General features: G+C 39.9%; 4 protein-coding genes and 3 long non-coding RNA genes across 11 annotated transcripts; 3 read left to right on the top strand and 4 right to left on the bottom strand.

Moving 5' to 3' along the window:
* Nucleotides 1-3,991: 3,991 nt before the first annotated feature.
* LOC146445585 (uncharacterized) lies at nucleotides 3,992-12,096 on the bottom strand. The gene is made up of 2 exons (XR_014855478.1): nucleotides 9,920-12,096; nucleotides 3,992-8,524 (listed from the first exon to the last, which is right to left on the bottom strand). It is a non-coding gene; the product is annotated as an uncharacterized LOC146445585 (long non-coding RNA).
* Nucleotides 12,097-12,113: 17 nt separating this feature from the next.
* Nucleotides 12,114-25,189, bottom strand: NSUN3 (NOP2/Sun RNA methyltransferase 3). The gene is made up of 6 exons (XM_085076988.1): nucleotides 25,034-25,189; nucleotides 24,199-24,308; nucleotides 23,007-23,350; nucleotides 21,591-21,745; nucleotides 20,946-21,067; nucleotides 12,114-12,411 (listed from the first exon to the last, which is right to left on the bottom strand). Exons 1-6 carry the CDS (start codon nucleotides 25,103-25,105, stop codon nucleotides 12,141-12,143), a joined length of 1,074 nt encoding a protein of 357 aa, XP_084933114.1. The 5' UTR covers nucleotides 25,106-25,189; the 3' UTR covers nucleotides 12,114-12,140.
* Nucleotides 25,190-26,927: 1,738 nt separating this feature from the next.
* Nucleotides 26,928-60,184, bottom strand: ARL13B (ARF like GTPase 13B). 5 transcript variants are annotated; one of them, XM_085077035.1, is made up of 12 exons: nucleotides 59,978-60,184; nucleotides 57,369-57,543; nucleotides 55,928-55,998; nucleotides 53,773-54,022; nucleotides 37,337-37,442; nucleotides 35,438-35,640; nucleotides 34,313-34,406; nucleotides 33,014-33,230; nucleotides 32,557-32,673; nucleotides 32,043-32,111; nucleotides 31,266-31,311; nucleotides 26,928-29,057 (listed from the first exon to the last, which is right to left on the bottom strand). In XM_085077035.1, the coding sequence occupies exons 2-11, from the start codon at nucleotides 57,425-57,427 to the stop codon at nucleotides 31,304-31,306; spliced, it is 1,194 nt and encodes a 397-aa protein (XP_084933161.1). In that variant the 5' UTR covers nucleotides 57,428-57,543; nucleotides 59,978-60,184; the 3' UTR covers nucleotides 26,928-29,057; nucleotides 31,266-31,303. The 5 variants fall into 5 exon arrangements, with proteins under 5 accessions (XP_084933161.1, XP_084933150.1, XP_084933140.1 ...); XM_085077024.1 differs by lacking the exon at nucleotides 31,266-31,311 and having other exon boundaries at nucleotides 57,369-57,540; XM_085077014.1 differs by lacking the exon at nucleotides 31,266-31,311.
* On the top strand, nucleotides 40,065-49,848 carry STX19 (syntaxin 19). Its single transcript, XM_085077065.1, has 2 exons — nucleotides 40,065-40,330; nucleotides 48,506-49,848. Exon 2 carries the CDS (start codon nucleotides 48,614-48,616, stop codon nucleotides 49,490-49,492), a length of 879 nt encoding a protein of 292 aa, XP_084933191.1. The 5' UTR covers nucleotides 40,065-40,330; nucleotides 48,506-48,613; the 3' UTR covers nucleotides 49,493-49,848.
* Nucleotides 60,185-60,737: 553 nt separating the features above from the next.
* On the top strand, nucleotides 60,738-82,796 carry PROS1 (protein S). The gene is made up of 15 exons (XM_085077001.1): nucleotides 60,738-60,896; nucleotides 64,456-64,613; nucleotides 65,025-65,049; nucleotides 65,375-65,461; nucleotides 66,754-66,876; nucleotides 66,993-67,115; nucleotides 68,906-69,031; nucleotides 71,060-71,181; nucleotides 72,971-73,089; nucleotides 74,572-74,761; nucleotides 75,403-75,570; nucleotides 76,604-76,772; nucleotides 77,224-77,372; nucleotides 78,045-78,258; nucleotides 80,425-82,796. Exons 1-15 carry the CDS (start codon nucleotides 60,836-60,838, stop codon nucleotides 80,568-80,570), a joined length of 1,980 nt encoding a protein of 659 aa, XP_084933127.1. The 5' UTR covers nucleotides 60,738-60,835; the 3' UTR covers nucleotides 80,571-82,796.
* On the bottom strand, nucleotides 61,501-165,366 carry LOC146445590 (uncharacterized). Its single transcript, XR_014855489.1, has 9 exons — nucleotides 165,229-165,366; nucleotides 157,269-157,566; nucleotides 148,880-149,154; nucleotides 87,787-87,966; nucleotides 85,522-85,695; nucleotides 84,738-84,967; nucleotides 84,373-84,423; nucleotides 63,889-63,964; nucleotides 61,501-63,799 (listed from the first exon to the last, which is right to left on the bottom strand). It is a non-coding gene; the product is annotated as an uncharacterized LOC146445590 (long non-coding RNA).
* Nucleotides 113,405-115,139, top strand: LOC146445591 (uncharacterized). The gene is made up of 3 exons (XR_014852662.1): nucleotides 113,405-113,605; nucleotides 114,164-114,284; nucleotides 114,894-115,139. It is a non-coding gene; the product is annotated as an uncharacterized LOC146445591 (long non-coding RNA).
* Nucleotides 165,367-244,199: the final 78,833 nt, after the last annotated feature.

Below are 244,199 nucleotides of genomic sequence, written 5' to 3' on the forward strand. Positions count from 1 at the left end.
CCCTTCTACCTTTGAAAATAGCACAGAGAGCTCCTGTCAGCGCTGGGGTGACATTGTCCTGTGGGCCTGAGACAGGCAGCTTTCCTGCAGTTGCTGCTTTAAGCAGCACCGTGCAGGTTGCAAGGAAAAGTGAGGGAGAATGGAAAACCTGTGGATGTCAGTGGGGAGAAAGAGTTAAAAGTGGTAGGGAACATGGGGTTTAGTAAAGGGACAGTGAGTAATTTGGGAGAGAGCATCCGGAGTGTGGGTGAGGGATGTAACCACAGGAGCTCAGAGAAGTTTTCCCCAGGTGAGGTCACAGGAAAGCAGGATACAAGAGAAGGAAGGGCACTGGGAAGACTCCCAGGCTGTGTGGGGCTAAAAGCCCATGGAAATTGCTCTATTTTGACTCCTGCCCTCGGCATCTCTTTCAGAGGAGAGCTGTGGCAAGCAAGGGAAGAGAGAAGGGCATCGTGTTGCTCCCTTCTCTCAGGCTCTGTGAGGCAATTACACGTACTTGGAATTCCAATTGGTATTAAAGTGAACCCAGCTCAGTGCAAGTGAGCCTACCCTCTCCCAGTCCGGATTTGGTCCAGATGGTTTTTAGCTTAATCCTCTGACAAAAGCAGAACCTGTAACAATGACGCTGTGTAGAGCCCTGTAAGACATTTGTTTGTAAGCACTTTCCTAAATAGCACTGTTTACTATTGGAAGAAAACAGTATTTGTGAACTGCTCTCACCCTTCAAAGACAGGCCACTTCTGCAGTCAGGATTCTTCTTGTTGTTTCATTATTTCTGCAGAGGACAGAACATTGCATTGTAAACGATGAAGCATCCTAAATAAAGATGAGCTAACACTGACAAAAAAGAGCAAGAGAATACATTTACTGAAGCAGCAGCCATGCATCCTTGCTAGTGCACAAAGTTCATTAAAGTACAAGTTTTTTCATTCACCACTGCAAATTAGAAAAGATTTCTCATTCTGATGAAGGGAAAGAAAGTCATAGAGTACCAAAAGAGAGACGAAAAGCTTTTCTTTACAAAAGGGCCAAACTCACAATTTACACATCAAAGTTGATGCCATAATCAGTGTAGTTGTTCCCTTGATTCAGCCAGCTCTGGATCACACATAATGTGTTTGATTTGCTGAAAGGCAAAGCACATATGTTTAATCATAGATGTATATAAAGAATATACATATGTGTATTAAAAAAAGTGAAGAGCTCCAGCTCAGATGGAAATCACACCTCAGGTTGTGATCTGTTTATCTGATTCTACACATTCAAAATACAATTAGTTATACAGAATAAATAGGTATAAAGATTTGTGAAGTCATCTTCCTTAATTTGTAGTGCAAATTCCTTTATATAGGGTGATTCCTTCAGGGAGGGACTTTGGTTCCATTTAGAAAGTTTCCCTCACATGTTTATGCTCCTGAGTTTTAAAAGCAGGACATGCACACTTATCTTTTATTAGACATACATGACTGCTTTCATTGTCTTTTGACTTCTTGGCTTCAATTTACAAATTTTCTGACAAGATGTTTTAGTAATAAAATCTCATTCCAGTTTAGCAAATGAATGACCCATTATCACACTTGAGTAGAGCAGACTGAGATGAAAAACACCTAAAAGCCTGTAAGCAACTACACCTCAAAGCAGTTTATCCTCTTTGCTTATTTGATTTTTCATGGTTAGTTCTGAATCCAGAAGAGAATTAATGAAAACAGATCCTGATGTGGGGAATAGCTGTGCATGTCCATGTTCTCATAAAAAAAAATCCAACCAACCAAAAAAAGCCCCAAAACAAACCCAAAAAATCAACATTTGAATGAGTAAAACAGCCTCTCAGGCTCCGTGTTTGTGTCAATGCCCAAACAGGTCACCTGCCCTTTATTGATAACCTGCCCAAGCACTGGTTTTCAAGAGCATGTGAAATAAACTGCAAAACTAAAGTGTATTTGTCACACTGCTGTTAATCTTTAATTTGTTACCTATGTGAAATCAATTGTTCAAATCTTTACGAGGCGTGTGGAGGGGGAAAAAAAGGTTAATTCTTTCTATGCCCTTACTTAAAAGGCTTCTCTATGCTTAGAGAAGAACCATTTAGCTAATTCCTTTCATCATCACAAGCCTGAAGGATCAGAGACCCACAGAAAATACTGGGGGAGAAGCAAACTCAGTGACAACGTGTCAAACATTGTACAACAGGTCTGGATCGTGGCTAACAGCTGGAAAAGGACAAGGGTGTTTCAGGTTTCTCTAATTAGTGCCATTTTGAACCAATCAATACTATCAGAAAGCAGATCTACTGTAATTACAGTATAAAAGTAATACACCGCAATTAATACATCACTGAATATCCACATGTGAGTGTAAACACCACATCAATCATTGCTTATTTGACATTGGCCTTGTCATTTCTGGAGGAATCTAGTAAAAGCCCCCTCCCTGTCACCAAGATTTGGTTTGTCCATGTGAATCAGGATCATGTAAAATTTCACCTGTTAGGAATTAAAAAAATCACCAACAAATAATGAAAATAAATGGACCTAGTAAACAAACCATAACCAGCAGAAGAGATTAATATGCACAAATGATCTTTTCAAGTAATCAGCAATGCTTTATAAACACAGCCCCATCCTTGTCAAAAGAATATTTCTTCTGCATTTTATACCATGGGTCTTTCTGGCATTTCAGCAAACCACAAGGAGATACCCTACTTCTTTATGGAAGGTTTTGTGCAACCTAAAAAAAGGGTAGTTGGGACAATAAAATGCCATAGAAGTGCCATGGATTTATACTGACGTTATTGTGAAAATCTGTGGAATTTATTAGATAAAATCTTGTCTTAAAATAGATTCAATTTAATCTATTAAATTTAGATTAATTTAAAGTTAGAGTATCCTACAGGATACTTTAACTTTTAAAGATAAAGTTTAAAAGTAAACTTTAAAAGTAAAGTATCCTACAGGAATTAATATAACAGATAATATTTCTATTAAACACTACTGCATGGTCCAGTTGAAGAGCTTTTCCATTAATAAGAATCCTCCAGAAGCCTGATCTCAGTTTCCCTAGACCCTGTGCATACCATATGCAATACTTTATGTTTTTAACTTCTATATTTCACCTATATAATACATATTATAATGTTATTTATTTATTTCTGTACTAAAACATCTCTATACTTCTATCCCATATTTTGGGCTGTTTTACATCACTGTGTCCAACAGCAACTACCAGTATGCAAACAGTTTTACATCAGAAGATAAGAGGGAGTCAAAACTATTACCTACAGTAGCTGAAACTGCATTAACAATCATAAATTTTGGGTGATTCAAAGCATGCTTAAAAGGAAAAAAAAAAAACCAACCCATAAAAAAGAGGTCATATGAGCATCACCGTCAATGGCAGACAACAAATAGCAGTAGTAAAGCACTCAATTCTTTCTGAAGCAATGAATCAAAACCTTCTAAATAGTAATGAAAAATAATACAAACCAAAAAAACAACCAGAAATACAATACCAGAATTTAAACAAAGTAATTTATAAGAGAATGTCTGTAGCATATTTCCAGCCCACTGCAGTAGCAAAATCCATGAATAACATTAGGAGCATTTATGCGATCCACTTTCCTCCTGTACACTGTTTGTCCAACGTAATGAGATCTGGATTGGCTGAATTTAATACAAATTTGAGCACGTTATACTTGAAACTGATCATGCATATTAGGAGGGGGAAAAAAAGGCAAATGGAGTATTTTTAATGCATATAATCTCATGTGTTAATATTGACACTCAGCTCCACTAACACAGGTTATTGCTACTGAATTACCAATGCTCACAAATTAACAGCCAGCGAAATCCCATGGATTACACTTGCATCTTCTATATAAATATTTTTTTAATACTTGTTTCCATTCAGGTCAAGGCCATGACATTCTAATTTCATTGGAAAAATCCAAACCCCATTCTCTGAGGCAGGCAATGCAGGAGAACTATGACCGACAGAAGATGGATTTGCTTTATTCTCTGAAATTGAAGTGAAAATTACATTTTTGTGTCATTACATTTTAATACTGTCTTCCATGAATATACATACCAATATACATCTCTCTCTCTCTCTCTCTATATATATATATATATATATTCAATTTATTACAATTCTAGACACTGAAAGTTGAGGTTTACACCTGCAGGAACTCATACAGGATTAGACAGAAAAATTTTACTTGTTTGCAAGCCCTGCAAGAACTTTTTACAGCAGTTTTCAACACGCAGAGAGCATATAAGTCTCTTCCACTCTAAGAAGAAAGCCAGAAAATATTAGGTAGGATAGGATGTGAAGGTAGGACTGCAAAATTTCACCCCCATCCATGCCTGATTCTGCTTTATTCATTATATGGATAATCTATTAAATAGTTTAGCTGCAGATATACCAACAAAATTTTACCTTTGCTTTTCCCACAGAAGTTTTGATTAAAATCCCCCTGTGGCAGATCAGACTCCCTAGCATAGGTTTGGGGTTTTTTTCCTTTCCAAAAGTTCTGCTTATTCAAAGTACATGAAAAAAAAATCAATAATCAAAAAGGTTCAACAAAACAAAGAAAACAAAACATACCCAATTTTTACTGATAAAGAACGTGCTGTTTGCATGCTATTAGAAGCTCCACAGCTACAAATGTATGCAAATCAGACCATTGAAAGGGGACAAACACAGAATTTCAGAGTTCTGTTGGGTTTCCAATATTCCTAAGACTCTTTTCAAAAAGTTTTCTGCCACTTGAAAACACCTGGAAATAACTGACAAATTGGTGTTCCAGCCATTACTATAATTATCTTAATTTTCTTTTCCCTAGATTTTTTAGATAGCTGTTGCACTCGACAGTATTATGTTTCCAGCATGGGAAATCTGGGGCTTAAAATCCATCTTATGTGTAGCTTTCTATTTCATGGGTCAAACACCAATAATTTAAAAAGCAGCCTATATCTTAGACTAAAGCAAAGCTAGTTTCAGAAGAATTTTGTATTCTGAAAAAAAAAAAACAAAACAAAACAAAAAGGGAAGTGGGCTCTTGTGAGAAGGCCAGGCATCTACAATTTGGGATTGGGGGATTTTTTTTTGTTTGTTTGTGTTGGAAATTTTTTTTATCTAAGAAAGAATATTTTATACCACTTTTGTTTAACAACTTCCACATATTCTAATCTTTGGCATCTCTGGAGTTCACAGTTTATTGCCAACTGCCACTGTGACATCTGCTAGGGAGGGCAGAAATAATTTGCAGGCTACTGACAGCTGCTCTGGGTTGCCAGACTGTCATTTGATAGAGTATATTGGAAAAAAAAAAGTGGTAAAAAGCTTTCTTCATCTCCACCCTCTGCTATTAAAGTATTGCACATTCTCAGCAAAACCAGTGAATCCTCCTAGCACAAAATAGCCTCATAGCTTAGAAAATAAGTTCCCAGATTTGTTGTCTTCTGAAAACTGGTGGAGTCAAGTCAGACCTTCACAAAAGCCTGGATTGCAGCAGGGGAGGCTCAGGGAGGACATGAGGAAGAACTTCTTCACTCAGAGGGTTGTCCAAGCACTGAAACAAATTGTCCAGGGAAGTGGTGGAGTCACCATCCTGAAGGTGGACAAGAAATGGCTGGATGTGGCACTCAGGGCTGTGATTAATTGACATTCAGTCTGAGGTTGGACTCCATGATCTTGGAGGTCTTTTCCAGCTTCAAGGATTCCGTGATGCTGTGGAAGTTAACCAGTGCTACTGGGCCAATCCCAACCTAACAGCTCAGTTCAATTTTATATCTATACTTAAAAACAAACAAAAAAACAATCCCTCCCAAGCAAAATAAAAACCATAAAAGCAAAATACCTGCTACTGAAAATACGAAGATGGTGAAAACCAGCCCACCAAAAGCAGTTAATTCACATGTCTTAGATCAGTTTTCCAAGAGTGCTATGAGGAACTGGATACAAAAGTGCTGCACATCCCTATGTACATCCAGCTAAGGAAAGAGTTCATCAGTCTTTGCATAATCCAATCCCAGGAGCTGTGACTGCAGCGAGCACTAAGGGGAAGAGGGTGTTGTACAGCAAGGCTCAGTGATCCATCACCTGCATGGCAGACTGCTGAATTATTTACTCTCTACCAGCACATAACTCACAACTGCATCCTAAAAGTTTTAGTTAAACTGCAAACTACTTGTTCGAGTCTTCTCCAAACCCTGCTCCTGCATTAAACTGGGAATGTACTGCTCTCCAGCATACATTATGGTGAGGAAAAGGAGCTTCCTGAGTGAAAACATCAGCCTGGCAGGTAATTCCATTTCCAGTATGCACATGCTGAAAGCTGCTATGAATCCAGATCTTTCAATGCATAACCAACGAGGTTTACAGCCACTAAAATACAGCTCATACATTGTACATTTTCTGTCAAGGGGGTCAAGGACGATGGGTTCTGCAGGAAAACAGGCACCTTACCACTGTTGAAAACATTTCCCAATTAGAACATTAGTTAAAACACCCATCCAATTAATTTTTTTTTGCTTGTTTGCACCTTGCTGATTGAATGAGTTGCTATCCAAACAGCCGCTTTTCAAAAGGGACCTTTCTTAGCCTCCGGCGCTGCAGACTGCTGTGTTATATACTAACCCAGTGATCCATACTGCCTTCAATTTTCTTTGATGCTTTCTATTTTTTAAATGCTGTAGCATAATGTTAACCTTGCAAGTGCAGCATCTAACACAGTTACCTCCTGCAATTTATCTGAGCAAACTCTTCAAAGGCAGTACTCTCCACATGGAGATGTTCCATGTGCAGCCTGTGCCCATAATAAATTAAAAAACAGGTAGATAAATAAATGACAACCTTTGAGTCCCGTTTTGAAGACAGATCACATTATCTCATCAGCTGGAGACTACATCAATGGTTGTGACTTCGCCACTTTATAAAACACTCTCTGAACCTCGGCTGAGGGGCACGTTATACATGGAAAATTGTGTGTGCAGGAAATATCCATTGTATATCTACAAAATGGGCCATATCCCAGTGCCATTAAAATTGATGGGAGTTTTGCCATTCCCTTCAATGGGATCAGCAGCAGTATATAAAGATGGATTGGCTCTGAGCGTGCACACTGGCGCTTTATGGGCGTGACAATATAAAAGCCCTGTGTGAAGTAATGGAATGAATTATAACAGTGCTGGGGATGTCAATTTGCCTTCTTCTACCTTTGCTTGCTGTACAAGGAACATTAAACATTTCCCTGGTTAGTCACAGAATCATAAAAATTACAGATAAAAAAGTACTATTAAGTCTACTTCCTGCCAACACAAAATGATTCCTCTTCGTACCTTTTCTAATCCTCTCTGCAGCCTGGTTTTATACCACTCAAATGTTCTGGCATGTTCTCCTCCCTGTAAAGAATTATTCCATCAGCTACTTAATCACACACTCAGACAAGACAGATTTTTCCTTGAGTAAATCAACAAAGCAAAATACTCTCCTAAAAAAAAAAAGTATTTGAAAATACTTTTTGAGAACTTTATCAGTGACATATTTCCCTACTTTTCATGGCCCACCACATCAAAATGCAGGCAGTAGGAGCTGCTCATTTGTTAGTGGTGGGATGGTTCCCAATAAGTTTTAAATAATTAAAAAATTAAGCTACTGCATTATCACCCTGGGCTTTACCCTCTTCTGAGAGCACCCAGTCTCCTTTATTTTTGAGGGTAGGATATTTCATAAGGACCCAGTACATTAAAAAGGAAAATCAATCTAAAAGATGTGCTACATTTTGAGGCTCCTTCAGATCAAGGGACCACAAGCACATTAAGGTGCTCCAAGAACATCCAATCTGAGACACAAGTTTTGCCAAATGACATCAAAAGGTGGTTTGAAAGCCATTTCCAGATTCTCACTGAAGATATGTAACCCTGGAGATCTCCCCAGCAGCAAAGAGATGGGGGAGAATCAGCAGGCATTGTGTCAGAGCCCATCCCCAGCACAGCTGCTGCTGCTGTACAGGAATTACCCCAGAGCAGCACAGGTGACTGAGAAACAGCAACATCAACCCAAATCCCCTCTGGATGGCTGCAAGACCTCCTCTGACACTGCATGCAAACAGCCTCTTTTCAATTTTGACTGCTTGATTTGATTTGCCTTGTCAGAAGTAAGGTCAGGCCAAATCTTATGGTCATTAAAGATGAAAGCCTTATGGCAGGGAAGCCTCATTTTGGAAAGAAGGTAAGAATATCACTGACCAGCCGAAGTGTTGGCTCCATTCAAATTTGGGTTGCCATGCTGCCTTTTAGTACTTCTGTCTCCTTTAACAAAAGACCTACTCCTGCAGCATTTGCAGCACTTCTTACCACATTATTACCTGTGGTCTCAGGGCAGCAGATCCATTTCTTTTTCCTCGGAGGCCACAAAGGGTCACGTCACCATGACACCATGGTGACCATGGTGCTGCCATGTGCAAAACACCATCACAGAGTGGAACAGCAGAAAAAACTGATGAGAAGAACCACCTTGGACACAGCTGTAGGGAGCAGAGATTCCTCAGTGGAGTACAAAGGCTGATGTGAAACCCAGGTTGATGTTCTACCTCTTCCTCCCAAGAGCAGTTGTGACTTTTTGATGCAGGCATTTTATTTTGGAGCCGTGGAAGCTGTATGATGCTTGCCCCTGCTGAAAACTATGTACAACCACTAAGAGAACAAAAACTTCCAAGGCCATTAGACTTTGACCTCAAGTCATAGGATGCAGGCAGGAAGATCAGACGAGGAAAACATTTTCAGACAAATATTTCATGATTGCTGTGAACTGTCTGACAAAGACCTATTTTTAGCCAGAAATTATGTGGTGGGGCTACATCTAAAAGCTGTGCCCTGTGTGCCCTGATCCAAGTCTGGCAAAGTGAGAACTCCAAGCTTCACTTTTCCCTGGAAGTTAAGAGACTACCAGTACGTGCTGTTCAAATTTCCCCTGATACAAAGACTCTCATTTATAGCCAACATTGCATAAAGTTACATCAAATTGGAAGCAAGCCACATTCTACTACAGCCAGGTCTGATTCTCAAATTTTCCTCCCACCAGATCAATTTTTCTGACAGGAACACCTACCAGTGCAACCATATGTTTTGCAAGAAACAGGTGCACCTCTTTTATTTAAATGCTTATAGCTAACTTGAAGACCCTGCAAATGCAAAGCAATCCCACTGCAGTTTTCATAATTGACGTCCTCAATTCTCTTTCTAAGACAGTCAAATGCAGTAAGGGGATCCTCCCAGCCCAGCACAGGTACCTGTGGCTCTCCTACCACTCTCCCCTCTCCACTCACAGATCTTTTCCTGAACAGTCTGCAGCACTGCTATTGTTCCAAGCTAAAAGCCACAGTCTCTACTTCAGTATTTCACGTTTCTCACCCACTTTTGTGCTCCTGATCTTTTTACTTTATCTTTCTTTCAATGACTTCAACTTCTCTTTGCACATCTTACTAAGAAAGCCAGGAGTTCATTAGTCCTCCAGTCAGCTGCATCAGCCCACAGACATCGTGTAATCTGTTTTTCCACTCTACCCCACAGTGGAGAATGCTTTTGACAAGCCATAATTGAACTGTGTCAGATGCCAGGGAATAAAGGATAAAATTTGGCAAATACTGAAATTACCTTTATATAATGCTTTCATTTCTTATTGTGCCAACCTCCCAAAAACTAAAAGGGAAGTGACTTTTTGTATGTTGGAATGGCAAAAAAGCACAAGAGCATCTGAACTCCAGAGCTCTCTGTTGCCTTCACAGTGCTGGCACTGGTGTGTGCTATCATTACAACTGTGGGCAGTTTCATTAGAGATCATGAAGATTTCTCTGGGACTCCCCAAACCAACAAAATTGGTCATTTTCCTGCCCTCATCTTGTTCACCTCATCTTGCTCACCTGTCTTTTCCCCGGGGCTGCAATTTCCTCTGCAATAGAAAGACTGACTTGTTTTCTACCCCTTTTCCATCGGCATTGCTCAGCAAAGAGGAGGAAGGATGTAGTGAGGAATTCAACTGCAATTCCCTGGCAAAAAAAAAGTGTAGAAAGGAAGAACGCTGCAGCCTTGTAATGAAGGTGAGCAGAAGTATCCAAGAAATATCTGAATAGACATGAAGCCTTTTCAAGAAGTGCCTTCAAGTGAACACTGCTTCCCAACGTGTGCAAATTTTGCTCATTACCTCTGCCTCCCATCTTTCCTCCTTTTCCCTTCTCCCTCCACACATGCTTACCAAATTCCTGTCACCAGCCAGAACTGAACAGAACAGAAGAAAAAAAACAACTCCACAGCACTCTGGAAGTGCATTCATCAAGTACAAAACAAAATAACTATCACTTACTAATTAGCCTTGTTTTTACCTCCCTTTTTGATGCTTTTTTAGACCAGTTGAAAAGGAACTCTAGGAGCTCAGCAAAGGGTTATGCAGAACTCAGTGCAGCTTTTATGCACCCCAGGAGGCCATGCTGTAGGGTTCAGGTTTAAAGCAATTCACAGGGATTTGCCCATCAGCTGAGACTGACAAAGTTCAGCTTTCAAGGGTCCCTTTGTTCTTCCTGTGATTACCTAGTCCATGTCCTCCTCAACCATCCAATTCAACCACATATTTCAGTTCCATCCCTGAGTAAGTTACATTCTTGCCTTTCCATTTCAATCTTCACAGGGCAAATAAAACTGATGGGAAGCATTTTGACAAAGGTATGGTTATTTCATCCAGTAGCCTGATGTGACTCCAAATCTGGATATTACATTTAATGCTCCTGGGACAGATGCTGTTAGGCCTTTTCACAGGAACACAGAACCATCTGCATACTCAAGTTGCATGTACTTTGCAGCCTCTTGAGTTTTCAGAGACATTGCTGATAATTTAATTCTACAGGGGCACCTCAGAGATTTTTCATCTCAAAGCAGGGGAAAGGACAACTGTGAAAGCTCACACAGCAAAAGGGCAGAACCTCTGATGCATTTGTTTGCCTAAACAAAAGGTACAGCAGTGTTCTGAGGGCAAACTGTGTAATACACACATAAAATATAGGAAATGTTTTCAAACTGAAGGAAGGCAGATTTGGATTAGATATTAGGAAGAAATTCTTCACAGTGAGGGTGGTGAGACACTGGAACAGGTTGCCCAGAGAAGGTGTGGATGCCCCAGCCCTGGAAGTGCTTAATTTAAGGTTGGATGAAACTGAGCAACCTGGTCTACAAGGAAGTTGGAACTGCATGATCTTCAAAGTCCCTTCCAACCCAAATCAATCTGTGATTCTGTGAAATTAATAAATGCCCAGTGTCACACACACATTTCCACATGAACAACTCATCCACCTCTGTCCTTTAAAACATTTTGAAAAACAATGATTATGACCTTCCAACCTGGGAAATAACTCTTGGGGATGAAAGGGTTCCACTTAACTTCAAGACAATCATAGGATGGAATAGATACTTCATTACTCTTTCAATTTATATTTTTGCAAGCTCAAAACCAGAAGAATATTAAAAATTAAGAAAAAAGCTGGTGGTGATCTACCTGCTGACCTTTGCATTTGTAAACAACAGACAGCTTTTAACCAGTAAACAACTTAGCAAATGTGAAACCTGTTTTGCCAGTGCTTGGAACAGTCAGCACTTAAGATAACACTGTACATACAAATCAGTCCTTGCAGAAACACAGATTTCTAGAAGTGTTTACAGAGAATGCAGGATTTCCATTACTTCCGACCATTGAAAACCATTTATTTAAAAACATACTGTACTAGAAATAAATTAGTAAATTTTAAAAAAATACCAAAACCAAAAACCAGTACAAAACTCTTCCACATCAGACCTCTATTCTAGAATCCAAATACTTTTAAAAGCACCACCCTGAAAATAATACAAAGCTCCCTTGACTTCATAAGGACTTCTCAGAGGCCCACAGGCCCACATCAGAAGGCACATTCAGTATTTTAAGCTAAAATAAGTTAACTGTCTTGCTTCCTCTTTATCAGGCAGAGACTGATAGGAAACTGCAACGCTAAATTCAGTTGCCTTGGACACGTTCATATACACATCCTGTATTTAAACCAATATTAATTTATCATATATTGCTCATATATTTATCATATATTGGTTCTAAACCAACAGGCATCAGGTGGAGGACATTTTCTTTAGTTTAGCTACATACATCGGACCCCATGCTCTCCCTTTCTCTGGGAGAACCAGCAGTTCGTGCTGTTGTGTTCCACTGAAAAAAGTGAATTCCTGGGAAACACCTCTGGCCATCTCACTTATATCCACAGGCATCACATTCCTGCAGGAGTCCAGGATGAGACTGATCACATCACTGTTTTCTGCCTTGGAGAGAGTGCAAGTGGAATAGACCAAGGATCCACCGGGACGCAGGGCTTTAATAGCAGACCTGCAAAGGACAGCAGAGAGAAAAAAGGGAAAAAAATCAACATCAAAAGTGACATACTGGCAGTGGGAGAACGTGTAGACTTATAAATCCAGAGTAGAAATAAATATGACAAAAATTACATTATGAAAATGCCTTAACAGTACATAACTGAGGGTTCAGGAAACGCCCCACAACACAATTTTGTATTCTCATTTATTACTGTATTCTCAGTTAACTGAAGGTATTTTTTACACCACAATGACAAAGTACAAAGCAGCATCCATTCAGAACATACATCAAGCATTCCTATGCTCAGCACTGCTGTGAAAATGTTCCAACTGTGCATACAGAATGGGTTACCCCACATCAAAAGGGCTGGTCAGACACTTGGCCAGCTGCTTGGGTGAACAAATATCAGAATGGACACTTGCAGTAATAGCCTGAATTAACTACTGGGCTGTAATTTTAGAAACATTTCTGCTAATTGTGCAACTTATTTAGCAGGTAAGAGGTCTTGGGGAATTCATTGAGCCACTGCTTTTCAACCTGATTTCCTAAGGATCATCTATTGTTTGTTTATGTGCCCTTCACTTATTAACCTGCTGACAAATTTTGACTATACAAAGGCAAAATAAGGAGTTAAAGCCTGAAAGCTTCATAACTACTGGTGGATTGAGGGAACAGAGGTTCTTTATCACTTTACCACTGAAACTGAGTTTAAATAAACTGCTTATTTCCCATTACAGCACATCTGCCAAGTCCTTATTCAGACATATGAAATACAACCTAGAAGTGTATAGAAATGAGATATGCAAGCCATATTGACCTACTCCAAATTAAAAGAGTAAAGAGAAAACTCAAAAATCTTGCACCACAGAAGAGCATTCTTCAAGCCTGATACCACCACATTCCTAAGAGAGGAATTTACACTAAAGGTTCATTTGCTATTAAAATACTCTCTTAAGATAAATTCCATTAAATCATACATTTTGGAGCCTTGAAGGACACGTGGCTCAAAGAGTGACTTGTAAGCTGGTATGTAAACAGATACTACATGCAAATATCACATTAAACAGAATTGTTCTTCAAAAATATTTCTTTTGTTTAACAAGAAGAAAATCTGAACAAGTGAATGCTCTAAGCGATACTGAATAATCAAAGATTTGAAGATATTACTGACAACTGTGTGCTCACACACTCCAACACCCCAGGGAAAAAATATCCTGGGAAAAATAAAAAGAAGAAAAGCAAAGAAAAAGAACCAACCATCTCCTCAAACCAGACGAGGTGAGCAGCCCCCAAATGCAGAAAATCTGATTCCAAGTCTAGATAAACAAAGACAATGTCATGGAAATAGCAATTCCTGCAGAGACAAGGACCTCCCAAGAGTGATAGCTGACCAAGAGCAGTTGAGACAGGAAAGAAGAAAATACAAGAGGGAAAAGATAAGCCCTTTTAGCAGAATTGTGACTTTTTGGGAAAAGAATCAATAAAGAAAAGCTTCACCAGAAGCAGGATCAAAGCTGATCACAGATCAAAGCTGCTCTGAAAGTCCTGTCCAAAACAATATAGGAACACCAGGACTAATGACTGCTCCAGACAGTGATAATAACAGGTGAAAACTCCTGTATTATACCAAATCTACTTCTCTTGGGAACATACTCATTACCTTACTCAATTCTTCTATGAGTCTTGGTTATGGTAATCAGCAAGCCAAGTACCTATTTTACTGAAGGCTATGTTTTTACTTAGTGTAAAAGAACAGAGCTCTCTCAAGTGATGGTGCTCCAAGAAAAACATGTGTTTAATGCCTCTGTTGCATCAGTATTCAGGAAAAAGATGGAGAGTGAGTGTATGGCTCACATACAGCCTTAGTAAACTATTCAAAGTTCAGCCTGCTGTAGGGAAAACCAGGCTAAAGTGCACGTAGGTATCCCAAATATTTTCAGTTTAACTAGGCCTAGTGGACTCATTCGAGGATACTCTGAAATTAGTTAAACCTATCACAAAACTACAAGCTTATCTCACACCTCTGAGTAGCTTTTCAAAGCCTGCAAAAATGTTTGAGAATGTTCCTGCCACAGGTAGGTAGAGCACAACATTCACACTGCCACCTTGGACAGTGAAAGAGAGCAGGTGGAACCCTGACATCCCTTCCAGCTCTCATTTTCTAAAATCCTGCATTTACCAGCAAGCATTTCAATTGCCTGGCTCCCAACACACATTTACTCCTCAGAGGGCTCCAAAGGCAGCACTTCTGGACCCAAAAGCTGTCTCAACTTCTCCCCAGCTCCTCTCCTTGTTGGCAGCTGCCCATTTGAAAAGGCAGGCCTCCTGCTGCTGCTCTTTGGCCAGTCTGAGGAACCACAGTGCACCCACATATATGGAATTAACTGCTTAATCAAAGCAAAGCAGGGATGTGCAACCCTCCCTTCTCATGAACAACAAACCAGCAAGGGACCCTGATGCACTGTCTCTTGGTCTCACACCCATTTGCGGACTTTCAAAAGCATTTCTTCCCCCCATGTATTAGCTCCTGCTTTTTATCTTTCACATTAGACCTCAAAGAGAACAGAGCTGAAGTCTAAATGGGCTCTCACAAAGTTGAGCTGATCTTCACATTATTATGAATCCACCTACCTAACTCATTTTTGACAGACTTTCCGCTTCCAGCTACACCTTTTCCACGTATGCAGGAGTGCCAAGCCCTGAGGGCAGCCAGCTAGCTTGGGAATGTTTTAATGTGACAATTGTGATGTACTTTGAGCAGATCTGGTAATTTTACTCCTAGAAGCAGATAATGGCAACCACTTTCCTACCTCTAAGACAGCTTTTAGATGAGAGAAAATTCTTTTACTATGTAAAAGTGGGAAAGGCAGAAGATTAGGCTAGATACCAAAAAGGCAGATGTAGCTATAGTTTACAAAAGCCTGGACAGCTGCTAATTGTTCTTTTCTTCCCATATAGAAAGCAACAGGCCCTCAACACAACATTTTCAAAGGCACCATGCTCCTACAAGTGAATCCATCAGGGGAAAGAGCAGCACAGGCCTCTGAAGGAAAACTTGAAAATCTCACCTCAAAACACCCCTGTGTCTAAGCCTCCTTAGCCTGTGATTCTCCACTGGCCCATGACCCAAAAAAGGTCAGCCTGCTCAGTGCAGTCCTCTATTTTGAACCTACAGCATGAATTAAAATATCTGAGGGAAATTACTTTAGGCAGCAAGGTTAATCAATGTATCTCTCCATCTTGTCAGGTGCAGCAACAGTTGTTGCAGTGCCTGCGCTCAAAGTCAAGCCCGCCAGCCCTGATTAAGCCCTGCTTGGCTTCTGATAAACCTGCAGGGAGCTGCAAAATTCCAAGTGAGGAAGGGCTGGGCTCAAAGTCACACAGGCTGACACTGAGCTGGGCAAAAAGATGAAAAGTTGGGTCCTCTCATCATCAGCATCAGAGAGAATTCATTCAGGAGAGGATGTTTTTCATCGGAGAATTTGCTCATCAGAGAATTGTTCAAATAGATTTAAGAAACTTCCTCTAGAATCACTGGAAGGAAACAAGCTCATCCAAGGGATATTTTGGAGATGAAGCATAACTTAGTTCTACTATAACTCCACCCTCTATGAATGTAAGGTTTCTCTAGCACTGGGAATCTTAATTATTGATGCTTAGCTGAAGGAATTTGGCTGTTGCTTTGTGACCAAAAATGGGCTTCAAATCTAGAATGCTTAGACGAGATGCTAAAATACTTTTTTCACCTTCCTCTTATTCCAATGCCTTGTTTGAAAAAAAAACCAAAAAAAAACCCAAACCAAAAAACCACATTATTTAAGGGTAATTAACCTGCAGTTATTCTTCTCTTGGTGGTACATATGACATTTGTGTTTAATAAAGAACACAAACTTCCAGCTGAAATACAGATCTAGTTATCCTTAATTCCACAATTTTATTTCATATACTTATATATTTTCAGTAATTGATTTTACATATTTACAGGCACTTATACTGCAAGCTTTCAAGTTTCATATGAAGAAACATCAGAAAGCCCAGGAAACTTTTTCTGGAGTCTTTTTCTGTCTATCCCACTCAACAAGTCCTGTAAAACAAATTAGCACCTGCAGATTGCTCCCCTCCTCTTTCTAAATGAGATTTCATAGCACTAACCAAAAAAAAAAAAGAGTAAAAAAAACTTTGTATTTTTGCTAGGTGTGTCTCTGGGTGCAGGTTCAATGTGGAGGTGAGTGGTACAAAAAAAGCATTAATCTATCCTAACTCCCTGTATTATGGAAGTACTGGAAAAGCCTTTTTTAAGAAATATTTTAATTTTTTTTTAAGTTTACCTCATGAGATTTACTAAATAAGGGAACACAGAGCACCATTTAATATCTCAGGAAAAAAAAAAGATCACAGTAGAGCCACATGACAATTCTAAACCCAAAACACCTTTACATGCAACTAAAACACAGTTAGCCAGGACCTAAAAAGGACTTTCCCACTTACAGAAAATGAGACATGATAGGCTGACTTTTTTCTGTCTAAAAGTGTCTCAAACATCCTTTTATAAATGGGCAGACACAAAAACATATGTATTTCATACTATAGGTACAACCTGCAGTCCAGCCTATCCTCCTGTGCTTGGGTTTATGTTGCATGCCATGGGAAGAGGTACTACTCACCATGTTAATCATTCAACTGTTTTCAGTATTAAAGTGAAAAGATGACATTTTTTTAGAGCTTTTAAAAATAACACAACACTTCAACAGTGCCACCTTTTGGCAACTACATTGTATTTCTGCTCAACAAGCAAGATAATATCAGAATAAAACCACTGTGGTCCCTTCCCACCTGCCTCATCCTCTGATTCACTTTTATTCTCAATTCTGTTCTTTTTATTGACTTAAAATAGCCACATTACCTTTCTCCTCATACAAGAGTCCAGATACTTTGTGGTAATATGACCTGCATGGTAAAGGTTTTGCTTTTATTTCTTCAAACCTGGTCAAAATGATAAAGAAATTCTTTTTGTGTCCAAATACCAATTTTTTCTAATACTGTGTGATGGGCAGAGACAGTAGTTCAAGTACTCCCTCTGCTCCTGTGGAGAAACATTACAGCTCAGAATAACAGGAGAATCATGAAAGTGAACTGCCTTTTTTCAGCACTAAATTGAATTATAAATAAAAGAGACACAGGCAACAAAAGCCCCTCAACTAAACACCAAACCCCACAAATAAAAAAAAATCCAAAACCCCTCTGTACTACCCTAGCCAAAATTTGTCCCAAAAATTCTTCTAAGCAACACTTCCATAGCAAAAAAAATCTGACTTATTCTAAAGCAAAGACCAAACATTCACAGCTAGAATTATTTATCTTCCTTCTCTAAAGCATGGTGACTTCTGAAATGCTCATCTTATTAACACAGGGATAGAAGACGACACAGAAGGGAGAATAAAAGACCTTTGAAGCCCACTACAAACCCTGCCACACAACTTTAGGGTTAGTGGTTATCCTTACAACTTATAAAACACACAGAGAAAGGACTAAACAGGGAATTAATACAAAACTTGTGTCTGAATTCAAATATGTGATCCCAAAAAACTGCTGAGTAGCTTATTTGTTTATTCATACAGTTAATTATACTTTCAGTAAGCTTGGCTTTGCAATGTACCCTAAGGGATTTGATCCATAAGTTATTCACAGGGTGCTGCCATACTTAAAATGAAAAATCGTTTATTTTAACATGTCTGACGGAAGACAACACAGAGACACAGCAGTGGCCACAGCACTCACTCTTTGTGAAGGAATTCCAACCAACCATGGAAAACCTCCAACAATGCAAAAAAAGAAAAAGTGTTTTGGGAAATGGCACAGCACAAACATACACAAACCATGCAGCTTTTGTAAGACAGCAAGTGGCTGCAGAATCCTATCATCCACACAACCCACAGAAGGTTTGTCGGTCCAACAGCTGCAATCCTAAAAAATTCCCAGGGGAGCTAACTGATGAGATGGTTCTGGACAATCAGAAGATTAACTGGGCAGCTAGAGAGGAGCAGAGGGAAAAATCCCAGGGAAAGAGCTGAAGAACAGTGTGATGAAGCAATTCCCAGCACAATTTACCCCATGCAGCAGGAACAGTACAGTGGTGCCATATGCTAAATATACGATTTTATACTTATAAGCACAATTTTTGCCTTCACTCTATAACAACAGAAAACACCAACTAAGAGCACACAGTGCCTCTCCTAGTACACACAGAAAACTCTATAATTCACTGAAAATACAGAGCTGTTTAATACTCAGAGACGCTGTGTATAGAAGAGTTCCAGCAGTCTGAATGCCTCTGCTGAGTTTTCTAAATTGTATTCTGCTGGATTTCTTTTCTGCTGAGCCCTAACACAAGTTCCTTTCAGCTGCAGAAACCAGCCTTAGAATAATTACAACATCCGTAACAGTTTAACCACTATGTAATTGGGCATTCGAGCTTAACCTGAAATTTAATTTCTCTCTGAGAACTGATAACATTGGTAAATTTGCTTTTGGGAACCACTGTATTTTGTGTTAGCATTTAGCATCAGGAAATGAATATTCCTTTTTTTACTTTGCAATTTGTTTTTTGCATGAACACTCCAAATAATAACAAGATTTGCAGTGTGTTCTTGGATTAGAGCACTCAGCAGGGATGCTTTGCTTTTGGAACAAGCAATCATTACAATCTCAATTTCCTTCAAATCAGCGGTGCCCTCATTGCTTAGAACATTTGCTGTTCAGCATTTATATCACTTATTTACATTTCAGATTTTATTCAGGCTGCAGTAGGAAGGAAGACTGTTGCATCAGTTTCAATGCTTCCTCCAGACCTTCATTCTCTGAAGCCCCAATGTACTTAACTAATTACATTGTATTGCAAACCCTCCTGAATATTGCTGGAAGTACTAGAAAAGGGATTCAAATGCAATTTTTTATTATTTTATTTATAATTTATTTATAATTATGCACCTTAGCCGTAAAACAGAGGCTTCAACAGGGAAGCATTCCACAATTTTAGTTTTGCCAAACTTCTAACGCACTTATCATAAACCATTTAGCCTTTTCTGATCTTGCTTTATCATTTCCTTTTTACCCTTTCACATGGGATCTGAGATTTCTTTGGAACTGGGAATTCATTCCAAAGGGATCAGGTAAAAAGAACAATAACCAGCCAGTGGACAGCTCCACTTCAAGTATTGTAACCAATAACCCTTATAATCTCTAACTCTTTAAAGCAACCATTTATTTCTCATGCTCCAAAATCTTTTAAAGACAAACAAAAATCCAGTGCACATCACAACAGATTGGTCAATCTACACAAATGCTCAGACCTATGTTGGGCAATGAAACTGAAATTACCATGCTTTTGCTACAATTTATGTATCAAAGGTATTTTGTCTTTACAAATTCTTATTACTGTTGCTAAAGTAAAGAATATTTTCAACAGAAAGTTCTCTCTCTGTTTAGGAACAATTCAATTAAATCTGATTTGGGCTGACAGGAATGTATTTTTTTAAAAAAAACAAGGTTTCTGCTGTCATGAGTTCTCCAAGATTACAATGTGGAATGATTTATGCAAATTCTCAAAATTTCTCTGCATGATGTATGCTTCCTTTTGGTACAGGTTCACAAATTGGATTTTCTATGTCAGATATTGAAAAGGGAAAACTGAAACAGGTCAGTGTTTTAAATGTGATTGATTTCTTCAAAGGAAATGGATGACATGATGCATTACTGCAATAAGATCCTCATATTTCTGTTATAAATCACTGGCTTCTGCCAGGCCTTTTTCAACTGGCAGTCATGCAAAACTATCTGGAGCTGCTGCAATGGGAAACTTTCCTTAAAAACTTTCTTTTTCTTTTCTATAATATGCTATTTTTCCCTCACTTTTCTTTGACAGATGGACTTCAGGCATGACTGTTACTCCACAAATAACATTTGAGTTTAGAAGGTTTTATTGAAAAGTCACTTTTTTTTTCCCCCCAATGAGGAAAACTCTGCAGTTTTAACTGCTTCACAAATGCCAGCCCATGGCTGGTAGCATTAAAATGTGTCATACATGAGAGAATTCATTTGGATGATTGGGGTATGTTCTCAAAAATAAACAATTTTTTTCCCTCTCCTTCCCCCCAAAACCACACATTCTTTTACATTTTTACCCTGCCAGTTAGGACTGGGAGCCTTTCTGTGCTGCAAACAGTTAATATGGAATATATCTAAACCCATTTTAGCTGTGTCCACCTAAAATATTTTGGTTTTATACCAGACTGTTCTGAGTCATCTGAAAATGGACATTTAGGTGAGTTAAAAGGACCAAGGCCTCATTGCTGGTATCACCCACACAGATTTCCACATCCAAATTATCCCAAATCCACTGTTTATCCTAAACAGCATCACAACCACACATTCTTGACATTATTTTCAGAGGGGGGATCCTGGTTTTGTTTATTAAACAGTGACAAACCTTGCCCCCACGTAGTTTTTATTAATTATAAGAAGTTACTTTGAATTTTTGCACTTCTCACCTTAGGAGCTGGAATTGCAGAGAGGACAACTCCTTCCTTTGCACGAGCCTGAGCTCAGCCTGCTGAGGGTCACCAGAGAAGAGCCAGCTTCTGTCATTTGAACAAGGAGCATCAACCAGCACCTAAACAATTAATAAAATCAAATAAAGCAATTCACAACAAAGATAGGCACTTTTTGAACACCATGTACCAAAAATCTGTTCAATTTTCTGTCACAAATATTAAGAAAAACCCTTTTTATCTTCTATTTTTGGGGGGGAAGTGATCCAATTACAATTTTGAGATGTTTTTATGGGGTTAGCTGGTAAGGAGATAAGAAATTAGTGCTCCAAAAATAAGATCTACCTGAGCAGCTCTCTCTTGCTCCCCTCCCCTTCCTAATTAGCCATCATGCAAAGATTACAGCCACGAGGTGTTCAGAATTCCCTCCCAAGGCTGAATGGGTAACATCATCCAACATAGTAATAAATGCATAACAAACGTCAAAAAGTGTTTCCAGAGGCTCTGCAAATCCTGTATATGACTTTGTTCCCCTTTTGTAGGGGCCAGGACAAAAAAAATAAAATTCAAAATAAAAGAGCAGCATAGAAAGAAAAATAATCAGAATGCAGAAATATCATTTTCTAATAACAGTAATAATGTTACCTTGTCATATAATTCAGGCTTAAGATCTCCAATCTGTCTACCATCCAATTTAGATACCATTATCAAGTTGATCAAAGGATTTGGGATGAAGGATTCTATTGTCTGTTCCAACCATCTTGACCTCAAATCATCATATTCATTACAGTGAAAATGACCTTAGAAAATTAAGAGGAGGAAAAAAAAGGTAAACACCCAAAGGTAAGTCTTAATATTTTTTTTTTGTTTTGTTTTTACAAATATGAGGAGTTTGACTAATTTCAGTAGTTCTACTGCATTACCATGACTACCACGGAATTTACAACTTATGTGCTTCTTACACACTTTTTAGAATACTATTGAATTTTTATAACCCTAAATGAATTTCAACATGCTCCTACATGCAAACTCTAAGTATTTCCTTGCAGATACCTCTGTAGCAACAAACTTTCACAGAAAAACAAAATTTAATCATGACCCATATCCCAAGACCAATGCTGTGTGAGTGCCTTTCTGGGATCCTTGAACCACCATCTAAATGAAGAACATCCCCCAAATTATTAAATTGTCTTTTAAACAAATAAAGCATCAGTTGTGAGTATCTTAAGGTACATCTTAGCCTTCACTGAGGTGTATTAAGAATCAAATTCTTCACATCTTACATTGTCAGCAACAGTTTGGTCTCTTCAGAAGCAGCCAGAGGATGAAAGTGTTGTTTTTTTTGGGGTTTTTTTCCCCTAAACCTTCTGAAAGGACAATTCCTATTTAATTTACTTCATTAGAATCACCTCATTCCTTTAGAAGAAGGAAGAAAAGCCAGTTGTAATCAGCTGGTGCAGGTGATTACAGCAATGGTCTCATCAGCAGGAGCATAAGGTGCTGTGAGTAATTTGAAACAATTACTCCCCAAGCCAACAAATAAACTTGGAAACAGCAATCCCAGCTTGCTTTAACGCCTTGGCCCAAGAACAGCTGCTGCTTGTTGCTGTGATTATCTCAGAGTCCTGCTCCAACCAATTTCTTACCATAAACTCTCTCCCTTTGCCCAGATCTTGTACATTTAATTTCTTATCCTCTGTTTTACACCAGCACACTTACACTTAACTGTAATATTTGTACAGAGCTGAAAAAAGAGGCAGCTGAGGAAAAGAAAAAAATAAAGAGAACAAGGATTCTGAGATTGCAGATTACTTACATCCCTGTGCCAACTAATTTACATGACTGTAAGTAACTTCTGGAGAAGTAACAGTGGAGAAAAAACCTCACAGAGCTACTCCACTTTTGTCTGTCACTCTGCAGTAACCTTTACTGATGTAAGTACTGCACTTTTCATCCTCTTTTACGCAAACAGACTTCATAAAATCTTATTAACCAGCATGGAACTACCTGGACTATAAACTGTTCAGTTTTTTTTCCTCCACCAGTACATGTCTCCATTACCTGGACAGGCACACTGCAGGATAGCCACAGATTTGCCCCCTGGTGCAGCACAGAGATCCAGAACATCTTCCCCATCCTTCACCTCCAAGGCCAGCACAGGCAGCAGTGAGGCAGCATTGAGCAGATAATACTCCTTCAGTCTGCCAGGCTGGTGTTTCTGTGCAGGGAATCTGCCAGGAGCTCTCCTGATGAAACACCTGAAGGCTGCTGGAAGGTAGGGCAGAGCTGCTGGAAAGGCAGGATGATATCCCTGCACAGCCAGGCTGCTCTCCAGGCCAGGGCACTGGCTGAACCTGTTCAGCAGCAGGGCGTGCTGCCAGCACCAGGGGGAGGTCAGCACATCTCTGCAAGGAAAAAAGGAAAAGCTGTTCAGTAATTCAACAAATAAAACAGTGTAAGAAGCCCTTATTTCCAATCTCACCGTTGGATGGCTCTGGTGTAACCAGAAATTAAATATTTTGGTTTGATATTATAAAATATCAAAAAAAAAAAAGTATACAGAAAAGTAATTTTAATAGGAAATCAAGCCACTGTTTTTTCTAATCATTGCATTTAAAACACCAATTTCTTCTGAAACAAGACATTCTCCATTTTTCTTATTTTATGTACAAGATACAAATGATAAAGCACAATGTTCTTTCTGACTACAAAGTACTTCCCCAGGGACAAAAACCAACTGCAATATTAGTTGTAAATATCACAACAAAAAGAATCACATCTACATTAGCTTTGCAATGGTCACTCCTGCCAACACTAAAAGGCCATTTCTACCAGTGTTCTTGCTTACATTTTATGTTCTGCAAACATTGGGCCAGTAAAACTTACACCAATAGATATTCCCAGAAGACAGTCAGACAGCACTGTTATGTGACAGAAACATGCTTGTTTGTATTTCAGTTTGCTTTTCCAGACCCTTCTTACACTGATTTCCCTACTTCTCTGAATTCCTCTTAGGAATTTTTCATTTAGTTCCCCCCCAGAAATATTCCTCAGGAGTATTCACTGCCTAAAGCAGAAAAACACATTGATCCAATCTAAGAACTTTTAAGGTGATTTGATTAAACCAATGCTATGCATCTATGCTTTTTTAAAATGTAAATAATGAAGTTCTTTAGCAGCTATGTGATTAAAGCCCAAGTTGGCAGCCTTTGCCATACATGTCATTAATAATTCTGTCCCCAAAGCCACAGACCTGACACTGCTCCATGCATCTCCCAGTTCTGCCGTGTACTGCTTCTCAAAGTGATCCAGAACCACCCGACAAATCTGCTTCTCAGCTTTCCCTTTGGTTTTCTTTTCCAGCTTCAGAGAAAGGAAGGAAAAAGGAAAAGTAAGAAAAGCCAAACAAATTAAACTTGCCGTAGTTCTCAACAGAATTAATAAAAGACATTTTATTAATCACATCAACTTGGTATCAGTGGTATTAGGATGCTCAGATATTCAGACTACATCTTTATGTGATGGAGATGTAATAGACATTTCAGAAAGCAAGCAAGTTAAGCTAGAGCACGCTCTTCTCGGCTCGTTAATAAACACCCCTCACCCTGCACTGTGCTGATAATCCAGCGGTTTCTGGGACTCTGAGGGAGTTTAACCTAAGAAAGGAATGGAAAGAGCTTTTGCCTCCTAAGCAAACCCCCAAGGAACACACAGGATTTCGCTCCCTAAGGACAGCCAGCAGCTCTCCGTCCCACCGCGCTGCTGGCAGAGCCGGTCCGCTCTGCACAGGGACGGAGCTGGGGCACTGCCGCTGTCCGGCACGGCACGGGGAGCACGGTGGGCACGGGGAGCACGGTGGGCACGGGCAGCTTCCCGCAAGAGGTGCGGAACTGCGGGACACACACCATGCTGCTGGGGAGCAGGCACAGGGAAGCGCCTTTCCGCCGCTCCCGGCAGCGCTCGCCCGGCCGGCGCAGGGAGCGACAAGGGCCCTCCCACCGCCCAGCCCCGGCCCTGGCTCACCGGGCCCCAGCCCTAGCCCTAGCCCTGGCTCACTCGTTCCGGCCCCAGCCCGAGCTCCAGCTCACCTGTGCCGGAGCCCAGGCAGGGCCCAGCGCGGCCCCGGCTCGGCGGGCGAGCGGCAGTGCCGAGCCCCGCATGGCCGAGCCGCCCTTAGGCCGGGGAGGCGGCGCCGCGGCCTGGCCCTGCCGGAGCTGGGCCGAGCTGAGCAGGGAGGGGTTTGCACGGAGCCGCGGAACGCGAAGGGCTTGGAACTGACCTTGGAGATGATCTGGTTACCCTCTCGGCCAGGGGCGGCGACACAACCCTAGAGGATGCTCAAGTCCCCATGCAAGCTGGTTTTGAGTACTGCCACGGCTGGAGCGTCCCACACCACTACTGGGCACCCTGTTCCTACGTGTCACCACCCTGCCAGTAAAAACAAACACACAAACAAACAAACAAAAAACCCCAACCCTTCCTACTTTTAAACCGAAGTTGATGCTGGTGGGTTTCTTTTGGTGTTTTGGGGTTTTTTTTACACCTTGGGAGGCTGTACCGGCACCCTGCCCCTGTGCCTCCGCAGCAGACAAACCAGGATTAGGCAGCACCTGGACTCCACTTAATCCATTTACAAACCTGATCCTCATCCCGGCAGCTGCTGGCATCCACACCTCCATCACCACCAGGCTCTGCTTCTGCCTTCTCACCAGACCTTTATTCCTATCTGGCCCAGGCTTTGGAGCTGATCTCTGGTGAACCACACAGATCAGCTTTAGCTTAAACTACTGCTACTGCCCTGGGAAATTGCTGGCGGCTTGGGAATTCCTCACAGAAATTTTTCACACACACTTTTCAGATAACCACTCTCCTGGAACAGGAACCAGGAGCACTGTACCCCTGTCGATTGTCACTGGATTAGCAGCACTAACACCTGAGGCTTCTCTGCTCTGAAGAGAACCAGGGTTTCTGCAAACTGCTCCAACTTCCCCTCCAAGGAAGGGCATCCTGCTCTGCCGGCCATCTCTCGCTGCAATATCTGTATCCTAGCAAAACAAATCCCAACCTACCTTTCTCTCTTGAGCATCAGCATTTCCCAACTCCCTGATCAAGAGCAAGCCCTGTGGAAGCAGCGAGCTTGTTTAAGAGCAGGTTTAATTAAAGCTTCTGCAGGCTGAACCCAGCCTCTGAAATGCAGACTGGAAAGGGTTGCAAAGGTAAAGGCAGGAGTGCTATCGTGTAAATAAATATTTGAGTTTCAGGCACCAGCTAATGAAGACTAAGAGCATTTTTTTCTCACCTCATGCAGATTAGCATCGAGCTTGAAAGCTTATTTAAAATGTTTCAATCAGGAGGGTGACAAAGGGCCTGGAGGCAAAACAGAGACCTCCTATATATCAAATGTAAAAGAAACCTGAAAGGCCTTTTGATAAGTGAGTTTTACCAACAGATACAGAACAAAACTGGTATAAAAAATTGGCTGTGGTTGAGATTCTGCCAAGGCCAGTGCCATATAAGAAAATACATGTAACTTACCTTTAAAATATTTTGTTTGAAATGTTTTTAAAATGTTATACATAGATAATACAAAATGTTCTGCTTCAATAGTGAATTTCTGAATCCTTACCATTACCACTCCTGTATTTAAGTTCATGTACTCTTAGCTGAATGCACTGATACTTTTGAAAGTGATGTTACTGAAGACAAGAATGTAATTTGTGCTCTCAATTTACAGCCGCACAACTATCTCTCAAATGTTAAGTGCACTATCAAAGCACTTTATATGTATATATCTACACCTAACTTACCTATCAATACATTCTCAATTTGATCACATTTCTCCTGCAAAAATATGCAAAGGTTCTTTCTATAAGGTCTCTATTTTGTACATTTTAGCAATGTAAATGAGACTTGCAGCCCTTAAATATTTATGTCTATACTTACTTCCAAAAATTGTAAATTTATGGTAATACAGGAAACATGTTGATGCTTTGCATTAGTTTTATTCTATACATAACTGTAATCTTGAGCAAATAAAAAGTCATGGCAGTATAAATTACTGATAAAAACCCCACCATAGTAAATAATTACAAAGCACATTAATAAAACGAAAACTTAAAAAACATTTTTTGAGTACTTTGGTCACATACTAGTAAAATTTATTTAAAAAGCAAAAATCAAAAATGATACATGTGTCCACACACACAACACACAGTTCATATATAAGCATCAACATTTTCATTTCTCAGATTTTGTTACCACAGCAGTGTTTAGCTTTATTTTTAATAAAGACTTCCATTAATTTATTTTAGGGAAGAGGGAAAATAAAAGGGTAATACATTCCTAAAAGCTGTAAAAAAAAAGTCTGCAGAAGTAGAGTCTTTAAGCCAAAACCTTAAGTGGTAACAGTGCTAGTGTTAGTAAAGTTGAGACTGCACATATAAATTTTTGTGCAACCTCCCCTCCACTCAGAATTGTGTTTGTCTGAAGGGAAAATGACCAAATCCTGAGAACAATTCAACTGAATCATGTTACAGTATTGGAATACAACAAAAGTATTCTCATGCTGGTAGTCCCATAGAAATTGCTTTATCCTTTCTATAAACTAGCAGACTTAGAGGAACAAACCTCTCCAGCGACTCCAACCTTTCCATCTGCCACCCTATTCTTTAAAAATCTTAATAATTCCATTTTAATATGGCAGATGTTTGTACAACTCCTTGCTGTAAGGGGTGTATGGCAAAGATTTCCAATACCAAAGTGCTGAACACATAATACACCACATTGTTTTAACATCTAAACTCATTTGGTAAAACCATGTTATTGAAGACAGACCATAATAAAAAACTCTCAAATACTGCTTGTTAAAAAGCCCTAGGAATGGGGGTTTCATCCTGTCTGTCATTAAATGGCAGAAAAATGAACTTTTACAAATACACTATTTGTTATCTCCAATGTAACAGTAAAACATTTAAATAGGAATATATCAAATTGTAACCCTTGTTGTTTAGGTATCACTTGTATGTGATTTTCAAAATGTAAATAAACACAGTATATGGGAGTATTATATAAATCCTTAAAAACCCAGGGTTTCTTCAGTTTGCAAGATTTTATTTTAGTTACTGAGTTATTTTAGTTATTGAGATTAAAAACTGTTGAAGCTCGTTCTGCATATTGTTTGATTCAGTTTTCCACCAAAACTGATGATTCAATTAGTGCAAAATTCTCACTTTGTGCAATTTTCTCATTTGTTGTAGTAGACAATACAGTATTCAACTCTATTTTTTCCACAGAATTTATTACCAATGCCAAACTCAGTTAACAAAACAAAGAAAACAGATAAGAAAACTTCCAGACAGTTCAAATAGCATTATTTTGTATAAAATTTCTTTTATTTTTTTCCTTCTATCTTACCCCCTGCTTCAGATTGCAAGAAATATGAAATATGTAATGTAATACCTAAGAAAAGGTATTCATACTGTAAGACAAATATAAGAGTCAAACACATTTTATTTTTATGCTCTTGACTATCAGCTTTCTAATGCTTCCTAGGTATCATTTTATTGGTAGTAGGTACACAGCTTCACTCAAACTTTCAACTCATTTTATAAAAAGGTAGAAAAATATACTCAATATTTGTTTAACCTTTCTATATTCACCCTATCATACAGGAATCTTACAAAATGCTTTAGAATCATTTTTTCCCTGAAAAACTACCAACACCTGCAGAGCACCTAGAGAAAGGTCTTGGTGGGAATGTACAATCCAGTAGTATGGGATCTTGAAGGTGTTTTTCTTCAGGCTTACAGCCATGTCTTTTCACAAGTAAACCAAATAAATCCTGAAGAAGAGCTGGTGATGTGAGAAGTAAATTACAAAGTCTGACCACCTAAGTAAAACAGGATGAACTCCATGTTCAGTTGTCACCAAGTTTTGCAACGCACTGATGAAATGTCATTTTAAAAATTTCCCATCAAGGGGAAAAAAAATGATAGGATTTTTAAAGTATGTTTTTTAAATTCTCTTTGTGCTCCAGTTAAGCAATGATATCATGGGTATCACTGTTGGGTCTTTGGCGCAGAGTCAGCGGGGGCAGAGGCTTTCCATAGAAATCTGTGGAAGAAATTCCAGAGTAGATAAACACATCAATCTGTCACCTACCGCCTACCTTCCTCAAAGAATGTTTACTAAATCCTTGCTTCCTGAATGAAACCAGGTATTCCACAAGTTTAGAGCTAATTCCTCCAAGCAACTTTCAAAGCTGGTGCTAATTAATGTCTAGAGATGTACTGGCTAAAAGACCATTTAATTACGTTTTGTTACACATGCGTCAGCATTTGCAAGATCAAGCCCAAAGGTGATCTGTAAACATCCCTAAAAATAGGAAAGGAAAAATCCAAAGTGTACAAATAACAACTGGGAAAATGAAGCACTGAAATTTGTAGGTTGCTGTAGTCAAGGCTGCACTGCAATATACTTTTCAGTAACAGTAAAACTGCAGCATCCAAAATTTTGAGACCATTTTTACATATTTATCGTGCAAGCCATAGCAACTTTCTGAAAGAACTATTTAAGAATTTTTATATAAACCTGCAACATTTCCTTTTGTCAATAAAGGAATTTAAAGTGGTAAAATGGTTCAAGACAAAATTAATAAGTACATCAGAAGAGAATAACAAATGTTCTCAAACATCTGTAATGGATATAAAATAAGAAACCCATGCAGACTGAAACATGCAAAGCACTTCACAAACAAAATAATATGGAAGATGGTAAGAGGAAACAGGTAGAAATCAAGAAAAAAAAAATAAAAGCAGCTTTTTGAAGCATTCAAATCTCAATTTTGTTTATACAGACCGCCTCTTCCCCAAAAAAGCCTTGATGGACTGCCAACACAAAATTCAGCTTTAATAAATCATCATTTCCCAAGAAGAATATATCCCACTTGTTCTACCGATGCAATAACTTCTGTTCAAATTGCATTCCTGAGCTAAAATTAACAAAAGCAAACAAGCTAGATTACACTACCCTGAGAATATGTGGACATGTCTGTAGGATGAAGGTTTTAGTTACCCTTACATTGAATCAGCAAAATTAGAAACACTTTTATATTATTGTTGTCAATGTTTTCATTTCTATAGCACTACAGTTACAGCAGCAAAAAAACTGCAACAAACGATTTTAAGGTCAATGAAGGTCCAATTCTGAGGTCCAATGGATGGTTTAATTCACCAGTTTCTTGAGGTCAGGCAGACCACTTTAGGACTGGCAGAGAATTTGACCTCCTATCATCAAAGAGGTTTGTCATTCTTCTAAACATATCCTCCACTGACAATAAACAGATGCCCATTACCTAGTGTTGTGCCAAAATTATTAGCATGACTGGAAAAACTGCAGTCTTTAGTGAATATAAGTGTATAATTACAGAGTTTGAATGTCTGAAAAAACTTTTAAACCCACCTTTGGATTTTGGGCAAAGCTGGGGGAAGGAAAAAAAATCAACACTGATTTATTTCTCTGCTGAAGGGACAACTAAAAAGAAGCAAATTTTCAGAAAGAGAGAATTCAGGGATTATTGTTTAAAAAAAATAAAAATCAAAGGTAGGTCCCACTGGTCTTAGGGAAACTCAAATGAGTTTCCAGCCAGGAACAGGTTCTCAGTGTGCAAAATATGTAAGAATTCATTGAAAACCACTGTTGTGTGCCAGAAAATGGGCAAGGCGACCTGGGAAGTTCAATCAGTGCAAGATGGACTTGGCAGTGCTGGGTTAACAGTGGAACTCAAGAACCTTAACAGTCCTTTCCCATCTAAATGACTCTACAGATCTCAAATTGACAGAGTTAAAAAAAGAACCACAGCTGCTTTAAGCAAAATAAATAAATGATGCTTCTTATCAGGACCTAACTAAAGGTTTGACAGTGCTGGATTATGCATGTGAAAAGCTTTTTTAATTTATAAATTGTATTTTCCTAATATATGTTTTCTTGCTAGGATTTGCAAGTGTGAATCTTGTGAGTGGTTCAAAACTCCTGCAAAAAAGAACAAATCTCAGCACAGAGTAAGGAATATCTTGAATTCAGCTGCAAAGTTCTGAATACTTAAAGTTTGCTCTCATACCTCTGGTCAAGAGATCATTTCCCTACCAACATATTTGCCATTGTTAGCTTCCAAAATTATTGAATAATTGTATTTATTTTACAAATTAACACCTAGCTTAAGCAGGTTTTTTTCCCTCTTTGTCCCACCCATGCTCTTGCTACAGAACTGAACACCTCCCTTAGGCACAGATAAAATTGAGTTCCTTTTCTTCCCCTCCCTACCTCTTCATCTGGCTTTCCTTTCTTGCCGCCTTCTCTCTCTATTTGCCTTTAAAAAAAGAGCAAGATTGGTTTATGATTAAGATTACAAATCACATTTTAAGCACCATTTTCATTCCTGTGAGAAATAAATATTTTGGGGTTAAGAAATCTTATTTCCCCTTCAGGCATCTTTTGAGCCTTTGGCAGAAAAGCTCCTTGTTCTTGTGTCTCAGATGTCTCCAAATTCACTTGACTTTTCAAAATTTGAAAAGCAAAAATGTAAGAAAAATGAAGAAACTATCATCTCAAACTCAGGGAAAAATGCAGTATCAGCATATGAAAAACAATCTTCCATGATCTTCCAAAACCAGAAAATAGTCATTTGTGAAGCAAGAAATCAACACTCTGCTTATTAAACCTTGATATTTCCAGTTAGAAATTTTCATTTTAAATGCAATATGTATTTGGACTCTTAAAGTAACTGGTCCCACTACTCTTTGTAATGTCATTTTATAATTTTTAGGTGCAAATACCTTCAGATCATTAACAACTTCTGATATCCCATGCCACTTTAAACTTTATAAGGGAACTGGAGAGAACTCATTCTTTTTCCTAATAAAAAAATCAGACTTGAAAAATCAAAAAGATGCTTTCTACTAAGCAAAAGGGAAAGGTTTTGGGTCAATGAAAATTGGAATTTAGAAATGAAAAACAGAGGAAGGATGAAGTGAATGTAGAAGCAAATGGACAATGGAGAATGGTTTCAAAAGGGACAAAACCCAGAATACTTTGAATTACCAGGATGATGAGTTTCACCCAGAGGCTCAAGTTTTCGAAGTCTATTAAGTTTGGGAGTTCCCCATCCAACTGAAGGAAAACAAAGACTGTCAGAGCATTCCATGACTGCACTGGATTATTTTGAACTGTACAGCAGCCAGAACTCCTTGGGAGAAATCAAAGCATTTAGAAATGCCCAAGTATGTACTACATTGAATCCATGGGGAATAATTATGAAATACTTTAAAAATAAACTGATTGACCTTAAAAAATTGATATTTTTAACAATTTCAGGGAGCAGGCAAGTCTCTGACTCTTTTTTTGGGAAAATAAAATTCCCCCATGGAATAGGCCAAATCAATTCTGCTGAAAGTTTGTATCATGAAGTGGGAATCTGCATCAAAGATTTTGTAGAGAGGAAGGTTTAGCAGCTCCCCTCTGCATGAAGGCCAATCCAGTTTTATCATTTACAAGTGAGACTTTTAAAGGATTACCAACCACAAATTGAGACATCAATTACTGTTTTTACACTTACCTGGTGGAAGAGCTGGTGGTGGTGTAGGATTTTTGGGAAGAGAGTCCTCTGAATTAACAGGTTCTACTCTGTGGCCCCTTTTTAATTTGGGTTTTTTACTTTTTTTCTTACCGTTATCTACAGCAAACAGAAATAAAACATTATATATTCTACAGTTATACTCAGGTAATAGCCTAGATAAGATTCTAATACCATTGCTGAGGAGATACATCAGAGTTTTCAGTCCAAACTTAGACACAAAATTATGGGAAATGTAAATCACACTAAATTTTGCTATAGAAAATAAACTGTAGGCATAAAATATATGCAAACTCTATGTTTCCATAAAGAAATTCAACTTACATAAACTACTCTTTTCAATAGATGACACTGATGTGTGGCATCATGAAAAATAATACAGACAGAAGGAAGAAATGTGAAAAATCCCATGGACTGACATTAAAAGCAGCAGTTTTACCTGAGTCAAGGCATTCTGAGGCTTGCTGGTCACTCTCTTCTGCATGCTGCAAAAGCTGGGCAGTTGTAGAGTTGGACCTTTCCAGCCTGCTGTCATTTGTGGTTTGGCTACTGCTACTTGATAAGAGGTCCTGCTCTGCTTGGGATTTCAAGACAATTGTAGCCTTTTCAGTCTCCAACTTTTGCCTCTTCTTTTCCTTTTCCAGCTGTTTTTCATTCTAACAAAAAGTACAAGGTTTTTTAAAATTACTTCTAGGGCTGTAAACTGACTAGTAAGACAGGAAAGTTCATAAAAAACAAAAATATTCCTAAAATATCCTACATATAGGATAGAATTTATTTTCAGATAGATGAAGAGATTAAAGTTCCAATGTCCTGTCCAGAGGAAGTGAGGGGGAATTAATAACAAAAAGACAAAAGGTTAGAAAACTACTTTTTTCCTCCTCAATTACTTTTTTTTTTAGTGTGTTAATTAAAAAAAAATACAGATGCACAGAGCCTAAGTCTCCAGAAAATGCTATCCCAGTGTAGATAAACACCTGTTGTGTCATACAACCTCAGTGACAGGCTGCTTCACAATTCTCCATTACTAAATCCCCATCTTTGCAATATTCACTGCTGCACCTTGATTTTCTTGCTTTGTATTTTACTACTAAATGTATTATTGTGTAGGTAGCTGCCTTGACATGTTCTGTGGATATGGGTGCTTTTGTCTTGGAGAAAAGCAAATGTTTGAATTACTTACTGGAAAAGTTTACGTGTTTCTTTAGATTATGTTATCTCCAGGCAACTGAATAAAAAAAATATGAACTCAGAAACACAGGTTAAGGATACTTTAGTATATGAATGTGATTTTCATCTTTCAAAACTAATGAAAATTCTCAAGAGTCTGTTTTCAACTGAAAAGAGGTTATGCTCAGAAGTCTAAATAGTTGAAGAAGTCAGGGAGATTTGATATGACTCACTACATCACTAGAACACCTCACAATAAACTAACAGACCTTGAATATTTTCCACTTCTGAATCCCCAAGAGTTTAATTAGGAAACATGTTCAGTCATGTGTTTACATTTATTTTACTGTGTCTACAAAACTTTTGTCCCCAAATCAATAATAGAGGTTTTCTTATCAACAAAACATTGATTCAATGCACACAAAACAAGACTGCCAAGATTAAAATAAAAATTTAAAAAGTGCTGTGCAGACATACTTAGGACAACTCTTTTAAATTACCATTTTCTCTCTCAGACATCTGTTAGTGATAGTTCTAAACCTATCCAGACTCCCCCATATTCTCCTACCTCAGAAATTACAGTAGATATAGGCTGGAAGGGGTTTCCACATTTCCCAGGCTCAGGGTCTTCCTCTTCAGGTACATTTCCTTCTTCTTTTTCCCTTTGGCATTGTTTTTACATTGTTTCAGTGGTTTTGTGGGGTGTTTTTTTGGGGCAGGGGAAGGAGAAAGGGGGAGAATGAACAAAGAATTATCAAGAAGCCATAAATTTTATAGAGAACAATGTCAGTCCTCCCCACTACACTCTCACTGTGGCATAAACCCACCACAATCCAACGTGGTCAGGAGGTTTTGTCTGTGTAGGGGCATTAGGCAGACTTGGAACATAGCAATTTTTTGGTAAGTTTATGAATTATATATGAAGACCATGTCAAGTTCCAGCTGTTTAAAATGTACTTTAGTCATTTACTTGCTGAAGTGAACCAAAACAGCTTCACAGCCACTTCTCACAGTAAGTGAGACTCACAATTCTCTGTCCATGTAAGGCAGAGCACAGGACAGGGGTGCTCAGCAAATATTTTAAGAATGCCCCAGTAAAATGATTCACATCAGTCCTTCACAGGAACCACAGCAAGATGCTAAAGACCAGAAAGGGCTCTGAAGGGGAGCAGTAAATCACTTGTCCTGCTGCCCCTCACTGCTTCATCTTTAGTTTCTTCATGCCTCACCTGTTGGATATCCTGAAGTTTATTAAGCATAGTGTTGAATAAATGTTCCTATCTAGCCTCTGATATTGACATATGGGTTACAGAGTCTAACTGAAGTTAATGGTTTATTTTAGAACACACTTGAAGGTAACTTCAGATTAAAATGAATTATTCATTTATTTAATGAATATATTTCAAAATTATTACATGAATTATTTTTAGGTCAGCCTTCTGTGAAGTTACATCAGTAAGGCCAAATTTATCCCACAACTACCTTGCAATTCTCCTTTACAGTACATTTCCAGCATGGAACAAATCAATTAAAGGGGGTGAATAGGCAAAAACTTGTAGGCCTTAAAGAAAAATTCCTGGCTTGTAAGCTTTAAATCCTTGTAACTTGGTTCCCATAAGATCTATGTACAGGAATGAACCAAGTATCTTAGAGCAGGAAGGAAGGGATGGAGTAGGAATTACAGACAAAATACCTCTCTTCCCGTATCCTTCTCACTCGCTCAGCTCGTTCCAGCTTCTTCTGCTCTTCATATGCTTTTTGCTCTGTAGTGTCTCTCTGGATGCGCTCATGTAAGGCATCAAAATCTTTTGCTATGATATGGAGAAGCCAAAATAACCCCTTTTTGATTGATTTATCGATTTTTTTCCCACAGCCCATGATCGCTGAGCAAGGTTCCTGTAAATATATGGAAAAGGAGGGAAAAAAAATTTGCAGTTCAGATGACATTCCTTGAATGAAACCAAGAAATTAGCTGAACAATTACTGTTTACTGTGAAGCTTGCAAAATCATGAGAAGTATGGGTTATAAATAGTCCATGGTGTATTTATCAGTCAAAAGGGAAAAATCTGAGGTGAAAGAGAATCAGCTTTACTTCAGCTCATGAAAAAAAATTCAGTATGTCCATAAGCACTGCAGGGATAAATAATTTCTGTGCATTTGTCAAAAAAGCTGTCAAACCAATTCAATTTTTTACATCAGAACAGGCATTGCACCTCAACTGCAGAAAAACTTGTCATTTTACTCTCAGTAGCAAGTGAGAGAAACATGATCTAGGCAAATCTACTGGAAGTGAAGTGCAAAGCTCATTGAGAAAATAGTTATGAAAACACAATTGGTAAGAAAACATTGAAGGTCCAAGACTGGTTCCTTTGAGGTTAAAACACTTCAAGGAGATAGGATAAAAGCCTTCAAAAACATAAAGTGAAACTGCAAACAGGAAAAGAATAATTTCTTCTTCATTTTGGCTACAGTTTGGCTACAAAATATAAACATTTAGAAATATGGACTATACAGACATATTAAATAAGAAACAAGGAAGGTCATTCTCACTGACACTGTCCAACAGCAAGACAAATTACGCCTTCCATTTGCTTGAATAATTTGTGGGGAAATTTAAAGATGCAGTAGAAAACTAATTAAGGTTTTCTGGTCCTTGCCAAACTTTAAATCTTATTTCACAAGGCCTCTGTATAAACTGACCTCATGAGTCATCCTAGTGAAGGAATTTGGGACCATGTTTATCTTAAAAGAGCCTGGTAAAGAAGGTGCCCATTTGAGCATGAAACATTCCTAAGAGTGTGTGATCTGGTTTCTTTCCCAATTATACACAAGATACAAATAAAGAAAAAGAAGAGCACTTTACTGGCATATGTCAGAAATGAAGCAATTCAGAAGAATTGAAATATACTGGTATTTTTCAGGCCTTTTTTTACTGCTATTTTTCAAGAAAGTATTTTTGTCAAACGAGTTCCTTGGAAAAAACAAGGATAACTTGTAATTTTGATTTTTATGATTGCTGCATGTGCATAGTGCAAAGTGGACTCACTGAAGGAAAGCACTTGAAGAGTCATGACATAATAAACAGAGCTATGCACTGCTCTAACTCAAGTTCCTAGAGAAGATAATAGTAATATCTAGTATTGCAAATCTCCCTAATGAATTAAAATTGTTTTTAAATTTTAAACCCAAATACGAGCTGAAATGGTTTTGTAGAACTGCCTTCTTATTTTGGTTAATAACAGCGTAACTCTCATTATCTTTCAAAATGTTTTCTACTGCCATCAGAAAGACTGTTGAAGTAAAGTCATACCTAAGAAACTGGTAAATTAAACAAAGGCTTAAAGGAAACTTCAGGGACTACTGATTTGGATAAATAATCTGAAATATTGACCAATATTAAGTAGCCTTCATGCAGATTTCTGGGTTTGGCTTCCCCCCCCCGCCAGCCCCGTGATTTCCTGCTTATTTTTTCTTAACAGGACAGTGAATATTACATCGATATTTCAGTTTTATGCTATATAGCACAATTTCCTACCTTAATGGAAGCTTTACACAGATAGGAGAAAACATAGCATCTTAGAATCTACTTACAATTTGACAGAGACACTTGTGTTCATTAACCAGCTTTTCCAGAGACAAGGACTCAATCACATCTGCTTCTGACAGAGCTCCTTCTCTGTCCTGCTTATTTGCCAGCCTGGAGGGAAGATCAAAAACAACACTCAGCATCCTGACACAAGAGAGGCTCTCAGATCTCCAAAAGCTGAGTTTGTGTCAAAAGTAGGAACAAGAAGGGGAAGAGTGAGACAGAAAAGACAGGATGCCTTACTTCAGCTTGAATTAATTACTTTTTCTACTTAATAAACATGTTAGTCTGTGCACCATTTTGATCAGATACTAACATTAATCACTAAGGTGTGTAGTAGTAATTTAATAACTATTTCTAGAGAAAGCAATTGTATTTATAGCTAAGAAGATGGACATAAAAGTGGATACTGTTTTATATCTAAAGCAACACAGTACAATCTGTTGGAGTCTCTGGATGAAAGTTCACAGTTTTGCAACTTCCCAAGCCACGAGCATTTCCCTGTGTAAAAATGCTTCAGGATCATCTCAGCTCTGCTTGCTGCCCAGCATTTCTCTCTGATGCCAAACAATGTTTTGAACTTGCTCTTCCTAAGTAAAACTGAACATGTAGAGGGAGAAACTTGCATGATTTGCTCTAAAAAACTTATTTCATTAAATAGAGGAAAGCAAAAAAAACCCACAAAGCTTGCCAAAGAAGTATTCTGTAAGATGAAGGTCATTGTCTTGTTACTTATATATGGTAGAAAAGAGGACACCAGAAGAAAGACAACCTTTCAGGAGTATAAAAATACAATTCAACCTTATTTTGGACTTTCGATAACAGAAATAATTCAAGTTAAGTGCTGCATAGCATTAGGGAATATGAAATCTGCACTTGCTTCTCTCTAATAAAGGAATTCCACTAAAATACCGTTGCTCTGAACTGTAGCAACATTTCAATGACATCAGAATTCTGATTCAATTTTCTGGATAAGAAGACAAATATTTGGCTTCCATGAGTTCAGTGGCAGGTTTTGGAATCAGATATCATAGCCTTCCTCCTGAAATCTCAAGTCACTATCATTTAACTCAAAGTTTTTAGGGAATGTTAGGCCAAAGCTTGCACACTGAATTTATGTTAACTCCTTGCTGGGAAGGAACAGTGGTAAAAATTCACTCCACAGTTAGCAGAACTTGTGAGCACTTCAGTTTGATCTAAGACTTTATTCTTCCCTCTTCTCCAGAATCCCAGTATGAGAGCTTCAGTTCTTAATTATTTTACTCCCAAGAGAGCTTTTAGCTTCAAAAACATTAGGAAAAAAGTTGTGTTGTATCTACAGCTCCAAACCCCACATTCCTTGTAACCATTACCCTCATGAGCTACGATTCATTATCTGATCTTTCATCTTTCTTTTCACAAAGAATTTGTTTATGAAGGAGACCATAGAAAAGCAGCTTCTCAAATGTCCAGTCTCTCTCGGTCTTCATCATTCTTAACTATTTGTGGTCCAAACCTTTCAAACTATTCACTTATTCATGATCATCCTGAGGATAAAAATCCCTATGTTCTACTGATAATCAAAAATTTGCTGGCTTGGCCTGCAGAGCTAAATAGAGCTAAGGCTCTTCTCCCTGCCCTTCCTTGATAATGAATTCCCATTTCTTAAAGAGAGTGCAGTACTTAGTATGATTTAGTGTAGGGATTCCCAAACTGCTCCTCAGTGCATACACAGAACCTGTGATATTTTCAATATGCTTATGTTACTCTGGCACTGTTTCTTCTTACTAACCAGCTAGAACAAGACTTGTCCCCTCAGTATCGAGCTATGAAACCAAAGCTAAACCAGGGGAAAACTGAGATGAAATTCAAGAAAGCTATGGAAAGTAATTAAAATACTGGAAACAATTTTATCTCCACTTTTTTTTCTCCCCCACAAAACCTATTTTGTTACAGTCTGAAAGTCCTACTGTGCAGCCCCTTAGTCTCAAAAAGCATTCCTCAGCAGTGCTGTCAATTCATCTAGATCTAATTGAAGGAAATATTTCTGAGCAGTGTTTGTTGCCACAGCCTATTCCTTCCTCACCTGAAGATTAAGTAACTGCACTATGTCTGATGTTCTTGCTCTGCACAGCCCACAAAGCACAGCTGAAGCAGAATGAAATGTTGGTAAGCCGCATAGCTCAGTGGCAGTTTCACACTAACATCCCACAGCTTGCAGCAGCTGCTGATTTTTAACCTCTAACACCTTGAAAGGTGTCATATTTGTCTTTCTGGTCAATTAGTTTCCATCTTCTCTGCAGCAATACCGACTGCATTCCAAAAATATGGCTGAGGTGCTGTGTCTGGAAAACCCAGAGAATTTGGAGAATATCCAAATAGCTGTCTCTACCTAAAGTTCCCCAGGAACTGAAGTGGTTTTGCTCAGGTCCATCTACTGCTGGACACGTTGCCCACTTCAGACTTTAGGTTGAGCTTCTAAGTGGAGATCAAATATTTTTAAGACGCTCTAGTAAAAGGCATATTCGGCAGGGACTTTTTTTATTTTCCTGAATAGATCAACTTGCCCTTGATTTCTTTTCCCTCCATGCTTTAGAAGAAAGCAAAGGCTGCACTTACACTTGTGCTTCCAAGGTAGGCACTGCTCCACTTGCAGCTTCTCAAGGGAGCTGCTCCAAGGCACTTCCTGCTGCTGGGCGCTCCAGAGGGATCCGCCTCCCAGCAGGGCTGGCTTGCAAACAGGCAGAACCAGATTCCCCAAGCAGAAAGTAATCAATTTGCCTGTCTCCTGGAGTTGCAAAAGGCAGTTTCACTCTACCACTGCTGAAGATGATCACACTTGGACAGCTATATAAGAATTAAAAGCGGGAGGAATGAAGGAAATACTTCATGGAATGTCACTCGAGACACGTTACTCAGGGAAGTATTCTGGAAAAATGTTTTTGGGATTATACTGAAGCTTAATCTCAGAAGCTCCTCTGTAAAGGGTAAAACAACAGCCACCAGCACAGGATTCAGAGGTAAATACTCTTCTCTTACTGAATGTTTCTAAATTTGCAAATATCAGAAAAAGGCTTTTCTAATGGGGTTTAGGATGGAAATATGCCTAAGTGTCAAGACATAAAAATAATATATGTCTACCTGGCAAAAATTAGGTATTTCTGTGGGTGAATATGAACTCACAGCTCGGCTGCCCATGCACAGGAACACTGGGGCTTGAGGCAAGTTTCATGCCCAAAACTACCTTCTTTAGGGAATACATCAGTTATCTTAAAAGATAGACCTTGATTTTAATTTTCCAAGTCAGTTGAACCTCATATATAGCAATTTTTCATGTTTAAAAACCTGTAGGAGGTATATATCAAAACATACTTGAAAGCACAGGAGAGTGGCTGTTAGTTTATCATATTAAGTTTGCTGAGTAAGAAGCTTTCATCTATAAAATCATGCTTGGCTTACTTCAATTTCACATAAAGTATATTTGAATTGTCTCAGTATAACAAACTTAACTCATGCAAGAAATAAAGAAAAAGTAGGCACCTACTGCTTTCATATCAAGTAGGATTTTTCTAAGCAACTGGAGAGCTTTTGAACTTTAAGAGTCAAGGGAAACAATGTGGAAAGGGAGTGCATGTGTGCATTGGCACAAGTGACATCTACAGCTCAGTGACAATATTTCTCTTAGAAGACACTTCTGCCAGAGAAAAACAAAGTCTGAATGCAAACTATGGAAGTTCCTTGACCTGTCTATAAAATGCCAATTACTGAGCAAAGCGGGGAAAAAAAACAACAAAAAACAAACCTGCATTAGAAGTTTACTTTACAATACAAAAGCTGTAAAAATGTCTTAGATGTGCCACTTTTGGGGTTACATTTAATCAGAATCAGCAATCACAACCCCAAAGTTTTTAGTCAGACCTGTATAGTGCCCATCAAAATTCATGAAGAACAGAGCAACCCTGAGGTCAAAATATTACAGCATCAGAACTATCACCATGATTAAAAGCAAGTGTAGGAAAATGAATCTTTATGAGAATGGTTTACCTAAGAGGAAGAATTAGTCTTTAAGGCTACTTCAAGAAGCCATAGCTTTGAGGGATGGAATTAGCTGGGAAAACAAACACAGAACCTTTGAATTGAACAGCAGTCTAAGCAAAGGAAAGAACAATGCCATATTCTTCAGTCTACAGTGAACCTTCTATTTCAAAATGCTGCTCTAACCTTTTTCCCTTTGGAATTTTTATCTCTCATCTATTAACTTTTTTCTTGGGCAATCCTGGGGAGAGCCATCACAAGGATGTTTTATTCCAGAGAAGTAAGGCCTCAGCAGATCCAGCATGAAAAGCTTTGTTCATCTCTTTATGCTTTGCTTATGTTAACATCCATGAAAGTCAAACTCCTGACCCACAAACAGGCAAAAGTAAATCAGCTGTCAGCTTGTTTTGCTTGTTCCTTCTCCAGTTATTGGCAGCTCACATGCTTTTTGAGGAAGCCATGGAAAACAGAATTCTTTATACTTTTAAGAAACAAACAGGAGAACAGACCAACAGTTTCAAGTGTCCCATGGAAGGCACTCTTCAAGAAGTTCTGAGGCTGCTCTATCAGGTGACATTTTGCAGACTGCCTTCCAAATGGAGGTGCTAACAGACCTTCAAGCACATTCTTCTTTAGCATTTTAAGACCCTGCCCCTTCTGGAGTGCTAACAATAATGACAAACCCATCAGTAACTTTCAGTGGTAGACACACGGCTCTCTCTCAAATAAAGGAGCTTATTTCAATTTATGCCTTCAATTCTTATGCAAAACAATCCTTTGAATATTATGGTAAACTACCATTAAAAAAAGTGAATAAAGTGCTACAAAATTATTGGCCTGCTTTCATGCAACTTCAGGGAGCTATAGGAGACATTCCTCTAATTCAATCCTTTCCCTAGACAGTTCCTCCAGGCCACATTTAAATAAGAGAATAGTGAAAACTAACATTCTAAACTCTTCCTGTTTACAGTATCTCCAGGCAACTTCATTCTCCTATTACCTTTTGAACTGGTCACCAAGAGCGTCAACAATTATAATTTGTTTCATTTTGTTAAGTGGCCTCATTCTCACCACAGGTCTGAATCATATTCCTATTTACTGGAAACGTTTCTTGACACACTCTGCTCTGCTATCAGTTCAATCACACCTCTTGGTCAAACAGGCTGCAGCCAAAATTGTCTGAGCTCACATAAAGCATGTTATGTTCAGCTTCCAGATGTGTAATTCCAAAACAAATGACAATACAAGATATTGCAATATATTTTTGGGCAAGATTTAAAAAAAAAAAAAAAAGTGAATTGCTTGCTTATACTCTATTTCACCTTGATATATGAAACCCTAGTCAAACTAAGTTCAAATTGCCTGTATGTTCTTTAAAAACCTGCCTGGAAAGGCTTACATTTATTACAGGTGAGTTCCAAGGCTGTGATGGGTGGCTCTGTGGTCTGACAGAGGTGAAATAGGAATGTAAAGCAGGTGGGATGTTGCACAGTACAAATTTTGAGTCAGCAGTTCTACTGTCAGAAAGACAAATATCTCAAACCACTTAGAGCAATATAAAGCTGTTAAGTGTGAGTTTAAACTATATATCCTATGAAATGGAAAGACTTCCACCTCTACTCTAAGCTGTTGCAGCCCTTTCTCTGGCTCCTATTTTATTTTCAAATACTGCTTTAAAATATATCAATATTTGGACCTTAATGATGTGATCTTTGGCAGAGGAGATTATGACTTACTTTCTAGATTTCTGTGACCTGGAGGTTTGTGAGGACTTTTACAGAGCACTACTGACAGCAAATCTCTGGTTATATAGGTGAAAAAAATCACCATCAAAACATTATAGTTTTACTTTGAACCAGGGGATACTGCATTCCATTACCAATTAGAGAGAATCAGCTGCAGACTAAGTGACTTGCAGACTGAGATCGTTGTTTTGTCAGCGAGGTGCAGTATCCATCAGCCTCTCTGGGATTTATGGCAGTGCAAAAGCATGAACTCCTCACCTTCCATTACTCAAAGGATCAGAAGGAACATGAGAACTGCTGTCTGCAGACATGGAAACGCTGGTTGATGCTTTTCCTCACTTGGTCCACATCTGCAGCCACACAATCATAACAAAGGTTTCAAAACTCCAAGGAACAAGCTCAGATTTGCAGCTGATTCACTGTGTATCTTTGAACCAAATACTTCATAAAATAGCAAAAAAACAACCCAAGACAGCTACATAGCCTACAACATGACTGTGTTACAAATTTGTGGTCAAAGGCCCAAGAACATCTGAGTTATTTTAAGTCTGTTTTCCCCTTCTCCATGTCTCTTGGTAAACTCACTCCAGAGCAGCATGATTTGGTCACACTTTTCAAGCAACTTTGGCCTAATTCTTCCCCACTTTATTAATTGCTTTTATTACATTTGAATTTCTTGTTTTTACTCAATATCCACATTTCTCCACCTCCCATGATCCATCTCACACTAATTAGAAAATTCCCAAGCTATCTTGCTTCGAATGCAGCATTTCTGTTCTTCAACATACTGGCAATTTTGGTTTCCCTGGGAAGTTTTGTGTCAGGTTTTACACAGGTGGATGATGATAGGGCAAGGGTGAAGTGTTTTAAACTAGAAGAGGAAAGATTTAGATTACATATTAGGAAAAAATTCCTTACTGTGAGGGTGGTGAGGATCAGAAACAGGTTGCCCAGAGAGAAGTTGTGGTCACTCTCTTTGCTGAAAACGTTACTGATTTTGCACTATCATCTCATCTATGGCATATTTTCAGGCAGGGCAAGCTCTCTGCCTTTGGTATTTTCTTGTTGAACCACTCCCACACTTCCCACAATCAGAAACTTGAACCTAGAACTATTTTTAAGTATGTTTTTCCAAGGACTTACGTTATGACAGAGATGCTTAAGAGGATATTTTCATCCAACCACCTTGCATCTCATAATCCTTGGTTTAAGCATGTTTGTTTACAAGGTATCTAAGTCAAAGGAAAATCTTTAAAAAAAGAAATATAACTTATAGCAAGATACACTACTTTAGTTACTTCAGAGACATCTTTGAGTAACAAGGCAAGATTCCAAAACACCATCAAACAAGTTCCTTCTTTTCTTATGAGAACATGAGAGAGCACAACCTTTGGAGCAAACTGAATTTCCTTTCAAGACACCAGCTTTCCCCAAGGACTGCTACAAGTATTTTAAACTGTATGCATTTAAATAGTGTATGTCTCTTATTAATTTTTTGTTACTAACTTAAGACACTTAAGCAGTAATCAAGTTCCAGAGTGTGACTCCAAGATTTACTGACAGCCATTAAGCTCCAAAATACATTAGGTGGGTTTGTTGGCACATAACAGATCTATAACACAATTTCACTGCAGCTTGGAAATTAATTAAAAAAAAAAAAGTTTAGGAATACATGTAACATGAAATTCCTCTGGGACACGTTGCCTGAAAGCATCACCTACCCAGTGCCCTTAGATGACTCACAGCTAAGGGTCAGGAAAACAAACCTACCCTTATATTTGGTACAATCATAAAAAACATCCCAAGCAAAAAAAACTCCCAAAAGCAAAAAGCCACTAACAAACACAAACCAGCTGTTTCAGCAGAGGTAAAGAAGGCAGCATGAGCCAGAACACAGATCAAATACAGATCTCAAAGAGCTCCAAAAGGGAGGATTCTGTTCCTTGATTGCCTGCAAGTCCTCTTCTCTGGAAGAGTATGCAGGATGTTAAAACCAAGGTAAGGAGGATAATTGTATCAAAGATAAGATGCAAACAGAGCCTTTGCTGTCAGGCTCTTCAATCAAAGTGCTGAATAACTAACAAATAGTGAACAAAACTATGGAAATTAAAATAAACAGGAGGCTTTGGAGAGTTGGGGAAGAAATAAAACATTCCAGCAAAGCCAAATAAAAAGCTAATCAACCTAATCACAACCAGAAACAAAAGACTTGCATATGACCAACTTACTTACTTCACATATGCAGTTATGTCTTAAGTTAATGTTGACTATATCTTACTTTTACATGTAGGCTCCATGTTTCCTGGGTCTACTGATAAATTTATCAGACAGGTGGAAGAATATCCTATGCGGTTTCTTTGCAATTAATCAAGTGGCCCTTTCAACTTGACTGTTTTTTTAATGGAGAAGATAATACAAAAAATTCCATTTCCATCAAACTCATTATCTTTGAATTCTGGACATATTTTATCATCGTGACACATTTGATGGTGGTCCAGCTACCAGGATCTATTATTCCCCAGTCAGTGTGCTGAGGTAATTGTCTTTTTATAAAGATTTTCCCAGTCACATTTGGCATCAGTTTGACTGGAGAGATTCATATAACCCTGAGGACCAACACAGCCAGGTTATCAGAAGGCAAAGACTCTTGCAATACCCTTAAAATATATTTGACAAGGATGTGAAAATCACATTTCTGAACATGTCAACTATATATAACTACATATAGCTAGAAAGATGCTTCAAGAATAACAAACATAATCACCAGTGGGTTTGCATGATAATAACACTGCAAGGGGCAGGGAATGTAGAGGCCACACTAAGTCCCTGGAGTGCTTTCAGCCCACATTTTCCATTTACTCAACTCTAAAGAACAGGCATAGGCATGTTCTCCATTTACTGACAAAAACTTCAAGGAAGGTGAAGTGCTTTCATCTCAATCAAAATTAAACAGGATGTACCCCTGTATACAAACATGTAGGACAAAAGCAAGGACTCAGTATATGAACAGAGCTTGTTGTGGAACACTCAAGAACAATTTCCAAGGTTATCTCTGTCATGAAGACATCCTTATTTCTTTGAAACCAGCATGTGCTCCAATGGCCAGTATAATCAACCACAACTATTGGCAAGCCTGTTCAATGGCAGGCTTTGAAGGCAAGCCCAGCAGCAGAGAAGATATGAAACTAAGATTCAATTGCTTACATTCCAATCTTTTGTGAGACTGATCTTTAAAGAAGAAAAAAAAAAATCTCCAGTATTTTCTGGTTATTTCTTTGGCATTTAACAATATTTGCGGATTTGCTTTGTAGTTCTGTTAGGTTCCTCCCTGCAGCCCCAAGGAGCACAGCTATTTCCAAAGCAATGCACTAATTCTCTTCGATACCACAAAGCCTTGTCACCTCATGCCAGAAGCATTAATGGTGCCCTTAGAACTTGCTTTTAATCCCAGGTTTGCCCAGGCCTGCTAAATTCACATGGGTCAGCAGATGGGTGAGGCTGGACTAGAACAGAGAGGCTTGGTTAGCAGCCCTGGTCCTTTCACATGCCCCAGGCTGAACTTTCCCTGTGGCAGACTTGGTGGTGCCAAGCAGTGCTGGAACATTCCTAAAGAATGTGATCTGGGAGAAACTGCCTGACTTGTGCCACAGGGACATCCACAGAAAAGGTCAGCAAGGAAGAGTGCATTAACTGTCGTGAAATAAACACATTTTGCGTTTTCCCCACCCCAGAAAAACATTCTCCAGTAAATAACTCACAAACTTGTCTGATCACAAGTCTCAGCGCATCACTGTAACTTCTAATGATTGCCAGGCTTTTGGGATTTTCTTGATGTGAATCAACAAACACTAAATTCAAATATTAAGGCATTAAGGGAATAAAAAACAGCAGTAAGGAAAATTCACACTGGGGTAGAATACCAACATTCTTTCTTATGACTAACCTCTGAAGCATTTCAAGTTCTGTTTTTCAGCTAATCCTTCTGCAGAAACCCGGATTTAAGACGTGTCCACACCATTCAACTTCATTACTTCTATTATGCAAAAATCTATTTAGAGACTTTAAATATGCATATGGGAGCAGAGATACCAGAGCAGTATCATTTGGAACTGTTCAAATACAAGAAAATCATTTGCATATTGACAAGTTACTGGACTGATCCTTTGCAGCTACTAACATGCATCCTTTTGGATACCATAAATATTACATCTGTTAGCTAAAAAAAAAAAAAATAAAAAAAAACTTATGGAATCAGGACATAATAAGAGCTGCACATATAAAATGCTACTGTTTCAGAGAACTGCCCTAAAAGCTCTGAAAACAGCCAAAAGATAGCATTGTGCTGTTTAACCTTTATGCTTGAAGAGCCCTTTGAAAGACGCACATCTGATTCAACCAGAAGACTCTAAGTAAAAAATCCCATAATCTTCTAGTCCTGAACATTTTACTTCTTACTGAAATTTTCCATTCTTGATCACAGTCCAAGGAAATAAGTCATGTAGAGTTTCAGGAAAAGTACCTTCTTCCCTTGAATTAAAAATAGTTTAACTCAGTTTCCATTGAGCGTGTTTTAGAAAATATCTTTCTCTTAATTATCTCTCTAGTCAAGTTTGCACAACAGCTAGGGAATAAAACAAAACTATCTACTTGCTACTAAATAAGAAACATTACTGAATTGTGTCTCACTGTTGTGCACAATGCACATTTGAATCCATTTTATGAAGAATGTAAACAACAGTGTAAAAATAGGTAACAGCAATTCAAAAAAGGCTTAGAAAATCTTCATGCTGCAACATTAATGATATGGATTCAACTCCACAAAAACTTAAAACATAAAAAAATTAATCTATTTTCATGCTAAATTATTAGAGTTCTTCAATGAAGAAAGTTCTGTTGTTCTATTTTGTTGCAGAGTTAACTGCTTCAGTTACTACCTGTTTACCTCCCCAGGCAAAGGAAGGAAGGAAAATGGAGAAAGGGTTTTGAGTGTGGCTAAATTAATAATCTAAATTCATGCCAGAACTCTGATTTATTAAAAAGTCTGTCTTATAACCTCAAAAACTGAAATATTTCCTACTGAGAATCTAAAAATAGTACAAGCACATTCTATTTCCAAAAAGATTTAAAGGTTGATTAATTTTCATCAAGTAAAGAATAATGATAAAATAATTGGAGTTGCTCCTCTCTTCCTCCCCAAAATAAAAGTCCTCTTTGCACTTCTCTGGTCTAAGTTCTCTACATCACAAATTTACCACAGAAATGGGCTTGGGCTACAAATCACAATTTGTTCAGAAAATCCCCCATTTCCAACTCATGGCTACTTTGGTGCAGAGGGAAGTAGCTCTAATTTCCAAACCTACTTTTCATGTATACATAGAACCACTAACATTGATTGTTGTTCCATTTTTATTACAGTGAAACAAAATAAACTGAACAAAAAAGATATTGGAATTAACTTCCTGTGTTGCAAGAGGGGAAAAAAAAAAAGGAATAAACCAGGAAAGAATCCTGACCACAAAAGCCATGAGAGACCGTCTGCAAGAGCTTAAGCTGAGGGCTAAGGAACTACAGCTAGCTGGGGAGAACAATGGTGCAACTGTACAAGAGGAGGAACAGGAGGAGTTTGAACAGCAGGCCATTATTTATGAGAAAGAGCCCATCACTGAAAGGCACTTGCATGAAATCCAGAAGCTTCAGAACGAGATTAATAATTTGGTGGAAGAAGTTAACAAATTCAGCCAACAACAGAAAAGCCTCGTCTCTTCCATGAGAAGATTCAGCGTTCTCAAAAAGGAATCCAACATAGCGAGAGAAATCAAAACTCAAGCCGAACACATCCGAAAATGTTTGGATGAGCTGGCCAAAGCAGTGAAGAAAGCTGAAAAGGAGCAGGGGCCAGCCCGAGCCACGGTGAGGATCCTGGCTGCCCAGCACGCCTTCCTGTCCCACTGCTACCTCCACGCCATGCTCTCCTACAACGAGGCCATCGCCGCCAAGCAGGACAAGTGCAGGACGTTCATCGTCCGCCAGCTCGAGGTGGCTGGCAAAGAGGTGTCTGAGGAGGAGGTCAATGACATGCTCCAGCAAGGAAAATGGGAGATTTTCAATGAAAATCTCCTCACTGAAGTCAAGATTACTAAAGCTCAGCTGTCGGAGATTGAGCAGAGACACAAAGAGCTGGTCAATCTGGAGAACCAGATCAAAGACGTGAAAGAACTCTTTATCCAGATCTCACTTCTGGTGGAGGAGCAAGGGCAGATGATCAACAACATAGAGATCTGTATGAACAACACTCAAGAATATACTCAAGTATCTAAAGAAAAGTTTGGGCTTGCAGTCAGGTATAAAAAAAGAAACCCTTGCAAAGTAATTTGCTGCTGGTGTTGTCCGTGCTGCAGATGACAGAGAAATGAACTCCTTCAAATACCAGTGGTTCCTATGCAGCAAAAGCACTGTTGGGATCCCTCAATTGCTTCATTTTTATTCCCATTTTCCCTTCAGCAGAGCTTTCAGGAAAATCTGCATCTGTTTTTCCAAACAGAGTAAAGAATTTTATGGTTTTCAGAGAAACACATGAACTACAAGAGGGGATCAAAGGATAAAAGTGACACTTTTGGTTCTTCTGACTTGAAATAAAACAATGTGGCAAGAAACTCCCTGTGCTGTTGGGAAGCATTGAAAATAGTGTTAATCTCAAAGACAGGATTCATAAAAATGGTTTATTTACTTTTCACAAAATAGTAAGTATTTTTAATTGCCTTGTGGTTTTTTAGCACTTCTATTTACTTGGTCAAATTCTAAATTATTTTTTTCCACAGCAATCTGAAATTCTACAGAACAAATCCACACATGAAGCAGACACCATTAGTAACATTCCAGAATGGGATGCCTGAACCAAACAAGAGGTCAGAAAAGTTATCAGGAATGTTTCAATACTACCTCTATAGGAAAAGTGCATAAACTTTTCATAAAATGACACAGAGATATTTATATTATTCAACTCCACAGGCAGAGCCCTACCAGGTAAGGATAAGGGAATATGATCCTTAATTGCACACTCACAAGCCATGCTCTTAATGCTGCCTGTCCAACCTAAATATGCAGTCACATCTGCAGTCTCACTTTTGCTAGCACAAAAATTAAAGAAAAAGTAGAATAAAAACCAGAACTCCATCCTTATACCCACTGCTCTATAATCTACAGATTGGTTTTGGTTGGAAGGAACCTCCTGTAGCCAACTACTTTTGGAACTGAGTGAGAAATAGCTTTCTATGCCATTTAACAGAAAATAACAATATAACTGAGGCAAAAAATTATTTCCAAACAGGAATTAAAAAAAAAAATAAAATCCACGCTAAAATCAAATAGCAGACCAGAAATGTATTCCTGAAGTGCTTTGTGCTGTGCAAAGACACAGTGAACATCACTTTCTCTGGGTACAGTCAGAGAAGGCAGAACAAACTCCACTGCAATTCAGCAAGACACTAAGTGAGCTGGATGTCTTTAGTTGCATGTAGAAGGAAAAAAACAAGTCAATCTGTTATCAGCGGGCACTACTGAATTATTTTCACATTGTGGTATTTAAAAATAGTTGGATTCCTTCCATCCCAGATTAAAACTGCAACTGAAATTAACTGCTATCAAAATACAATCAAAGCGCTCAACCTTAAAGTGAAAAATATTATTTACACAATCGCAGCAAAAAATAAACTTAGATGATGACACCACTGATACTACTTCATTAAATACTCTCACCTTAACTGCACATATGAAAACTACCTTTACATTCCAAGAAAATTGGAACATAAAGGGAGTTTATGTTCCAAGTAATTAGCCAATAAACAAGAGCTGTACTTTCAACTGTGGAATAAAACTCAACTTTCACTAATACTTAAGAAAACAGCTACCTGAATAAGTTAAGATGGATATTTGTTAGAAACAGGCAAACTAAAAACAGATGAAGTACACTGAAGAAGAATTGGGAAGTGAGAAAGACTTGTGGAAACCTTTTCCTTAACAGGGGGTACTATTAACTGAAAATAAATAGTATGAAGTAATAGTATGAACTACAATTTACATTGAAATAATGAGAATTTGATATTGGGCATTGCTGTGATAATAGGTGCAGGTTCCCCACCCATTAAGAAGGAATGGTTGGGGAACCTGCACCTATTACCACCACAGGGCATTCAAAATTATTAGCAGCAGAAATTTTGCAGTAATCACTGAAGTAACTTTCCGGTGTTTTCAGCAGTTACATAAATGTGCAGAAAACCAAATAAATTAAAGCCCAGCTGCAAGTGTTCTATGAAGGAAAGTGAAACATTAATAGCTATAATCCCTTATCACCAAAGTAACAGGTAGAAAGTAGCTTTCTCCTAAAAAAATAGCTGCCCAGAAATCTCCCTGGTATAAAATATCAGTCACAGCACATGGACTTGCATTTCCTCTTGCATGTGCTCCATGTCAACTTAAAAAACCCAAAACCAACCAAAACAAAACCCCAAACAAACACAACTAATCCCAAACAAAACCAGCATTTGCCTGCATAATACGATGTCTGTGTGTCCCTTTCTGATAGAAGGAAGGACAAAAAAAGTTCTAAATGAAGCTAATTTAAAGTTGTATTCCTATGTAACTCTTGAGGATGCTGCCAGAAGAATTTACCCATCAATTAAGGGATAACACTGAACAGACAAAAAAAGCCAAACCACAGTTTAACATCTCTATAATTTACCCAAGAAACAGATTAGACAAGTATCAGACAGCACCCTAAGAACTTTAGGAAAATTATCTTGTACTGTGATACCTCCATGGGCAGCAATAAATAATAGCATGGCAGAGCAGCAATCAAATTTGTGAAAAATACTGCACTGAACATCAGATTTCTCCTATTCCCATATTTCTGTAAGATAGAGTGTCCAGTACCAATTTTATGCCTACTTTGTACAATTCAGCTTGTTCTCCACAGACTAAAATGCATTAAGTAAAAACACAGCAAGGTATTAGGGAACTTATTGCTACATGGATAGCAAGTATGCCATTATTAAAAAAATAAGAAACAAAACCAAGAAAACCACAACCAAAACCTGACCATCCCTATAAGAAGGAAATATTTAAAAAAGCTAAATTTCAGCATAGATTTGGAAATCTGACAACAGGAAAGAATTCTTAACTCAAGAAGTAGGCTCCCACAGGGAACATAAACCAAAGAACTACTGGATTCCCTCCACAGAACTGGGACACTGAAAAAGCAAATTCTGATCAAAGGCTTAAGGCTTCATCTAATAGGAAGTAAAAGGATCAATAAACTTTGTTTAGTCACCATTAGGTCAATTAATAAATACACTCTGCCTTCTGACCAGCTACTGATAGGGATCAAAAAGCAGGATCAAGATCCAGGGAAGTGAGTGGGTTTCTCTGAAGGTCCAGTCAGCCACCCAAATGAACTCCATTACAGCATTAGGGCATAGAGATTAAAAAAAAAAAAACTAAAAAATCAAACACCCCACAAAAAATAACAACAAAAACAAACAAAAAACCCCAACCAAGCAAAAGACCAAACCAAACAAAAACCAAACAAAACCAAAACACAACCCGAAACCCCCATAAAGTTGTATTTAATCAGAAGACACAGCACAGTTTTCAACTGTCACAGCTGCATTCTTAAAACACGTTTGAGTTAAACTAAGTTGGCTTTATTGCCTTCCCTGTGCTACTAACATTCAGAGCAACGAAGGTAAAATCTAATCTATTTTCAAAATATAAACCATTACCTTGCTGAACTACCCTCCAGTTCATCAACACAACTAGCCAGTTTCAGCTTCAAACCAGCAGAGCATCACTATTTCTTAAAAATAAGATGCCTCTCCTCTTAGCTTTACAGATTCTTTATGATAGCACAGAGCTGTTGTGAAATTAATGCATTATGGAGGTTTTATGCTCACCAGACCTAAAGATGTTGTCCTGATAAACCATTTTATACTTTCAGAGTTTATTTTTTAACTTCAAAAGGGTATTTACTATCAGAGACTTTTGGTGTGGTTGAAATAAATAAAATGTTATTTCCAATATTTTACAAACCCTATTAAACAGAGAAAAAGCATGTGCCCAATACAATTAAAGCAAGCCTTCCTTAATGAGATTTTGCTGATCATGTATCAGCAGCACCACCATGTGTTAAGTGAACAAGACATTTATTGCTGAGAGAGCACAACTACTGCTGAATATAATCAACCATTCACCATTTAATTAATTGATGTAGGCCTAAGTAGCAACAGTATTTTTACATCATGTTGCCATGCTAAATTTGTAAAGCCTTTTAACCTAGCATTTCAAGTAATATTAGAATTTTAAGGTGCTAAAAAATCCCACCTTATTATTTTTCCATGGCTAATGAAAGAGGAGAGAAACAAATATCCCGGAGAAGGATTAAATAAGATCTAAAGTCAGATGCAGTGAATGGATTGAGTGTATCACCATGTACTAAGGAGGGAAAGAGAGAGGGAAAGAAAAGGCTTTGCTCACTTGTATGATGTAAGATTAGTATAAATAAATAATTCATAAATGCCTTAAAACTAATTGTAATAACAGAAGTATTAGTTACAACATAAATTGTTCTTTAGAACGTCTAAACTCACCCACTTTCAGATTATTGGGTGAACCTTTATTACATTACTTACACTAACACAGGTTTTCCTGATATCTTAGGGTTGTTTAGAACTTCTGTCATGGCTTGCTTTGTTTCTTCCATTCTTTCAATGTCACTGGAATCCACCACAAATATGACACCGTAGGACTCAGCATAGTAATTCCTCCAGATATTCCGAATTCGCTTTCCACCTCCTAAATCAAAGATGGTGACCTCGAAGCGTCCCTGTTTAAGATCAATTTTGGAAAATCCCACTGTTGGGGCCACATCTTCAGGAGACTCTGTCAGAGTGGAAAGAAGAAAGCCTTTAGTTTAGAGAGGGTTTTACAGTGGGATTTGTGTAGAAAAATTCACATTTTAAAACCATGGAGCAAAACCTCCCTGTTAAATATTGCTGACCACATTTTTGCTTACATGAAGGTTTTCCATCTCCTCAGGGAATTTTAGATTCACTACTCTCAAATAGATATTTTACATTAATTTAGACAGGAGCACTGGGAGAGTGGGAAGGGGGAGAAAAGAAAGAATCCAAAAAGGCAGATTTTAGTATTTCACACCACAGTTCCACTGCAGTGGTGGTCACTGTACTGTGGTTTCACTTCCACTCTCACCACCAGGGCTCCCATTTGATCAGTTATAAAGCATTTCCCAGGGTAGTAATCCAAGTTTGAGAAGGAAAAGCAAAACAGTTAATGCATCATGACCTGGCAACCCTTGAGCTCTGCCAAATTTGGTTTTTATGCTTTGTGATTGCCAAAACAGCTTCACAAGTTCAAACCAAGGGCTGAAATGAAGTGATTGAAACCATCTTCTTCTGAGATGTAAACCATTTGATTCCCTTTATTCAAGACCAAGTTTTAGCCTTTGCTTGCTTATTTTTATTTGCTAGTTTTTCTAATTTGCCATGCAATATGCTAAAAACCTATAGATTTCTACTTAATACTTTTGCTTGCTGTCTCCCTCTCCTGAGGGCAAGGAAAACCTGGACTTGCCTCACAGCACTAAGCTGTGCCTGCAGGGCTGAGATGATTGCATCTCTGTTTTATGTAGCTTGATAGCACCAGGGAAGAGAAACAGATGTAAAATTCAGCTTGTTGAGAGGCAAAAAATAAAGGCCTGGCCAAAATCACTGAGCTCTGAAGAACAGTGCAGAAGCTAAACCCCATCAGCCTTCTGCTTCCACCCTTAACACATCCAGGATGGGCATTCAGAATATTAAGCCCTGGAGAACAGGACTTAATATTCTGAAAATCAGAATATTAATAGTTCTGAAATCAGAACTAACTTTTCCTTGAGTTTCCCTTTAGAAAGACACATCTTTATCTCGTTTTCTTGCCTTGAAAAATAGGACTTTTAGAAATAACTGTTCCATCTAGATGGTAAAGGTGGAAAAGTTGATTTCCAAATATAGTGGAAGGCTGAATAATGAAACAGTCCTGTTTTCAGGGCAAAGATCGACAAATAGCAGAGAATAGTCAGGATTTTATTTGTGCTTTAGCAAGTCTGTGAACTTACATAACACAAGTAAACAAACTCGAGGTGGAGTCTCCAAGTCTGCCAGAACACTACTGAGTAAACTCTTGCTCTTGCACAAGATGAAAGTTATTTAGAAAGGCAATCCCACAAGTGGAGGAAAAGAAAAACAGAGCATTTTTGTTTTCCTAAGCACAAATTTTATCTGAAATTGCTTGTATGTGTCAGGACAAAGCTCCCCTCAAAATTAAGTGGTCTCTTAGTGGCAATTTTATTTATCATCGTTTTCTGATTATAAATAATGATAAAAAAATGTGACTCTAAAACCATCCTTAACATTATTATACACACACAACTTCCTTCTTTTAAACCTTTTCTACTCATATATACTTACTTAGAACTCTGATTTTTATATAAAGTTTACTGATGTATGGAAATTACTGGATGATCACCTGAAAGCAGCTTCAGCACATGCACACAAGGAAAAAAAAAAATAGAAAGATCAAGTTCACTGTTTGTTTTTCCTGTAGTAATGTGTATATCAGGATGTGATGTGATGTGACATTTAGATGGTACAACCACCACCATTTTCTTTCAACAATATGGGTGGGAGGGATAAATTAAGAGATGGAGCAATATTTTCAGATTTAAATGATTGAAAATCAGAAATTATACTCTCAGTGCTCCATTCAGATGATAAATTAATCACTTACCTCCTTGAATTCCTCGGACTGTAGCAGTTTTCCCAGCATTATCAAGACCCACCATTATTAGTGTCACCTTCCTCCATAAGGAAAAAAAAAAAGAGAAATATATTTAATTTCTTTTCCTCTAGCTACACATCACTTATTATATTTCTTAATACATGCACAGCAAATTTACCATCGAATAGTAGAAAGAAGAGGTACCAAAAAACCAAGGTGTTGTTACTATTGTGTGTCTGGTGTTCAATAGGTCCAATCATCTGATTAGACAGAACAGCAGAACAAGGTATGAAATGAAAAGTCTAGTATTATGGTCTGGATTTCACATGAGACAATGATTTTTCTTTCAACCTGCTGCAATTTAATTTCACGGTACTGTAAATTTTATTTGGTGTGGTCATGGTGCCTTTAACAATTTCTGTAATTGCACTTCCATTCCCCTGTATTTTTACTATCTCTCTGCCTCAAAGTTTGCTCTGTATTAGAAATATGTTTCTGTCTAAATTAGTACATCTGAACATCACTATCCAGAGTACAACACTTGTGTAGACACCACCAGATGCTGTAAATATGTGGGACTTAGAATGCCTTTGTTGCAAGCTGGGGCAATCTGGACTGCAAATGTGCAAACCAGGGGTGTTGAGAATTCATGATATCTTAGCAAACTGGTATACAGGTGAATATTTTTACCAGGATAGGATTTTAAAAGCAATAGGAAAAACGTGTCTGCATGTATACCTCAGTTCTTCCTCCTATTCACAAAGACACACAGTGGTCAAAACAATTTGCTCAATTTTATGCCCCTGTAAGTGAAATAATACTAAAAATCATTGTTATTTCAAGTCTAAAAACCGCAATAGCATCAAATATGAAGTATAATTTATACAAATTCTGGAGAACTGTACTCAGGCTGGGCTCCCCAGCACAGCAAGGACATGAAGCTGTCACAGTGAGTCCAGAGGATGCCACCAAGATGTGTGGTGAGGCATTGGAACAGGCTGTCCAGAGCAACTGTGGATGCCACAATGTCCCTTCCACATCGTGGAACTGTTCAAGCTAGGCTGGATGGGGCTCTGAGTAACGTGGACTAGTGAAGGGTGTCCCTGACAACACAGGAGGATTGGAGATAAATGATCTTTAAGGTCCCTCCCAACCCAGGCCATTCCATGATTCTCTAATAAACATTCCAGAATTGCCCGACAATGCTCAGCTTGAGGAAACAGCATGTGAGGCACAACATCTTGAACTTTGCTTCTAACTTTAGGAAAGCACCTAAATTAAATATGATTAACATTTCATTTTTAAGATCAGAAGATGTATTAATTCTCTCCTGAAGAAAAAATCGATGATTTTTTGTCACTGAATGAAAAAAATATGAAACAATGAATAAAGTACAAGTGAAACACAGTTTGGGAAGGTCAGCAATGTAAAAATGCTTTCCCGTGTTTACCTGACAGGTTCCCTCCACCGTTTTAACCAGTTGCAGCAATTGGCCATTAGATTGAACATCCCTCTTCACCAGCCATCCAGAGCCACCAAAGCTACAGGAAGAATGTGGGCAGGCCAGGACAACCCAAGCAGACTGGCAGAGAGACCACAGAGGCCCAGATCTTGTCTTGTCACTGCTAGCAAGAAAAAAAATAGGGATAAAAGAAAGAAAAGCATAGTTAGGCACTGTGTACAAGCAAGGCAAGGCATTTTCCTGGCAGCAGCCAGGCTGTTCAGTGTGTCATGTTCAGTCAGCCCCAGGACAGCCTCATTATGTCTTTCTCTCTTCCATCCTCTCACACTTCATCCACTCCCCTTTGAGAGATCTGGACAGCCACCACCCAGTACTTATCCCAAATAGCAATGCAAGGCTACGGCACAGAAGGAAACCTGCAAGTTAGAGGAGCAAGATACATCCAGCTACAAAATTTCAGTGCTTGTCTCACCGACACATCCCACAGCTCTGCTGATTGACAGAGAATAAGGACCAATTTCAAGCATGAGTAAGACTTACAAGAGCATAACAGGATAAGGCATTGAAAGCAAACAGAGAACATCCCTACCTCCTAAGTGTATTCACTTAACTGTCAATTTCTTTTACACAAAAAGATCCCACAACAAGGAAACTGGATTCTCTGGTGGTATCTAGTAATTGTCACTAAATGAAATAGAAGTACCAAGTACTTCCATCATTCCACAAGCCCACTTTCTACTCTTTAAGCAGAAAGAAACAGATTATTTCTCTTTTTGAGAATTACCATAGCAAGTCTCCTAAAGCTTGTATCTCAAAATTCCTGCTATATTTTAAATTGTAATTAATGTCAAACTAAGGTAATTTTAAATTATGCCAAAACCGAAATAATTAAAGATGATAACAACCCTAACAAACTTCGATGGTTTAGATAATTTAAAAAGGTAGGAACTGAACTCCTCCTGATCTGCTGAAGGTGTATTCAGGGATGGCTTTGCAGGGATCTGCTGTCATTCAGTGTCAGAAACAGGTCAGGTTTCATCCAAAGCAGAGACAACAGATACTCTTTAAATATTTATATTCCATTATCCACAAGAACCTGAGAATAGCTTCTCCACCGGAGAGCTGAGTGCATGAAGAGTAGAGAAGTTCCTAAAAAGAGCAAGATGATTACAACTGTTCCAAGGATTTAAATCAAGCTCTGAAGAATACAAAATCATTAAAAAAAAGAATAAAAGCTCACATGCAGTGGGCTGTGGTGCCTCAACCCACAAGCAAGTCTGAACAAAGCTAACTTTGAGACCATAGCCACACAAATCTTCAGCTAGAAAACAAAATGTAACAGCTCAGTGAACAAAATGTGCCTTTGTCATTTTGTCAAATGACAAAAAAGTAACATTTGCAGTGCCTGAGCATCCCCACAGAACAACTCCCGTCCCATACTATACAGACTATCTTTGCAAACTGTCACAAAATTGCTCTTGAGCATATATATGGCTCAGAGCATTCAGATGTGATTCATGAGATGAAGAGAACTTAACAGAGTGAAGAGCAGAGCACAACTGTGCCCTAGCACAGGAATCTTGTTTAAATACAAGACCATAAAAGAGGGTGGGCAGGAATTGACAAACAAGACAAAAATTTTCAAAAAGAAGCCACTCTAGGAGGAAAGGGCATTCAACATTGCTGAAAAATTTATGACAGGGAGGCAAATCCCCTTTTGCCAGTTTGTAGAGACTGGATCCCTGAAATATGCATGGAACATATGAGATGTATTTTATAGGTTGCATTACCAAGATCCAAAACCTGTTCCTGATATTACATGTCAGCTTGTTGAGGTCAAACAAAACCAACAAGCCCAGAAACCTGTAAAACTTAGCAGTGAAGCCAGAACACTGTTTACTAGTGTACATTTAGTACACCACCTTCAGCAGAGGCTTTTACATGGTATGGAATTTGTTTCAGTCCCATCAAGCTTTCACGTCCTTGGAAACATAGCTAAACAAATCATTTAGAGCCGACCCTCCTCAAACAGCTTAATTATTTAACTTCCTGTAATGCTGTAATGTTCCTTGTCTGCATGTCAATTATAAGGACATTTCACTGTGTTATATTTTGAACACCAAACCGAGTGACTGAGCAGCGAAGTAGGAACATTCAGGAGAAATTTGTGAACACCATTCTGTCTGCCAAAATTGTGGTTGAGAGCTGCATGATGTGCAAGCGACAGCTGTGTGGTTCTGACAGCCTGAAGCACTCCAGTATTCGTGCGGGGCAGCTTTAGACCATCAGATTTTCTGCAAAGAGAAGTGCCTACAAGCCCAGCAGCTCAAGAGAGCATCTGCACTTTGCGGCCACGTTCCCAACCTTCTTTCCCATTTCCAAAAAAGCACCAACTCTGAAATCCAGCCTTCGCTTCAGGCGTGTGTCACTTGCTCGTCTCTCCCACTGTGGAAGCACTTTTTTGCTGTATAAGCCCAACGCTTGCTATAAAATCCACTCTGTGCCGCGGAAGCAGAGTCAGCCCTCGGGCTGCCGAGCCCCGCCGCCTCCCTCGGGCCCTTCCTTCCCTCCTTCCCTCCCTCCCCCGCCCCGCTCACCGCTGCCTCCGCCGAGGCCCCGCAGCTCAACGGCTGCGCGCGGCCCGGGGCGCTCCGCCACGCGCGGCCCGGCCCCGCCACGGCGGCGGCGTTTGCCCCGGGCTGCGATAGCCGCGCTCCGGCTCCGCTCGGCCGCTCCCGGTCGGTCCCACGCTCAGGCGGGGCCGCGCATCGGCGGCGGGCGCTCCCGGCAGGGACGCTGCGGCGGGCCCGTCACCCCGGGAGACGGCCGACGGCGGCCCGCAGCGGACACACGGCATGGCGCGCACCGACACGCGCGGGGGCGGGACCGCGGCCCACCAATAGGAGGGGGCGGCTCGCCCGGCGCCCGCGGAGGATCGGCCAATCGGCGGCCAGGATCCGCGGCCCCGGCCCCCCCGCGCCGTCGGGAGTAAACACCGGGGCGCGCGCCCGCGGGCTGCGCTACCCACGGCGGTGAGGGGTGACCGTGCAGCCAGCGGGGCTGGGCGCTGACCCTGCAGCCAGGGGGGCTGTGGGCGCTGACCCTGCAGCCACGGGGGCCGTGGGCGCTGCCCGCCCGCCCTGCCCCGCTCCGCTCCGCTCCCGCCGCCGCGGGCTCTCCCCGCCGCGCCCCCTCCGCTCCCGCCGGGGATGCCCGCGGAGCCCGCTGTGCGCGGCCGCCGCCTCCGCGGGGCGGGCCAGGCGCGACCCGCCCGCGCCCCCGCGGCGCTGTCCGCGGCGCCCTGCTGACGCTCCCGCAGGGCAGCGCTGCCGGGACACGGCCCAGCCTCCCCCCCGCGCCGCTGCCCCTCCCTCCCGCCCCCAGAGCCTCGCCCGGCCCCGCAGAGCAGCAGCCGCGCAGTCCGAGCGCCCGGTGCCGGCCGCCCCCCGGTAGCGATGAGGCCGCGGTGCCTCCCGCTGCTGGCGCTGGCCATCGCCCTGGCCGAGGCGGCGACCTGTGAGTGAGGCGAGGCGAGGCGAGGCGGGGGGGAGGCGCGGGGCCGTGTCCCGGAGCGCCGGGGCTCTGGGCTGAGCGGCGGCCCGGAGCGCTGCCGGGGGCGGGCGGCTCTTCCCGGCCGTGGGGGCATCGCGTCCGCCGCGCTCGGAGCGTGCAGATCCCGCGGGCTGCGGTTCGTGCCGGGGCAACCGAGCTGTGTGTCTCTCGGGGTTGTGTGCGGCTCTGGAGCTCTTGGCGGCCGCAGCGCAGCGCAGCTCAGCCGCCCACGGGAAAGTGTCTGCACAGGGAGCTTGGTTCATTTACGAGAACAGCCCTCGTAGATCATGCTCTCAGAAGAGTGGCTTTATTGTGCACTTCATGCAAGCGGCCCTGACCGCTTTTTATAAGTTCAGACCTCTCCGCCTAGGTAAGAGCTACTTGCTCTCACATACCGATAAAAAAAAAAAATAAAGTCTTGTCTTTGACACAAAAGTGTTTGAGCTTATTAGTGAACGAAGACAATGTACCTGAAACAAGCAGAATAGCAGCGCAAAGTAAGCCTGTTTCTGACCTGTTTTACTAATGATTAAACAGGCAGAAGAGAAACCGAATGTTTACTATTCTGTGAAGTGCTAGGGTTTCTGACTTAGCAAGGGAGCAGTATCGAAAGATGAAAGTTCATTTTATAACATTTTTAACAGATCCTAAAAATAAGTCTTCTATTAAATATTCTGGAATGCTGATTTCTCCTGTTTTCATCACATTTTCGGTTCTGTTTATCTTCTCCACTACAAACCTTACCATTTTTCTTAAGCATGAGAAGTTAGCTGTCCTGCTCATCCAAAATTTCTGTGGTCCATATTGTACGTTTTCCTACCCCTGACTCTGAACAATACCAGGGATTTCTGGAATGGTGAGGATAATGGGGGAAGATAAAACAGCTCAATAATGCAGCTCATACCGTTCAATAATCATAAAAGAAATTTGCCTCTGCAAGCCTTAGTGCAGGTGGATTTGGTCAAACATCAGGTGAGGAACACATTTTGGAGAAGGTGCAGATAAATGTTGGTGACTGATTTTATTTTGCTGGCTGCATAATGTCACTAATGAGCATTTCGAGATACTCTCGTCACTGAAGTCATGAAGCTCTACACACAAGGTTGTGCCACTTTCTACACTGGCATCACACGTGTCCTTTTTGTTCAGTTTTATTCAAGTGCTTTCCTTGGCTGGGGTATTAGCTAAGCAGCTCTAAGTTATGTCTAAGTAGCCCACTCAAAGCAGGTTTGTGGTTGCATCTGCACAACAAAACTGCTGTGAGAAACCTGAATCTCATCCTCTTCCCTATTTTTTTTTTTCTTAATAAGTAGCATCACTTCTAAAAAGGTGCTTGATAAGCATTCACTACATACCCATGGAAATTGTAAGGCTCTTGAGTAGTGCAAGGCTTCAGAGATCACCACATGAAACACCCCGAGTGCATTAAGGGTTAACTTGGTTTGGCAGGGTCAGAAATGGGCTGGAGTTTCCTGTAATCACACTGGCAGCAGCAGCAGCAGTCAGGATTTTGTGTTTTTAATAAAGGTCCTGTCATAATCTTTGTAATTAAAACACAGATTAATAAACATACTGCTAATTCTGTGCACGGGGATTGAAATATTTGCACTAAAACCCATGGAATTTGCTTTGAGTTACATGTTTTATTTAAACTGAGAAGTCATAGGAAATCAATGTAGGAGAAGGATTAACTGCTCTGATGTAGGGGAAAAATCTGTTTCCATTACCCCACTGTACTGAGGACATGAAGTAGAAAATGTTTTTATCTGTTTGTACACAATTGAATTTTTCTTGTCTTTTATTTACCACAAAACTGTGAAAATGAGACTGATGTAGCTAAAGGTCAAAACAAGATGGTTTAAAGTCAGCTGTGAGTTAGGCCTCATCTATACCATAGAGCCTCTGCCTCAAAGCCATGTTTTCCTGCATCTTATCAGTGAGAAATAAAGCATTTACTCAAATTAATGAAAATGTCACTACTTCTTTCATTTCTAAGCAGCTTACTGGCTGCTCTCTGAGACACAGAAATGCTGCAAAACCTTGGAGGTGAGCAGTGGTACATCCACGTTATGCTCAGGAAATCTTACTTATTGCCTTACCAGAACAATTGGTCAGAGCAGAATGAAAGCAGATAGATTGGTTTGTAGTTACGAGCTCATCCCGCATCAAATTCATTTAGGGTGCTGTGACACAAGGGTTTCTTCAGGTCGTTATCCAGTGTTGCAGCACTTCAGAATGCTTCAATTGTGTTCTCTGTCACTTGATAGAGACCTTTAACGTGTTTAGGATGGTGTGGTTTTAGTTAAATCTGTCACCTGAAAGCCATTCTCCATTCAGGCTCATTAGCTGCTCTTTCTAGTAAGCTTTCTAAGGTTTTTCTTCCTTTCCTGTTAGTGCAAAGGAATTGGGAGGCTCTTCTCTGACACTTGGCACTGGTGTGGCTCATGAAGGTGCTCTGGGTTTGAGGAATTGTCCCAGGCAATACTGGCTTGACTTCATCTGCTTGAAAGGATCTTTTCTGTGGAGCTGTGATGAGTATGTGTGGACACCACACCTGATGTGCTCTCCAGGTGTCATGACCCTCACACAGCTGGGCTGCTCTGAAAGGTTCAGTTGTGCAAAGGCTGATGAAAGGAGGGACAGGTGTGGAAGTGTGCTGCTCTCTAGTTAACATCTGCCATCAGCCGGACTTTCTCCAGTCATGCTCATCCTTTTTTCTCTTGATCACAAGCTGTATCCAAAAATTAAACCAGGCAGTCTAATTTAGTGGCTGTTCCCAGAGTGTTGTGTGCTCTGCAAAGAACACTGAAGCAGACATCTTTCATTTTGAGTGTCATTTCTCAATGTTCACCATTTGTTAAAAGTCACTAAAATGACGATAACCAGATACGTGAAAATTAACTAATGACTCATAACATGCTCTGAAATACAAAAGCTAGCTAAGATTCTATTTTACCTTGGTCAAATGTGAATGTATTTATAGGTTGTTTGCCTTGATATTCCCAGGATTTCATTCTCACCTTTGTCTTGTTCTGCAGAATAAAGTGATGTTAATGTTAATTGCATCTAACAGGTAGCCTGACTTTATAAGACAGAATTCTGGTCTCACATAAATAGAATCAGAATATTTACTTGCAGATCACTGAAACAGGTAATATAAAAGGCTTTTCAGCTTTATCTGCTTGTTCATTACATGTCTAACATTGTAATAACCATAATTTAAAAAAATTTAAAAAATAATCTTATCCTGAGTATAACACTAAAATGATGCTTCAAATAAAGATGCTGTTAAGGTTTAATAGCAGAGATTAAGGATTTTTTGATCAGAAACAGCTCCCACACATACAGAATCCTAGAAATTCTTGTTCGTATGTTTCAAAACCATAGCAAACATCAACTCCTGACTAAGCATTTAAATCAGAATTTTGTGTTAGATGCTCATATTTGCTCAGTGTTTACAGCATTTTTCAGCTATTACAAAAAAAAAGATAAATAATAACAGAATTGCTTTGTTCCTCCCAAGTTTTATCCCAGCAGTATGCCTCTCAGTTCCTGCTGAGGAAACGGCGAGCAAACTCTTTCATGGAAGAAAGTAAGAAGGGAAATCTAGAGAGAGAATGCATTGAAGAATTATGCAATAGGGAAGAAGCCAGGGAAATCTTTGAAAATAATCCTGAAACTGTAAGTATCCTATGAGTATCTATGACATAGACAGTAGTTCTTTGCAGAGGGAAAGATGAAAACACATAGAATTCACAGCTCCCAGTAACAACATTGGCCAAGATCCTCCCATTTAAAGAGATGATTTTCAAAGTAATTTTGACACCCGTTTCATTTTCATTGCCTTCCCTTTGCAGCTGTCCAATTCAGTGCAGTATTTTAATCTCTCCACTGAGTCTTTTGTATATTAAATAATCTTCTGCTTTAGCCCAAACAGTGATATAGAAAACCAGGCCTACATGAGTCAAAGTAACTTTTTTCTTTTGTAGTTATAATAGCAATATATTTTAGAAAACATTCAGTGATGTATTTTGCTGCAATTTTATCTAGCTGAAATTTTTCTTAGCCTTTATTTTTCTTTTCTTTCTGCAGGAGTATTTTTATCCCAGATATTTAAGTAAGTACAAAATAAAACCCTAAACAACTCTAGTGTATCATTCAGTGATGCTCTCATTTGGATAATACTGGTTTAGTTATTCTGCCCCTAGCACTGGAATGATTTCCATGCTGATTATAATGCAGAGAACGTCCTGTGTGCTTAGATCCTCACAGAGACACTCTGAAGGCTGGTCTGTGATCAGCTCTCCTTAACATGCCCAGACCAGTTTTGTAATTCAAGCTGTGAGAACAGGCCCTTTGAAGATGCCATGCATCAAGTGGTGTAATTGCAGTGTAAATGAGTGTTTGGACCCTGAGCAGATTGTGTGGCTTTGCATTTGCAGGCTGCCTTGCCTCCCATCGAGCAGGGGTGTTCAGGGTGGCTGCAGTCACTCCAGACTCTCCAGCTGACCTGAGGGCTTGTGTCAAGGGTAAGTGCTGATGTTTCATCTGTTACCTGTGCACTCCCCTCTAACACCACACACTGGCTGAAAAACAGTTCACAGGGACACAAGAAGAGACAAAGAACCACTTAAGGCAGGCAAGTAATCTAAACCAGAAGTTGACCAAAAAATATGAGGTGAGACAGAGCATTTCCAGAGGAAGCAGTTTAACTGACTGGGTTTAGCTTTATAAAGTTAAAGAAACATAATTAGTCACAAAGTGGAAGGCAGAGTTCTTCTGCAAGCAGAAGTGTCCTTCACCAGCCCACCAGTGTTCCCCAGTGTGACCTCTGTACTCTACTACACCTTTTACAGTTACGCCAAACCTTTTCCTTCTAGCAAGTCATGCTCTGTCAGGTAGGGTAAGAGACTCTTGTTATTTGTCCTTTTTGCCTCTCCTTGGCCTATAGTTACTGCAGGCCATCATGAAGTGGGTAACATTACCAGCTGAAAACTTCCAGTATTATCTGGAGCACAGTCATTGACTCCAAACAAAATGTCACAAAGCATGAAACTTGGGATGTTTCTCCAATGTTTGATTTTTATGCCTATACATTCACAGCTCCTGTATGAATTGTGTTCTTTCTAGTAAATTCACAGCAAGCCTTTTTACCATATTCCGTACTTGTCACAGTTTAAACATCTCTCTAAAACTCCTAAGCTTCTGCAGCCTGGTGATATCAAAGAAACTTCCAGCTGGTTTGAATAGGAACGTTTATCCATAGCCATCTGACACTGTTTTTATCATTGAAAGCAATGGAAGGCAAAAAATTCTTAATAATTACACTGCCCATGGTCATGGGTGAGCATGTTTTCCAGATCAGTTTGTAATAATGCAATAAATTACCAGTTTCTTGGGGTGACCCCTCTTGAACAGAGAAACTTGACTCTCTAATCTTGAATTCTTGAAACGTTGATCTTTCTAGTAAAATTTGTGGTGATACGATGGGGCAGAGCACTGTTCTTTAAAAACTGAAATACATCCTTAAAATGTAATGAAAATAGTATCAAGTCTGGTCACATCTTGAAGGGATTAGCAAGTAATTTGTCTTCCAGTTGTTTTCTGCCTGACAAAGAAAAAGTAGTATTGGGTTTGTATGTTCTCAGTCACTTAAAAATCCTTGCTGACAGAATGAGTAGCAAGATTGTTGTACTTCGTGTTATTCATCAAGACCTTTCTTATTTCATGACAGATAGGAAGAGATGAAGAAAGGCTAAAGTGATTTTTGAGGATAAATAGCACCAAATAATAAGGATTTTCCTTGTTTTCCATCCCACAGAAATTTCCAACCAGTGTAGCCCTCTGCCATGCCATAAAGATGGATATAAGGATTGCATAGATGGACAAGCCAGATACACCTGTGTCTGTAAACCAGGATGGAGAGGAGAGAACTGTGAGGAAGGTACAGTCTTTAATCTCACAGTTCTCAGGAGCACAGTTAGAGCTCTACTGTGGAATCACAGCTGGTCAATGAATGCCTCCCTCTCAGCAGAGAGTTTTATTCCCTTTTCTTTGTAGATATAAATGAGTGTGACGAATTCAACGGCGGTTGCAGCCAGCGCTGTTCCAATTTCCCTGGGAGTTTCCGTTGTCTGTGTGAAGATGGCTACTTCATGCATTCCAACAAACGGGATTGTGGAGGTAGGGAGACTTCAGGAGAGCATCTTTCCATGACACCATTGACTGTTGGCTAGAGAGATCAAAGGGTTTCATCCAGTACTTCATAAATGCTCTTGCATTGCCTCTGCAAGATGCAATCCTGCTTTAATTTGGCTTTACACACTGCAGGCATTTGGGCAGCCAAATAATGAACCAGATCAAGGGAGAAAGAAAGAAAGAGGAAAAGGCTATAGATGAGATTCTGCTTCATTTCTAGAACTCCATAAAGCTTGCTTTGGTCTCTACCCACTTTCACATATCCTTTAAGCATGCTGAAACAAGAATCTCAAGTGATGTGAATAGCTAATATTGTTACCATGGAAATTCTGTCTGGTAAATACTGGTTTAGGCTGAATCACTCCTAATTATTGATGCTGGTCTTTCCAGAGTTTGAAGTTTAATTTTAGAGAAGAAACTATTAACAAATCCAAAAATTCTCTTAATGGAGAGAAAGACTGTTATTCACCCAGCATCTTTTTTTTTTTCTGTACATGCTTGTGTCTGCTATTGGTCATGACCTACATGCTTCATTCCATTCCCATTTAAGACTACTTATTGACATAATTAGCAACATAGTTAGAAAAAATTAGAGCTTCATTCCATTTTAATGTCATATTTTATTACGAAATTATGACTATGGTTTTGGATAATGTCCAATAATTTAAGAGACTAAACTTGGTGGCCATCTTCCACTGTCACTTCCTTCAGTCTAAATATTTTTGTGAATTAATAACTTCCAAAGAAATGCCAGAATAATAGAAGATTGTGGTTTTATAAAAAAGGGCAAGCAGATAAATTGGTTAGAATATCTGTAATTCTTGGAAAGATACTGGAAAATCTGATAAAAAAAAATCAAAGATAAAAATAGACTAATATACCTTAGTGCTTTGAGTGTTAGTTTAATCATATGATAAACTGCATGCAAGTATTTTATTCCATGCAACTGTAATGTTAAAACAATCAGGAATTTGGAATACACCTAGTAACTGTAGAAGAGTGGTCTGAATTTAGAGCAGCTTTGACTTAATAAAGTTCCAGGAGTCCAAGCAACCCAGTGGCAAAATCTCTTCTCCCTATGCAGCACCATTTCCACAACTGCTACAAAACCACAGAGAAAACCAAAGTGATCCCTGCATTCTCGAGTGGGGGTGAAGTACGAGCAGGGATCTGATATTTTTCTGTCTCAAAGACACTTAATAAGATTGATACTTTACCCTGAATCTAGTTGTCACATCTGCATTGTGAAAATGACATTGAAAAATTGGAGGCAAGACAGAAGAGAGACACTAAAATGGTTTGAGGGATAGACAGCCAGTGAGGGACTTGAACATCTATCAGCATAGCCAATTAAAAGAAAACTGACATGAATTGATTGTAGCATGGAAAAACCTCTGATTGGATTATCTCTTGTCTTTCTGGATGTCTTTTTCCAAGATAGGATTTTATTATGCAGTCTGGTTTTAATTTATGGGAAATCTGCAGTCTGTTTCTCTCTGCCTTCCTGGATATGCAACCCTTTTCCTGTTACCCACAGAACACAAGAGGACGGGAAGGGTAGGCAGGCAGAGAATTTTTTCACTGGAGGCATGCAAAAGTGTCTTTTACAGACCTCTGGAAATCTTCATGGCTATAGCTCTAGTCTGCTGTGAAAGCATGGAAGAACTAACTAGAGGGTTTGCCAGCCTCACTCTGAGCAGTGTTGGGTAAGGTTAGAAAGAAAAATGATGTGCAAGAGTGGGACTTGCTTGTTAATAACTTGTTTGTATTTCTAGATATAAATGAATGTGTGCTACATCCAAACATCTGTGGGACAGCCATCTGCAAAAACACCCAGGGGAGATATGAATGTGAATGTCCAGAAGGCTACACATATAATTCAACTTCCAAGAACTGTGAAGGTGGGTCTTTGCCCCCAGCTCCCCCTTTTTCATTTTCCCCTTCCTCCTTTTTTAATCCACTGCTATATCAAACTCAACTCCTCATCTACTGGTACATTTCTTAACCTTCATATTGTTTATTAAATTAATTGTTTATTGGGTTGTCAGGCTATATTACATGACAGCATGGCAGTTCTCTAAAGATTTTTTAATTTTTTTTTTATAAATACCTCAAATATCAGATAAAACTATTCCAAAATATCCAGAAAAAGAGCCATGAAGAAAAGGAGCTACACCAAAAGAATCTCCTGAAAAGAAAGTCTCTAATTGCAAATTTCCAAAGTTCTGTAACAATTACAGCAAAGGTGAAAAGTATTGATAGCTGGCAGTGAAATAACAAGAAGCCACTCACACAAACCATAATAAGTTTTCAGGTGTTGAAAGTATTTGCATATTTGTCTAAGATGAGGTTTTATTTCTCTCTACTTGTTAAAGTTTCTGCTTACTACACATCAGAAATTAAATGTCAGTTGTAGAACAGATGTGAAAGCTCTTAGAATTTTCCAATGAAGAAGAATTTTCTACACTGCCAATTTAAGAAAAATCTATCAGTGACTGGTTTTAATTTTAAAAGCTGCCTTATGTTACTGCTCAAAAGGACAGAAAAGCAGCTTCTTGCTGGCCATGAATCTTTTGCTCCATGGCTTTTCCTGCAAGTCTCTTGTAAAAGAGCTTTGCACAGTGGCAGTGATTACATATCCCAGTGTCAACTTTGTCCAGTTGCTACAGGATTAAAACACTACTGACAAATTTCTGTTCCTGCATTAACCAAAGTGAGAAAACCTTCACAGTAATTCTTACTCCTTTTAGGATTTTCTTCAGGTAAATTCAATTTGATGCAACCCCTGTAAGCTTTGTGTTTCTGCTGAAAGATGAGTTGCAAGAGGTTGCAAGATGAGGATGTTCCAATGGGGAAAGTCCTACCTCCCTAGCAGGAGGATTATGCTGCTAAGCTTTTAGACCTTGTTGTAACCACATTAAATGAGTCACCAAATCCTGTCTAAGGACAGGATTGTGCAGCCTGACAGGAATGTAGCCTTACAGAAATACTAAATGACATGAGCTTTTCATTGTCATGTTGCTTGTAGGTGGCTAAATTCAATTATGCTTATTAGAAAAATTGAATTTACATACATTTATGCACAGCTATCTCTCTGGTGACAGTTACTGTTAGACTGGAACAGAAGAGGGTTTGTTTTCTTTTTCCTTACCTCTCTTCCTCCAAGCAACAGCAAAAAACAAAAAAAAAAGCTATTTTAATCTTAACCCACCCCCCCAAATTTAAATGAATGCATTGGTACAGAATTTTTTATTCTACATGGGCTATTTGTTTCAAAACAAATATTGCAATTTCTTTAATCTGAGGTCCAAATCACCCTCACTGGAGTCTCTTATCAAGGAGAGATTTTGTTTCTTTCTATATTAGAAACATAAAAATAGGTCTTTTACACAGCCTTTCATTTCTGTATTATTTCTTTTGTACAACCTACTAAATAGAAAAGTTATTTTAGTTGATTTAGCTTATTTACAACTTAAACCAGACTGTTCTCCACAAGTAGATGCTGTCTGAAACATAGGTATTGAGGAGATTATTGTATGTTCTTTGCAAAGGTATTTTGCCCTGAGATTATTTAGGATTTATGTTAATAAAGCACATCCTTTCTTCACATACTCGCCATATATGCTTTTGATAATCTGAGCTCTTGTTGTGTTTTAAAAGGAAAGGAAGATAATCTGACCCAGAATGGGATTTGTGCCATCTGTGGTAGCATTTTATGAGGTCTCTTACACTAATTCAGCCACCTTATGCCTCAGAAATCAGACCAAATTGTTTCCAGCTCTGCACTCCAGGCCTATATCAGATTACTAAATCACCTTGTAGATTCATGTTATTCCAGAGAACCTCTCTTGTCCATTATTCCATTAATTTGTGTTAGTTTTCAGTCTGTGCCATGAATAAATCTTTCTGTGTGCTTCAATTTCCCCTAGACATTGATGAATGTGCTGAAAATATTTGTGCTCAGCTGTGTGTGAACTCACCAGGAAGTTACCGCTGCTATTGTGATGGCAAGAAAGGGTTCAAGCTCTCTAAGGACATGAAGAACTGTGAGGTAAAGCTGTGCTGTGTAAAATTACATGTGAAAAATCACAAAACTGGGTATTTTTTGATGGAAAGATATCTTACATTGAGGAAAATAAGAAGCTATGAGAGAGCTGATTAAAAATTGCTGAGAAAATGCTGTGGCTTCTGATCTATAGTTTGGCTCCCAAAGCAGTAGGGATTTGGATGCCATTCAGTTCATGCATGCTCATTTACAGGAGTCTTGTCAAAAGCAGTTTGCTTTAGCCAGGCATCTTTATTCCCTGCTGCTTCCAAAATAAGCCTCAGCTTTCTGCTATCAAACAAATAATTCCTGTTCAGCCTACTCAGAGACAGAATGTTCCATTTGTCCATATGTTCCCAAGTTTTCCTTAGGCTGTGCAAAAGTTTTCACTCACTATTTCAGAATTACTCTGTTTGGATTGAAAAAAAAAAAACCTGGATTGTTTTCCACAGTTCTCATCTGCCATAGCTTAAGGAAAAGCACTCTTGTAATACTTGCCAGTTGGAGAACATCTTGCAGCCAAAATCAGCTGCTCTTGATCAGTTTGAAAATTTACATTTCTTAGGAGCAGAAAGTTTGAAACTCCAGAGAATCAGTATTCAAAGATTGAAGTCCAAAGATATTTTTTGTGAGTGGTTCTCTGTATACTTTGAAAAGTTCAGGCAGTCTGAGATGTTACGTGAAGTGAGCTCAGATTAATGCCAACAATAAAACACTTCTGACAGAGAGTATAACAAAATTTGGTTTAAACTGCAGCAGCAAGATCTGACACAAGTTCCAGCATCTGTGTGTTAGTCTTGCTTGTACTTTCTGAAATTTAATATCTGAGCAACACTTTACAGTCATTCTATTTCATTTTGCTCATCCTTGAAATGGTAACAGAATGAGGCTGGACTGTGCTCTTATTTGCAGTACTGTTGTTTTTAAGTGATTAAATCTCTATCTGAAAGTTAGTTTCCTGCCTTTTAATTGGAAAAAAAAAGTTTAATCAGCTGAAAATATATGCAATCTAAAGACTAGTGACATATGACCAGCAGCCATAAAATGAAGTAGCCATGAAATTTAAGATGAGCACCTGTACATTTAATGGCACTGCTGCATCAGGAATACCAAAGTCAGACACAGAATGTTTTGAAGGATTCACATGGGATCAAAGAGACTTTTAGACTCCTACTTGTCAATGAGGCAGGTGCTCTAAACCCATTCAGGAAGAGTCTTCCCTCCTCTCTCCACACACAGTGTATACAGTAGACAATATTCCTGGATAGAAACATCTTTGTTTAAAATTTCAAGTAGATGAATACATGAAAGAATAAGCACTGAGATTTTTAAATTTCTCTTTAACAGTCTTCCCAAGATACAGCTCTGGTCCATTCCCATCTAACACCTGAGCAAATTTAGGTTCTACAGAATTTTAATAAAGGAGCTTGGTAGTTCCCTGGAAAGTGGGTGTCTCATATCCTTGGTGAAATGAAAGTGCCTGATCTAAGTATTTGAATTCTTCATTCAAAAACTAAATATTTAAATATTAGTTTCAATCCACCAGAACTGGGTGTCAGCCTGAATTCTCCTCCAGCAGTTTATATAATGGACATTTCAAGCAAAAGCAAAACCATACCACTTTGTTTGTACATAGGTATTCAAGTTAAAAAAAAACGAAAAAACAAAAACTGAAATGACCCAGAGGTAAGCCATTACTTTAAAAAAGTAAAAAGACAGGCTAGTAGCCAACAACAGGAGTTGTTTCCTGAGATATCATAATGCATTAAGAGCTTTTTTTCTCTACTATTTTCAGTCTGTTACTGAGTGTATCCCACTGAACCTTGAAAAGAATTACCAACTGCTTTACCTGGCAGAGCAATTTATAGGAATTCCCGTTCTCTACTTAAAGTTTAAACTGCCAGATGTCACAAGGTAAGCATTTGCTGTTGATAAAAGTATGCACTGGGATTGCAGACATTTGTGTCCATTATTCTTCTGAGGGATCAGGAAGAGTTCATTGCATGCATAAATTATATCACCATCTCCCCCTTGGTTAAGATAACTTTCTATGATGAATGAATGAGTGAACAGGAAGGCTTTTAGAATTATCAGCATAAAATTCACACTCATAGGAAAATAATTACAGTATAGCTTCCAGTTCTATAAGGGAATGGCTTTAGTTTGGATGTTGCTGCTACTTCACCCCTGCTCTATGTAGAAGCTGTGGCATGCTCTGCACATCCTGCTGAGAAACAAAATCAGGCTATTGCTCTCCTGCCCCTTCCTGGGCTTCATTTCACACACAGAGTGTTCCAAGGACACCCACAGAGCACAGTACCTGGTCTGGAGCACCAGCTGTATGATTTTCTTTACAGCTGTCAGAGCAATTGCCAGTGGCACTGACCCCTTTATTGCTCTTGGACTTCCTTGCTGCAGCAGCCGAAATTGCAGCGTGCCTTGACTTACTGACCAAACAATTGGAAGGGAACAGCAGCAGCAGCAGCTGTTGAGCTGGCGATCCCCAGAGCCTCAGAACCGCACAGAAGGACATAAATACTGAGAACTCTTTCCTCTGCCGCGGTTCCAAGTTGACCAGGCACTAATGCTGTCCTGGAAGACCTTTGTGAGATGATGAATGAGTGTAGCTTGGTGTAAATGCAGAACGGGTTTGGGTGCGCCTGGCGAGGGACAGACAGCCCCATCTAGGGGACACAGAGCGGTACTGTGAGTGACAGGGACCCCGGTTCTGAATTACAGCTGCCTTAGCAAACCCCAGCTTCCAAATGCTCTTTCTCCTTTCACCCTCAATCTGTTTTGTCCAGTCTCAAAGACTGTTTTTTTCTCTACATTTACACTCTTCCCTTCCACTTCACAGCTTCTAAAATCCTAATTTTGCCACACACCCACGTTCAACCTTAATCCAGACAACAAATCATCATATCAGAGAATGGCATATAAAAGGCATCAATAACCAAAGTGAATTTCTAGGTTATAATTCTTTTAGGACAACACTTGGCAACCCAGTTGTACTGAAGCACATTGTAGATCATGTATTTTGTCTGCATCATATCCCTACAGAATCCAATAGGAATATTACATCTATCTCCTTACTCAGGGAAGTGGGATATCCTTCACAAGTAAAGCTCAGAGTGGATTTGGGAGCTGAACCAAAGTTCTTTCAAATCCCAGGTCAAGGTGTTAACCCGAAAACTTCTCACTGGCTTTGTGTCAACAAGGCATATGTTCCATTCTGCTTTAACTAACTGAAGGCAAAAATCACAACTGCTCAGATACAGAGAGACCAAAAAGTTATTATCTATGAACCTTTCTCTAACCCTACTAATGAGTTACCCTAGGCTGTACAGTATTTCACCTTTCCTATCTTCTTATTAAGATTCCTTCTTCACAACTCAGATTTACAGCAGAGTTTGATTTCCGGACATACGATGCAGATGGGGTTATCCTCTATGCAGAATCTGTGGACAACTCAGCATGGATCTTGCTTGCTCTGAGAGATGGAAAGATTGAAATTCAATTCAAGAATGAGTTTGGAACAAAAGTCACCAGTGGAGGCAAAGCCATTAATGATGGATTGTGGCATATAGTAAGTTGGATTTTCTTCTCCCCTTCTTTTTCTTTTACTCCCTATGGGAACATGCTGATAAATAAAGTAGGGAGAAACTGAGCAACTCTTAAAATTATGCACTCAAACCCCAAATTTAAAAATCAACCAAGAAATGTACAGGAATGCCTTGTATGAGGAAATTCTTCTACCATTTAACAAGCAAGGAAGAGACAATTAGCTACCAACATAGCAATTACTAATTTTAAACATGAAAAGGGAAGTGACAGAATATTCAAAACTGTGAATGCATGGTCAAGTGCATAGTTATTGGAGACTTTGTGTTTAGAGCAAGTTTTACCTTTGCTAGACCAAAAATTCATCTTGTTCTTCAAGCCAGCACACCTGAGGTGAAAAGCCTTTCCCACTTATACCATCTACAGAGCACACCAAATTACTAAAGTCAGTTAGATTTTGTTTGTTATCCTCCTGTGAATGTCCCTGGATATGGACAGCTGTCCTGCATCAAGTTTAAATACAATGTAAATAGTAACTGCACTAAAACTATTCTACACAGCAGATATTTAGGGAAATATTAGTAATGCTTCATACAGGTATATGTAATTAGTATTTAACATATTCTGTGTTTTTGTGTACATGTAACTATTTGTATTTTGTTCCAGATATCAGTTGAAGAATTAGAACACAGCATCAGTGTAAAAATAGCTAAAGAAGCTGTGATGAGTATTAACAGCCCAGGAACTCTTTTTAAACAATCCCAGGGTTTCTTGGAAACCAAGGTGTACATTGCAGGCTTACCTCGCAGAGTGGGCAGTGCTCTTGTTAAACAGGTAATGAAATACTGATTGGACTAATGTTAATTGATACTGCTTAGTTTGTTCAGTTTTGTACTCTTGGGAGTCACAGACAAGGCAAGCCTGGCATGGAACCCGTTTAGAAAATGAAAATCTGGTTATTAAACCACTGTTTTGAAAACAGATATTGTGACACTTAGCAGTCTTGAGTTCAGTAAGGTTTCAGTTGTAAAAGCACAGCACTTGTGGTCTAATCTTTGAGGATTCTGCAGCCTGTTTCCTAATACAGCTTTAAGATTCCCTAAATCACCACCACTGCTGCTGTGAGTGCATTTCAGGGTGATTCATATTCCTGGTCCTGGCTTTTGCTGAGCTCTAAATAGGTGCAGCATTCACTGTGCAGGCTGCACAAAGAACTTTCATTTTTACAAGGTTTTATAACAGCCCAGACTGGACTAGGCTGATGATTCTTTCAGTCTCCTAACCTCAAGGAATGGGTACAGACAAGTTGTGGCAGCTCTCTGCTTTACAGTCCAGGAGCCTTCAAACTAAATGGCAGTCTAAACAGAGAGTTTAGATTTATTTTTTTCTTAATAAATGGGAAAAAAAAAATCAATTTTTGCTCAAAAGCAAAGCAGAGAAAAAAATCATGGGACAACACAATAATATCCCTTTATCCAATAGAAAACAATTCCAGAGATTTCTTTGTACTTTGGTATAAAGAAAAGATGAAATTTTGAACAGGGAATAATACCAGTGATCATTGTCTTTCAGCTATGGAAAAGCTTCTGTCCTCTAGGTCATAACATGAGCTTTAAAAGTTGAAGCAATTTTTTTGTCCAGATCACCAGCAACAAGTGGGAAATGTTAAATTAGAAATACCTTTTGAAGGCTGAGATACCAAATGCCTGCCATTAGTTTTGTCCCAGCATCACTGCTCTAACCAATAGCATTGACAAAATTGTTACTAACTCCACAGAAAGAAGCTGATATGTAAAATAATGCCTTTTTATTAACATTTTAAAACCAACTTTGGACTCAAACACCCAATGCTGTCATTCTGATACAGATTAACCCTCGGCTGGATGGTTGTATCCGGGCCTGGAACCTGATGAACCAGGGGCATTCAGGAGTAAATGAAGTTATTCAAGAAAAACAAAGCAAACACTGTTTAGTAGCAGTGGAGAGAGGATCCTTCTACCCTGGCACTGGAATGGCAGCATTCCAGATAAACTATAGTAAGTATTTTTCTATCCCTTTATTTTTTGCTGGGCTGGTGATGGAAGTGATGAATTGTTAAAAGAAAGAAAATAAAAAAGCCCCACACAAACTAAGCTGTACACTACTGCATCCACCATTGATTCCTGTAACTTCTGTTAGAAATTTGCTTGAATGAAAATTCTAATGCCAGTAATGTCATCTACTCAGTTTCTGGAGTGCTTTACATTCAAAGGTTTCTTTGCCAAGGTTGGGCACTATTGAAGATCCAGGATTAAAAGTTAGCTGCATTTTTCTTGTTTGTTTTATCTGCTTGGGTTTCTTTAGAATTACACTTCTTTCTGTAAGTTCCAAAATTAGCACTGATGTTTTCCACATTGGGGAGGAGATTAAATACTAATTTTTAACACCATATTAATACTTTTCAGTAGCAGATGGACTAACTAATTTCAATTATTCTTTTTAAAACAGATAATGTTGACAGTGCTGAAGATTGGCTAATAAATGTGACTCTGACTATTCGCCCATCCACAGACACTGGTGTCATGTTTGCCTTGGTTTCTAATGAAACAGTGCCTCTTGCCTTGTCCATAGTGGACTCTAACTCCTCTGACTCACAGGTGATCTTACAATTCTCCTAGCAGCTGCCAAGTCCCCCAGCTGGGTGAAAAATCCAGCTAAAAAGAGCTACTCACACTTGCAGCCCAATTTAATATTTTGAAAATTAGATTATATAGTAATGTGCAGAAAATATCTTTCTATTAATGATTGCTGCAGCAGTGACTAAGCACTAATCACTCATGCCAGGGGGATTAAATTAGGTAATCTTAGCTCAGATCCATTACATCAATGTTTTCTTTAACCTTTCCTTCCCAATGCACAGAGCAGAAAGGGGATATCACAGCAGGGTAGTGATGATGATACAATAATGGCATCATCTTAGTTCCAAATTATAAACAGATTAATTATACATCATGGCTAATCCAGGCTTTTTCCCAAAATAAGAACCTGTAGTGAACACTTGGGTACCTTTAAAACTGTACTACTTAGGTGAAACAGGATTTCACCTCAGAACTGTAGCCAGAGTTGTTTTCTGTAAAACCTTCTCACTTTATAATTTAAGAATGGCATTCATCATCAGAAGTTCTGGTTACACATCAGCTTTTCCACCTGAAGGTACCAATTTTTACTGTTTTCTCCTACTTGCAAATATAAAGTGCACCAGAGCCAAGTATAACAATGTGTTAAAGTGACATGTGACATCTTTGGTGATCTATCATTCTTCCATTTAGAAAATCATTGTCACCATTGGGAGCATCACTGTTGCACAGCTGGAATCAAAGAAGTTATGTAGCCCCAGAAGAGTGCAGGTTGGACTTCTAGTGACCAAACAGGAACTTGAGCTTGCTGTTGATTCACACACAGACAGAAGCAATTCAGAGCACCTCTCAACCCTGCACCAAGCAGTGACAGAAAATGTTGTCACCTACCTGGGTGGTCTGCCAGGTGAGGCCTGTTTCTTTTCATTAATTTGATTATTTCTACAAATGGGATTGTATTCAGCCTTACCCAAGCTAGGAAAAGCCTAAAATTATAAAAAAGAAAGGTTTTTTTACCCTCAAGTGCCTCTTGTTTCCTCCATTCTTTTCAGCTTCGGGGGAAGCCAGATTATCAACATTAGCATTATTTGGCCATTAAGACATGGGTCTCCAGAGGTTTGAATTTGGACAATGTCTTGATTTTTGAGTTGGGTGAGCACTGCATGTTTCTGAAATGCCACCATCTGGCACAATTTAGGAATTGCATCAAGAATGTGAGAAAAGCAGGCATTTTTAAGTAATCCAAGTGTCAGAAGTGCAGAAGGGGAAGTCAGGAATATGGTTTCAACAATTAAACTCTGTGCAAGAGATGACTGACACTCATTATGAGACAGAGAATGTGTTGAAACAGCAAATATTTTGTTCAAAGCGAACTTCAAGCTAACAGTCTTTAGACATTCAGAAGGATTGTTTTGTCCAGGAAGTGTGCATAGAATTGTGTATAAATAGCTTGACTTCAGGCTGAATCAAAAGGAAAAATAACATTACCCCAGGTAAGAAATTTTCAAAGCCTAAGGGATTAAATCTTGAAAATTGCTAAAGGAAAGGTGCCATAGTTACAATGTTACTACTGGTAGAGCTTTTCTGTATCCTCTGTTATTTTATGGAGAATGAGTCACAATTCCTAAGAAAATTCTACAAATTTGACTGACATGTCTTGAATTGACAAGGAATGAAAATGAGTCAGTATTTACTTAGTCCAGGTGAGTCAGCAGGTTAAGAGAGCCACAGTAACTAAGATTCCAGTAATTTGTTAGGCTTCTTCATCTTTGTGATGCTTAAGTGATTCTTTCTAATACATTGCCAGCCACAGAGCAATTGACATCTTAGGTATTAAGAGCTTGGCATTATTCAGACATCCCAAAGAGAGGAAAAGCAAGTGTTAGTTATTTGCTGCTCCTTAAGTGTTATCTCTCAGTTCTAAAAGTTCTAAAAGGTATCTTAAACATGCAAGTTAACAAAAAGAAGAAACAAACGAAAACAAAAAAACCTACCAAAAAAAAACCAAAAGAAAAAGAAACCCACCAAAAAACAATTCTAAAAACCCATGCATTTCATGAAGACCCTAAATCCCCATTTTTGATACCTATTTCTGCGAACTAGTAACAGTGATGGGAGTATTGCCCTGTTAATTCAGCACAACCAGTGCGGGCTAAATGAAACATACATCGTTCTGTGACAGCAGCATTGTCATTACTGGAGGGGAAAAAGCAGAAGGGAACAATTCTACAGGACTGTTTATACAGCAAAATAAAATCATCAGGAAGCAGCATTTCTTGTTCCTTAGATGACCAAGTCTGTCTCCTAAGGAGAGATAGGGCAACTAACAACCTGAAAAAGGAGAGGATGCTTTTGAGATCAGCTCCTAATCCCCCTCGTTCTAATTGCTGAAGGTGTTTGCATCACCTTAGGTCTACCTTGTAAGCAACCAGTTAAAACATTCTTTAAAATTCAAAACACTGTGTGCTTGATTTTGTGCTTTACATATTGTATCCTGGAAACATACCCATGATCTGATGCTGCCCTAAGCCAAACAATGCCTAAATGAGCAGCAGATAAAGTTTGTGTTTCACAGAGAATTCACTTGGAAGCAGAAGTGAGGAAGCAGTAAAACCCGTGAAGTTCCCAGGGGTGCCCCATGTGAGAAGCTGCAGATTTGAATCTAGAGCAGCTTCCTGGCAAAAGCAGCACAGTTCTGAGTGTGACCTCTAAACCCAGAAACATCTGTTTGTAGCTCAGGACAAGAGCAGTGGGCTCCAGGAAACAAATTCTTGGTTCACTGTTGTTAATACAGGAAAAGCTACTATGGAAAACATTCCTGGAGTTCAGTTTCTGGGTGGGAATAGCCTTCTAATGCATATTTAACATTTTACTGGCCTTTCTCAGCTTTGCTGACCTGATCTTTCTTAAAGAAAAGGGAGAAGAACTCAAGTGTTTCCTGCCAAAGTGCTCCTTTTCTCCCATGACTAAATAATGCATGGGGAGTAGAGTATTCCCCATGTTTTTACTGAGCTGAAAAATCCATAGGAATTTGCATGCCTTGGCCTAATAAATTGAATGTTTTTCTGTGCAGATGTTCCTCTGGGTGCTACACCAGTGACTGCTTTTTATAATGGTTGCATGGAGGTGAATGTCAACAACAGACAGCTGGATCTGGATGAAGCCATTTCCAAACACAACGATATCAGATCTCACTCGTGCCCACTGATCATGCAGTAACCATTCAGATCTTAAATTAACTTTTTTTCTTTCAGATATAATTTGTGTAATTAGTCTCATGCCATAACGAAGCTTGCATTATTTCATGCAAGATGTGCCAGGGAAATAATCAGCAGCATGTTTTTCTTCTTTTCTATATAGAATGGAGGAAAAAACCCTCTCTGCTCAGCTGGAAAGAGACAATCAAGATGAAAGTTCTGTAAAATGTTCTTTGATCCGTATCAGTGGAAAATCTTAAAACTAGATTTATATTCCATGTTCATGCTATGTCCTTGACATATTTAGCTTGGAGAGAAAGTTTAGGAGTTTCTGTTTAGAAACAGTTTTGCATCTTATTTTTCATATATCGGCACAAGTTTAAAAGTTGCAAATTATTTTACTGTACTAGAATCTAAACAAAACCAGACCTTTCCAAGCATAACATGCAGAGAAGAATCTCTTCTGGTTTTGTAACATGTGCTTTTGGTAAAGGAAAAAATACCCTGGAATCCATAGCCCAAGATCTCTGTGAATATGTTTACAAGTTGTACCTATGTTGGTAAAGCAACTTCAAAATGGAAGTGTTTCTTTAAGGTAGCTCAGGTTTTGAAAACAGCTTTGGTTCTACTGTATCAGCTTTAATTCCTCTATGTTTAGAGCCCAGGTTTAGAGTTATAAGAATTCTGGATCAGGTCAGGTAATTTTCTTTCAAAGTGGGTTAACATAAGCAATTTTGAAAAAACAGAGGAAGTGGCTTCAAGGAAGGAGCTCTGCATCACAGGACATCAAACTGGGATTTGCTGAGTAAAACCAAGGAATTGCAGCAAATGCTGCTTCCATCAAATCTAGCAGTCCTCAACATAAGCACCATCTGATGGTCCATCAAATTCCCTTTATTTAGGGCAACCTTGCCTTTGCAGAGCTCCAGAACAGATTTATTTGTGAGCCCTGCTGCAGCTGTGTCCCTGATGTCCTTGAAAGCCTGAATTTTGCCAGTAACATCAGAATGTAAAGCCATATTCTGCTCAGCCAACTTTAATAAACCAACAGGTAATTAGAAAAGTATTGCTTTCCTCAGGTGTGCTGATTTCGAGCATTTCCAATATTCCTTTAACATCCTTTGAGTGTTCTTTCCACTTCCAACCTCATTTTCACACAACCAGGAGCCTCCCTGTGCAGCTCACCTGGCGGTTTTGTTAACCCCAAACCAAATAAATAGCAGGAGAATTGCTGTGAGGTATAAATATATCCTCTCATCCATCAACCCCACAGACATTTATCTGCCAGTATTGCTGACCCCAGCCCTTCTGTCTTCACTTGAGATGCTGCAGTGGAAATGTGTGTACAGAAGGATGGATTGTGACAATATTCATTTGGAGAACTGCCTTTCCCCAGGGATATTCTGAGTGACATCAGTGAGGTTTCTTCCACTGTTGAATGCAATGTTGAAGGGTTAGTACAGCAGTGCTGCAGAATCTGAGCCCATCTTTCAGTGTTATTGCTTTTTCTGAAGTTGTTGGTAACTTCACTTCACACCTGGGTAGTGGAATTGAGGATTTGCTCCTAACTTTCACCCAGTGCAGCCTCCCAGTCTGCCCAGCAAGAAGCTGACAGCCAGGAGCTAATTGCCATTAATTTAGTTCACTCTCTAGGATGGCATGTAAGACCGGCTTGCAATTCTGACTCCTTGGGGGGAAATCCTTTCCTGCAGTTACCCTGCCCTGCTCTTCCACCAGCCCAGCACACACACTCTTCATGCAGGTCTTAGCTGAAGAACAACTTGACTGAAATAAGCAGGTTTTGCATACAAGGCAGAGCTGAATTGGGAGTTTTGACATCAAATGCACTCAGGATCACTCTATAATAATCTCCCTGGCACCCATGGATCCTGGAAAGGCCCTGGGTCAGACTCTGCCTTGTACAAGAACCACAGAAAGGATGAGATGAGGAACACACAAGTGTCATCAATGTTCTAAATGCTTATGGCCTACAAGAACAGAAGAAAAGGTTTGGGGTTTTTTTGCTGTTGTTTGGGGTTTTTTAGGTTTTGTTTGTTTAAGTGTAATAAATTGTATAGAAATGAAAGAAAAAAAAAAATCACTTTCTCACACAGACACTATTCCTCTGTTTTCCTGGAATATTTTAGGGTTTTATAGTTATAATGAAACCTCTGCACTTCTTTTTTAATGTAAAAGTGCCTCCCTATTGTAAGAATTAAATAAAGCAGCATTTGCAAGTTTCTTTTCATTTCAAGTTGTATTTGCATATTTTTGTTCATTTTTGCTGTGGAAAGCTTGTTCTAGTGGTCAAATGCCTTACTCAGGAGACTGTGATCATCTTCAGAAAAGAATTGGCTCCAATTAACATGCTATCCAAATAGGCATCCATTCTCTCTAGATACTTAAGTTTATTAATTGTTTAATCTTACCTGAGGAAATGAGACTTTGCTTAAAACTACATGTGGAATGAAGAAGATCGCGGCAAGTTACCAAGTCCTGTATTTTCTCCCCCATCAGATGTACTTCATTGTATTTTTAGGCATAATCATTTCAGCAAGGGCCAGTCAGGGTTTATACAGAACAGCTGGACCTGCTCTGCATTTTCAGCTCCTGTGCACTACAAATCCATATGTCCCAATTTCCTTGAAAGTGAAATCCAGTCCTGAAATTGGTTCTCAATTATACTGCAGCAGTTTAGTTTACATGCTTTAATGCCTGCATGTTTTCTGGTGGATTGAGTGCTTTTGATGCTCATGATTGGTTCTAGATCTGTCACCTTCAAAGAAAGGAAGGCCAAACTCATTTTTGTCATTCTAGTCCTGCCTGTCACTCACTGGGACAATGATGCTGGTCCTTTAATGTCATGTGTATGTACACACTTGGTATTTTATTGCCTCAGAAACCTTTTTATATCAAAATAACCACTCTGAATTGGGCACAATTTCACATTTCATCTGCCAGAAATAAAAGTTATGTACCACAAAAAATGAGATACAAAGAAAACTATAACAGCTAATACCCAAGGGATAAGGCAGACACTTTCTGAGTAAGAAGAACCCAAATACTGAGATATTCATGCTTTCAAAAAATGCTTTCCATCCACAGAATAGCTGTACCCTCCTTGTTACACTGGGCATATCCTTCTGCTCCAGGGGTGGCTAAATTTCAGTGGAAGATGTGAATAAAGTAGCTAATTTGTGAGGTGGTTCTGAGCAAGGGAGCTCGTGTGTTGCTTACTTGTAGCAACTGAGTGGGTGCAAATTGATGCAGCTTTGTGTAATTCAGGATTTAATTATGTGGCTTTAAAAAAAAGTTTGAGTTTTTGTTTGGGGTTTTTTTTTGAGAACTTGTAGTATCTCAGTAAATAAGGGAAAAAGTCATAAACCCAATCTGTCTCAGTGCACTGACTTCTGTCCACTCTAGCTGAGCACTTGAGGGAGGGAAACACAAAAGGAACAAAAATGACCATTCAAAACACTAAACTCGAAACAACCTCCAAACCAACACACATAGACACACAAAAAAAACCATGAGCAGTGTTCCCACTGAGGCTGAGGAAACTGAGCAGATGTGCGGGCTGCAGAACTCAGGAACAATATTTCTAGAACTTACCAGTGGCCTTACCTATTATATATAAAATATTAAAAATTAACAGGACATGACTATTGTAAGATGCTTGTAACAATTACACGTGAATTGTTACAAGTTTTGAGTAGCACAGATGATACCAAATAAAAATGGCTTTGCTAAAAACATGCCCCAAGAAAGAGCAGTTCATCTCTAAAACAACCAATATTTCTAACTATAGTACAGGAATATCTTACCTTTCCAGCAATGGTTTTTCCCATTTTCAAGTTCTGGTTTGATTTCTTTAGCTGAAAAAAAACCAAAAAAATACACCAAAACAAAGCTGTCATTAAAGCAAGGCTTACTCTTTCCCAGCCTATCACAGAGTGCTTGATCATTGCCACCAGCTGGCCACAGACTCCTGCTAACTCAGCCCATGGAAAAGCAATCTGCTCTTCAAAATCTGGGTAAAATCCAACCTTTTGCTTAAAGGTTTTTTTTTTTTTTTTTCTGGAACAGAAGGTCATGTGGATTTAACAAACCCGTTAGCTTGGAACAGACAAACCCCATCACCTTGAAAATCATGAGTTTATACAACCACCAAGGGTAACAGAGGCATTACCCAAGCTGCACAGAAGAACTGGAGTTTGAGTCTTGCTGGAGGTTTATACACTCAGTCTCGCAGAGCTTTCCTGAGTAGTTCACTGGCAGCTTCACAAAATGCTCACAGGGAAGGCATTCTGCTGCATTTGCTGTTTCCCACAGATGGGAGCCAGGCTGACATCAGGGTCTGTCCCAAAGTGCCCCCACATCCGCTGGGGTGGCTCAAACCCCAGTGCTGGGTGCCCCACCCTGCAGGGGAAATGAAATCAGTCTGGGTCAACCAGTCAGCAGAGGGACTGGTGTGTCCTGTCCCCGCAGGAGAAGGCTGCTCTTGGAAGCACTCGGCATTTTAGACAAAGATAAATGAACAGTGTTTCCAAGAATGCTCCAAATAATAAAAAAAAAAATCTCTCTTTAACAACACCACATCTGAGAGCAAACACTTCCCATAAGATGAGCACACTGTCATTCTTTTTAAAACCTTGCACGATTATTTTCTGAACTTTATTTACACACAAAAGACTTTCAACAAAGAGCCTGACAAGAAATTCCATTAATTTTTTTGAATTTTTTTTTCAAAAAAATGAACAGAATCACAATAATTTGGGGTAAGATGGATTCTTTAAATGTCACTGAAAAGCCCAACCATTGACTTGAATGATGCGACTCACCTTTCCATATTTTGTTCCCACAGAAAATAAGATGGTTTTTAGAGCTACTGTAAAGCAGGTAACTTCAAAGGTTACTCTCTCACCTTTTTGCACTTTGTAGCAACGTTTCTTCTGAATTAGCTTTCGACTTACATCAAAAGGTGAAGATCCCAGGAGTCCCAAGTTCCACACCACTAACAATATTAGCAGTGGATTCATTGAGCTGTTCCTTGCTCTATTTTGGGTGTCAGTGACATCAGTAGCTGAAGCTGCTGAAGCAGAACTATGATCTGTGATCTCAAGGGATGAAAATGTAGCTTAGCTCATCTACAAGAAAGAAAAAATGAACTTTGCCAATATTTGAAATGTCCAGAAGCCTGGAGAGATCATTGCTAATGAAGGATGAAATTGATTTTATCAGTTTTACCCTACACCCGGTTATAGGTCTTGATAGAAAAAGAATCCTCCATCCCTCCACCCTGCCCAAAACCCCAAAAAAACAACTAAACAAACAAACAAACAAAAAGCAACCAGTGAAACTTAAAAAGTAGACATTAATTTCTCAGAAATTTGCACAATGAATATTAGAGCCCCAAAGCACTTTGTGCCTTTGCCCAGAACCAAATGGGTTTTCTTCCTCATGTGCCCTGATTTTTTTGCTGCTAATGCTGGGTTTAACTCCTAAATTTCAGAAACTGTTTTTCTAGGCAAGTGGCAGAACAATACACACAGCAATGATCTCCAAAGGCACAGAAGGAATTTAGGCATCTCCTTGCTGTTAAAAGTCAACCACCCCAGTACCCTTCGTGCCTCTGGAAATCTGTTTTGTTACACAGAGGATCTCAAAACTAAGTTATGTGATATTCTTCCCCAGAACAAAGATCTCCCTGGGTGCAATTACAGAGGTTTGTGTTTGCAGTCAGAGGAGAAATGCAGTAAGGCCAAAGATTCTCTGACTTCAAACCCAAATAAAACGTGTTTGTGGCAGTGCTACATTGGGCCACCAGCTTTAAGCTGTCCCTGCTGCATGATGTATACAGAGAGTGAGAAAGCAACTTCCCAGACAATCCAGCAATCTGCTGACTTCCCATGTCTGCTGCACATTTTGCTATATATAAATACAGTATAAAACCTTTTAAAGTGTTGAACATAAGCCATGCTGGCTTCATGCAGCAATACCAAGTTTAAACTCCCTCTAGGAACTTTGTATCCATACTTTTCTTAGGATGAAGGAACTTGCAAAGACACCAATGCCTTTTGCAAACTGCAGTTGGGTTTATTTGCCACTGCCAGCCCATTTGTGCTGTTTTGTCAGGGGGTGGGAAGGCCCAGGTAGCTCTGGAGCTGTTCTGTCCCTGTCCTTTGTCTCTGCAGACTCTGCAATGTCCATGTGACGACCTGCAAATGAGCATACAGAAATTCTGTTTCTCCACATTACCTACAAGGGTTTGTCTGCTCCAAGACTTCATGCTGCTGGTCACAGGGTTCACTTTGTCACTGGAGTGCAATGCCAGTTTTGTTGCCTCTCCTCACAGGGCAAAAGCCAATTCTGCCTCCTGAGCCTCCTCCTTTATAAGAAAGGGTTTGTCCAAACACTGTCCTGAGGCAAATTCTCTCTGATGGTCCCCTCCTTTCGTGTGTGAGGTGACCCATTCATCACCTACTCCAGAGAAAGCAGATTCCTGGGTGTGCTGCTGCTCACTGGGTGCTCACACAGAAATTCATGTGAGGAAAAAAGGCATTTTGAGATCCCAGTGAGTGTGTGTGTCTGATCTGCTTAGCTTAGCAATAAAATAGCTTTGTTTGCTGTACAAAAGGCATGCTGGGCTCTGCCAGGTCAGGCACCATCTGCAGAGCTCACCACTGGTACTTGGTTATCAATTCCCTTGCTGTTTCAGAAACCAGGAAAGAAACTGGGTTGGTCATATAGCACTTTACCTCTTTCTCAGCTTCTGTAAAACCTCATTTCTTTCTCTCAGTTTTTCTCAGCTCCAAGGTCTTCAGGTCTCCCTGTCCTCCTGCATGAGGAAGTGTCTGTCTGAGCCTTCTCTGATTTGCATCACACTTACTTCTCTGCTCCTGCTGTTGGCCCAAAGTGTGATTCAAAGCATCTGGTGGCATCTAACAATGTTTAAGCCTTAATACTTTGGTTCAATAGCTCTACAAACTGTATTTCCAGGAGAACAGAGTCCCCAGCTGTTCCCCTGGGCCAGTCTGTGGTTTATCCAACAGGAATATCCTGCACTGAGATGTATCCTTCTGGGCTGTATTTTTGAAGGGAAAGGTGTTAGCTATCATGGAGAACCTGAATTTTTAGCCCTGTCAAGGTAGATGCAGTGCAGCAGAGCTCCTCTCTAGCCCTGTGAGGTGACACAACCAGCTGCTGTTGAATTCAAGCTGCTCTTTAGCTGGACTCACCTCAGGAGCTGAACTTCATCTACCCCATGTGCAGGAAGTTGATGGTGCTGTGGCTTCCTGGGGACCAGGGTCTGCTTTCATGCTCTCTGTCACTGTTTTTGAGACTTCTATTTCTTTGTGGAGGGGTTGGACCATTGTTTCAGAAAACACAGGTCTTGACCCTTCCAACACTGCGCTGCCCTGGCAGGAGAGACCCAATATTGACATTAGACAGATCCTGCTTAGCTCTGCAGGGGTGAAGTGTTTTCCTGCTGCTGCCCCTTTGGAGCCTGACTCTTTACATGCTGTTAAGTGCTGGCCTTCAACAAATACCTGGAGAAAGTCAGTGGTTTGAATCTATTACTGAGAAAAAATCTGCAGATTGTTAGCTGGTCATGAAAATGGTATTGTTGCTGCACTTATTAAATATCTAATTATCTCTTTTGGAACATAAGCACAAGACCTGACCTCTGCTTCTCCTACCTGCTGAGGGTAGAGGAAGAGAGTTAAACAAAATACTCTGATCCTTCCAGGAAATATACATCTGGAGTTGATGGTCTTGCAGAGATGCTGAGCAGCTGCTTGTTTATTAATTCTCTGGAAATCTTTGTCTTGTTTCCAACAAAACACTTTCTGTCGCAGTTTCACTACATTTCCCTCAGACTGGGGCACTGTTTTCCATTTGTATTCTCTGTTTCCCAGCCAAACATTGCATTACAACCAGAGAAAGCTTGCAGGAATGTAGCAGCATATTGGGGTGGAAAACAAACAGTCCAGGGATATTGCAAGTGTTTCCAAAACAAGCAATGCACCCTCAGCAGGGTCAGAACCAAAGTTCATTCAGCAAGGAACACAAACACACAATGTTTGAGACAGCACAAGGAAGAAATCTCAGACAAAGCACTCTGAGTTGTGGGGCAGGGGAGCTCCTGCTCACAGGACAGAAGTGATGGCCCAAATTAAAATGTATTTGCCATGTGTCACCTCTGTGTGCTGACATCAGCCACAGGGTTGTGGCCACTCAGACACTCTTTGGGCAAATGTGTTTAATTAAGATAGCAAAACCAAGGAGAAAGGGATATTTCTTACATGGCTAACTACTGAAGTAGAGCCTGTATTTGTGGAGAATCACATATTTTAGGGACAGAACACATCATCCCCCCCACTGGAGAATTCCCACCTTAGCTGGCAAAAATCCTTTCATGCCAAACTGCATTATTTTGGATGATATTTTGCCAGTTTCTCCCTCAATGCTTTGATATATTATGATACACCAGATCTTGTTATGTTTATTTAAGCTGTTAAACCCAGCACAGTCGCCTGGAAACACACAACGTGTCTTATATAAAATATTTGCTAGTATTAGTTATCAGCCCAGCAACATCAGCTTGGAATTTGGTGATCTTTCCACGTGCTTCTCAATGATGATTTACGTGTTTTTTCCCCCTGGGTATCATCTATCCTTCCATTTGCTGCTCCATAAATCAATTTTCCAGGAATAAGGTCACCTTTCAAAGGTTATGCAAGCTCTGCTGTAGAGAATTTACACGTGCATGTATTGCTTTCTGTGAAAAACCTCTTTGAGGTTGCTTTTGTTTGTTTGGGTTTTTTTTTTTTTACTTGTTTGGGTTTTTTTTTTTGTTTTTTTTTTCAAGGCTGGTTTCCCGTTCTGAAGGAGTTAATGTCCCCGCGGGCTGGGAATGCTGAGGCTCCCGGAGATGCTGCCGGAGATGCTGTGGCGGCGCGGGCCGGGAGGGGACGCGCGGTGGCGCTGCGACACCGAGAGAGCATCCTCATCCTCATCCTGATCCTCATCTGCATCCTCATCCTGATCCTCAGCCTCATCTGCATCCTCAGCCTTAGCATCAGCCTCTCCCGCATCCTCATCCTCACCCTCATCCTCATCCTCATCCTCACCCTCATCCTCATCTGCATCCTCATCCTGATCCTCAGCCTTAGCATCAGCCTCTCCCACATCCTCATCCCCATCCTCATTCTTATCCTCATCCTCATCCCCATCCTCATCCTCACCTTTATCCTGATCTTCATCCTCATCCTGATCCTCAGCCTTAGCCTCAGCCTCTCCCACATCCTCCTCCTCCTCCTCCTCCTCACCCCCATCTTTATCCTTCTCCTCTTCCACCTCCTCTCCTGCAGCCCCCAGGGCAACTCCAACCCCTCGCTATTTTAAGTGAGAAGACCAGTGCAAAAATAGTCATTTCTGCTTTTTAAATTTTTTTTGGGCAGAAACATTGCTGGGAGAAACTGAGCACAAAGCATCTTCAAAAATAGCTGTAGTAAAAATTAAGCAAGTCCTGCCATTTGCAGACTTGGAAAGTTCTGCCAACACAGGCATAACTTTTAAATTTTATTTTAACTGATGGGCAAAGAGGAACATCTGAAATGGCATTTGAAAATTTCATGAAGTAACTGTAATACACCTGAAGTGATCTGAGTAAATTTATCCTCCTTTCCACAAGTCATGTTGTCTGTGAATTAAAGGGAATGAAGATGGTTCTGTCTCAGTTTTAAAAATTACATAGATTTTAATTATGCAATTTTCATAAAATTGGAAAAAACCCCACCCTATAAATTGCAAAGATAAAATCAAAGAATTCATTAGTGCAGAGAGCTATGATCATCATAAATAAAAAAATATATATATATATATTTGAAGTATATTAGGCAGAAACTATTTACTTTTATTTTTTTGCTGACCCAAAATATTTCACAAAAAAGTATCAGCAATACACACTGAAGGCATTCTCAGGTAAGCAAGTGAACCTTTCCAGTTAAGTTTTCAAGTGTCTCTAAAAGGCCTGCTCATTCCTGGAGGTTTTGCAGGCAATTCCAGCACCACAGCACCCAAAAAGTTTTCTTTCCGACAGTAAGGAGGACCAAAACCAGTTGCTCAAAATATAACAACCACCTGGAGAGGTTAATTTACTGTTAGTGTCTCCACATGCCATTCATGACAGGAGGAAAACCAAACCAAAACCTCAGACAAACAAACAAATAAACAAAGAAATGGGGTATGTTAAGATCAGAAGCCAGTGCTTAAGATCCTGTTATGTACATCTGGATCCCAATTCTCCATTTTTGGTAAAGCTCACCTCTATGTTCAGATCAGTTTGTCAGAGTTTTCCAACTAGGAACAACCACCCCATTTCTCAAAAGCAAAGCTGGAAAGCAAAATTAAATCCTGACCCAGAATGAAAGTAGCAAGCCCACACATTATCACCACCAACATTCTGTGCATTCAAGATGCACTGGGATGAAATGAGCACATCTGCTTTACATCAACAGGCATTTGGGGTTCATCTCCACACACACATTTCCCAGCCCTGTACCATACAGGCAGGAAAAATTTCACTGCACAGCAGTGGGAGCTTTGACTGTGCTGTTATTGAACACAGCCCTACCACACAGGCCTTACCTGCTCATAACAATAATTATGTATAGTCTGTTTATGGCACTGACTGCAAAAAAAGAGGGCAGAAAAAGCCAGGATGAAGGCATTTCCTGTGCAGAAGCCCAGCAGGTACAAGGTGGGCAAAATGGGTCTTTATCCTCTAATGTCCTTCATGCAGATGAAGGGTTTGTACCAAGGAATGAGAGTGCTGAAGCAAAGAGGTGGAGTGCAGAGCTCTAGGCTTTTTCATTGCTTTCCAGAGCTCCAAAGGGACCAGAGGAAATGGGATATGAACTGGCTGTTCTGACTTATGCTGGTGATCAGGCAGGGACCAGGTGGCTCCTGTAAGTCTTAACCAAAAATATCACTTAATCCTTGTTTTCCCCCTGAGCACTGGGGACAGGGAACAGAGCTGAGGCCAGCCTTTCAGATCAGCCAGGCTAATACTACCTGGAAGTGGCAACACCAGATTTTCTCCCAGAAATATGAACCACCAAATGCCTCTCAGCCCCTGTTTGATTTTTAGGTAGAATTGCTGCTTCCTCTCCACCTGGTTGCAGTGCAGGAATCTGAATCAGACTGAAGGAGCTGGTAAGACCTGAAGCTAGAACAGAAACTAGTCTCCTGTCAAAAGTCAAGCAAAGCCAAAACCCCAATATTTCCTTTCAACTGGATTTGGAACAATTATTCATGCAAAAGAACTGAGGCTGGAAATTTGATCTGTTTTGCTCTGGATTGGATTGGGTTGGGGCTTTTTGTTGCTGTTTTGACTGTAACAAAGGAATATTATATCCGTGTGGAAAAATGAAAGTCAGACACATATTTATCATTGCCTGGTTGTCCTGAAGCCTTTTGGAAAAGCAGAGTCAGACAGAGAATATCATAAATCTCTGAAACAAGGCTGACTGAAGGGGTAAGGTGCAATAAGAGGTGAGTGCTCTTTGAGTTTCTGCAGAGTTTTTGCACAAATGGCACAGGTACCACATAGCCCTTGTCCCTGTTGCTGTACTGATTTATTTTAACTCACTTTACCAACAAACTGCTCCAGTATGAGCAGTTCCTCAGGACAGCCCCCATCAGCTGGGTCCAACAGGAAAACCCTCCTTAATGAGCATTCACCCATATGATACTTTCCAGCTTTTCTGGGATGGACTTGTCCTTCTATAATGGTCTTTCTACATTTCAGTAATATATTGTCCCCATCAACTTGCTGGCATACTTCCTGCTTTTGATGTATCAAAAAAAAAAAAAGTTTATTGTTAGATGTTGAACCCTTCCTCCTCAGAATCGTTTTTGGCCAGCTTTATTATGGCTTCACATTTAGCTTGCCAGACGGTTTATTATCTTTTCTGCAATCTCCATTTGGACTCCACTTATTGAAGAGTGTCTTTCATACTTCTAATAACCTCTTTAGTTTGCTTTTAGCCTTCCTGGCTTCCCTTCTTGTCCCTGGTTCTCTTAGACTTCAGGAGTGCTGGACTAGACTCCAAAAACTCTCTCTGAAAAGAAAAAGTATGCATCTCCCTAAAAGAGGCCAGCTGTTTTTTTTCAATAGTAAATTTGAAACTGAAAAGTGTGCCCACCCTGTAGCAGAAAACTAAGATTCAAAGTAAGTTGCTCCCTTTTAGATTCCCCCTCAGAGTCATCACAGTTTTCCAGGATGAAAATAGAAGCATCTGCAAAGCTGAGGGAGAACACCTTTCATGTGAGGAACCCTGTGAGCCAGCAAGATTTAGGGATGAGGTTAAGTCCTTCAGTATGCAAAATACCTACTCACAGGTCTAAAAGGTTTAATCAGATCGTGTGGAGTGATGCAAGTTCAAAGGATTTGACATGCTTGGGAAAAAATACTGTGCTGTTGGTGAGGCAGGAAGCTCTGAAGTGAATAATTCTCAAAGAACGTGCACAGAGCTGGCAAAGATTGTGCCCTGAAAACAGTGGTCAAGGGGGAATGTGTGATCCAGTAAATCAGTGAAGCAGGGAGCTTTCATCTTTGGAGCCCTGCTTTATGACTTACTTAGGGCGTTAATTATAAATGTCTTGGGTATCCATCCCTGGCTTAATTAATCTCCTCACTCATGTGAGGTGTGACTCCAGATCACGACCAAGAGCTCTGCCAGCACTGACAGCCTCACTGGAATGGAGGAGAGGGAAAGCTGCTGCAGGATTCACACAGGAGGTGTGCAAACACCTGTGCACCAGAGACAGGAGAGCATTTGGCTTTTTCCTCCAGCAGTGTCCTTCAACTCTTGATCTAAACAGGCTCCCTCAGAATGACAGCACAGTATAACGTCCCCCAAGGGAGGTTCTGCAGGGTTTAATGCTCCCTGTTCTGCAGAAGTCCCTCTGGTGCCTAGAGCTGTGCTGTGAACCAAGAGGGACACTTCAGAGCTGGCATGGGGATCTCCTGCCCCAGGACATGGAGATGATTGTCCTGTGACTGTAAAGCAGACCTGCCTATCACCTGATGGTGTCTGCTCCTTCACTGAGCAGTGACATCACATTTCTGATTCAAGGAACCTTGTCCATTAAAATTCCATTGATGGGAAGAACAGGAAGCTGAAAACAGTAAGAAAGGTCATCTGAAAGTGAGAGAGAACAGAGACAGAGGAAGAACTGGATACCAAGAAGAGAAGTACATAAAATAGAATTAAAAAATATAAAAATAGACACGGACATGTCAGAGGCAATTAGATTTAAATGCTTCAGGATGTGGACTTTTCTCATAAAGTACATTAAGTGGGGAAACACTGGCAAATACAGCTTGTTTCACTGCACTACACAAAGCACTCACTAATTAAAAATAAATAAATCAAAACTTGGATTTCTCTGCACATTCCGGTCTTGTTACCTGTGTAACTTGATTTCTAAAGATTTCTGATGTCTTACAAGGCTTTTTAAGTTACCATTCTTTTCAACCAGCTTCAGCATGAACAATCCTGCTCTACTATTAGTCTTGCACGTGAGTTGAAGATATAATTCCATAATGAACTCATCAGGTTATGGGAGCTTCGACATCTATCATTTATGCAATCCATTTATAACTGAAGAGGTGCACACACATTATTGCAAAGCATTACTAACCACTGTAACAACCTTTAAGCATTTTTTAAGAACTTTATGGTTTCGTTTTCTGCCCACAGTCAAGCTTTAATTAAGATTGTAGTTAACTGAGGCATCACAGGCTATGTCTGGATCACTTTCAATTTGGAAGCTCATGTGTGTCTATATTCTGGATTGCAACACCACAAAAATTTTCAGAAGATAAATTTTCTAACCAGGGATTGCTATATGGAATATCTGACCTGTTTTTTCACACCTAAAGGATGGAAAACCAATATTTCTCAGAAAATGCAATCATTGTCTGCAGACCCACTGAATTTGGCCCTGCAATGTCAGGTGAAGATCATACTTGATGAGTAATCATAGGTTTAACATCCTCAGTCCAACTTCACTTCTGCTCAACATTTGCACCAAATAAAGTGTAGTTAAAAGATTAATTTAGGCAAAAAAGATTTCTTCTGAATGAACATATGAATAGTTTTATCATGAAGAGCTTTTTTCCTGGCTGTGAAGGCATACATTTTACTACTTAGGGTAAAGCTATGGTTTTACTATTATTATTTTAATAGAGACTAAAACAACATTTCCACTTTTTGAGCAGAACCAAATGTGTTACAGAGGCATCTGTTCATAGCTGTCAAAGGTCTGGCTTCTCAGCAGGTGTGAAATCACCAATAACTAACATACCTGCACATTCCAGTCACGTTTTTATATGGAAACAGTCTGGCTGATGACGCAGAAGTGAAACACAGACAAAAGGCAGGGGTTTTTCCACCAAAGATCTGGCTAAAATTCAACAGATAAAGCAGAAGAAATCTCTTTTGCAGAAATACAATTACTATCAAAACACAGTAAAATATACATTTGGCATTTCCCCCTAAGGGTTGTTGTAAAGTCTTGGAAATGTGCTGCTTAATATCTGAGCCCTGGAATTCAAATTAAGAGCATCCCTTTTTATTTAATTTAAAACTTCTGATTTGATTTCCTAGATTTTAGTGACTGGCTTTTGACTAGTGAGCACTTGAGAGTGTTGTTATATTTTTATCTACACTTTTTTTTTTCCAGTTAAGGTTAACCAAAACCTAGCTTTTTCCATCTAATTTCTTCTCCTGGCTGCAAGCTCTCTGCGTGCAGACACAGATAAAAGGTTGTGGCGTCATCTCTCATGGACCCAAAGTGCTGCAGAGGAACAATTTCACATGCCATTACCTTTTGGCCTCTTTGGACACAAAGGCATAAAGCTGCAGCTGCATTGTAAAATTGCAGAGCTACAGCGAATCTCAATTTTTGTTTTACTTGGAGCCCTGTGGACAATCTTTGGTTCAGAAGTCGACCAGAGGAAGGATCACATCATGACAGGACAAGGGGGAATGGCTTCACATTGAAAGAGAATAGGTTTAGATTGGATTTTAGGAAGGAATTCTTTTACTGTGAGGGTGGGGAGGTCCTGGCACAGGGTGCCCAGAGAAGCTGTGGCTGCTCCTGGATCTCTGGCAGTGTCCAAAGCTGGGTTGGATGGAGCTTGGAGCAACCTGGGATAGTGGAAAGTGTCCCTGCCCATGGCAGGGGGTGGCACTGGATGGACTTTAATATCCCTTCCAGCCAAAGCCATTCTATGATTCTGTGATCATGAATTCATTGCTCTTGAGCCTCTTGTCTTTCAACACAAGGAGATAAAACACTTTTATCACCTTATCTGGAATGCCAGCCTGACTTTCCATTCTACATGGGGAAAGTAAAAAAAGTCATTTTTTTTCTCCCCACTCAAATAATTATATCGAAACATCACTCATCAAAAGGCACTGTTTCAAATAATCCATACAGTCTAATCCAAACATAGACAAAAATTCCACAGTATCCATGAAAGTTTGCTTTTTTTAAACTTTTTTTGAGTCTGCACTTCTGCCTGTTTTGTGGGGCACTATGACAAAGGCAAGGGGGGTACTACTGCAGGGTGTTAAGGGTGACAGCTTAAATAAGAGCCATCAGTATGTAAATAGTTTGACAGTCATTTCAATTGCATTTCTTTGTGATGGGGATAGACATCTGATGGCCTTATTGAGAGAAACACACATTTTAATAATTCCATCATTTTTCAACAGCAGGCTATGAATATTCAATAAAAAATATATTTTCTAAAACATTTTTTATCCTGGCCTTTTTTCCTTCCATATGAAATTGAAATAAAAATGTGGAAAAAGTCATAGTTGCTTGCTTTATATTCCCATTTTCCAACTTTGTTGCTGTGGATTTGCAGAACACTGAAACTATTCAATAATCACAAGAAATCCTGAGTGGCAACTGCCAAACTTCACAGCTTTTGTTCTGTTCTAAATGCTCATCCTGAAGGACTTGAAAAAAAGACCAGAAAGTGGTAGCCCCTGCTGCTTTATCTGTCATGTTATCCTCTCCTCTGTGACTGTTTGAGACAGAATAAAAGATGGTATAAAGTGCACTAGCCTGACACCAGAAGAAGAAGATTGAGTACAAAGTTAATCAGAAAAAATTACTTCCATTCCTTTATCAGATTTGTAATCCTCCATGACTGGAGGAGCACAGGAATTGAGGTCCATGCAGAGGCTCAGCTGCTGCTCCTTAAGATATATACCTGGGCAGTGATGACAGCTTTGTTGTACCTCTACAATGCCAACTGAATGTATAAATAGATTAAGGGACATCAATCTAGAATCCACCAGGAACTGCTAATATTTAGGAATTATTCTTACAGAAGTCAATGAAAGTATTATGACAATTTTAATGAATGAAGTACAAGGTTCAAGGACAGGGAAATAAAAGGTTTTGCTCCTGTGACTACCTTGCACCTATTCTGACCTCTGGTAAATGTTGTGGATTTTTTTTTCCCAAGCATTTAACAGGAACAAATATTTGTATAGGTGTTACACAATTGTGCTATGGGGAAATGTTGAATTACAAACGAAACTTCATTCCTGAGAAATTGTAATTACTGCCCAGGAGAGTGTACAGCAAGAAGCTACTTCCTCTCTGGTGTGGGAACCAGGAGTGTGCTGTGCACCTGATCAGAAAAAGAGAAATAAATCCCTCAAATTAAAAAAAAAATCCCACAACAAAAGCACTCACACAGATTCACACCAATATGTTTGGGATTTCAGTGTTCTGCACAGATGTCAGAGAGAGGACTGGGATAAGAGGGACCAGTGCCTGGTAATTATGGTTACATGAGCTGACAGAAAGGAAATTTGAGTTTAGAAACTCTCTCCCAGACCCAGAGGCCAGAAGAACACCTCCTGTTTAGCAGAAGCAATCCCTTTAACTTCCACAGTATGGCTCCAGATAACACAGAACACATGCAAAGGGCAGGATCATGCCTTGCTGTTCCCTCAGAGACACATCAAGAGTTCCAATGATGTGCCACCATCACCTCAAAACATTTAAAAACCCCTCAGGTACATGTCAAGCCTCGAAATTCCTGAGACATGCTAAAAAATAGACCTAAAATTTTTAATTTGCCCACTACAAGCATGCAAAATTAACACATTTCAAAATGCACGGGGGGCAAATATTCTCTTCCAAAAAAATAACCTCAGGTGAAAAGCAGATTTCAGCCCATATTGTGAAATTGATGAAGACACTCAGCAGTGGCAAGGTGTCCAGAGTCCAGCTGGATTGGAGCAAGAGCTGGGTGGCCAGCTGGAATTTCAGTTTAAAAGCCAGACTAGCCTGCAGTGGAGCCTTCATCCTTCCCTCCTTCTACATCAGGCAAAGCCAACCCAGGGAGAGCAGGAGATTTTGGTCACTGATGTGGACACCACGGTCCTCTCTCCCAAAAAGTGCTTCCATGCAGGTGCACTCTGAGCAGCAGCAACATTAATAGGATCCCAGCCCTCGTGTAATTTGCTGCTTTTCTCCTTTTTTGTGTCACAGGAGCAGCAGCAGAAGGGCTGTGACACAGCTGGAGGCCCTGTGAAACCACTCTGATTTACTGGAGTAGCTGCATGCAGTGCTGTGGAGCTGCTCCTCCTACTCCTTGGAGGGCAATCCTGTGCTTGGAAAATCCATCTTTCCTTTCCACACTGCCTGGGTCAGCGCCCCTGATGGACTGTGGGCTCTTAGAAGGCACTTTTTGGAGGGTGGAGATGTGCAAAGCCAGCTCCAGAGCTCGGTGGGAGTGCTGATGCTGAGCTTTCCAGCCAGCAGGATTCCCTTCTCTCATTAAGAACAAATGCTGATTGCATCCACGCGCAATCATTGAGCTGGAGGATGAAGGCAGGCAAAGACTTTTTTAGCCTTTGCTCCAAGGTTTGCATTTCTGCAGACAAAATTTGCATGTTGCCTGCTCAGGTCAAGTTCTTAAGAGGTATTTGGACTTTTAACCAGGGAAGGTTTTCCAGAGAGCTGCAATTGAGGGAATCTATTAAGATGGAGGTGCCTCACTGATGGGAAGCAGACTTTCTGAAACATTGGAGGATTTTTGTCCACAAGGAGAAGGGAAATCTGAGTTTCCAAGCACACAGATTCTTTAGAGAGCAGCCAAGTCACCTGTAAGGGGTCTGTCCTCTAAATGTCACTGCTGCCCATCCAAGGGAACTTCAGATATTGGCAATGTGATATTTCTACTTTGGCCATGCTGATAAAATAAGCACAGCCTGGCTCAATAATTTCCTTTATCCATTGTGGATTCAGGAGCTGAGAGTTTCAAATGGACTGAACAGCTCAGGAACACACATTTGCCACCTCAAGCAGCTCCAAAATTATGGAGCACATCAAATGTCTTGCTCTGCAGGAGCTGGAAGAGGCCAAGTCCTCAGCAAACTCTGAAACTCATTTGGTTTTGAGAGTGATAAACTGATTTCTAACAGCTGTCAGACTGCCCATAGCAGCTTTAAAACACTGTAATGCAACAGGATGAAAGTCACAATATATTCTCATGGAGCCGCAGAAGCTGTGATTTCATGTTCAATATGTAAGTCTGAATTTCTTTAGGAATGGATGTGAGTTCATTTCCTGGTGGTGCTAGTAAAAGACCTCTGTGATTATAAGGCACAGGAGAACCAAGGCTCCATAAATGTGAAGTAATAAACTTTTCTCACCTGAATAACACAGGGGCTGTGTGTTCCTGTTTGAACTACAAGCTCTGACAGTACCAGTTAAAGCAGAGTATAAGTTAATTCATCCAGGGGCTGCTACTGGATAAATAATACAAAATAATGGCAGATGGCACTGAGTTGGACAATGTGGGCTCTCCTCAAACATGGAGCTGCCTGCTCCTAAGGGGTCTTTAGTTCTGATTAATCGTTTGTAATCTGATCAAATGGAAGAAAGAAGCTGCCTGGTGCTAATGACTGTTTTCCCTTTCTCAACAGCTGACCCAACAATTGGGCACCCTTCTGGGCTGAGGAACAAATTAATATTCCTCAACTGACTTGGAGGCATCTAAAGACTGAAACAGGCTGCGCATGGGGATGCAGCTAAAAGTAGGGTAAGTAGTCAGCAATTAGCTGCATATAAACTGTAATTTCATCTTTTGCCTTTTCAGTGTGTTTCACAAACACAACAGGCAGGCTCACACTGAAATGTGAGCAAAATATGACTCTTCTGTTGAAGGAACACACTCCTTCCTTCCCTCCTGCTCTCTAGGAACAAGGGGGAACATTTGGTGTAGACACTTTGAAGTTTGTATGATCAATCCCTTCAAAAAATCCAAGGAAAAGATACACATTGACATTTGAGTGTTCCATTGGGAAAGACATCACCAGTGTGATGAGCAGATCAGACTTACTGCTCGATATTATTCATTGAAGCAGTTAAATGAGACTGTCCATAAAATCTGATTGATGAGTACAGAAAAGATGATGTCTTGTAGCTACAATTTTTATTGAAACTAAAGCTCATATTTCATGTTTCTTTGTCAAGACTGGGGCTTCTTTAGTATTGAAATGTACTAAATACTTCACTACTTGAATTCACGGAGTAAAATTTCTACTGATGTTTGAAAAGGACTAGAGGTAACACAGAAGTTCAAGAAATGTCAAATGAAGAAAGCATTATTCAGAGGGATGCAAGAAAAAACAGAAGAATCACTAAAAAACTCTTTGGATTAATCTTTGAGTTTCTGCTCCAAACTATTTTAATTGGGGTAATTTTATGGTTCAACTCAGCTGCACCCCTTGGTTTGAAAGACAGTGTCAGAGGCCTGGTCTACACCTTGATTAGTAACAAAAAATCAGATCAAACACTCTGGCTTACACTGGGCTCACTGTTAAAAGAAAGTTAAATGAAAAGAGGGTATAGCCATGGCTATTTTAACCACTAATCACAGCATCAGGCTAATTTGAAAAATGATTTTATAAGGATTAACTAATTTCCTTTTTGTCTTTTTCTTAGTGGTGGCTTTTATTCTTTGGATGTTCTCCCAAATTTCCTCCTTTTCAGGGAATTTTGATTTAAAAGTTCTCTGCCTGTCTGTGGGGAAGGAGTGGACAGAGACACAGGAGAAGCTCTAGGGGACCTCTTCACTGAGCCTTTTGCAGCACTGCAACTTGTGATAGATGCTTACAATAATTCTGTCAGCACTGCATGTGTGAAATACATCACCAAATTGTGCATATTGATTTCCTACTACACACACACACACACACACACAGGAAAAAAGCCCTTTCTGCAGAGATGGAACCAGGGCTACAAAGGGAAACTGGTTTTCAGAGATGCAACTTTCACCTCTGCTTCTCTTTAGCCTCTCCAAAATTCAGGGCTTGCCTTTGACCTCTATTTTTCTTATTGCTCCTACTCCCTTACACAGACATGCACCTCCAAAAACCACTAATGAAAGCTGTTTATATTTATAGTGCCCTGGACCAAGTCCTGACCTCTTCTCAGAGCTTTTCTCTGCATGCCAATGCATATGCTGGGCTGTGGGATTTGCTGCAGGCACAAACTGTATTCTACCTTCTCTCTAGTCATGGCCATATGTGAACCTGTATTTCCCAACATCTGTTTTGAAAATCAAGGGTTTTTTGCTTAAAGAGGCTTCTGGAACATGTTGTGACAGTCAGATAGAGACAGGAGTGTTTTGGAGCTGGTCCTTCCCCTCACCACAGTTAACAGCAGTGAAGATGGTCAGCAGGAAAGTTAATGGGAAGTTTAGTACCTTAGCTCTCAATTACCAATGGAAAAATGATCTCACCTTGATAGCATTTTAAGAAAATATTTACAGGAGAAATAGAATAGATAGAAGTGCTCTTTGCGTGTTTCTCTTGTAGAAAAACCTTACAAAGTGTAATAGACACTTAATACACATATTTGTAGAAGTTTACTATAGAGGAATAGAATTTACTTATAAAGGCCTGCAGCTATTAAAGCACTGCTACCCTCAGCGAAGAAAAGCCAGCTAAGAGACTGTCAAATAACACAGAATGAAATAATTTCTCTTTTTAACCATCCTTTAGGGTCCTGTGCATGTGATGTAATTCTCTGTTCAATTCCACAGAGAAGGTATCATTTCCTATTAGAGTCCATGGGGTGTTTGCATGTAGGTTTCCTTTCACAGACTCCTTAGCATAGCCAGAAAATTCATTTTCTCTGTATAAACTAAGTGGTGTAGCTCTTTTCCCTCTGAAGTCATGTGATGTCTGTCACCACAAAAACAGCCTACGTGCAGCTGACTCTTGTTTTGGAACCTATTCCCTTGCATATGGTTTCTGGATGGAGGCAAATATCACTGCACTGTTTAACCAATATATTGTCACAGAGTGATTAATTTCTCCTTTATTTTCAGCATGAAAATCTGTGGCTCAGACCCCCATGTGGTAAAATAATAGGCTGAAGGATTAGCCACCACCACCATCTGTTACCTGTCCCTGATTTCACCCACTTTTTCAGGGGCCAATTGCAATTTCAAAATCTGTCACTGAATGAGTCTATTTTCTTTCAGGTTATTACCTAGATGACTTCAGTAATTCTGCCTAAATGGGGCCTGAAAAATAAGTGCTGAGAGCAGTGAACACAAGTAATATATTTGCATAATGCAGTGGAAGAGAGACTGCTGTGAGAGGAAATTCTCAGGGCTGGTGTCTCCCATCAGTGTTTACAGGAGGGTGACTCCACTGCCTGCTTTGGAGTCACTCCAGAGTCATGAGAGAGAAATGTGGTTTCCAGCATCCCACTCCTTACCAAAGTATTGTGTACAATTTGTGAGAGATAATAAACCATTTCTTCTTTCAGTGTGCCTGTCTGTCACATGCTGGTTTTGTCTATGCAGTTGAAGTTATTATGTCCAAAGCATATGAAAGTAACAGGGAGAGGGAAAGAAAGAAGGATAAGGAAACCCAGACAAAAAGAGGAAACATATCTCTGGAAAGCATGAATGGGAAATCAATTTAAAAAGTATCCTGTGATCAGTATCCCCATTAATTCATGTGACTGATGGGCTCCAAAACACATGGCAGCCTGTGCAGAGGAACCTTTGCCATTTGAAGGCTCAGCACTGGGGGCACAGCAGCCTCTGGCTGCACAGAGCTCCGTGATAAGCAGGAATCATTCTCATGGATCAAGCTAAGGCAACCATGCCTAGAAAGCAAACACACATTTAGCCTCTGGCAAATCCTACTGAAAGCAGAAAGAATCCATATTTCCACACCTTCTCCTCTTTCTCGCTTTTTTTTTTCTTTCTTTTTTTTTTCTCTTTCTTTTTTCTATGGGAGATCCCGGAAAGGCAAAAGCTGTGTCTCTGCATTTTACCAGCAGCTGAGCTCCTTTTTTGTTCCCATATGAGCAGGAAAATAACTCCCACCTTCGTACCTTTAGACAAAGTTGTGTTTGGAGATTCCCTAAATGCATCTTTGCAAGTTCTAGCCGGGGATCACCCTTGGGGCTGCAAAGTTTCTCTTGTTTAAACTTTGCAACTGCATGGCATCAATAAAGAATTACACTTTTCTATATGTGAAAAATGCTGAAGTTCTTTAGCAATGAAGTGAAATTTCCCTATCAAATTTATACTTCTGAGTGAGAAATTGCTTTGTTCCAGGCTTAAATAACACTTTTACTCCAGAACCTGCCTGTGTTAATTCCTTTTACACAGGCAGGGAGAAATATTTAACTGAGCTGAATGAATGCTGAAGTGTCATGACTGGCCTGCATTTGCCCCACAAGCTGATTCCAATCCCACATGCTCTGAGCCACAGAGGTTTGGGCATTTCACAGACACAAAATCCTACCCTGTCCTTGGGTTCCACTGCCTGGAACATTCCCTGTCAGCTTTGCTTTCCAAGTCAGACTGGGACATCCAACACCAACTCCTGTGCTTGCGGAGCGCCGAGCACATCATGGGGACACAATTACCCAAAACCCCGAGGATGCACTTCATGCCACATGCAGGGAGCTTTGTTTTCCAGATCCATCCCTTGGATTGTTCCCTGGGGGATATCAGGCCAGATTCCCAGCGGGAGTAAACAGCTTGGCTGGGCTGTGCGTGACAGAGCTGCCCCCAAAACCAGCTACTCGTGTTTATGTGCAGCAACAGCCTCAATGTCACTCTCACGTCTGGATCTCTCTCTCTCAGAAGACCATAACTGTTTGACATAACCCATTTATTTGTTATTTTAGGGGGCTGGCTGGAAGGAGATGGCAAAGGTTTAGGAGTCAATGATCTCCATCAGCTCTGCAAACAAGGCAAGACTGCTGGGCTTTGTTTTCTTTTGGGAGCTTTCCAAGCATCAGTACTTTGCAAGTTACCCCCATAGGCACTTCAGTGTCTGTTTCAAGTTAATGTGCTTTGTTTTTCAGGCCACAAATAAAATCAGAACAAAGTAAAAGTTCACATTTGTTTGAAAACAGCCCAAATTGTGTACCGTGTGAAAAGAAAGGTAAAAAGAGGGTCAAGGAAGCTGGGAGTAGAGAGGGCATGGGACAGGGAAAATCTCTCCAGAGGAGGGAAAGTGGTTTTTAATACACAGAAAAAGAACAAACTGAAGAGAGGAGAAAAAGATAATAGTGAGGAAGTCTACATGAAAATAATGCTGAAATATTGTAGCTCTGTGTTTCTGGTGAAGTTCTGGTCTCACTCATAAGAAGGTCAAAGGGACTGAAACTACTCTCGTATTTCCATTGTATTAGAGACACGTGAAGCACATGACATCAATAAAACCAAGATACCAGGCCAAATCCTGCCCTTGATTACAGTCATTCAACTAATTTAAGAACCTTGTTCAATGTAACCTTTTAATTCTCTGATTCCTGAGAAAGCTGCAGCAACAGTGGAGGACTTGCATTAATCAGACGTCAAACACACGCATACCTTTGTTAAAACAAACCTAACCACAGAAGGACTTAGAGAGATTTGTTTTTTGGTAACAGCAAAGATCTGTGAATGTGGTGCTGGGATAGCTGATTTCCCCCCTGCCCTTATGCTTTCATCCCACAGCTATTTTCCCAATGATGGCACCAGAGTTAGGCTGATAACTTGGTCCTTGGAAGACCTCTTTCTACAATTCCTGGACATCTTTTTACAATTATTGGACCTATTTTTACAATTCTCCATCCCTTTACGAATACTGGATGACTCTGGAGACAGTGGTCCTCACCTGTCAGGTGGGGATTATGCTTTCCCTACACCCTAAATAGAGCAAAAGAAAAAAAAAAAAAAAACACCAAACCCAAAACTTTCAGTGCCGAGCTCTTTTTTTCTGGATTAACAGGTTTTCTCTGCCGTGTTGGATGTGTTGCTCTGTGAAGTCACCCTCAGAAATTTCCATTGCCTACCATGGCAACTGCAGTGGGCCAGTAGTAGCCATAGTGATGGCAGATGGTGAGGAGCTATGCACATGACTGCCACGGAGAATTGCTCACTGAATGCGAAATTCAGATGAGTGCACTGGATCCAAAATAATCAGAACTGAGCACAAATGCAGGCAGGGAACAACTTCCCCTCAGTACAAAACCTAGCTAAAAATAATATAAATATTTTGTCAGAAATTAAAGCAGTATTAAATTAAAACTATATTCAGTGATACAACCACTTGTTCACTATCAGTGGGGTAATTTCACCCTATCATTCACTGGACAGGTTCATCTTGCTATGAAGACATGCAAAAAAAAAAAAAAGTAGAAAAAGAGAAATAAAAGGCCAGAAGAGCTGATTTGACTGAGATGAATGCTGAGCAATGAAACTGGCAGGCTCAATGAACTATAAATAAGAGATGAAACCTTTGAAATCCATGTCACCACCTCGAGAGTGGCTTCAAATCTGTGGTGACCCAAAGCCATCACAATACATGGGTGAGATTTTGGCATCCTCCTGCCTTTGTGTTCTTAATCCAATTATGAACAGTTGTTCACATCAAGCAACCAAGAACCCAAACCTGAACTCTCAGAGAGCTGGAAGACATGGAAAAAAACTAAATCTCATTTGTGCCATTAAAGGAGATTCTGTCCTTGTCAAAAGCCCTGAGATTAAGAGGGGCAAGACTTCCTTCCTACACAGCTCTAATAGTGAACCTCAGAGCCTGGATATTGCAAGGAGGATGGCCAAGGAGGAATTCCATGAATGTGTTGTCATCTGGGATAAGAAAGCTGTCAGAATAGAGCATTTTTTATTGCTCCTGTAAGTTGTATGGCTACTCTTTGCATTATTTTTTTATTTTTTTTCCTCAGAAAACAACTGAGAAAACTCTGCTTATGCAGAAAGCTGGCACAATGCAGAGGAAAATTTGCATTGTCCAGTTATCACCCTACCCAAGCATTTTATGTTATTTCTTTCCTTGCAAGGGACAGAGAAAAAAATCCTTGCCTTTCAAAAGGCTCCCCGATGGAAACAACAAAGAGATGCAATTGAAAATCAAAGCAACATTTTAGAGAGTTTCCTTTCATGACAAAGCTTCAAGGTTCTCTGTCAAGCAGCAGTGTGAGGCAGGGAGAAAAGCATGCAACACTCTTCTCTTTGATGCTTAAAAAAAATAGGAAAAGAGGCATTTCAGTAAAGCTGCAATAAGAAAAAAAGGAAGTGTTACTCGCTATGGATGCAGCCAGAGGAGCAGCCAACATGGTGAGATTAACTACAGTGTGAAAATATTTCTCCACCCACAAAGTGAACACATGACAGAAGATATTTTTGTGTTGCTCTTAGGATTAGTTGCCAGATGATCTTCCCAGATGAGCTGGTCACCCACCTGACATCTCAATATATTGATTTGCTGATGTAGCAGCGATTTTGTGCAATGCAAATCACACCAAACCATTGATATTTTAAGTTCAGCAGCTGATCTTGCATGGTTGCTGACAAATGCAGGCAAAGAGACCACACTGGCTGCAGCAGTGAACTGAACTCACATCTCACGTTGGCTTGAAGATGCAGTTTGACAAGTGCTGCTTAAGCAAACCTGAGCACATCAGTTATTTTCCAATGATTTACTCGCCACAGTCACTCATAACATAAAAGCCAACAATCAGTCATTAGCACGCAGCAAAGGAAGCTTTCCCAGGGTATTATGTATCATGTTTGGACAGTCAGAACTCACAGCTATTATTTATTCACACCACCATAAATTATTCTCCTCCAAATGAACCTGAGTCACGTAAATGCTGACTTGGAAACGACCAGAGGCCTCTCCTTTCCTGCAGTGTATTTTTCCTTTCTCATAAACTTCCTGCCTAAAAGTGGAAAACCAAAGTGGAGCTGAGGTGTTTAAAATCAATGCCCTGGAGGCACTTTGGTTAACATTTGCTGTGTCCCTTTTCAGGCTCTAAATTTGTCTAGGGCTAAAATCATCTCAGCACTGCAAAACAGCACCGCTGGTGCCTGTGAGTAACTTTCCTGCTGGTGTAAGCATCAAGTTATTTTTCACATCAAATATTTTTGCCTCCCTCTTTTGTTTTTTGGTTTGTTTTGTTTTTTTTTTTTTTAATGCATATTTTGTCCTGTCAAGCAACACCTAACCAAGCACTCTAGGCATGCCCTGTAAAACCAGTGCAGGTTATGCAAGCCTCCTGATGGGTAGTGATGTGAACAGAGGTTGGATTTAAACCAGGGAAAAGCAGGACTGAAAACTCCCTGGGAGTCATTATAATCAGCCAGAATATGAATTATCACCACATTGAAGCCATTTTACCATGTCTCTGTGGTGGTTCATTCCCACAGACATTTCCACAAATAGTGGATGAAAAAGAGATCTCCCCTGTTAAAAGCAGAGGAAAAAACCCCAAACAGCAAAATGGGAAAAAAAACCAAAACAGCAAAACAAACAACCCTCCATAGCAACAAAATATTCACACACACTCCCCCCAAAATAAACAAAAACCCCACACCTAACCAGATTGCTTTCTACTGCATTCTGGAATTACAATAATTTTAAAAGAGAATTACCAAGCAGGGACTGACAGGAGACAAACTGAGTTGCAGTCATAGCTCTAAGAGGTCTCCCTGAGTTCATCCTGCTCCTAACTGAAATAAATTAATAATGGAGTGCCCTCTGAAGTTATCAGCATTGCTGCAGAGTTACAGCCAAGCATTTTAGTGGGTGGTTCTTAAGCACAGACCATGTTCCACCCTTCAGCTTCCATAGCAGCTCTGCAGATATCCCAGTGTGTTGTCAGCCCAGGTATCCCACAGAAGATGCTCCACACCATGAGCAAGTTGGAAATTCCAGCAGAATTTGTCACTGGGTTTAGTACCTCCTCCATTGCTCAGTCCTTGATGAACACAGCAGAGCATGTCAGCTGCAGTGCTCTCTGAGATATTTGTGCTACAAATCCTGTGTCTGACTTGTGCAAACACTCAGATCAGATGCACTGTGCTCTGGGGCCAACTGCCTGCTCAAACCTCTGACAGCTCTATTGTCACACCATGGCAGAAGTAAATACCTCCTTAGAAAATAACTTGAAAATTACTTTATCATTATTTTAGGCATCACTGACACATCTTTGGGATTTTCTGTCTGCAGCTTCAGCAGACACTGCTGGGAGAGGAGCAATGCTATTGACAAGCTGTCCCTGGAGCACACTGTAAATGGGACGTTGTGCCTCACTTGCACATTTTGGAGATGTCTTCTTGTTTCATCTATTTGGCAAAAATTTATCTCACACATGCTGGAAACATCCACGTTGAAGAAAATTATTGTTGTTACTTAATTCACATAAACACTAGAGAAGGTATTGGCAAATAATAGTTAACCTCCACTGATTGCTGCAGCCAGAAAATGTCTTTGGATAATTGTTTCTCCAGAGCCTTCCAGAATATGAGACAAGCAGTTTTGATTTGATTTTAAATATGTGTATCTGTAACTGCTTTGATAATTTCTTCTGTGCTTAGGTATATCAATATCCTTTTTTGTTTCAAGGCAGAAGCAAACCCAGCCAAGCCACTGTCCAAATCAGGTAAATCTGGTGTTACTTTTATCTGTCATTAGAGCTTGAAGGGACAGAAGCTCCCACAGGCTAAAATCAAACAAGATCAATTTTTGCAAGCTCAATAAGACCAAATAATGTGAACAAGCACTGAGAGACAGATCTTTGATTGATATCAGTTGTAACCAATGGTGAACACAAATTAAGGGCATGGCCCTGAGCTTTGGTATTTCTTCTGCAGGACCTCAGCTTTGAACTTCTGAGGTCCCTGTTTACCCATTTCCTTGCAGAGAATGTTTCCCATTTAAATAAACACTCTCAGGGCTCTTTACGTAGCACAGGAAGTCCAGGATTCAGATTCACTCAGGGTCTTGCTGAAGTGAGTCATTTATTATTTCAATTAATTGTTCAGCTACACTTACATGTTTGTTATCATCCCACCAGGTTTTGAACTCTTTTTTTTCTTTTTTTCTCATTCTCAGGGCATGATCTTTGCAGGAAGGGGCTGCACAACCAAGACAGCTGCTAAAGCAATATGTCCCTCATTAGTTTCACACTGGAAAAGTAAATATGCTAGCAAAAGCCTTAGATGCCTGTTTATTTGTGAGAATGTCTGTGGCTGTGGCTTACGTGAAATAACCCAAAAGAAGACAAACGTCAACACCTTGGCTGACAAACGCAAAACAAAGAGCTTTTTGCTAAACTGAAAGTCCTTTTTTGCCTGCAGGAGAATGCCTGCAGGAGAATGCCTGCAGTCCCACTGGCTGTGGAGGAAAGCCAGGAGCACAGGAACTCTGGAGAGCTCCAGCCACACCTCCCAGTTTGTCCTCCCATCCCAGCCTGGGTGGGATGCAGCTGCCGAGATGTTTGTTTATCGAACTGCCCAGCTTTGCTCATCAGGCTCTGCTGCCTGAGCTCACAGCCAAGTCCTCCCCCGTGGCCATCCCAGGGACTCCTGCAGCCTGCAGGGAGCCAGCAGAGGGAAGGATTTTCCCCCCTGTGCTGAATAACAACTCCATTTTCAGCACTTCATTAACTGTTGCAGCTGCAACAGACTCACTTAGGCAGGGAAATGAAAAAAAACCACAAGAAGACAAAAAACCAAACAAATCTCATCAATACTGCATCAAGTTGCCGCATCCATCATTAAGGAAGGCACAGTTCTTTACACCATTTTTAAACCTCTTAAAAACACCTTTTTCCCCTCAATGTTTTCAGCTAACACCGACTTCCTCATCCCTACAAGTGTCAAGAACCAGTCACTGTGATCTGCGCCTCTTGAAAATCTGAATTTCAGAATGGACCACAGCCTTCTGCACTCTGCCTGTCCCACTGGCACACAACCAAAACTGACCCTTTAAGGCACCTGTTAGCATATCCATGCTGCAGCTCAGCCAGTTTGGGAATTTCCCTAACCACCTCAACCTTAGGCTACAAAACATCACCAAGGGGTTTGCCTCAGAGCAGAAAATAGCTTGATGTGCATGTAAGAAAAACAAGTACAGAAAATGCAAAGCTCCAAATTTAACTATTCAGCAAAGAAATTTAGTTTTCCTGGAAGAGTTTTGTTCACCTTTTTTAGTTTTCTTCCTTTTTTTTTTTCTTTTTCTTAAAAAAGAGCTGTTGCCTGGGCCATTCAATTTGCATTAGTAAATGAATTATGCACACTAGCTCAGAATCACACTGTGAAGTGATGCTTTGAATGGAATACAGGATGTATTGGATTAGGGAAACTTAGACTACATAAAATCTCTGATGTTTCTTTCAGTAGTTTTACTGCAAAAGGACTTTTTTCCTAATCCTCCCAGCTGAGACTTTCTGAGTGTGCATTCTTAGGGCTGTTTTTATAATTATATAATAAGAATTTAAAATCTCATAAACCTTGATTGAATACAGAACTTAGGCAATTGATGGCTTTTTCCTGTCGCTTATGAGCTCCCATTTTTAAAGAGTTGTTAGAGCATCCAGCCACATATGACACCAGGATAGGAACAGGATAAGAAAACTAAATCCAAGAGGTGTTTCCTACAGGAATTTTAAGTTGCTGCTCACCCCTAAGTGGTGCAAGTGTGTAATTCAGTTTTATACACACACGCACGAAAAATTGTGGTTGGATCAATGAACTTCTCTTACAAGGACCATCCCATGAATCTACCAGGATGAAAGGTGGAGATGGTCATGACAATTTTGGACATAAGAAAAGCCAAATAAAAGATTAAGATTTCACATGAGTTGGAAAGGGACCCAGATGGAAAGACCCGTATTAAAGGTTCTGTGATATTGTCTCTTTAATGGAAAATAAATATGTTCCAAAACATCTGTATTTTTACTCTCTAACACACAAAATCCTCCCCACCCCAATCAAACTGTGTTTATCTCTGCTAACAGAGATTTTGACAGTCCAATTCTCTTCATTTGACTTTGACATTCGCTCAAAGCACAAAACTGGCAACTGCAGAAATGCAAGTTTCTTGATTGCTAACCAAATGGACTCCATCGTGCTGGCAACGGCTGTCTTGTCCACACTGACCTGAAGGGAGACCTCTGGGGGGAAGAGGGTTGAACATAATGTCACAAAAACACCATATTTTTGCAGCTGAGCTGCGCATCATTCCCCACAACCTGTGTTTTTGCAGCTGGAATTCCTAATTTGTCTTTTCATCCCCAGCGTATAGAATCTCTCACAGAACACTGTCATAGATGTATCATGACAATACAAATATGTGTAAATCCTTGTTATATATTTTGCCCTCTTTTTTTTATTGTTGTCACAGCAAAAAACTGATGCATTCAACCTGTTGCAGGGCAGGGAATCACCTGTTACATGCTCACATGTGCTGCAGTGACACAAACTGAGCACAAGTGACATCTGATAGAGCTTGCTGGTACTGGCAGTGAGCTGTACAGCACTGACATGGCTTAATGGGGCCAAAATGTTGATGAGGAGCTCTAAACCCAGGGTTCAACCCTCAGCTAAACAGCAACAGGGAACAGGATGGGTGGCTGAGAAGAGTTGGTGCTCAGATCCTAAAGCTTCAGCCTGAACCACAGTCATGTGGAGGAACCTGCTGCAGGCAAATCCACTGCACAGGATGGGGGTTTGGAATTTGTTCCTTCTCCTCACCCTCATTTTAAAACAGAATGCTTGAAAACCCCTGAGAAATATTGTTCTTAAAGGCCAGAAAATTTCTGTGGACTGTCCAGAGTTTTTCTGTGGCTTAGAAGTGTCACATTCATGGCAAGATCAAGATTATCACCCTGAGAAGGGGAAGCACAGAGCCAGCATTTTGAGGGAAATTTCTCCAAGCTCAGATTCCCACCTGAGGCTGATCTTCACCAAACTAATACAGAATGTGTGCTTTTGTATCCCTGAAGCTCCATCTGCACAAACACCCAAATGTTCATCATGATCTGTGTCCAAAGGGACATCCATTGATCTGAGCGCTGAGCAAACAAGTTATAGACTGCAATTTAAATGTCACTTTGCATAAACCATCTGCTTACCTGTCAAAACTCAGCTCTCCTTGCCCACACCAAAGCTCAGCACCTAATTGAAAAAAAAAAAACCAAACAAAAACCCCAGCAGAGATGGGTTAACCTCCTTATCACTGTCTAAACAAAACCACTTTTAAAAGCAGAGCTCGAGGAACTTCGTGAAAAAACTTTTTTTGTTACTGGATATATTTTCTGTAGCAAAACCAGTGTTTCTTGCTGCCCAGTCATTGTCAGAGATCTTTGAAATGAAGGTTACAGTCTATTTCTCCAAAACCACTTTGAGATGTGAAAAAAAACCCCATCAAAAAACCCCAACCAACCAACCAAAACCCCACAAAAAAAGAGCCAACAAAAACCCCTCACAAAGAAAGAATAAATCCCAGCCAACCAAGAAACCCCCAAGCTAATTTAAAATATCCACATTGCTGTCTGTTTATCTTCACTTAAATCAGCTTTTCTTCACTCAGATTCTTATCTTGTTTGGGTTGCTATGGTAACTGCAGAGTTTTTAATTTGCAAAGAGAAGAGTGTAGTACTAAATGCTAATTGAATATTGGGAGCCTGGGAGCCTCCCAGATGTCTTTTTACAGACTCATAGAAACATTTACCAGACATGGGAAGAGACTGAAACTTCTGGAAAATGGCAGGAAAAGAAATCACCTTACCTACTCCCCTGGTTTCCATTGGAGAAGATAAAATACAGTTTACTTTACAAATAGCTAATTTGAGGAATATAATAATATTTCAGTTTGTTTTTTTCTCACTATTTCCCATGGAAGAAAATGGACCAGCACATGTAAAAAACTACTCAAACACAGAAAAAATAGATCAGGATTTTTCCCCCTTTACTCCAACCTGACAGTGAATTTCTCTGAAGGCTCCCAGATTTAGCCTCATACACTCTTTCCCCCTGAATGCTCTGCTATGCCTCTGTCCCATGCAAATCCAGAAGCTGCATCTCTTTCAGATTAAAGAAAAGGCAGTCTGAAAAATGTTTATGTACAAGAAGGGCAAAGCAGACTCCTTCAGCCTTTGACAGAGGGATGGCATCTCTTCCATGAGCACATGAAAGACTGAGGGGTGCAGCCAAACCAGGGGATGCAGCAGCAGGTTTTCACTTTCCACACTGCCTATTAATCTCTTTAATAGAGGCAAAGCTCTTTCAGGTCTGACACCAGTATGAATTTTGCAGGGCTTTGCGCCGTTCCCAGCTTAGCACCACTAATTAATAGGTGCTCTGCTGAGCCCCTGTGGTTATTAGCAGGGCAGCTCTGGCTGCAGGAGGTGATGCCAAGTCATGTGGTGCTGTAATATCACAGCCTTGGCTTCTCAGGAGTGCTGGCCCCGTGTCCAGGAGCCAAAATCCCAGAGCAGCAGCAGCATCAGCAAGTCTGCCTCGTTAGCCTGGTGCCAGAGCTGGGGACTGCTCTGCACTGCTCAGGCTGAGATGAATCCCTGCCCAGCTCCCTGGCTCAGCACTCTGCTCCTGCTGAGAGAGGGCAAAGTGCTGGTGGCTCCTTGCTGAGCACGTGTGGCTGACAGTGTTGGAGCCAAGAGGTGAACAAACCTTGACAGCTCAGCTGGTGCTCCTGAAACCAGAGGAGTCCAAGGGACACGAGGGACACTTGTCCTCTCCAGTGTCCCAGGGCAGGCTGGCTGACAGTTGCTGTGTTTGCAGGCAAGGAACCCTTGCTGCTTCCAAGGGATTTAGCCCTTAAGTTGTCTGAGAGACTCTCTGCAGCAGGTTTATCTGAGAATTACCTACAGCCCTGTCCTAAAACACCTTCTCCAACTGCAGTTTAGCTCCTTTGAGGCTGAGCAAGCAGATCTCAACACACCTGAGGCCAGTCCAGTGCCGTGTCTGAATGGCCCAATCCTCATCAAATCATGGAAAACCCTGTGTACTCCTCACCCATGCCCTCCAAAACCATTCTCCAGGGCAGTGAGCCTTGCAAGTGTATTAATTTTTTTAAATGTGTTTATATTGGCATTTAGATGTGCTGTAAGGTGTAATATTTAAGATGTAACCTGTATGTTCGAAGCAAAACATAGAATTTGCTATGTTTACCTGCTAGTTTTCAGAAAAAGGAAACAAGTGTCATTTTTCTCTTGCAGACATCAACAAATCAAGAATTCCAAGCACCTTTCCTTTGACAGCAGGGAAAGCAAAAACCTGGAACATTTTTCTCTTACTTGCTTGTTGCTATTTGATGCATTTATTTATTCAACCCAAATTGTGAGAAAAACTTTCTAGTTGAGATTATTGGACTGCAGAAAATCTGTTAAAAAGTTATCAAGCCTTGCCACAAATATGTCACAGTAAAGTGAATAAATGATACATCCAGGGAGGCTGTTCTGGTAGTTAGTTAAATTTACACCAAGTTTCAAATTGGAACCTGAATTTCCTAAGCTTTGTGAAGCAGCACCTTGAAATACCTCTGTTAAATGAGACAGCTTGGTAGGATCAGAGAGAGATCCACTACCAGGATGGCATTATCTGCCATCTGCTGTGGAAGAGGCAGGTCAGGCATTTTTTGAGGGCTCTCTAGACCTGGGGAATCATGTCAGAACCTGCTTGCTTGTGCACAGACAGCTAAAAGCAGGCTAGGGGGTTATTGACATGCAAAAAGAAAGATGATTTCACATTGAACTGTGACATTTCACAGCAATTTTCAAGACATAAATAGAGAGAAGGGATGAAAGATGTTCTAGAAGTCTTTTTTTTGCTTTTCCCCCCCTTTTTTTTCCTGGACAGAAAGAGATGCATTATTTTCATTTCACCTACAAACCTTTCCTGGGCAACAAATTGAGTCTTTCTGTCCCCTCTCTGGTCCATTCTCCACAGCACCTTTCCAGGTAATCAAGACCCAAATATTCCCCATGAAATACCTGCATAGATGAAGCAAAAATCTGGAACAACACCCCAAAGCTGTGAAAGGGAGACAGGTCTCCATCCCCTTTCCTGTCCAGCTGGAAGTGCATTGCACTTTAGGGGAGAGGAGGAGAAGGCTTGAAAGTGGAAAGTAAAATAAAGCAATGGAAAATATTTAATGAATTCCAGATGATTCAACAACTGCTCGGCTAGAAATGCAGAGGGGAACTGACAGACAGAGAAGGAAATGCAAATTAGATAAGCAATAAAGCAGGAGAGCTGCACAGCCCCAGATTCTCTTCAGATGTCTCAGAAGTCAGTGTTTAGATTTGGCTTTGAATTGACATAATGGGCACATTTTACTTGATGTCTTACTAGCAACCGAGCCAAATCACAGTGCACTTTAGTGCTCCAGTGTTCTAATAAGTATTTGCTTCAAAGCAGCAGTTCAGATCTCCCTGTGAATTTTGTCAAGTACACATCATATCAAAGGATAAGCATTTGTCAAAGCCTTTATTCAGCCACAAAGCAGGGGGAAGGTTTGTTTAAAGAATGTCAAGTTGCACCTGCTGGCTCACACAGGGAGGATGAAAGGCACGACTGGAATGTCTGTCACTGTTGAATTTTTATTTTTCATTCCTTAAAGTATTCTTAACCGACGTGAAAAGACTTGTTGTATCACAAAAGCAGAATGTTGCCATAAGCTATTCAGAGCCCTTGAAATGAGAAGATAATAGATTTGTGGCTAATAAAGTGGTGCTTGTCTGTGAAGCAAAAGAGTGGAATTAGGCTGGCATGTTAACAAGATGTGCATGCTAAAGCAGCCTGAAGTATTGCACGGCCTTTGCTGTGTCAGACTTTCAAGATATTAACCCATAAATTTGCAGTAAATGTGAGACTGTCCTTTCATTTCCATGGGCAGAGAGTCAGGACCCACAGCCCTAGTGGGGTTTGGCTTCTCTGTGAATGTGATGGGGGTGAGGAAGCTTTGTTTCTGTGCTTCAGCTTTCCCCAGAGTGATTTCCCCACCCAGGGAGCTGGTGCAGGGAGAATCCCCTTCCTAGGGGCAGACTGGGGGCACAGCAGGGCTTTTTGTACAAATAAATCCCAAGGCACACAAGACAACCTAAACCTTCAGATGTCCATGTTCCCTGAGCTCAGTGTCTTCTTGTAGCATAAATTATGAGTGTGTGCACAGAATAAAACTGGGGTTTTTTTGGTAGGAAACAATAATTTCTAGAAGCAAAAAAAAGGAGAGGAAGACAAGACATGCCTAAATCAGCCTAGATTCATGTAACCCTGAGTTTATTGCACAGACTCAGCCTTTCTGTGCCTCTTCCCATGCTGCTGGCCAGGCAGAACCTCACCTCTGCTGCTGGTGCAGGGCTTTGGCAGGGTGAGCTCTGAAAAGAATGAGGTGCTGAGATCCCTTTGCAGCTGAGCTCGGCTCCACAGCAAGGAGTCGCCTTAAGAAGGATTGCCTACCACGGGATGCAGACACTAGACCCATTTAATAAAGCTCAGCTATTATCACACGAGCACATGGAAGGGCAGGGAGGGGAAAACAGGGCTGTGTTTTTGCTGCAGTCCCACAGTGCTTTCTCCCCTGCTCTGCACAGCCAGGGATTACAGAGTGGAAAGTAACATTAGGCAGCACAGCTCCAATCAGCCAGCCTGAGAGCGAGGGACTCAGAAAACCAATTAGAGAGGCTCCTCTGGTTTTTGTCATCCACATTATTAACAGAATTGTTTCCCAGGCTTTGTCTTTTGCTGTTCTGAAGTTCATTTTCAAGTTATTGCCTCTTTTCAGCTACACACTGCACTGGGAAAGTGCAAGTTGCTTCTGATTTGCAAACAACTACTAAAAAGCTGCTGATTACTTCAGAAAACAAGGTACCAAATCAGATAGTGGGTTTCTTTCAGTTTTTTTTTTTTTTTTTTGCTTTTCAGGTGTTAAAACAGCCTGCTTTGAGCAGCCCTCAGAGACCAGCCATGCCCTGGAGACAGTTTATCTCTCCTAAAACCTCAGGAGAGGAGAGAGGTAACACAGAGCTACTGATGGCAACACGCAGAGCATTTCTCTGTGAAGTTACCAGCCCTAATTAGAGCTTGGCTCAAGGCGAGCCCTTGGATCAGGTACAGCAAAACTCTGCTGCATCCTGAGTCCAGACACAATGTTTAGACATGATCCAATTCCCAGCTCAGCCTAGCATTGTGCTCACTTGGAAGGGGATGGGGCTCATCTCTAATTCAAGCCAGCCTGGTCGGAGGCTGTCCAAAGTTGCCATCTGCTGCCTGATCTGTGGCCTGATGAGAAGTTTGCTGTTCTGCCTTGCTCTTCCAGAAGGAGGCTGGAAGTACCAGAAATTTCTGCAACCAGTAAAAACCCATCAAAGTGAAAATCCCTGACCATAGTTATACCTACATCTAGTTTACTTAGCAGTTTATTTCCCACTTTTTCAGGTTTATGAACCAGCTAAAGCATATTCCCCACACCTCCAAACCTTGGTCCCTCTAACCCCTTCCCAACATGTTTACATTTCTAACTGTACATGGAACATATTACAGGATTCTCTCAGGAATTACTAATTTCATTCATCCACATCCCCTTCAGCTCTGACAAAAGAAACATTTTTGCAAATGCTGGAGCACTATGTCCATGAATTTGCTTAGCTAAAAGGTCTGTAGACCTTCACAGGGTGGAGAGTTCTTGCCCACTGCCTAAAACTCAGCAGTTTCTGCAAGCCATCATCTTCCCTAGGCTTCCTCTAGGGAAAAAATTATTTTCCATCATCATAGCCCTAGAAATCCATGCCCAGAGGTACCAGGACAATGGGAACAGGGTAGAGGCTCCTCAAAGGTACTCATGGCAGAAAGGAAGGGTAAATAAAGACAGGAGGAGAAGGAAGGAATTTGGAAACAGCAAAATATACCAGAAACTGTGTGGCTCTTCTTGCCCTGCTTTTTCTGGATGCTCTGAAAAGCAAGAAGCAGAGAAAAAACACCCCCAAAGCTGATTCTTTTTTCCCAATTTTGATTAAAAAGAAAAAAAATTTTAACCACGTATTTTTTCTGTTTCTGATGAACTAAAGATGTTTTTACTAAGCCCCTTTGATAGCAAATGATATTCATAAACTTTTCTGTCTGTAACCTCAAATTCCTCTGGTTATAAGGCTTAAGAACACATTGTGAGCTTCAGCCAAGGCTTATCCCATGACTAAATCATGTTCAGTTTCCTCTGCTGCATGGTTTGTTTTAAGCTGAGTATTTTTTCTGTGCTTTTAGCATCCACCAGACAGTTTAATCAAGCTGTGCCAAGGATACAGGGAACCTAAAGGCAATGCCAAAGATGCAGAATATAGCAGTAAATTTAATTAAATAGATAGAAGAGAAGCTTGATTAGCATCCTCATCAGGAGAATAGATGCAATCATAGAATGGTTGGGGGTGGAAGGGACTTTAAAGATTCAGTTCCAACCCCACTGTCACAGGCAGAGGTTGCTCCAAGCCCAATCCAATCTGGATTGATACTTCCAGGGATGGGGCAGCCCCAGCTTCTGTGGACAACCTGCTCCACAGCTTCAACACCCTCACAGTAAAGAATTTCTTTCTATGAATTAATCTGTGTTGATGGGATTGGGTCAGAAGAGACCAAAAACTTGATGGGGAAAATGCAAACTGGTTCTGGATTCCTTATCTCATATCTCTAACTTGCCATCCTGGTAGCTGAGTGCACGACTTGAGGCTTTGGGGATATTTGTGCCTTTTTCTCCCCACCTGTTTTGGGTTTTTTTATTCCAGTAACAACACTTCAAACAATTGTCTCTCCCATCCCAACTCTACCTTTTAAATTACACCCACAGCTCTGCAGGATTTTTCTAAAGAGAAATATTTCCAGCTCTAACATCCCAGAGCAGCACATCTCAAGTCCTGACACAGCTCAAAAGCCAGCAAAGTGTCCCATTGGAGCTGAAATCCACCAGCCAAATCTTTAGCAAAGAAAACTCCCATGAAGCACATCCTGTGACAAGTCCACCCTCTGAAGGCATTTCCAGCTTGTAGGAATTTATGAAGCCATATTTAACACCTTTTAAAAACACTATATCATCCTTCTCCTATCCATTTCTGGATTTGGGATCTCCAAGGCTCACCTAGTTTTGTTGATAAGTCAGGGAAGTAAATACGACATAATGATGTTCCAGCATTTCTTTTTAATAGCTTCCAAGCATTTATGAAAAAGTTTCTCCTCGTGATACCCTTTAAATCCAGTTTGCTTTTCCTTAGAAATCACTAACTAAATAAAAATATTTAGCTCAGTATTGCACTCATTCATGAATCTATTTCCTAATTATGACAGAGTAAATTACATTTTAATTGTGATTCTTTCAAGGACCTACTTTTCACTGGGCTCCTAGATAACCATTTGCACATTTTTGACTCTTGCATGTGGCAAAGTCAGCCTTTATATTTAAGGAGATCTCTCATGCACTGTTTCTGGGTGTCTGGCAAACAAATATCTCAATACGGGTAAAATTAATATCTGGGGGCTTAAGCAAAGAAGCTTATATCAGTCAAGGTGAAAATTAAAAAGCAAGGTGAAAATGAAAATTAAAATTAAAGGGCCTGCACCAGAAAATATATCTTGAACTGATCAGGTTTTCTTTAGATAGAGCGAAGCATTTTCCTTGTTATCTTTAAGAACATCATTTCTGACAGGAAACATTTGTTTCCTTATGGTCTGGGCTAGTGGACCTGTGTTGGGATTAAAACTGAAAAAATTAGGAATGCTCTTTTTTTCCCTCCTTTTAATTAGGAGAGTTGTGAGCCAAGCTCACAATGCAATAAAAATGTAATTTGTGGCAAAACAGAGGAGGCATTGCTAAATTAATTTTTATGATGTACAAACCCCAGGGACAGCAGGGGGACTAAGGAAGGAACACAAAACTGTTTGTTTGTTACTGTTGTACAGATTTCAGCATAAAATTAAGTCCCTCAGAGAATTGCTGAGAAGCTGATGATTTTGTGAAGTTGTCATTCATCAAATAAAGAACATTTCTGTTTCTGTAGTAGCCACGGCCTGATTTCAATTATTTCCAACACGTATGAAGAGCTCCCTTCTGAGATTTGTTTGTTTTGCTGGCTTCTCAACAAGAAAACAACAGAAATTCAAAATTTTAACTGAAAGGTGCAGCTTTCTTCTGTTTTTAATTGCAAGAGATCTCTGGGGGAGTAAATCTCAGAGGAGATTATGAGCAACTTTTATAGTCCAAGTCAAATTAGGGTGGTTAAGTGATAATTTGGAAATCTGACAGAAAAACTGAGGGCTGCAATCTGCAAGTATTTTCAGGTTTGAAGGATTTTTTTTTAAAGTAGAATTGAAAAAAAGAAAACAACCCCATAATGAGTATTACCATATATATGAGAGAACATGAGAGATGCACTGAGAATATGAATTCTGAAGCTCATATTTTCTCTAATTTATTTTTCATGGCTTGATGTGGGACAAGCACTTACTGATTATTTATCCTATTTGAAATTTACTGAAGATGACTTTGCTGCAGCACCAGGCTCCATAATCATAAACATCTCTACCAGGATAAATGACAGAAAGTAATGGTAATCCTTTCACTGCAGAGCATTTCTTGTCTAGCTGCTGTTTAGCATCTACACCAAAGCATGTATTTTTAAATTCATATAGAATTGGATATTTTCTATGTCCTTCTTAAGGACCAAAAACTTTTTTCCCCTTTGGCTTTCAAAGGGAGTTGAAACTTCTACACTGATAGCAATTTTTTTTTTCTGTGGAAAACTTAGGGTCCAAGATCCTTTTTTTACTACTGAAAGAGATTCCAACATTTTCCAAGTGCTACAAGCAGCTGTATCAGCCTTTCTGTTTCCTGGAACTCGGGGAGTGTGGACAGATTGAGGAATGCTTGGAAACTTGGTGATTTTTGACTTAGAAAGCTAATATTTGCCAGGTTGGGAAAAAAAAAGGGGGGGAAAAAACCGAGGGAAAAAGAGAAGAAAGAATGGTGGGATTTATATAAATTCTACTGCTTTGGATGGGTAATTCTAAAATAATTTCAACCTGTAGTAATTATTTAGTGTTTTCAACCTGTAGTAATTATTTAGTGTTTTATCAAAGCCCTGCTTGGTGTTCTGTCTTAATGCAGATAGGAATTAGACACTCAGACATGTTAAAAAAAAAAAACGAAAAAAACCACCAAAACCAACAAACCAAACCTGCCATTACAGCATTAACACTAAAATCAAAATATCTGAATTACAGCTGCCCTCTAAAATGTTGAGTCAGCCCCCACATAATATTTGCACAATGCTACACTTTGTAATTATATACTGGATTTTCTCACCTAATAGGACACCACCCATATGATTACACAGGCCAGAGGTGGTGTTGAGGATTAAATATTCGATATTTTCCTGTACCTTTGCTGTTTCAAACACGGCCCTGCATTGCTTTCATTGCAGGCAGTTTAAATTCTTCTTTCAGTCTATTTATATTTTTAAAAAATCCCTGTACTTCATTAAAACCAATTATAGATTAAAAGATCATCAAGTCTATTGATGCAGACATTTATTTATCTCAGCAGTAATATATCTCAGTACTTCTGCTGGAAGGTACTGCATAATTTCACTGCTTTTATAGTTTTCAGTCAAAATATAATTATGGACAGTTTTCATCTATTCCCTTTTGTGCATTGATCTTTCACCCTACAGAGGCTTTTTCCCTCGTGGTTTTAAAGCAAATGAAATAACAGACAGCCAGAATAGCTCCTGTCAAAACAGCAAACAACATTTGTCCCAAAATTCATCCAGAGTTCATCTCTAATCTGCACTGTAATCCACTTTTCATCAGTGTCTGTCATTAGATCATCTATTTATGGTTCATTTACATTAAAATCGTGCAATTCTCATCTCAAACGTGCCTTTTTGAATTTTTTACCAGTTTTCATGACTGAAACTGGTGAATATCAGGCTGATATACTGTTAGACAAAGGATATATGTCTGTATAAATTTATCAAAGTGACTAATCTTGTTTGATCTACAACTCTGCTCTAATGAAAGACTTTCTATTTTCATGGTTACTTCAATATTATTCTTTTTTGATCCTTCAATAGTATAGATACATATAAATAATGGGTCATTTTTCTCTCTCCATTTTAAATACAGGAATCTCTTTTATCTTTTGGGAGTGGGGAAAGTCAAGACAAAATATTGTGGGTTTCTTTTTGGTTGTTTCGTAGTTTTGTTTTTTTTAATATCACGTCCAACGCAACAGCCATGCTGACACTGGAGTTTAAAAATATCTCCTACTATTTATTTATTTATTCATATAGCTGAAAAGACTTTGCTTACCTATTTTAATTTACAAATTAAAATAGCTGAAAAGCCTTTGCTTACCTACTTTAATTTACAAATTCTGAGTTAGACTTCATCAACTTTTACTTTATTTTTACATAGCTTGATTTTGGATTTAAGATTTTGGAGATGAAGTTCTTGCAGCTCCACAATCTCACCTGGATCGCAACATTGAGGTAATTATGGACATGCTGGCTCATCCAATATCAGAATGTCAAATATCAATCCAAACTTCACATCATTTAGCCTGCTAAAGTTTGCCTTTCTCAAAAGGCTACTCTGCTATTTAGTAATTTCTGAAATTTCAACCAACCAAGAGTTAACTATCAATCATTTAATCCAAAGTTATTTTCTCCATCCAACTCTTTCACTGGCCTCATTACTGTATGGCAAAGCACTGTAAGGTTTACAGGCAGAAGAGCTTTTTTCAGACTCCAATGACATCAAGAATATCCCCATATTTAAACTGAATATACTATTCTTTCCTGAGAGTACTTCATATCCTGTTCCTAATAAAATGCTCTTACAGTTTAATTCCACCTACAGCCATGGAAGGGAGCGTGAATTTTCTTTGAGAGGACAAGATTTGAAAACTACAAACAGGTTCCTCAGAGGAGTACCACAGAGGAGTACCACAGAAATTTACCCTAGGACAGCCATCTAAAGGAGAGAATTGCAAAGGATCATTATAATTTGAGTACAACACATATTCATCCACTGAAATACAAATTTAAAAATAAATTATTCCTCCAGTCTTTCTATTATCCCACAGCTGTCGTGGTCAGGCTTGCTCCTGTAGAGGGAAGCAGCTCCTCAGGTATCTAGGAACAGTCTCCAGAAGGGCTTGGAACAGGACCTCATTCCTAAATTTAATTTTTCACTCCGATTTTATCTGGTGCTGAATAAGATGTCTGTTGTGATTTCTGCATTCTGAAGATCAGATTATTTGATATACTGCAGTGAACTTGCCTGTCTCCCTTCTCAGGATACAGACACAGGCAGGAAAAACCTTTTATAAAAAGCCTATAGTTCGGCTCTGGCAGGACGTTTTTCCTACCTTAAAAATCTGTGTGTCATCCAGATTCAGTGATTAATGCCACAAAATAAATGTGTGGAGTATTAAATAACTCAGCAGATGATAACATGAGGGGACAAGTGGAATACTGTTCTCCCTCTCTGAGAGGGAATATTGCTCCCTCTGCTCAGAGAGCTGGTATAATAAAACAAGGATAGCTCTATGTATTGGCAAGTTTGCTGTCAGAGGAGTTTATAATGCCACAGGACATGGAAAATAATACTATTCACACGCTGGAACATTACTTGGGCCAATATATTGGCGATATAAGGATAAACAAGAGGCTGTGCATGAGGAAGTGTGAGAAACTGTGATGTCTTCTGGCACAAACAAATGAGTTTGGCTCCCTCTCTGTGATCCTTGCTGCTCTCAGCCATCCCTGGGTGGGACAGCAGGAGGGATCTAGGAGAGCCTTCAGCACTAACACACTCAATTTCCAAGTGGGCTTCAGTTCGTGGTGAGCATTTCATGTGAGGAAGTAAAGACATCACCAATAAACATTTGTACAGCTGATTATTGTGTGCCCCTTGCTGTCACATCACTATGATAAACCATATTCAATTTATGGTTAAAAAGAGCCAATTATTGCTCCCATTTCTGACTTCTAGCTCAGATTTGACTAGAGCTGAGAAACTGCAGTGCTTGTGTCTATGAACTGCAGACCACACTTGTCCCAAAACAGAGCAAGAACTCAAGTCACAGCTACTGCAGCTTGTTCTTAGGTTTCTGGCTGTCAGGTTAAGGATAACTGAAGATAATATAATAAATAAAATATTTTAAAAATGGAAAAAGAACCCTCAAACCAAACACACATGAAGACATCCCAGGAGGCCTTATACTACGCACAGGAGTGTTCAGAGCGCATCTTCAGAATGAAAACTGAAAAGTTGGCTACCAGAGGCTGAGTACAAAATAAAAAAAAAAATTCATCAGTTCATCTCATTTACCCTTCCATGAAACTCCCAAAGTAATTTTACCCCAGCGAAGTCTAGGAACAAAAAAAAAAGCTCAAGAACAACCTCAATACTGACTCTTAGAGCAAAATAAACTATTTAGCTTCACATCACATGCACACACATATATATACATATTTTCATATGTACATATTTTATGTCACTCTCTTTCTCCAGCACCTTTACTTTTTCTGACATTTAATTAATGGCATGTCTCTGATGTCAAAACAAACATAAAATATAGCTGCATGTAGGGAATGCAAACCCTAATTAAGATGAAATTTTGGATATAACATAAGACAAGCTTTACATTTTCATTGGGAAAATAGTACAGTTTATAAAATATTCCCAGATGTGCCTTTGACTCTCTAAATATCTCTCTGCCTTGAAAAACTGCGGCTTAAATTAAAAACTGCAATAGTCATCTTCTGTGCAGGAAGTTTCCCCTCTTGGAATCTTAGACAATATTTACCACTGGCCTGATTCCACTGGCTTTGGTAAAGCTCAGGGTGAGGTGGAGCACACCATCTTGAAAGCATTAAAGTTGTGGGAAATAAATTCAGACATAATTAATTTTGCTTTTAATTTACACTAAGGAGCAATGATCTTAATTCTGGACATCTTGAATCCACCCCAGGAAACTTCAGAGATAAAAAAAAAATTGGAAGCAATAAAAAAAAGCCAACATTTCTTTATGGTCAAATTCCAAAACCTTAGCATTCAATCAGCTTCTTCCCTCCCAGTTCAGTAGGACAATTTGTCAAGTAAAATGTTACTTAGCGTGAGTAGATCAGAAGCTCGTCTGTGTCATTTCACCACAAAAATAATATTTATAAATACATATAGAAAGGATTGTGCAAATATTGCTGGTTACTTGTTTAGAACTGGTTGCAAGCACTGGGTAAAAAGCAAACCTGACCCCTCTACTCTCCAAAAAAACATGGAAATGGACATCTGAACTTACCTAAAGACTCCAGAATAAATCCCTTCTTTTTTTCACTAATGTGACAAACCCTTTTATTTAGATTCCCAGTATTTGTTGTCACAATGCTCTGGCAAATTTGAAGGTCTGCAGGGTTCTCTGCAAAGATCCCTTCTATGTTTTTAAAAATCACCTGTGTGGGCACTCCTGGTAAAATGCCTTCTAATGGAAACCACTTGTGCTAAGCACTGTGCATCCCAAAGGGGGGATAATCAAAACCAGTAACTCACCAGACAAAAATGGAACATTTTAAGGCAGAGCATCCTGAAAGACAGTGTGCAGCCTTTGTTTTCATTTAGCCACACAGGTACAAGGCAGTGATCTTGTGCCTCCTTTATTATGCCAAGAACTTCCTTTAATATGCCAAGAACACCTTCCTAGTACCAGAAAAGTGCTGAGCCAAAGGCTGAAGGTACCAAAAAGCCACCACAGGCATTTGCACTTTCTGTACAAATTAAGTGAAATTCAAACATTTTGTTGAGACAAAGGTAGCAATCGCTCTGCATTTGTGCTTAAATTTTTGTGCTCAAATGCCAAGTAGGGAATATATTAAGAGTTATTATTCTCCCCTTCACTTAGCCTCCAGAGGGAAAAGTCAAAAACTCCACGTGGACAAGACAGTGGCATCAGCAAACAGGGCTGAGCTCTCCCCACACACTCCAGGACACCCAGCCAGTCCAGCAATGCAATTGTCTCAGCATCCCAGAGGAGCTCAGTAATTTGACTTGTGCCCCGTGCTCTGCTTGTGAAAATAACTCATGCAAAGCTCTGCTTTTCATCAAAGCTAACAGGAAATTTTCCAAGCCTTCAAAGAGATCTTGGTTCTGATGGGAACCCTTGCTCAGAAGGAGGTTTTGAGAACAAGGCAGGCAATATTCTGCTGTGTGTCCTAGCCAGGCTTTGTGGGCTCCTGCCCTTTCGCCTTGTATTTTGTAATTGGAAATAGAAATCTGGTTTTCCCCATTGCTGCACACCATGGTGTGGCAACTGCATAACATTAAAAACAGCTGAGAAAAGGTACCTGTTTACCCCAGCTTGTACATAGAGATTCATCTGATCTGGAAAACCAGAGAAAAATACGTTTGTTGTATTTTCCTGAGCTGTTGCTGCTTCTCTAGGTCAGAGTAAAGCACACATTTGTTTCAGCCTTGTCTTCACAAATTGCCCACCTTGCCTTCCATGAAAATTGTGGAAGAGTGATTCCCAATATGCTGATAATTTCCTGGGATTTTTAAGCATCTGTAAATCACTTGCACCATCTCTGAACAATGATAAAGAGCTGAGAGAAATTAAAATACAAATCTACTGGGCTTTTTCAATATTGAACATTTGTCTTTGTGTAATTGATAACTTGGGAAATTCTAGAAATTAATGAAGGAAATATAATTTGCAGTTAGGAAAGATTTAATGCTCATGATCCGAGATTGCCTGAGGATATAGTTTAGTTTTGTGTCAGGTTCATAAACAGTAGATCTGAATGCCATTGTCACAGAGACAGGAACCTAAAATAGGATAATTCTGAAGAGATCAGGCCATAGAGACGGAATTTGATGATCTTGATCTGAATAAACTTGTTGTAAACTGAGTTTCTTTCATGAGACTTTTAGCAAACACAGATGGGATATAACATTCTTGTTTTAAAGTCAAAAGAACATTACAAACAGACTTAACTCAGCTTCACTGTACTAAAAAAGAAAAGTTTGATTTCAGATTCTGGTTTTGATCCATCAACCAAGTGATGTTAATCAAACTTTGTGGAGTAGTTCTTTTTCCAAGATCAGCTTTTCAGCCTGCTCTGTCTGTTTTAAAAACATACTGGAAGACTGCAGGAGAAAAATATTTACCAACCCAAATTGACTCTCGACAGCAATATTTTATGCCAGCTGTACAGAAAAGAAGTACTAACTCTGTGCTGAATAACCTCCTGTTCAAAACTATTCTGAATTGAACTGGGAAAACAAACCAGTAGGGAATTTTCTAACAATTGCTCTTCTACAAATTCAAAGATTAATGTCAGACTTCAAATTATTTTTTCACTCATTCCTCCTTGAATTATTACCAAAGGCACTAGAGAATAAACCCAACAGCTACTTCTGTAATCTTCACATAATTGAACTTCTCAAAGGAACAGTGAAAACTCCTCCTAGAAACTACAGATGATTATAAGCAGTGCTTTAGAGAGACCTACCTTCTCCTCCTCTGTCCCTCAAAGCACTGTGGATAACTTTTGTGATAGCAAGAGAGCCCTTTGCAGAGGGTCAATCAAATTTGTGTTGTTTAAAGAGCTATTTTTGCCATCGGTGTTTAAACTCCTGGTGTAGAGTGCCTACAACCTCTCAAATCACTGCTGCTCTTCATGCTCGTGACCTGCCTGATGGCTGTTGTGGAAAGCAGAAACTCCACTTGAAACTTCATGGGTATTCTGTCTCAGGTGACACAACTCAGCTGACACAGCATGGGGAATACTTGCCAGAGAGTTACTGCCTTGTGATGGTAATTACTGTCTGTGTAAGGGTCAGTCAACACATGCAGCTGGAGCCAAATCACAGTACCCATATTGTAAATGAAAAAAATGTAAGGTTTCAGGTGTATTTTATCTACTATGAAATAGATTTATAGGGGAAAAATATATTTTTCTCAACGATTAAAATAATAGATTAATGTATTAAAGATTTATCATTTGGCTGATGGTGCAGAAAAAACCTTCCCAGATGAAACAATCTCCAAAAGAAGGACCACTTATTTTGTTTACAAGGAAAATTGGAAGTTACTCTCTAATGTGAAATTCACAGTTATCAGTAATGCTTCTTAGGACTTTTCTGGGGCCCCAGGATCACAAACACAGTTGGCCTTTGGCTACAGAGAAGAAACATCTAATCCAGACTTTCTTCTTTATTCCTGGGTCTTTTTTTTTTTGTTTTTGTTTGTTTGTTTAATTCTTTGGGAAATCATCAATTGAAACAAGGATTATAACTTGCCTATAAGCAAGTACAGGACAGTTTCTTTCAGAAGAAATAATAGCCTGACATGCACATTACCCCTGTCAGGTATCACCTGTAGAGGTATAACTCTGTTAGAGCAGCCATCAGTTTGGGGAACTGGCTCAGAAAATCCAAAGCAGAAGATGCAAAAGTTTCAGTAAAATGCTTTGGATAAGAAGAACAGGAACAGAAAATGTCCCAGAGAACATCTCTTTATGTCATCTCCAGATTCACCAAGGAGGCTTCTCCATCATCTTACCTCTGGCAAACTATTTCTCAACCATCACAAGCGGAAAGAAAATAAATTGCTTTCCCATTGCTGAGACCTGCCAGGTTTTTCTGTGAAGACATCAGAGTGCATCAGCCATAGAATCAGGCAAGGAGATGCAACACAGAAACCTTTATCTTGCCTGTCATGATGATCAACAGTGAATACTAGAGGGAAATATCAAAGAATCAAAGCAAATGTAGTGTTCCTTATCTCATCCTTGAAGAACAGATTAGGAATTCTGCTCGATGAACTGGTGAACCATTATGTTTAATAGCCTATGACTCCTTTGTGGGTTTGCCTAATCCTTTCTGGATCCTATTTATGCTTTTGGCCTTTAAAACATCCTGATAAGAGGAAGTGAATTTCCATTCAGTGATGTTACTTTTGTTTAGTGACAGTAAATTTGGAGGTATCCAGTGCTATCAAAGGCATTGTACCCCGATAATTTAGTGTATGTCCCTATATTCAACCCCAAATCTTTACCAGAAAAAAAATTGGACAATATATAAAAATAAGCACTATGGAAAAAAGAAGCGTAAAAACTCAGGAAACTGGAAACAAGAACAATATTTTTTACATGGCTGTATAAAGATCAAAACTATGAACTGCACAGTTGATCTCGTGTCAGTCTGAATATCAGTCCCAATTTTACCAGAAATTGAAACTTCATCACTTCTGCTGCTGTTCCTCACGCAGATGTGACTCTTTCTGATGATTTAACTCCATATTTCAGGATAAAATTTGCAATTAATTTGAAAGCAAATCCATCCTCTGATGCCAAGGACAGAGCAAATTTATGCCTAAGAATGGACTGGGAAAAATGGCTGGGATAATAAAAGTCTGTAACAGATTTTTACTTTGCACATGCTTGAGTGTTTCAGTGTATCAAGCAAGATTGCTCAACAGCTTGTTGAATTAATTTTTAAGTAGTACTATTGGGAACACTGAAATAAATGCCTCAATGCTTTGCTAACCAGATTAGGAGATGTAACACGTGCCTAAGTGGTTTGCTGCATCAAAAATAAGAATTAGATTTTTGTTTTGTTTTCCAGAGTGCACTTTCTCCCTGTAAGATTAGGTATTAACAGTTGGCTGCTTTCTAAATGCATCAAGGACTTGAAGAGTTTGTGGAAGTATATCCAGAAATTAAAACTTTGTCACTGACTGCTCCTTCTACTTTTGACTCAGCATCTACATATTTATATAACACAAAACATGATCTTTTTTTGCTTTCCTTGGACAGCTTCATTGTCAGCTTTGGGTTATAATAACCTCACCACATTGGGAGCAAAATAATCTGAAATATGACAACAGCACTTTTTGCCATCTTTTGCTATCACATTTGGCTTCTCTACCAACTTGCTAATTTATATGTTCAAGGATATTTATATTATACAAAAATGTTCAGTTTATTATTTATTATGCAGTTGATTTGGATCTGGTTCTACAAATGTCAAACTGATAGAAAAAAAATCACTTCAGTTAGACCTTTTGGTGTTCTCAGCTTGCAAAACTAAATTGGGAGAAAGAATTTAAGGTTACTATTTGCATTTAAATAAGATTTGATGCATGGAGATTAGAAGCAGAGAATTGTGCCCCTCACATCCAATTGTCAAGTCTTGCAGAATAAAACTGGATATGGGGTAGAGAGCATCAGAATTTCAGCAAATTACACTCATAAACAGTTGACACATGTAAGAGTTAGCTGTTAATTTAGCTTTCTTTGTTTTACTCACCAGTTTAATGGGAAACCCTATATTTTGAAATGTAACTAGCAAGTTTGAGAGTAATCAAGTTTGAACTGCTGTGTCTGTCTGGCTGGTGGCTCTTGGTACTGCCAATGCCAAGTGGGAAACTCAACTGGGCACAGAAAGACAATTTTTATCTCTGTGCCCATTCCCCTCTTCCTTTTCAATTTAATAAAGCTGTTCTTACCCTGTTGGTGTTTTCCTTTGAAAATTTTTGATGGTTTTCAAGAAATGGAGGAGTTGGCTTTCTTTAGCTCTGCTCTCAACTGCCTGATTCTGTTTTATTGGCTACAAAACATGAATTGTTCCATAATAAAACATTCTGCTTTTCCTTTAATGTGTTTGAATAAATTTTTCTCAGCACAGCATGCCATGGTTCCTTTAGTCCCTCATCTACATTCTCCTTTCCCCATAAAATCTTTAGCATGAATTTGTCGTTCGTGACTGTTTTCTTCATTATTTTCCCTTTGTTGCCTACTTTCAGGAAGCAAGAGTGGATCTGTCAGATGGCCTTTGTCAAGGGAAAGACAGAGATGATGTTCCTTTTGCTTTCCATTTCACAGCATCCCATATTTACTGTCTATTGAGAAAATACACCCGTCACTTCCCATCATTAAACAACACAAACAGATCCATTCCCCAGAAAAAGGCTGCAGTTGCTGAAATCCAGTATCTTTGACTACTTTGGATCAAAGGCAATCAGTTTCTATTGTATATGTTGGCTCCAAAATAAAGACTTCCAAAAGCTGTAAAAATAAAAAGCAAAAACCTCAAAACAAACGAGCAGAACCCCCCTGAGCAAACAAATGTGGTAACACTGAACTTCTTAGGAGGAGCAGTTTGTGCATCCAGTGCTCTGGTGTTATAGGGAATTTGAATAACTGTGTTAATATTCATGCTCCTTGGCAGCTCTGCTACCCAGGAATATGACAACTGTCAGAGCCTGGGAAGTCACTCACTCACTGCTGTCACAAATCTGCCTCAAAACAAAGCCACCATATGTTTATGCAAAGAGACGAGTTACTCTCTTGGCTCCAGCGCATAAAGATGAAATATAGAACATTCATCAAACAAGTATAACATAATGCTTGGCTCTCTCCCTTCTTCCTCTATTAAATTAACTTCTTTTTAGAAGATTAATATTTTCATCCATTTTGCAGCATGTCATAAAATATGGAGTAGTACGAACTTCCAGGGAAACAAAGATCATGGGTCGTGGCATGCAACGATTATTCAAAAGACAACAAGGAACAGCAGATAGCACATGATCTGGAGAGCTCTGCAGCATCTGGAATTCAAGTCTGCAAACACAATGCCTGAGCTCCCTTTTACATGAAATTTAGGTGCCCGACTGACATTTTATTTAAACAGTCATTTGAGCTACTTCAACTCAGCAACTGCAAGCTTACCCAAAGGAGGCACAGAAATAATGCAGCTGAAGAAAAAAAACCTCATCTGATTTTTATTATTTATGAAAAAAATTATTTTCTATTACTTTCTTTGCTTTAATGCTAATCATAAACATGTATATACATGTTCAGAACAGGCTTGCCTTGCTTTGTTCCAGCTACTTGTTTCCATCAATCCCCAGGAACCAACGCAATAATAATACGCTGTCCAAAATGATTTATGATCTCACTCTGCTTATGCAAATGCCTAACTTTCAAATGTGAATCAAACTACTGTGGTAATGTGTCAAACAACTTGCAAAGTATTTAAACAGCTGACTACACCTGTTTTCACTTTATAAATGCTTTCAAGTTTGGGCTGCTTTGATTCAAAGCAATATGTTGAGCTTAGAGCTTCACTATTCAATATGAAAATTAAAGTTGCCTTCTCCTGGGTGTAACAACATGATGAGGTCTAACAGCACACAGAACTATTGCAATGCTGAGGCTCCACTGTCTCAGCCTCTCTGGGTGGTTCTGGGCAGAGCCAGGGAGAGCTGTGCAGTTCTTTTGCAGAACACCCTCCTGCATATGTGCAAAATAAACACCAGACTGGGATGCACCTATTGGCCTGATTTGCCAGGCAGCTGGCAGTGAGCTTGGAATATCACAGCACTAAAATGGCAGGGAGGGCTAATCTCAGTTCACACAGTCTCTGGCTGAACTGCAATACTTTGATAATTAATTTGGTAATTCGAGCTAATGCCCAACATGGGCAGCCATAATCTGTCATTACAGTAGAAGAGAGGGGGAAAGGGGTGAAAGCAGATGTTGAGCTGTACAAATCACTGCCATGGCCTCGGCTCCTGCTGCATCCCTCCTCTCCCTAAAGTGCCAGGGGCTTCTCTCTTGTGCAGAGAAGGGACAGAATGCACATGGGAAATGCCATTCAGGTGAGTGCCTGCCGCCTCAGCCGACCCTACAAACCACCCACATAAAAGCTAAAGCTTGAAAAACAACCAAACAAATCTCCACAACTGTATCCTCTCAGAAGAGGAAATGAGGTAAACCTCATGGTGCACATAAGCTTAGGCTCAGGTTTAACTGTCAGACGTAAACAGGAGGGATTTATCCCTGCCCTGTGCCATGCTGTAACTGCAATCAGCTCTGGGAGGTCCAGGCATGCAGGGTCTGGATTCCAAAGCCAACTTCACTCATGCTAAATCCCAAAGATGTGAGTAGGGCAAACTGGACACAAAATGTACAGGCAAATAAAATGCCTTTTAATTAGATAAACCATGGCAGCTGCTACATCACCCATTTCCTTGGCTAGCAATGCTGCCATGTGCAGTGGGATTTGAAAGCCATCATTTCTGGTGGGCAAAGATTGGAATAGGGCTTTTTGAAAATATTGTGTTTTCAGCTTTCATGCTCAGCAACATTGCATAAACGCAGTCCAAAAGACTTGGAGAAAGGCAAGAAAATAAGTGTCAACATTTTCCAGAACATCAAATAATCTAGTGTTTAAATATCATTTATGATTTTGAAATACCTATCTGGCCAATGCTGGGGTTAGTTGGGACACTTACGGAAGCTACATCAGTTATTTTTCAAGATGGGCTGGGCTAAATGAATATATTTCTCTTGAAAAACAGTCAGAAATACGTAACTGAATTCTATACCTTACAAAAGCCTTTCCAATTCGAAAAATACCTTCCTCGAGACAGGTTAAGCACAGCAAGCTCTTTGAAGAGGGTGGAAAATACCACAGACAGTCTGATGTAAGAAATAAAAAGATACAATATACAAAATGGATAGAAGTTCCATTTTTATTCATATTTCATAATTTCAAGTTTTCCTAGATTATTATGTTGTTGCTTCTTTTTTTGGTAACACCTGGGTTGTTTAGATAAAACTGGTACCCTGCCTTTGGTGGAAAGGCTTACTGTATTATATTACATGAGCTAGTAAAAAAAAAATGAACATAAAAAACCCAAAAAGCAAGATAAAACTCTGCTGGGCCACTCTAGTTCCCACCAAAGTTTGAAATTATTAATTTCATCTTTTTCCCTCTTGGGCTTGGTCTACAAACTTATTGCGTATTTCGTCATTAAACTTCAGCATCTTCCCCCTCGTGGGAAGCTGGAGACATTATCCGTTTTCCTTCCAGCTGCCTCCTGGGCTCCAACTCATTCCCTGCACAGCCCCCAGAGAGCTGGAGCCTCCTGCACTCACCCTAGGCTGTTCACAACCCTGAACACAGCAGCCACAGCCTGGGACAAAACCCCAGCTCTCCCGCGGAACAGACAGGGCAGGAAAGGGAGCTCAGCAAAACCAACCTCCTCCGTCTGGCCAGCAAACCCTGGTGAGCAGCTGAGCCCAGACTTTATATAAGAAAGGGGAGTGACAAATCCAAACATCTGACTCAACCAGCTTCGGCTTGGGGCCAAATGGATGTGTTGCTTCCAACCTTATTTCTTGGAGGCTGCCCCTGGGGGTCGAGCGGTTCCAAGAGAAACATTCAATCCAAGGCAAAGGATTTCCACATAAACAGTCAGGGCAAACGCGCGCTCGTTTTTCCATGATCATTTGGAATTTCGTCTCGTGGCCTGTTTGTGAGCCCCATGACTCTGAATGACCTCACTCCTCTCTCGCTCCCCTCGGGTGAAATGCTCCCTCCTTACAGAGGGTCCTCGACTTGCAATGATTTTTAAGAGCCTCAAGGACTGGAAACGATCCCTGTGTAATCCCACCCCTCCGGAATACCAGGCACACTGCTCCATGCAGCAGTTTCTGCTCACAGTCCATAAACTCACAATTGAATTAGGAGTTGTTCTCCTTCCCCTGTTCTCTCCTGGGACACCCAAACTTGGTGTAGATACGCCAAACAATATACATTTCACCACTGCTTATTCATTACCAGGGTGATTTCTTTAGTGCTCTAAGGGGACTCTTTTTCAAGTGTGTCCTTTGCTTCAGACAACAAGGTGAGTTGTGGTGAGGACACAGCACTGACAACAAAGGATTCTACCATTCCTATGTGAATAAAAACTTCATCTCTCTGCTACCATAATAAAGCAAGGATATCGGAACTGGTCCTCATTTAAATGATGTAACCGAGAAAATTGTGCTCTATAGCCCCCATGCTTCCATCTCAGATTTAACAACCATTATAACCACTGTGATGGACATAAAATTTAGTGAGATAGTGGGGATTCTTATTTTAGCACAATTTAGTTGCAGAGCTCAAGGAGTAGAAAAAGGAAAGAAGAAGGTCATGGGTGTGATGTAGCCTTGGACTGACAATCAAATCCAGAGCCAGTGTCCAATTCCTCTAACAAGGGATATATTATATACCTTATTATATATTAATATATTTTCTAAGGAGTAAAAGTTAATGCTTCCCTAAAGCTGGAATTTAGATGGCTTTAGCCTTTAACACAAGACAGTTTATAATAACTGTAATAATTGTAAGCCAGGTGTATTTTTTCATTGCATTACAAATATCTGCCCATCATCCTTCTTTTCTTCTTCAATAGTGAGACTTGAGCAGCTGTGATTAGTGGAAGGAATAGTGTTCTTCAATATATGAAATTATTGCTTCTACCTACATTGTTCTCCACAAGTTTATGGCTAATTTGCTGCTGAGTCCTGCACCACCTGCTCCCTCTTGTACATAATTTTCCCTCTTGCATGGCCGGGAAGGCAGAGCACAAAAGGGAATCAGAGCCTGGGATTTTGCTTGAGAGCCATTAAGCAGGTTTTAACAGATCTAGGTGGGTATGGAGATGTGTTATTGCAGAGGTCTTCTCAAAATTAACAGAAATATCTGTTATGAAGTGAATGTACCTCAGCACCTGACTTTGCTTTAAGCCAAGCCTTAACAATCCTTTCTTAGAAATCACCATACAGCTGGAAGAAATGCAGAATGGTAAATGAGCTTCCTGTCCAACAAGAAATCCCCACAAAATGTTTTGCAAAGTCCCTCCATCTTACCCAGGCCTGTGTGTGTGGGTTCATATTTTAGGTATAAATCACATTCACACAAACACACCCACTTGATGGTTCCTTTGAGATTCAAAAGATTGTTTGCCTGCTCTTGAAAAATTCTCTCCTCCATACTACTGTGGAAGAAAAAAGGTTTACAGACACTTGTCGACTCTGATTAGAACTGAATGGGAACATTTTAATACTTTGAGTTAGATAGGAGCAATCCTTTATATGTAGGAGTCAATGTTGAATTTAGGGAAGGATATCCACCCACTTGCTGTCAGAGCTTCATTTCCTCTGCTGCATCCTCATTTTAATGTGGAGAAATAACTGAACACTGAAGTTACCCACCAATTGCTCACTATTCAGTGAATTAAGTGAATTAAGTTATTAAACAGCCCACATAACCAGCAATTTAATAGCACATTGAAAGCCAATCAAGTTAAGATTCAAAATCAAAACATACCCTGGTATTTTCAAATAATAATATCCAATTTGTTTACTATTAATTGGAGACGTTCCTGTTTGCATTATGTAGCTTTTGCTAAACATTTGGAACAGAAACCTCAGTGACACCTTGTTTATTCTCAATATATGCAGTACAAAAATACTATATTTGTCTCAAGTAGCTGTGAAACTGTTCCACCTGGCAGCATGCAGCATCCCTCTTATTTGTTATTTACAGACAAATAAGCTATTTAAAGGACAAAGAAAAATTAACATTGAAAATAAAAGAATATGAAGTGTGAAATAAAATTAGTTTTAACTGAAATACAAGCTTGCACACAAGGAGGTCTCTGCATTTATTCTTCAATATTTTTTGTTTAGCTGGTTGGGGTTTTTTGTTTAAGTTCACTTATTTCAAGTATCTACAAAACAGCTGCTTGGAATACAGAAATCCACACTCATCTAGGACCTGATCAAATGTCACTTAAATCCTTGGCAATGGCCAAAGTAATTTCCACTTTTTTCTTTCAAAGGCACCATCGTGGTCTTGGCAATTCAATATTTTTAGATCTTACTGGGAAGCGTTCCAACATCCCACTGTCCAAAACAATACCTGCAGTGCCTTTAAAAAAGAAAGGAAAAGCATCCTCCAAGTAGAACTGAGCAGGTGTGTTGCTCTTGCAGAAGAATGGTTCTTGTATGGCACTAACTCCCTTGGGAGGATGGGCTGATGAGAGGAATGGCTGTAGGGCTGATAATGGCAGCATTACTTTCCATTTCAGACTCAAAATTTCAATTATTGGGGAGGATTGCTAAGCACGGAGGAAAGTGGAAGTGAAATGGACTTCCTGGAAAGAGTCCACCAGAGGTCTGTGAAGGTAATTAAGGGACTGCAGCATCTGACATACAACGAGATTTTGGGACAGCTGGGCCATTAGCTCTGAAATGGCTCAGGGGGACCTTATCAGTGTGAATAAAATGGAGCTGAGCCTTTTTCAGTGGTGTCCAGTGAAAGTCCAAGCAGAATCCTACAGTTTTGTGGTTTAACCCCAGCCAGCAACTCAGCCCCACAGAGCTGCTCACTCCCTGACTGCCAGTGGGATCAGGGACAGGATTGCAAGTGCAAAAGTGAGACAACTCATGGGTTGAGATCAAGATAGCTGAACACGGAAAGCAAAAGCTGCACACACAAGGGAAGCAAAACAAGGAATTAGTTCACAGTTTCCCCTGGGCAGCAGTGTGACAGGGAGACCTCTCCAGCAGGCCTCTGACACACAGAATGGTTATTTGGGCAGACAAACACCATCACCTCAAACATCCCCCTTTCCTCCTTCTTCCCCCCACTTTATATTCTGAGCATGGTGCCACATGGTCTGGGGTATCCTTTGGTCAGCTGGGGTCTCCTGTCCTGGCTGTGTCCCTCCCAACCTCCTCCCCAGGAGCAGGGAAAGCAGGAAAGGCCTTGGCTCTGTGTGAGCTCTGCTCAGCAATAACAAAAACATCTCTGTTATCAGCCCTGTGCTCAGCGCAACCCCTAAACACAGCCCCACAGCAGCCATGGGGAAGAAAAATAACTCCACCCCAACCAAAACCATGTCTTTGCTCACAGACCTTCTGCCTCCACCTACTCCTTGTCTCTTTTTCTTGCCTCTGGCAGATTATTTTGCTGCCAGGCACACAGAGCTGTGTTGCTTTGCATGATGTTCATGTTGTATCAGACAGATTTTGGGCTCCCCATACAGTCACATGTGCTTGGCTCTATAGCACTGAAGATCCAATAAACCACCCTGAGCCTTCCTTAATGGGGTTATGCTCAAATACCCGAGCACATCTGTTGCTTCTTTCTGTTGTTCTTTTCCAATTCTCTGCTTATTGAAGTGAAAGATAAATAGAGCCCTGGATATCCTTTTAAGACATCACAAATTATGTACAGCCAGTTTTTATGCATGGTAAAACAAACCAAGGTTTTCGTAGTGTTGTCAGAATTAGGGAGAGTATTTTTAGAGATGTTATAACTATCTCGTTCTGGCAGAGTACAAAACTGCTTCCTCAGCATTTATTGGAGTAAAAAAATCTGTTTTCAATGGAGCCACAGCTTTACATGTCTAATTCATAGAGCCTGAGCAATATCATAGAGGGTAGACTTTAAAAAAAAATAATAATAATAAAAAAGGCTTTGTTTTAGGAACTGGCCATGAACCAAACCATATTACATTCAAAGTTTGTGGAAAATATCATGAATACACAAAATCCAGACACAGTATATCTTTCGCTGATTTAAGCTTCAAATTGTGTCTTGTACATTTAGGAAATGTGGAAAGAAGCTCAGATAATAAAAAAGAACAGAAATTTTCTAAGATTTAACCAACAGGTTGAGCCTTTCTTAATTAGGATCATCCCTTTGCACATCATTTGGGTATTCCATAAGGGACACAATTAAGTTGAATTTGCTGCATGGCTTTTTCATTACTTCAGCCTTTCTCACAGATCAGCAAATAATTCTTTTTACCCAGAGCAGTGCATGTAACACTAAAACTCTTCCCCACATAGAGTTGTGAACATTAAGAGATGTGTACCAAACCTTGATATTTGAAATATGCCATCCCATTAAAAAAATAATACATCCTTTCCTCCAAAGCTGCTCTTTGCTGCGATGGAGATGCAGTTATGAAGATAAAATCTACTCCTGATAGAGGATCTCAGGCAACAACTACCTGTGGACAAGCAGTATGTGCACTTTACACACTTTACTACATTAAAAAGCCAATTTTCACTTGGAGATAACTCACATAAAACCAAAACAATCTGGAGCCCCACCAGGGGACATGCAAGGAAATATAGCACAGGAGGAGTTGTGTGTGCCATGATGGCAATTTTGACTAAAAACTTCATCACTGCCCCAAAGAGGCTCCAGAAACTTCTTAATTCAAGGGACACCTCAGCTAAAAATGGATGTACTGAGGGAGTGTCCTTAGGGCAGAGATGTCCACAGGATTCTTTCCTCTTGCTCACACCCACTCCTCTTCTCTAGTATGATTTCTTGCTGTTAAACACCCTTGTTCTTGACAAACCCTGGGAAGGAATCTCCTCCCTGGTGCAAGGCAGGCCACCAGAAAAAGCAGGTGGCAGTTCTGAGCAGAGCATGAAAGAAAATCAGAAGAGAAAGCTGCTTGGGAAGTAACGACTACAAGTGCTAATTTATATTTTAATGATTAAAGAGAGATTAAAGCCAACAGCATCATGATTTTAACTCTGCAGCTGGTGGGTTTCTTTGTTTCCTGGTCAATGAAGCTGAATTATGAGACTGAGGGAACTTCAAAAGTGTTAAAAGATGTCATAATAGTAAAGGGAGGTCTATAATTATGGGGAGATTATTGCATATAATATGTAAGTGGATTGCACTTAAACAGCCTCATCAAACCAATTTCCAGTGCAACTCATTGATGCCACAGATGAGAACTTCAGGTGGGAGGATAAGCTGGAGGAATGGATGAACACTTAAGGAACAAAGTCGTCGTTTTCATGCTAATGTCCCTGTGCAGCTCAGAAGAAGGGGAGAGGAGCAGTCTCTGTAGGACATTGTGACAGGAAAGCAGCACAGCAGGGGAGGAGGAAGCTCCTCTGGTGTGGTGATCAACTGCTCAAAATGAGCACAAAGTTGTTCATGAGACAGCAGCAGCTGTAAGCCTTCTGCAATCCCAGCACATTTTATTATTACTGCAAAATGAAAAAAGTCAGTGTCTGTCTGGTATAATCACAGTGACAGAGATTCATCAGGGAGAGGGATATTTTGATGTCACTGTCTTTTCATCCTTCTCTGGCTAGACAGGAAGAATGACATATTCCCACAGGACTGCTCAAAAAGACTTGTCCTCCCCTGTGCAGAATGGCTACTTGAGCTTCCTGTAATATTATAAACTGTTGTTTAAGTTTAGGTTTTATGCAAGAATATGACAGAAGCCTTCTCCCAAGCATCCCTCCTGTTCTGTTTTGGATATTCTTCATCATTGTCACTTCTCTTCGCTCACCACCTTCCTGTGCATCCTGCCTCAGTGAAACTGCTCTGCCCAGCAAAGATGGGTACAGGCAGGAGAAGAGAGAGCTGAAATACCTTGACCTCCTCCTTAAATGCTTTAGGATTTAAACTACATTCTAAAGCAACCATATTATGCAAAGAATTGTCTCTTTCTGTACTGTACCAGTTCTTGATGCTACACTTTACTCTCTCTATGACTTCAGACATTTTGAGTCCAGAAAAATAACCTCACTTTTGATTCATGTTAACAAAAAAAAAAAAAAAAAAAACCAACCAAACACTTTTTTGACCCTATTGAAACTGAATTCTTGTTGCTGTACACAGTCTTTGATTGTAACAGAGATGAGTTGATTCTTTAACCCATTAAATTATGGCCAATCAGCTCCATGCCATGTGTGGGGCTCTGCAGATTTTTGTACATTCAGAAGGTCCTTTCTGAGATCACAGGCCTCAACCCCACTCAGAAATAAAGCCAGACAATGTCTGTCACCAACACTTTGGACTTCCCTGACTCAAGCAGGATTTGACCTGGAGTTCTGTACATTCCTGTAAAACAATCTAAGCCAATGGGGTAAATTCTGCTGTTAATGTCTGTCAGAAGATTGGTTAAATACTTATTCTGTTATATGGGGGAATGTGACTCCTCTTTTGCACATGAAGCAGCACATGTTCCTTCCCATCAGGAAACATTAGTTTACCTTTCTGTTCTCTACATGAGAGATTTAATTTACCTCCCGGTCTAGATTTCAGATTTTTATTCATTTTCTTGTACAGTATAATGCTGATTGTTCTCTTGAGAGAGGTTATACAACTTCAGCTTCAACTAGGGACCAAATTCTCAGCTGCCATGGGCTGGTGTTACACCAAGGTCAGTAGGACAGCACAGATTTACAGCACCATAATCATTCAGGAACAGGACTCCATCCCATCCATCAGTGTTTCCTATCTTGCATCATCATTTGACACTCACTGCTGAACACAAAATACAAAGATGGATTGAGCCCTCTGGGCTTTGTAGCTACCAAAAGTTGCACTACTTAGCAATGTAATTAATCTTTCCTAGGGGTTGTTTTTTCAATCTAAAAGAGGAGTAGTCATAACATCAATTTCTGCTGCTTTTTTTTTTTCCTTCCAGTTCTGCCCTTTGTGCATATTCGCTAGTTAACACTTAATGTTAACTCCTCACACTAATTTCCTTCATGTTTTTGTTAGTTTTCTGCCTAAACTGAAGCTTTAAATAGATAGCTGTATTGATACAGTCAGTTTAGAGGGGTGAAAGATGTTTTTCATAGGTTTTTAGTGAGAAATTGAAAATCACACAGCCAAGTAGCCATATGGTGTCTAGCACAATGGATCTTGACAAGTTATTCTTAGAGACCACAAAGATAATGTGAACACTGGGAAGTCCAAATATCACTACATTAATTCAAATATCTGCACACCTTGTTTTTCATCCAAGGCCCTAAGAAATTGCTGGTTCCATTTGGCTTTAGGGAGGAGCAGAAGGCAATTCATACAATTGTTACAGTCCCAAACAATTTTTTCAGCAATAACTGATCAGGTAACAGCACAGGCAGAACAAGTAATGAACACTAAATACATTGGCTTGATTTTATTTTTGGCACCTTTTGATTTTTAGGTGAATCATGTTTCCCCCTCTCATTTCTAGGTGGTATTCAGAGACTGATTCTAGATTTCACTCAAAAGAAGAAAACAATCTAAGCCCAACTCCACCATGTAACGACTCCAAGGGGCATGTTTTTGTGTATTACCACATTTATCCTTTTTATGCTGAGGTTCACAAATAAACCTCTCTCTCAGCAGAATTCACACAAGTTTTCACTTCTACTTAAGCTAACACCTTCATTAAACTCACAGTAATGCTGATCACACACACAGAATTAAGCCCATGTTTAAGCAGCTGGGCCTTAGAGCCAAATTTCCACCCACAATGTATTTAGGCATCTCTGTTCCTTCCTCATTTTTGGCAGCATGCAAATAGATGCAGATTTGTAAATATTTACCAGAAACATGCTGCAGCTACTGTACTGTAAGGAAAGGTATATGATTTTTATTTCAGAATGGTAAAACATCCCAGCTACCGGGTGCTTCTGTGTATTTATCAAAAGCTGAGCTTGACTGAAGTACAAAAAGATCTGCAGTGTCTCACTTGACACAGGCAGACATATCTCCAGTCAAAGCTCTCTGCAACTCCAGCTTGATCAGTCTCCAGCCTTGGAGAATAACTCATTAAAAAGAGGCACAGAAGAAAAGGCAGCTCAATAGTGTTTTCAGTGATACATAAATAAAGCTGCCTCGTCATAGCAAATTCTGTGCAACTGGGATGATGGTTTAAAGCTTGACATTGATCTAGAAACTTGGCACCTCGGGGCACAGAGGAGGGAAAAGCCTTTTAATCACTGACACTGGCCCTCCACGATCTGGGACCGAGCTCATGCCATCAGCTGTGACCCACTGGGTGACCCCAAAGCCAAAGTGTCAAAGCTCTGTGCTCTCAGGGAGCTTGGTGGGGCAATAATGAATCTGGTTTGAGGGCAAGCCAGAACGAAAAACCCAAACAGATTTAATCTGGATTCAACTGAAAAAAGTAATTTTCTAGCTATTCTCTCCCACCTCTTGGTTATGAACATTTCTGGAAAATGGAAAAGTAATTGAGTTCCTGCTGTGAATAACAGCCTTGCAAGGAAAGTTCTTTGCAGACCATCTATGCTGGGAGATGACTTTAGGTTAACAGTAAATTCATTATCACATTTAATGAATATTTGCATGCACAACATCTTCACTTTTTTTCCCTCAGACACCATGAAAGCTTGGATGGGAAAAGCTAATTTTTCCATTTAAACATTTTGCTTGTGCCATGAACATGGGAAGAGAAGTCCCAGATAGCTGCCCTGTAGGAGGATGTATAAAACCAAATAAATCACCCAATCACCATCACCTAAATTCCTCATTACCCATTTTGAAATTCACAGCAGCTCAGCTTTCCTCTCAAATATATCTCCCAGTTGGCTCTTTCCCTTCAAGGAGAGCACAACAGGACACCAGATCATTTTGAAAAGCCATTTCAGCAGATTAGTTTCATTACACATCATGCTGGATTGCTTAAATGTCTGGTCAGATCTCAATCTCTCCTAAGCCCCTCATGACACTGATTTGCTCCCTGACATTCCCTGGATCTCTGAGGTTTCCAGCAACAAAACACAGGATGCTGCAGGTAGGGGAGAAAGCGACAGCCCAAGGATTAACCTGCTTGTTGATATTCGTGTTCCAGCACATCCCCTGACAGACAGAATACTCCAGGGGTCAAAAAAAAAAAGAGAATACAGATTATTTTGATCACAACTACATGTGTCTGGAAGACTAATCCAAAATTAATTAGATCTGGGCTGCATAATATTCATTTGGATTTGTAAACATGGTGACAGGGGTATGGGGATTATGCAGATAGAGAAAAGATAAGGTAACTAATTTGTTGATGATGCTTTAATAATGTCACAAATGTACTCCTTTGTCTTAATAATTGCTAAAAATAAGGAATATTTTGCTGTAAATTAGCGTGTGTAGACAGCATTTCATTAAAAATGACGATGTTTTATTAGCTGAAATGAGATAGAGATAGAAATGGTTTTAGCAATTATTATTTAAATTACCTTTAAATGAATGTTTCCATTCGGCATCATAGTTGTCAGTTCAGAGCAGTACAAGTTTTTTTAAAAAGCTGCCTTTGTTTTCTGGGAACGGAAACGGAGTTATTTTGAAATAATTATTACTCACTACCTTTTTTTAAAGCCATAAGGAAAACTTTGATGTGCTGCAAGCTGAGACTGCCCTATTGATTTCAACGGTGGTACAAAAATAATTTCATTTTTAAGCAGCTTCTCCCCCCAATCAACTGAGCATCAACCTTTGTGTACCAGTAAGAGAAAACCCAGTAGTTTTCTGAGTAATAATGAAAAAAACCCACTAAAACCTAGCAGAGCCCCCAGCCAAACACTTAAAGTTACAAAAATACCAGAACAGCTGATAGTGTCCAGAGAAACAGACAAACTCTACCCCTAATTTCACGTGGCTTGGGAGGGGTGTTGGGAATAAGAAGTCCTCCTCAGGATTCACCTGAGGGGTTGAAACAGATCCTGATAGATTCCCAGTCTGTCTGACACAAAGCATTGATCCATTTAGGGGTGGAATAGAAATAGGCACAGAAGGTATGAAAATGGAAACTGTGAGCACTGACCAACTCGGTAACAAAAGTGCTTTTTGCAGACCAAGGTCATCTTTGCTAGGTTGCTAAAGTTCACATCCTCCCACCCTGCTGCTCCCCATCAACATGATCCAAGTGAGATAAGAATCTCCACTTGTGCTGTGAGCATGTCACAAACACACCATTCCTCATTTTCCTTTTACAAACCGCTCAGTGACGATTCATGACCCCGTTCCAAACTGTGTTCTGAGCAAAGACTTCTCTTTTTAAAACGATCTCAGAAGTTATCCTGTTGCATATATATTAAAAACCCAGTCATTCTACATGTAGAATTTTCAAATGAAACTGTAATACAAATATTTCAAAGAGGGCTGACTGGAAGCGAGTTCAGAGAATTGCATGCTTGCCAGAATGTCAGACAATGGCCCTGAAAGCTGAGAGAAGATGAGAAATATAATAATTCTTGCTTAATGAATAAAACCTCTGGGACAGATTTTGTGCTGTGCCTGTACAATCCCAGTGACCTGGCTTTCTTCAGCACTACTGCAATAAACAAATGTGTCACATCAGGGGAACTGCATCAGGATAATAAGCAAGAGAGAAAGTTAACCTGTGGAAGGGCTTCCTCCTTGTCCCCCCCAAGAGAGTAAAATTAATTCTGTAAACTTACTTGACACCTGACCACAGTGCCCCCACAGAATTTGCTATTGGGAGAACGTGTTTCTCAGTGCTGTTTTGCACATCATCAAGACACCATTTCCTTCCTCACCTGCTTGCTGGATCTTCCTTCAGGCCTCACTACCTTTGTCACCAAGCAGGTGACAGCTGACCCCTGAAATACCCTGAAATACCTCCTTCTGTTCTTGGCAGGCTCCAGGCAGACGCTCTGCTCTATTCTGTGAGAATGCTCACAGAAATAAATAGAAAATCAAACAAACTAGAGCAATCATTTTCCATTTTAACATCAACAAAGTCAAGAAAGTATGCTGCTATAATATTTAATACTGCTGAGTGCAATCCAGAGGAGAAGAAACAGAACAGGGATGTAGCAGGACTTACTGTATTATACACAAGCTAAAAAAAAAAAACCAAAAAAAACCAAAAAAATTGTTATTCATAATTTCTTTGAGAAAGAAAATTTTTCACTAGCATATTTCACTCCCAAGAAGCCAGCAGATCTCAACTCCTGATTTGCCTGCAGCTCACCATCCATATACATAAAGTGTTTTCCACCAGAGATGCTTCCCTCAGTGTGGACCTGGAAACAGATATTGGTACCAAGCAGTCCTGACAGTGATATGTTAAGCACAGAATCCTGGATTTCTGCAGTTATTCCCCATAGCTGTGTTAGAACAAAATTATTCCACTAGGTATCTCCAAATATCCACACAGTTAGGAATAAAATTTAAAAATTCAGAACCACAAAGCTCATCAGAAAAATCAAAACTTTGGGGAGCAAAATATGCTCAGAGTAATTAAAAATATTTTGCCTCCTTGGCCTAGAAAAATGCCAGATCAGTCTCAAGCAAGGCAAAAGGAGTAAGTGATGTAATGGGGATTCGATGTCACATATCTTCACTTAAAAGAAGAGCCCCAAATGGAGAGCCAGGGTTCTGCTCTGCAAGTGTGCTCTGGGAAATAGAACATTTCTCACTGCAAAGACTTTTACACCAGTCTAATTGGAAAGCTCTGAACTTGCTGTGAAAATCACAAGCAGTAGGGAATAAGATCTTCAAAAGGGGCTAAGCCCTGAGAGTAGGCAGCACAAGCAGCTTAGAAAGGGGAAAAATCAGGTTTTCCTTGATTTGTGGGGTCAGGAGAGATGCACTTGAGTGGGCCCTTTGTCTCATCTTTGGAGCAACAAGGCTGAAAAACAAAACCAAAAATCTCAGTGCTGCAGCTTTTGGGCTCTGCTCTGGAAAATATCCACAAAAAGGAGAAGTTGGGATAGTACAAGCCCCTGGTCCTCTCTGAGGCACTTTCTGTGGGATGAGCAGCTCTCATACCCCCTACCCCTCAGGCAAATAAAGCTTTACTGACACAAGACAGGCACTACCTAGGCTTTGGCTGAAGTACTTGTTTTAAACACCAAAACACTACTTTAGGGCATAATAGGGCATTTGTCTGGACCACCCAGGAAGTTTCCACCTTCTCTTGTCTGCATGTGCTCCCCAGGCCACGTCGTTCACCTCCATGATTTTCAGTTCACATGTGTGATGTGAGTCCAGGTTCTCTCACACTGGAGCAGTGTTTCTGGGGCAGCACTGTGCAATTTATACACAAAAATAGTCTGAACAAAAGAGATAAGATTTCTTTCTCTCTCTCTTTTTTTTTTTTTTTCCTTTTTAAACCTGAAGTCAATTCAGGAGTCCCATGGAGAGCTGTGCCAACTCTGTGTAACACAAGGGAGGAACGAGAGGCACCAGAGCTGAACACATTTTATTCTCAGAGCGCAGCCTTATTCTAATTTAAGGAACACCCACGTTTTCCTTCAGACTCTCCAGACTGCACTGGTTATTTCTCTGTGTCTGCTCCACACAAAGCTAACTAGGCAGCTATTACAATGCAAGCATTTCTGAGCTAGATTTAACCCAGGCAGGTGGGAAATAAACACCATTTCGGCTTAGTGCAATTATGAAGATTGCCTGACTGAAAGGAATAAAGCCCTCCCTTTCCAGTTTCATCAAAAACTCGTATTTCCCGAGCATCACTGTCCTAAACGTGCAACACTCACACCAATCAACAGGAGCACAAAGATACTTTGGAGAGACAAATCACTTTCTGTCAGCAAAACATGAGTTTCTGTAAGCACAATAAATAATATGCCAACACCAGTTGTTCCTAGAATTTATACAAATATTATCAGTTGCCACAGTATCATCCATTTAGGTACAACATATGAATGATCTGACTGAGAAAACTTGGAGATTTTATTTTGGAAAGACATGTAAACTTAATGAGCAACATAGAAAGTGATCTATGACAGAATTTGGCCTTGTGGAAAGACACAAAGATTAGACAGAAAAAAACCCCAACCTGTGGATTAGAAAGTGATCAAGTAACAGAAACTATCCAGCTGAAAACTTGCAAGTTTAAATAGAATTCAGAATCTTTAGTCCATAGGGAAGGCATGTCAGTGGTTAGAGGTGAAGATTTAATGCTGGAAAACAGTTTCCAGGCAGCTGTTGTAATATAAAATTTGCACTAAATGGAGAGTAATAACCCTAAGGTGGATTAACTAGACCCACCAAAAGAGAGCACAGTACTTTTGCTTTGTCATTTTCTAATCCAACACAATCATAACAGCTAAAAATACTAATGAAGTGTTTTGCATATGTAAATTGGCCCAGAGATTTATTTATTCAGCTACACCCTTTCTCCTCAGTCCCAGATTTTGACACAGCTCTTTTATCTGTCTGTGCAGGGGAATGGACTGGTATGAAAATAAATTCATTAATATTTGGGAAGCACTAGGGTCCTGGATTAACAAACCCCCCTGAACATACTGCAGATATAAACTTTTCATCTCCCAAGACATCCAACATGAACACTGGAGGAAAAAAAGAGATATAAACTATTCCACAAAAAAAATATTGCATTTACAAGACATGATACCCTTAGAATTCTGTAGAGAGAGCTGTAAGGACACACTGCAGAAGGATTTTGGAAAATTCTGTTGTGTCATGTCTTGTAAATAAATAATGCATTGTTCCTCTTAGTAAATACAGAAAAAACACATTATCACAAGAAGTCGGAGAGGGGTAAATTTAAAACACAACATCAAATGTCAGCAGGTTAATACAATTACATTTTAGTCCTGAAATTCATTGCACTGTCTGCTACCATCCATTTTTAAAAGCAAACAAAAATCAACCAAGAAAACAAACAAACAAAAACCCACCCCAAAACCTGAAAGAAACAAATTAAACCCATCGAAGTATATCCAAGAAACAAAACTACTCTCGGTAGAAATCTACCTGATATCATTTCTAAGACCTTCTTAATCTCTACAGAATCTTGCTTCATTCCCTGTGATATTTGCATAGTCTCAGCTGACAACTATTTCAAGAGTGAAAGATAAAAATATCCTTTATAAATCTCCTTCATCCTCCCCCACTTATAAAAGTTTGCATGTACATACACATGTATATATAATTAGATAGAAGGAAAAAATGCAAAAAATGCTGGAACAGATGAAGTTATTTCATAGAGATGATTTTTCTTGCCCTAAGAATATTTTTCACATATCCAAAGCGCTTATTTTACACTATTGCACCAAGAAAAGTTAAGTACTTTTTGCAGATGATAAACCTGTTATTTCATAGCTATGGGAAAAAAAGCCAGAAGGGAAAAGGTAAGCACAAGAAAAGCTTCAAATCGTTTTTCCTCTACATTATTTAGGGAGCAGATTTTCAGCCATTTTCCCAGCATTAGGCTAAACACAGCAAACAAGGCTCAGTAAGGGAAAAAATGAGATGTCACTTACAGTCCTTGCAGGAACAACACCAGCACAACCCACATCCTGAAGAAACTGCTGCTTGTCCAACATCAATCTCAGCAGCTTTTGGTGAATTTGCCCTTATGAAAAGATTTCTCTCACAATACTTGCTTGCTCAGGAGCCTGGGCAGCTCCTGCTGAGTCCCCCAGGGCAGAGGTTCAGAAACTCACAGGAGATGCAGGAAACCTGAGCTCAGGTGATCTCCTCCACCTGGGGTGGGGCAGGTGTGGTCCTCCTTTTCTAAAAGTCTTCTTAATTCTCCCTGAGGGAAAAAAAAAAAAAACCAAATCAACAAACCAAAGCAAATCTTCTGCTGAAATTGCTCCAGCCACTGAGTTATTTGCTAGAGATTCCTCCCAAATTAAGAAACTCGACTGCAAAGCACTCTAAAAGGCACAGGGCTCTCACAGCTCTGAAGGATGGGGACACCTGAGGAGAGGCAAGGTGGTCCTGTTGCTCAGTTTGAAGGAGGCCACCAGGAGATATCCACCCTGAAGTCACTGTCAGTCCCACTGCAGCAAGAAATACAGCATCTCCTGTGATGGTTCATATGCAATGAGTACATGATTCTCAGAAATGTTAGACCACAATTTTATGATTTCAACTGAGACGAAAAGTGAAAAGCAGCTTAGGCTGTTTGCTGCCTGGAGCTACAGATGCTAAAAACCTGTCTGCTTTTTGTCTTGTAATTTATGAGTTATGAATTCATAGATGGCTCGTGAAATTATTATCATCCAAGACAATTAATACCTACAAGTTTGTTATTTTACTACATACTAACATAAAAAATTTCCAGTGCTGCATAAAGCAAATTTCACTTTGGTTGTTTTTCACTTCTACTGCAGATACAACGCACAGACTGTAAGGAAAGCTCTCTTTGATGAATTTCTATCCTTAAGGTTATAAATACACCTGATAACTGCTCTCAATCCTTGCTGGCAAATTAAATGTAGTTCTACACCAGTGGAAACAAAGGTTTGTCTTCGAGGAGCTCGTTTGTACTTTCTGCTGCTCTGTCCCCACCTTGGCCCATCCCCTGGCCTCAGATGGTGTAAATCAATGCAGCTGCTGGCATGTCTTTGGCAAACAACATCTACCCACTGAAGATCTCATGGGCTTTTTAGCAGTCTTATCTCTCCAGAAACAGAGCGGTGATTCCTCAGCTCAGCTTTCCCATCAGAGGCTGTAAACCTTAACCCACACAGGGAACTTCGCCGCTGCCCTCAGAAAAAAGCAGATTTTTGGTGCTTCTCCAGACAAGCTGGGACTCAGCAGGAATCTGCTCCCATAAGAAGCTTTTGCTGTTTCTGCCACTTGCATTTTCAAATCATAAAGCAGCTGATCACAGAAAGAACAGCACATGAAATTGGTTTTAAACCAGCTAGGTACAACAGCTTCAGGCTCAATTCCTTTTATAAGCTCTGCCCATGATTAACCACTGCCCATGAATCAAAGGAGAGTTAACAGAATGTAAATTAACCTTTTATAATTAGTATTTGATTTGTTTACATATTTCAGAGTATCTTTATGCAACAGATAACTGTTCTAAAATAATTTTCATCACAAGATTTCATGTATTAAGGGGAACAAAAGACCAAAAACCAAAAAAAAAAAGGTAGAAAACATAAGTAACTATTTTCATTTTATACAGTTTGATCAATACAGAATCCCAGCTTTCATAACTTGTTTTGCTACATGATACCTGAGGCACCAGACAGAAATCAAACCCATTCTCTCTCCATGTCCAACCATTCATCAAAAGAGTTTTGTTCTACTTCATAACAACGGGAACAGTCAAATATTTGCCATCAGAATACATTTCTGGGAAAATGCTGATCTTTTAAAAATTACAGCTTCCTGTTAATTTCAAATTATTTTTTATAGGAAGTTGTTTGCTTTTAAGCTTTACCAAAATGTTTGCTGTTTTGCTCATCATTAAAAATTACAAGACAAAATGTTTGTTTAGCTTGAGAACGGTAATCCAAGTTATCAAAAAAATTTTTTTCAATCTTTTTACTTTGTGAAAAATGGGAGGCTTCTGAAATCCCATGCAGAAATTTTTCATTTCCCGTGAAAGGAAAATTTCTAATTTGGACTTGTCTTCAATAACCAATGGTGGGCTCTAAAACCAAGGTCAGAGAAGGGGTTGGGGTTTGTTTGTCAAATCCAAGATGTTCGAGTCTTACCCACTGAGAGGACATTGAGGAAACCCACTTGACTTCATTAACTGGATACAAAATTCAGTGATAGATTATTCACTGCCAGGTTAAGGAACGTCCACAGTCAGCAGATACATTCTGCACATATCTCAGCAGAACTAGAAAGGGAATTTGGGTTAAAAATTGAGGTATTTTTAAAAATGGAGGTATTTATCTTGTTTTCTTTTTTTTTTGTAGCTGGAAAAGTCCTCGCTTCTCCATTATGGTTTTGCCTTTTAAATATTAGCTTTTATAGGAGCACAAAACTGGAAGTGTTCCCCTGAGTCACTGCAATGAGATCCTCATTATGCAGAGCTGTGTTATTGAATCCTTTTCAAAAAATACCACAAAATTAAAGACCATAATGGCTTTTGCTCTCAACACTCTGCAGAATTTTAATTTAGCACTCTGACTGCTATGGATAAAACAAAGACTGATGTTTTACGTTGTTTCTCCTTTTCTTGGCAGTTTGACTCATAACTTCCTAATCCTCTGTTAGCAACTTTAAACATGTATTGCTCCCTCAGTTGTACATATTCATGCTGCTCTATTAATCAATTTATTTCTGAAATCCTACATTCACTAATGCTTATTAACAAAAACCATTAACTAAAGTAAAATAGGTTCTCTATTTTTTATCATGGAAAGGGAAAGAAAAAATACAGATCTGCATTGCTGACATGTGTCTGTGTCAAATACTCATTTATGGACAAGAGTCAGTTGAAACCTTCAAAATGAATTTAACCTATTTTCAGTCTACCTGCAACCCTTCTACATGGCAGTAATTTCACAAGAAAGATTATTACATGTAGGTTAATTATAGATTTGATTTAGCTGCATCAGGCAGCTGGATTATATTTACAGATCCTGTCATGCTTCACCCTGAAATCACTGCAGGGCTGGAAAGTTTTTTCCAGCAAGCATCTGACTGCTGCTCCGTCTCCTCTTGCAACAAGGACTCAGTCATCAAGGAGCTTCACAAGCACAGCAGTGACAGAGTTCATGCTCAAGGAACTTGGAGCATCTCCCCATTTTCTGAAGGTGTGTGGAAATGTTCCTGCCAGGGAGCATTCAGTCAGCTTCCTAAACAACCTAACTGCAGTGAGGGAAAACTTGAAAAGCATGCCTGCAATGCAAAATGTCCTGAAAAGCTGCTAGCTGTCACATGATGGACACCTAAAAGAGAGCTCCTCAAGCCAGGCATGAAACCCTGGGCAATCCAAAATAAACAGCTGCTTGGGAAGTAGAGCAGCAGCAAACAAAAAACAGCTTATTGTCATTCTTCTCTATAGAATGTGGGGGGAAAAAACCCCAAAAAAACCCCAATACACCTCCAAATTGGGGGATCACATCCTTTCCAGTTAAAAGAATAAAAAAGCAAAGCTATGTCCTGTATGGTTTAAAAGAGAGAAAATGAGAGAGAGTAAGGTCACCACATTTCACTGGGTTTGGATATTCATTGCAGTTGAAGTGGGATGTCAATAATTCTGAAGCCAGCTCCCAGGTATCACTGAGAAGAATGATATGTCTGGTTACTGAGGTCAGAAGCTCCAAGAGAGTCACACATGGAAATCTTGTGAATTTTTGTTTCTACTCCCAGCCATGAACACACACATGAACAAGATCCATTTTTATACACAGCTTCCATTGCTATGATCTTGACAAACTTTTCCTCACTTCATAACTAAAGAGTGTCAGCAATTCCTATATTATTCCCTTTAGCTCCTCCAAGCCTCCAGGGATTTCTTCTCCCACAAAACAAATCTCTACATATGCAGGCAGACTCTCCAGTATCTCTAATTGCAACTGGAGATACAAATGTAATTTTTATAGAAGCAATGATTCCTTAATTTCCCAACTTTGGCCTGGGTCACAGCTGACCTGGTATCTCCTTTTAGAAAACCTTTACTAAGCAGCTCAGCGTTTACCACTGAAGCACCATGTCTGTGGCCAGAAAAGGCTTTTCAGAACTGATGAATTATAAAAGTAATGTACAAAGTGACTATTGTGGTTAAATTAATCATTTGATGAAACCAGAAATTTAAATTTAAAATACATGTTCCTGGTAGATATAATTCAATTATGAGGTTAGAATCTTATTGCTCTTCTATACAACTCCCAAACCTTGTAAAATTTTCTTGAGGCAGAGTTTTGCCAAAATTACTTCTATCAAATTAAAAGCACTGTGCTTTTTATGAGTTCCTTTCTGCCTATTTATTGTGTGTAATTCTTTCCTGTGAAAATCAGAGAGAATCCTTCACTTCAAAAATTACAAAGCTGACAACAGCTTTGATCAAACAACCTGAGAAATATTTTGAATATGGTTAAATGGCATAATGTGAGTACAGTTTATCTATTTGATAGTGTTCCAAATCGGCCTAAAATTTCTCAACATCAGTAAGTTCTAAATGACTGAAGATTCTTCTGCTTGAGGGACGTTCTCATGTTCATGGTGCCTGATGCTTTCCCACTTATTTTAGCTCTCAACCCCAGATATTTAATTTGTTTTGTGTCTAATTTAATGCACCATATATATAAAGCTATATTTATCAATCTATGGTGTCATTTTGAATATGAAAGAATATGTTTTTGCTGGTTTTATATGCAGTTGCACCATTTCTTGATAAACAAGGTGCAACCAGTACTCCAAAAACTGATTAAACATCAACTCTTCATCATGGATATACTCAGGGAAGGAGTGTATATACACTATATACACACAAAAATTGGAACAGAAACTGGGTATAACACAGGAAACAAAGACAACTTTCTGCCTTATCTAAATTCTATTTTGTTTTTGATTTTAACCCTTATTATTTACATATTTTGTATTAAAACACTTTTGCTGGTAAAGAAAATCTTGGCCTGAGATTCATGAAACAATATTTAAATGAGTTTCTCCAGAATCCTCCAGTCACAAATTTAATCAAGGGAGGGTTTACTGCCTGTGTCTGCTCTGTCTGAGTCTTCAGTTATGCCTTCTTGAAAATAGATTCATTTTGTCCTTACATTTCCTGTTTTAAGTGATTAAATATGTCTTCTTTTAGAAATGCAACTAATCCTTCAGAGAAAGTAGAACACACCAGTCCTATTCAGTGTTCATACAGAAAAGGTTTTTTACTTCCTGCACCTGAAGTCAGGGAGAGATAAAAAGATTTATTCCCTCAGTATTCAAATGGTAAAAGAACTTGTCTTATCTTGTTCTGCTTAGCTCGATGCTGGGTTTCTAAACTCACTAAAAAACAGGAAAGAAGAAATGAAACCAGGATTACAACCAGCTCATGGGACTATGGCACTGCTGTGTTAGGGGGAAGAAAAGTACATTTCCATTCTCCCTTTTGCCCTGGTGAATCAAAGGCCTTCTGATTGCTGGTGTCACGTAATACTGATCAGAAAGGAATTAAGTGGCCAGTGAGAATGTGCTTCTATCAAAGAGCTGGCAAATTGCAAGATTTAAAAGCCCAGAGGTCAGTGTAAATCTCCATATCAGAGGCAGCAGAATGGAAAGGGGGGAAGCAGAGGTGGGAGGAATCTATTACAGTCAGCTTAATCCTTTACACCCAGATTTCTGTGAAAACAGACATTAATGATCCCCTCTCGCTTTTCAATCATGCTGTGCTCACCCAATTACTTTTGCTTATAAAGACTTCACTTTCTTTTTGTTCCTAATTCAGTATTTTGTTTTTCTCTCACAGTGATGCAGAGTCCAGCCTGAGGATGAAGTGAATCCAGTATAACAATAACTACCTCATCTCCTGCCATCTCTCACTGAAAGATGATTCACAAAACCCTCCTAGAGCAAGATGTTTGTCATTTCAAGAGCTCTCCAACAATTCACTCTGCTTCAGATTGCTTCAGATCAAAGCCTTTCAGGATGGGGTAAAGAAAGGATGGTGGAGGGAACGACCGTGAGAAGCCTGGATTTAGGATACTGCTGTACCTATTTTATGCTTTTGGAGCTCTGAAGACACAGAGGAGTTGCAGCACAGATCACCTCTGACCTCCTTCACCCTTTTTTCCACATGCAAGCATACAGAAAAAAAATCACTTTGTGTTCACTTGAAATTTTACCTTTTCAACCTGAAGAGTTCTGCACACTGTCTTGAATTCCCTCATATTCTGAGTGCTCATAATTATGGAGACAAACCAGCTAAGTGTGGCTCAGGTCTTGGAGTTTTCTCCAGCAGAACTAACTGCTAATATCAGAATGAAAATAAGCACTCCCCTTCTAAATCTCCTCTCAGTTACAGACTGTGATTAATGCTCTTTAAAGAAGCAGAAAAGCAATTCCTCCTATTGCAGAGCATAGAAGGACCCCCTTATGAGTCAGACTTTTGGATATTAGTTTGTTCTTTGGCTAACTAGGGCCTGTTGGCCTCAGTGAACTTTCCTTTTCCATAGAAAGATTCATTTTCTTATTCTCCATTAAACTGAAGTCAACAGATCCCTTATGCTGAAATTTGCACGGCAGAGCGCTGTCAGTGGCAAAAGGATTGGGCTTTCAATCTGGGCATCTAAAATTACACACTGTGTGCCCAGATTGCCATGGGGAAGATGATGTGAAACTTTCTGCCAAAAATACAAAGAAAAGAGAAGGAAAAAAAGAAGAAAATAATAAAAAAATAAAGTATGTGCTAGCTAAGAGTGGATAACTGATAAACTGGCAAATCTGTGTATCAATGCCTCTCTCCACAGGAGGCAATAACTCTGTCCTGGGGTGATTGCTGCCCCCAGTGTTCTGTTTGGTCAGAGAGGGCAGAAGGGACACCACAAACATTCCCAGCTCCTCTCACAGAGCCTGCCTGAGCATCTTTAGATTCTTCCTGTTGGTGTCTATTTGCACGTGCAGCTAACAAATGCAGGCAGCCAAGCTCGATCATCGCCCTGCATATGGAGCTTTGTTCAATGCAGATGGTGCAGTTTAAGTTGTTCATAATTAGGACTCATGTCACTGTAACTTGCATGCCTTTCATAATGGGATATAAAGCCCTCCATCTGCTCTGAAGCACACTAAAGTAAATAACTTACCGGAGCAGCTATTTTGTCTGCTCTGCTTTTGGTGAGAGCAAGGAATTAACACGGCTGCCTCGACAGGATCTCCTCATCCATTCCCTTCCCTGCTCTTCCCTGACCCACAGCTTTGCACTTGTCCCTTCCCTCATCCTGGTTCCAGCTTCTATTTCCCCTCAGTTGCTCAGTGAGGACAGGGCTAATCCTCAGGAGGCAAACCTCATTTATAACTGTAATTACAGCCCGCTGGGAGCAGCACAGAACCAGTGTCGGCATCTTTCAGCACTGCAGGAACACTAAAGGAAAAATTGTCCCTCTGTAAGTCAGAGAAGCATCTGATATCCTCTTTGGAGATGACATCATTCCCTCTGTTCAGGTGACTGCTTGACCAGGCTCTGTTCCTGCATTGTGTTTATTCTCACATCATTCCATTAGCTTCAGTGAAGGCAATTATTACACTAATTTAATTGTCCTAAAAACATCCTGCTCTAAAACCAGCCACTTGTGAAATGACTAAAACTTTCAGATTTCTTATACATTGTTGAGGATTTTCACTTGGTTGGTCTGTGACTTCCCAAACCTCTGTCAAACTGGCATTCCTGCTATGGCCACAAGAGGAAAACAGAGTTCAGGCACTTTCTTGTGCTAAATCCTGGGAACATTGCACTGGGGGGGTCCTGGGGGGAGAAGAGCAGAGCACACCAGTCAGTATAATCTGTGTCTTTACATTTCCAGGATCAGCTGATGTGAAGACACTTACCTTCTTTCCAGTCTTCAGAGTTTCAACCAGTTGAGAAGGACAAGGAAAACTCTGCACAGCTCAAGCCTTGCCCTCATACTAATTTTTTCTAACAAATGTGACCTTTCCAATATTAAAATATCTTAGGAGAGACCAATATTGTCTCTTGGTTTTTTTTTGTTTTTTTTTGGTCTTGTGGGTCAGTCCATACATTTTGCATGACCCCAAAATCAGCTTGTTCTTCAGAGAAACAATCACCTTGCCAATGTCCTTCACAAGGCACTATTTTATACACTGGATTTCAAAAACACCCAGTATTTTTGCTGACAAAGGGCAAAGCTGTCTGCATGGTTTCCTCATGTCTCAGTATCATTAGCTGGAGGATCAATAATCCCAGCTGTGTCACCTGAGCCCCTGATAAGAGCTTACCTTGACAGAAGGACCTCATGTGGGACCAAGGCGACAGAACATCTGTAATTAAGGTGGGCTCTGTGGATGCCTAATCATCATCTGTCACAAAGCTGAAGAGTGCCTTGATTTTGGACATCTCTAACTCTGTAAACTCTTTTCCAGCTATCAGATCACCACAGAGTTGCTTGGATGTGATGCTGTATCAGTAAATCCTACAAATTTCCTTTCCTGGGTGTTCTTCAGGTAATTTTCTTCGTTTTCACCATAATTTCTTTCGTCCACTTTGAAATCTGTGTATGAGAATATAGCTCTGCATCTGAAAAAAAGGGAAGACCACAGAGTCCTGTCCAGGTGAGCAATGAGTTTAAGGGTAAGTACATTCCTGTGGGAACACCTAAGAGAAAAAATATCCTCAATCCAGTTATTCTAATATCAATTCCACACTGTGAGAAAATGCAAATGTACAGTGGATGTCCTCAAAGGAGACACATGTTACTGGAAAACCTGCTATTTTTGCATGGCTGCAGATAAAAACACAAAATCGACTATTGCATAATATTTTTCAAAACGGGGGATCTGAAAATTTATTACAATGCAAAAACTTAATGCCCCTGGTTTTGTGAGTCATTTCAATAGATGACAAAAGCCTTGTTCACAAGTGATATTTTGGCCTCAAAGTTAAAATTCTATCCTTTAATGGAAACGTACTCTTCAATTTTCCCTCACAGTTTTCTCTTTCAATTGATCCACAGCAGGAACATTTTGTAAAAAGATATTCAAGGAGTTGAGATCTGTTTCTTAAAGCATTTTAATGCTTCTCTGTGCAGATAAGCATTGCTTTGTCAGGTAAAAAAAAAAAAACGTGTTTCCCAAGCTAATTGAACTTCAGGAGAATATAATTATTCATCTGTCAAAGCAACTTAAATTATCACCTTTTAAAATGTCCAAAATTATTTGGAGTCAATACTAGAAAACCCATGCATGTGTAACATTAGGTCATCTTAAGCACTGCTCCATTTCCATTTTCAGGCTCCTTTCATTAGTTTTGATTGATGCAGTGTTTCCATGCACTCCTGGGCTGTGACTGTTTCTAAAACTGAATTGCATTCATCTACTACATGAACTTTTTAATGTCCCAAGTCATGTTAAACAAGGGCTTGGATTGTTCTGGCACCCAGATAATGGTGTGTTGGTCTACTTGTGAGAAACTGAGTAGGCAGCAAGGAGACACCATGAAAGCAACCGAGGATTTAAAAATAAAAATAAAACCTCAGAGTCTCCAAACCTAAAGAAAGGACTTAGACAGCAATGAAAGAATTTGCCCATGTGTGTAGAAAGTCTGTCAGGTTCCTCTCTGTGTGCAGCAAGTCCTCTCTAAAGAGAAGCTCCTACAGAGTGGAAACAATGAGCTCCATCCATTAGGAAGATGATTGGATACTTGGTCCACGTTGAAAACAAATGAGCAAATAGGAGATGAGAGCAAATGGCAGTCATGGAATCATTTGTTTTCAAGGCTTTCCTAGTTAAACAAACATAGTGGAGATAAGAAAGTTCCTATCCTTCATTGGCAACGTTGAGCTCAGGGCAGAAGCTCTCCCAGGCACTAACAAATTAGTTGTAATTTGTTGTATTACAACAAATTACAGTTGTAAAAGTTTAAAATCAGCCACAGGGAACTGGAAGACTCAAAAATCCCTTCCAGGATAACAGACAGTCAGATGTGGGGTTTGCATTGGTTGCTCTGACAAGATGTTTGAAGATGGTATCATATTTTTAAAGAGAAAAAAAACCTCAGGCCTCACAGAAGCACTCAAGAGCTCTGCTACAGGCCAGCAAGGCTCCTTTTGGCTTGTCCTGGGGCAAGGGCAGGATAGAAAAATTCATGAAAAACCCTTGATCACCTCCTCTCAGACCTTGCTGGTGTCCTGTCACAGCTTTTCAGGCCCCCAGGCTTTAAAAGGGCACAGTGTGGGGGTTTTTGTAGTGCATGTGTCATCTGAGAGCTGCTGTGGAATATATGTTCTCTGTACCATCAGATATGGGGAAATATATCACCACGATGTTTGCATTTGTGGTTTTTTTATTTTTAGTGCATCAAACCACTTTCAGATAAGGTTAAAAATCATGGCCTGCCTCTGTATTTTTAAAGCCTTACATGCCTTTGAAGGGATATGGTCTGGATGTAGAATACTTATCCTGAGCCTCAGGGAAATCTTTTACAACTTAGTTTCATTTTGAGTAATGCTGCTGTAGGAACTAATTTCTGTGGCTTTGAGAGACCTGGCTAATGGCACTGGAGCAATCACCAGGTTCCCTGGGCTTCTCAAGTGATGAACATGCTCCAAAAGAGCTCTGGTTTTTAATTTTGTCCAATAACAAGATGAGCCCCAGGAAAGACGGCTGTTTAGAAATCATTGAATTAATCTGGGCAGGACAACACGACCCTGTTGTGATTCTTCTTTTCTAGTTTGCCTGTTTATAGGATGCACTTTTACCACTGATTCACTGAGCTCTGTTTTACCAAACTGCCAGCCACACCTAGGGAGGCACTTGCTTCTAAACATGAACTGTCTCTATCAGCTGAATTACATAGGTACTGCAAGAGGCTGTGATCTGATAATGTGTGCTAAAAGTGCATCCTGACATTTTCCTCTTTCTTACTGCACCTCTCCTCTTCAACACCATTTAGAGGCACAGCACAGCTGCTATCATGTGAAATAAAGTACATTTCCATTGCCTGAAAGCTGGTTTTCAATAGTGAAAATCCTTCTTCTGTTTTATAGGGACATGTACAACTTTGAGACAGAAACTTCTCTCAGCCTAAAAGAAAATAATGAACTTGAATATAGTGGATTAAATTATGAAGGCATGATTAAATCTCATTCTAGATAGGGGAAACAACAAACTGCTGAGGCAGATACTAAATTAATACTCTTGATAATGTTTGCAGTAAAACCTTTTTCTGAAAACGTGAATTTCAAAAGCTAAATAACTTGTTTTACCTTTGCAACCTTAAAATGTACAGCTGGGGGGGGAAAAAACCCCATGGCTGAGTAATGCTCCTGGCTGTAACTCTCAGACATACATTCTGGTACTAAAAATTGCATTCCCACAGTACTTCCCATTCATTCCAGCAGATTCTCAAAGCAGGATTAAGTCCAGATTGGCATAAGCACTTTAAAAAACCTGGAGCAGAAACTATTTCTCTCTGAAAGGTTTTGCCTTTGCTACTGCTCATCCGACATCCTTAATCCCTGATTCTTTTGCTTTATGGCTTTTCTTGACCTGAATTGTTACTTTACATAAAAGCTTTCTGTTCTGTCAGTTTTTCTACATCTCTCCTGGCCTCCCGCCTGCCATGCCTGGTTTAGCTGGAAGTTGGGTATATGAAGTCTGATTCAAAACTTGTTTATCCCTTTCAGAAGAGAGTGATTTTTTTTAAGTAGTTGGAAAACACAATGGGTTCTGACAATGTTATTTTGGCAGGACTGGGGCAAAAAACAAGCAGCACACTAGGCATTTCTCAGACAACTTGAAAAAAACCCCAAAACAAACAGCACAAGTCAATCATACATTCAAATTAAAGATTCAGCATAAAAAATTTACAACCTTCTGCAAAACAAAAGGCTGAATGCATGCTTGGAACATTCATTAACCCATTGGGTTTTAGAAGGTTGAAACAGAAGGGCTTGACTTTCTTTATGACTCAGCTTCTCAACTTTTTAGAGATGGTGAAAAGAGGAAGAGCTGCAAACTTCTCAAACATCAAAATTTTAACACATGAAAGAAATTGAAATCGCAAAGTGTCAACTTGCTGTATTGTTTCATACTTCACTGCTCCTGATTTCACCTGTTTTTTGGTTCTGTTTAGCATATACAAGGTATGTGATCCTGATAAAAATACTGGGCTGAGGAATTGCTCAGGAAGGAATATCCTAACAGAGTAGGCACCAGTTATTATGACAGGAAGAAAATTTAAATCCTAATGTCCTGGGAAGAGCCCATAGAGGGATGGAAAAGAAATGCACAGAGCAGTGCTGAGCTGTGAGCAGTTACTGTGCTCATGGGAGAAAACTTCCAATGAGTGCATCCACCAGCTCCTGGAAAATATTCCCCGACATCAACACAAGCCTGGCTGCAAGGAAGGATGTGCACCTGCAGAAACAGGATATTGTGGTTAAACGTAGGGCAGGAAAAATGTCTGAGGCATGGAAAGCTCAAACTGATCGCATGTGATACGTGGAGAGGGAAGGGAGATAGGTGACACAAGCAGGTTGTTTGTAGCTCTGGATCATTGAGTTGGGCTTAGCTGACACATCAGGCAGGAAACCTGTGTGCTACAGCAAGATTTTCACAGGAAATGTAGCCTAAGACAACACTTCAGCCTTGCCCTGTCCCCACTCTCTGCTGTCATGATGAAATCAGCAATTTTGTGACCATGCAGTCAAACCAATCATGGAACTGAGAATTCAGACTGAATTCTGCCTTGGCTGAGAGGATGGACAAAGAGAGAGGAAAGGAGGGTAACATGGCAAAAGGAAAAATGTGACTCTTTCTCTTCACAATTTAACTGCAATTTCAGTTCTGTCCAGCTTAGAGTGTGCAAAGAATTGATGCTGGAACGCTGAAGAGAGTGATGTCCAGTAATCCTAACTGCTGATAATAGAGAAAGATGATTTTTAATGTCCCTGGAGAAGAAAAAAGGAGTCTGGGAGATTGTGTTGTTTTGTTTGTCTAGACCCACCAGTGCAGGGATGAAATGGGAAGGGTGAGGACTCTTTTTTGCTATTTACTTTTACCAAAGTACAAGCTAGTTTGTTGGATTTTAATAATCAAGGACAAAATTCGGTCCCAAGCTTTACTCCAGGCACAAAATGCATCTATAACAACCTTTCCCAATCTCTCTCTCTCCAGAAGACATCTGCTTGGACCTGACAAGAGAAGCATTTCTGCTCTTGCACTTAGAAAGGCAGAGCAGCCTTTGCTAACGTGGGACAAACAGCTGCAGATGGAGCAGAGAGCCAGCAGAGTTCCGGCTTGTGTGTCCAGGATGAGTAATTTAAGCTGAAAGATCTTTGCGTGGAAATTCAAGTACTGCCTGGACTTTATCACCATTTTCACCCTGGCTGCTGGAGAAGAACACGTGTCAGTACTTGAGGAAACAGTAAGGCCCTGCAGGAAGAGAGGAGCTCTCTCAGTAGAAAGGACAGTTCTTGGATAACCTGCCAAAGGGAGCTCCCTCAGCACAGGGGATTGCAGCAAACTTTCTGTGAGGCTGTTCTTGGGTCAGTGTAACTTATTTTCCTGAAAGAGTCTCATTTCCTTCCCTTTTAGAACCACCTCAGGTGACACCCTTTATCTCAAACACATTCTTCTCTGATGTCAAGCAATATTAAGCCTGACTAGGTTGGACAGAGGATACTGGTCTTGGACATTATTTTAATAGCAATTCCATGTTCATTAACATTATCTCATATGTCATAGACAGAGTTATTCCACAGGGCCAACAAGCCTGGCAGGATTTAATCACAATGCATCTAACAACTATCAAGGACAGAGCATTTGAAATAATTTGCTGGAACACGGGGTCTGTTCTTGAGGAAAGTTCAGCTTTCACAGTTCACAAAACATGAAAACAGTCTGGCTGCTCTGCAGAGAGAGCCTGCAGCCTCCAGTGGAAGCCTTCCAAGGAGGGTCTGCCAAGGAGGCCATAGAGACAGCTGTCATCAAAGAACAGTCAGTCAGCTCTCACCTCTGCCGAGCTCTCAGAGCCTGGAGACCCAGAGTTTGCTGTCCTCCCACTGAGCTTCTTCAACAGTAAGGAAACTTTTGGGGAGAAATGTCATGAATCACTCAGCTATCAAACATATTCCCCTATTCCCCCCTCATTTCAACCCCACTCCTTTCTCTCCATTCATTTACCCTTAAAGAAGCTCCTCCTTCACATGATTTTGTTCTACCACTTCAGATCTGGAAAACCTTTGTAAGTGTTTTTTCTTAGGCTGAAATTCCCATTCTTGCAGCTGCCACAGATGTTTTAAGCAGCATTTTATCGTGAGCAAAATCAATAAGGCAGTTTTGCAGCCTTTCTATCAGTGAAACAAACAGAATTAGCTTAAATGACAATCTCGTTACTGCTACAGGAGCTCCAATAAGTGGGAGCCTTTCCTACTGAAATATAAACCAGACAAAATTAGACAGAACAAGAAATCAAATAGCCCAATTAAGCACACTGCATCCCCAGCACAAGTGGAAGATCAATACCCCTTCAGAGGTGCAGAGAGTCAATTGCCCCCATTTGCACATAAAGAATTCATTCATCAAAGCACCATCCCACAGCAGGATTTTCAGGTATGATTAACCTTTCATGGTGCTTTAGTGTTAAAACTACAGTCCTCAGTGCTGGGCCTGATTATGTAGAGCACTCTGCGGACCTAAATGAAATAACATTTTTCTTTATGCATTAATATGGCCAATCTTATTCTCACTCTACCAGACAGAAGGATTTAAACCCCACAGTAATGGTACCTTTGTGCTTAGTCACCATTTGAAATATAATGTGATGCTCTAAAATAACACAATATTAATCACAGTCATTATGAAAACAGCTCTTCAGTTTTCCTCTCACTTCTCCGTGGCTTTCTATTATGTTGAGGACATTTATTATATTAAATATTAATTCACCTTTTTTTTTTCCTTATTATTATGCTTAACACTGCTGAGGTCCAAATCCAAGAATTAAAAAGTCAGGAGATGTGGATTTTCTGAAGGCAGATACTAAACCTCAGGAGGTGTCAGGGATTGTACTTAGTTTTGCAAGTCACTCTGGAAAATCTGACTTTAAAGACCTTGAAAGCCTGCAGAGCTCTAGTAAAGGGAAAAAGAATTCAACACCTTACATACTACCTGCAGCCAAGATATGTGGAGAAAAAAATTCATAGCTCAATATTCAGAACACTATAAGCCTCTCCACCCTATGTATCACAGAAGGAATTACTGTGATATACCCTGTCAAGACCTCCAGATAATTTGAGAAATCACAGGGGCATAAAATTTAAGAGTAAGCCTCAGCTCAACATCTCCATTCCCTCCTGAGCATCCTAATTCCTTATGAATTCCATTTAAACATTTGCAGCCTCTTACTTTTTGTATTAGCTGTTCCCAGACAGACACACCTATTTCTTATGAGGGGACACATGATCAAAGTCAGAGACTCTTTTGACAAGATTGGAGAAGTCAGTGGAAAACAGGATTGTGCCAAAACCAAAACTGTTGAGAAAGTGAAGGCAGATTCAGCATACAGTGTTGGTTGAAAGAAATGGGTGGGAAATATTTTGGAAATACTAAAATATTTCCTTTTAAATTTTGGGAGAGAGGGATGGTATTCAAATAATTTTGAAGGGTCATTTCTTGTACCGAAGCTGATGTCCACAGGAAAAACCAAATAAAAAAGCAAATTTCTTTGGAGATGATGGGAAAATTTTAGGCTAAACTGAGGTAAAATTATGGATTTTGTTTAATGAAATATTTTCAGTTTACGTTCTAAGGATATAGACAGATATTATATAAGGATATAATAAGTTTTTAATTATTTCTTCATTTTGACCAACAACAAAAAGCCCTCAAAACCTCTCCAGCTATGCTTGTTTTGCCACAGAGTGCTTATTAATTTCTTTTTTTTTTGGTATAATTAATGGGACTGCACCCACCCATCTCTGGATCAGCCAAATACTCTTGTGACTCAGTAGCAGCATCCAGAAAGGAAGTGGAGCTGGCAAACCTGCACCCCTTCAACTTTCCAAACCTGTACTCTCCGTGAATTTAATGACTTGTTATTAATCTTAAATTGATTAGTATATTTTTGCTGGCAATACCACATATTCCTTTTCTGCCATTATTAAAATAGTTTTAAGGACTCGGTATCCAAGAACCTTGCCCAAGGAGTGAGGCATGTAGGGAGGAAATGTGCAAAGCCTACCCTTGCTCAAGGCTGTAATTCACAGAGGCCTGTTCAGCTCTTTCTCCCATGGGAAGAAAATCATCCAGCAGAATTGGGGTAATTTCAGGGCTTTCCCTCCCTCCCTGCTTGGAGTGATCACAGGGAGAGCTCAGCACTCTCCACATGGCACCAGCAAACACCTTCTCCATCCTAAAGGTGAAGATAATTGCCTTTTTTTACTGTGCTTGGTAAAACTTCAACTGTTGTGTTTCTCCTGCTGCCATGGTCAGGTTTTTCAGGGGAAACACAAAGCTTTCCACTCAAATTATGGCCCCTAAAATCCTTTTGATTCACCCCCTCCTGAAACAAACACACAAACAGATTTAAAGGTTCCTAAAAGGTGAGAGAGATAAACTACCAACTGTACAGTCTTACTGTGAAAGAAATAAACTTGGTATTTTTCGCCAGAAAAGGGTGTGGGGTGAATAAGGCAGCTGTGACTTGTTCACCAAGAATCCTCAAACAAGGTTTTTTTAGTCTTTTACCTGAGGGAAGATGAAAAGAGGTATAAGCCTTCTTTTAATTTTTCAAGAAGGATCATCTTCTTCTGACAGCTTTCTGGTGCTTTTTAAATAATTAGCTGTAAAAATGAAAACAGTAATTTCTTGTTGCAGAAATTCAATATGTGGAAAAAAGTACACAAGGAATAGAAAGAGAAAAAATGTAAAGAATTGTCAGAAAATTTGTTTTCCCTCTTGATAGTTTTACTTGGCTTAAAAAGAGATTAAGTTTTGACTGACCTCTCTTGGGGCTAGTTGGCATGTTTATTTTTAATGCTGTTGCAAGTGGTTAAACTGGGTTGTACTGAATGTGCATTGGTTTTTATCAGGAATGATATAGAACTTCAACACCCTGGATCCAACTCCCTCTTAGAAACTGGGAGACATTCCCACTCTCTCTGCCCTAAACTCCAATATCATCCTTACACGCAAATTTGTTATTAAAAAAAAATTACTCTGCATAATATTACTTAATTTTGGGTTCACTGATGGACTTGCAACTCCACATGTGGTCTTAGATGTATTTAGAGTTCACAAACACAAATGTGATTAAATTAAAGAAAAATTTGGGTTTCTATTTGTGTTGCTCCTTGCATTCAAGCCTGGCATGAACCCAAGGCTACATTTCCCCATACAGACATATCTGTTCTGTTGTGTCTAACACAGCCATAAGAAATTGTAATATAATTTCTGAATGCTGATAAAACATCAGTAATTCTGTTTGGTTTTGCCTCCAACATTCACTTTAGTTAAACTACAATGCTTTCACACATATGTTCAGATTTTATTGAGTGTATCTTGTCCTGACATCTTTGCACATACAAACATCCGAAGAATGTGAAAAAGAACCCCCAAAACATTATGCACAGATTATCTGCATTAAGTCTGATTTTAACTGTTGGCCTTTTTCACATGTTGATCTCAGTTTTGCCCTGCCCTGACTGTCTGGTACTCAGCATTTCCTCCTCCTCCAGGCGTTCACATTTTATTTCCAGAGGTCTGGGGAAGTTTGTTTTCTTGGGAAGGAAAAAGTTGAAATAAATAAATATATTTTGAAATACATTTTTTTGCTGTATATAATGTTGTTCATAAAGAAACTCAATGCAAGGGTATGTTAAACATTCTTCAAAACAAACTAGTCTGGAAAAAATCACAGAGAAAACAAGTGAGGCCATTAAGAGAGGATCTGATGTCTGAGGCCACTCAGAAAGCACACAGCCCATACCACACCATTCATTAACAGCTAATGAAAAGCAATGCTCTTCTGTTAATATGGATTAGAGATGAAGTCTGAACTGCAAATCTTTGCCAATTTAAACTGTTCCTGTAACAGCATGAACAAAAGAATCCATGGACATCCTTCTGACACAGGGGCACTAAATCATCCTAAAATCAATCCCAGTGCTTTGGTTCAGTCATCTCCACCAGGAGCTGAAGAAGGCTGGCATTTGTCTGCCAAGTCTGTGGCAGGATAAGAGGCACAGCTTAAATAAAGTGGAACGGAAACTACTCCAGCTGCCCCCACATGCATTTTTTAAATCCTGACAAGAGTCAGTCTGGGAATGTGAGGATTATGCCAGGCTGGATGAATGAAAAAGAGCACTTCTTCTGGAGCATATGTTTCCTCTCAGTCTAGAGGTGGTCTCCTAGTGGGCCTGAATTTCTTTGCACTTTCTGTTTGGCACAAGCATGCAGGATCCAAAGGTATTTTTAACACACAAAAAGAAAGTGTTTGGGCAAAATGCCTCCCACACAAGATGACACTCGTAGTGGGTCTCTCCTAGTGAATTTCCAGACTTGCTTTATATTTGTATAATACAGATGATTTCATAGTTGTTTTGCATTTTAAATTTCCACGAGTCGCAAAATAACTTCAGACACTTCGTGAGAAACTAAGAACAAAGGAAACATAGTCATATTGTTAGTAGGAATAACTGGGTTTTCATAAAGTCTTACTTCTTTAAGAAAATGTAGGTTAATTTCTCTATCTTATGTATTGCAGGAAAAACATCTGCACAGAGACATTAACAGAAGCTTAAACACCAAGGGGCTAAAAAGAAATAAATTAGCACAGAGGGAGAATTGATAATTTTTATGAATAGGAATAAAAAGGAAAACATTATCAGTATGCCAAAATACTTCTATTCAGCTGAAATGTAAAAATTTCCATTTTCATAAATAACAGCTTCAAAGAAAAAGAAAACCAACATATTTTCTGCAAAATACCAATTCCTAGTATTTAACACTATTTCAAATTACCTTTTTACCCTACATTAACCCATGTATTTGGTATCAGTTTGCAAAATGCTGCATTCCTACAGATTTGCTTTGAAGTGAGCCACCAGTGAAAATAAATAGAGAAATTATGGCTTCAGATACTACAAAAATCACCTCAGCTTTCTTACTCTCAGTGAAACCATGCCAGAGAAAGATAAGACTGTTAGTCTGTACTAAATCTGGTAGGTAAACAAAAAGGAACTAATATCTGAACACCTCCATCTAAGTCTGATTAGAAGTTTAAAAGTTTTGCTTTTCCCCTGCTCTCCAAAGCTACAAGGTTTTGCTCATATGGTCTTGGCTCTACCTCTTTGCTGAAAGATTTCAAGAAATACTGAAATTTTCAAGTACAGAAATGTGGTATCAGGAATTCAGAGACATTTTGCAAGTTCTAGTAGAGACAGAGAGAAATGCTATAGTCAATAGGTTAAACTGATATAAAAACCCATATCATAGTTAGTAAGGTGGGGTCTCCCCAAGTTTTTTCCAGATTTTCATAATTTTCAGACTTATTTTAAGCTGATGACCCTCAAAAATAGAGTTGGTTGGAAAATGTTTCTGGAGTTACTTCAGAGAGCTGGCTGAATACATGAAGAAAACTATGCTTTTGAAGGGTTGCTGATACAAGTAAAAATGCAAATCTAAACCAAATAAAATTGGCAATGTCCAGCTGCCATGAAGGTGTGTGCCTACTGCACTCATGAAGAGCTTTAAGAAAATGGTGGTGGGCTGACTGCTGGGACAATCCTCACCCTGGCCCAGAAATTCTGAAGGAAAGATAAAATTGTAAATTTGTCAAGTTTTTCCACTGCTAAGTCCTCTAGTAATCATCCTTCACACTGTTTTGATTTTACATGTTCTTCAAAAACACCCAAACTCAATTAGAGGTATGGAGGGGGAGAATTTGCTGCAACCTTTCAAAAAATTACTTTGTATTTAGTTACTCCCTCTCATTGTCATTGCTTTTCTCCCCAGCCTCAAATTTTGAATCTAAATTTACTATGTGCATACTATTCTGCCTTTCTATACAAATATTACTATGCTCCACGTAGCAAAAAGCATAAACAACTCAATACTTCAGTCAAACAAAACAGCACCGCATTTGCATTCCGTGCAGCACGCTGGGTTTTGGAACAATCCCTCAGCTCTGAGAGCACAGGAAAATCCATCTCTGACAGCAGGGTGGGTACAGAATCTGCTTTTCTGATAGAGATCAGGCTCGTTCTGTATTCCAGCCGCACAGCCCTGGAGAGTGCTGCACACGAGCACAGCAATAACAAACACTCCATCCTCAGTGGGGCTCAGAGTTCAGCTGTGCTGCTTTTTAATGTTGTTCATGCTCAGGTTAATGGGCAACGCAAAAGGGTTGTTTGCCCTTATGAGCAACTATATTTCAAGCAGTAATTCGAGTTGAGGGTTTTCCATCATTTGCACTCAAAGTCACGGATCTTTGAGCGTTTTCCATGTTTTCATAATTTCTTGCGCTGGTAGACTATTGATTCCTAAAGATAACTCGACTTGAAAGATCAGTGAAGGTTAGCTAGTAAAAGAAACATGCATCATTTAAAATGCCTCTGTGCATCTGGCAGTTCAACAATACCTATTAGTATTACTTAGGAGTTACAGGAAGCAACTGCTTTTACAATGATTTTTAATCCAGACTTTTTGCCTGTAAAACCAAGCATCAGCTGTCTTTTCATATGAAGGCAACTCAGGCATGGAGGAACAGCACATTTGTCTGTCCAAAGTTAAATACCAAGGCTGGAGTTCTACACCAAAGTTGGTCTTCAATATGAACTCTCCAATGCTTGAATTGAGTGGAAAAGGAATCCTAAATCCCTATTCCCCGAGCTGTTTCTGCCACTAAGTCAAAGAAACATGACTCTGGTCACACTGGTACTGATGATCCCTGGCTGCCACCAAGTCTCAAACATCTCCTTATCCCACTGGCATTTCCATTTCTGCGCCAGGCATGTTTCTTGCCCATGTGGGCCAGGATGCTCAGGTCAGGACTGTGCTAGCCAGAGGCTTTCCAGCTCCTTGGAGCAGCCAATGGATGCAGCAGCTCACTCTGGGAATGGGGCTGGGGGATTTTAGCAGTGTTAAGAAAGAAAGGAGGTTAAGCAGTGCCACAACCCCCCATGTGTGCAGGGTTAGAACACAGGACCGGCAGCGCTGGACCCTCACATGCAAAAAAAAACCACTCGAAGAAGAAGTTGGGGATAAAAAACCCAAGTGGAGTGTGCTCCCTTATCATGGGGGCTCTCTGCATTTTGCAGTTGTAGGACAACCCTGGCTTTCCTTTCCATAACCCAACAGCAAGGTGAGCTAAGCTTCTTCTCCCTGTACTTTTTGATTTCTCTTACTCACTCCATGGGTGAGAGCAGAAAGAATAATTCCGTTTACTGATTTGTTCATTGTAAAATACACTGCTTTGGTCTAAAGAAAACAGAGTCCTTCATGGGTCAACAGTTTCACATGAAAGAGCAACACTTCTCTTGCAGTTCTTGACTGAACTTTTAGGGAAATTGCAGGTAAAGCATGAACAAAAGTATTCAGTTTTATAGAAATTTTTTTATCTATAAAAAACAGTTGATTGCATTCAGAAACCCATATTAATACCCTGGCCTTCTATGAGCTGGATTTTTAAAAAATACTTTCCTTCCTAATACTAAGATAAATGTATTAAATTAATTAAAGAAATCACAGAAGGAGAGAGTGAAAAGATGTTTCATTTTCACAGCCTTTGATCAAAACTGAATTAATATCCACCACTAACAAAAATTATTCTGTGTGTTTGGGAAAGCAAACCACAGATACACACTGAAGATTTTGAATAATCTTCTTGTGTCTAAATTCACACTGTTAAATCAGACTCATTTATTTCTGGTACATTCTTTTCCTTTCCTTCTCTTCATCTCACTTTCGACAAGCCTCTGCAATCACCCAGTGTGAAAATTTAAAAAAAACAAAACAAAAAAAATCCCCAACATTTCCATCTGTCTATAATAGTCTTCTCCAGCTATGATGTAGTGGTTTTCAACGAGAAATAGTGCTTTTATAAATTCAACTTACAAACACATCTAAGATGGTAATTTAGAAAAATGCACAAAGCCTACAATACCTGGAATAAAGGTAAAAAATGTTCTCTTTACAAACATTAAAACATTCAGTGCTTAACTACTAATGGGTTTGCTTCCATTATCTTTCAACCTATAGCCACATTTGCGGTGCTATAATGCCAGAGATAATTAGTGCAGGCCTGTCAATTTGATTTTGGTTAACTTTTATGGCCTCTTTACATTATGATTCCTGTGGGAGATTGCAGTTTGCTCACTGGCCAAGCGAAAAAATGCATTTATTCTGGGCTAAACAATAGCACTGTTTAATTAAGAGGTGTCACACTATTTATTGCCCATCACGTGCTGTACCTTTGATGAGGGGCCATAAACACAGAAAGTTCGTCAGATTGAATTTCTCTGCTGTAATTTCCTACCGGAGAAAATGTGACACAAGGCAGAGAACCAATTTCCCACTTCTATTTAGCATTTATATTGACAGAATTAATGATTTTATCATCATCTTTGGCCTGCTCTTAAATGGAAGACATATATTGCCTGCTGAGACTGTAATTCTTCCACTAAATTGTGTATATATGTGTGTGCATGCACTTATATACACTCTCACACACATATATATGTATAAAAATATATATATATATTTCTGCACTTATTTTTCCATGGGGAAATTTTACCTTGTTATTAAACCCATATTGAGAAAGGAAGGGTAAAGTGTTGTGAAAGGTAATTAGGAAGAGTAATAAGAGTGATCTGAGACAATGACTCTAAGAAGGGAAAAAGGTGAAATAATCCTTTGCACATTTGCCATGACAAAGGGTTCAGGAAGGCCCAAGCCAATGAACTCATGGCATGTTGATGGAACTAATTTCATTCCTGAGGCTCCCCCATGAGAATGCTATACAATATATATGCTGCACATTTGTCAAAGTTGCCATGTAAGAAATTTCAATTTCCTTCTCTGAAAATAATTGATCAAAGGATCATGAAGTTCAAAAGACTAGGGAAATGAATAAGTATTATATAGAGATATAATGCATTGTAATCATACAGTATATACTATTTTAATAGAAATCTGGAGACCCCTGTTACAATTCTTGAACCTCTTAATGGAGCCAGCAAGATCTATTTTGCAGTTTCACATGCTGAAATTAGGCTGAACTCCTTCCCTGGTAATCTAACCATCTTTATAATTCTGTTAGAGGTCACTAGCTTTAATTTGCTGCTAAAATAATATCAAGTGGATGAGATCTTACATCCCTTTTGGTGAATATTCCACACTCTGAACAACTTCTGTTGGAATCTTTGGTGAGTAAGACACAAGAACAGCCTCACTTTGTTTTTGGGAATATCTACCCAGCTGACAGAGAACAAGATTCATGCAAAGGAAGAAGGACAAGCTTCAGAGGGCAGGTTGCACTGGACTCTCCTCTAGATGGTTTGAAAGTGCAGAAGGGAGAAAGAAATGGATAATTTGCACTCTGAGCCATCTACTCATGGTCGTCCACCTCCAGAGCCCTGTGAGAGCACAGATGGGATGATTTCCCATTGTCTTTTTGCCCACAGAGAGGTGGCACTGCAGGAACATGAGCTGGCTGGAGCTAATGGCAATCTGAACAGAAATTAAAATATTTCGTTCAAAATGTTCACCTCCAGTTGCTCCACAGGCCAAAGGAATCAGGGTTCACCACAAATCCTGGAGGTTAACTTGCAATTTGCTGAATACCAGTGAATTTCTCTGTGAGCATCTGAGGAGGGAAGTGTTTTGCTCAGCACTATTCTGATGTTCCCACATCTTCCAATTATCCTATTGCAGGACAGTCTTCTTTAATTTCCTGTATATGAATTCACTGGAAATAAACATTGAAGTAAAACATTTCTGGCCTTTTGCTTCCTTTTTTTTTTTCCTTAATTGCTCTTTCAAACTCCAAGTCTGCTAGGGAAAGCTCCCAAAAGTAAATCCTCTCTAACATGGCCAGCATCCTTGTCTGCAGAGTTGTAGGATGCAGATGTGTTCTGAGTAAAAGTGCTTATTTGATGGTTACCATTTCAACTTCAGATATTTGGCATGAACAAATTAGCCTGGGTTGAGAATATTCTTATGGTGAGAAGTTGTAGAAAAAAACCTTTTTTATACAAAGCTACTTTTTATGCAGGCTTATAAAAATGATCATATTGCAGATCATTCATGTGGCAACCATTTGGCACCCACAACATGTTAAAAGGTATTAGAGAGGTATCCTAAATTTACAGATTATTCCAACTGCCAGGGCAGGTACCCTCCCAGGATTTAAAACCAGCCTGCACTGGTGCTACAGACACTTTTCTGACTATAAAATTGGTGTATATATTTTCTACTTGTGTGCTACAGTTGAAATAAGAGCAGGCAGGATGTTTTCTTTTCATAAAGAGCACGGTTTCAGCAAATTCTCTAATGGTGGGCTGGGACCAGGCTTCTCCCAGATTTCAGTTTCTGGCAGGTTTTGAAAAATTACTGCAAATTAAAAAGCCATAAAATTAGTATTTGCACTTTTTTTTTTACCTCCTACTTTTCAGTAATTTTTATCATTGAAACAGCCAACATACTTAAAATACCATTGAAGGGAATTAATATCATTAAACTTAGTATTATAATAGGAGTTTCATACTGAAATAATTAATTTTAGATGATGAATGAAATAAAAATAAATAAATGAGATAATTGCAATTATATTATTTTTATAATGCAAACTATTGATATTTCATGTTGTACAAATTATAGAGGAATCCTATTTCTTCCTGAAGTGTGGTTAATTTATTATATTTAAAGACAATATTAACAACCTTAGAGGACACGTAACATTTATGAAAAAGTAATAGCAGCTGAATTCTGAATCCTGCTGTCTTCAAAATCATCTCAAAAAGACCAACAAACCTGCACTGTTTTCTGCCTACCCAGAAATGATTGTAACAGTAATGTGATTATTTTGGTAATTTATATATGAAATAAACTTTTAGAGGTGTTGTAATGATGTATGTTCTGGGAACCTGAATATATTCCTCATCTGGAAGGACTCTCTGTTGCATTGTAAGCAAGAAGAACTGGATACATTCATGACATCAACTCCCCTTCCTTTTGAGCATCACTTCCAAAATGTCCCGAGGAAATAAAACCCAAAACAAAATCACTGAAAGCTGTGTTTGGGTTACAGGCTGAGGACAGAAAATGCCTCCCTCTGTAGAGATGCTCTGGTTAATTTATAGAGTTTCTGGGGCTCTAATTGGAAATGCAGAGCTCAGGATATCTCACAGACCTCCATGGAAGAGTCTCCCACAAGACTGGAGCCCAGAGGAGTATCCCAGGCATGAGATTTTACTGGGAGTCTCCAGCTCTGTTGTTGCTCAAGAAAAACTCAAAAAAATTAATGTAAATTACTCCAATACAGATAAGAAGTAAAATCAAACTCCCATAAAAAAATCTATTGACTGCTAAAGCTAATTTATGAAATTTGAAGGCTTATTATCAGCAGTGTTTGTATAATGCAACTTCTAGATATTTTCCCAGTCACTTCTCCTGCCACCAAAAAATCTTCCACCTTAAAAAGGTATAGAAAGTTCCTGACTGGGAAATTAGAGAGCCCTTTAGGAATCCACATGGCTCTGAAGGAGGTCATGAGGGTCCTTCTTCAAAGAAGAAATTTTTGTGCCATGTGATTACACGGCATCAATAGGAGAGTATCCCAGAGAAAGATGTTTCTGGAAGGTCTTGCCAGACAAAAAGTACAATATGAATTATTTCTGTGAACTGAAAAAATGGATGATATCAATTTGTCTTTAACAAACAAAGTTCAGTGCAAGAAAACACCAGAAAACTCCGTTGTGATGCTTTGCACAGCCTTGGTCCTGCTTGTGGAGGTTAAAAGAGATTAAAGTGAAGGCAGGAGATGAAGGAAGGAAGGGAGGACAGTGGCACTATTCCTATATACAAACCAAATCTCCAGAAATCTGGAGCCATAGGAGTTTAGTTTGGAACAGGGGACGTTTAGAGTGTTAAAAGGAAAGAACCTGACAAATTTACTAAGGAATTTTAACTACTAGATTCATACCCTCTAAATATCTCCCAACAGCTAAGGGTATTATAAAGGTGTTGCCTGTGAGGGTTAATGACAATTCTGTCTTGTAATCTATACATATCTGACCCTTTGCAGTAGAATTTCTTGTAACAGAGGAACTGATTCATGAAGGAAAAGGTAACCACTGAATTCTGCTTCTTTACGTGCCCTGTAACCAAGCTGCAATTTCCTGTAATGTTTTCATTACCAGAAATTGTTCAATTAATTCCTTCAGCATTGCAAACAAAGCGTGAATTACTTTCTTCAAATATTCACTCCTGCAGGAGTATTGATTAGCCCACATTAGCTGGCTAAGTAAATAGCAGTGTTTCTGGTCTCCATCAGGCTGATACTTAAGGACCCTTGGCTCAAATACTTGTTTATGAATCCAAAAATGAGGATCATGAATACTGCAGCATACAAGTTTGGCATTTGCTTTGCACAAACATACATCACGCTCCCAGTCACTTTGATTTTCAAAATGGCACGATTTTGTTGGACCTCTGGCAAGAATCAAAGTCAGCGCAGTGAGCTTACAACATTTGACATTTTCCCTCCTGGAATCAAAATGACAAAGTTTTGCTTTGCAATTTTTTTTTTTTTTTAACCCATTTCAACATGGAACTTCAGAGCCACTGAAAACCTCTGTGAGATTTAGAGTCTCAGGAGAAAGCAGAAAGTAGTCCCATGCTTCATTTTAATCTTCACCTTTTAGTCATTTTTATGGCCCCAGCATTGTAGCCATCCCTGAGGTGGGATGTCTGCAAGCAACCCCAGTGCTTGGGGAGCATGGAGCACTGAGCAGCCAGTGGGACCTCACAATGTCACTTGGTAAAAAGAGCCTGAAAAATTAAATTCATTTCATAACCCCATATTTTTCTTTTATTGCCCACAACCATAATCTTTTACTTCACTGAAATGGTATGCAGGAAAAAAGAGCAGGGGGAAGATACGGATATTAATGAGGTAATGGAAGAAATTACTTTAAAAGAATTCTAGGAAAATTGATTTTCTAAAGTTATAGTTCTGGCTCCTCACTTTTGCTCAGGTTTAAGGCTTTAGTAGCCACATTTTCCAGCTCAATTCAAGCACAACCTATGGACCAGCACTTAAACAATCTGCAATCAACCAGAAAGAAAATGTAACACCCAAAAGTAGATTATCAAGTAATAACACAGCTTCAAAGTGTAGAGGACTGCCAATCTTCACATCTGATGTCTGCAAACCAGATCTATTTGTCATGAAAAGGGTTTCAACAATGGATTAGGTGACAGTAATGTTTACCAAGAAGCAGAGTAGGAAATACAAGATGATGGAGCAAACGACATTTTCATGCACGCTTTAGTTTAAACCACAAAACATGCTAGACCAATCCAGCAGTTAAAAGTACTGCTATCAGGGAAACTACACCTACACAATTTATTTAAAACTCTACTGCCTTCCAAGTTCATCATCTTGACAAGGGGTTAATTATTCCTTGCTATTTTGAGATATGGAGAACCCCAAAATAATTTTAGCCATATCAACACAGAAAACACTTTTTATCAAAGGAACTCCAGACCAAGGTAGGCTTTTTTGCCCCCAGGACACAAGTTATTCTCTGAGTTACTGCCAGGTGCATACAAGGAAGGGGCATGCCAAAAGAGAACCAAAAAGCCAAAATACTGATTTTTCTTATGCCTATGTTTCAGATGCTGTTTTACAAATAATGTGTTGAGAACACAATGTTAAACAAGAGACAGGTGAACACCAGTTGTTTTCCAGCAGTGGCAGGTGCAAGAAATCTTGAGAAAAGTGCTCATTATGGGCAAGGCTCAAACGAGGTCCTTAAAAATTGTGGCTTAATTTAGGTCATTTATCATCCTCCTCAAAGGCCCTTTTGCACAATTGAGTTCTGAAGTGCTTTGTTCGCTCTTAGATCATCACAGCTGCTGTGGTGTCACTCCAAGCAGATGTTTCACAGACAGAGCACCCAGCTCATCTCCAGAAGTAACTCCAAGTCCCTCTCTGGCTCTTCTGGATCCAATCCTGGGTGTGGATTTGGCTGTGCAGGTGCCACTCTGCAAGGGGTTTGCACGAAGTGCCATTGGTGGCAAACCCCAAATGGATTCCCCTCTGGAGAGCTCCACACCCTGATTTTTAACTGTCATTATCCTTCTGCAAGAAGCAGCTAATAAATCAGCTCAGATGATTATTGAGCTATCTCAGCTCTCTGCTGCAGACTAAAAATAAGAGGGAAACGTGACTGCTCGACTTTGCACTGCCAGGATTATTCCTACCTGGTACTTGTGCAAAGTGCAGGCTCATCTCACCAGCTAACAAATAATTCCTGTGAGACAGAAACATTCCTCACCTGCATGAAGCTCCTCTGTGTGCTACTGCACAGCCTGAAAGCAGGGATGTGGTGCTGAGGGAATGCAGAAAAGTCACTGGAGGAGTCACTTCATCTTCCACACAAAACTTCTAAGAATGTGCCTCTTCTGCACTGGAAATTGTTTGGCTGAAGAACCTGTCTGAAAAGGATGTGTCTGTAATTTTGTGTTGGGGGACAGCGTGGGTTTGGCCATAAGATGTAGAAGGTGATGGGAGAAATACATCCTTATAATGAACAAATGCTGTGCAGGTCAAACAGCTCTTGTAAAACGACTCATTAATGGGAATCCCAGACTAGGAGGCACCTGAAATTAGTGAAGTGCAGAATTAGCTCAAAACTGGCAGATCAGCTCCATCTTGCACGACAATTCTTGAGCTGCAATAAGCACGAGGGCAGAGACATTTCACAGACATTACAGGTCTCTATTTAGACAGAGTTAGGATGACATAATCACATCCTTTGAAGGCAATGAAGTGCTTTCCAGTCCATTAGTAAGGGAGAACAGTGTCATTAGACAATATCCATTAGAGAATTAGTCATTAAAAAAAGTTTAGCTCCAGGAGTGATGAGAACTTTCACTCAGCATTCAAGAAGTTTTGGAGAGATCTCTGGCTTTCTATTCCTTCTAAAAAATTGCAAAACCAGATACATTTTTGGTAGAGCTCACAAGAAAATACATATAATGGTAGGACAGGAAAATCAATCTGAGAAAGAAACCAGTGAAAAATTTAGTAGGGATTTAAAAGCCATGTTTTAAGGAATATAATCCTATTAAAGACAAGTGGTGTCCAATAATCACAATGTCCTCTTTAATAAGGTAACAATTTTAGACAACAAAAGTGAACTGATATTTTAAAATTAGACTTTTGTGAGGTTTTTTCACCCTGTTCTACAAACCTCCCAATTAATAGGACATAACAAAGCATTTATTATATAGATTCAAACTTCTCTGCTTCTCAAATATGAAAAATAAGGTTAATTAATCACTTGTAAAAAGTTTGTTTGATTAGTAACTTTTAGGGATCACTTCTAGGCAACTACCTATCCAACTTCAAGTTAAATGTGACCATGGCTGATAACACTGATTTGGTTGATCTGCATTCTTGATAAAGTACTTTGAAGAAAAATAAAGGGTTTAAAATACGTTGAAATCTTAGCATAAAAATTGAGATCTACAAAATTACTTGAGAGCAGTTTGCTAAGTCATGCAGCAAAATACTTATAGATGTCACCTTGCTTCTCTCTCTCAAAACAAAAAGACTTGGGTAAAGAAACTTAAAATTAAGGATTATTTAAACGAGTGAGCAAAGGTTCAAGAGAGAAAATATCTGGCAATTAAACCAATTTCAGTTTAAACAAATAACAACTGGATCAACTTGTTCAAAAGCACATCACAAAGAACTAGATCACACCACTGTGGCACATGGTGCAAGAGCTTCAAGTTTATACCTTCCTAGGAATTGAGTGTTATGCCAACACAAGTTTCTAGACTCAACACACTGCTAACTGTGTTAAGTGCAACAGCCTGTGGAAAACAGGAGGTCAATCAAATTGATGTAACAGTCCCTTCTGGATTAAAACCCTGGCAATTCAAATCTGGGCCTGAAAAATGTTAGGAAGAAGAGAACACCCTCTACAACTACTTAAAATAAACCCACCTAATGTCCTCACCACCGCTGCATACTGTAATCTGCCACTTGAAATTATTAACATCTCTGGAGCCCAGTTTGTTAAATCAGGGGGAAGAAATGCTGGCTCTGTGCCTAGAAAACCTCAGCTCTTCACCACTGCATCTCAGGCAACAATGCTTTTAGTTTCCATAGCCTGTAACCACAGCTCGTCCTTTAACCCCACTTTCCAGAGTTAAGTAGGGATGACGTTGATATCCAGCAGAAAATTTGAATTTCCTGTCGGCATGGGCTCTTGCACTAGCTGTCAGTCGCGGGTGAGGCAAAGAATTTATCTCCATCCTTATGAAGTCCTAAAACAATCATGAAAATCATTTCCTCTGCTTTCCAAACCCTCAAAGAACCGTTTCTTGAAAAGCACTTCCATATGGTGGTAGGTACAGGAGAGGACTCATTTGGCCAGAGGTTCCCTCTCTCTCAGACAGCAGAAAGGTCCAAGATGATTCTTGTTGTGGTTAAGGTATTCCAAGGTATTGCTTTTCTTCCCTCTGCCTGGATACTCCCACTTCAGGAAGTTCCTCAATAACAACCAGAAAAAAAAAATGTATATATGATTGATTAAGATTGAAAATTTTCAATTATTTTTCACTGATCGCTCATTAAAAAGTAAAAAACAGATATTAAATAGAGGAAATGTCCATTCTTCAGAATCATATTCTCATTCTCATTTGTCTACAGCAGGAGAGGAAGAATGTAACAATACCTCAGTTATCTCAGTGCTGTGAGTTGGAGACACAGGGGTTTTGACCTTCCCAGTGCAGGCAGGAGTTTCTGGTCACCCTATAAAGTCACAATATTTTCATTTTGCTCTGCATGGAGACTGTGTTCATTAACGTAAGATAACCCAAAGACATCCTGCTCATCACATTTTTAAATTATGTACAGTATAAGAATGAAATTTGTCCAAATCATACCACCAGTGAAATTTTAAAAATTTATGAAACCAAAATCACAGTAAAATTTGGATTTTTTTTAAAAAAATAAGAGCACATGACCTAGCTTGCAAAAGACTACTTATCTCACCACAAAAAATAAAAGCCTATATGCACTGCCATCAGTTTGATCATTTCAAACAGAAAATTGATGGAGAGCCATTTTGTTCAAAGCCTTACATGTGGTATGAACCCAACTGTAAGTGCTGGAGAAAATGATGAGATTTCCCTTTCTCATTTGCCAGATCTCCAAATTCTATTCATTTCTCAGCAGGGGTAAAAGCTTAGCCCTGTATCAGTAATTTGGCATTTTGACATCAATCTCGCTGGGGTCAGAATTATGTTCAGCACTTCGTGGGGTGTTTTGAAGCACCAAAACTGAGGATACCTAGGTAGGGGGGAGGAAAAAAGAGATTTTCTAACAGGAAAATGAGGGACTGTCTTAGCTGGACTTCAGCACAGCAACAGCAGGAGCCCCATGGGCAAATCTGGAAGGATGCTAAATGGGATTTGTCTCATTTTAGGGCACTCCAAACAGAGCAAGAATCCTCAAAAAGGGTATTGAGACTTTCTTCAAAGAAGCACAGCACTCCTTATTAGCCTCTAACTCTCGGCTCTTGGTTGGCTGGGAAAGAGGAAAAGGTAAAGAGGGAAAAAACCCCCAAAATGCCAGGATTAAGTTGTAAGTTAAGGATGATCATAATGCATCCTACAGTGTCAAGAAAAGGAAAGAAGGATGTGGACATTCAAGAATCAATGGAGGAGAGCCTCAAAAGGCACATGTTCTACCTTAAAGAAATGGATTTGTACTCACTTGCTAACATTTGGTTGGTCTGTCATGGAGCTAAATTGGAAAAGGGACTGACAGTATCCATCTTTCCTCTGTAACTTGAATGACAAAAAATGAAATACAGAGTGATCATGACTAAGGCTAAAAAAGTAACTGATGTATAGCACTAACCAAAGACATAAGATTTATATCCACTGTGTGAACAGTTCTGCATTTTTAAATACTGACTTGTAGTTTCAAACTTTACCTTCAGTGGCTGCAAAATAATTGTTTTCTTCTGTCCCTGATAACTGGGAATAAAACATTACAGAATCACTGAGTAGTTAGGGTTGGAAGGGTGCTCAGGAGATCTCCAAGTCCAACCCTCCTACCAAGGCAGGGTCACCTGGAGAAGGTGACACAGAACATGGCCAGGTGGGTTTGAATGTCTCCAGAGAGTGAAACACCACACCCTCCCTGGGCAGCTTTTCAGTGCTCTGCCACTCTCAATGTAAAGTTCTTCCTCATTTTGAGGTGGAATTTTTGTGGTTTAGTTTATGGTCATCGCTCCTTGTCCTGTCACTGGGCACCATCCTCTTGACACTGCCTTTGAGATATTTATATGCATTAATGAGATCCCTTCTCAGTCTTCTCTTCTCTGGCCTAAACAGTCCCAAATCCCTCAGTCTGTCCTCAAAAGAGATGTGTTTCCTAATTATTTTTGTGTCTGTCTGCTGTACCCTCCCCAGCAGCTCCTTGTCTTTCTCTTGTGATATTTGGGTTTAGAATTTACAGGGCAGAACTGTTACACAGACCTTGTATAGAGTTACACACAGAGAGAAAAGGCAGAGATGGTGCAGGCTATGGCAAGACATCCTGAGAGTGGGGATTCTGAATATTATGTGAAAAAATTCAAAATAAACGGGGGACAGGCTCCATCTAAATTCTTTAGTACTTACAAGATAGGAGAATGAATTCTGCCTTCAGTATATCCAAGCTTGTTGCAGATTATTGCAGAATTTGTGAGTGGAATTAATTAGAGTTAGCAACTTTGATTTCCTTTGTAAAGCAGAATGCATTTAAATGGAATCACTAGGGAGAGGTAGGAAGAAGATCATAACAGGCTGACAATTTTTGCCTGAAAGGTTCTTCCAGCAAGTTGCACGATCCCAATCAGTGGGGGGCAGCTCCCACAGTTTGGCTGCTGGAGCCAGAAATAAAATCACAACCACATCTGGCTGATATTTAAATGTCAGCAGTGCAGGCAATGTAACTGTGGTCCCAGAGAGCTGAAAACAAGCAAGCTCAGGTACCTCATGCCGTACCAAGGGTGTGATGTTCATGTGCTGCTTGGAAGGAGCAAGGGGAAGAATTAAACCTATGGCCTGAGAGTATTGCTGTGCTGCACTCTGCCTCAGCTTGGCCATTATATTGACAATTATCTACTGCAAACTGGCTTTGGCTGGAATAGGAACAATATAATACAAAATTTTATATTCAAGGCAGCAGGCACCACAGCTGCCTAATCTGGTTTTTTTTCCCCCATTAATGCCTGTGTTCCTTTCTAATCCTTGAATTAGAGTAGACCATCCATCTAATCTTTGGAACAGGCTGTAAACTTATATATTTAAGTTGATAAAAGTATATCAAGAACTTAATTTCCTCAGTCCTGACTTTCTTTATGGAGAGTTTCTTTCTGATGGTTAACACCTACCATGCTGAGGCTAAACTAATAATAGATTACTTATTATTATAACAGTCCAATTAACTTTTAAGTTACAGTGTCCAATTTATTTTTGGACAACCCTAATCACCTGCTTGAGTTCATACAACTGAAATTCAGCATTATCTATTTACTGGTACCAGCTGCTCTTTTTCCTCCCTTTGCTCTTTAGCTTTGGAACAATAAACTCTGCTGTGGTCATGAGAACAGGGAGGCAAAACCATTTATAGAATTATCCTCCACCTCTCAGCTACTTTCATTAAATTTGCTCTGTGAGACTAAGGTGGAGTCACTTGAGGTTTTTTGGGTGGAAAAAATACACCTCTTTTAAAATAACAATAATTTCCCCTGGCAACTACACAGAGGTAAACAGATATACTAATAAAGAGATAACACAGCATATTCAGAACTCAAAAAAAAACCAAAAACAACAAAATGAAAATACAAAAAAGAACCTTTTTAAAATTCTGTGTGTTTCAACTGTCATTCTTAGCAGTCTGGACATTTGGAATGATAAATTGGGTCAGACAGATGGTTTAAAACCCCTAAAATTTGCTAAATGTTTATTCCAAATACTAAATTTAATAATCAAAGTCTTACATCCCTTTGTGTTTTGGTTTTTTTCCAGAGTGCTAACAAGTATCTCTGCCATGACAAAAGCTTTATTTTACGTTAAGTTGCACATTTATTTTGTGATTAAAAATAGGACATGTAAATATGGATTTTTTTCAGTAAGGTAAACAAGAACATAAAGCCTGAAAACTCTAGTAATACTACACAAATCTCTGTGAATAAACCTATAAAAATGAAACAAAACGTAAGACTCACAAGCTCTTCTCACTCTCAAGCCCCAAATGAGACAAGAAGACAGAAATATTCTTATCTTCGTTGGTTTTGTGCTTTCAAAACTACTCACTTGGCAATATTTTTTTCATGTTTTCACAATAAACTTGAGGCTCCCATGCACTGGAAAAGCTAATATCATTCAGTTTTCCTGTTCTGTTATCCTCCTACATCTCCAGTCAGCATTTCCTATGGAATCACACAAGATATTTTGGGATTGGTCTCTGGAGTTGCTCTAATTTTGGCCAAAAGGATGCTTTCCTGATAATAGTTTATCCATACCGAAAATTTCCATTAAAAGCATGAGCTTTAAAACGATCCTGTCAAAACACTCTCAAGCAGGCTTATTCCTGAATCATGTTTATTTTCCCCTTGGTGCACCCTTGCATCATGAGCTCTGGTGTTTTCCCACTTCTTCATCCTGTAGCAGTTAAAGTTCCCATATTTTTTGTCAGCCCCCCTGCTGTTTACACGACTGGAGGTGATGGAATCTTACTGCTCACAGGTTTTCTGCTGTCTCCTGGTGATGGCTCTCAGCACGCCTTCTCCACCACTTCTTTCCTCTTTCCAGCAGCTTTTGAAAGGGCCAGGCTTTCCCACTCTGCTGCTGCTCTGTCACAAAACACACTGTTGGAGCCTTTCCCTCTCTCTCCTCTCAGATTCACCAATTCTCAGTCATTATTATCACTCTACCCTTAACAGAGCTAAATATTCCTTTTCAGTGCGGACAACAAAATCTTTCATTCTTGTTTTAATTTTCTTATCTTAATAAATTACCTTCCTTTCTGCAATGCTCACGTTGTCTCAATACACTCTCCAAAAAATGGTATACAACACTCAGTTTCTTTAAATTTGGAGTTTATCTTGAAATTTTCTTTTAATTAAGAGCCCTGAAATCTTGCTTAAAAAGAAGTGACACATTGACTTTTCCCTGTACTCCATTTCCTACTTTTCAGGAATTGGGATCCATTATTGTCAGGGCTATCAAGCAGTGTTGAATTTGAAAAGCATTTCCTCCACCAAAAAAAAAAAAAAAAAAAAGAAGTTGTTGAAATATCACAAAGAAAGATTGATTCATCTCTCAAGAAAAAGTCGCTGCTGTCTCATGGGTAGTTTTGGCAAAATCATCTACTTGGATTAATATCAACTGCTTACTTCCTCCTTTCCTTCCTCCTTCCCCAACTGACTACTTAGTCCTAGAGAGTGAAGCATATGAAAATCCATGTTTTCTTGAGGCCTTGTCTGTTTCTGAAATTATATCTTGCCATTGGAGACCAATAAAACTGTAAAATTGTGAGTAAATTGCTCTTGAGTTGGAAAATTACTGATTTTGCAAGCAAAGGATGTGACTTTATACGGTAAACAAGCATCATTCATTCTGGCCTAATCTGAAATAATACAAGGCTTCAGAGACAAAATGGGAACAAAAAAAGAAGAAACAGGAAAAGAAATCCAGGTGTCCAAGAACAGTTACCAAAAAACCCCAAAAGTCAACTAAATGTTATATTAAATAATTTGGTGCCAATTACCTTTGCTGAAGCCACATAGGACTCACAGGCAGTGATTTGGTGCAGAATCCAAGCCATGAGTAGCTGCAGAAACACTTTGGCAGCAATTCTATTTTTTTGTCTTCCAGTATTGTTTCTGACTTAGTTTTGAGGAAGAGGAATAATTTGTTCTGCATTCGTGTACATTCAAATTCTCTCCTGCCTATTGTGCTGCTGATAATTTTGTTTATAAAGTAATGCAGTTTTCTGTGTAATTTTTTTCATATGCCAACAGCAGCGCTGTAGTTTATATGATTTGGGATCAACTATGTTCTGGGCTGTGAATTATACAGAAATCAGAGCAATAAGCCAGGTCATTCTTTATCTTTCTCGGTGAGAATAAAATGCCTTGTTTTCTTTTTAAAGTGTTAATTTTTGAAAATGAACAGAGTCAGCAATGAAAACGACTTTTGCTTGCCAAAGTAATAAATTTTCATGTATCACATGGGGGTTTTGCAGTTTTTAACTGAGTTGCAAAGAAGAAATCACAATTGTCAAGCCGTCCAAATTACTGCAGATTTACAATTCAACTAGTAAACACAGACTTTTGTTGCTATAAAGTCTTACATCTCTAATACATCTTTTATCTGTCTGTGAGTGACTCTTCAAGGGATGCTTCAATTTTCTGTTGGAAGAGACTTTGCTGAGATATTAATTCCCAGGGATGAGCTAAGTGTTGGGAGAAAAGAGAATATATACCTTCATGGCTATCAGCTGTGTTGTCAGATTCACCTCTGGACAAATTAACATCCAGATAGGCCTGCTGAGTGGAATAATCAATTTCTTCTCCAGAAATCCTTTGGTTTATGGTCTCAGCAGCTGCACTGGTCTCTGTGTTTGTCTCCATAACACTTGGAACAAAATCTGTCACCGTTTTAAGTTGAAAATGTGTATTTTTTCCCCCTACATTTTCCCTAATGTCCTCATGTGTCTCCATCCCCGTTGTGTTTGTCTGCATTCATCCATCCCTTTGGAATTAACCAGCCTAAAAGCTATTGAGGCATCCAATTAAAAGTCAACAATGTGTTTATCCACCACACACCAAGAGGTCTGTCCTGAGCAAGCTATTGCTGTAAATCAAATATACAAACACCACCAAGTTTTTATCAGGTGAGTATCGCTTTCCTGCAATCAGGAAAAAACCCAGTTCTCTATTTTTTAATATATGTGTACCTATTTTGCTTGCCTGAATTATTGTACATAATTTATAAACCAAAATTGCAAAATGCTCTTTGAAACAATTAATTTGGATTGGCTGATCTTGAAGTATTTTTATTTTTTGAAGTACTGACCTTTCATAATTCCCTTTTATTTCTCTCAGACAAGGCACTCAAAACATTCAGATAAATAAATAAATAAATAAATTAAAAACACCCTTTACTCTCCATAATTTCCAAGAGCAGAATTAGATAAAATTAAAAACAACTTTGAATCTCAAACTTAATAAAATTATTTTCTAAACCTCTTTTTCGGATATTTTCTTCCACTTTCAGCCTGCAACCCTGTGAACAGGTAAGTCTTTCGAATTTGTTGAACACAATAATTTTCTGACTACATCCTCAAGTACTTTACACATAGCCACAAGTTTTGGCTACTGTCAATCAGAAAATAATCCTCATTTTCCAGATGAAAAGAGATGAACATCCTGAATGTGGCCTCCAGTTTTACTTTCTGAGACCTGTCAGCTGCACTAGCAACAAGTGCAAACTCTAATGTCTCCCAGAACATACAGGGAGCTTCTAATATCTGTTAGTTATCAAAATATTAATGTTCAAAATTAAGAAAGAGGTCAGATAATATTAAATCCTCTTGAGGAGTCTGGCAAGGCTGATAAGGAAGCCAACCAGAAAACCCAATTTCCCAGTTTTGGGAAATTAAGACGTGGCCACCCTTTGCCATCCCCATGATTTCACAAGTGCCTCTTAGCTGGCATGAATCACATCACACTCTTTCATTTGCTTGCTCAGGAATATTATCCTGTGATCATAAATTATCCAAGGAAACTTCCTTTGTTCAGCTGTCTCTGCTGATCTGACAAAGTGAACCTTGGGAAAAGCCACCCCTACTCAGAAGCCATTTGAAAGAGAAATAGTGCCACATGCAAAAATAATTTTAAAATATAAATTAAAAACTACTTTACACCCAAGACAAAGTTGTCATAGAAGTCAGTCAAGGAAATGGTAAATCATTAAAATGATCAAATAAAATGAGATGGGAGTATTTGGCTGAGATTCTTAATGCTTAATGTTTTTCCCCTCTCCTAGCCAAAAGGGTTCCTGACAGAGCATTTTCCGGAATTTCATCCAACTTATTCTCAGATGACATAATCAGTAGGAGTGACACAGAGCAGCCCAGTGTTCCCAGCAGCCACACTGGCAAATAAAACCCTGTGGGCATCACCATTCTTACCTTTTTCTGCAAACTTGAACTAAATCAGTGGCAGCTTTCCCACACCACAATGCCATGACTACAGGTCTAACTCACTGTACTGCTCAGGACATTATCATTATTAAATTAAATATTCCATATTTTATTTTATCATCTAATTTCCTTCATTTCACAGCACATATTTTAGCCTTTGCACAGAGTAACAACATGAGCAACCACCACAACCCTTTGCAATCCACAGGTACAGGAAAAATATTTTGGGTTTTCCTTTTCTCAAGCAATAGATTCTTTCCATCTTCCACAAATATATTTCTACCCTTCCATGGAAATATCTCCTGGAATATTACATCTTAGACTTCCTAGATATTGGAGAATTCTTATAGGCACTTGGAGAAAGTCACAAAGATTTGCTTTTGCAGCAGTGTCTTCTATGACACCAATTCATAAACTGAAGACATAAATTTCTGGAGTGTTGAGATTCCCCACTCCCCTGGGCTCAAAGGACTCCCTGACCACACACCTCAGTGTTATGGGTGACAACAAACCTACATGATCCACACACTAACCTTGGCTAAGAAAAAATTCTCTATAATGCCCCTAAAGTCCTGACAACTCAGTTCAAAACAGTCATTAAATCTGGTTGTGGTTTTCTTTGCAAATAAAGATCCCTGACTGAGTTCATCATTTCCCCCCCACCCATTTGTTTCACTGTAAATGTAATAATTTAAAAATTTCTAGTGATTTATTTTTGCCTCCAGATGAATCCAGTGACACAGCTCCCTTCCATACACCCTAAGGACTTTTGTGTGTCTGTAAAAACTGAGGATCACATGGGCTGGTTCATTACACTCTGAAGAAAAGATTTAGCACTCAAAAATGGAAGTGCAGTGTTTTCTTGGTACTGGAAGTGTCAGATGTGAATCAGTGAGATGCTCAGAGATCTTCTCTGCTGAGCCCCACTGACATCCCCAAAACAAACTGGTCAGTGCTGCCCAGAGCTCAGTCAGACCCCAGAGGCCTTCAGTGCTGTCAGGTTCACAGCCCAAGATAAAATTCAGTGAGACAAACATGGGCAGCCATGGAATGCACACCCTGAGGTGGATTCCCTCCTTGCTCTTCCACTCCATCTTTCCCTTCCCCATTTTCCCCACAAAAAGATGGGAGAACAGAAGGAAGAGTCCAGACTGCCTAATGATTCCAGCAGAGAGGGAAAAAAGAGCCCAGTGCCAGACTCTTTAATTTCCAGAGGACTTCTCCCCCAGATGCCAGAATCTCCCATATTACATCATGGCCCTGTGGACCTGATGTTGGAGAGTGAGAGAAGACAGGTTGATTATTTGAAAGGACTTGGATATCTGGGCCTCAGCCCAGACTTCTGCAAGCATTCAATGAGTTACTCTGGGTTCACTACATTTTAGATGAAGCTGGTTGAAACCAAAAGAATTTTCATTTTAAACTTCTCTAGTAGTCAGATCTGATGTTTTTAAACAAAGACACTCCTGCTTTATGTCTTTGAAGGAAGATATGTCAGATAATAGCTTTTGATATATATTCTTACCATACTCCTGAAAAATCATGAATTCAGTCCAATAAAGCAGGTCATAAGTGCTCACTTAAAAATAAAATCACATTTTGAATTAGTCTTGGACATGAAATAGATATATTATATATATATTTTCATGTACTGTATCTAAGAGAGGTTTGCACATCTCTGCTGAAAGGAGTTAAAACTGCCACAGAAGAAACATAAAGGAAAAATACATTTGAAATAACAAGCTGCAATGAAACCCCTTGCAGGCAGATAAGCCCTTTCAAATAATGCAACGAAACCACAGAACAAAACACACAAAGAAGTTAAACTGAGTCTTTCTGCAGCTAAAATTTTGACTTAAAATTTGATTGTTTAACACAGCTTGCTAATTATTGGAAATACTCAAACAATGCCTTTTTTTTTTTTTTAATAACCTACATTTTCACTTCTTAGAGCAAAGAATTTTGGATGCAGCCCAACATTTCCAGAAGCTGCCACTGAGTAGAATCATTGAATACTACATGCTTTTTTTATTACTACTGATGGCATGGATGGGACCCCAGATATATCAGACACTTAAAGGATTCTTAGCCATAAACTGAGGCACAAATACATGATAAAAAGTAGCCTATCTCTTCGCTTAAATAATAACTTCTTCCCAGACTCTTTCATTCACACCAAGACTGTGGGAATTTATTTCTACTTTGCATGGAAGATGCCCATGAATGCCATAACCAGGAAAGCAAGCAGGCAGTGCCAGTGCAGCTCCAATTGTGGCATAATGCCTGGAATTCTACTGTTTAGCAGTAAAAAGCAAACCTTTGCTTTCAAAATGGGATGTGAGCAGACTACTCATCATTCTGTGCAGGATTTAGCCTGTAGCTGTGATCAGCTCTTTCACTTGATGTGCTGATAGTTTTGGCTGTGGCACACACACCACCAGGTGGTTGTCAGGATCTGTTGGGATTTGTTATCTGATCAAATAGCTTCTCCTGATAAATGGGTAAAGCTATGCCATTCTAGACACAGCCCTACACGGCTGCATTCTGCTCTGTCAAATATAGATCCACATCTGGAGCTGGGGAATTGCTTTGTGTTCCTTTTGCCATTTGAATTCTTAAAGAAAACCAAGAGGTGTCCTCATACTTGCCTTGACAATGACACAGGTGGGGAGCCCATTCCCAAGGATGCTGGAGAAAAGGGGATTCAAGGGCAATCTGTTCTCCTGTGGCCCCAGGAATTCATCACTGGTGGTGTCATATATCTTATAGCTTCAGGGAATGAAAATATGTCCTTCCTGAAGGACGTTATCAACCCTTGTTCTTAATTTAACACATGCTGACTGAAGGACAGAGATGTCATCATAATATTTGGCTACAGTTTTCCTGACTGCAAGTCTATGCCTGTTTTCAATTCTCTGCCTCCTGCCTTTCACCTACATTGCTCCAAAACGTAGGGAATTATAAATCCAATGTCCTTAAACTATCTCCCTTTTTGACTGCAATATAAATCAACAGTTATTACACAGGGTGATTTTTGGGTTTTTGTTTTGGGGTTTTTTTTGTTTGTTTGTTTGTTTGAGATGAGCAGCAAATTACAAAATTGTACACCTAACTGCACAAACCACAATTTTAGCAGGTTGCAAATGCAGTGTGCTGAGAAATGTTTGAAACTATCAGCTTGGACAACATTGGAAAGAGCTGTGTGAAGAGCACAGAGAACAGTAATGGAAGCATGTTTCTTTCACTCTGATTTTGTTTTGCAGAGGGAGAATGAACAAGCATTAAGTTGTCTAAAAGTAGTACTGGCAACAGATGCCTTTAGAATAGCAAATATTAACAGTATTTATATATATTAATATTAGAGAGGAGTGAAGGGAAGGCTATATGGGGATGAGAGGAATGTCCAAAGACTGGTTCTGTGCAATGGCTATCACACAGCACTCTCCAGAAACGCAAAAAAAAATTTCTTCTGCCACATTTCACAGCTGCACCACACCTGAACTAAACAGAAGCCTTGAGGATCATTTTTTCATGCTCTGTGTGTGTGTGGCATACACCAGACATTGTCTGAAAGATCCCATCTATGTGCTTTATTTTGAAATACAAACCTGAAGAACTGCTCTTGGTGCAGAAGAAGAAGAAACATCACCACTGGCCTTCAGTAAAAGAAGAGTTTGTAACACCGTTTGGAAATGGTGTCTGTACCCTCTCTCTTTGCAAAAAACTGAGGATGAGGATGTTAAAGGAAAAAAGAAGCTGCCGGTAAAACACAGGCCAGTAAAACATAGAGCAGAGTATTCTCAGTGGAAACACACCTGGCAGTCACAGTGCTCACCTCACTGTCCTCTGCCTTAATTTAGGTAAGCTGCCAGCTGGATGCAGGCAGAGAGAAAGTTTTTCTCCACAAACACTTAAGAGTAAAGCCTGAGTTGCTCTCAGAGTAGTAACAGAAACTTTTTCTTATTAGTTTCCTAAGGCTATAGAAGAGACGTAAAGATATTTCCAAAACAACATCATAACAACAGAAGGAGAACAGGAGAACAAGGAGGAGACCTGAAGCTCACCAAAAGCATTTTTTCTTTCTCTGAAGCTGTGCACGTCTTGGCCCAAGCTGAAGGGCTCTAGGACATCAGAGCTTTGTCTTTTCCCTTGGAAGGAAACAAAAATCTTTCCCTAAACCAAAGGCTCTGCTAAAAGCTCGGCAGTGGGAATTTCACCTTTTTTCTCAACACCTTGTTTTCTCCCTTGGGAGAGTGATTAGCCCCCAGGAAGCTCTATGACAGAAAGCAAAACCCAAGGCACCCAGCAGGTCACACTGTGTGCATATAGTTATATCTGGCTTTTAATGGAAACCAGCTACCTTTAAGCTACGAATTAAGACCAGCTTAATGAGCTGGAGTGGCTTCGTGCTCAATTAAAATTCTCATCCTGCTGATGTGAGCCTGAATGCTGCTCCTACCAAGCTGCCAGACAACAGAAGTATCCCTCGTACCTGAAGAGGAATTTTGCAGGAAGCCAGACACACCGGAATTGCTAAGAAAGGGGAGAAGGAAGAAATCATGGCTATTTATGATGCAAACAGGGCAGTGAGCATCACCTCACAAGCAGCACATACTTGGTAAAGGGTTACTGATAAAATGATGGTTTATTTTTTGTTTGTTTGTGTGACAGACATCATGGTTGCCAGTAATGACCCATGATATACCTTGGCTGCCAACCTACCAAACTGCAGGTGGCCCAGGGCTTGGGGTGATGCCATCACAGCTCATCCTCTGCTGGACCAAAGGGCATGGGGAAGTGCTGCAGGTGTGCTGTGTTAATACCTGTGTCTTTCAAGGCATTTAAAAATCAAATCTAATGTGCCTTCCATATCAGCACACTCTCTTGGACCTCAGACATTTTGATGAAGCTTAATGCATCACCTACTGGCAGAATGCTGGATATAAAATGTTCATTTTTCCTTCTTAAAACTCATGTCATCTGTGAGTGGGGAATACAGAAGATTATGATGTGTGTGGAAGCACAGGGAGCAACACCCAGGCTCAGTGAGCTCATGAGATCTGAGGGGTTTTTTGTCCTTTTCTTGCCCCATTTAAATGGGGTTTTATTTCATTAATGGAGGCTTGGCTAGGCTTACATAGCTTTTTAAGGTATCTGATTTTGCCAGCTTATTCTTACTCTTTGTACTCATCTAGGCCTTTGCAGCCCTCAAAGAATTTATCCCCCAAACACTCTGAGCAAAATAAAAACTGTCATTTATCATCCTCACTTTGATATGACATGGAATAGGGACAAAGAAAACAAGAGGGCATAAACCCCCTCCTCCTCCTCAGCACAGGATCCCTGGCAGCCCTAAGAGAGTTTTGTGCTTTCTAATTCCCTTCCTCCCTTCATGGATTTCGTTCCATGAGCTCCAGAGCAGCTGGCAAACAGTGCCCAGTGTGTGTGAGTGACTGAGGTTCTCAGCTAAGCTTCATCCATTCATAGCTAAACTAATTGCCACAAGTCAACTCCCAGTGTCTGTGTGCAACACCCTCAGCAAATACAAGATGGTGATGATTAAAAGAATCCTTTTTCTTGTGGGTTTGAAAGAGAATGTGCTGCTTTTCCCAAGCATGCACATGGACAGTTTGTGGGGCCACTGAAACTGCCCTCATTTGCTTGGGCACCAGAGCTGGAAAAGAGAATGAGCACAAACCTTTGCCTGTTCAGTGTTCAGCATAATCTGAACACAGGAATGCAGTTACTTGCTTTTTGGAAAATTATCTCTCCCTGATGTTCCCATAAGCCTTAAAAATATTTTGTGGCCTTTATGCTTCCTCAACAGGCTACTTAATATTTATTTTTTCAGGCTAAAAAAAATCGAGTAAGACTGAAGTCAGAATAAATTCACAATATCTTCAAAGGCATGAGAGAAGTGTCAGAACTAGATGAACTTTAAGGTAGCAGCCAGGTCAGAACTAGATGAACTTTAAGGTCCCTCTGAACTCAAACCATGCTATAATTCCATGGTTTTGCTTCTGTACCTTAAGACTTGCTAATTTTAGCAGCCTAGAGCTGCCATCCAGCCATCCCCACTGAGGACCTCAGCATCTCCCCCACCCAGGAAGGGCCCTGGCAGGTTTTGGTCACCCCACAGACCCCACTGTGGGCACCACCACTGCCAGATGTGGCTTCCCCCAGCTGCAGCAGATGTTTTGGGGTTTGGGCCAAAGGAAACTTTATAAGGCTTTTCCTCCCTTTCCGGGAGGAATGCCGAAACAGTCAAGAAATGGGAAATATATCACTTTATTCAGCTTTCCAAACCAGGAGGGAAATGCTGCTGTTGGATTGTTAGGAAGGCTGTAAAGGGCCAAACTCTGCCATTGGAAAAAGAAAAGAAAAAGAATGGGAGTTGCACCTGTGTGACTCAAACATCCCTATCTCCACGATGGGGAAAAAATCTCCTCTTCATTTCAACAGATAATATATAATTTTTCTAAAACCCCTTCAGACTAGCGGAAAACAGCAATGAATTTTTCAAAAATTAATTCCAAAATGGAACAAGGAACATTTTCCTACACAAATCTGGTACTTTATCTTATCACACTGGGAAAACAATGTTTTAGTTGCCTTCAAAACACAGGCAGCCTAAGATTCTTAATCAGCCAATTCCTTGTTTAAGTTAGATTTGAAAATGAACTGTGCCAAGCTTGTCATCAACCCAAAATTTCACTTAGTTTTTAAAAGTCTAGTTACTTTAAAGTAAATAAATAAAACAGCCTGAGAGAAGGGGAAAATATTTTATCTGTTTGCATTTGAATTTTCTGTTTGTAATTTTTCCTGCCTTGATAATGCACAAAGATGTCTTCTTGGGGAAATAATCCCAATTTTCAAATATCACTCATATGCATTAGGAGCAGCTTGAACATTTACATTTCTGCAAACACTCTGCTCACAGACCTCCCTCCTCCCAACTTAGTAGAGAGTAATCCATCTGAATAATTAATTATTTCACTGAGAAACTGTTCAATTTGAGATAAAACTACTACAAGCGTTCAGAGAACAATCCTAGAAGGCAAAAGACTGAGCACATCTGCTATACCCCTGATCTGCAGGACGGATTTATTTTTTAGCTCTATAGATGAATGGCTGCATCAAGAAGGCACTAGGCTCCTGTTGAAAGTAATCTTAAATATGAACAAGGTGGGTATCAATTATTGCACTTTCTTTTGGTGTGGGATTGTTAAAAAAGCTGGAATTGCACTCACATATTTAAGCAAGACAGTAAAACGCACTCAACTCACACTTTTTATGGAGATTCACAGCAATTTTCAGTCATGAAGAGAGCATTTTTCCTACGAGCATGAACCTTTTAAAACTCCCACTCCTGTAAATCTCTGGGAAATGGAAAACACTCTGTGCAGCCCTGGTGATCTGAGCTTGGAGCTCTCCACATTGCTCTGGCAGCAGGGCACTTGTTAGAATATGTATTTATGGAAGTAGTCAAAACCTCATGGAAGTAATAAAGTTCTGATGACAGATAGGCAAAGCCTTTGTTAAAATAAGATTTAAAGACTTAACATTATGCATGAGATTTAAAATGTAATCAAAAGGAAACAAACCCCAGTTTGGTGAACTTGCGCAAATATTCAGAGAAAAAAAATCTCAATTTTCTTTCTCCATCTATGATACCTGCAGTATCATCCCATGTCCAGTTCATCTCTCTTTTATCTCCGCACTTGTCTCTGTGCCTTTTAATTTCAGCAAGGTGTTGTTAGGTTAAAACCTGACTTTTCCTACACTCCAACATTGCAGTATGGCACTTGGGCTCCCAAGAACCTGACAGGTTTCCAGTTCCAGTATGTGCCTAATCCCACCAAAGGAAAAAATACACAGCCCAAATGCACAGCACTAACTGTAGAAAAAAGAAATAAAAAGTACACAAAGCACACACAAGTTCTTTAACAGATGCTGTCTTGGATGAGAAGTGAAGCTGAGAGTGTCAAGCCACAGTTTCAGTCAGTCATCTATTTTAAGAACCTGGTTTTTTTCACATTGCTCTTAAATGTGTACAACCACTACAGTTCAGGAAAGACTCCTCAACAGATCAGTGGAATCAGAAAGTAGTCTGATTTAAGGTCCCAGGGAAGGCAATTTGTTTTATTTTACAAATTAGTCTCTTTACCTTTAATTAATTATGAATTAACTGAAGCCTTGTTTGCGTCAAGTTTGCTCTTCAAACAAATTTGGGTACTCTTGATGCAAACGTAGCTCTGCCTGTTCTTGAATTATTTGTTAGATTCTTACTTTGTATTTTGAGGGCCTGGCAGTTCAGAATAAGAGACTTTAAAAATTACATTACTTTCTTTTCATGTCAGGCAGAATTATTTATTAACAAAAGTGATATTGAAGGTTATGACACCTAAGGAAACATTTTTTTCAGGAGCTTCTTTATGTCTACATATTTGCATAGCCTGAGACTCTCATTCTCACTAAATACCACAGACATACCTCACATTAACTGAGTTAAAACCACTAATGTCTCCAGCTTATTTTCAGGTTTTATTTGATTAAAAAGAAACCATAACTTACACAAATATTTACTGAGAATGGATGAACATGAGTGTTAAGCTCAGGAGTTCTGTAGGAATTGCAATTCAGATCATCTGGGAGCAGTCCTATGGTGGCTAAATCATTTCTCAGGAACTTGCAGGGCTTGCTGCTCCTTAGGAAAGTATGTTCTAGAAATGTTTGCTACAGGCAATAGCTGAAAAAACCATTTTTTTTCCACTATACCCATCATGCAAAGAAAAGTACAGTGCAGATTCAGAAATGTATGTCTGAAAGGGGAACACAAAGGCCTGGGATAATGAAAGCTCTGTATTTCAACGCACAAGAGCAATCTTTATGTTTGTGGCAACAAAACAGAATTCCTTTTTAATGGATCATCCCAACCTCACCAAAACATCTGGTCATCTTTTCCCATCTGGACTCTTTTTCTCCTTTTTGTTTGGCTTTGCACATCTTGGGGCTGGTGAAGGTTAAGCAAGTGCTGGCAAAGAAAACCAGCGAGAAGGGTTTGATGGTTTGGGGCACAGCCAAGAGGACATTGTCCAAGCTGTTCCCCATTGACCCCCAAGTGCCTCGAGTCTCCAGCAGAAGAGAAGAGCCTCCCATGAGACAAGTAATTCAATCTTTTCCTGGCTGGCTCAAGTCTTCTTACCAAAGGCTACGAGTTCATCACGACCTTGAATGAATTAAATGGAGCTCTCTAATTCATAGCTATTGAAACATCACCTGCAGCTTTAACTCTCGCTTGGGAGACCTGAAATATGATAACTATTTCCAGTTACGTCCATTTTTGAAAATCCTCCGTACATAAAACAGTAATGCCAAAGTATTTCACAGCCCTAAAATACATGGCTGTTATCAGTTTGGAAGGATTAGCACTTCATCCCTTCGTAAACAAACCTCACCCATCTTGTGTTCACACTGCAAAGACCCTCTGAAAACTTGAATCTACAGCAAAAAGAATCAAAAAAGCTCAGATGACTGATGAAGACTCATCTATTTTAATGGGTTCACAGCTGCCTAATTTTTAATCAGACAGGGGGTATGATGTTTGTAGCCTGTTCCTCCACCTAAAAATAATCTTTCAACATTTTAAAAAACACCAAAAGCTGGAAGCAGCTACTCTATGATAGGACTTCTCTCCAGCAATCTTTTTCAGAGCAGAACAAATACAAGTATTAAAAAAAAAAAACCAAAAAACAAAACCATATATATATATATATAGGGATTTATCTAACAGAGGCAGGCCCTTCCCAGAGGTGCCCAGTTGGATGATGACAGGCAGTGGGCAGAAGCTGAAACAAAAGCAGTTCGTATGGATATACAGAAAACATTTTCCCCATAATTTCAGTGGAGCAGTTCCTGCCCAGTGCAGTCTCCTGCCTTGATGTATTTCAAGACCTGACTGGATCAAGCCCAGAGCAAGCTGGGCTGAGCCCCAGGCTGACCCTGCTCTGAGCAGGAAGGTGGATTAGAGGCTTCTCAAGCTCCCTCACAAACTCACTTGCCCTCTGATCCCATGAAAATTCATGTTTGCCCCACAGGTGTTTGTCTCATGACTTTTCCAAGCTTCACAGAGCTTTTAAGAGAGCATTTATAAATATTACAGTGGACTCTTGCTGGTTCCCCTATGATCCTGCAGTCCTGCTGCCACCACTTAGCAATGCAAAAGAGATCATCAGCTATCTTGTGAGATTTTCGCTCACACCTTGCAGCGAGAAAGTGTCAAGGTACAAATTCTGTGTCAATACACCTGCAGGGACAATCAAAGACAGGAAAAAGGGAGCACTTAAAAAAGGCTAAGAGAAGGCAAGTCTTTATATAATAATATTCAGCCAAGCTTAATAAATACAAAGACAGTACAGCAGCCACAGTACCATGAAAAGCTGTGATAAAAAGAATAAATATTGAAGAGAGGGATGTACAAGACCAGACTTCTGCATGATGTAGCATTTTTCACCTCTGGACACCTGCAAGCTTTAATTTACTGCAGCAGAACCCACACCTGGGCACTCTGGGCTCATTTCTGCTCAGGATGGACACACACTGCAGCCTCATCCTCAGCTCCTGGAGGGATCCAGGTTCACCCCTCACTGCTCCGGGAGCTGTTGTTGCACTCCATCCCACTCTGTCCATCCAGCACTTGTCCAGGCTGGGGAGGGCACAGACTGTGCTGGGGCATGCAGTTTCTGGCTTATGCCATCTCAAGGATGCAGATTTCCTAAACAGCTCAAAGGGAGAGCAATAAGGAGAATAAAACACCATTTCTAGAAGAGCTATCACACATTAACTCCTCAGAACCCACCCCTATAGAGCTGTGAAAAAGAACCTGAAGCATCTGCCACACTTATGGCAACTCAAGTAAAAGCAGAATTTAAAAATTGGATAGTCCCAGTTGTCCAAACAGAGGGCTAATCTCAGCAACAAGAAAATGTGCCCTCTGCAAGGTTCAAAAAGGTAAGCCAGGCATTAGTAGAGAAGCACCTGTTCTGAGGTGCCATTATTCCCCTGGAAGATGCTGCTCAAACCTTCAGCAGCTCCAGCAATGCACTTGCAGAGTCTTTTGGAGCATTTTAACTGCTGTCACTGCAGAAGTATGGCAAGACTACCAGACCAGCCAGCTCACCATCTACTGAAACCACAGAGAAGACAAACATTCCCCAGATCTCAGCTGGACCAGCAAAGCAGCAAAGCTCAGCTCCCAGCCAAGCTCTGATTCTGTATTTTAACATTTATGGGGTTTAGGTCTTAGCTGAGTGCAAGCACTCCCTTATTGATCTGTAATCTAGGCTATTTCACAGAGCCCTGTAGAGCAGCAGGGAAGATAAGGGTCTCTGACAAGTAATAACTCTTTTTCACCTCTATTTTTGATTCTATCTCCAGCCATCAGCTTTCCAAAGGCACCTGTAATGAAAGCTCCTAGGCAAATGAAACCCAAGTCCCCCCATAAGTCACAGCTAATACACCACTGAAAATACTTCTGAGGATTTATAGCCCCAGAAAGAATCCACACTGACTGCACAGAGAGCACCTCATGAGAATACCTCTGGGAGACAGAATTGGGAAATTCCACCCTTGTGAAAGAGGATTTTCAGTTCAGAGGTTCTCAAATCAGGAGAAACTTGTAGCCAATTCGGTAAAACAGTGCTGTAAGAGGAGTAAATGTTACATTTTGCTGAATATGACACCAGAAATATTCTGTGCTGCTGAATAGAGCCATCAAATGTACAAAATCCTCATATAAGCACTCTTAATTAGCACAAGATCTCAGAACAGCAAAACCACAGCAGTTTCAGAGTGTAAATGTAAAGTGAGAAAGCAGAAATCGTTTGTGATACGCCTATAATAGCTTAACAATGCTCCCAACATCACTATAAATTAAACTGTGCGCAGACAATTGTTCTTGGCAGCTGGATAGCTACAGATTGCACCTCCATCAGCAGCTACCTCTCATACTTGGATTCTTCCTTGGTGACCAGACGAGCAGCCAAGAGGACTTTTGGGATGGCCACCAGCATAAGACTCAGCACTTCCTAAATCCTAGGACGAGAAAAGGTGGAGAAGACATTTATCCCAGATAACCTAAGAGGGCAGAAGATGCTTCTGGAACTCTGAGCCATGGGCTGCACGAAGTCCCTGGGAGCTGGGCAGCTTCTGCACCCTGCAAAGTCATGAAGAGGTTTTTCACGTTGTGTTCCTGCCTGCATCTTCCATTCAAGATCTGGGGGATTTCTGAAGGGTTTCAAGAGGATTTTTACTTGCTACAGCAGACTTGACATATTTTAGTGAAGTCACTGCTATGCTCAGCGACTTGATTATTTTGGTTGAGGAGGGCATTAAAAAAGAATTAGATAAAATAAATCGTATCCCCTTTTTAATCTGAGTATCTCCAGGAATTTTTAGGAATGAGGGTTTGTATTAGTGTCCCTCTGCCCAACCTCTTCACATTTCCCTGTAACCAGTTAAGAAAACACTGAAGGCATGAATATCATATGCTGCAGAACACAGTAAATTTAATGGGCTTACAGGTTCACTGCCTCTAAATGCTGCACAGCTCTTTATGAAATAGGTTATTAGTTGGAGGAGTAAAGCTTTGTTTGCCCAAGAGCCCTGGTAAGGTCTCAAATAAAGTTTACTCAAGTACATTTGCAGAGGTGTCACTGAGAATCACCATAAAATGGTCCTTAAACTGCATTTAACAGGCTTTACTTGATTAATTGAGAACTATATTGGCTGCTGTTGGTGATTAGTAGACACCTAAATGTTTGCATTTACAAGAATCTTAATAAGGAAGCATTTGAGAAGAATAAAACTTTTAACTAATTTTTTAAAAAACTAATCCAGCCATACAGATTTCTTTAACACATCACCTGAATGCACCATGTTGAACAGCAGGAAATCAAGACCACATTGACAAGTTTTGACTTATATGTATCCTTGCTAGTAAACACTTGTGTTTATTTGTATTGCTTTAAAACATAAAACTCCTCACATATCTATGTATACACACACATATATACATATATATATGAAAAGTTTATTTTTTATATATATATAATATATATAGATATATATATCTCACTTTAACAAGATGTAATTCTTGCTTTCTGGATAAAAATCTGTTAACTACTTGGAGATATATTAATTCCCACATTTATCCACATCCTAAAAGTGATTTTTATTGTTTATTTTCCCTCAAGTTTCTCAGCAATAATTTATGTGAGCTTTACGAGATCATCATCCAAGATGTATCTTATGTTTTCTGTGCAGCCAGACAAAATGCTGCAGTTAAGAAGTTCTATAAACTCCAAATAGTCAGTCTTAGCTGATACAGGTGCAAATAAGGCATATTTCAAAGTGATAAATAAAATTATTTAATTTACCATTTAATTTACCAAACTCGAGGCAATAATTTTAAACAAGACAATCAATGAGTAGCTGGAAAAAGTAGAACAAAAAGTAATTATTTTATACTTATGTAGCAATAGGAGAATTAATCCCAGTCCTATTGATTTCAAGTGCTACAGAAGACACAAAATCTTTTCCCAAAGCAAATGTCACATCAGCTTCTGTTCTATTCTCAAAGATTTCCTGCACACTTCTAGAGCTTTAGTCTGAACTGACTTTGTACTCTGAGCAAAATAACGCATCTTGCCCCAAATTTATGTGTTTAGAGCTGAAAGTAGCTATTTGAACAAGACAATCCCAAATATGAAACACTGGGGATTAATTCTAGGAAAATGCTGGCTGGATTGTACAAATATTAAATTATATCTTCCAAAAAGAGGAAATCCTCACACAGTATCTTGCTTTTAATTACCACTGATGAAACATCATTGTGTGCTATGAGAATCCCACACACTATACTAAGAAGTAAAATTACAACCAGGAACTTGGATTTCTTTTCTAAAAAGTTGACAGGATTAGACTCCATCATATGTTCAAACCATATTTTCAAAATACATTTCTGATTTTAAGAAGATGTTTAAGAGCCTTTTATCACCCTGCATCACAGTTTGGCTTGTGGAGTCTCAGTTCCCTTGTAAAATAAGATTTAAAGTACTAAATCTGCTGTCATTTTGATGGAAACAGACCTGTATAATTCCTAAAAGGACGTAGACGATTCTGCAATAATTTTCTCCACACTCTCACATTGATCAAGCCCTTAGGAGAAAGTTCTTAGAAACTCAAATAAAACAGAAGAAACCCAAAAGCAACAGTGCTGACTGATGTGGGGCTCCAAAGACTTTTAAAAGCTGGGAAACCTAGAGAAATAAGTCAGATTTGTAACCCACGTACCTCCAGTTTTACTTGTGCACAATGCTACCACATTTTTAAACACTGTTCCTCTTCACTGTGTGCAACTTAAAAACCTACAGAGCTGACTGTGTTTTATTAGTGGAGAGCAGCTGGGGAGAGGAGAATTCCTACACAGCACCTTGTCATGCAGAAACACAAGGCTTTATTTTTATTAATTGTTGAGCAATTTGTCTGCTCTACCACCAAACAACTTTCCCTCATGTGCAATCCACAGCCCTGCCAAGAGAACGCTGCCAAATCACCACTCCCTCCACCTGAAAGCCATTTTCATGAGCTCTTGTTTAAAGCAGAGACCAAATGGTTATTGTACTTTTGTTAATGTAATGCAGCTCGATTATAACAACCTGTGGCAGAGACACAGGATTTGGACATTCATGCTAACAGATGTTGGAGAAGGGAACAATTCTGTTTGGGTTGTTTATGTGCCAGCAGATCTTGTGCTGAATCTATATAAAAACCATCTTCCTCCCTCCTGAGCATATATATATTAGAGAAAGGAGTGCATTAATCCCCAGTGTAAATCCACTGAAGTCAGCAGTGTTACATCAGCTATGAATTTGACCCTTTGTGGTTAGCTGACATTTATTTTAGAGCTCAGTCATGAATCCGTCTTCCCCCTGTCTGCCCACCTTCCTTAAGAGAGGATGTGCTGCACCAAATAATGAAGTGAATTCCTTGGTGGTGGCTTTCTGAGTATGTGCTGAACTTCTCCAGTTATCTAAGGATATGGTTTCATATGTTTAATTTTTGTATTTGGATAAAGGGATTATACCGTGAGTAATGTCTAACAACCAGTGCATATGGTTTATTTGCTTTGCAACATCTGCTGAAGCTCAAATCCAATTAAAAAAAATTTTCACAAAATTGACTGAAGTCTCAGCAATGTACCAAGTTAGGGACACTGTTTTTTTTGCTTGAAGACAAATGTTGTCATGTCCATGAGAATACAGAAGGGTCCTGCCTCAAACCCATCTGCTGATTTACATCACTGGTGCCAGTAGGAAATATAACAGTGAAGAGTGAAAGAAAAAGAGTGAAAAGAAAAATAAACAGTGGAGGAACAACAAGGGGTAGAAAAATAAGTGCAGAACTGATCAGAAGTGGGATTTCCATGAGGATATAAGGCTAGGAGAAGATAAGAATCAAAACAACAGAGGAAAGGTTTTGCTGATGATGTAATAACACAATAGAGAGATTTTTTTTTTTTCATCTTTTCAGTGTTTCTTTGAAGAAATCCTCAATTTGCAAAGGGCTTTGTTGGCCTGGCAATCTCCTTCCTTATTCTCCCTGTGAACACTGCCATGTGGAACATGTCTTTGTAGGTCCATTAGGAAAGTGACTCCATAACAGATGGATTTCCTTGTTTATTAGCAGGTACAAGCTATTGACAAACAGCGCTGTGGCTATTACCTTTTGCTTAAATTATTTCCTTAGCAAATCACCAGTGCATTTAATGATTTCAAGGAAAGAGACAGCAAGAACACATTTCTAACTTTAAAGTTGAATGTATCTAGCATTTGGGGTTTTTTTCAGGTTTGCTACTATTTTTTTTATTTCTTTCCCTTTTTTTAAAGTGTTCATTAACATCCCTAATCCTTGAGTGCCATAATGGAAAATCTTAGCCAGCAAGCATTACACTAGAGAACAAAAATCTTGGTCAAATCTCTTCTCACTTGGTCCTAACACAAAAAAGGAATTGGAATTTATTCTTAGTGAAAAGGGATGCTTTCAGTACCAGCAGTATTTTTTTTACTTATTCTTTAATTTAAATAAGAAAACAACAACTAAAAAAGTAACAAACAGAAAAAAAAAAGCTGTTTTACTAATACCCAGTGGCTGTGTGTGCCCCTCCAAGGCCACAAGGGTTGTTAGAACTTGGAACAAAAATTTGGACACTGCTATTGAGTGGTCACTCCTGTATCCCAAGGAGACAAGTGAGGCTTTTCACCTGAAGGTTATAAAATAGCAGAGGGAAGAAAAAAAAAAAAAAAGGAAAAAAAAAGAGAGTAGGAACAAGGTCAAATAAGCTGAAAAATCAGAGGCTGTTTGAATCCTCTCTCTCATCATTTAAGAAGAAATCATCTCAGTAGCAAAGCTTCCTAGTTCTCTTCCATTTTTCCATTTAAAGGAAGACACTAAATTACATAATCCCAAAAGAAGCTTGCTTAGACCATAGGCAATACCTGGATTTGTTATCCAAGCAGAGCAGTTTTATCTGTGTCATCATTTGGAAAGTTGTCAGTCCTGTCAGGATTTCTCTGAATTGTGAAATAAAGACCCTACTGCTCTGATGAACAATCCTTATTTATAGCACCTATTTTTCAGCTAAACTTGGGAATTGTAAAAGAAATTTAGCTTGTCTTCATCTTTTAAAATATTGAACACAAAGATGTAATTTTAAAAACCTCAGAGCAACAGTTTTCGTGATTCTGTGGCAAATTCCAAGCTAACAGAAAAAATCTGGACGGTTTGAAAAGATTTAGCCAAAGTGATATTTACTGTAATAGCCACTGCACAGTTTGCTGCTCCATCCCAGTGCAGCCATCAACTCAATTAAGTAAATGAGAGAATCAAGGTATTTGGGGAATGCACACCTCTAATTAGCTGGAATTATTTGTGCAGTTAATTCATTTATGGATAGATTTCTCAGCAAGCCCACGGCTTCCACTGCTTTCTCACTGCTCTACCAGGCTTAATTGCCATTCTGTTTCTCTTAAAATCCTTAATGGATAGTTGAGCACTGCAGGGGAATGCAGGTGGTGAGGGTGAGATCTGTAGAGGACAGGCTGTCCTCAGCCACAGAGCTGGGAAAGACAGGCTGAAAATCTCCTTTTCTTCCTTCTGACACCTCCTATTGCCTAACCTGCACTTCTTGTTGGTACCAAGAGGCACCAGAGTGGTGATTCCACCTTGCCAGAGAGGGAATTTCCAGCTTGAACCTTACCTGGCAAATAAATGTCTGCTCCTGGCCAACCCTCCCTGCTGTGTTGAAGCAACCTGACCTCCCCTCAATGCACTAAAGCCATGATTCCTATCAAATTATGGAATGATGTCTGAGCAAAGTTTTCATTATTTCATCGCCATTGCAAATATCCACATCACAGACACATAAAACCCATAGAACACGTCAGCTTTCTTGTTAAATTCAAGTGATTTTCACCAGTTCAGAGAGCAAAACCACAGCTGATTTTAGCAAAGTATATATAAACAATAATAAAAAAATTAATTATCCAATGCTGGGCCAGAAGATTTTGCTGTCCCACTCCATGAGGGAAGGGGAGACTTAATTTTTTCAATTTTTTATTTTTGCTGAAAAGCACTCAAGACAGCTTCTTTCTTTTTTTTTTTCCCTTTATTGATTTACTGCATTTCAGATGTGCAAAGGACACAGTTCTATTTAAATTAGCAGTTAGGCATCTGACCAATTCACTCACGATTAGAGCTATCCAAAAATACATGTCTGCTGAGAGGACTATTTTGACTAATTAGAACATGGAGAACTTTCATCTAGCTGGATCAGTTACCGTTTAAAAATTACAAGGAAAGGATTGTAACCACCGAGCTGAGATACATTTTCAGTGTACACAAGTCGCTGTCTTGTGACAGCAGAAAGAAAAGAAAGCAGCTGGTGGAAATAGTGAGATAGAAAAAAACCAGGGAGTTTCTCTTTTACTGACAGTTTTTGGTGGCTGTTGTGTTGCTGAGCCATCACTGCTTTCTACTAAGGAACAATTTTCAGCTTAGCACATACAATACATTAATAGGAAGCAAAATAGCCCAGTATGCTGTGATAAACTGGAACATGACACCCAGTTCCTGAGGCAATTTATGAGCAGAGCAAACCCCTCTGGCCAGCAGCACACACTGAGTTTGACTGATGGTTTGTTCTGCCTGCCCAGCCCCCTGGGAGCTGCAGCCTCACCCCTGGGCACTGAGGGATATTTTCCTAACACCAAAGCAGAAATCATCGTCCAGTGGCTGAAACTCAAGAACTTCCTGCTGAAGCTGCTCTCTTCCCTGAGGTCTGGTTTTATAGATGTCACTTCAACACTTCTCCATCCTCTCCTGACTCCTGGCTGCAGCTGTTTGGGCTGCAAGGCACAGAGAGCAGGGATGTCACTGCAGGCTGGGGCAGCACCACAGCCCAACCCCAGCCAGGGTTGCTAAGTGCTAGTGCAACACAAATAAAGATCTGGTGCTTGGCAGCTGCCTGGAGTTAATGGGCTACAGGGGAACTGAGGGACTTTCCAAGGGTTTTGGAGAAACCTTAGGCGAGCTACTTCCCATTCTGGATCCCAGCTTTTCCATCTGCGAAAGCTGAGGTTGAGATGCTGACTTCATGTGAAAGTGCTTGGGAGCCTCCATGAAAGCCAAATGCTAAAAACATTCCCCTCTGTCAGGAGTTATATCCCGTTTGTTTTAGTAATATTGGACAATGTGAATCACATTTAAAGGAAAAAAAAAACCCTAAAACCCTAAAATTACTTCCTTAAGTATATAAACTTTGCTTGCTGCTACCTTTGCTGATGATGCAACCACACAATATTTAGGTATGGGGGGTGGGAATTGATATTTGAAACATAGTTCAAAAAAAAGATACACAACGCCCTGCTATTAATGCCATCAGAGGAAAGATTATTTATGCTCCAGAGATAAAACCTGGATCTATTGGAAAGAAATAAATGCAGGTATGAGCTGTTTGATTGATTTTTAATTAGACATTTTAAGATGTATTTATTTTAACTGGCTTCAGGGACATATCATTATTTATTGCCACATCAGGTTTTACTGGAAACTGGAGGCATGGAATTCATTTGCCAAACTCACTGCAGACAGAAGGAGGGATAGAGAAGTCTCAGTCACCAAATAGGAGTATTTTGGAGGAAACCTTTTGATGGCAAAGCCCAAAGCCCACATGCCTTTGTACTCATCACCCAATTTCCTTAAAAGACCTCCCAGATTACAGATCCCCGCCCTCACAGGTTCCCATTTCATCCAAATTCTCTTATCCCACCCCTTAAAGCCCAAAATTTTCTGGAAAGCACTCTTTCCCTAGGGCTCTACCCTCTGTGGCAGCAGCATCACTTGTGAAGGGGTTTCAAGGCACTGTCCCCAGTGCAGATGTGGGATTACACTCCCTGGCTCTCTTCCTGGGAAAACCAGCCAAGGTATAAGGCCATGAGTAGGAAGGCTTTGAACTCCAGAGAGCTCTCTTCCTCCCACAGTACTACACTGATTTGCTTTGCCTAGAGGGGTGCACAGTAGAAACAAGAAGGAATGTTTCCAGGCAGCTATCACAGAAAAAAAAATATTGCCTCTTTTGTCTGGCTAGCTATCCAGAGTGTTAGCACAAGATATGAGAGCAGCAAATTCCCTTGGACCTGGCTTTGTGGTCAGAAAGGGGCATGCTTGGGAAAACAACCCAGCAGTTCCCTGCACTATTCCCCAGGCACTGAGCAGTATTCCTGGATAGGTAACTCTCCAAGCTGAGTCCCTGGACCAGAGTCCACTCTTTCAACAATAAATCTGAGCTCTAAATGCTGCAGAGGCACCTTGGGAGCAAGGGACAAATGCTGTGCCAGGCTGCAGGGCTGCTCTGCCTGCTGGGACCTGCAGGACATGGGATGCTGCAGCTCTGCTCCTCATTCTGCTTCCCCTTTCACATTTCACAAAAAAAAAAAAGAAAAAAAAAAGAGATATCTTTGAAGATTCGCACAGAGGTGAGAAGCATACCTCAGGCCAGATAGGAATGTAAGGATCCAGAAAATTTTTCAGGGACCACAATGAATATGTGAGAAAAAAAAAAATCACAGGTAGAGAAGGCCAGTCATTTATACTTCTCTCCAGAAGCCAAGAGCTAAAGACTAAAGGTGAAATGCCCTCTGTCATAAAAGAAATTAGATAATTATCTAATCAATACTTCCCAGAAGTGCTGAATTCATTCAGCCACTCTGTCACTGTTCACAAAGCACTTTAAAAATGTATATTCAATGAAAGCTCAAGTGTTGTGCATGAAGTTACTGGTAAATTTTGTTATCTGTAGGCATGTATTTCATTCTTGTCTGCAACAGGAAGGAAAAGGCTAAAATTTATAATTACCAGGGGTGCTTTTCAGTAATACACAAAAGGGAAAAAAAGCCCAACAACCAAACAATTCCTACACATGTACACATGAAACACCCAATGAAAAGCTGCAACCAAACAAAAAACAGAGAGAGAAGCCCAGAATTGTCTTTTTTGAGTCGAGGAGGTGCTCTCACGCCTTCATAGAATGACACAGTGACAACAAATAGATGAATTCACAACAGCACAGCAGATGAGAGCCATTAGACAGGCCAGAGTTTACAGAACAGCAATCAGCCAGCTGAGTGTCTCCCCTGTTGATGTAACCAAGCACCCTTAAAACTCAGATCTCCACCAGGAACTCAGACTCAGCATCTAAATGAGGGGGAGTTTCTAAAGATTCCCCTTCCTCCCGTCAAAAAACAAACCCCAAAACTTATTCTTTTGATTGTGGAGAAGTACACAGACCTTAGAAATATTTCAACTTTATTTCAGGCTAGCCCAGTGTTTTCAAAGGTACCACAAAAGAGTCCTCAGTAGACACTAAACATAATATCTATGAATGAATAAATAAAGAACAAATATTGTAGTTCTGCAAATCAAAGCTTCCCCCAGTTACTGTCATCACACCAACTATGTATTTGCTAAATTTTACTGTCTCTCTGTTTAAAATCACACATGTGCATCACAGTTCCAGCAGACATGCAGTTTTCAAAACTAAGCACCACCAATAGTCTGTTTAAGGAACAATTGTCCAGGCAGGACACTGAACTTTTATCTGGAAGTCTCTGAAGACTTCCAGAGTGGGGAAACAAAAAGGAGAACTGATCTCCAACTGAAAACACAGTTTAGAGACTTCTTAGTCTTCATTACACACATAGTTTTCAATTCAGAAAGACTTAATTGCCCACTGAGGATCTGACTCTGATTTAAGCTACATCTTGTTTTCTTGTTTTTAACAACGAAAGCTGTCCCACTATAAGGAGCTCCTCTCTCATACAGCACCACACCAGACAGAGGTAATGACAAAATTATCAGAAATAAATCCTAAAAGTCCCCATGTATGAAATCATACAATGATTATTTTGGGGTGTTGGATTCCAGAGGTCTCCTTGCCTGTCCAGTTTTGCTGAAGCTCTCTCTGTCACTTGCAGCACCACCCATGTAATGTGCCTCTCTTTTCTGCAGTGCATTTTTCTTTTTTTTTTCCCAAGTCAGATATTAAAGGATTTGTTAGGTTTTTTTTTTTTCATTTGTTACAACAGAAGAAGAGTATTTATTAAAATAATTCACACTATATCCTTCAAGGTCTGCCTTTGCCTTGAGGATTTCTAAATATAACACTCCCACCTCTCTAACACAGGAGTAGTTACAGTCTGGCAAGATCATTGCCCAAAGTGATGTAACATGTGGGACCAAGCTGGATCAATGCTGTTCCCCTTGCAGATGAGAATACAGTAATGCATTTGTGGGTCCATCTAATCCTTTCTTTGCTTTTTACAGGCCAAAGGTCCTCTGGGGATCATTGCAGAGTGTTCCCAAGTGCTGCACTCCACATTTAGGGGTTGGCTTTGCTGACAGATGTGAAAACACCTAGCCAGATATTCTGCAAAAAATGCACAAGAGGATGCTGAGAGAATAAGTAAGCACAGATAAATTTAGGAATAATGTCCATTTTGGACTTAGCCTATCTTGTTCTAAGCTGAGTTTTTAGTGTGTAATGAATTTATTATTTACTTATCTGCTTAGAAGGTACACTTGCTGTTTTCTTGCTGCAGAAAGTCAGCAGATAAGATGAAATTCAAAAAGAAGCAAGTGTCTATGTGTACAAAACCTAAATAATTTTAGAGTAAGGAAACAGCATAGTTTGGATCTCACTGGTACCATTTGAGGTCCTAAGTATTTTCATTTAATATCAATTTGTAATGGCTGCTATTTTGCCTCTTCTCTCATTTTTTTCCCTAGCTTCATTTCTTGCATGTAGGCACTGGAGCTCACAGCTATTTCCTAAAGTTAATCACCATTTTTATCTTTCTAGCTCTCATTGCTTTTCTACCACACATCTTCATGTCCTATAATCATATGACACAGTGCTTGTTTTCAACATGTTCCTCCAAGATTGAAATTTAGCACAGAATGTCACTGTGTATAAACCTTAATCCAAATCCCCGTGGCTGTTCCTGAATAATTTAGAAAGCAAGATGCAATCTGATGGCAATTCTTCATTGTGGTAAGAAGTGTGTAGTAGAGATCAGAAAAGCTTTCTTACAGCACTACTTCTCTTTTCTGGATGCAAATCCCTCACTAAGATTCAAGATAATTTTTTTTTCCTTTTTTTTTGTATTAAACTCATTACAGCAGAAAATGTTTATGAACCTTAAGTCTGACTTCTGGATATTTTATTCTCAGCCTCCTTAGCTGGCTTACAATAAATAACCTAAGATCTTCAAGATCTTTTCAGATACCTCCTCCATTTCATCATGTGTCACTTGGATCTCATTGGGCAAAAGTGATTTATATTTCATGCCCCACCTCACTGCCTGCTTGTGCTGCCAGGTGTTTGAGAAGATGTGCTGAGCCAAAAGCTGGCAGTGAAAGGTGGAAGGGACTGCCACTAGAAGTGGTCAGAGCATCACTTCTTGGTGACCCCTGAGGGTTTGGTCAGCGAGGACCACTCTTCCTCCATTCAAAAAGTCCAGTTAGGAAGGAAAGACGTTTTTGAACCAGCAGCTCAGCCAGCCATGGCCATCTAACAGTTTTCCAACACCATTAATCAGTGTCAGAGCAGCAGCACCAAGGCAAAATGAGGGTCCAGCCACCACTCCTGCCTCCCAAATAAGTCATGTAGCTTCCACCTCTTCGTAACTCAAAATTTCTGAGCCTGACTTGATCAACTGCATTTTACATCAATTTTCCTGGATGCCTTTTAACAAATGAAAACATTTAGCTTTTGCATCATCTTGAAGTGAGGCCTGGATGTTACCAACATTGCAGCAGAGAGGACAAAAAGGTGACATTGCTGTGACCCTCAGAGCTCCCCAGATGACAGCACACATTAGGACTATGAGGGAAATAAGGTTAACTATTTCTGAAAGACATGCACAGCACTTCAATAGTATTCAGCTCTGATCTTTATCTAAGCTTTTATTTGTTTTTTGGGGTCTTTTTAAAAATCACATCTATTGAACTTTGAGACCACAAATCCAAGAGAAGAGTCACTGGTGCAGAGGTGCTCCTTCATTTCTTTACTGCCATTTATTTCCCCAGCCCTATATGCTTGTGTGCACCCAGTTCTAAATTATGTCCTCAGTCACTCATTTAAAACTCTGTCAAAAATCTATTTGCCAAACACAGATTCAGCAATGGAGAACAACTTTACTTACCTATTGCGGAAAGACAAAAATCTAATTTTTCTTCCTTTTGTCATGACTGTTTTGAAAGCCTTTTTTCATGTTAAAGTATGAATAAATAAGATGTACTTGCTGTTACTTATTCAAGAGATTAAGATGACAAAGGTGTCAAAAGAAATGCAGACTTCAAGAAACACTGAGCTACTGAAAATATTTTGCCTAAAATCTCTCAGGAATCCATTCTTAGCATATCCCACATATCTCTTCTTATCTTGGTGTTGCTGAACAGGGTAAGAAGTGAGAAGATCTTGGTAAGTCATCACTCACAGACAGATAATCTTCTGTATAGAAGAAATTCACACTGGGCTTTCTCAATATGAAACTACTAAAAACACACACACACAAAACACAAATGGGCCAAAACCACAAACAATTTTCCAGCCCACAATATATGAGTGCTCATTCCCTTCTCTAAATAAAACTCCCACTGGTATCAAAAGAGCCAGAATAGCACCTTAAATCCCACATTTGCCTCTAAATTTTTGATCCCATCACTAGAGGAAACTGTGAGGACAGAAAAAAGTATGGCTGCTACTTGGAATAGGCTAGAGTAGCAGAACTGCATAAAACACATGAGGAACTCTGTGGATTTATTCCCCAATCAACTCCCAGGGTGCTGAACTTCTCTCCTAAGCCAGAGTCTGTAAATTGATCACTTCTCACCCCTTGGTGCAGCACAAAAATTCCAGTGTCACAAAGCATAAAAGATGTTTATAAATGCAGTGCAATAGAAATATTTTAAAGTCCTTATAGCTGTCAGGTGAAGATGCTGATTTTAAACACAGCATTCACCATTTCTGAGTAGGATCAGATGGCTCATTTTGTGCCTTGAGATTCCATCTCCAGCTTTCTAAAAAAATCACTCTACTTCAACACCTCCCTGCAGTTTCCTCATCTTTCCTGCCCCAGAGCATGACTGTCCTGACCATCCTTTTGAGGAAGGAAAAGCACTCTTTAGTTATTAATTTGCCCATGTCATACACCACTTCTGTCCTGAATCCCAGCATGATTTTACTACCATGACTTTTTTCATTGCCATTCCATTCCACTTGCAGAAGTGTTTCAAGGAAAATCTATGTACTTTTTTTTTCCTAGTAGTACAATTTTGACACACAGTGGGATTATTTTTTCCGGAGGATTTTTCATCCTTTTTGATGATATGTGTTGAGACCACACAAAGTAGAGGTGGATATTTTGCTCACCTCATGCTCTGGAAGATATAAAGTGCATTGATGATCACAGGCAATGTCAAACACCCAACAGCCACCTGAAGATAGCACAGCAAGCAAAGAGAATGAGCAATAGCTGCAAAAAGGTTAAAACCTACAGTGAAAGTAGTTAAACCCCCCCAGAAAACAGAATAAAGCTAGAAAATCCTTCACTGATAATTTATGTGTGCTAGGAAGAGAACACTGAAACCTGAGCACTGTGGTCAAAGCCCAAGGGTACAGAAAGAAGAAGTACTCAGTGAGGAAACCAAGAGTAAAACACTATATAAGGTACTGCTGGGAGATGATCCAGGTGGGAGACCAGGATGGACTGTAAATTACAGTCCAGGAAATGCTCACAGAAGGAAAAAAATCTTTTTCACCTATTGCTATTGAAAAAAAACCTCCAAACCAACCAACGGAAAAACACACAAAGAAAACCCCAAAACCAAATCAAGTCACACCACTAAACATCAAAAAAAATTATCTTACAGCTCAAGACTTATCTGTCTTATTCTATGCTTCATTTGCAATCTTATCACAAATAAAGTAAAATAGAAAAAAGAAGTCTAACAGCTCAGACAAAATAAAAAACTAAACCAAAACACAAACAGAACCCCAAGCACCTTCCAGTTTCTGAATCACTATTTCCAAATCTACGAGGCAAGCTACTTTAAACTATTACATCAGGGATACAATAGCAGAAGAAATATTTTTTAAATCAATCAATGAATTATAAACTTTTCACTCTTTTGTCACTCAGGCTATTTTGTTTTGTGAAATCAGTGACAGGTTTAAGGCTTCTGGGCAGAAAGATGGTGTGGTAAAATTCAAAGTATGTCACTGTACCCAAAGAGTTGGGGTTTTCCTTCCCCTGACTTTCAGTTTTGTACCTGGTTTTGGTTATGGTCACCCAAAACAATACACAGAGGCAGAACCCCACAAGATCTACATTACAGTAGAAAATTACACCTTTGGAAGAGGGAGCTCAGTCAGATGAACACTAAAATCCAAACACAAACCCAACTACGATGGGCAAACTTTCCATATGAGTTTTGTTGTAGCCTTCTCAAGTCAGGATTTTTGCTTGGTCTTCCTCATATGACAGAGTCAGTCAATTGTCTGAATATACCCATTGTATAATATGGGATTTTATTTCTCCATGTTCATTTTACAAGAGTTTCTGGAAGTTTTATAACTCGCTACCTTGACAGGTTTGAAGATGGATATATTAATTTCCTGACACTCTGGCAGCAACTGCTATGATAAAAAGGTAATAGAAAGAAGAAAAATAGGTGTCGCTTCCCTGCATTAATTCACAATATCGTTTCACATTCTTTAAATCCCTTCCTCTCCCATGAAGTCACCAGTGTAGGGTAATGGAGCAATATTGAAATTCTGCTCTAGTGAAGGGGGAAAAAAGAGGCCATACAGTCTCCAAAATGCTATGTGAAAACTGAAATGTATGTCTAAATTGTTCCCTGAAAAGCACTCTTTCTGTAGAAGGTTTGCACAGTGCCTGTCTAAAGAAATGCAACTGCTGCATTGTCAAATTATTCCCTCAAGAGGGGGCATTAAGTTGTCCCCAACAAACTCACACCCCTCTGAAATCTGCATTTCAGGGCTGGATTTCTTTGCACTCGTCAAGATTGGAGATCAACGATTATGCACCATCTACAAGTGGAGCAACAATTCATTAATCTTGAATTTATTTCTTGCAACAGAACATTAAGTGCCTTAAAACATCCAAGGCACAGATTCCCTTATGGAACTAATACAAAGTGAAAAGCTGTACAAGGAAGGTACTAGCACAGGACAGATACATCCTAAACAAATGTTATTACGGAAAAATGGCAATTAAGATTCTCTTAATTAGCCTGTCATTTTGTATTTATCATCATAATGTTTGTTTTACAATGCTTTATTAAATCTGGCTTTATGACAAACAGTCTGCTGGCAGTGCATCCTGCTGTGCAACATATGGTGTTACACCTAATGAATATTAATGCTGTGAAGTACAAATGGTCTTCTGGGACAAGGGCTGATGGCTGGGAAACTCCTGCAGATGGCATCATTATTCAAAGAGGTTCACCTCACGTGTTTCTCATCAGGTCTCCTCCACAGCTACCTGGGATGCTGCCTGTGGACTTTCAAGAGGAGACTGTGATACGTTAAAAATCTTCACAGTCCCGTTCCAAATTTTCAGGGTTGTGTGTGGTTTTGGTTTTTTTTTTTTAACAAAAAGTTTAATTTCATATTACGAGTCCTTCGATAGTCTTTGACTAAAAAAACCAGAACAAACAAACAAGAAACCAACAATGAAAAACCAGCCATCTTCCCAAGCTGAAGGCAATCCTCATTTGAGATTTCTTACAGTGCTGGGCAGTGTCTGGTGCTGTTGTGCTCCTATTTCTGTGGCATGGTCCTTATGCAAGAGAGACCTTCCCTCCCTAGACAGAAACACAGGGAGAAGAGTCTTTTTCCCTGGTAACTTATTTGTAGCTTTGGGGCCAGTAGAGTCACAGGTCTCAGCTGAACACAAAGGGACCATGGTTTGGATCTACAAGAAGTGTTAAGCCCTATTTTTCCCTCTGTGGTTTCGGAAACCCTTTATTTTCCCTGGGGAGTTGGCAGCAGGAGAGCACTTGGGCACATCCAGCTAAGAGAGCTCAAATCCCACCACACTTACACAAAAATTAGACCTGTATAGCTGGGAGAGTCTCTAAGAGGACAGATGTGTTAGTGGTACACGACTTTACTGAAGACAGAAGACCCCTCACACCAATAACAGCCAGTTCTCCTCCACCCATTCCTTGATGCAAGGTCTATCTGTCAAGAAATTCTCTCCCTTTTTTCAAGCTGGGAAATCAAATCACACCACCAGGAGAAGGAGTCCATTATGATTTCTACAGCATATCTCTTTAGGGAGCTACTGCAATTGGACAGATTCCCACTTTGAACAAGTTTCTTATTATTTCACAGCTTCAACAAAGTAGCTCATATCTGGCAATGACACGACCCAAGAAGTCATTTCTTGGTACTTTCAGCACATTAAGTTTCAAAGATTTGATTCCTGAATATGACTTTTTTTTTTTTTACAAAAATCCACTTGTTTTAAAAATTCCTATCTTCACTAAAAACACCAAAAAACAACCACCACCACCACTAAAAAGACCCAACCAACAACCAAAACCCCCAACCCACATTCAAAAGCCCTGATTAACTTTGCTTTAATTACTTCCCTTTACATCCACAAAGAAACAGTGCTGTATCTCAATGAGGAAAGTGATTATGGCTTTCCCTTCACAAAAGACAAGCACTTTATGTTTGTTTGAGAAATCTTCTAAATTCTTCTGGAAGCTTACAAATTAAGAATGACAAAACAGACCCACCAGCTTCTCATAACAAGTTACTCCCAGATTCCCTATCAAGTCTGACTATAGAAATGACAGCTGCGCTCTCCAATGTTCACTTTGTTTATGGTACACCAATTATGCAGCATATTCTCCTAAACAGCTGGGCAAAACATGCTTATTTGAATGCCATAAATGCTTCAGCTATTCACAGAACCACCCCAATATATGCTTTTGGCTTCCTCCTGCTGAGATAAGTCACAGTTTGACTCAGAGTAAAGAAAAATAAATGCAACACTGGCTGCCAGAATGCTGAAGATAAGCTGTTGGTTTCCCCCAGGTTTATTTTGAGAATATTACATTTATTTTAGTCTCTCAATTGCCTGTTGCTGCAACAAATAGAAGACACTCACAACTCTATTATGTTCAAATATTACTGGATAAGCAGCACAGAGACAGCATTAGCTGGAATAGAAGAGGCAAATCAGCAGCTTGCTGTGGGCCATAAATATCTTTATCCCAACTCCAAAGGTTCAAGAATTACATTGAGGTGGCCCAGAAAAGCACATAGTACTAAGCCAACCCCACATCTTTACGGCAAAAAACCTCCTTAGAAAGAAATGGTCCTGCTGACCAACCCTGACAGGGTCAGGAATCATCTTCTGAGATGAAAGCAGAATAACTGACATTTTCATCAAGTTTTCCAGGAATAGAAATCCCTGCACCTGCTGCTTTCCAAGCCAGAACACTTTGGCTGTTTGAAACGAACCAAGTCCCATATATATCTCTTAGGGTGTTTGAGGACATCCCCTGCATGGACACAGCTTGGTTTCTGCTCTCAAAAAGATCCGTTTCCAACTCTCACATCACCTCCCAGCTCCATTCCTCGTTCCCAAAAAACATTAATCTGCAGCAGACATGTAAAGAACTAATTAGATTGACAAATTAACACAATATACTACTGCTGAAGAGCCAGTAAGGACAGTAAAAGTTCATTTAAGTACTGAGGATCAGAAGGGTGTGAATATTAGTGAATGAATCAGTGCAGAGGTTTCCCACAGTCAGCACAGAGTTCCCCTCCAGTGCTGGAGAGAAATCACCTGCAAGCTGCCACAATTCTGGTGTGAGGCAACAGCAAGGGGAATAAATGGCAATAACAGTGTATTTAAAAGCTATTGCATTTATCAACAAAAAATCTGCGGAGTTTTGGCAGTCTTTGGACAGAAGGTCAGGAGCTGTCCTGCCAATGTCCTCCTCCATCCCTCCGCTTGGCTGACGCTTTTCCCCACTGCACATGGAGATCAAAGGGGAGGCTGGACTCCCAACCTCCTGTTTTCCTGTTTGTTAAAGGCACCATCAATAATGGAGGCAGATCCCTGGGAATAAGGTTTGTTACTCAGCTTGTGACATTTGTGGTAACTGGATCCAAAAAGTGTAAAGCATCGTGGGTGTTTCTGTGCAAGTGGATAAACAGTAGCTGCTGCTTTATAGATATTTGGCTTAGGGCTGAAGCACTTTCTAAAGAGGCAAATTCTTCATTTTTCATATGGGATCTAGGGAATACATCACACCAGATTAGACTGAATTTTAAGGCAGAGACATAACAGGCCAGACTTACAGTCTTGATATAATAGATCGTACACTTTTCCATTGCTCAACACAAATGGTGCGAACACTCTTAGAAGTTATTTCTTCCCTGGTCTTCCTTTTAAAATAAAAGGAAAAAGGGTTTTGAGACACAAAAGATGCAGAAAGATTACATTTTACCCTGATGAAATTAACTCAATTTATTTGACATTTTTAAGGAGCAGCCTGCTGTCAAGGAGCAGGATCTCTCAAGTTATTTGTAGTTTCAGCACATCAGAATTGTCTCTTGCCCAGAGCTCTTCTCCTCAAGGCACTTCCCTTCACTCCCCTCTCCTGCCAGCCCTTACCAGCTCGGTGTCTGAGCCTGGGGAGGGACAGCAGGGAGGAAGGGGAAGAGGAAAAACACAGCAAAATCTGTTCCTTCTCCCTTCTCCTTGCTCCCTACCTCAGGGCAGGCCAGTCTGTGGCTGACAAAACACCCTGGGTGGAACAGCCTCGACCTCCTGGGGAAGGGAATGCCCAAGGAAAGGCACTTTTTTGGCACTGCTGAATCCAAGCCTTCATGACCTGCTGAGGTGCCCAGAAGGTCAGTCTCTGTCTGGCTTAAGGCTGTAATTTTTTAGCCTGAGGCTACTGTCTTCTTTCGCCTACTTACCCAAGAGAAACAATTAGCAGCTTCCCCCAGTAGAGCTATTTGAATACCATTTTCTGATTGTTATTTCTGCCTGGTGGCTTAGCATGCACTTTTTTAACCTTTATTTAGTTTTGAAATTAAGTGTTTGTATCCTGATCAGTTTAAACCAGACAATTCCCACAGCAGTTTGTGCTCTTGTTATCCAAATCTGAACGACTTCATCCCAGCATTCAGATTGCTGGCTCTGAAAACCTCATCCAAATGACTGATAAAGGAGCTTCATTCTTTAAAATGGGTCTCCTTCCTGATAAAGATATGACAAGGTAAAGTAAAAAAGCAGCTAAAATATGCGTTTGAAAACTTTCCTGCTTCTCCTCCAGTTCCAGACATCTCTCCAGAGATGAGGGAGTGTACTGAGGTCAGTTTGTGAAACTCTGCACCAGATGCCTCTCCAATAGCTTCATGCATTTCTAGGAAGTTCAAACAAGGAGCTACAGAGAAGGTAAAACCCATAATGGTTTCCATGGATGGAGCCTGCAGCTGCAGGCCTCACTGTGAGAGCACAGAGTCAACTTTTCTTGGGCTGCTGATCCAGCCTCAAAGATAAACACAGGCACTAAAACAACCAATCTCTCTCTTATCTATTGTGTGTCAAAGCTGTTTTGTCTCTTGCACAGCACACAGAGGTAAAACTTCTTGGCTTTCTGGTATCTTATGCAGCTGCTTGTCCTCTCTGAGGGGACATAATTCAATACTGAGAACATTTCATACGTAGATGGGAGTGGGAACAATAACAGATTCCTACAGAGTTTGGGGCAAAACTGGAAGAAAAGTGACTTTTTAAAAGTGGCTGGGCTATGCCAGCTCAGCTGAGAGTTTTCATTACGCTCCCAAGTATGTTCTCTAAGCAACAGAATAATTCTTTCAGTTGATACTAACACCCAGATTTTACCCTGACCCAGGCTTGCTACCAGGTTCCTGCTTTTTCCAAGCAAGTCTGAATCCAGAATGTCCATGTACCCTGAGCACATTTTGCCCATCACTATACCAATAAGCAGGTCAATTTAGCTGGCTGAAATGAGCAGTTTCTCCAGAAGATGTAAGCGTCTCATCAAGTGTTCTGTCCCTAAGCAAACCAGCAAAGGTTAAAACAGCATTAACATTGATGTCCTGCTTATGAATTGTTTCTCACACACAGGAGGCAAGTGGTTCACAATACTGTGCTAATTCAATAATGAGAATAGCCAGCAAGTTTGTGTTTTCAAATTAATTGGGGCAGTATCCATCTTAAATGTCAAGTACCGAGTTCCTAAGAGCTATGCACCATCCATGAAAATAACAGAAATGGCAGGTATAATGCATCATATCTTATATACTAATAAAAATACTGACTGCTAGACTTTATAAGGTCATGGCTTACTGCTGTCTCAACAATGAAAAGCTTAATGCAACACTGGGCTCTGCATGATCTTCATAGTCAGAATTAATGAGGAGGAATCACAATTAATGGTTTTCTCCAAACCGATGGATCACAAGTGACAGGAGCTTATTCACAATTTATGAAGACCTGATTTCTTTTTTTTTTTTTTCTTGGTGGGAAGAGGGCTGGAAAATTGCAAAGGGATAATGAAAAACAACTATTACACAGAATATGGTAATGCAGGTTTATAATCAGATGTGCCCATGGCAGGGAACTGGTGAGCTGCAAGCCTGCAGCTCCCACAGGTGTGAGATTTAAGACACACTGATGGAAAAGTACCTGGGGCAGCACCTGCCAGTAAATCACTACTGTATAAAGTGACCTGCAGAGGGCATCTTTCTGTATGATTTGTGGTTTGAAACATGAATCAGAAAAGACAGAGCAGAAAGGTACCTGGTGAGGGAGAGCTGAGCAAGGAGGCAGACTTTGCTCACTTACCAGTCACAGTATCACAAGGTCCTGCAACCCTCAGTACCCAGCTTTCAAAACAAGTCATATTCTGAATATCCACAAATCAAATTTAACTTCGGGGTCTAAGAGTTCAAGGTCATCTGTGACTCAGTCTACAGGAGTTCCATTTCCCCAGCCTTTTGTACTTTTACCTTTAGCATGAAAAAAATCCTATAAAGGCTTATATTTATACCTTTGGGCACATACATAGTTGCCCCAGTCACATACAGAGGCTGCTACTTATTTTTTAAAACACAAAACAGAACAACCAAAAACCACCAAAAACTATCAAAGAAAAAAGCGTGATATAAATACCAGATTTTTTTTTTCATTTAAAGGTGAAATGTTTGAATCAACACAAAGAGTGGACCAGAAATACTGTGTCCTACACCAGACCTCCACCTTTTCTCCCCAGCCTTTCAACAGTAATGTCCCTCCTTAGATCTCAGGGTCATTTTAGACTCCTCCTAACTGCAGGGAGCTCTGCAAGTCCCCAGGAGATATCACTGCCACAGCACAGCTCAAGCCAGCAGTGTCAGTGGTATAGTTACAGCCCAAGCTTCCCAGGAGCTCAAACCCTCAGATTCTTTGGCTCCTTAAGATCTTCTGTAAGCCACAGAAGGAAAGCAAGGTGAGCTCCTTTATCTTGGAAGGAGAAAATACTAAAGGAAGTATTCTGCTTGGGATCTGGAGCTGTGATGACATGAGGGCCAGTGCTGAAGAAGGTTTGAGCTGAGGTGCTCAATAAAACATGCTTTGTTTTCTTGCAGCTGGGGAACAGCCCCTTCTGTAGCACAGGGCAGTGACAGAAAAAGAAAACTATTATTTGTAGCAGCAGAAAACCAAAAAAATTAAAGTTTGGGAGGGCTTTGCTTGTATGAAAACAATGTTCTCAAAGCAAGCATCATTGGTTCAAGGCTCCGACTCCCCCTCCCATCTCACCCAAGAAGCACTTTTAGCACCTAAAGCCTAATGTGTTTCCCATTTTAGCATTTTGGTTAAGCAAACCCACTGATTGTTTCCCCTGTCGCAGCCAGTTACCAGGGAGATACAACCAAAGGCAGAGTGATGAAACCTGGCACAGTAATTCCAGCTATGACACAGATTGTGCACTCTTAGATTAATTATCGAATTGGGGTGATTACTTACAAGGTGAGCTCCTGTTTTCCTTCTGCAGCAATACATGAAAATCAGAGCAGGCAGCTGGTGACATCAAAAGGCCTGGGCAGCACATCTGATTCTCTCCTTGCATCTGCATAACTGCACTGATTCAGATTTATATTGGGGTGGAACAGAGAATAATCAAAGCCAGTGTGCACTATCTGAGCTAGGGCAAAAAATGTCAGCAACCTTAATCTTTATAAGAAATCAATCAAGCAGGGCTTTAATGCAGTCTGGATGCTACACCCAAAGCTGCTGTTGGGTAATGATAGATGCATGGCAGGTAACAGAGCTTGAAAGCAGGGAAGAGATAATTGAAATACATGTGTAAACTATTAGGTTATTACTCCCTGTGGGGCAGGCAGGGGGAGCAGCAGCAGGATGGCTTCCAGGTGGAGCTTCTGGAACCTGAACTGTCTCCAGCCCAGGAGAGGACACATAGCAAGGGATCAGCAGAGAAAAATACCTCTCAATTACTGATTAAAAGAAAAAAATGAAACCAAAAAACCTGCAGATGCACACAACACAATTAAAAGTAAGAACTATGGCATGGCAATAGGGAAGGTCCTGGTTAGGACCTTGTAGCTGACAGAATTCTTTCCCTTAAGTGGACTGATAGTGGCAGGGGGCAGGGAGAAGGAGGAGGTGGAAGGAAAAGGGAAGCTTTTGGGGATGTTCCTTTTGCTGGAAACAGCATCAGCCATGCCCTGACCTGGGCTAACTCCACATTGCAAACTTTCAGCAACACAAGTGACTCCAAGGTGGATGGAGTCCAAAAAAAGCCAGCACTGCACATATTTCCCACATCCACATCCTCATCCCCCTGTGCAGAACAAAGCACATGAGATGAGCCAGACAGGTTGTGTGCTGCTAACCCTGATCTGCTGGACAGATACAGTGCACAGAAACAAAGCAACCAGCAATATTTACACGGGAGTCTAATGGGTTCTCAATACCTGCAAGAGTGGAAAAACACCTTTAAAATCCTAAGGACATCTTCTGCTGCAATACACCTGAGGATTCAGCCCTAATACTTCACTTTTACCCACACCCTTTTTTAGTCTTTGATATGTGAGGACAGGAACTTCAGAAGTCATCCTGTGAAAAGCAAAGGAAACAAGCACAAGAGTGATCCATTTACATGGAACTACTTGACATGAATTAGCTACTGGTCTAACTATAAGAAGTGATAGAAAAATGGGAGGGCATCTTTTTACACAGACATAAGTGTCAGAGCTGTCCTTAGAAGTGAAAGAATAATTATTTCAAGAAATAAAGCTGAAAGATTTCATGTAAACACACAGATGCACAAACGGTGAACTTGTGAAGCTGTGTGCTCACTGCAATGCTACAGAGAGTAATAGAGCAGATGTAATTAATCTTGGTTAGAAATGCACAAAAAGCCTGCACATTTACCCGCCAGCCACAGCATATGGTCTGCTTGCAGTTGGGATTTCCTCCCCCATGCTCCTGGTCACAATGGATTCTGTTCCATCCTTCCCCACACCCCTGGTCAGTTCTCCTCAAACAGATAGGTGGTTGAACTATTTAAAACAATTTTTGAAGGTAAGTTTTTTTCTGGTTTACAGTCTGAATGGAAAATAGAGCTGAGCGATACCACAAGTGATGACATCAGCTTTAATAACACCTCCAAACAGATCATGTATAAAACATCTCTTCAACAATTCCCCAAACTCCTGGTATTTTTCCTGGCCTCAAGCCACAATGTGTTTGCCAAAAAAAGATACACTTCACACCAATACTGGGTATCTTTGCTCTGGTGTTAGCTCAGAGCTGTTTTCAGCACAAAGACCTGAGCTGTCACCTGCTCCTGTCCCACCACTCACAACTTTGATGCTGATCTCCAAAACCCCATTTCCACACTGCACCTCCACCTTCCCCCCTCCACCCTTCCAGGAGCAGCTAAATACAAAGCCGTGGGGGATCTCCTGGATTTGTTCACTGCTCAGGAGACTCCTGCCTGCTGTGCAAGGTGGATGTGCTGTGGAGGTTGGGTGTCTCCATTGCAGGCTGGGGGAATCCAGCAAGTCCTCTCAGGGGTCCCCTGGAACATTTAACCTGAAGATGTTCTGTATTTGGAGCATCAAAGTATTTTCCCCAAGACCTGTGCTATTTGAAGTGCACGTGGTTCTCATTAGTAAGGAATGGTTTGGGCTTTATGAAGAGATTAACTTCGCTGAACTCATTCATTGGGTAAAAAACAACTTTCAGATGCAGAACTCCTGTGATCCCTCCTCACCCAGGATGATTTTATGATATGAAATAAACCAGTTGCAAAATCAGTCTTGCTCCTTGCAGACTCTGGGAGTGAACAGCAATAAAGGGCATATTCATCAAAGGTTAGTGCTCAGAGTGAAGGAGTCCATATGGCTTCAGACTGGAGCTGGAGGGGGGAAGAGGCAAAGGAGGGGGAAGATTTCAGTGAGGCCAAAAACTGTGAGAGCTGATGAATATTTGAACCAGAGTATTGCATAAGGAGGCCTGAATGATATTTCCAGAGTTAAGTCCAACAGACAGCAACTTTGTCAAGTGATAAAAGAGAGAGAGGAGTACTCTCAGCACATCTGGCTCTGCATTTACCATGCTCACTAGGATGGCTGAAAAAGTCAGATGAGCATCAAAATTAAAGAAAAGAAAAACCCTAAAGTCAAAATTGGGAAGATTTAATTTCAAAATCTTGTAGTGTCATTGTTTGTAATTTCAAATAACTATTTTTCAAGAGCTGCCAAATCCCAGTGTTGCAAGACCCAGAACAAAACACCATAAGTGAATTTATTCCAAGCAGAAAGAGATTTATTGCCCTGGAAGGTTTCCCCAGGTATTCCAAAATCATGTAGTCCGTACCTTGAATAAGTGCTGAGAGCCTCCCACTACAGAAAAGGGAATTAAAAAATTCTGGCTATGAAAGCTGGATACTTGAAGTCAGCATTAAGAAGAATAATTTAACTGCATAAAAATGAAGAGCATTGTCTAAATGAAAGAAATTTGTGTTGATTCAATTTAAATATAAAAAAATACCTGACCAAGTGCCCAACCCAAGTTATTGTGCTGCGTGCTTGCAGTTTTGCTGGCATTCACACCAGACCTGCCTCTGCCCCATATATCAGAGAGAAGATAAATTGCTTAAAGCCCCAGTATCATCAAGAGATTTATAAATGGCGAGGTTTAGTTACAGCAGATTGAATTTGTGCCTGCATCTTATCAAACTGGGGCCAAATTATGGCACAGATCTCAGGTTTAAGGCGAGGCACAAGGAACAGACAAGCCATTCATTTGCACCCAGGGCACAAAAGGCAAGGGCCAGATGTGGGAGGGAAGGTGAAGTATCATTTAACCATAGATGTTAAATCCAGCTCTTAAAGTGTGCCAAGGGAAAAAAAAACCCCAAAACCCAACAAGTGAACAAACCCATCTGTTGTTGTTGGTTAACTCGATCCCAGCCCCACCTCAGCAGTGAGGGAATCAAACTGTGCTGCACAACTTTTCACCATGGCTGCATCCCTTCCCTTCCCCAAGAGCAAGGGGCAGTGCTTTCTGCCACTAAAAGCTATGAGCTAGCTGAACATATTTTCTCCTTTGCCAGCACATGCTGTTCAACTGGGACAGAGTTTCACTTGGCAGAACTGGCACTGAGAAAAGCTTGCAGCACACCATCAGACTTCCCACAGCTTCTTTACACTTCCCCATGCTGGAGCAGAATGGAAGTTATTCCGAAGACTGAGAAAAATGTCAGTTTAAAATATTCCTGTGTGAATTTGGCACCAGTTATCTTGCTCGGTGTCTTCACTGTAAATTAATTAGCTCTTCTACAGACACATTTTCTATTTATAACACTTTCCTCTGTGACATTGATGCTGACTTCTCCCTGCCCAAATAGTAGATGCCATCTGTGGGCTCCCTGTTGTTTCACCCACAAGTCAAACAAACAAACCACAACTGAAAGCACTGCTCTCAGTGCATTCAGAAACCAAGCTGATGGTATATTTTGAATTTGGCAATGCAGAATGGACAACATATATACATAGAAAAAACCCTAAAATTATACAAATTGGTATCCTGGCCTTCTGTGAAAAGAGAATGCTGCCCCACCATTCTCCCAACATGAAGGACTTTTTCAGCTTTGTCACTCTCTTTTTCTTATAACAACATGCAAGTGTTCTACAGTACTTTCAGAAAGAAATCTTAAAAGATAGTAAAATGGTGATAGCTATAGAAAAACCAAACAAAAAGCAAACAGAGAAAATACTTTAAATCTTTGCTTTAATCCCAAGAGGTGGAGCTGCCCTCTCAGAATAAATTTCTTGTAATCCCCTACAGATAAATGACATTTAAATTTACACACACACACACACACACCCCCCAAAAAAGGCGCTTCAGTTGGGAATAGGTAGCTGGAAATTCCTGCCGCTCCTTCCTCATGAGTATAATTTAGAAATATGTTGAATATGAGTCTTGTTCCCACTTAAAAAAAAAAAAATCAATCAACTATTGGAAGGTATACAGCTCATGAGGGGATACAGGGGAAAGGGTGAGGAAAAAAAGGCCAAGAAGCCTTTGGGGACAGGAAGAAGTGGTGTGAAAGGAGTGCACCTGAAGAGCCTTTATTGCTGTGCAGGGACTTGCAGGCTCCAGAGAGGGAGGAACCCTGCCTGATGCATCCAAGAGATTGTTGCTCAAGCAACTGCGGAGATAAGCGTTGTGCACTGAAAAGAGCACAAATAAGCTGTAGAGGAAATATTGTTATCAGCCTGAAAGCATTTTTTTTCTTTCTCTAGGTAGAATATGATAGAAAAGGGAAACTTATTGCCTTCATGATTTCTTATCAATGTTTACTGTGTCCTTATATATCAGGCATTCATATTTCACACATTCAGGGGGAGTGCAATTGTCCCTCCCCACAGAGGCTTTCCCTTTGGTGCACAGCAGAGATTTTTGGAGACATCCATTATCACAAACCTATTACTTAGGAAATATTTCCCTGCGAGAGCTTTTCTTAAAGCTTTCTACAGGACCCAAAGGTCTCTTCTGACTGGTGCTGCATTTAACCAAAACTAAACCCCAGTGCCCAGAATCCCAATGGTCTGAACTCTATTCCATGAACACTGACCAATTTTCTTCTTCACCTTCTTATCACCATTTCTAATTTGCTCCAGGCAGAAAAAGATAAATATATAGATAAATATATATATAAACACACCTTGCCCAAACATCCTTGCACACCTTGGAAAACAATGAACTATGTTTTATACCTTCCAGTGACTCCCAACACTAGTTTGGAGTTATAATCAGTTTTTCATCTTGGCTATCACACCACAAAGATCACTAGCCAGCCAACAGTTCTATCTTTTTCTCTTCTTGTAAAACTGGGGAGATGTTAAACTTAGTCATAGAGTTGAGTAATTCCTCAACCCTGCTTTCAGAGATTACTGCCTCTGCACCACCTAGAAGCAAAGAAATCAAACTTCTCCATCTGCAGTTCTCAGGTTCTTCACTAACTTCCTAAACATGGATTTGGACAAAAAATTAAGGCAATTGGTACCCCTGAAAAAAAATCTTCAAGCACTAAGGACTTTGAAATGACTTATTAAATGATTATTGAGACTCTAATCAATCACATTCCAGAGACATTATTAAAAAAAAAAAAAGGCAGTTTCTGAAGGGATTTAAAGCTTTAGCACTCTTTGTGTCTATAAGAGCTTACATTCCACAGCTTTGCCTTGATTTAAATACTTCCTAATACATTTAAGTTGATCAAACTTCTTCAGGGTCAGGATAAGATGTTTTGGGGCAAATGCCTTCTAGCCCTTGCACATCCAAGCTCCAATTGCAGAAGAAAAGGGAAGTGGGATAAATCATGGGATTTGTTTAACATCAATTTCACAGATCATCTCCACTTATGCAAGTTTTAGAAGAGAGTAATGCAATGATTAAACAAGACTCTGGTTAAATGCAGTGAAGACTTCTTCACAGGACTGGAAAGGAGGGGGAAGGAAATGTGACATAAATCAAAAAACTAATGTTTGGCAGAAGGAAAAAAAAGTCAAAAGCAGAGACGGGAAAAACCAAAAGACAGCTAAAGAGGAAACAGAAAAAAATATGAAGGAAACATACTCAAAACAATCAATTCACTTGGTACAAAAAATATTGTGGTTTTTTTGCCTTCTATTTACACAAATAAGAGATGCAGAAGGAATCAGGGGGAAATTAAATGCTAAATTCTTCTCTAGTGACACAGAGCAGAATGAATCTGTTAACATGACTCTCTTCACAGAATGGATGTACCAGAGCTGCTCACTGATATAAAGATTGTCTAATTGTTTAAGGTCTCTTTCTAGGGAAAAGCTTTGTCATGAGGACAGACCCAGTAATGACAGGAACTTCTCAGTGATGAAGTTCCAGCCATGCCTAGACAACATCAAAAAGGAAGGAGCACCCATCAGGTCTCCTACAAGCCCCTGGTTACAAAACTGGGAAAGCACCAAGAGCAAATAAGAGGGAAATGATGGATCTGAGCAAATATTGCTTTGACATTTCTGCTAAAGGTCCTTCCAGAAACAGTTTATATCCAGCCAACTCATGCTAGCAGTGCCCATAGCTTCCTAATCAAATCAGAAGGATTGAGTCATTAGGGTCAAGTGACCAGCCACAAAATGATTAAAGACAGTAATCAAGAAATCGAAACTAATTAGTACCTAAGCCTATTAAAAGGGCTTCAAAATAAATTACTTCTGCATGAATTTATGTCCAGAGGTTCAATTTTGAAAAGAGATGCTCCATAAATTGGTAGGTAAAAATTGCAGCATTCCTGAGAAGAGTAAAGCATTTCACTGGGACAGCAAAACACCAAAAAGAGGGGGGAAAAAAAAAAAAAAAAAAAAAAAAAAGGTTTGATTCCAAGTGAGCATTTTCAGGTGAATAAGCAAATTTTGAAGGGTCAGGTGTCACAGGGCTCACAGTCTGAGCTCATCTGAACAGACTTGCACAGAATTTATGGTTAAAATATCTAACCTCAGGAAATTTTACTCCTAAATGCAAAAGCAATAAATATAACTGTTTTCAGAAGTTCTGAGAAGCTAAGGAGAGAAAACTGGAGAACAAGTTTGAATCTCCACTGATTTGTTGGAAAACCTCAAAGTCTGCAATGTTTTATATCTTCTGGAGACCCAGAAGCTGAGATACCTCTTGGGCTTACACAGACCTGGATGATATTTCTAGTATTTTCTAATGGTAATACTGTAAATGCAACCCTTAATTATGACATTCCAGCATTTCTGTATTTATTCTCCATTAAAACCAAGAATTGGAAATGAACATAAAAACTAAGAGTTATAGAGAACAGAAAAACCATCATGCAACTATTTTACACGTCAAGTTCAATTCTGATCCCACTTAAGAAAATAATTTTGACTTTTTTCTATGAGGATCATGAATCCAAAAAGATTTATGCACTCACTATATAGGTTATCCTTATGCATAGACAAAGTTCTTTTGGAGGTAACACTTTGAGGAACTGTGAAATTAAGCACATTATTCTTTCCATAGCTGAGGTTTTCTTGCTAGCCCAGTCTCTTCTGCAAGCTGTCAGTACATTTTAGGAAACATTTTCTTGCATCTCAACTCTCACTTCAAAGCAAGCTAACAGATTTTTCTCATGGCAACAAGCAACATAACGTGCATAACCAACTAACCACATCATCAAAAGTAATAACACAGCAAATATTTTTTAAGTTCAGAATTATTGGTGTGATGATTAGAGTCAAAATAAAAACAGACTTAATCCTTTTTTTTTCCCCCCCTTTTTATCTTTTGACCAAAATGATTCTACTGCAGCCCTACACATTTTCAGATGTTTCTTTGGCTACTGTATCATTCGGTTTCATAGGAAAAAGCAGTTTGTTCTCCCAGTCCTTAATGCAAACATAAATTCCTGATACTCAAATACAGCTGAGGATGTATGGGATACTGGGACTGGAGTAGTCTGTCAGACATTGTGATTTCAACTGAATGAGATTATTTAAAAAAAAAAACCCAACATAGTACTTCCCATGAAAGGTTCTATTTTATTTCATTTTTAAAACATTATCTTGAAAATTCTGGTGCACAAAAATATGTCACAAAGAGACTCCTTAGCACCAAGCAGGAACAGGAATTTTAGACCTTACCCCCCCATCACCACCCTGTCCTTTAGGAAGCTGAACAAATCACATATTTTAGCTTTTCAGTGAATGAGAAATTATATTTCTTTTCAAACTTGGCTTTTCTTACACCAGTTCTTACTACTTTTCATATGTTCCCTCAATTCTTGCTTCAGCTTCCTCACTAGATCTCCATGCCATCTTTATTCCATCTCCCCCATACAAAACCCCATGGATTCTTTCAGAGCTGTGGCTGCAGCAGTTCTCTCTTTATCTCTCTCTGATGGCCCTGCTCCAGTCATTGCCTAGGAATCAGTACAAAAAGAACCATCTGGTACGTGTTAAATGAGCTTAGATTGAAAATTACAGTTTTTGTGGCAGGAATAGTCCACTCTGGCTAAAAAGCAAAGGGAAGCTGGGAACACCAGCTGCAGGGTTGATTCCAGACCTGCAGAGGATTGCATCTGCATCGTGCCTGAGGTGAGCACAGCACAGAACTTCAGCTCCTCTGGCCTGAGGCACGTGGGAGAAGCTTTGGCTGGGATAAGGTCAGGAGAACTTTGGATTGAGGGGCAGGGAGACCCTGAAATCACCTCTGTAGGTGCCACTGGGATTAAACACTGAGATCACTCCAAACCTGCCCAAATTAAAGGTCTGCAAGCACGCCATGAGCCACACAGAAAAGAGTTAACACTCAAAATGACATGCACAGCACATTTCTCAGTGTTACACCAGATAAGCAGTGTGTCTGGCAGCCATTCAGTTTGAGCCTGCTCTGTTTCTAAGGGGGTGTGTTTCTTGAGGTTTGGCTACCAAATGTTGTGCTCTAATTATCATTGCTTCCTGGTGTTCTGCAGCCCTTGAGAGATATCCTCACTGGGTGTATTGTGCTCTTTGCAGGAGTAGCAGCTGCTGGTGCTCACCTGGATGCATTCATCAGGGTAGAGCTTCTTAACACTACTTCAATCATTTCTGCAGGAAAATCACTACTAAGCAACCCCAAATCTCTCCTCTACTTCTCGCTTACATTAAGCCTTCAGTCATTCTGAAGGTTACTGCGCTGTAAAGATGAGAGTCAATTGCTTGTTAGCAATAAAAATGTTAATTTGGCTCTGCTATAAAATAAACCCAATCCTAAAAAAGAAAAAAAAAAAATTAAAAATCACATTAAAGTAGTTACAGCAAATTTCCTAGGTAATGAAGAAGGTATGGTCCTTCATTTCCACCTCTATCATTAGTTACAGATGTTGAATTTTAAAATATTTTTCCATGATCGTGGACTGTACGCCCTGGGAAAACATATCTGGGGGAGGGAGAGGAATTTGCTGAGGAACATTTCTCTAACAGTAGTTTTTTCATCCATTGATTTACAAGCCCCTGATTTACAAGCTGTGAATGAATAGTAGCCTTCAACAACAGGAAGCCATGCCATTGAGAAACCCTATAGCGTCAGGTGGAGCCTGGAGACGAGGCTGTCTGCTAGCAGGGAAATTCACTCCAGGAGCCCCCTGTAATCAGAGCTGTTAGCCAGAAGGAAATGTCTTCAGTGCTCTTACATGGCTCTTAATCAGATACTGACAGAGCCCCTTTGATCAGCGCATTTCCAGAGCGAGGGGAGCTGCAGCTTGCAGTGTGTCTGCACAGATTTCACAGCCAGTTCCCAAAGTGTGCAGGCAGAGAAACTGCTCTGACTTCACCCTGCACTCTCCTTCTCCCTGGCTGTCTCAGAAGACAGTCAGACTTAGGAATGAGCAGCACAGAGCACCACAGATGCTTAACAGCTCTGCTGGTCCCCTGAGTGCAGCAGGGAGTCAACCTTCCCTCGTGTGTGTCTCAGCATTTTACAGCCTTGGGGATGGAGCAGCAGGAGAGAGAGCACACTTGGGCAGCTATTTCTGACTCATGGGGAGCCAAGGCTGGAGAATCAGACTAAAACAGCCTCCCATAAAATCATTGTGGTCTAAATAATATTGTAAGGAAAGCATTACTGAAGATTAAGGCTGTGTCTTTGCAAGCTCCCTCAGAATGAATTACATTAATCAACTTCTAAGCATTAGACATCTAATAACTTACAGAAGATTTTGCACGGAAAGCATTAGCTTCACCCAGAAGTGTAAAGTGCTGTGGGCACTTGGTAACAGAAGAAGCTAAGAGGCAGCTCTGGACATTCCTTGTCCATGTCAGTGCATTCTGTACACAAAAGATAGCACAGCCCAGGACTCATTTCTTCAGTCATAAGAGCAATTTGGGAAACCAAAAAGCCTCCTCAGCTTTTATCACTCAAGGAAAGGACCTCTGTTCCTGATAAGCTGAAGACCACAACAAGAGGTTCCACACATCACAGAAGTTAAAGAGTGAAAGAACAGGAGGCTACAGACTGGGGGGAACATGGTTTCAGGCCCCATTCCCCCAAAAGAAAGTGCTGTGAGCAGGGAGATCATCAAGCAAAACAGGAATATATTAATCAGGCAGTCATCCCTCATCCTCTTACATCACCTGGCTGTGCCCTGGTGCAGCAGGGGTCCGGAGCAGTGGGTGATCATGCACAGCCCATGCAGTGACCTGTGCAGCACATATGGAATCTGCATTGCAGAAACACAAGATAAAAGCTCACCTGCTGCTCTGTGCCTTCCTTAATAGAGTGCCTATGCCTCACCGGGTGAATTAAACGCAGAGGAGCAGCTTTAACCCTGGATTTCCTCACCTCTGTGTTAGAACGCCCTTCTTGTTTGATTTAAGTACTTATTAAGTCATTGAGGAAATGAAGGAAATGTGGAATGTGATGTTAAGACAGAGAGTGATTTAAAAGGAGCAAAGGAGCCTTCTCAATTTTAATCAGTCATATTACACAGGAGAAGATGGCCCACAACACAAGACAGACATAGGAGATCTATTCTGTAGCACAGGCACTCTGTATTATTATTAATTATAATAATAGCAATAATTATATGCATTTAAAAATACCCCACAAACACAAATGCCTCAAAGGCAGAAAAACACTGGCACTGTTTTCAAAAATATGTCAAAGAACACACAAAATCAAAACCAACATTCAAATACCCTAAAAGGCTTTACACCTTCAAGGATGAAGAGAAAAAAAAATTAGAACATTTGACAAATAAATGGTGGCTCAATTAGAGTTTGATAGTGAACCTTTATGCAATACATTATATATATTTTATTAGGCATACAACTGGTTGGGATATTGGCAGCACACAAACACCTCAGAGCATTTCATGGCAGCAATTTCACCTTGGGCTTTCTCCTCTGTATGTAGGAGACAAGATAAAGTATTACAACCCAGATTCAAACCATATCATTTTTGGTGCCACAGCTAAGAAAATAATTTATCAAAAATCCACAGTAGTTCCATATCGTATGTGAAATTTGATTGGTTCTTATTTTTGGTGTTCTCCTGGGCTTCCCCAACATCACCTGCTATACAAGGCATAACACATGGTCCTGGTTTTCTACTAAATAGATTTTATATTTTCTGTCATGGACAAAGTTGACTTATGGATCCGTATGCTGGTGCTTGTAATAAGAATGACCTTCTAAGTTATTGTTTGTCTTTCAAGCTACTTCTGCCATCCATCTACTCAAAAATTTAATATAGGAATTCTCAAAAACAGCTTTCTACTGTTTCATGCATGACCATTTCAAGCAAAATTGAGATGGATGCAACACAAAGCAGAATGGAAGTCTTTCCTCCCCATGACCATTAGATGGTATTTTTTGGTTCAGCAGAACTTTTTGCATCATGGAGGGAACCAGCCCAAATAACAGAGATGGAAGCTTCTATTAAGGTCTTTAAGAAGCTGGATTCCTTGCTGTTAACCACAGACAGCTGATGGAAATTGAACAAAAAGAGGATAATAATGAGCCCCAATATGGCTTCAGTGAGCTTGGCTAGTCTAGAGCATTGTTCCTGTCTTGAGGAGACAGCAAAGCACCCAAGTAGAAATCCTCCCTCACTGTTATTTGATGGATGTCAAATATTGAGATGTTGTTGTCCTTGTGGATGTTTATACATATACATTTCTAAAGCAAAACATAAACAAACAAGTGAAACCACTGTGCAAGCCTCAAAACAAGAGCAAGCTTGTGTGCTAGCCCACAGATTGAAAGCAGATGTAGGCTTTGGTAATTAGGCCTGATTTGGGCTGCATGAAGTGCATAAAAGCAGTTGTTTTGGAAATGAAGGGAAGGACCAAGGTAATGTAAACACAATTTGTCTTTTTGCTGCACATGGCAACAGATTAAAGAAAAGGCAAGAGAATTAATCATGGGGCAGAAAAAGAAAAAAGATCTTCAGGGAGGGCACTTAGATACTGTCATCCTTCAAAACTGAAATGTTTAAATGCTGCTCTTTCAGGGCTTGTATTTGCATTACGCTGATGTGCAACCTGATCAAAAAGCTCATTTATTTTAGAAAGTTCTATATTTATCGAACACATGTGTCTAAAAACGCACAATTAAAGTGGTTGTGAGCTCATCAGGAAGAGATTGCTGATAGCTGACTGATTTGGTCACTGAGATTCCTGCTTCAGTCGATGGAATTCCTGTTTCCCAGAATTTGGATCAAGATCTTGTTCTGGGGAAAGACCAAATGCTGGCATAACCTTTTCCAGATGAGTGACACCAAAATGATGCCTGGAGAAAGTCACTGTGGATGTATCACACGATTTCATAAGCTTTTCTGTTGGTTTTGGCTTTGCAGAGAATTGAAACTCTTCGCACTCTTTCCCCAAAGAACTGCAGTGTGATTGCACATCCACAGGACACAAAATTCATCAGTTGCTCCAATATCCTTTCAAGGTGCATTGGGGATGTTGGATCTAATTAAGGCTCTTCCAACATCCCCACCTGAATGTGATCTGGGGATGTGACAATGTGAAATTTCTTTGTTTATCTCACTGAATGCTGTCAGTCAAACTCAGAACAAAAACATTTTTTAATAAACTTAATGAAAATGTTGCATTAAACACTGAAGTTGTGTAGGCTTAAAATCCATTACTTATGGTATTATCACACAGATAAAAAAAATCCAATTTTTTTTTCCTTTGAGAAAGAAGATCTGCTATTTATTAACTGCCTGGAGCTATTCTGAGGGCATCACTGTTATAAATATTCACTATTCTTAATCTCTGCTTTGTGGGTTTTTTCATCGCATAACTCAAAATGTTGCCATTTGGATTTTAGTTGTTTTTCCAGAAGCCAAAGCATCACAACAGACCTGCACTCCTCTAGGATTAAACACACCTTCCCACTATACCTGCTTTTGTAACAACAGGATTATCCCTCTCTCTGTCTCTATTGCCCCTCCCCAGTACACAAAAAAGCAGTTTTAATGTGCAGTGTGCCTATTTTAAGGGCATTGCCCTAACAGACCTTGCAATAAGTTTGAAAAATGGAATACAGGTATTTGAAGTAATTGCAAGGACACAAGTTTTAAGTAGGAATTAAATTTAGACTCCCTGTCCATGTTCTCAGAGTACATATATATCTATATACACACATTTATATGTGAAAATTCACAAATAATTAGTTTTACTGATGTTGTTTAGGGCTGGGTTTTCTAGGGGTTTTTTGGGTTTTGGTGGGTCTTTTTCTCTCAATATTGTAGTGTTTAACACTGTCAAGCTGAAAAGAAGTAAAAGCACCCATCACTGAAGAGCAGCCAAAAGAATTTTTCCCCCTTTGGTTTCTCCATCTAGGATGTGCTAATAATAGATTTATGCCCTGCAAAGGGTGACAGGATGCTACATTTTTCATGTCTCAGAAATTCACTTTCCTCTTCTCTTAATATGGAATTTATCAAAACAGCACCAGTAACCAGTGCCATTCCATTAGAACCTTAGAACAGGATAACAAGCTAAATATCTGCTTTGTTTAAGATAACTAGAGGCTTGAATGAACTTTAAAACATTAGTGACTGGCATAGCTTTAGCCTGAATGATACAGTGGAACACAGGTCAGCAAAAATAAATCTCACAGGAGGATTAAGCAAGATTTTTCACATGGTTTTCCTGGGGGAAGGAGATGTGAGCAAGCAGAATGTGGCTTACAGAGACTCCTTCTAGAGTCATCACCAACTCTCAACCTTGGGCTTCTGAACTAATAAATTGATTTACAGAAAGCCTATGTATAGTCCTACTCACAAAAGGACACAATTTTGCATTAGGGTTTTTGTTTGGTTTTGGGGAGGTTTTTTTGGTGGGTTTAGGGTTGTTTTTCATGGCTTTTCCCATTTTATCCCAAAGTCTGAGGCAGCAGAGGCAGTAAAACCAAGGAACTCTGACCCACCACAGTACTTAGGGCTTCATGTTCCCCACAGTGAGAGATCTCTGCAGCCTCAGAGGCAGTGAAGCCAAAAGCACAGCAGCTCGAGCTGATACAAAAAACATGCAGGAAATCAAACTTGGAGGTTGGGGAAAATAAAAGAAAGGAAAAAAGGGAAGCTGTCACAGGGACATTAAATCCCAATTTAAAGGCAATTCAGGAATCACTGCAATCATTTCGAATTTGTCAGCCCAGTGGTTTATGAAAACAACATCAAGGCTCTCTCAAAGCAGGGATCCTCACTGCTCCTCCTCCCCCAGACTCACACATTTTGGACCATGCAATGCCTGTTTTAAAGGAAATTCAGTGCCTTTGTCACCTTTGAGAGGCTCTGCTCTCAGGTTAGAGCTCATGGGGCTGCAGTGGGGAGATCCCTTTCATGGTAAGAAGGGCCAAGCAGCCCTTTTATTGTCCCAAGATTTGTTTCACTAACTTGGTACCATGTCACTAACATTTCACTTTCTCAAAAAAAACCAAAAAAAAAACCCAAAACACCCCCTAACAACGAAACACCAACAAAAAACCCCAAATAAACAACAAGAAAAAAAACCCAAATAAATCCAAAGTATCCTTTGCGTGAAAGACTTTCAGTTTTACTATTTTGCAATGTACAAGTACTTCTTAGCTGAGAGTTTTGCAGTTATGTCTAAAGTTATGCTGAATCAGTTTCTAAATTATATTAAACTTCCTCCCACATTCAAATCCAAATTGGCACTTTTACAATCCATATTTTGAGCTTTCTGTCTGGAGCAGTGGCTCCAGGCTGGACAGTCAGCACCACTAGAAAGCCAAGACTAACTCCAAAAGATATCACAACCCTGCAGAAACTTGGGGAGGGTTTAAAACTGACCAATTCTGCAGGCTGGGATCTCTGCAGTTAGCAAGACAATACCTCAAGGTTTAGACCTCTCTCACAATTCCCAAAGACCTTTACCATCCTCAGGTATTTCTCCTCCCCAGGATCAGTTCTCATTGCAACCAGCCAATGGCCAGGCCCAGAGACCAGCTGGATCATCTTTCAAAGGGAGCAAAGCAAACCAGAAACAGCAAAGAATTTTTCTTCCCAGAGCAAACCTGCAAGGTCTATAAGTTGAATGTAGCAGCAGCTCTTAGGCACTCCTTTACTGCTATTTAGGTAGTTCACATCCATCCCCAGATTGTTTAATATGAGTTTTTGGAGTTTTCTTTAGACCAAAATAATTTCTTGTTCTCATAGAATACACCTCAGGAAAAAAGAAAAAGTCTTCTCTCAGGACATTGTGCTGCACAACTGTTCCTATCAAACTATGTCTGAGGTTTTATCCTCTTTCTACTTCCTCCAATTCCACCAGCAAAAGCATTGCCAGTATCCCTTACCTTGAAGGCTAATTTGCTTTGAATGGAAAAGTTATGCATGACTGCACAATCACCTGAAGGCCAGCTGGATTATTCTTCCCTTAGTTGAATTTTATGTCTGTCAGTATTAAAATGTTTTGGGACTTGATCATTTATGAAAATTGTTTACCTTGCGAGGTCTCCCAGTCACTGTGAGTGAAAAGCTCTGGGAGATCTCCTTGTCCAGAAAATCCAAGCCCTTCTAAGTCATGTGTCTGCAAATTGCTTTCTACCCTTAAATATATAAATATCAAATATTTTCTCATTATGTCCTCTAACTGCCAGTGTAATGAACTCTTCATAAGTTTCATTGTGGCACATTAAATTAGGCCATGCCATGAGACATTTCAAATGCCATTCTTCATGCTCAATAAAGAATTATTCTGTTGGTTGTTGTGATTGATCAGTGGGAGCCATGAGAGACTAAGGACATATGGAAGAAGAGAAAAAGGTAAACCAGCTGGATTTCCATCTTTATTCCTCTCATAAATAGAGGCAACAAAGATTTTGGGCAGACAAGCTCCCACCCATGGACTCTATCAGCTATTACTGTTCAGAATTAACTAAGATTTACAACACAACATAAAAAATAGAGAAGGCAGGATAAACAGTGATATCAACCTTCTATAGATATCCCTTTAGTGGAGGTTTTTTTGTCCCTACCAACATCCTAATTCTATTAATTCAGGTAACCAAAGGTATAGCTGCCTTTACAGAAACAAAGAAATTAAAGAGGATTCATGGTGTTACAAGTAGCTGTAGCAGACACTTGGGGCTGCTTCCAGCACTACATTTCTACCAGTGAACAGTTTCCTGGGTAGTCAAGGCACTACTACAGCCCCACTTCTACTCCAAAGAAAAAGAAAGAAAAAATTTAAATCCCCACTAACCCCTAAAAACAGACCTAAACCCGACACTCTGGCACATTCCCTTTTGCTGGGAATGCTTCAAGGCACACAGCAAAAATGGTTTCACATTTCTCCTTCATTCAGAGTCAATAAAAAGCTGAGCAGTCATGGGTGAAGATGTGTTACTGAGACTCACAGAAATGTAAAACATTTTAAAATTGAAACTGCTGGCCTTTAAGTGGCTGTAGGTAATAGCTGAGCTGCAGCCATGCTGCTTTTAATTTAACAGCACTGAGTGACAAATGATAGCACAGTGTGGAGAGAAATGGCCTCCCTGCAGAGTCCTGCTCTTTACTGCATTTTTAGTGTGCTTACTAATCAAATATGAAAATAAGCATGCCATAAGCAGCACCTTTTAGTTTATGAAGGGACTTGAACTAAAACCTCACAGACCTCTCGGGTGGTTGAGCCAGGAAGGTTTTCCATCTGGAAATTATCTCTTGCTGTAAATTTCTCTCTTTCACCTTTATGTTTATCAGAAAACCAAACATACAAGCCTAAACAAAGGATTTTTGGAAATCTTTCACAAGCCTTAGCACAGTCAAAGTAAAAAGTGCTCTGTAAACCATGGGGGTGAAGTTCCTTAACTCTATCAAGGTAGTCCTCTCTAACCCTAGAGATCCTTTCAAGACTTGTCCTCAGCCTCCTATTTCTGCAATTTCATTTAATTACAATTTATCATCACAGTCTGGTGACAGTAACTGTGCCCTCCTACTTCTGACCCAGCTCTCTGATTAATCTAAAACCCCCCATTTTTCAGCCTCTACCATCTGATGACTTTTTTTATTTTTAATTAACCATTCAGATCATCACGTTGCCCTACAATTCAAGCATTGTACAAATTCAATTTCTAAACACAAGTAATGCTTGATAACCATAGCTATGAAACAAAGGTTATGCAATCAAGGAAAGGATGGTTTGCAGGGGGGAACAACTTTTGTCTTGCTCTTCTGAGAAGGAGGTGCATTCAGGCATTGAAATATGACCTAAATCAGCTTTGAGACTTCCTGCAAGGACCAAGTGCTGTAGCTTTGCTTCTCTTTGGTTTGGTGAGATGGGACAGTGTTGCTGCAGTGCCAGAAAAAAGGTGCAGGGTCTCAGGTGCAGCAAACCCTTCTCAGGCTGCCAGGGCAGGACCCCAAAATGTCTCAAGGAGAGATGCCACACCTGCACCATCACACCCAGAAGAAGGGGACACGAAACCACAGAGCAGTTCCCAAAAGATGGGCATACAGGTGGCACAGGAGGAGCAGTGTTCCTCACCCTGCTCCACCAAGCATTGCCTTTGGCTACACACAGGATCCTAAGGAGGGATAAATTGTTCTGTCTCTGAGGATGACAAGCAGCCCTTCATCTCTGAGTATTTCTCTGTTCCGCAAAGGCTAAGTCAAAGCCCTGATTTATGTGAGGCTACAGCCACTGCTCCACTCTGTGAGAGGGTTTTTGGTGTGTGTTTTAGCCTGGGTGATCATGTCCTGTGCACAGGAGGAGCACGAAGGTGCTGAAGTTCAAAGGAGCCTAAGGGAGTCACACTCATCTGTCACTCAGGGACAGCAGAGCTCAGGCACTTGCCTTCTGCAGAACTTTAAGTCTCTATAACTTAATAAGTAGGTAGGCAAGCTATTTGAAGCCCTGTGCCTCCAGTTTAAACATGTAGCAATAACAGAGAAAAGCGAGGGACGGAGCTGGAAGAGACATGTGAGCTCAGCTGACAAATTCAAGGAGCTACTGCTATTTTCTACTTGGATTTATTCAGGGAAAATAAAAAGAGCATACAGATTTAAATAATTGAATTTGCCCAATTCACACCAAAGGAAATGCTGGCTCTTCAATAGCAAAAGCTCAGCAGTGTTCCCCAGAGTCACAGATGCCCAGAGGTGACATGGACATAGACCAGACCTGGCATGTTCTAGGACCTATCTCTGGCAGTATTTTAATTGTTGGAGCCAAGCTTCATCATAGTACCAATGCTATTGAATAAAAGCTTTCATCTGAAGTAATGTTTTTACATCCTAAAATTGGTCCTGATCAAATTCACCTTCAGGTATTCAACAGACACTCCTAAGGGATTTCGTTTCCACTGCCCAGTTTCCTCACCCCCACTGAAATTCAGGTAATGGAAATTTGACATGCAGAGCCCAAACCATTCAAAGCCACTGGTTTTGTTAATTAAGGGCCTCCTGCCTTTAAATTTGTTCCAAAAGTCAGATTTTCCTTTAGCTCCTCCAGACCTCCCTTGTGTTACTCTTTCAGATGCTTCAACCTCAGCTCTGCTCAGTTCTTTACCAGAGCTGCAGGGTATCTGTACAGCAAGGCTTTAAAAATGCCTTAATCACTAAAGCTCACAAGGTTCAGTTAAATGAGAAAGAGTCAAAACTCTGATCAGCAGAGCCTAATTACTGTAGATGTGCCCCTCTATCCCTCCCTGACATAATTGCCAGCAAAACACCCAAATACAAGAGGAAGGATGGGCTGGAGACAGAGGTGATCATCTTAAACAACTGACTAATCATTCATAATCTCGATTCCCATATTTAGTAACTACATCCCCTTCCTTTTCATGGGCATGTGTTGACACCTACAGTAATTACTCCCAGAAAGTTAACTCTCTGAGGCAATATTCCTACCCTGCTTAATTACACAACTACCAACTTGCAGCCTATCAGTGCTGATGAGCACTGACATCCTCCTGTCAGCCAAATAATTTGTTGGCAGAAAATGCCACAGACACTTTCTTCTCTATCTTTCAAAGCTTCTCATGCAAACGAGGCAGAGTAATTAGCACTGACCTTTGGCTAATGCTGGTTGCCAATCAGCAGTGCTTCCCCACTCAGCAGCTGCATTTATACATCCCTATTTAAGCACCAGGAGTACAAAATGTGCACAGCAGGCAGATGGCTGTGCTCACAATCCTCTCACCAGCGAGCTTTAGGATGTTTCTCCAGTACTGCAAGTGCCCAGAAGGAACACAATTCCAGGACACTCCACACCTCATAGGATTAAAGGCAAATTTTAGCCCAAGAACCAAAAAAAAAAAATCAGAAAACAAACTAAGCAGTTTTCATTCAGAAAAGTTTCAGTGATAGAAAATGCAGGTAATGGGGTAATTGCAGAAGTGTGGGCAAACCGAAGTGTTACAAGTCTGGTCTGGGGGGTTTCCCACCTTGTGGAAAAGGTGATTTGAAGTTTCAAAACACTAAGGTTCAAGAGCTAAAAGTGACCACATAACTCTCCAGGTTTCCATAAGTGACTTCTCAAAGACAAGGAAGGGCACAGAGGGCTCTCCAGTCCATCCCCCTGGCAAGCCATCCCCCTAAAGCCTCAGGGTTTATCCTGAGCTCCCCTGCTCCAGGCAAATTGGTTACAGTCTCATTCACTGTCAAGCAAATCCAGCAGAAGATAAATCACCCTGCATTAATCTTTTACAGTCTGCATATAATACAAAAGAGCAGTAACCTGACACTTTAATCATGGCACTGTTACAAGCTGCTGTTCCCCACCAGGCTGAAAGCACCTTCTGCACTTGGGCCCATCATCATGAGCCTCATCACAGCTGTCACAGAGTGAAAAATGCCATCTCTGCCTGTTTTCAAGAATAAAGATTAATACAGAAGTCAGTGGAAGTTGCTGGTGCCTACCAGAACAGAGGAGGAAGAAAAATGGTCCTGAAGCATAGATATCCAAACATCCCCACCACCAGAGGGTTTCAGCTTGTCCTGAAGATGCAGAACTGCTGGCATGGGGGTCTCCAGGGTACAAAGCCAACTGGCTCTCTCTCTAGTTTGGTCTGACTCCCCAGAAAAATAAAGTGTTACCCTAGGAAGATGTTTGTCAACAGGACACATTTCCACCTCCCACATCCATAGAGTTTGCAACAGCATAACCTCTCTGCTGTTTTCAGCATTTCCAGTTTGTCAAAGGGAGCAAAAGCATTTGTCCAGTGGCATGCACTGTCTTTCATGGGTGGACATAAAGAACTACTCTGGAAATCCAGAACTAATCCACTAGGTCACAAGAAAATACACACCTAATCATCTATCTGTGATCTATAAGAAGCCCCATCTGCCTCTTCAGCAGCAGAAATGTGTAGGCTTTATCTGGGGAGATAGGAAGGAAGATTTGTATTAAGCTTACTATTCCATCACAAATGAGGTCACATTCCTCATAAGGAAGAGGAGTCCTGCCCAAATGATTTCCATCACAAAACAAGACAAGACATACAGGGTGTTTCTAGAAGTAAAACAGATAATTCTTCTAAGTCACACACTTTTCTCTCTCTGAATGGAACATTCACATGGAACAAGTCTTCCCTTTTGGAGCAGAGAAAATATTCTTGGACAACTTTTCTTTAGGAGATGCTGAGCCAAAAGTTTCCTCTGAAGCCAGGAAAAACTGCAGCTCCTCCACACCTTCAACCAGATATAAGTTGCAGATACACACATATGGATGTATCACATATACATAACACACACAGAGCTGCAGGAAGGCATTTGAAACAGAGTTCCCTTTTGTATTTACTTTACAATCGCCATGGGACACAACAAATTAACTGAACTAATCAACTAATAGAGAACATTAACTTTTTCAAAATCTAGAGGCTGTGGTCGCTGAATATGGGAATTGATACCAGACAGCCTTTAGTCACTGACTGTGTTACTGATTATGTCCAATTATGGCAAAGCAAAAGGATTCCGAAACATTTGAGCTGGGGCAGAGCAAGAAAGCAGCATAATTTGTGCCTTATGTTAGGCAGATCCTCCTCACTATCATAGCATTATTCAATTATTCACCATCTATTTGCCATCAAGGCGACAATCTGGCCATGAGCTCTGCAATATTTACCCTTTTGCCAAGTTGTCTGATGCTAACACCTCCTATTAATAGGGCACCAAAGGGTGACGCCGAGCCAAGCTGCACTGGAGTGGCTCAAATCATGTTCAGCTCACAGCCAATTTGTCAAGGTGGGAGGTTGAGTTTCCAGGCTGGAATGTAATTCATTTCAGTGTCCTGACAAGAGGCAGCATTAGTGCCTTCTGCACGCAGGGAAAGCGATCCTCCGCGAGCCTGCGACGGGGCAGCAGCGCGATTATCCCACACCTCCTCCACCAGCAATGAATGCCTCCTGTGTCTGAGCACTGCAGAGCTGCTCCTGCTTTCTGCCAGGATAATTAACTGGGGGATCTCTTTACTTATCACTGTGTCTGGCAGCCACAGCTCTGACACACACAGAGCCTTCAGCATAAACCAGACAACACTCCCTGCTCACAGGGGTGGTTCAGGCAGAGTGCTGCTTTAGAGGAGCAATGGACATCACTGCCTTTTCTCTGCCCTCACCTCCTTTCCCCAGCCATGAATAAAAAGCCAAAATAAAATGAAAACAAATCACTCGATATCAACTCACAATGGAAAACTTCTAATTCAGCAAAAGATTTGCAGCTCAAGGGGTGCAAAATAGGCTGAGACTGTCGCTCTCTAAGCTGAGTTTAGTCTCTCAGATGCCTCTAACACCTAACCTAACAACCTTCCCTGTCCCTAAGCACAACATTATTTCCCTTCCTCCCATCACATGCATATTTAATTTCAGAAAAATCTTTATGGCAAATCAGCCCAGGACCTGCCTTCCCAGGTAAGGGTGGTAAGAGGAAGTCTGGCAAGGAAGGAAGGCAGGCAATTCTACTTCTACCATGCAGATAATAAATGTTTCAGGTAGTTTTACCACCTTTTTAAAGGGACTCATACCATCATTCCTGTAAATGCTATGGCTTGTAATGCATTTCATAAAAGAAGAAACCACTGGGTGTAGCTAACACTAGAGAAGAGCCAAGCATCCATCCTAAGGCACATCTGCCAAGGAGGGCAGGGACATGAAAGAGTAGAGGCACAAAGGAAGGACACCACCACTCCTGCTTTCAGTCCACCAACTTTCACTGCCCAAGTCACAAAGAAATCTGTGCATCATCCCAAGGCAAGGCCAAGGCTCAACACAGCTCCCAGCCCACACAACATCCCAAGGTCACAAGGCGCCCACACCAAGAGGCTTTCCATGGAAATAGGTTCCTTCCCTATCTCAGGGGCTTGCAGTTCACCTGTAGCAGAGCACCCATGCCAGGAACCTCCTCCCAGCTGCCACATAAAACTCTTCCAAACCAGATTTTTACCTTTGATAGCCTACACACCAACCCACACCATCTCACACAGGACAGCTCTAG

The sequence above is a fragment of the Lichenostomus cassidix genome, chromosome 1 (assembly GCF_008360975.1).
Source record: "Lichenostomus cassidix isolate B80296 chromosome 1, HeHo_3.0, whole genome shotgun sequence".
NCBI classification, from domain to species: Eukaryota; Metazoa; Chordata; class Aves; order Passeriformes; family Meliphagidae; genus Lichenostomus; species Lichenostomus cassidix.

What these genes read in the sequence shown, in the direction of transcription:
- NSUN3 (XM_085076988.1), bottom strand. Translation starts at nt 25,105, where the DNA reads ATGCGGGGCTCGGCACTGCCGCTCGCCCGCCGAGCCGGGGCCGCGCTG. An exon ending in GATGCATGGAGCAGTGTCAG is followed by an intron (nt 23,351 to 24,198) that starts GTCTGTGGCTTT and finishes TTTTCCTTGCAG; the next exon opens with AGATGTGCTGACCTCCCCCT. An exon ending in CTGCAATTCCAGCTCCTAAG is followed by an intron (nt 12,412 to 20,945) that starts GTGAGAAGTGCA and finishes TGTCCTTTGCAG; the next exon opens with GTCTGCTATTAAAGCCCTGC.
- STX19 (XM_085077065.1), top strand. Translation starts at nt 48,614, where the DNA reads ATGAGAGACCGTCTGCAAGAGCTTAAGCTGAGGGCTAAGGAACTACAG.
- ARL13B (XM_085077024.1), bottom strand. Translation starts at nt 57,427, where the DNA reads ATGTTCAATCTAATGGCCAATTGCTGCAACTGGTTAAAACGGTGGAGG. An exon ending in AGTCCGAGGAATTCAAGGAG is followed by an intron (nt 54,023 to 55,927) that starts GTAAGTGATTAA and finishes CCACTCTGACAG; the next exon opens with AGTCTCCTGAAGATGTGGCC. An exon ending in TCAGGAAAACCTGTGTTAGT is followed by an intron (nt 37,443 to 53,772) that starts GTAAGTAATGTA and finishes TCTTCCCTCCAG; the next exon opens with GCTGGCAAATAAGCAGGACA.
- PROS1 (XM_085077001.1), top strand. Translation starts at nt 60,836, where the DNA reads ATGAGGCCGCGGTGCCTCCCGCTGCTGGCGCTGGCCATCGCCCTGGCC. An exon ending in TTTTTATCCCAGATATTTAA is followed by an intron (nt 65,050 to 65,374) that starts GTAAGTACAAAA and finishes TTGCATTTGCAG; the next exon opens with GCTGCCTTGCCTCCCATCGA. An exon ending in CCTGAGGGCTTGTGTCAAGG is followed by an intron (nt 65,462 to 66,753) that starts GTAAGTGCTGAT and finishes TCCATCCCACAG; the next exon opens with AAATTTCCAACCAGTGTAGC.